Source organism: Artemia franciscana, chromosome 3 (assembly GCF_032884065.1).
Source record: "Artemia franciscana chromosome 3, ASM3288406v1, whole genome shotgun sequence".
NCBI lineage: Eukaryota > Metazoa > Arthropoda > Branchiopoda > Anostraca > Artemiidae > Artemia > Artemia franciscana.
Genome location: NC_088865.1, coordinates 47943693 through 48192111, shown reverse-complemented (window position 1 = coordinate 48192111; position 248419 = coordinate 47943693). Strand labels below are relative to the sequence as shown.

Here is a 248419-nt window from a genome sequence, read left to right as displayed (position 1 = left end):
AAATGTTCTGACAAGGCTGATTCAAATATTCCTATTTTATTATCATACTTAAAAGAGCAGCATGTTGCAATTTTATCGTGTTATAATCTAATTTCAATGTTTCTCTGTGTCCTTCCCACATAAATTTAGCACATGAAAAAGGATTTTGTATACCCTACTCAGGGCTGTACACAAGGTTTTCGCTGAAAGGGAGATACAACGAAATGCTTCCCCCGGACATAGTCTAATGGTTAGTCGTGGAGACTGCCAATCTGCCCATTGCGAACGAGGACGCGTCCGCTAGCCACACTTTTGTATATTTCAGGGTCTTTTTTTACTGTATTGCACTAGCAAACCAATTATTTAATTATTTATGTACATAATATATCTACAGAGCTGTCCAAGAGTTTTCGTCAAGTAAACTAACTACCTACAAAACAAAATATAAACGACAGTTTTTCTTCCCTGTCAAAATGGTTATGACTTTTCGTGACAGACATCAATGTCTCTATGAATGGCAAGCAGGACTAAGTCACTCAGCCTTTCTTGTCCTTTTGAATTTCTTAGCCAGATTTTTAACCTTCTAGGTGTAAAGAAGCTTCTCTCTGGAGTATTAGGACTGACAGTCAATGTTGCAAGGATAGTCAATAGAAGAGAAATATTTGGAAAAAAGAACGAGTTACATTCGTGAAGAGAAGATTCAGCATAAGAAGGTCTTTAAGAAGTTTTTCACATTTGCCTCGCCAAAGCTCTACCTCTTGCTTCAAGCAGTCTGGCTCGGGAAGAGTTTCTCCATGTGACTCAAGCAAATTCCCCAAATCATAGTTTTCGGATCAACTGATACAATCTTTGCGGGAACAAGGATGCTGGGATGAGAAAACAGATTCTGATGGATTTTAAAGTGTTGTTTCAGCTCTTATATGGAGTGGTCTAGAAATGGAATAAACAGTAAGGCTCTATAGTGATTGAGAAGATCAGGATCGTCAAGATGAGGTATCCCTCCACCTCTTGTTCTTAGGTGACTCATCTTAAGCCCTAAAATAGCTGCAAAAGACTGAGCTTTGTTGAAAAGAGGAGTGAAGATATTGACATAATCTTGTCACATTGTCATTGTTCTAGGAAGAAGAGCTTTTACGTATCTACAAGCGGCAGCCAAGTCACAGTTAACCGACTGAAGAGTCTTGCACAAAGGCAGCGTCAGGCAGAAAGGTTCCTGTACGACATTGAGACTCATAACGAACTGTGACTGATTCAAGACGTCCAGTATTTGGAGCGCTTTCGCAGACGTTTCTGCGTTGCTGTTTTCCTCAAGAGCTTTGAGAGAACACAGAATCGGCTGGTAGAGCTCAAGAAAACGCAAAACTGTGTTATGGTACTCGATCCATCTTGTTTCACCGAGCCCGGTCAGGTTCTCTTTTCGCGAATCTGGTAAGAGTTTATTAATATTTTCTTTCAAATTTTGGGTTCTCAGTGGTGAAGCACTGTAAAAATTGCAAATTTGCGATAGAGTTCCTAAGAAATGCTTAATAGCTGGAATAGAGCACACAGATGAAATGACAAGGTTGAGACTATGTGCACTAAAGTGGACATAAAGTGTCTTTGGATACTGTTGGCGTGTAACGGTCTGGACGCTCCTTAAATAGTTACTTATCGCTGCCACACCAAAATATCCTTGGCCAATAATCTTGTTTTGGTCAAGCCCAAGGATTTCCAAATAACTCAGAATTGCCAAAGCGAGACCTTGTCCCAATAGATCCGTAACTGGGACGTAACCAAGAAAATCTTCGTGAACATTTCAGGCAGATGTGTAAGTAGTATCCCCAATAGGTTTTCTGGAAGGCCCATAAGGGATGTACAAATGGAGCTACGAACACCTCAAGGCGTTATTACGCATATCTGGGTCCTACGCAATACTCTAGCGCGTCTGTAACGGTATATTACACCTACATCATAGGGAATGTTGTCTAAGAGATGCAAATGCTTGCTATTTAATAGAGAGTGTTATTTCTTTGGTTTTTACATTATAGGTTTTGTTTGCTTTTGGTTGTTACTTAATCGGACTTAATAAAGTCTGCTAGTCAAGCGGAGAATCCGCGCTCGTAACTGAGGGGGACTAAAACATGGGTGTTATATAATGACGGCACACACTTGAGATGCTATGTAATGACGGTACACATGTGGGATGTTGGGTAATGACGACTCACATGTGGGATGTTACGTAGTGGCGGTGCACATGTGACTGTTATGTAATGGTAGTTAACATGTGGGATGTTATGTAACGATGGTTCACACGTGGGATGTTACATAATACTTTAAGAGATTTTTCTTCTGGATTTTTCTTTCTGTCAAGGTGTTTTTTTCTTTCAGGGCCTTTTTCTTCAGGATTTCAGTTTCTTTCAATCTTTTTTTTTCTTTTAAGGTGTTTTTTCTGAGGCATTTTCATTAAGACCTCTCAAAAATGATTCTTAATATGGAATAAATTTATCGCTGATAACAAGCCCCCTTCCGTCTGAATTTGCTTACTAGGTGCTGGGTCATTCACATATTCTCACGGTGGCGTGAAATATACATAGTCTTGGCTCAAAGAAACGTGGCATTTTATTAAAGCCTCTCAGAAATAGCCGAATGTAGAAAACTGTCTCTGTGTTTCTTCCAGGTGAGTCTAATATAGAAAGAGAAACGATGTACGTTAATTAAGACCTCTTAGAAGTAACCGCATGCGAAAATCAGTCTCTTTTTCCTTCGTTTGCATGCTTTATTTTTCAAAATGTGATTTTACTAGCATCAAGATTTAAATTGATAAAATGTAACAGGCAGGCACACCCAATAAAGCAATAGAAACGAGGCATTTTTGTTGAGATTTCTCAAAAATACGTCTAAATATGACTTAAATTTACCTCTAATAGCAACCCAGCCCCTTCTGGAATTGCTAGGAGGGGGCTAGTCACATATTGTCACGATGATATTAATATACATAGTTTTGGCTCAAAGAAAAGTGATATTTTCATTAAAACCTCTCGGAAATCCGAATGCAAAAATCTATCTCTTTTTCTTCGTTTGAATGTTTCATTTTACAAATGGTGATTTTGCTAGTATCAAGATTTAAACTAAAGAAATTTAACATACAGGTGCATCTAATCGAGAAATACAAACAAGGTATTTTCATAAGGAAATCTGAGAAATACCTCTTAATATGGCTTAAATTTACCTCTAATAACAACCCACCCCTCCTGGAATTGCTTCCTAGGGTGGACTAGTCACATATTGTCACAGTGGCGTAAATATACATTGTCCTGGCTCTAAGAAACGTGAGATTTTTATTCAAACTTTTATAAATGACCGAATACCAAATTCTGTCTCTTTTTTTCTTCGTTTGCATGTTTCATTTTTTTTAAACTGTAATTTTGCTAGCATCAATGCGTAAATTAATGGATTGTGACAGGTAAGCCCATCTAATAGACCAACAGAAACGAAGTATCTTTATTAAGGTCACTCAGTAATACCTCTATTGCTTAAATTTACCCGTAATATCAAACTTCCTTCCCTTACCCTCTGAAATTACTTGCAAGGGGTTCCCACCTGTCTTCAATTCATAGTTCATTATTCATTAGTTTTTATCCTTTATAAGTTTTTTTCAGGTTCTGTTTTTTGTTTGTTGAGTTTTATTTATTTTTTCTGTGTTTTAATAATGCTTTTAAATTTACTTTTATTAATAAAATTTGAATGTACAAAGCCTTCATTCTTTAGATTTCTTGTTCAAGGACAGATCTTAAATTTAAGTAATTAAAGCGTATTGTGGCCTATGTACATAGGGATGCTTGTTCAAGATTGCCTCTAATATAAGTGCTAAATTCTGTGTAGTGAAGAGGAAAAGAAATACTTTTGATCGTATATGAAGATGTAGCATAATCTAACCATAATGATACTCTCGCTTTTATTTAGTCTCTGATAGCATATTCTGATAGTAAGATCAATTTGAGTAAAAGACTCTATTACTAGAAAATGCGGCAAGAACAACCCCCAATATTATCTGATAATACCCTCTAAAATATTACATATCAAGCAGGCTCCCTTTACATGTAAGCAATTTCTAGTAATCGATTTTCCCCTGCATGTCAATTACTGCAGCCATATCGGAACACGCAATCCATTTAATCATTCTATTAAGCGGGACAGGGAGTTCTCCTTGCATGCAATAAGTTATAAAATAGAAAGAGTACCCAAACAATTATATTTAAAGAGGCTTTCATAGTCTAACTGTCTAGTGCTCCATTCCATTGAGGGGAAATCCCTTTCGAATCCTAATGCAGACAAAAATCTTTGGAATGTAAAGGTTTCCCGAGAAAAATATTATGAAAGAAATAGACAAAGAAAAAACGCCTTGCAAGAAAAAAAACCCTTGGAAGAAAATAAATCCTAATGAAAAATGAAATCCTGACGAAAAAATCTATTAAAGTATTATGTAAAATCCTGCTTTTACAATATCATTATATAACATCCCACGTGTGCGCCAAAATTATGTAATATCCCACGTTTGCACCACCGTTACGTAACATCCAACGTGGGCGCCACCATTACTTAGCATTCCATGTGTTTGCCTTCTTTACGCAACCTCCCACGTGTGCACCGTCATTGCATAGCATCTCACGTGTACGGCACCATCATCTAACACCCATGGTTGTGTCCCCCCCACAAGCGGGGATTCCCTGCTTTGCTAGTGGGCTCTAACAAGTCCTATTACGTAATAATCAAAAGTGAACAAAACCTACTATATGTGGGGATACTACTGGTTTAGCAGACACAAACACATACCTTTTCCATATAGGAAATGTCCGCCATTTTGTCCGCAAGCACCGAAGAGCAAGGACTTGCGTTCACTTTTTCGTCATTGGACTTTTGAACAATTTCTGCACAAGTGGCAATCAGACCATTCTGAACCTTTGGTGAATTTTAGAGGGCATTCGCTGTTGAGGAAAGAAGATGTTTCACCAAAATTTCATCACCAATACTTGCCCTTTGCGCAAAAGAGCTCAAAAATTGCAATCATTTTAAGATGGTTCTGGATCTGTGAGGGAAATGGGACCAGAAGCCTATACTTGCCCTTTGTCGCAAAAGAGCTCGAAAACTGCAATCATTTTAAGATGGTTCTGGATCTCTGAGGGAAATGGGACCAGAAGCCTCCATACCCCGAAGGGTAAGCTGTTACCTTCTGTAAAATATTAGAATTTCAAAAATCAGTTTCAGTTTATGACAATTTTCCTGACCTTAAACTGCCCTTGCTGTGTCTATCTGGTTGATGATGATACCATGCCTTTTCTCCATAACAGAAATGAAGTTGTCTGCGTTTAAAGTATATTTTGTGAAGCTGTGTTTGGTGGTGACTTGTGCAGCATTCAATTGCATCCTTCCAGTTCTTGAAGGGTTTGCTGACAAGGTTACCTAAGCACTGGTTACTGCCCTTGCCAGCTGTTTTTGGACGAAAAAGAAGACAGAATCAACAAAAAGCACCGTCTTCAGATGGCGAATAGGAGAACTAGATGAAACGAATCAACCAACCCAACTGAAACTTCAACTTTCTTTTCCCAGATATTGTAAAAGTATATGTAATTCCTGGAGTCCAAGGACTCTTTAGCAGACGAAGTTCGGTCACTGTGTCGAGTGACGACGACTTGTGTCGTTTGGAACCAAATGACTTTATCGAGTGGACTCGGATGTGAATAAATTCAGCGTTCTCAAGTTTAACATGAGCATCAGCAACTACTTCTGTGGTATTTAAGTCTGCAGGGACATATGAACAATCCGTTGACGGCCTGTTAACGTCACTATAAGAAATAACTAACCTCTTCCGCTTGGGTGCAATAAAAATATGTTATATCGCCTTTCCTTTTCATGTTTCGAGTCGCTCTTCCCTTAACAGTCGGAAACCAAACTGACAAAACAAACTGTCGTTTGACCCCTTTGTGTTTCCTGTTTTGTGTTTCACAATTACATATTCGGCAACGTATGACCTACTGACTGCAATAGATTAGTGATTATCAAGATTACAGTTTGTAAAAATTTGTCTATACGCGTTTTTGCTACTTTTACAAGATTCGGACTAAAACTTTTGAGCTGGAGTTTGGGGGGTTCAAACCGGTAAACCCCCCTCCCTGGGTATGGCCTTGACCCTGCTTTATAAATTTTTCGGAAAATTATCTTTTCCGTTCATTTAAGAGACTTATGGTATTTGCGATTTAAAATCTGTTTTATATGACGTTTTTTTGTTCTTTTCTTAATTTTTGCAACAAAATTGGAATATACAGCAAAGCTATGTGATAATGTTTTCTAGTTGACTCATCTTCCTCTCTTATTTCCGGTTCCATTAACTTTTTTTCTATCACTGGAGATATCATATGTTCGGGATATCCATTACCAATTAAAATATCCTGAATAAAAAAGAGTTCCCTACTTTTGTATTTTGGTGATGTTAATTTTAAAACCCTATCAACTAAAGAAATAGTTACTCCCTGTTTTACTTAAATTGGATTATCAAATAGTTCGCGGTAACGAACTGTAGTAAGGAGCGACCCGGCTCAATAGTAACTGAAACTCTAAAAAAGGGAATTTCTATACCAATAGCTAAATCAAAAGAATAGTTTTTTTGTTGTCTTAAAAAGTAGAGTTGTAAGAAAGAATCAAACTTTAGCGTAAAGAGCAGGGTGTTGAGGAGGGGACAACCCATTTCATATACAGAATAATTTCTGTTCGTTTAATTTTTGATATCACTCCTTACTTGCAGTTAAAAAACTTTTTTTAAGTTTTTTTTTTAATTTAATTCGACATAAAAGGTAAATAACATATGTTATTTGTAGGTTTACGATAAATAGAAAAAGCTTCCTTATTATTTCTTTGAATTTATATATCCAAATACGCTAACTTATTATCTATTTCTTTTTTAATTGTAAAAACTAATTCCTCTCCTAAATTATTCAGTTTTTCTAGGAGACTTTCAATCAAACAGTTCTTGGCAACGAACTGTAAGTCAGGAGCTACCCGGCTCGATAGTAGCCGAAACTCTAAAAAACGTAAATATAATACCAATAGATACATCAAAGACATAGATTTTTAAATTGATTTCAGATATATAAGTTTCATCAAGTTTAGTCTTACCCATAAGAAACTATGAGCCTGAGAAAATTTGCCTTATTTTGAGAAAAGGGGGAAACAGCCCCAGAAAGTCATAAAATCTTAATGAAAATCACATCATCACATTCACCGTATCAGAGAACCCTGCTGTAGAGGTTTCAAGCTCCTATCTGGAAAATTGTCCAATTTTGAATTTTTTGCCAGAAGAAAGATCACGGATGCGCGTTTATTTTTTATTTTTTGCTTTTTGTTTTTCCAGGGGTATTTGTACCGACCCAATGGTCCTAGAATATCGTGCGAGATTCCATTCAAATGAAAATTAAAAGTTTAATTTTTTAAGAGACTAAAAAAATTGGATGGCACCCCCTCTCAACCTCATTTTTTATCAAAGTCACGGAATCAAAATTTTGATATAGTCATTTTGTTCAGCATTGTCGAAAACCTAATAACTGTGTCTTTGAGGACAACTTAATCCCCTGCAATCCCCGGGAGAAGGGCTGCAAGTTATGAACTTTGCCCATTGTTTACATATAGTATTGTATATTGGGAAGTATACAGACGTTTTCAGGAATAATTTTTCTGGCAGGGGTGGGGGGTCGAGAGGAGTAGGTTACGTGGGAGGATTTTTCATCCTGGGAGGTAAGGTGCCCTTACCTCTCCAGTTGCCTTTAATAACTGTATCCTGAACGCCCAATCCAGCTCAGTTCCTTCATGTATTTTAGAAGGGATTGTTGTGTCAATTATCGCTTATGCAGATGGTATTTTTAACCCCAGTCGAACAGTACAGTCGTTCGAAAGAAATTTTGCTACTTTAAGTAAAGAATATGCTAAGATTAACCTTACATTCAATAGAGAAAAATCGGACGTGGTTCTGTTCAACTGGGTTGAAACTCGAGCAGGATTTACTATTAATCTCGAAGGCACGACAGTTTCCCCAAAATCACAAATGAAATATTTAGGGCTTCCTATCGGTGACACTCTTAAAGCAACTAGAAGGCTCTTGATCCTTCATTTCCAACGTCGAACAGCAACTACATACGGAAGCTTGGTAGCAAACAAACTTCAACTCAACCGCAAACTGCTAGCGAAACTTTACAATGCTTCTGCACTCTCGAATTTCCTATACCTTGCACCTTTTTGGCGTACGTTTACGATAACCGAGACGAAGGAGCTTCGGCGAATCTATTTCCGGTATGCCAAATACCTGCTTGCCCTTCCACCATGGTCAAGCAACTCCTGGGTCATTAAAAGATACGGCATCATAGACCCGAATGCTTCTATCAGAAAAAGCATAGAAGCTTACAATAGTAGAATTGGTCGGCACCCATGGAGTGCTATTTTGATTCAATGAATGTTTTGCTTTTGTATGTTTTAATTGTTTTTAAGTAAGGTGAAGTATTGCAAAGTTTTTTATGTAGTTTTTTAGGTCATTATCTTTTTCATCTTTTCTTTTATTCACATTATACTCCGTTTTTCATGTGTATTATAACGGGTTATAAATAAATTCAATTCTATTCAATTCAATTAAACAAATTAATTTTAATACGAAAATTAACTTAAGAATAATGTTTTCACATTATAGTGAAAAGCAAATTAAAACTTAAAATGAACAGTTATCATTCCATATGTGAAAGGAGCTACTGCCCTTCCCAACCCTCTGGTCTTAAACCTGTAGGTTGGCTGGTGCCTTTTATTAGGAGAATTTTTGAGCTCATCCCTCGTATGGTAAATTCAAGTGTGCTATATAGGATAGTCAAAACAGTGCGTGGTAACAAAGTGTGAGTAAGGAACGATGCGGCTCAATATCAAAAGAATTGGCTTATTACATTGATTCCAAATATATAAGATTCATTAAGTTTAGTGTTACCCATCAAAATCTACGAAACTTCCCACTACGAAAATCACACATGAGATTCAGCGTATCCAAGAACCCTTTTGTAGACGTTTCACGATCCCATCTGCGAATATGTTGAATTTTGTATTTTTTGCCAGAAGAAAAATCATAGATGAGTGTGAATTTTTTTCTCTGTTTGTTTGTTTTCGCCAGGTGTCACTGCATGGAACCAATAGTCCTAGAATATTGAGAAAGAGCTTTTTAAAACGGAAACTGAAAGTTCTAGTGCCTTTTTAAGCGACCAAAAAGATTGGAGTGCAAATGGCCCCCCTCCCATCTGACCTTTTTCCTAAAAGTCATCCAATCAAATTCGGAGATGGCCATTTTGTTCAGCAAAGTTAAACATTCCAGTGACTATGTCTCTTAGGATAACATAACACCCACAGCCACTGGGGAAAGGTATTAAAGTCATGAAATCTGCCCATTGCATACAAGTAGTATTTATTATTGGGAAGTAAATAGACATGTTTCGGGGAAGGCGGAGAATTTTCTGCAAGGGGGAATTTTCTACCTGTATTAGTAGAAAAACGTCCAGAAATTAAATATAAAACGAGTTTTTTAACTGTTAGTATGGAGCAATATTAAACTTAAAGCGAACAGAAATTATTCCGTATAGGAAAGGGGCTATCCCCTCGTCGATTTCCCGCTCTTTACACTAAAATTTGACTCTTTGTCACAACTCCACTTTTTTAAGGTAACAAAACTTTAGCGGAGGGGATAGCCCTTTTCATAGACGGAATAATTTCTGTTCGGCTTATGTTTTAATGTAGCTCCTTACTTTCAGCTAAAAAACAGTTTTTTATTTTATCTCTCAAACATTTTATCTGAAAATGATACTGTTTCTTTAAAAAGCTAAAAAAGTCAAATCGGTATGGCATAATAGTCAATTTTATATCACATTGTTCATGCATTATATGGCCGGTTTTTAAAGCATTGAGAAAATAAGTCGAACTTTGGCTTAACGAGCAGGGGGTTGATGAGTTACATTCTTTTTATGTACAGGATTACTTCTGATCGTTTTCAGTTTTAATGTTCATCTTTGAATTAAAAGGACTTTGTTTTTGATATTTAATTTTTATTCATTGTAAGTAACTTATTCAAGATATTTCAGGTAGTCTGTCTGCAAAAGCTTTGTTCTGACCCATTTCAATTTACAAATATTTCAGGGTTTTTTTGGCGTAAGCTATATTCAGGGTGTCTCAGGAAATGTACCTCCAGAAAAATTATTCTTGTCTATTCCATTTTACGTGTGTTTCTGGGTATATTCAGGATATTTCAGGGAGTTCACCCTCAAAATATTATTCCTCGCTATTTCAATTTGCTTCTTTAGATTAGCTATCTTAACTTTAAATATGATATCATGTTTTATGTTTGTGGGTCCAGGGGCCTTTTCCAGCATTATATAGCAATTGGTTTGACCTGATTAGCCCGTCTAAAAGTAATTCTAGTTGATTCAATAAAGGGTTATCCAACTGATAGCCTCATTGATACCAGGGTGTCTGAAAATTGAACTTGTTTTCAATCAGTTTTGAAATCCACTCTTTATCTGTTTATGTTTGGATCCAGCCTGCATTAATAAAATTCGTCTTCAGCAATTAGGATATTTCGTTGTATTTTTCTGTCTCAGATCTTCTTATCAAAAGAATAGAAGATAATTCCTCAGATTTGAAAAATTGTTTGTAATAGGCTAATTCTAGCTCGATTAGTGAAAAGCTAATTTGTTGTTAATTCTAGGATAATATGAATTCTGCTGAATTTCTTAGAGCCGCCCTTCAAATGGTTGAATATATAATAGAATATATGGAAAATATAAAAAATAGGTAAGATAGAACTATTGATGTAGGAAAAGAAGAAAGAGGTACATAGAAAAAAAGGGATTTAGATGAAGTGCAATAGTACGAGTTAACTGTCGAATACTATAAAAAAATTAAAGAAAATAGAGCTATGGAAAAAATGAGAAACAAAAAGTAAAAAATAGCAGTTAACTAGAAAGAAAAACTCCTAAATAAAAAATTATCCAAATCGAAAACCCATAAATTGGTGAAAAACATGAACCTAAAACATTATTACTTGTTGCCAAATATTAGCATTAAAAATGGAAATTAATGTAGGTACCAAAAGGTAAATTTTTCAAATACTTTTTTTGAAAATTAACGTAAATACCAAAAGGTAAATTTTTTAAAAACCAATTCATAAATATCTTGTCAAAAAAATATTCAACAGCTGTTTTTCTCATCTTAATTTGTGTGTTTTGAACAGTATTAGTTTGTGTTTCCTATTTCTGTTTCCTGTTTCGTTTTGGTCTGTTTTCCTTTAGTTTTTTTTTTATTGATATGATTTGACGAATTGATTTACAAGGACAATCTCATATCCAGATTTTTTATGGTTTGGCTTCATTTTTTGTCTTTATAGCCATAGAGCCTACATAGTTACATCAATTTCTAAATAGCGGGCCGCTAATCTTCAAAGTGGAAAAGTTTTGAAAACTTTAAACGAATTCGAAAATAGTGGCTTCAGGTCAAAAAAGATAAAAAGGTTAAGTCCATAAAACCTTTTAACAAGCTCTACGGGAAAGGAAATACCATAAAGTCCTCAAGACAGAGAGGAAGTATCAGCGTTTGGTCAGTCTAAACTATGGGTAGGATTATAGTATAAAAAAAGTATAGTGAGTATATTTACTGCTTACTTGTACTTATGGTGGGAATCAGGCCTTCTACCTTGCCCTGTATCAAGGATCTTCGAGACCTTTGTGAACCACGTAATGCAGTCTACTGCTATCTGCTTTGCAAATGAGAGCCATTGAGTTGTCCATCTATGACCGAACTTTCTGAACCCTTCAATAGGCTAAGATATAATTTAACCAAGTTCCACCAGCTTTTCTGTTGTCCTCCTTGGCGCCTTTTCCAAGAGTTAGGGGCTCAGCTAGAAGGATTTAATGAGACAAGTACTCTGTTGGCCTCCGTAACACATGGCCCAATCATTTCAGTTGACGTTCCTTGGTCGTGATGGCAACGCATCTTTTGATGCCACAGATTCGTCACATATCCACGTTTGATATGAGGTCATTCAGAATTAACCTGAAGATGCTAGGCAGACAGTTATGCTTAAACACCTTCAGTTTGTTTTCATGTAGTCGCTTTACTAACAAAGTTTTGCATCCACAAAGAAAGATTGTTCGAACCAAAGCCAGGTAGACTCGAACTTTAGCTCCTATACTTATTTCATGCCCGTTCCAAAACGGTTTTCTAAGTGAACCAAAGACCGTCTGTGCTCTCTGCAGTCTCTGTTGAATATCAGCGTCAAAAGATCCATAAGTAAAAATCTGGGAGCCAAGGTATGTGAATCCGTTGAAATGATCCAACTGTACTTGATTTACAGTTAACGAAATAGGATCAGTGTGATTTGTCTTCCCTGTACTAACTTTCAAGCCAATGCGATATTCCCAAGTAACTACCTCATCGAGCATAGTTTGAGCTTTCTCTGGGTCCAAGAGGATTGCTGTATCATCAGCGTATTCAAGGTCTCGAGGTCTACAAGAGAAAGGTTCTGTCTAATCTGTGCTCCTGGATGAGAAGGAAACGCATTTTCAAGCACCCAATCAATACGGTAGTTAAACAGAGCCAGAGACAGGACGAAACCTTGTTTTATTCCAAGCTCAACCAGAAATTCTTTAAGTCTCTGGTCTGTAAACTCGAACTCGACTCAAAGAACCCTTGTAGTATGCTCTAAGTAGTTCGATAAATTTCAGAGCCATCAATTTCAAGAATTTTACAAAGTGTTTGGCGAGTGATTGTATCGAAGGCGGAAACGAAGTCCAGAAATATCAGAATCAGGGCAAATTATATCTTTCAAACTGCTGGACAATAAGCAGGAGCACAAAATATTGTCAGTGCAGCCTCTACCAGGATGGAAACCGGCTTGATTTTCACGAGTTCTTTTCTCCCTTGGTGCCTTGAAGTAGTTAAGGAGGATAATCCCGAAAATTTTTACTGCAATGTCAATTACACTTATTCCCCGATAATTTTTGCACTCGCTTTTATCAGCTTTACTGTAAAAAGAAAGTCCAATTCTTTTGGGAATTTTTTCCAAGTCTTCCAATCCTTTTGGGAATGTGTTTGTCCTCCTTACCTCCCCAGGGATACCATGGAGCTGCTCTAGTGTGATCTCGGGATACTGTTTATATATTTCCGGGGGGGACCATCTTGGCCCGGGGATTTATTGTTCTTCAGGACCTTAATCGTTTTGGATATTTCCGCTCGTATTGGGGTGGCCAGCTCGATGCTGTAAGGTTCTTTTTTAACACCAGGGGGAAACAACCAGGAATTGATGACGGGATGACGGGGATTGATTAAGTAGTATTTCGAATTGATCTTTCCGTCTGATCAAACGTTCCTTTTGACAGCTAATGACATTTTCTGCTCTTTCTCTGACAAATTCAGACACAGCAGATTTCTTACCAGTCGATCCCTTAAGAACCAGGTAGAGTTTGTGGGTGTCATGAGCGTGTGGTGCTTTTTCTAAAGACAAAGCAGTCCCTTCCCACATTTTGCGGTGGTCTAGACGAGCAGAGCAATTGACCTGTCTGCGCAACTCTTTCGGGATATGTTTAGGGCTACTCACCTTTTTTCTAAGTTCTTCGACTAGTAACTGAGCTCCAATGGTAATCCAATGCTGTAGTTTTTAATTTTGTTCGGCCTAGAATCTCTTCAGTGGTCTCTGTCTCTCTCTTACTGTTTTGAAGGTCTTTCATCTTTAATCAGGGTCACAGTTTTCCTCTTCATTCAAGTTTAGGGCATCAAAACAGTTTGTTAGCTCCATATTTAGAGTTTGTTGAACTTCTTTATCTTACAACCTACCAATATCGATTCGAGCTTTTGGTTTATTCTCTTTCCGAGATACATGACGAAGTAGTATTTTTGAAAGCACTAGCTCGTGATCAGACCCTGGTTTTGGGTGTGTGTCTGCACCGTTATAAGAGCGGGAGTCTATTACTGAACATCTCTAACGTTGGCGGATGAGAATGAAGTCAATTTGGGCCTTAGTAACACCGTCGTTGGAATGCCAGGTCACTAGATGGCTCAGCTTGTGCTGAATTGTGGTGCTGGTTACGACAAGATGATTCATCATAGCATGAGAGAGAGAGAGAGAGAGAGAGAGAGAGAGAGAGAGAGAGAGAGAGAGAGAGAGAGAGAGAGAGAGAGAGAGAGAGAGAGAGAGAGAGATACAAAGTTCCAAAAACTATGAAAAAAAGCAAGGGTGTATGCAAAACAACATTAAGAAAACCCTTCTTTGAATTAAATATTTTCATATTACTTTTTGGTATAAGATAGTTATTTACTTTTCTTTGAAAAAATCCTCAACCCCTCGCTCGTTACAATAAAGTTTTTTGGGGCTTCAAAAAAATTTGTATTCCAGTTCACCTGCCGTTGTGTTTCAGCAGTCGTTCTAGAATTGGGAAAAAAAAGTCAAACCTTAGCGTAAACAGTGAGGGGCTGAGAATGGTGAATTTCTATTAGTTTTAAGTTTCTATATTCCTCTTTTTTTTAATTTCTAATGATTTTTCAAATCATTCCCACGCCTAACCAATATATGTTTAGCTACCGGCCTCATAAGGCCCTGATTTCTTGGTGTTAAATTGTTTATATCAATAATTGTAATTTAATCAATATTGCCCCACATTTTCAGCTTTAATCTGCAAAATAATTACATGTTGAATTGTAGTTGAAGTTCTGGACGGAATTGGAATATTTGGTCAAAATTTCCAATCAACAGTAGTGTGTTGAATAACTTCGTATTAATATTTTTGCCACAAAATTTTGGGTGGACAGGGAGGCGTATTATTGTTTATATGCATGGAAATTCTGCATCTGATATCCCCACCTCTTCCTAGACCCCTTCACAATAGCTTGTTTGCATTTACACATCACTAAATATATTCTTAGGAGAAATCAAGAGCATCAAATAAGATAAATAAAGCAGTGAAGTAAATGCCTATATTAAATATTTAATTTTTATGAATTACTTGACTTTTAAGGAACGAATGTGTGACTGTGCTGCATTACTTTTTGTAGAATTTGGAATCTCAATATAGAGTTATTAGAGTTTATTTTTCATGGACTATCATTATCCCAGCAAGGGATTATCCCATGGCATCACTGCTTCTGAAACTGGGAAGCCCAATGTATAGTTTTCTGATATTATTGCCTCGGACAAAATTCTCAGAATTTTCAACCCATAACTTTTTTCCCCCTCATTTAGGTGAACCTATTGTTTTGTGCCACAAAATTATAGAAAACACCACTTTACTGTGGCAAAATTTTTGACACTTAAAAGGGGCACTAGAAATTTTAATTTTCATTTGAGTGTGCCTTCTTCCAATTTTCTGAGGCCATAGGTTTGATGTGATCATCCCTGGGGAAAACAAAACAAAAAGAAAATAAACATGGTTTTGTCATAATTCTTTTCGGACAAAAAAATTTCTTATTTTTATTGATCGAGGCTTGGAACTTCTGCATTAGAACTCGCTGATATTCTAAATTTGACGGTGTAACTTTTGTAAAGATCATTTGCTTTTTTGGGCCTTTTGCTTCTTATTTGAAGATATTTTCAAGAAATTATTATAGATAATGCAATAATTTCAAGGTAATTACATAGTAATTTCAACTGTGTGAGTCGCCTCGCCTCGGAAAGGTCAGTGGAGCATGACTGTTCCAAGTTTGTCATTAGAGGAGGATTTGGCTGTGGCCTTCCCATACACTTCGAGGACCAGCCCTTGGGGAAACATACCAATGAAACTTAAACACCAAGATTAAACCTCAGATCGAACTGTTTTTTTTATGACAACTACCACAAGCGCATGGACAAGATTTATGAATGCGAAACAGCACCTTAGATTTGATTTTCAGAACTTTTGCACTAAGTATTAGGCTTCCGAGTATTGGCGAAAGCTGTGACTTCTTCAAAATTACCACCTTAACCTTCTGGCTCTGACATAGGTTTGGTGGATTGGCTATGGATCAAATATACTTGACAGATATATGACTATTTTCTGCAGCGAGTCCTTGCAGAGCTGTAAATTCGAAGTTGCCCTTATGTCAACAAATCAAACATCTCTAGCTATACTGCAGTAGACGGTAATGTTAACTGAAATCTCGCTTCATAGGCGTCCATGTGAAACTGACAATAGTAGCCTACTACGCACCTACTAAGTACGCTCCCAACGTGTCAAAGACAAAACACTCAAATAGTAGCACTCAAATCGGTAGCCGAAGACATACCACGGCACGATATAGCATTTTTTATGGAGGCTTCAAAATCAGTACAAAATGGAAACGACCGATCTCACTCTCCGCCCGACCTCAGTGAGCATGGTTTTTCCAGCTAAATAACAGGAAGGACCATATTTGCCCACCAGAACGTGCACACACACTCATGGACATAACCCGATTGCCTTACCCGAAATTAGATTGACCACTGTTCCTGAAGCAAGAACTGGAAATTAGGCCTACTTTATATAAGGGACTAAGAGGAGCTTCCGCTGGCTCAAACCATAACCTTATGGCAGCAAAAATATCCCTCAAGTTGAAAAATAAATAAAAATGCCAAAACGACTCCCTCAAACCCAATCTTTGAAGCAGCCAACAAACCTGAGAAAGCATAAGACTCTGCTTTCATTATACAGGGAAAGCCAGCATTGGCCACTGCATAAGTCCAAAGGACCAATAGATGTCTGACGATACATGGAATAACATAGGGAAAAGGAAAATAATAAAAGCATCACTTATCCAAAGACAAGACCTCGACCACCAGATCTTCAGAAGTAAAGAATATAGAGCCACGGATAAAGAAATGAAAGACAGTGCCAGAAATGATCAGAGAAATTTGATTGAGTGGCAAGTTGTGCTGGTAGAAGAAGCAGTGGAGAGAGGTAACTCAAAAGCTGTACATAAAATCACCAATGAGATAATTGTCGAGAATTCCTCTATTCAGCATGGACTGGGAATCCTCCTCGGGCAACCTGATAACCAAGCTGTCTGTGGCGAGCAAATTCTGGGATAGCCACTTTGAAAAGCTGTGGAACAGACCTAAGGCAGAAAACCCCCAGAGATTCAAGCAACAGTTTTGTTCTTCTTAAATGTCAACAAAGATCCTCCGTCATCCAACGAAACTGCTGCATCGAAACAAAATCTGAAAATATCAAGTCATCTGGCGAAGACCACACTTCCGCAGAAATGATAATGGTATCGGTTATGACATTTCTAATTGTCTAAACAGCTTTGCTTGGAGCAATAAGGGTAACAGTCAAAGTGGAAATACAGTATACGTGTAACGTTGTTCAATAGAGGAGACGCCAACCTCAAAGACAACTGGCGTGGAATCTTTCTGCTTCTGATACTCAGTAAATTGTTGTCACTTATTTTACGGCAGGGAATCAGTTCACAGTTTGACAGGCACCTTGGTAAGGAGTAACATGGATTCAAACCAAACCCTTCTTATGTGGATCTTAAATTATGTTTACAACAACTGATGGAAGAAAACAGAGAGTGCTGATCAAATATCCATATGATATTCATCGGTTTTGAAAAATCTTTTGACTAAATGAGCCGTCATAGTCTGTGGATGATCCTACTGTACTACAGAATCCCTAAAAAGATAGTTTTTCTTACTATTGTTTTCTTTAAAGACAATGAGTGGTGTGTAAAGACGACAAGCGGCGAAACCCATTTCTTTCATAGCCTGTCATGAGTCAAACAAGGCTGCGTCTTGTTGCCACTACTCTTTGCAATCGTAATTGATTATACCGTGCAAAGCACAGCACAAAAAGCATCCAGCTTAATTCTGAAGTACGCCTGAGCATGAAAGGCTTCACTGGCGACATCGCCATACTAGAATCATGTAAGCAGTGACTTCAAGAGCTATTAGACCAAGTGAAGAGAAGTCTGCCAGGTCGGCCTAAAAGTAAATTGAAAAACAAAATGCATGGTCACAGGAGATTTACCCCTGAGCCTCGCTTTGGAGACTAGCAATTAAAACAAATCATCCATTTCAAATACATAGGAATAATAATCAAAAATACAAGATCAACTAGAAAACAAATTCTCACAAGAATTGCTTGGGCCACTGGAGTCTTCAATAGACAACGGAAAGTTTGGTCGTCTCAAAGCTTTTCTTTACGGCTAAAATTTGCTACCCTTTCATAGCAACGTCATCCTAGTTCTGCTGTGAGTGCTTTCGAGAACCTCAACATTTTGAGAATCTCAAAAGAATCCTCAACATCCACTGGTGGCAGAAGATAACCAAACAATCCATCCACAATTAAACAGGTTAGCCTCTTGTGACAAATACAATAAAATCTTGTCAATAGAGATAGCTTGGTCAAATACCTCGTATAGATAATATCCAGCCATCTAATGCAGCTCTCTACGGGTAATAATCTGGTTTACGTTGCAGAAGCAGACCCAGAAACACCATACACCGAATGTACCAGGCGGATCTGTGAAAACTGAACACTTCAATATACTGGGTCCAGGATATACTGGAATTATAAAAATTGCGGGAAAATTGGTAGTCCCTTTGTGGGTGCCCTGGGTACCTCTGGAGCCAGAAAAGGATTTAAGGTCTAAGGATTGGTAAGTATTTGAAGATAAGATAAATTTTCTTGGGTTCTTAACTTGTGGTTGGTAAAGTTAGATTTAGCTAGTCAAAATGTACAATTATCATAAAAATCCAATACTTTGATGGCTTTATCATTACCAACTTCCTTTTTTAACGAACTATCTGACAGACGTATATGTACTTTGTTTAAGATCAAAGTTTATTAGCTTAATCTTTATGTGTGTAAGGTTTTGTATCACTTCCAAATTAAAAATGCACTCCATTGTTTGTCGTGTTTACTAAATAAATGAAATATTGACACTGAACTTTCACCATTTTCTGGATTTTCTTTTCTTTTACAATGTTTCCTATGATTGTTCGTACAATATTTGCAGTAAAATCAGTATCAGTGATATGCCATCCTTGTCTTGTGATCTTTAAACCTCTGATATTTTGTTTCATAAGATTTTCTGCTTCTTAATATTCGTTGGTAACGCTCTATTAAAGGACCCATAGTAAATTCCTGTAGTAAAGGGCCATAAGGCTTTAATGCGTTATGTTTATTTCCAGGCACCTCGTATGCAAGGAATGATCGCATTAACTTAGGACGGTGCTAAATCGTCGTTAAATTGGAACTTCTAGTACCCTTTTAAAGATTCGAAAGTAATCGGAGGTAACCTAGCCAATAAATCATTGGCTATAAATAAGTAGCTTCTTTTCCAATTTTTTGGAGAAAGAGAGAAGTTACTCCTTTTTTTCTCAAAATTAACCTGATCAAAATTCTGAGATATCCATTTTGTTCAAAATAATCCAAAAGATAAACTACTATGCCTCAGAGTTTGACAACCCGTCAAAGCCCCTGGGACAAGGGCTGTAACTTATTCAAGTTTCCCCCTTATTAGTATATAAGTTATTCTTGGAAAAAAGAGTTTGTTTGAAGAGTTTTTTTCTAGAGCATTAAGGTTAAATTATTAAGGAAATATTGAGAGAGATTCCGAACAGACCCAAAACACACTATGTGCTTGCTGAAAATATATGAAACTTACAAGATATTTTGAGAAGATGTTTAAGAAATATTGGAGAGTAGCCGGCCTTGAATTTTTAGGCTCCCCCTTCTGCTGATCACTGATCGAAACTTTGAAATTGTCATTTTGCTCAAAGCAGCAAATAGGTCTAAAAGCTATACCTCCAGGGATGCCATGCCCCCACCCCCTGCTCCGGGGCAAGGACTTAAAGTTATGTATTTTTCCCATTTTTAAGATGTATGATTTATCAGTAGGAAAATGGGAAATGTTTGGTTTTGGGTGCATCCGAAAAGGATAGGGATATTAAGGTGAAACTTTGGAGAATGTTGAAGGGTATTTTATCTGAGCCAAGGCTAAAGCGTTGTCTATGGTAAAGAGCCATTAGACTTCAATGTGATTATTATTTTTTCCAGAGGTACTTCATATATAAGCTTAAGAAGGGGCCTATTCGATTGGAAATTGAAAGTTCTAATACGCTTTTTAAGAGTTGAAAGTTATTGGGGCAAATAGTCCCTCTCTTGCACCCCTATTTCCACAAATGCACCCGAATAAATTTTTGATATAGCCACTTTGTTCAAGATATTTGAAAGGTCAAATAACTATACCTCAGGGGTTGACAGAACCCACAAGGCCCGTGGGGAGAGGCCTTTTGTTAACACATAAGATTTTTTATTGGTAAAGGAGAGCAAGTGTGATCATGAGTCTCCAAAGAGGCTCAGGGTATTAAGGTGAAACTTCAAAGAAATGTTGAGAGGAATGTCAAACACAATAAAAATATAATGCGCTTGCTGGTTGGCAAAAAGCAAAATAAGCAATATATAAGGAACGGCTGAGGGGATGAAGTTGAAAATTTCAAGGTATGTTTCAGGGATGTCGAAGAGTGATTAGAGGACAACCATTTCCATCCCTCCTTTCCCTTTTAGGGTGACTTCTTTCGTCAAGAATGAGCAAAAATTTTCAAATTGTTATTTTTCCAAACCAGGCCAAAGGTCGAATAGCTACGTCCCCAGCAAAGCCATGCCTTCATAGCCCTGGGGCAAAGAGTGTAAATTAGAATATAAATATTATAAATTATATGTAAAATAAGGATTGTAAATGTAGATGATTTGCCCCCCCCCCTAACCCCGTATATTTTATGAAGTAATCCCACTGTTATAAAAGATAAAAAGAAAAGGAGCTTATTGGTGCTTATTTTCTTTAAACAACACAATTTTTTGTTAAACTGAGAAAAATAAATTTATTTTTAATAAATCAGTGACAAAAAAATAAAAAACGAACTACATATTAATAAAAAAAAAAAAATCCGAATATTTCTACTCCAGATCCGTGTGCCTTTATCAACGGAAAAAACAGGAAAAATATGCAAATCATCTGAAGAAAAAGACAAAACAACACAAGAAGAGAAGAATAAACAAAAGACAAAAAAAAAAAAATTTCAACTCACATCTGAATAAATTTTCACAGTACTGCAAAACCGTCACAATAATCTATAATTTTCCATTCGCCAATGGGACGGGACATCCCATTTGCCAATCCGAATCTATGGAGGAGATTAAATAAAAAAAACTAATTTTTTTAGCTGAAAGTAAGGAGCGACATTAAAACTTAAAACGAACAGAAATTACTCCGTATATGAAATGGGTTGTCCCCTCCGCAATCCCTCGCACTTTACGCTAAAGCTTTTAATTGTTTTAAAAAGTAGAATTGTGGCAAAGAGTCAAACTTTAGCGTAAAGAGCGAGGGATTGCGGAGGGGACAACCCATTTCATATACGGAGTAATTTCTGCTCGTTTTAAGTTTTAATGTCGCTCCTTACTTTCAGCTAAAAAATTAGTTTTTTTTTATTTAATTTCTGAACGTTTTTGAATTAATGCATGTTTGGTTTTGCCTCTCCGCACATAAATTATTAAAATGAAATTTGTATATTAATTCTTTTTTTGGCTAAATGGCTTTTTCTTAGTTTTGATCAGACGATTTTGAGAAATAAGGGATGGAGAAGGAGGCCTAGTTGCCCTCCAATTTTTTGGTTACTTAAAAAGGCAACTAGAACTTTTAATTTTTAGCGAACGTTTTTATTAGTAAAAAATATACGTAACTTAAGAATTAACTTACGCAACAAACTTTCATAATCTTATATTTTTATTATGTATACGAGGGGGTTTGTACCCACGTTAATACCTCGCTCTTTACACTAAGTCGTAAGTTTTGTCCCAATTCTTTAAGAATGACCCCTGAATCAGAAAGGCCGTAGAATAAATAGTTGAAATTACTAAAAATACTTTAGCATAAAGAGCGAGTTATTTATCTCCTCCTAAATACCTCGCTCTTTATGCTAAAGTATTTTTAGAACCCCTCATATGCGTAATAATCTCTGTTCGTTTTAAGTTTCAATGCTACTCCTTCCTTTAATTTGAAAAAACGTTTTCATGTTTATTTTTCATTGTTTTCTTATAGTAATGCTAGAAAATCCTGCGCCCTTTTCATTGAATTTTTCTTCCATGACATATTCCTCCAAGGAAAGATCTTCCAACATAGCCCCCTCCCCTCAGCCCCACCCCCAAACAAAATAAAATCTCCCTGAAAACGTCTGTACACCTCCCAATAACCATTACTATATGTAAACACTGGTCAAAGTTTGTAACTTGCAGCCCCTCCCCCAAGGATTGTGGGGGAGTAAGTCATCCCCAAAGACATAGTTATTATGGTTTTCGACTACGTTGAACAAAATGGCTATCAAAAAATTTTGATCCGTTGACTTTGGGAAAAAAATTAGCGTAGGAGGGGGCCTAGAAGCCCTCCAATTTTTTTGGTCACTTAAAAATGGTCCTAAAACTTTTCATTTCCGTTAGAATGAGCCCTCTTGCGACATTCTAGGACCACTTGGTCGATACGATGACCCCTGGGAAAAAGAAAAAAAAACAAATAAACACGCACCCTTGATTTGTCTTCTGGCAAAAAATACAAAATTCCACATTTTTGTAGATAGGAGCTTGAAACTTCTACAGTAGGGTTCTCTGATAAGCTGAATCTGATGGTGTCATTTTCGTTAAGATTCTATGACTATTAGGGGTTTTTCCCCCTATTTTCTTAAATAAGGCAAATTTTCTCAGGCTCGTAACTGTGGATGGGTAAGACTAAACTTGATAAAAATTATATATTTAAAATCAGCATTAAAATGCAATTCTTTTGATGTAGCTATTGATATCAAAATTCAATTTTTTAGAGTTTTGGTTACTGTTGAGCCGGGTCGCTCCTTACTACAGTTCGTTACCACGAACTGTTTGAAAAGTCTGCTATACAAAAGATTTTTGGTGTTATTTCTGTGCAACTGTTTTGTAGCATTGTGAAAGTTTTTTAAGATGTAAATATTATTTACTTGTTTTTTTTGGGGGGGTGGGGGGGTTCTCTTGTGCTTTTTTTGCCTTTTTCTTTAGATTATTTGCCTAGATTTTCTCCTTGTTTTCCTTTTTATCCTTTGTATCTTGACGTGGAGTAGAAAATTCGGATTGTTTTATTAATTAATGATTTGTTTGTTTTTAATTTTTTGTAACTGCTTTATTTAAATTAAATCCATTTCTCTCGCTTGATTTTTTGGTTAGTGTAGTGTTTTGCTTAAAGTGTTGATGAGTAAAACAAATGATGTTCATGGGTATGGGTAATTGCATTGCTTTATTTACCGAATTCATTTTAAAACACTTTAATAAAAAATTGAATTATTTAAAGAAAATGAGCACCAACAAGCTCTTTCCCTTTTTATCTTTTTTAAGTAGTGAAACAAATTACGATTGGGTTCAGTTACGAGCTGTTACACAACCTATATATCATCTGCCCAACTGTTCCCTAGATTTTTCTTTGCTGTTGAACTTTTTTTAAAGGAATCAACAGATGGATTTTCGAAGATAACAGCCTCGACGGAACTATTCTGACTGTCGCTTAAGTTTTGTAAATGGAAAAGCAGTTTGGTCTAAGATATTATTTATGCACTACGCTATAAAACTGCAAGATACTTTGTTACAACCGTTCATATTTCTTATGGTGTTAGGCAAAAGTAGAGCAATTAGGTTACATATTTCGTTGTCTTAAAATACTGAGTATGAAAGGTTTGTGCAATATCTTATGGATATTTAATTTATTACAGACAAGTACTCCCATCTATAGAGCCAGGGTATATTCGAACACTTTTGCCTGGAGAGGCTCCTGAAAATCCTGAAAAGTGGGAGAACATTCTTGGTGACATTGAAAGAGTTATTATGCCCGGGGTAAGTAACCTCGACCTATATAACTCTTTAATATGTTCAATTTCATTTTTGTTTATTTATCTGTTTTTTAATCTGAAGCTTTATGTTAAAAGATAAGAGAAACATATTTAAAATTGCAATCAGCAGGAAACAGTACAATACATACTGGATTTGACAATAAGGAGTTTTAGCGCATTTGACTCTTTTCCGTCCTCAAATCCTAAAAAATAACCCGATTACTAATACTTTTAACTATGTGCATTTATGTATACCCCTCAGAGGGGTACCCCTAAAGAGGCCTTCTCTGTGTAAAAAGTTCTTGTATATCTCTTGAAACAATTTGGGTAAATGTATCGAATAAAAGTCTGTAAGAATTTGAGCTTTTTCACTTTCATGTTTTATTCTGATGATTGTTCTCCTCCTTATGGTATTGAGACTAATTAGCTAGGAAATCTGCTGCGCTATTTGAACTAAAAGGAAGCTTGGCATCTCTGTTTCAAAAAGGCTTAGGCTTATACACGGATATTTTACTTACATGGCTATTTTAAAATAATACCAAAGCTTTTTAAACAGTTAGTGGTAACGAACTGTAGTAAGGAGCGACCTGGCTCAATAGTAACCGAAACTCTAAAAAACATTTTCATACCAGTAATTAAATCAAAAGAATCACATTTTAATGCTGATTTTAAATATATAAGTTTCATCAAGTTTAGTTCTACCCATCAAAAGTTACGAGCCTGAGAAAATTTGCCTTATTTTAGAAAATAGGAGAAAACACCCCCTACATATCGTAGAACATTAACGAAAATCACAAAATCAGATTCAGCATATCAGAGAACCCTACTTTAAATTTTCAAGCTCTTATCTCCAAAAATGTGGAATTTTGTATTCTTTGCCAGAAGCCAGATCACAGATTCGTGTTTATTTGCTTGTTTTTTTCCCAGGGGGTGATCGTATCGATCCAGTGGTCCTATAATATTGCAAAAGGGCTCATTCTAACGGAAATTAAAAGTTCTAGTGTCCTTTTTAAGTGACAAGAAATTGGAGGGCCTAGGCCCCCACCCACGCACTTTTTTTCCCCAAAGTCACTTGATCAAAATTTTGAGATAGCCATTCTGTTCAACTTAGTCGGAAACCTAATAACTAAGTCTTTGAGGCCGACTTAATCCCCTACAGTCCCCGAGGGAGTGGCTGCAAGTTACAAACTTTGACCATTGTTTACACATAGTAACGGTCATTATGAAGTGTAGAGACATTTTCAGGGGGACTTTTTCGCTTTGGGGTGGGAGGGGATTACGTGGGAGGATGTTTACATGGAGGAATTAATCATGAGGGAAGAGAATTTCCATGAAGGGGGCGCAGGATTTTCTACCCTTATTTAAAAAAATGATAAACTAAATAAATTTTTTTCTCCTGGAAGTAATGAGTAGCATTAACACTTAAAACGAACATAAGATATTACATTTATAGGGGGGTTCGTCTTCTCCACAATACCTTGCTCTTTAAGTTAAAGTGTCTTTAGTAGTCTCAACTATTTATTCTACGGCCTTTGTGATTCAGGAGTCATTCTTAAAGATTTGGGATAAAATTCAAGCTTTAGTGTAAAGAGCAAGGTATTGACAAGGGGACAAATCCCCTGATATACGTAATAAAAATACACAAATATAGAAGTTCGTTACCTAAGTTAATTCGCAAGGTACGTATGTTTATTGCTAACAAAAACGTTCGTAAAAAAAAATCTAGTTGCACTTTTAAGTAGCTAATAATTAGAAGGCAACTAGGCCTCCTCCAGCACTCGATTTTTTTATCAAAATCACTCGATTAAAACTATGAGAAAGCCATTTAGCAAAAAAAAATAATATGCAACTTTCGTTTTAATTATTCATGTGCGGTGAGGCAAAATCAAAACTTGTATTAATTCAAAAACGTTCAGAAATCAAAAAAAAAATTAACTGCTAGTAAGGAGCGACATTAAAACTTAAAACGAACAAAAATTACTCCGTATACGAAAGGGGTTGTCCCTCCACAACGCCGCGCTCTTTACGCTAAAGTTTTTTACTGTTTTAAAAAGTGCAGTTATGACTGAGTCAAACTTTAGCGTAAAGAGCGAGGTGTTGCGGAGGGAAAACCCCTTTCGTATACGGAGTAATTTCTGTTCGTTTGGAGTTTTAATGTCGCTCCTTACTTGCAGTTAAAAAAAAAACTTTTTTCTATTTAATAAAATGTAAAAATGATATAGAAAGCTGTGTCAAAATTACATTCACCAAAACACGAAACCCCCCTCATTAGAATGTGTACGTGCCCGACCAGCTTTTTAAGTTTGCATAGAAAACACAGTTATATACAGCACTTTTTTGTTTTTTTAAGGTAACACATTGGCATTCGCCCCATTTTCATGCTTACTACCCAACAGGAAATTCTTGGCCATCCTTGCTCGCCGACATGTTGAGTGATGCAATTGGATGCATTGGTTTTACTTGGGTGAGTAAATCTAAGAGGGTATTCCTGTACAGCGAGCTTAATTTATCTAACTAATCCTTAATTAGGTTAATTTAATTTTTCGATAACAAATTTTTACAATAACAATGTTCTCAAGCAGATAGAAGAATCGTACAACTACTGCTAGCGAGTCATTACGCTACCATGTCGCCTCCCAAACGCTTATGTTTCTCTAACAGTTCGTGGTAAGGAACAGTAAGCAAGGAACGAGCCGTACAAATTGTAAACGAAACTTTAATACCGAGTTTTATTCTAGTAGCGATGTATATATTATTGGGAGTTTGATCATTTAAGGCAGATTTCATACTTCTTTGTCATCAAAAATAATGACCAATGAAACAGGGCAATTTTATAATTTGTATTTGCCTATAATAATCTAGAGTAATTTGTCACATTGACTTGTCCTTGTAAATACTGCTATTATTACCCAGGGCATATTTTTAATTAACAAAAGTGTAACAACATGTATACAATATGACTCAAGCTGGCCAATCAGAAATCATTTGCAATCGGTTACTTGTCACTTGACCCAGGTTTGCCACTCCTAGTGATTTATCACTATTAATATTTATTTTTTATATTGCATCAAGAAAAAGAATCACTAAATCAGCACATGAATCTTGAAGATAATAACTTAATTAACCAAAAAATCACTAGAATCTAGTGATTTTTTCCACCAGTCGGTAACCCTGCTTGTACCATCTTGCACTTTATTGAATGATTTAACGAGCAGCTGAATGAGTTGGGCGTTATCAAAAAGAAATATTATACAAATTCTCACAAAACCGCACTTCTAGGAGCTAATAAAAAAGGCTAAATATCCAAAAGCAAACTGGTAAGAAAAAAAACCCGAGGTTTATGTTAAGTCAAAGTGAAAGCTCTTATCCATAGGTTCTCTTGTGTTCAGAAGATATGGTACTTCTCCAAAAATTTCACTAAATTTGGAACACTAGATTGCTAGTTCTGACGATCAGTGTGATCTATTTGGTAAACTTTTTTCTACATTTTCTGGTACCTTAATATGAATCACTACAGGATCAAAAGATCAGGCTAAATTGTGATACTACTCGCCCCGATGTTCGTTAGAATGGTTTTTTTTCAATCCTTAGTAAATATCGAATTCCTATTTCGCACATCAGACACTTCGAATAGTTCCTATGTAGAAAGATAAATAGCTGATTAGGATTTACGTACATCTAGAAAAGATCTTTCAACTTTTACGTGATTGACGTTGTTACAATAAGGTATTGTTGCTGAAACTGTATAAAAAAAAACAGATAAACCCAATTATAAAAAGATCATTTGGGAATTGATTGTAACCTGTCTAAATTTATGCGAAAAAACCATGCAGTCCCAAAAAAGATTCATTTGTTTGAGTCATACTAAGTAAAACATTAGCTCAAGAGGTCAAGTCCATATAACCGACAGGCTGTCACAAGCTGTATGGTATGTGAAGAAATGTAAAAGTAAGGAATTATGAGCAAAATTTTCTTAAATCTACCGCTTAGTTTTCAGCATTATTCATAATGCCCATGGAGTATAGTATTTTGTTTTAAATTAATCGCATTTTAATTGGGTCCTTTTTAAATTGCCTGGGCGTTATAAGCAAAGCTTACTTATTGGTATTGCCACATAGAAACACATACAGACAAAGAGGCTTTTTTATGGTGATCCTTAAGTTCATCGAGTCTAACCTGCGAAGTTAAGAGCCTCGGAAATTTTCATTGAAGAAATGGAGAGTATTATCCAGAAAGATTCAATCTGTGTGGACTGTTAAAGTCCAAGGTTGGGTTTCTTCGGTCTGGGGAAACATACTTGAGAGAGGCTCTATATCTCAAAAGGAAAAAATTTAGATTTCCCTTGAAAAAATATTCACTTTTTAGCTTCCAAAAAAAGCCCTAACGGCAGCTTTACAGACCTCAGAACGAGGACCAAACATAAAGTTATATTTGTGGTGCACGGCTCTATTTCCTCCTTCTTCTTCTTGTTCCTCTAGTGCCACATATGGCACATAGGGCATTGATGAAGCCTCTCCATTTATCACGCATGGCTGACGCTGTGATGATACCCTACCATTTAGGTGTCAGTAAGGTTGTAGCCATCTTCTGATCCCGATCCAGTGTACTGTGCAGCACATTCTTCGAACAGCCTCTTCTATGCCTACCGTCGGGTTTCCAGCTGTGTTTTATGCCAGGGAGACGACTTTCGTCGCAGCACGTGTCCAAGATAAGAATAGTTTTTTTTTCTGAAGAATGTTTGTGACAAACGGCCGGACGATCCTTTGACGAATTTCACTGTTAGTAACTTTATGCTGCCTAATAATTACAATTTATTATAAAACTGTGACTCACAGTGATAACCTTACAATTGATGACAATTCATAATCTGGAGTAGATCCATATTTTTTCGGAAAGATCCCAATTAATATAACGGCGAGGGGAGATAGTCTGATGATGGGTTGATGGACTATTTTAAAACCAATCCAATAATTATTGGAAAAAAACGATTTTAAGTCACAGTAATCGTGCATCCTAGGCTACTCTATACTGAAAAATACAAAGTGATATTAGCCGTTCGGCTATAAAATTGTTAGTTAAAATGACTTTGAGCCCTGAAAGATGGCTCTCTGTTCTATAAAATGCATGTTATTGTTGCATGTTATAGTGTTACACAAATACATATTATATGCATGTCATATACATGTTATAAATGCATGTTACAGTGTTACATAAAACGCATATTATAAAACTTGTACAATTTTACTTGCAAAGTTTGAAGCTGAATTTTACCCTAAGCCACTAGCTCTGGTCTGGTCCCATAGTATACATTAATTAAAAACTAAATAACATTTTCGTCTCCAAGTTAGAGCCAAGCCCTTGTAAGTTCTGTTGGAAAATAGTGGAGATGCCTCGGGCATGTGATCCGTGTGCCCAAAACTCGATTACTGAAGGTCGTCCTTCTACGGCAGTCACGTTGCAACAGAAGATAAATACGATGCCCCAAAAACACCCTCTGACCCAGCTACCGGGCTTACCTCACAAATCTCAATGCCTTAATTGAATTTCACTGGGAAGATGTCTTTGGGACGATGGCTGCAGTGTTGAGAGATGACTGTGGACTCTTCTTATATGCCCTAAGCATCTCTGGAGGCACAGGAGTATCTAAGGTCTGAGGTAAGGTTTATTGGAAAACAGCAAAAAAAAAGTATAATACGTCTTTCGTGTAAGCAGTCTCTTTGTTGCAGATAATGAATTTAATCCAGACAAAATCATACATTTTTATAAAATATCAAAACATAGAGGTTATCTGGGCTTTTTCCTGATCATATCAGTGGTGGCGATTGTTCAATATCAGTTGCAATATATATATATATATATATATATATATATATATATATATATATATATATATATATATATATATATATATATATATATATATATATATATATATATATATATATATATATATATATATTATATATATATATATATATATATATATATATATATATATATATATATATGTATATATATATATATATATATATATATATATATATATATATATATATATATATATATATATATATATATATATATATATATATATATATATATATATATATATATATATATATATATATATATATATATATATATATATATATATATATATATATATATATATATATATATATATATATATATATATATATATATATATATATATATATATATATATATATATATATATATATATATATATATATATATATATATATATTACCGAATAAATATTAGCGAATTCTAGTTTTAAGAAATCTCTACTGTGCCTTAATTATTTTTGGTCGCCTCAATTCATCTAAATTCAAACTAGACAATTATTAAGTAAAAATAATGAACTATTTTCAAATTTTAGCTTTAACAGTAAACTATGCATTTAAATATGTTATAGATGGCAAGTCCTGCTTGTACAGAATTGGAAACCTTGATGATGGATTGGCTTGGAAAACTATTAGATTTACCGAAATGTTTCTTGTCAGAAGAAAGTGAAGGAGTTGGAGGAGGTGTCATTCAGGTAATTAGTATGTAATAGAAAAATAAAAATAAAAGATATTCTTGACATTTAAAGAAACAAAGGCCCATGATGGAATCAATAAAATTTTATTTTCGTTTTTTATTCATAATCATCTAAAGATTAAATATTTCCTTTCATCTAGGTGTATCCACCTTGATTAAATTGATATTCCTTGAAAAAGGCTTTGTACCTAGAAGAGGACTACAGAGTCCAGCTGTTACAAGCAGCAAAAACAATAAGGTGACTGGAGAATTTGAATACGCGGGGTGTGTAACTTCAAACCCAACCCCTTCGTCTTTATTTCAAGATCTGGGATTTTTCTTGTAATGTTGTATAGATGCAGATGCCATTAATAGGGTAGGATTGTCTCGAAAATAAATTTCTGACCGTCTACCTGAAACAGTATTGATGTAAATTGATCTATTTTTCTTAATTTGTCAGTGTAAAATTCTGAATTGACAGCCAAACTTCTCAGGAACTGCCCTGCGAAAGACATCGGCGTAAAATATTGTTACTGCTTAGTCTAAAGGACATATGGGACATTCGCTTGCTTCCTAGCTAATGAAAAAAACTATTCTCTAAGTTGTTCTCAAAAAGAAGACAATGAGGTCAACATATTTTCTGTCACATTTTGATTTTTCTGCTTTTAATCGCCCCACTGATCCACCCTTTGAAAATAGCTTAGCAAACAAATTTCTCTTTTGCATTTATCTCAGAAGTTTGAAAATGACAGAAGCAGCCTTTAGGTGCGACAGCAACAAAATTTTATTGACTGGAAAAATTAGATGTGTTAGATAATTTTGATAAATTAATTGCAAATAGTAAATTCAATAATTAAAGGATTATTAAATTTGACAATTTATTTTAATTTGATGATTTATAATCTTTTAATTTAATAATTTGTTTCTGATAAATTAGACCTCCAATTTGGATTCTACTTGAAAAAGTTCTGAGGATTCTCCTTGCCTTACATCAATTTTAACCTTGTCCAAGGCTTGTTCTCTAGCTTTAAGTGAAATCCTTTTGAAATTTGGCTAATTTTAGTAGTTTTTCTAACTTCAATAATCTTCTCCAATATTTATCATTTCTACCAAGAACCTTTTTCGAGAAACATCTTATAGCAGAACATGATTAATTCTTCATATAGAATACCAAGAAATGTTGAATGTGTTGTATCCGAGTTTCCATTTGAAATGTTTCTTTCGTTAAGTAAAAATTTTTACCCGAAATTTTAATCACATTCCTTATGATATGGTAAATATTCAGACAACACTTAAACACAACAAGTATTTTTTTGTGAGACTTCTGGTCAAAGTTTGGTCGAATAAAAAGCGGCTAGTTTTTCAAATATCAATTTTTAGTTATCATAATTAAGCTATTCTTATGTTTCATACTTTTGGATCGGTATTTTAAGTTCGGAAGTTTATCTTAGGTATGTGAAATAAGTATTTATGCAGAAGACTAAATGCCGAACGCTGTTTTTTTTTTATTGACAAAATTTTCTTAGAGCACCAATCCTGAAATTTTAAATGATTATACTAATGATTTACTTTTTACTCCATGTTTAATTTTATTCTTCTTCTGTTATGTTGTTTTTAGAGGTTTTTACTCTTGGTTCTTATCCAGCAAAACCTCTTTGACCAATACTAACTGCTTGCTCTTTTTTTGTATTTTGTATGGCTAAAGCCATATTTAAGAACCCATAGACCTATGGTTCCTATAATTAGATCTAAGGGTCATATATGGTTCCATAGACCTAGGTTAACAATACTACTTTAACCCGTTAACTTACTAACTTATGTTCATCCATTGAATCATTATTAAAGAAGTAAACAAATGGCTCTGATGAGCTATATTCACCCGAAAGGTAGATAGATGGACAACACCGGTCCGAGCTTTATTTCAAGTGCTTTCTCTTAGAGATTTCTTCCTTTAGGCAATCAAAGTCAGTTGTACACTTCTATAAGTCCTCAAAAACAGTGTGTGTGGAGAAACATAGTGTGTGGGGAAAAAGTTCCTCCGAAATATAAGAGGCAACACAGATCACTGACGCCACATCAAAAATTGGCTTCAAAAGCTGTCACAGAACATATAGGATAAAGTGCTCAACGTTTTCAAACAAAACACAAAAAAAGTTCCTTAACATGACCTTTCACCATAATTAGAACTGTTATATATGTTTTATTTTTCTTCATCTGTAGCCTATACATGGAGAAAAAGAATAAATAAGATGAGAAATTAAATATTTATATGGCTTGTGTCCTTTTTTATACCCTGTCTTGCTGATGTAACATATACGAGCACCTCCACTGCATAGACTAGAAGAAAAAAACAAGGCCAGATTTACTTTCCTCAGTCAGCATGAATATACTTTATAAGATTTAAGTATTAATTCCTTTACTTGAACCAAAAACTAAACAAATAAGGAAAGTTCTTCACTTCCATAACTTTAAATAGTTTATTAAGTTTAAAATTTGCTGTTTGCAGGTACACAAATTTTAGTGTAATTAAAACTATTTAAAAATATTAAACATGATCGAGTCAAATTAATATTCTAGAAACTAAATTTTATCGTTAAGCCTGCTTTATCAAAAATTACCTGGGTTCTTTCCTGTATTATTCAATTTAATTTGGAATTAAATCTAAACTGGAGTGAAATCCAATGTAAAACTTAATGTTACAGTTATGTATTTCGGACTTTCTAGTATCATAAAAATATGTATTAGAATACTAGGACAAATTAACAACAGAAAACAATCAGAAGCAACCTGCAAAGCTGTCAGGGTGCATTGAACACTAGAATAAAATATCTTTGGCAACGTACCCCACGCGGGACTCGTATAGAGGGGTCATTAAATTGAGCGAAAGAGAGGGACTAGGGAATATAATAACTTTAGTTTTTAATCCATATCCCAAGAGACAAAGCTTATCTACTCTCTTAGCGAACTTATCCTTAGAGATGTAGATGGGAACACGTTGCAGGCCCTTCAATATAAAGATAGAACAAGCAACTCCTTTGTCCTTGATACGCTAAAACTGGCCATCTGAGTATCAAACAACTTCCAAATCTATAAGGGGCCAGCCTCCAAGAAGATTAAGTAGGAAAATCATGTTTATTTGTCAGACTACTGGATGGACAGTTGTGCCATCAAAAGATTGTTTAGAGGGCTTTTACGTTAGACCCCAGTTCAAAAACTGGAAAGATAATTTTTGGTAGCCTTTTACTTTTGTTCTTATGCTGAAAAAACTTCGTTATAGTATACTTTAGCATTACTCTATGACTAAGTCCAAAGAATTTAACCCATCCACCATTTAAATGAAAAAATATCTTTCCTATTGCTGGCTGTTGAATTTTCAATTTCATTTCTATAGCGAGAATTTGCTCCACCGTCATCGACCACGTCCAAACTAGAAGTTCTTTACAGGGAAGGATGGAAAAAGTGTGTTTTAAGGTTTTTTTTTAGCATGAAGAGGCTTGAAACTACAACAAATTGAGGGTAGCAGTAGTTTAAATGGTCTCCATGTTCCTTTAAATTTTGTATTTGCCTTTTTTGACAAGTTCTAATAAATACCACTGAACTTTTGTTGCAGACAACAGCCAGTGAAGCCACCTTGGTTTGCATGTTAGCGGCAAAAACTAAAACTATACAAAAATACAGAGCTCTAGAGCCTCAATGGAAAGAATCAGAAATCTTGGAGAGGTTAATCGTCTATGGCTCAGGTGAAAAACTGTTCGTTTTCTTCCTCTAGTTAAATCTTTTTTGTGGATATCCACATCAGTGTAACATTTTTTCGTGTTTTAGTCCGAAAAATAAATTTCGAAAGGGATGTTTCGAATATGTTTTATTGTCGAGGATTAATAATTATTGAATTTAAATTAACAACAATTAACGAAACTAATTAATTAGTTAGCTCTATTTATTAAATTGATTTTACTCTATAATGACACAATAAGTGAAAATGTTTTTTCCAAGTTTAAGTTTCAAAAATTGTATAAGAGCTCTATAAATCTTAGTTGGGTAGGAGCAAAAAAATTACGTCACTTAAGGCTTGCTTGCGTCGTTTGTTGGAATGACTCGAATAATTGTTTGTTAAATCAACTTTTTTGTTATATAAATATACCATGCATTTTAACACTTTCTTTATGAAAAGTATGCTTTATTTCACCCACTTTCCTCACTTCCTTTGGTACGAATGGACATGGTGACATCTGAAAATAGTTTTTTTTTATGATGAAGATACGTACTTATTTAACTAGCTGTTGTCATAAAACAAAAAAGCCTTAACATGCTTTCATCTGTGCAGTATTTTATATTTATTACTCTTATACATATTACACTAATGCTTGTTACAGCTTGCTAAACTTGCTATTAAAGGTGACACGGATAATAATTCATACTATGCAGCAATTTTTCACTGCCTGTGTTTTCTAGAAGGAGATTTTCAAAAGAAATTTAAAGAGCAAATGCAAAATCAAAACCGATTAAAAATGAAGTTGTTTATTATGCTAAAATTAAAACCAACAGAATGTTTTGTAAATAGAAAATTAAAACTAAAACAGACAGAAACTGAAAGTAATGATCAAGTCAGAGTGAAAACAACAGAATTTAAATGGAAATGAATAAATAAAACCTAAAACAAGCAGAAATTAAAATTAATAATCCACCCAAGCCTAAAGCGAACATAAAGCATCATCATCATGAGCTAGGCTATCAAGCCTTCAAATTTCTTAAAGGCCAGGAAGTCACTTGCGCTTTGCTGAGGTAAAAATGAATTTTGAATAATTTTCCACCAACACTGAAGTTGCCCATTAATACTGAACCAACGCTATACAAAATAATATTTTGAATAATTTTTTCTTCAAAAAATTTAAGAGGGATTCTAGGAATCGACCTAGTTTCATTCTTCTAATATATAGCGATTTTGCATCAACATTTTTTTTTTAGATACATACCTTTGAAAATTCAATTAAAAAAAAATACAAAAAAGTCAATTTGAATTTAACTTTCAAATGAATGAACTTTCAGAAGTTTTGCGAGTTCAGGGTGCTAGGATTGATTTAAGAATTCATTTTAAGAAGACTAAGTCTCTAAGGCTAGGAATAAGTGAGGATGAAAAGGTGACGTTGGGTCACGAAAAGATAGATAAAGTGGGCAGGTTCATTTACCTTTGCATTATTATTAGTAAAGACGGTGGGAGCAGGGAAGATGTTAAAAGTAGAATAGCCAAGCCTTAGGGTGTTTTTTCAGAGTTAAGAAAGGCTTGGAAGAATAGGAAGAAAAGTCTGCGAACTAAGATCAGAATATTGGAAGGCACAGTGATGACAGTGGTCAAGTCTGAATTTGAAATATGGGTGCTCCGAAAAGCGGATAAAGATTTACTAGATGTTTTCCAGAGAAATTACCTGAGGATTGTTCTGAGTACCTGGCTGCCTGACCGTATTTCAAACAGTAGGCTGTACACTAAATTGGTTCAATCCCGCTTTCTAGGGCTAAAATGAAAGAAATTTTCAGATGGCTAGGGCACGTTCTTCTGATGAAGCATGACATATTGCTGAATATTGTCCTTTTCGGCCAACCGTCTAGGGCTAAACGAAAAGCAGGTCGTTCTCGTCTGGGGTGGGAGGATGTCATAAAGAAAGATTTAAAGGAAATGGGAACTTCCTGGGAGAATATAAAGAGGGAGGCATTGAATAGATTGGGATGGAGGAGGGGCGAGCTTAGCTGTCTTTACCTCAGGCAGCTTGGTACTGCGGTGAGTTGTTAGTAATAGTAGTAGTAGCAGTAGTAGTAGCAGTTTGAAAAAGAACATCAATTGAAAATCATTTATTGGTTCGAAGATTCAAAACATTGCTTCCCCCAACTAAGGACACTGTTTCGAAAGCTGCAAATTTTAAAAGTCATGTTTAGGCATCAATTTACTATATTTATTTTTAGGCATCGATTATATTTATTTTTTATGTCAATTATAGGCATCAATTATATAATTTATGTTGTTATTTCTTATAAGTGTTTTACATTTAGGTATCAATTAACTATATGAATTTACTATCGATATATTGTATACGAAAGTAAATGAAGTTAAAACACTAACAAAAACTGTCTCCTTTTAAAATAGTAAAAACAGAAAAAAATATAAAAGTTTATATGTCCGTATATTCAAACATTGTTTTTCAAAAGACTTGATTAATTTTTTAATTCTTTTTTAATGCTCAGGTTGATAAAAAGAGAATTAGATGGTATCTTAGTCTATGTAAATCTGGTGTAGGAAAAGAAAACAGTAATGGCTACAGACTACTTCACTTTTGTAGGTAATACAATCTGGTTATAACCAATTCGGTATTTGGTATTAAAATGTCCCGTAAATCAACATGGTATTCAGGTGATGGTAAGACAGCAAACCTTATATAATTATGTTACTGTAAGCAGAAAACTGGCAGGATCTATACAAGATACTAGGGTATAGAGGAGTCCTGTTATTAATGGTAAATGTAAAGATCACCATCTAGTAGTGTCAAGGATTAATTACCTTAGACCCTCCTGAGCCATCAGTGGCACATAGGGCGTCGACAAAGCCTCTCCATTCATCACTAGGCTTTGAGGCTGCAGTGATATCTTCCCATTGTGGAGTGAGGGAGATGTTGGCCCATTTCAGGTCCCGATCATGCTGCCTCCGCGGTGTGTGTTTTGGTCAGCCTCATCTTCGTCTTCCTTCAGGCTGCCACTGATACACTCTTGAGGGCATTCTGTCTTCGAGCATGCGTACAACATGACCCAAATATGTCCATCTTCGTTTCTTCATAACTTCGGTCACTATGGGCTGGTTTGTTTTCAGCCGGATTTCCCTATTGGTAATTTTCTGATGCCAACAGATTTTGAGGATCCTTCGAAGGCAAATGTTTTTGAATTCAACATTCACTGGCGTACATAAATATAGACAGTATATTGCTGTTGAACAAGCGCAATTTTAAACAAAGTGATTACTTGTTACTTCTCCAAATTGGTGTTAGTCTGTTGAAGGCACCTGATGCTTGTCCAATCCTTCTCTTGATTTCAAATGTTACATCGCCACTATTTTCTATCCAGCTTCTTAATTAGTTAAATTCTTGAACCTGTTTAACAGTTTTATCGGAGCATTGAAGAGCCAAAGGGGAGCCAGATGTGGACATACTTTTTGATTTGTCGACGTTGACGTTGTCGACGTTGTCGACGTCGACGTTTGTTGAATTTGTGAAAATTCTGTATGTCTAATGGAGACGATGAAGGGCTTGTACAAGAATTATTTGGGAGATGGATACTATGACAATAAGAGGAACTTAAAGAAAGTGGAGAAAGCATTAAAATATTGGAGGTGTGAAGTGGAGGCCGGGGATAACATTGCCGAAGATCTGGAATATGCTGACAGACGGCATAATATTAAAATACTGCACTGGTATGTTAATGAATTGAAAAGGATTAGACAATCTGGACTTGATCTTGATCAAAACGCCCCTAAACAGGATAATGAGGAAATAAAGATTAACATTATAGGTGTAAATAAACTTATGCCGGTATCAAAAGCTGCACAAATATCTTACCTAAAGCTGCTTAGGAAACCATTGAATTGTTGAGATGTCGCATATAATTTGAGGTTATAATGTTTGTCATCCCTTGCATTTACGTCGATGTTATGAGAAAAATGGAGCAAAGCATATACTTAGCAAGGTAAACTTGTAAATTAAGTTTTAATTTTTTTAATATCCACTTATGGAATTGCCTCCTTAGAGTATTTAAATAGAATGCTTGAAGATTGGTTATTCTTACCATACGGAACACATCTTACGAGGAACACTTCGATTTTTCACTTTTCAGGAAGGAAATTTGATTAAAATAGCATGTAAAAATTCAAGTGCGTACGATCCGAAAGATTCAATTTTGGATTTTGAGGGGGGGCGGGTAAATCATAATATAATAAAGGCAGAATACACTAGACTATAAGAAATTGGCAAAACAACAGCTAAGAACTCATATGGCACTTGTGACGAGGTTGGAAGAGCCAAGAGCTCATATGGCATGAGCTCTAGCAAAATTCTAAGAATCAATAGATTGATTTAAAAAGAAAATCAGAGGCTTAATGCCGTTCGGGATTTAAAATAAGAGCTCTGAGACACGAGATCCTGCTAAATATCAAAACTCATTCAGATCCGATCACCCACTCGTAAGTTAAAAATACCTCATTTTTTCTAATTTTTCGTTTCTCTTCAGCCCCCCAGATGGTCGAATGGGGGATAACGACTTTATCAAGTTAATTTGTGCAGGTCCCTGACACGCCTACCAATTTTCAACGTCCTAGCATGTCCAGAAGCACCAAACTCGCCAAAGCACTGGACGCCCCTAACTCCCCCAAAGAGAACGGATCCAGTCTGGTTACGCAAATCACGTATCTACGACGTTTGCTTATTCTACCAACCAAGTTTCATCCCGATCTCTCCACTCTAAACGTTTTCCAAGATTTCCGGTTTCCCCTCCGACTCCCCCCAATGTAACCAGATCTGGTCGGGATTTTAAATAAGAGCTCTGAGACATGAGATCCTTCTAAATGTCAAATTTCATTAAGACCCGGGTACTCTTTCTTAAGTTAAAAATCCCTCAATTTTTCTAATTTTTCCATATTCACACCCTCCCCCCTACTCCCCCAGAGGGATTGGATCCGTCTCAATTATGTCAATCACTTAAGTAGAACTTGTGATTATTCTTCCCATCAAGTTTCATCTCGATCTCTCCACTCCAAGTGTTTCCCAAGATTTCCGGTTTCCAAGATTTCTGTTTCCCCCTCCAACCCCCTATGTCCCCGGATCTGATTCGAATTGAAAATGGAGTGTTTGAGACATAAGATCTTTCTATACATCAAGTTTCATTACGATCCGACCACCAAATCGTAAAATAAAGATACCTCAATTTTCACGTTTTCCGAGATTTCTGTTCCCCCCCCCAAATCCCCCCAATATCAAAGGATCTGGTCGGAATTTAAAAAAAGAGCTCTGAAGCACAAGATCCTTCTAAATACCAAATTTCATTAAGATCTGATCACCCGTTCGCAAGTTACAAACAACTCATTTTTTTCTAATTTTTCCAAATTACCCCCCCCCCTCCCAGCTCTCCCAAAGATAGCAATACGGTCCAGTTATGTAAGTCACGTATCTTGGACCTGTGCTTATTCTTCAAACCAAGTTTCATCCTGATTTCTCCACTCTAAGCCCTTTCCAAGATTTCAGGTCGCCCCCCAACTTCCCTAATGACATTGGATTCGGTTGGGATTTAAAATAAGAGATCTGAGTTATGAGATCCTTCTAAATTTGAAATTCGTTAAGATCTGATCACTCCTTCGTAAGTTAAAAATACCTCATTTTTTCTAATTTTTCAGAATTAACCCACCCTCCAACTCCCCCAAAGAGAGCGGATTCGTTCCGCTCATTTCAGTCACGTATCTAAGACTTGTGCTTATTTTTCCCACCCAGTTTCATCCCGATCCCTCCACTCTAAGCTTTTCCAAGATTTTAGGTTTCCCCTCCTATTCCCCCAATGTCACAGGATCCGGTCGGGATTTAAATTAAGATATATCAGACACGATATCCTTCTAAATATCAAATTTTATTATGATCCTATCACTCGGTCGTATGTTAAAATACCTCATTTTTTCAAATTTTTTCAAATTAACCGTCCCCCCACTACCCCCCCCCCCTTAGATGGTTGAATTGGGGAAACGACTATTTCTAATTTAACGTAGTCTGGTCTCTGATGCGCCAGCCAAATTTCATCGTCCTAGCTTATGTGGAAGTGCCTAAACTAGCAAAACCGGGACCGACAGACCATAAAAACTACTCCATGTTTCATTTCACAGAGATGTAGCAAGGAACACTGTTGTTTTATACCTTCTATATGTTTGAACATACTTCATATTATATTATATTATTTATATATAAATAATATGTTTAAATATATTATATTTATATAATGTTTGGTGATCTGTTCAGGATTAAAGGAAACGTAGGTGGTCCCCGTTTGAGATGGGGAAAGGTCAAAAGAGCAGATTTAAAGGAAATCAGAGCTTCATGGGAATGGGTGTCTAGTGAAATTTGAATATTTTGGGAAGAAGGAGGGACCTACACAGTTTAGGTTAGGTTAGATTAACTTCAGGAAGCTTGGTGCTGAAGTAAGTTGATAATAGTAGTAGTAGTTCTAGTAGAAAAGTGAGTTATGTAAATTTCATAGAAAATAAGTTGAATTGTCTTAATAGGTTTTACTATGTCTTAGTTAAAATTGAAAAATTATTGGGAATTAAAAAACAATCGTGTTTTTTTTTCAATTGGTATGCCTTATGTTCGATAAAAAAAAGAAGGTGGTTTGAGTTTACATCTTTTAAAATTAAAGGTTAAGGTCGTGATTAAGTGAATTGATGGAACTCGAAAATCCCATATTAAATTGAAAATTTATATTTAAAAAGTACTCAAGCATTCATTGGCGGAAGATGCCGCTTTTAATATCAGGCCATAGCTTCTTGAAGATGCTACAAAATGTTTGCAAGGATTTTGCTCTATTTCCTCTAATTGCTTAGAAATCTTAGAAAATGTCTAGCTCTTTTTCACAAGTGTACACCATAAAGGATATTGCTTTTAGAACAAAATTGGTACTATCATGAGCAGAAGACAATAACCTGTAAGATGATTGGAACCATTTTTCGATGTATTTTCCTGTTTTCTAGCAGTCCCATAGAATATTTTCAGCTACCTGAAAATTTTACAAGTGGGTTGCCAGAAAGAATCGTTTCAGATCGCCGATAATACCCCCTAGAGACCAAAATGACAAGCTGGTATAATCAGCTGCTTTTTAATAGAGTGTGAAATTTTCATAAATTATTTCAATGCAATGAAGAAACCTAGAAATGAGAAATAGTCAGGAGCTTTCAGTAAAGTTGTGCACACAAAGCCGAAATCATTGGGAAAATTAAATCAAAGCGAGGTATACATCTTAAAAGTGTTACCACACATAGACAGCGCCTTTGTAAAAAGTATTTGGAGCTTGGTAGATGCAAATATCCAAAATACCTAATAATGCGGTTCGCCGAAGAACTAGACAAGTCAAAAGATTTAGGTCAAGCGACAAACCTAGAGGCGGAGCAGAACCCTGTAGCTTCTTCCCTGTTGCCCCACCGGATCGTGACTGGTGGTAGAAACTTGGATTGCGACACATTGAAGGATTGTCAACGGATTTTGATCCTGCATTTTTCATGTGCAATCTAGAGACTAAAGTTTGGAAGCACAGGTGAGGAGGAAACAACCCCTAAAAGTCATAGAACCTTAGCGAAATTTACACCATCATATTCAGCGTATCAGAGAATCCTATTGTAGAAGTTTCAAGCTCCTATCTACAATTAAACAAAAAACAATTAAGTGAAAGTAAGGAGCGACATTGAAACTTAAAACAATCAGAAATTACTCCGTATATGAAAGGGGCTTTTCCTCCTCAACGCCCCACTCTTTACGCTAAAGTTTTTTACTGTTTTAAAATGCAGAGTTAAGAGTTAAGAGAATGTCACTCCTTACTTTCATTTAAAAAAAACTTGTTTTTTTTCTGGACGTTTTTGAATTAATGCTTGGTTTGATCTTGGCTCTCCGCATATAAATAATTAAAACGAAATTTGCATATTAATTTTTTGGGGCTAAATGGCTTTTTCATAGTTTTAATTGGAAGAGACCAAAAATAGTTTTTTGTAAACTATAAGTTTTTTTAAGTGACCAAAAAAATCGGAGGGCACCTAGGCCCCTGTCCCGCGCTAATTATTTTCCCAAAGTCACCGGATCAAAATTCTGAGATAGCCATTTTATTCAGCGTAGTCGAAAATCCTTATAACTATGCCTTTTGGGACGACTTACTCCCCCACAGTCCCCGTGGGAGGGGCTACAAGTTACAAACACTGACCAGTGCTTACATATAGTAATGGTTATTGGGAAGTGTACAGACGTTTTCAGGGGCGTTTTTATTTGGTTGGGGGCAGGGGTTGAGAAGAGGGGGATATGTTGGGGGAACTTTTCATGAAGGAATTTTTCATGGGGGAAGAAAATTTCCATGAAGGGAGCGCAAGATTTTCTAGCATTATTTAAAAAAAAACAATAAAAAAATAAATATGACAAAGTTTTTTCAACTGAAAGGAACAGAATATTCCTGTTATTATTTTCCTGTAAATATTAATTCCTGTAAATATTCCGTAATAATTTCTGTTAAAAGGAACAGAAATTATTACGCATATGAGGGGCTCACCTCCTCCTAATACCTCGCTCTTTACGCTAAAGTATTTTCAGAAATTTCAACTATTTATTCTACGGCTTTTGTGATTCAGGGGTCATTCTTAAGAAATTGGGACAGAATTTAAGCTTTAGCGTGATATATGAGGGGTTCACCCCTCATATATGTAATAAGAATATGAGAATACAGAAGTTCGTTACGTAAGCTAATTTGTAAGTTACGTATATCTTTAACTATTAAAAATTTATTTTTCCTAATAAATTTATTAATAAAAACATTCATAAGAAATTAAAAGTTCTAGTTGCCTGTTTAAGTAACCAAAAATCGGAGGGCAACTAGACCTCCATCCCCGCTCCTATTTTTTCTCAAAATCATTCGATCAAAACTATGAGAAAGCCATTTAGCCAAAAAAAAAATAATAGGCAAATTTTGTTTTAATTCTTCATCAGCGGAGAGCATAAATCAAAACATGCATTGATTCAAAAAATGTTAGAAATTAAATTAAATGAAATCATGTGTTTTTTAATTTAAAGTAAGGAGTGACATTAAAACATAAAACGAACAGAAATTACTTCACATATGAAAGGGGCTGCTTCCACATAAACACCCCGCTCTTCACGCTAAAGTCCGACTCTTTCTCTTAACTCTATTTTTAAAACAGTAAAAAACTTTAGCGTAAAGAGCGGGGCGTTCACAAGGAAGCAGTCCCTTTCATATACGAAGTAGTTTCTGTTCATTTTAAGTTTTAATGTCACTCCTTACTTTCAGTTATTTTTTTTTCAATTTAATTCGTAAGAAAACTTTAATTTTCTAAGAATCCTCGAAGAAAGCTTTCAATTAATTTTGGTGTTTAGTTTTGAATTAATCAACTGAGGTATTTTACAAAGCCTATCCCTAGAAAAAAGTAGAAATTTTTTTTTTTTTAAATGCACTCTATGCATGCCGTCACAGCTTCATATACATGGACATTTTGTACTTGAGAATGATAGTGCTCTTTTGCTCATTTTCTCTTTTCCGTTGGTCGTTAGCAAAGCTTTGCAAGACGCAGCCAAATATATTACTATTTCTCTGCTGAAGCCTCTCGCCAGAGGAAGTTGTCTATTAAAACCTTTCACAAGACTTGATAATTGGTGCTATTTGAAGTTTTGAAAATCGACGGTCTCTATAGAATTAAAAGACAGAAGGCTAACCTAACTTCAATTTTGAAGCTAGATGTTTTCAAGTTCACTTAATCACGGCCTTAATAAGTAACCTTATATAATGTGTTGTGCTTCACTTTTGTATAATTTAGATACTGAACTCTTCATTCGAGACGAAACAAAATTTCTCCTGAATGTCGTGTCACTTGAAATTCTGTGCACAATCACTTGAGAGACACACAAGTCTTATCAACCCCGTCTAAGGGGTTATGAATCATGGTTTCTGCATGATTTAAAAAAATAAATATGCATTTATATTCCATTCCTGAGATATTGCATCTCTGTTTTTTGACAATCCAGATCCACTTGAACGTTCTTGATATAGCTCAATTGTATTAATAGCAGTAGAAGTAGTAGCAGTAGTAGTACCAGTAACATTAGCAATAGTAGTATTAGTAGTAGTAGAAGTGGAAGTAGTTGAATAGTAGGCTTTGCGAATTTCATAGGACAAATAGTTAATTGACCTAATAAGCTTTACTATGTCTTAGTTATAATTGAAAAATTAATGGACATTCACAAATAATAGAACATTTTTCAATTAGTACTACCCTATTGCCGACGAAACAAGAAATTGAGATGCGTAAGTACCTTTTTAAATTTTTTAGCTGACCAGCAGCCGAATATAACGTAATTCATTTCACATTAGCATATTTTAGAAACAGAAATCTGTATTCCAAATGGAAAAAAATATCATTAGAACATTGTGTTTCCTAAGACTTTGAGGACAACTGCCTGAGGGTTGTACCCAAAGATAAGGTTTATGTATTGCTGTATTGCATATGACCATGGTTTATGTATTGCTATTAAAATGAATATTCAATTACAGATCAGGCACACTCATCTGTCGAGAGAGCTGCGCTTTTGGCTGGAGTTAAATATAGAAGTCTACAATCAAATAGAGAGTACTCATTGGAAGGAAATGCCGTGAAACAAGCAATTAAAAAAGATAGAGACGAAGGACTAATACCATTTTTTGTAAGTAGTAAATTCTTACAATTATGTTCATTAAGCAAAATTTTAAATGATATTCGCTAAAATGTAATCACTAGTTAAAAGATTACTTGGTAATATCAACAATAATAATAAAAAAAAGTCACTAGCATACCATATGTTAAACTCTTAAAATCAAATTAATCAAACAAATGTGTGAAATATGCTTCACCGAAGGTAGTCATTAATCAAAGAATTACTTGTGCAAAAGTATCACAAGAATAGAGAAAACTTATCATTTTATTTTTTATTGTATATTTTATTATTGTTACTGCTATTATTATTTTATATTATTATATAAAAAATTATTATTAGCAACAAAATTATTCTAAAATCATGTCCACATTGTAATTGTTTAGTCCAAACCATCAGTCTGATTTTCAGATTTTAGGAAGCTTATAATGGAAATAAAATCGAAAATATATGCAGCAATAATATAAAAAGCTTTGAGTTCCGTTTACCAGAGTCTCTAAGTAAAACCATTTATTATTCTGTTAAAGAGCTTTGTTCTATTGTCCAAAACATACCTCCCTATCCCAACCTCCACCTTTCTATTGTTCATGATACCCTTGCCTCTGTTGCTGTTTCAGCTTTGGTAGTTAAAAATAAAATCCAAAAAAAAAAAAAATCGTCCCCCCCCCCTCCGACTTATCTCCCACTCTCTAACCCCCTGATTCCTGTCATCACCTCTATATTCCTACTGCACAGACTAAGGTTTCTAGTGATTTGATATGAAACATCTTTTCAGACATTCTTAATTAAATCATACGAACTAGCCCAGTTGCATTACCACGGTTAAAAACGAAGGGGGACATACTGAATTCTGAGAATGTAAACCTAATTACGTTGACTTCTTGCTTTTCATAGGTTTACAACTTTTGTGCGAACATCTAAAAGCAAAAAATAGCTAAGAGCTTGACAGTGAATACCGACAGTTTAATACCAATGAAACCCTCAACAAGTCACTATGTTTTTCCTTTGATGGGTGAGAAACATTAAAAAACCGATTATTTGTCTTAATCTTATTTCTGTTGACTTGATTTTGCAAGACTAACTGGGTCCAAATATATGCTCGTACCTTCAGAGGGAAGAAAATAATATTTATGAATCCTGCAAGAAGAAAAATTCATTTCTGAAGAATCGATAGATTATCCATCGCCAATAAAACAATCACTAAACATATTAGCAACAGCTTGCAGTCCTCTAACTTCTTCACTATCAAACAGTTCGTGGTAACGAACTGTAAGTAAGGAGCGACCCAGCTCAATAGTAATCGAAACTCTAACAAACAGAACTTTGATACCAGTAGATATATTAAAGGAATTTAATTTTTATGCAGATTTCAAATTTATAAATTTCATTAAGTTTAACCCTACCCATCAAAGTTTACGAGCCTGAGAAAATTTTCCTGATTTTTTTAAAAAGGGGGAAATACTTCATAAAATTCAAGTGATCTTAATGGAAATCACACCATCAGATTCAGCGTATCTACGTTTCATATAGGTTACAAGCTCCTATCTGCAAAAATGTGAAATTGTGCATTGCTAGATTGTTTTGCTAGAAAAAAGATCAGGGATGCATGTTTATTTTTTTTCCAAGGCGTCATCGTATCAGCCCTGTGGTCCTAGAATATCAGAAGAGGGATCTTTATTACAGAAATTAAAAGTTCTAGTTCTATTTTTAAGTATTCGAAACATTGGAGGTCAACTAGGCCCTCTCCCCTCCAAAATGTTGAAATAGTCCTTTTAATCATCATAGTTGGAAGGTCCAATAACTATACCTTTGGGTATAACTTGCCCCCCCTCACACAACCACAGAGGAAAGGGTTGTGAAATTGCCAATTGTTTACGCATAGTATTTATTACTGGGATGCATGCATACATTTTTGGGTGGGGAGGGGAAAAATTTTCTGCTGGGGGGTTTTCCACGGGGGAATTTTCCATGGAGAAGGAAGTTACCAGGGAGTCAACAAGTCAGGGGAAATTATACACTGTGGGAATTTGCCAATTTTTGTATACAAAATTCTTTTTAAATGTCTCGCTTTCTCTTTTCCGTCTCAATTTTACGCGCGGAGTGGTTAAAAGTACTTCTCCGGGGTACATTTTCAACGGGATTGAATTGTCTAGAGGATATTTCCGTGGGGAGTGGGTTTCTCCATGAAAGTGGTGTTAGATTTCCTGGCATTATTTTACAAAACGATCAGAAATTAAATAAAAAAGCAAGTTTTTTCAACTCAAAGTAAGGAGCAACATTAAAATTTAAAACGAACAGAAGTTATTACGTATACGAAGGGGGTTGCTCCATCCTCAACATTTCGCTCTTTACATTAAAGTTTAATTTTGTCCCTATTCTTTAAGAATGATTCCTGAAACACAAGGGCCGTTTAATTAGAACAATAAGACGCTTTTTCAAAAGTACTAAAAAACTTTAGCGTAAAGAGCGAGGTGTTGAGGAAGGGCGACCCCCTTCATATACGTAATACTTTCTGTTCGTTTTAAGTTTTAATGTTGCTCCTTACTTTCAGTTCAAAAAACTTGTTTTTTTTAATTTAATATGTTATATAATACCTCGGAATTCGACAATTGTTTATTTCGTCCAATTTTATCCTTGATCAAAGTCCAAGTTTTCCAGGGAGAATCAGAATTCTGAAATGAATCTTCATAATAAGCTGTTTCACTTTCTTTAAGAGTCCTTACCAACAGTTTTTTTTTTATAATTTTTAAAACGCATTATATTTATTTCTGTTGGATACTTTATTTTTATTTTATATAAACGGTTTTTTTCATTAATCAATCTCAAAAGGAACTCATTACCCAAGGTTTTCTTAGAGCCCATCTTTTACCCAAGGCTTCTCTTTCCCATTGGAATTCTATAAAATTGATCAGGATTTTTAGTCAATATCTCATACAACTTATCTAATGATTGATTTGGATTCTTTTCGTTAATTACTGGACTCCACTCAACTTCACGAAGTCCTTCAGTTAAACTTAACAAATTTTTATGCGAAAAGTCTCAACGCTTTGTTTCACTTTTTTTATTATACGAGAAATAAAGAGGAAAATAAGCCACATGGAAAATGAGCATTATGCAGTGATCAGATGAGTCATCATGAATGACATATGTATAAATGGCCATGTAAGGTGAAAATATAATATCAATTTTTGAAAATGACCTATCAGTTTTCCTGGATGGCATAAAACATACAGGGTTTAATCCGTGAGCTAACGGACATTCTAAAAACTGCAGGGTGTTTCTATCCATACTATTCTGGTTAGCAGATACAAGGCTCATTAAATCAATATTAAAATCTCCCCTAACTAGAGAAAGAGTATAACTAGATAAGGAGTACTAAGACTATATAATTTATTCAACAAAGTTTCCAAACGATTTACAAATTCACCCTGACTAGCTGACAGAGTACGATAAATAACTACGATTAGCAATCTCTGATTATTTGAAAAAAGAACACAACTCAACAACACAAGATTCGAAGAGCATTTCAATATTCATTGGCAAAAATCTAGCCTTGCACGATCTAATATGCAATCTTTAACCAAATCACCAAGACCACCTTGCTTTTGTCTATTTTGACAGACATGAAAAAATTGATAATCTTCAACATGAATACTTTTAATTGAAAACTCGTCTAAAAAAGTTTCACATAGGCCTAAAATATCCGTATTAGATGCCTATAAAAAAGTTTCAATCACATCTTGTGCAGTCCTCCAGCCCGGACAGTTCCAAAACGATGTCCTCCTTGCATCAACATTATTCTTTGCCAAATCATTCAAAAAAAAAATTGATGTTTTGGAATATATCTAATATATTGCAATTATCTTCATTATTATTAGCTATAATATTTTAGAAAAATGAAAGAAACAAAAGAGAATCTCTCTCATTTCATTGGGGTTTGATTATGGAGTTGCACCATTTACTCTATCCATTATCAAATATTACCACCACATCAAGGGTAACCATACCACGCCCCACCAGCCCAGCAAAAAAAAAAAAAAGAAAAAAAAGGTAACACAAATAGAAACAACTTTGAAGAGAAAAGAAAAATGTCTTCATTCCAGGTTGATTTCGTTCACTACTGCTAATCAGAAAAACCTCTATGCGGGTTTAAATAATCAAATAAAAACTAAAAAATACGTAATAAAGAAAAACAATTTAGAATTTGTAAGAAAACATATAAACAGTTAATAAATACAAACAAACAGGCTAAGTAAATCAAGATTGAACATCAAACAGTTCGTGGTAACAAACTGTAGTAAGGAACGACCCGGCTCAATAGTAACCGAAACTCTAAAAAATGGAATTTTGATACCAATAGTTACATCCAACGAATCACATTTTAATGCTGATTTCAAATATATAGGTTCCATCAAGCTTAGTATTACCCATCCAAAGCTACGAGCCTGAGAAAATTTGCCTTATTTTAGAAAATTGGAATAAACACCCCCTAAAAGTCATAGAATCTTGACAAAAATCACACCATCAGATTCAGTGTATCAGAGAACCCTACTGTAGAAGTTTCAAGCTCCTATCTACAAAAATGTGGAATTTTGTATTTTTTGCCAGAAGGCAGATCACGGATGCGTGTTTATTTGTTTCTTTGTTTGTTGTTTTTTTTTCCCCAGGGGTGCGTATCGACCCAGTGGCCCTAGAATTTCGCAAGAGGGCTCATTCTAACTGAAATTAAAAGTTATAGTGCGCTTTTAAGTGACCAAAAAATTAGAGGGCACCTAGGCCCCCTCCCACGCTCATTTTTCCCCAAAGTCATCGGATCGAAATTTTGAAATAGCCATTCTGTTCAACTTAGTCGAAAACATATAAACTATGTCTTTTGTGGACGACTTCATCCCCCACAGTCCCCGGGGGAGGGGCTGCAAGGTACAAACTTTGACCATTGTTTATATACAGTAATGGTTACTATGAAGTGTACAGACGTTTTCAGGGGTGTTTTTCGCGTTGGTTCCTGGTGTATCGGGGGAGGGGGTTACGTGGGAGGGTATTTCCATGTAGGAATTTATCATGAGGGAAGATAATTTCCATGAAGGGAGCGTAGGATTTTCTAGCATTATTTAAAAAAAAAACAATGAGAAAATAAATATTTTTTTTCAACTGGAAGTAATGAGCAGCATTAAAACTTAAAACGAACAGAAAATATTACATATATAAGGGAGTCCGTCTCCTCCACAATACCTTGCTCTTTACGCTAAAGTATTTTTAGTAATTTCAAATATTTATTCTACGGCCTTTGTGACTCAGGGATCATTCTTAAAGAATTGGGACAAAATTCAAGCTCTATTATAAAGAGCGAGGTATTGACGAGGGGGCGAACCCCCTCATATACGTACTAAAAACACACAAATATAAAAGTTCATTACGTAAGCTACGTATAATTATTACTAACAAAAACGTTCGTAAAAAAAATTCTTGTTGCATTTTTAAGTAACCAGATATTGGAAAGCAGCTAGGCCTCCTTCCCCGCCCCTTTGTTTTATCAAAATCATCCGATCAAAATTATGAGAAAGCTATTTAGCAAAAAAGAAAAAAAATAATGTGCAAATTTCGATTTAATTATTCATGTGCGGTGATAACAACAGAGCTCTCCAACTATCATACGTAATAATCTTATGCCACAGAATCATCCACTTGTAAACTTTGATGTGCTTCTCCTCGGACTCTCGAAAAATCGTCAATCTCTGGTATATAATCAATATATGAATATTTTGTAGTCGAACCGTCAGGTCTTTTGATAAATAAATATGCCTAAATTCCCTTAGATATCCATGCATCATATCCGTGAACTTTTCTTAATTTATCACATTTCACCAGTAACAGCTTAGGTATTTTACGAATTTCGGCTGGAACATCGTCACTAATAAACGAGTTCGAATTATTATATGGAATATCTTACCCTTAAGCTTACTGGTATTTTTAACCATAGCTAACTTATCATCTTTTTTATTCAGTGTCACCTTCAAAAATTTGCTATTTCTATCGTAGTGCGTGATCGTGAAATTTACACCAGGCATTTCGAATCCACGGTGAACTATCTCTGTGAATAGAACTTGGCGTTATCATGGTCCTCGAACAAAGAATTCCACCTGGCACGTACGCAGGGAGCGGCCTTCGGCCCCCCCCCCCGAAACCTCATGTTTTTTATTTTCCAATATTTTTTTGATACTTCTCACAGAATAAAGAATTTAAAGGATTTGCCCCCCCCCCCCCTAAGACAATTTCCTGCGTACGTGCCTGATTCCATATGACAACATTATTTTCTAATTTTGCGGCTTCCATTGTCACAATCCGACCCATTCATTTTAGCATTTTTACTTCTTAACTTCATTATTTCATCAGTACATGTTTTTATTTCAATTTTAGGTAAGATGTATCATTTTCGATCTTTCCAATTTTTAGTTCAGTTCAGTTATTCATCTTATTTTCAAGTAGCGACTCTTGTCGTAAGACTTCCTAATGTCTATTGATTGACTGTTGATATTTTATTGATTTTACCATTATCGTATTAGGCTTATTTTATAAGCTTATTACCATTTTTTACGAAATCGAAAATTTTCTTAAAGTGTACAACTAGTATTGATAATTCTGCTTTCGAGCTATCCTCTGAGGTGTCTAATTTACTACTCATACCTTCTTGTCTAGGAGTTTTCCTTTTACGTCCCATTATGTACTAATAGACTTGCTATATATTGAAATATACTTAAGATAGTATTTTCACACTGACTTAGACACAAAAGTCCTAAATGCGTCATACTCTGACGAAAGCATTGATTAAAGTGACTAAATAGTATCTAAATAACAGCAACTGCAACTGCAACATAACAGCAACAGCAACTAAATAGTAGCAACAAAGGACAATTGAAAATTCCGATATATATTGTTATTAATTACCTGTGACAGACTCATAGACTGTTGCTCAAATTTGGAAAATTTGAGGCTATAAGTATATATTTTCCATTGAAGTTGGAAGTTTAAGGGGAATTTTTGCTGCAGAAGTGTTCCAGAGTACTGCAGTCATCATACAGTCCTGCCATCTACCAACAAGAGCTCCTCGGTCACTTTAAGCTGGATAGGGAGCACTGCGGACAGCCCTTTTCTTCAGCTTATTAACATTGCCACTATAATCATTGTGTATATAAATATGAAATGCAGTCTGCAAGGACGGTAGCCTATATTTAAGAACAATAGCCTATCAAATTGAGGATACCTAATAATCTAATCCAATTGGTTGAATATTGGCTAAGGTTTGTTGTTCATATATTTTGATTAGTTTTATTATCAGGAGTACTGATTCAGCATTCATTTGCGAAGGATCTTATCCGTCAACTCGTTTGACCAGTTTTGAGTGAAGTAAGCGTGAGCCATAGCATAGCCAAGCAAGTGGGGCTTATGTCCGTTTAATGTGATTTAACCTTGGCAGCTATTATTGTGTTATTACAGTAAAGGGTAATGTCAGTCACTCAGATTACTCTGGAGAAAGCCCTTGAGGACTTGTCTTCAAAACTTGAAGCTCGGCTTGTGGCCATTTCTGCATCGCAATCAGAAATTAAAGGTCAGTTATCTGCACCATTCTGTGAAATGAAGTCTGAAATTCAGTTGCTGAATTCAAAGCTCTCAGAAAAGGACAAACTAACCTCTGAACTGAACTCGAGGATTGAACAACAGGAGCAACGATTACTGGAACTAGAAGTTAAAGACTGTAAACCTAATCTTGTTGTGTATGGTTTAAGAAAAGAAAAAAATGGCGAAACCCTTGAGCAAAATCTTCAGGATTTACTCAGAAGTTCTCTGGAGATTAAAGACAATATTCAGATTACTAGATCATTCAGAGTCAAGCAAAAACAAAGCAATGTTTCTGTTTGTGGGAATACCAAGAAACCTAGTTTACTGCCTGTTGTCTTCTCTTGCAGCAAGGATTCAGACATTCTTACTATCATGAAATCAGTGGGTAAACTAAAAGGTTTAGCACTGCGTATTTGCACTGGTTTGCCACCCACCCTAAATGCAATTAGGGCACAGCTGCTTGCCAAAGCTAAGGCTTTAAAGGACTAAAAAAAAAATACACATATGTACGACTAAGGCAAATTGGCGCTGTTCTTAAGTTGGAGTATTGCAACGCATCAAATGAGCAGCGGTCGGACATTGATGACAGTGACTAATCTAATTATCATTGTGCGGGCTGCCAAAGGTTTTTTTTTTGTGTTGCTTTTAAGATTGCCCAACGTTTAACTATGTTTCTCATGAGGTTTATCTTCTTTTTTGTTTTACTTTCATATTTTGGTTTATTTTTAAAAACATCAGTTCAAAAATCATATTTGCTTTTTAGTTATTATCGGTACTCAGTAGAATGGAGACCCAATATTCCGGGTTTTGCGGTTCAGCTGCCCAGGGCGGGATGCAATAATGGTAGGTTTATATGATTGACAATCATTTGGACGTGCCGGGGAGTGACAGATTGATGTCTTTTGAGACAAGGCCACTTAATTTTGCTTCTTTTTGCGAATCTTTCAGTATTTTTGATAATGAAAATGATAATTCAGTTGTAAATAATTCTCCATCAGCTTGTTATTCATGTTTGCATGATATTGCTAATACACCAATCCCGAATGATGTGAGAATTGGATTTGTGAACACCGACGGTCTTCTGAGTAGTATGAATGAAATAATTACTTTACTCCCTTCAAAATCTGTTAGTATTCTTGGTGTTTGCGAATCTTTTTTGAATGAAATAACTGTACCGAATGTTGAAGTTCCTGGTTACGGTTTTACAGCAAAAAATCGGTCGACTAAGAGTAAGGGGGGTTTGGGATTTTTTTTAAAGAGGAAATTTCATTTCGTCGACTTTCTGATATAGAGCGACTTAGCAAAGAAATGCTTTGTGAAATTATTGCAATTGAATTTAAATTAGGCTACAAACTGTACAAGCATGTGTTGTATATAGGCCACCTTCGTCATCTGTTAATGATTTCCTAGTAAATTTTGAAAAGTTAGTAGAGTCATTGGCTGGTCGTGAGGTGATGCTAATGGGTGACTTTGATATTGACCTAATGGAATATCAAAATGACACACCTACATCTAATTTCCTTTCCATTTTATTTTCAAGGTTTCTTTCCCCTGTGTGTAATATTCCCAGTCGTGTGAATGCTTCTTCAGCAAAATTAATTGATAACATTTTTCTTACGAGATCAGTTATGTCATCGAAAGTGGCATTGACCGATTTTTCTGACCATTTTTTAATTTTAGCTGATGTAAATTACTCGGTATGGTCAGCTAAGTTTATTGAAACTACACGACGCATAGTTAATAAATCGAATATGCTATTCTATCTTCTAATGATTGGTCTAATCTTCTAAAGTGCGATAATGTGGATGTTGTTACAGAATCTTTTTTAGAAAAAATCTGCCTGGCTCTTGATGATAGTTGCGCTGAGGTTAAAGTTCGTAGAAATAAATATAATACCTCGAAGCAACCGTGGATAACACCAGGTCTACTCAAATCTATCTGGGTAAAAAATGAGTTTTTTAAGTTATTTTTGACGGAGCCATGTGAATCAAATAAAATCCAATTTAAGAAGTATAAGAATTGTCTAACTAAAATGATTCGCGGAGCTAAGAAAATATATTATTGTGAGGCATTTTGGGATGCTTAAAATTCACCTAAGAAGACTTGGCAACTAATTAATTCTTGTCTTGGTCAAAACCTGCCTTCAAAGAGTCCTATAGAGATACATAATTTAGCTGGACAAATTATAAAAGGCGATGTTCATGTGGCGAATTGCCTTAATGATGACTTAATAATGAATTTCTTAGACCACTCTGCTTTTCAATTTACAAGAGAGAGTTTAAAAGAGAAAAAACGGGTTTAACTTAAATAAAGTAGTGAAATGCGAACTAAAACGAACAAAAACAAAAGCAACAACAAAATGTTCATTACTCTCATTTACTCTCCAATTATACCCATACATAAGGATGCGGACATAATAATTTACTAGGATTCTCCATAGCCGAACTTGTTTCCTTCTTTCTTTCCAGTTTTACCTAACATTTATTAAGTTAAATCATTTCCCCACATTAAATTATGATTGTCTTTTGTTTAACCCTTTATCCTCATTTACTTAATGTATTAAGTAAGTTTTAAGTTCGCAACCTATGTTTCAGTTTGATAGTTTATCCGTCTTATATCACAGCCTTTTTCTTCCCTAGCCTTATATCACAGGGTTGATCACTATTGGCTTATTATTTACTTTACGATTTTAACTCCTTGCATCATTTTTGAGTAGCTTTTGCATGTATTGTGTTATTGTGTTCTTATATATTGATCTTGTCCCTCTCTCGTCTCTTATTCATTCATTTTGTTCTACTTTAGTGTTATGAATTGTCAGAATTTGTTATCTCCATATCTAATTACTAACTACGGCATTTATTGTCAATTTTTCTTTCAAACTAAGCCACAAATTCGGCGGTTCTGCTAATTAAAATTGCTCAGAATAAAATCTTAATCTAATTTCTTAGTCTCAATCGTTTGTCAGTTTTATTTACTTGGCCGACATCATAGTAAGAAAACTGATAACAGTGAGAGCTAAACTGGTCTCTGAGAAAAAATACAGCCAACGCCATCTAATGTACCAAATAAAATTATAAATAAGAGTTGAACAATGAGACTAACAAAGCTCATACTAGTTTGCAATCCAAAAACAAGTTTTGAAAGAAAATTCTACCAAATTTTAAAAAGACCGAGTCTTTAAAACATCAATGTTGGATCAGATTGAAACTTATGTTTTGATCTAAACTGAGAAATTTAGCCAGTAAAAATTAGGTAATTTAGGTATATAAGTTTAATTTTCTAGCTTCTTAGGGTCAGTTTCAGTAGTACAATTTATTTCCTATAATTCTCGCATTGAGATGCCCAATTCACTTCTGTTCAGTTTTCTATTTTTCTCGTTAGCTACTTCGCTATAAGCTCCTATTATTTCCATGTTGAAGGTTCAAAAATTCTCTTTGATTCAGTTTTATAATGAGTTATGACTATCTGGGAAGTTTTGCATCTGATGGCTAGTAAGACGTTGGACTGATGCAAAAACGCCCCATTTTTTAAACTACTTTTCTTAATAATAAAAGAGAGCGAGCTTAAATTTCTTGTAGCTAGATTTTATTTGTATTTTGCACTTATTAAAACCAATATCTTGTTTTGTTTACATTAAGTGACTATACATTTTTCTCTCTTAGGTAATTGTCACTCTTGGTACGACTCCATCTTGTGCCTTTGATAAGTTAGATGAAATTGGATCTGTCTGTGAAGAGGAAGAGATTTGGATCCACGTTGATGCAGCATATGCTGGTAAAATATAGCAAAATTCAAATATATTGATAAGAATATGTCCTGATAAGAATATGTTGAGTTTATTTTTTTTTTAAGTCATAAACGTTTATTATATATTATAGTTATAAAAATAAGCGAACTAGCTGCAGTTTTCATCAGAAGTTAGCTAGAAAGCTAACTAAAAGCTACCTAGCTGCAGTTTTATTCAGAAGTTAATTAGAAAGCCAACTAGCTGCAGTTTTAATTATAAGTTAACTAGAAAGCTAAGTAAAAGCTAAATAGCTGCAGATTTAATCAGGAGTTAACTAGAAATTTAACTGAAAGCTAACTAACTGCTGCTTTAATCAGAAGTTAACTTGAAAGCTAACTGAAAGCTAACAAGCTGCAGTTTTAATAAGAAGTTTACTAAAAAGCTAACTGAAAGCTATCAAGCTGCAGTTTTAATCAGAAGTTAACTAGAAAACTAACTGAAAGCTAACTAGCTACAGTTTTAATCATAATTTAATTAGAAAGCTAACTGAAAGCCAAGTAGCTGCAGTTTTAATCAGAAGTTTATTAGAAATTTAACTGAAAGCTAACTAGCTGCAGTTTCGATCAACAGTTAGCTAGAAAGCTAACTAGTGGCAATTTTGGTCGGAAGTTAACTAGAAAGCTAACTGAAAGCTAAGAAGCTGCAGTTTTCATCAGAAGTTAACTAGGAAGCGAATTAAAAAAAAAGCTGAAATTTTATCAAAAATAAATGTGTAGCACAGATTCTTTCGAAATTCACTTGGTTTGAGCTTACCAAAAATATTTTTTGGGCGCACCCCACAAAAATTAGATCAAATCTCATTTTACTATTCCACGAATTTTTCCTAACTTGTAGATAAATGAATTTTTCATCATCGTAAATATAAAGAACTGGTAAATTTATTAGGCAGTGGGGAGTTCAAGATTTGGGTAGGAAACATAAAATTACTGTTATACTATAGAGTAGAATAGAATAGGATTTAATTTCAAAATTCTACTACTACTATTGACAACTTACTACTGAAAAAAGCTGCCTGAGGTTAACACTGCAGTGTTTGCTTCTCCTTAAATTAAATTAATAAATTAAATTAATAAATAAATTAATTAAATAAATTAATATCCATTGCAATCATGTTTCAGTCAAATCCCTTAAATTACAAAAGAAAAAATGTTTTTCATTATATTAATTAGACTTCCGAGTGTTATCAGTGGGGTAAATTGGGTAGAAGGGGCTTGGGTTTTTAGTATTTTTTTATGCTATGTAATAGTGAGTGGAAAGTACATTTAATTCTCAAACTGAAAGCTACGCTACTAGGCTACTTTTGTAGCAGTAAAAATATAGATTAATATGGAGATTAATTTAGAATTTCAAGGGATTGTAATAGGGAAGAAAGATGGGAAAGTCATTGTTTTATCAAACTCAAAAGGCAATTCAAAAGCCGTTAAGTGAAGTTTTTTGTAAAAGATATATTTACAACAATAAGCGCAAAACGATGTACAACGATGTTCGGTTAAATTGTCTATTTCGTGTTCCTGAACATTATTTGATTCTAAAGGTAATTAGGAGGTCCATTTTTTCCAAGATGTGTTATATCTCCTTTTTTAGAATAAAGAATGACATAATGATTGTATTTGCCTTATATTAAAGGTTATTTAAAACCTTACAACAGTAACCATAACGTTATAAATCTAAGTCTATATATAATTTTTTCAAATATTTTCTATATTTTCCGGATGAATTTACATTTGAAACACTTGTGCATTGAAATATTCTTTGTTAAGAATAATATTTTTTATTCAGAATTATAATATTTTCTTTATTAAGCAATATGCTATTGCATGACAAATAATCTCACAATTCAATAATTCCAATTTAAAGATTATAGGCACTTCCAAAATAATTAGTCGTAAAATAAGTTAGTAATTAAAATATTTATTATAACTAATAAATGAATTAGTTATCAAACAGTTCGTGGTAACGAACTGTAAGGAGCGACCCGGCTGAATAGCAACCGAAACTCTAAGAAATGGAACTTTGATACCAATAGTTACATCAAAAGAATTGCATTTTTACACTGATTCTAAATATTTAAGTTTCATCAAGTTCAGTTCTTCCCATCAAAAGTTACGAGCCTGAGAATATTTGCCTTATTTTAGAAAATAAGAATAAACACCCCCTAAAATCAAAGTATCTTAACGAAAATCACACCACCAGATTCAGCATATCAGAGAACCCTACTGTAGAAGTTTTAAGCTCCTATCTACAAAATGTGGAATTTTGCGTTTTTTTTCAGGGGTGATAGTATCGACCCAGTGGTCCTAGAATGTCGCGAGGGGACTCATTCTAACGAATATTAAAAGTTCTAGTGCCCTTATAAATTGACGAAAAAATTGGAGGGCACCTAGGCTGCCTCCCACGCTCATGTTTTTCCCAAAGTCATTGGATCGAAATTCTGAGATAGCCATAGTCGAGCATAGTTTTTGTTCAGCATAGTCGGAAAACATGATAATTATGTCTTTCGCTAAGACTTAGTCCCCCACGGTGCCCGGGGGAGGGGCTGCAAGTTACAAACTTTGACAATGGTTTACATATATTAATGATTATTGGGACGTGTACAGACGTTTTCAGGGGGACTTTTTCACGTTAAAGGGGGGGGTTCGGGGAAAGGTGGTTACGTGGGAGGATCTTTCTATGGAGAAATTTATCATGAGGGAAGAAAATTTCTATGAAGGGGCCGCAGGATTTTCTAGCATTATTAAAAAAACAATGAGAAAATAAATAAATAAAAAATTTCAGGTGGAAGTAAGGAACAGCATTAGAACCTAAGACGAACAGATATTATTATGTATATAAGGGGGTTCGTCTCCTCAACAATACCTCACTCTTTACGCTAAAGTATTTTTTAGTAATTTAAACTATTTATTCTACGGCCTTTGTGATCCAGGGGTCATTCTTAAAGAATTGGGACCAAACTGAAGCTTTAAAGGGGAAGAACCCCCTCATATATGTAATTAAAATATACAAATATAGAATTTCGTTACGTAAGTTAATTCGTAAGTTAAGTATATTTATTACTAATAAAAACGTTCGTAAAAAATTCTGGTTGTCTTTTTAATTAACCAAAAACAGGAGTGGAACTAAGCCTCCTCCCCCACCCCTTATTTTACCAAAATCGTCCGAACAAAACTATGAGTAAGCCATTTAGCCAAAAATGATTAATATTCAAATTCCATTTTAATTATTCATGTGCGGTGAGCTAAAATCGAAATATGCATATATTCAAAAACGCTCAGAAATTAAATAAAAAAATAAGTTTTTTAACTGCAAGTAAGGAGCGACAATAAAACTTAAAACGAACATAAATTATTCCGAATATGAAAGGGGTTGTCCCCTCCTCAACGCCTCACTCTTTACGCTACATTTTTTATTGTTCTAAAAAGTAGAGTTGTGACAAAGAGACAAACTTTAGCGTAAAGAGCGAGGCGTTGAGGAGGGGACAACCCCTTTCATATATGGAATAATTTCTGTTCGTTTTAAGTTTTATTGTCGCTCCCTACTTGCAGTTAAAAAACTTGTTTTTTATTTAATTACAAAATAAGTTCTAAACTATTCTATAAATAAGATTCCAACTCTTACTCTTATTTAGGTTTTATAACTTGTAAAATACAACCCCAAAGGTGAGTGCTTGGTAGGCGTATGCCTGTAAAACACCGCTCATGTGCTAACATGATGATGGATTGAGTAGATTAGTAAAATGTATATAGCTAGACATAAACATATTTTATTTGTCTTGAATGCTATAAATATCTGAGACTGATTCCTTGTTTAGTTAAATAAAAAGACTAAGTTTTTTCAGCGGAAGGTTTTCAGCGGAAGGATCAATATTAAAACTTAAAACAGACAGAAAATAATTCTGTATCTGACGGGGGTGGAGGGTGCTTCTTAGTAAGCAAGTAAGCAATTCGTTTATTCAAATGGCTATCATAGCACTTGCAAACGAACGCTAAATTACGCTACTTTTACTATCACAAAAGAAATAGAAAGTGGGGGGAAAAGGTCACTTGTTAAATACGCTTACAAAATATGGCACGAGGGAGTTTATACGGCACTTAAACAGCAGTTAACAGCACTTGTTTGTACGGAGGTTATAGGTTATTGTGATGCCCAGTAATTAACGACGAAGACCACACTGCCTTTCCATTACAAACACCAAAAACAAGAAGAACAATAGGGAATTTTTTAAGACAGTGGAAAACAAATTAGAATGAATATTTTGGCCCCATGTCCTCAACAATACAAATAAGAAAAAACAACTTACGAGAGGATAAAGTCTATAAAACTAAAATAAACAATTTTTTCAAAACAGTCCCAGCATCCTTACCTCAGCGAAGTTCAACCAGGACAGAAAAATAAATTGTTATGAAACGAGGCAATTCAATGAAATGAAAGAAAATGATTTAAAAACAGGTTTTTAATGCCAGCCTAAATAGCTATATAATATAACTATAGAAATATAATATAACTATAGTTATATAATATAACTATAGTAACTATAGCCTTTTGAATTTTATATAAAAATGGGTTTCCCATCTTACTCCCCACAGCCCCTTGAAATTCCAAATTAACCTTCATGATATGTAACTATAATGTATCCCTATACATAGTATAACTATTTGTCAATTTGCTGATCTGTAGAGCTTAATTTGACTTAAACTTGCAAAATATGGTACGAGGGAGTATATAAATCTGTTTGTACGGACCTTAACAGGCTATAGGTTATTGTGATGCCCATTAATTCTACTGATCTGTAGAGCTGATGGAAAAATCGATCAGTGTTTCTTGATTGCTAATATTCCCGAATTTATTTATCAAAATAAATTTGATTTAAATTTAATTATCAAAATATATAAATTTATATAAAATTATTTACATAAAATTATATATAAAATTATCAAAAATATATAAATTTATTTATCAAAATAAACTACTGGTATGTAATATTCCCGTATTCCCGAATTTATTTATCAAATCATGTCTTTGAGCGAATAATGTGCACAAGTGCAATAGCTCAAGAGCACTCTCATTGTTGCTAAGGGGGGGGGGGTCCAAATATTTATTAAAGAATTGTGACAAATAGTAAAACTTTAGCCTAAAGAACCAAGGTTGTGGAAGGGTCAGTCCCCCTCATATGCGAAATGATTTCAATCTGTTTTAATATTACTCCTTAACTTCAGCGGAAAGTTTTTATTTAATTCCTGACCTTTTGTCAATCAGACCAAAAAATTCCCACCTCCCCTCCCCTCTGTAAAATTTGCTTTAGAAAATTACCCCTGGGAAATTTCTTCCCCACAAAAAATTCTTCATGGTGGAGTTCTTATTCATTTAATTGTGCTTAAATTCTGCTAATGTAAATTTTTTGTGTGGCAATGCATCTGTCTTTAAGATCTATTATATTTCAGCTAAAAGGGATGTTTCCACTGGAAGGCTTTATTTAGTAGCAATAGTTTATCGTGATTTTATTCTTCAAATAGACGAATATTTTTTCTTCAAAATGCATTCTGTTAGAAAAACTAAATACAATTTTTCGGATTAAAGTTGGTATGTTGTACATTCTGTTGATATGTTGTATTTTTTTTTTTTTAATTCCCTTAAAAGGGAATTTGCCAGAGTTCATATGCAACATTTGTTTTGCTTGTCTTACTTTCTTGTTGGTGACTCTATTTTACATGTGGAGATGTTCTGGAAGAAATTTTGAGCGGAGTTATTTTTCTCTGGGGTATTTTTGCGTGCGGAGGATTTTCCCTGGGAGATATTCTCCATAAAGGAAATTATCCATGGGAATGTTTTACTGGGGAAAAACTTTCCATTGATGGGTATACCCTGGAAAAATTTTCTGTATTGGGGGATTTCAACCATCACGTGAAAAATCATCAGAAATTAAGTTAAAAATGGCCGTCTTTTTTAAATGAAGCATGCTAAGGAATTTTTTTTTAGACGGAATTATTTGCAAGAAGTTTTCTGGGGAGAATCTGCAGTAAAGATGGAAGTGTCCAGCCATATCTCAGTATTATCACTATTTGTTTCCATTTTCCTACGGTTTAACACCTTCACCATGTTTATTTTCTTGTCACATTTTGTTACGGGTTGGTTGGAATCAACAAGCATTTTTAATAATTTTGGATATGTTTTGGAAAATTAAATTTTGTTACTAAGCGCAGTATACTGAACTTAAACTATTAAGAAAAATCAATTAACCTTGCAACTTATTTAGAGATCCCCTGATACAATTTTTTTTATAAAATCTATTAAAAAGCTTTAAAGCTAAATAGTGAAACAACTATTTTACTTTTTAGGGTCAGCGTTCATATGTCCTGAATATAGACACCATTTAAATGGAATAAACCTTGCCGACTCTTTCAATTTCAATCCCCATAAATGGCTGATGGTGCATTTTGACTGTTCCGCCCTTTGGCTAAAAAATTCAAAGGACTTAGTTGATGCTTTCAATATCGATCCCGTCTATCTGAGGCATGACAAACAAAGTAAAACACTTGACTACAGAGTAAGTATCAAGAATAAACAGCGGGAAATGAACTACTGGTTTGTTTTATACTTCTATATATTGTTCATCCTGCTGCCTAGTAAGAAAGATTCCCGGCCTAGTAAGTAACAAACAGAAGACAACCTGGTGAAAGACAAACGCGGCCCATAGTAATATATTTTAAGTTCGTACCATAGAGATAAGGAAACTTGCAAGGTTTGGCAACTCAAGAAAAACTTATAAGATTTGAATCATTGGTGATTTGACAAAGACATGTAGGGAATAAAGAATAATAGTGCCATTGACAACGAATGTCAGGTAGCTTCATTAAAAGAGCAGAAATTTTCAAAGAAATCTGAATAATTGATGTTACTAGCCTGATTGTCTTCGAGAAGGCCCTCTATGAAATCAAACGTAGGGGCAAAGATTTCTAAGAGCTGTATGTTGAATTTGGAGTTTATGCCAAGTTTACAGTGAGTGAGAGCACAGAAGAAATACTAATCAACAACAACAATATTTGAAATGTCACAGGGTTAAAGCTAAAATTTCTCTTTAAGAAATTATTAATCAGCTTTTTTTTTCAAGAATAGGGTCGAATATGCACGAAGTAGGCCAAGTTTACCTTGGGAAAATCTTGAAAGACTAAGTAAGCTACTACCTAACAATAACAGAACCTTCACATTTTAAACGACCTTAATAGAGAAGTAATTAGCCCTTTAATTAGGGTAAATTTAAGGAAGAAAATTGGTAGTCTAGATTGTGTTCGTGACTTCTTTTTTCCATAGCTAGGGGCATATGAAATCTAGTCACGCTAGCTGCACAATCATTATTATAATTTTTTTAATGTTTGTTAATTTCTTTTTTTGTTCATTGTCAATTTAAAAATTTTTTGTGTTTCTATTTTTTACTACCTTGTTAGTACGTTTTGTTTTAATATTTTTATGCTGTTTTGTTTATCCTTTTTGTTAGTTTATTTGCTAATCTGTCATTTTTTACTGTTTAATATAGTAATCAAAAATAAAGTTGCCTGTATATTATCCAGAACATATTCAAGAAGTAAAGTTAGGTTAATCATAACGAAATACGGTAAATCATGATTAAGATAAAACTTAAACAACAAAATTATGAAAACCACAACAAAGAGCTATGGAAAGCAGGCCGCCCAGAACGCATTAGATTAAATATCTAACCGCCTCTATATATTAAATATCTAATTAAACATACCTGCTTTATAGTTTTTCTCACTAAAAGTAAGCTAATTATAACCGATTACAGACAAACAAACCGGTTTTTCTTAAATCAAACTGAGAAAAATTTATGAATGTGTTCTGAATAATACACAAGTACCAAAATAAATTATTATTATAATAGTAATGCATTTCAATTTATGCTCTATCGTGTCAATTTAGGATGAGTTTTGTAAATAAGTAAACCATTTCTAAGTTATCTACTATTTTTTTAGGAAAAAGGCTGACTAGCACCCAGCTGCCCATTTAAGCCAAAAAACATTTTTTCAACCAATGCTAGCTTTAAAATGGGTATTTTCGTAAAGCACAACAACTTCAGATATATCATATTTCATTCGTAACATAAAAATTCCTATGAAGGTGTAGGCTTTCAATTCAAGAATTTGTTTGATTTATTTTGTGACATTTAGTAACGAACCATGCTGAAGAAGTTGGGAAAATATTTTGAACAGAAGAAAAACGAAGCGAAAAACGAGAACGTTCAGTATTAAGTCAATACTTCTTAAAGTGACAAGGACATAAAAAAAATATTTTGCCCTCTAGACCCATTTTAGCTCTATTCCTGCCTGAGGGCCTGCTATTTTTAAGATTTTCCTTTTTTGCATTGAGATTAATAAAGTTTTGAAAAACGTCTCGTAAGAAAAATGAGAAGAAAAAAAAGCCACTTAAAAGACAAAAAATGTATGCAAATATCTCAGTCAAGAACTCCACTCAGCCGTCCTCAGTGCAAGATAGAAAGAAAATAAAAGACCGTAAATAACAGTCCTTTTACTGTTGTATGGAAGGGGCTTATTTTCGTTTTAGTGGTTGTTTATTTTGCAGGTTTTTTTTTATATTAGTGGTTGTTTCTTAAGGTCTATTAATATTTTTATATCTTTGCGCTGAGGACGGCTAAGTTGAGATCTGGGTGTAAATATCTATGTTGTAATTTTGCTTTTTCACTGCCTTGTTTTTTCTTCTGCTTGAAGTTTTTTCTTAACTTGTCTTATTTAGCTTTTACTTAGCTATTTAAGTTTTTTCTTAACTTGTCTTATTTTTAGGATCTTAAAAATATTTTACTGTACTGAATATTGCATTTAGATGAAATGAATATTTTTTACTACTCATCAAGGCATAAAGGAAAACGATGGATTAGAGAAAGAGAGAAAAACAGTAAAAAAAATTACTATACACAGAGATGCATAACACCGACTATAGACAAATCATAAAATAATACCCATCCTAAGGTGGTCGATCTCTTACACAGGTTAGAGGCCAGGTAATCAACACTAGGAATAGGGTCAACAGTCAAATATTTTTTCTTAAGGAAACGATTTTGAGACCAACTGGAAACCTGAAAAAGAAACAGCAAATTTGAAAAACTATTTTATAATTATTATCTCTGGCTTTCAAAGATCCCAAAAAGAAATTACTGTCATTGAAAACTAATAATAGTTGATTTTTGAAAAATATTGAATCGACAATACTGAAAAAAACGAAAGCAAAGCTTGAAATTAAAACAAAGGAAGAATAGAGAGTTTCCTGCACAAATGAGGGACAGTGTCCACCACTCTTTGCGCAGTAGCTTTCTATTGCTATTTTTGAGTGGCGTAAATATGGCTACTTGGCACTTGCAATTGTTCTCGATTGCCTTCGAAGACATTTGAAACGAAAGTTAATTGTTTAAACCAAAACCAAAGCACTTGCATCGCATTTGCCTTCGAGGTATTGTGAAAAATATTGATCTCATTGGTCTTTAATAGGCGATTTGTTGTTGAATCATTTCGGGGACGGGGACGGGGACTAGCTGAAATATAAAGGGATGGGAGAGTAAAACAGTTCAAAATAGGGATGAAACCTTTTTATTGACACTGAACAGATATAAAATTTAACTGGATATTTCGAACACATATAAGTGTTCATCATCAGCAGTAATGAATGCTGCTGATTCATTACTGCTATACTGCTATACTATATACTGCTATACTGAGTAATACTGCTGATGATGAACACTTATATGTGTTCGAAATATCCAGTTAAATTTTATATCTGTTCACTGTCAATAAAAAGGTTTCATCTCTATTTTGAACTGTTTTACTTTCGTCATGGAAAGGCAGTGTGGTCTTCGAAGTTATCTAAGGGATGGGAGATGGCAGCGCCCTAATTCTGATGTAGATTTTACAATGAGGGGTAAGGCTGTTTGACTCCTTGACATTTATGTTGCACTGAGATATCAACTAAGTTTTGTTTGACCGAGGGTGCCTGTACTTAGAAGTGCGTTCTAAAAACGAAGTCCTTGGGAGAATGAATATTTTGATAATGGTCATTTTATTGATACCAGCTCCAGTTGCATTTTGAAGGTATTTCTTTTGGTTACTATTATGGTATGTTTATCATCAAAATATGGCTTTCAAATAAGGAATAAGGTTTTTGGTTACCGTCAAAGACTGTTCTTTTTTATGTACATTTTTGAACTGAATCCGTGGGAATATTAGTCTTTTGATACTGATCTTTTGATCATTTTAATGAAGCTCTCTTCTGTTGCTACTTGAGGTGTGTTTTATTTGGCTAGCTATTTTGGATTGTCCATAAGTGATATGTTGCTGTTATTACGAGGAAAAATTTTGTTATACAGAAAATACAAAAATTTTGTTATACTCCTCAATATTTATACAGTAAATACAAAATTAAAAGACGTTTCTTTAGTCAAAGGTAGTTTGTGAATCCATTTTGCCAACAAGTTCCTAAGGACTATGACTTTATTTCTAATGTGAGTAATCGTTTAATGTCGAGACGTGTTTTATTTTGATCGTTGTTTTGGTTCAATTCTAATTTACAATCAAACAGTTCGTGGTAACGAACTGTAGTAAGGAGCGACCCGGCTCAATAGTAAACGAAACTCTAAAAAACGGAATTTTAATGCTAAGAGATACAACAAAAGAATCGGATTTTCATGCTGATTTTAAATATATAAGTTTCATCAAATTTAGTCTTTGTCATCAAAAGTTAGAAGCCGGAGAAATTTGCCTCATTTTGGAAAATAGGGCGAAACACCCCCTAAAAGTCATAGAATCTTAACAAAAATCACACCATCGCATTCAGCGTATCAGAGAACCCCAACAAAAATTTCAAGCTCCTATCTACAAAAATGTGGAATTTCATATTTTTTGCCAGAAGACAGATCACGGGTGCGTGTTTATTTGTTTGTTTGTTTTTTTCCCCCAGGGGTCATCGTATCGACCAAGTGGTCCTAGAATGTCGCAAGAGGGCTCATTCTAACGGAAATGAAAAGTTCTAGTGCCCTTTTCAAGTGACCAAAAAAATTGGAGGGATCCTAGGCCCCCTCCCACGCTCATTTTTTTCCCAAAGTCAACGCATCAAAATTTTGAGATAGCCATTTTGTTCCACATAGTCAAAAACCATAATAACTATATCTTTGGAGATGACTTACTCCCCCACAGTCCCTGGGGGAGGAGCTGCAAGTTACAAGCTTTGACCAGTGTTTACATACAGTAATGGTTATTGGGAACCGTACAGACGTTTTCAGTGGGATTTTTTTGGTTTGGGGGTGGGGTTAAGGGGAGGGGGCTATGTGGGAGGATCTTTCATTGGAGGAATATGTCATGGGGGAAGAGAAATTCAATGAAAAGGGCGCGGGATTTTCTAGTATTACTATAAAAAAAAAACAATGAAAAAATAAACATGAAAGAGTATTTCAATTGAAAGTAAGGAGTAGCATTAAAACTTAAAACGAACAGAGATTATTACGCATATGAGGGGTTCTAAAAATACTTTAGCATAAAGAGAGAGGTATTTAGGAGAAGATAAATACCTCGCTCTTTATGCTAAAGTATTTTTAGTAATTTAAACTATTAATTCTACGGTCTTTCTAATTCAGGGGTTATTCTTAAAGAATTGGGACAAAACTTAAGATTTAGTGTAAAGAGCGAGGTATTAACGAGGGGACAAACCCCCTCATATACATACTAAATTAAGAATATAAAATTTTGTTACGTAAGTTAATTCTTAAGTTACGTACATTTTTACTAATAAAAACGTTCGTTAAAAATTAAAAGTTCTAGTTGCCTTTTTAAGTAACTGAAAAATTGGAGGGCAACAGGGCTCCTTCCCCACCCTTTATTTCTCAAAATCGTCTAAGAGAAAACTAAAATCCAAACTAAGAGAAAGCCATTTAGCCAAAAAAGGAAATAATATGCAAATTTCATTTTAATAATTTATGTGCGGAGAGCCAAAATCCAACATGCATTAATTCAAAAACGTTCAGAAATTAAATAAAAAAACTAGTTTTTTTAACTGAAAGTAAGGAGCGGCATTAAAACTTAAAACGAACAGAAATTACTCCGTATATGAAATGGATTGTCCCCTCCGCAATCCCTCGCTCTTTACGCTAAAGTTTGACTCTTTGCCACAGTTCTACTTTTTAAAACAATTAAAAACTTTAGCGTAAAGAGCGAGGGATTGCGGAGGGGACAGCCCATTTCATATACGGAGTAATTTCTGTTCGTTTTAAGTTTTAATGTCGCTCCTTACTTTCAGTTAAAAAACTAGTTTTTTTATTTAATAAATAGTAAGGTTGTGTTACGATTTGATATTACGTTGTTAAAAAGATAAACACAGAAAACCAGGGTTGTTTACATGAAAAGCGTGTTTTGGAACACCCATTGAAAAATTTGAATGTTTTTTTAGATACAAATTCTTTGTAGGTAATGTGAAGTTACCCCCTACTTCAACTTGACATGTGTTTTCTTCGATAATTTATTTTATGTAGCTCTTAAGTCACATTTATCATAAGCAAAAGTTTGTTTGATGCCTAGACGTTTAGATTGTAGGAATCCACCGAAACTTTAGAAAAAGGGAACTTTAAAAATTAATGAAATATGAAAGGTTCTCAAATTTGCAGAAATTACACCGGTCATGTAGTTTTATTCGTCGTAATGGAAATATGTAGCTTACAAATCTAAAACGATGTTCTTTGTTCTTTTTAAGCATTGGCAAATACCCTTAGGAAGAAGATTCCGATCTCTAAAACTTTGGTTTGTACTAAGAATTTATGGCGCAGAAGGACTAAGAAAGCATATTAGAAAGCAATGTAACTTGGCAAAAGCTTTTTCAGATTTAGTTCATTCTGATGACAGATTTGAAATACCGGTACAGTCACAACTTGGATTGGTGTGCTTTCGACTTAAGGTAATTTATTTTACTTTTTAAATGAGTTTATTCAAATAAAATTCAAATGAATAAACTTTTTCAGATACCAATGTTCAAGGTTTTGTTTATTAATACCATATTTGCACAACATATTAAATTTCTGAACGAGAGAAAAACTCCACAGAGTCGGGAAAAAAACAATAAGACATAGATTTAAATTAATTCTACCTCTGGTAATATTCAACATATACATATCATGAAAAGAGAAATCACCAATGCAACAGCACAAACACATAAGAAAAAAAAAAAAAAAAGAGAGACAGAAGGAGAAAAGGAAGACTGTTTTCCTAAATTAGTGATTAATATAGACCAGCACTTGAATGAGGCCTTAACCCTACTCAGCCATACAATCACATAGGTCAAACAGCATAGCCAAACACAATCAACCATAAAGAATAATCCATGGACAGGCAGTCATGTCGTCAATAAGTATAAGTCGTCATTTACCAAACAATAGAAAAAACAATAAAGACAAAATAATTCAAAGGCAGCAACCCAACACAAGGGCTCATCAGGAGAATACACTGGTCTATAGGGTTTCGCCACTCTAAATTCTCTACCCAGCCAAGTGTTGTGGCTACCACAGAATATCCATGGCATCCCCGTGTCAGGTATCACCCCCAAAATACATGCCTATGAAAAAAAGCAAATGTAAAACAACCAAGTAACACCAAAACAAGCTTATCCTGTTAATATATCCCTCTTTTTAGCAACAATAGGTAAACTAAATATGATAAAATTTACCAAATCACAAATATTAACACATTGCAAAAAAAAAAAAAAAAAAATTTAATGAACTAAACAATTATAGAATTCATCTTTACCATGTGGCTATTTTTTACAAAAATCCGCTCTATTAGAAACACAATTCAAAATAAATGGCGCTGCATCATCATTTGTCGAACCTCCGAAATTAGTTGAAAATTTCATTAAGTATTTCCAGATAATTCTTTTAATATTTATTTAAAAGTTCGTTATAATGAAAACTAAATTTTTTAAATTGCCAAGTTAATTTATTTGCAGAAAAACCTCTTGATATCAATTTTTGGCTTAAGATTTTACATCTATTTTTAAAATCAATATAATTACTACAAATCCTTGCATAACGAAGTAACTGTGAGAAAAACGCAGAATATGTGATATTTGAGTGTATATTACTTACAGGGAATGGGAAACTAATCACTTCAAAATCAAAATCATCCGTTTTATTATACATTTTAAAACTTAATTTATTATTATCATAAATATTAACATTTAAATCTAAGAAATGATCTTCATGACCAGCGCCATGACTAGGTTCAAGAGTAAGCTCTGATGGATATATACTTTTAGAAATATCAATGAAATCCTTACAATTTAAGACCAAAATATCATCTAAATATCTTTTATTATTTGACAAAACATGTTTTAAATTATTTGGATTATTCTTATCCATCATGTATTTATATTCTAGTTGACTTAAAAACAAGTCAGCTATAAATGGGCTGGCCTTCCCCCCCCCCCATGGGAATTCCCACGATTTGCTTGTACAAATCACCACCAAATCTTATATAAGTATTGTACAAAACAAATTCTAATAACTCAAAAATCATATCCAAGCTGTAACATCTCAAGTTAACTGTGGTATTAAAGCAATTTTTCCATATAGCTTTTTTATTATAAGTGTCTATTTTTAAGAACCTTTTACTAGATAAGAGAAAAGATTTCTTGATAACAGTTTTTAAATTATGTAACACTACATTAAGTGATAAATTAGTATACATTGTTGCAAAATCGAAAGACTCAATTCTTTTAGCTGAAACCATTGTTAAAGACTCTATCACCTGCAGTGAATTATCAACACTCCAATATGGATTAAAGTTTGAAAACTTTTTAATACCAGAACAATAGGTTTTAAGTTTATTTACAATTTCCTTTAAAATAAAAGAGAGGTCAGTAGCAGCAATGCGGGTAGGACATTTAGCTGCTCCAGCAATAAACCGTGGTTTAGGGGGATTCTTATGAAATTTTACAATCCAATATAGGAAAGGGAACTTTTTATCATTGTCATTTATTTTAATATTAAAATTTTTAAAAAGTATTTCTTCAGTCTTTTCAATTGTATTCTCATCCTCTAAATTTACCTTTTCGTAAACATTAGTTATTTTAAACCAAAATCTTGAATATTCTATATCAAACTACCCTCAAAATGAAATACAAAACAATAGGTAACTCACCTTTCCAGACTCCTTAACCCACCGAAAAAAACAACTCCAAATTGTATTAACTTTATTCAACTCATCAACAGAGTAACAGAGACTAAATCCCCCCAAAACACACCATACAAAAGATCCCTACAGATGTATGTACACATACACATACTGATTAACAAATTAAATCTTCATCAGGCACTCCTTAATATTATTTTTTAGTATTGACAGGGGAATAGATAGATTACAATTTTTACCAAACTTATTCCATGCTCTAATTAAACTGTTTTTTAGGGAAATACGCAATCTCTCAGATTTAATTAGCGGAAGACAGACCATCCACCGCCTCCTGGACTGTCGACATGAATCCACCACACCCTCTACCTATAACAGCTCTGATTAATAAAAATACACAAGCAATGCCTTCTTACGATACCGAAAAACAAAGAGAACTTGCTGAAACATTGTACTTACTTGTACTTGGGTTACGTTCGAGCCTTGTCCAGGCCCATCGTGGCATCCAGAATTTGTCGACATGCCTCTCTCCATTGCTCTCTTTCAAGTGCGATTGGCTTGATCAACTGGATCCATTGTCTATTCCATCGGTGCCCGTGCTTCTTGAAACCTCCCATTGGCTCGAGGTCGGCTCTAACTGTTGATAACCATGTCTTTTTTTGTCCTCAAGGCTTCCTCTTCCAGTGCGCAAGGGGTTGGTATTTCAAGCACTGATTGCTGAACGAGTCATCCGGTCGGCGCAGTGTATGCCCGAACCATCGTAGGCGTCTCGCTTTGACAACATCAGAGACACGTGGTATATCACCACATCTTCTTCTGATGACATCGTTACGGACGCGGTCAGAGAGACGCAGGCCAAGAATACAGCGAAGACACTTGTGGTGGAAGACATTCAGGATTCAGTGTCCGCCCCTCTGTATACTCTCGAGTCTTTAATCATTGACTTCCAGCGACGAGAAACGAGTAAATAGTCAATTTGGGCGCGGGTTCTACCATCTCGGGATCTCCAAGTGTAAGTGTGGCAAGGTTTGTGTTTAAACCATGTATTAGCCACACTGAGATTATTCAGCATAGCAAACATGAGAAGTCTAACTCCGTTAATGCACCGGTCGCCCAAACCGTGGTTGCCAATGGCCCATTCAGAATCGTTTAGTCTCGTGCCAATCCTGGTATTGAAGTCACCACCGATCACGAGGATGTCCTTACGAGGAATTTTATTCATAGTCAGTTGGAGGTCAGCATAGAATTTATCTTTCAAGTGGTCAGGGGCGTCACGAATAGGGGCATATACAGATAGTATTGTCAGGTTATTACTCTGACCTTTTAAACGGGCCATCACAATTCTGTCAGACACTGCTTCATAGTCAAGGAGTCCCGATGCGATCTTGGGTGTCATGATTATTCCCACTCCTGCGAGGCCGGATCCATCCATTGGGCCAGAATTGAATAGTATGGCCTTTTTACCCGAAGGGGCTACTAGGTCAAGTGTCATTTGTCCATTTAATCTTGTCTCTGAAACACAGAGTATGTCCAGGTTATATAAATAAAATTCTTCAGCTACGAAGGCTTGCGTTAGTGAACACTTGATGGAACAGAGGTTCCAGCAGCCGATATTCAGGCCATGTCTCCTTGATAGTATGGTAGCTAGCTCACTTTTCGACGAGGTCGCCAGCCTCGACGCATCGCTTAATGCCGGGAATGCCGTAGCCAAATTCGCTCTCATATTAGACATATTCAACATAATTCTGGATGTTTCTTGGGTATGATTAACCGCAGGGGCCCCAGTCCTGCGGGTCACCCGGAGCACGTTGGCCGTCACTTCGCTTGGCGTGAAGCTAGGTGATGTTTACAACCTCTCACCGCTATGAGGTGTGCTGGCGGGTTTGCTCTACTGCCTAGGGATGGAAGGGGGAGCATCCTTGCTTGCAACGCCACCACCGCCGTGGCAATTTGCAAGCTTAGCTTCCACCTTTGCTCCCACCTAGAATCAGTAAAGACTTGTAAAAAACTTGTTAACTGGAAGGATATGAAATCTAACATACATACTCTGGGTACTTGATTTGTTTGGTAGCGAAACAGGAGATGGAACATATTCTTTCAGCACTCGTAATCTTTTATTCCCTTATTTCTGGTGTGTCAGTAAGTGGCTCCTAAATGTATTCGAATAAAAAAGTGGGCAATAATTAAGGTAAGATTGTACTAAGCTAAAATAGACGGACCTCAATGTATTATAAGGTAAAATAAACTTCAGCTGACGCATCATTCCAACATTTCTGCTTAATTTCAACTGAAGATGACTAAGATAGTGCTTGAATGACAGGTCTTCATCAACGGTAAATCCTAAGTAACATACAAAGCTAACACGCTCAAAAACTTCTCAATCTCCTGCCTGTGAGTTGAATGACCTAATTAAACTCAACTTACCAAATATCCTAGGTGGGATTCTGGAGCAATGAGTGAAGAAGATAGTTGATATGATAGATACATCATCAACGGGTGGTTATCAGTATCATACTGTGTTCCTAAAAGAGCAAGAAAATATACGCCAAAAACCGAGCCTTGAGTAATGCAAAAAAGAAGGAAGAAAAAACCTTGAAGTCAAACACAAAAGAAACAAATATTGATAAAAGGAACAATCGCAAAGACAGCAAACACTCGCCAATCCCGGAATTTTAGAACATTCATCAACTACACCCCCTTTATGAGGGAAAGGACTTATGAAGAAAAAAAGAGATAAATACAAAGAAAAATTACGCAAGAAAGAACCAGTAGAGCTTCCGCAGGCGATGCATTCTGCATCTTCACTCAATTGCCATGGCATTTCGCAAGTGGAGATATAACTATACATATTCATATCATCTTACTGAGACTAACTAACCAAGCATCACGCTCGTTTTTCTTTACCTGGAGCCTTAATTCAGTCCATTTATGTCGCAGACAAACGAACTTATAAGTTTTCGAGTCCTTGATTGCTTTCATTTTATTTAAAAGTTCAGCTCTTATGGCGTTAAAAGCCAGAGGTAGATCAGTACATATTCTCATGTCCGAACCTTTCAGTTCACCGACGGATTTTAAAACTGTGTGTACATCATGCTCTGATGCAAACGACATGTGCCTAGAAACACTGTTTGGTTTGTGGTCAACCCTGTATGACCAAGAAAGTACAATATTCTCCAATACTGAACGTTTACATTCAATTAGATCTTTCACTTTCCTTTCGAGAGTCTCTTTTCGTCGTTCTTTTTCCAGACCGTGTAATACAAGGTTAACTCGACGATCTCTAACTTCCAGCTGTAGAATCCTTTGATCCCTTGGGCCCAGTTCTATGCTTTGCTCACCCAGTTTAATCCCAAGTTCGGCAATTTTCTCGTCTTTTCGAGAGAGTTGAGTGCATGGCGACTGGACTGGAATATTGCCTCTATTTTCGCCATCAGCTCCTTGACAGCTATGTCTAGCATTGTAGCATCAATCATCATGCTTAAAAGCAATAATTTTGCAATATACCGCATGCAAAGTAATTCTTAATGCATGAGACGAAAACTTACTAGCAAGGGTAATCATATCTCAATTTGTGTAGATATACGGTTCGAAATAAAAAATTTCACTTTTTAATAATACGCTCTAGTCGTAATTGATTTATTAAATGAACTTACTTATAAATATCATAGGTGGCGCGATAGTGCTGCCTAAGTAAAGAGTAATGTAGAAATAATATATTATTTTTTTTTTCTTAGACCAGGGCGCTTCGTATCGAAGGAATGTCGTAGAAACTTCAAAAAGGGGTCTTTCGATTGGAAATTGAAAGGGCTAGTTGGAAATTGGAAATAGCAAAATATCCCCAGAAAACTATGAGAAGGTAGCTGTAGTTCAAGAAGTTGTCTCCTGAGCATGTCTATGCTTATTTATACCTTTAGCGTTGATCATTCTGCTTGTCACGCCTTCATAGGATTATCTTTCATACTCACACTCAAGCTCATACACGTTCATACTTAATTGCTCAAGAGGTGCTACTTAATTAATCTGGGCTAATCTAAATTGTTAGCAGGTAGCTAAAAATTTAGTAGGGTGGCGGATCAAATTTTAGACAAACATAAATAGGGTAGATATTTGCTCTTAAGAAAAAAACATTTCTTGACTAGTTTCTAAGGAGTTTTTTTTTAAATCATTTCACCTGCAGTTAATCACCTGTATTTTCTTTTTCTAATTATTTGATTGTTTTTATCCTTATGAGCAAGGGTTTGCTCTCTTTTACTCTACGATCTTTTTATCTGGATAGGGCTCTAGTAAGATTGGATAATTGCTTAAGAGTTTATTTTTCTCATACGGTATTAATACAAAAATTCTAGGAGATAAAGTATTAGTTGCGCCTCTGGGTCCAACGAGCTAAAGCATGTTGAGGTAAACTATGACTAATCTTTCAGCAGTTAAGCTTTCCCTTACCCCTAAAAGCAGCTGGAGGCAGAGAAGATAAATTATGAATTTAAAGGCAGAGCTATGGAACTTATTGACAATATTTTGCAAATTTTATCCAGATATATTGAGTTTTGTTACAGCATAGTAGCCTTGAATAAACAATTACTTTTCGGATCTAGATATTTTAATATTTCGGAAGAAGAAATTGAAAAATATAAATGGAAATTTCAGGAATTAACCCGATCATTTCCCCTGAAAGTCTATAAGAATTTTATTTACCTAGGTTAAGATATTCGGCTTGTATACCAAAGGAGAACTCCATGTTTCTCATGTTTCCATTTTTCTCAAGTTTAAATCTATAGCCGAAACTATGGTCATGCTATAGTCTATAGTCATGCTTTCATTCTATGAAAAAAAATTACAAACAGATTAATAAACGTAAGGAATTTTTCGTTCATTTTTAGAAAAAGTCAAAATTCTACTAAACTCATGGTTAGAATTTGGGACCCATTTTCTGAAACTGAGTGCTATGATACACTCTGTTTTTGGGATTCATCAACCAAATAGTTAAACTGGCGTGGACTTTTTAAAAATTACCTTGCGAGCGGTGAAACGGAACAAAAAATAAAATCAGTAACAAGAAAATCGGACAGAGAGGCTTACAGTTTATCTGCAATTAACTTCCTATCAAGAACAATGTGCGCTCAGTGAATTCTAGGTTCGTCTTCATTTATCTCAAGACTAGCGTCAAACTAATCCAATTAATCAACAAAACCATCCACAAAACCATGGTGTTTAAAGGTGCATAGCTCAGTCATTTTAGAAATGTTTAGAGGCTTTCGGCACAGAAATTAGCCTAAGATATTAATGAATAATTTATGCCAAGATACATTTAAAATAAAATTGTTTAAAGTTTTTTTGTCACTAATCGAATTTCAGCTCATTTTCAACATTTTATTCGCACTTTTTAACGATTGTTATGGTATAATTGAGTATGTGAAATCTGCAACAATTTTAATATATTATTATACTTTACCAAGAAATACAGAAGTTTAAATCAGACTTGAAATAGTAAATTATATTAAGATTTTAATCAACTAAATAGCTACTCCTTTCATTTGGTTTTGATCCTTTTCAGGTCTTCAAATTTTTCAATTAAATCGCAGGATTTTACACATACAACTTTTATAGCAGAATACCATTGATATTATAAAAAGATTTATGAATCAATTTTAGCATTTAAATTATAAATAATGCTTTGTCCGCAAAATACAGGAGCTATAAAAATGTAAATGTACAAATTAAAGAAAATTAAATGTAAACTAAAAATTGTTTTAAATTGTTCTTCATCTCTTCCAAATTATAAAACTTTCAGATCAATCTTAGGGTGACAAAGATCTAATTTCTTTATTAGGGGGAGGGGCCTAAAACTAAATAGATGCTGAAACTGTGGCATGCAGATTACTGATTATATGTCATCTTAAACATCATGCGATGGTATTGGATTTAATTCAACCAATGAAGTTGAAACAAAATATTATAAGGAGTTTACTACAGTTTTTTTTATCCATGCATACAGAGGTTACAACGTGTCAATCTAATCTAACGCTTCTGCGCAAGCGTCTTTCCTGATTATCAGGGCAAAATACAAATCATGGATGTAATGTAACAAACTGGGCACGCAAATTTTAAGTATGTTTTCCTGTATTATCCAGAAGTAAAACTTAAATGTAAACAGTAAAAAAAAGTTAAAATAAAGAAAGATCTGTGATATTGATAGAATTTTTCTATCTGTCTGGCATTTTTTGAAAATAATATTGGGGCTTTAGTCCTATTGAATGTGAGTAAAGTAAGTATGACAGTTTAGCACACACTTCCGTCTAACCTACCCCAGATTTCTATAGGCACCCATTCAAAGATGGGTCGACTCTGGCTGAGCTTACAGATTCTCGCCACCGACTCCTGATCCGAACCAAATAACTTGCCACGTCAGGAATCAAACCCATGCTCCTCAGACAAAGGATTCCTGACCCAGCACGCCAACCTCTTAGCCATAACGTTCCTATTGAATGACGGAACTATTGTCGTGATAGGGCAATATTTTTCTAAATAAGAAAAATTTGGAAGCAGTTGAAACCTTACCTATATCTTGATATTACTTTTGTCCATAAAATTTGACAACATGTCTCTATCAATTTCTCTTAGCCGAATGGAAGCCCAGAATGGTCCACATGACTAGGATATTTTAGACCAGATTACATTCACATAGACAGTAAAATCTTCCACTAAGTAAGTCTAATTGATATGTACCACCAACTTATAGAACAAAAGAGAAAGTAATTTCTGAAAGCCTGGAAAACCAGACTTGAAAAACCTAGTTTCGATCAGTATCTGAACAGAAAAAAAATAGTAGTAGAGCAAAAACAACGACAACTAAAAGTTCACCTGAACGATCTTTGTCTTTTTGGAAATTTAAGGTCAAACTTGCCCAATTTTTTCAATAACATATAACATATGCTATGTTTAAGCAATGGACAAATTGCATAGCTTATAACCCTTGCCCAAAGGGCTCTGGGATGGGCTTAAATTCTAACGTGGGATAAACAAAAGGCCTTGGTCAGACTTGGTAATCACCAGACCTTTCAACTATGCTGAAAAAAATTAATTGCTCAAAATTTTGATCAGATGTGTTTGGGTATATGATAAACATGGGGGATCTGATAGCCCTCCAATTAGTTTCGACTCCTAAAAAGAACACTAGAACTTTCAATTCCAATCGAATGAGGTCATTTCAAAATTTTGACAACTCCTTCTGTACAAAAGGCCTTGGTCAGAAAAACAATAATACACTGTATTTACTTTGCTTAAAATAATCTTTGCTTACCTTAAAATTAATCTTAAAATCAAAATTAGTGCAAAAATAATCTTTCTAAAAATAATATTCCGTTGTCATAATTATAAAACTGATTTTCTTTCATTTACGCCAAGAAGTAACATTTTGGATAGACTAAAATATTTTACCTTGTAGAGAATGAGGTGATAATTTTCAGATCATTAAATATCAAAAACAGTATTTGTCAAATATTTAGTTTTTTACTGACCTGATCAACAAATATAGTTCTGTCCATAAGTCCTGGGATTCAAGATTAAATTAAAGTCTCTCATAGTTTTGAAGGATCGTGAAAAATGACTAAACTCCTTCAGGCCTTAATATATAAATGCTAAGGATATTAAACGGTAAGATCGCTGTTTGGAGAAAAAAAAAGGAAAAAAGGCAAAATTTTTGTTGCTTTTTGATGATGGACAAAATGTTCGAAATCAGTTTGTTATTTTGGTCAAATGCTATTATAGTGTTTGAACTTAATAGTTGACTGTTTAACAAATTTATCAATAGTCATATGGTTAAAAATGATAGTTAGTAGATTCCCGAGAAAAAGTTTAAATCTTGAATAAATGCAAAATTTGCTTACAGGGTGACAACGAGCTTTCAAAGGAGCTACTGAAAAGAATAAATGAGAGGAAGAAGATACATTTAGTGCCATCTGTTTTGAGAGGAATTTATGTCATTCGTTTCGCCGTATGTTCAAGACTTACAGAAATAGAACACGTGGAATTTGCTTGGAATGAAATAAGAGAGTGTGTTTAGGATTTCAGAGTAAAGAGGGACAGAGAGAGATTGATTGGAAGACACATTTCTTTAAGAGGATAAAAATGGCAAATAGGTGAATGTATTACCTCGTCACTGCAAGCGAGAGAATAGTAAAATGGTCTCTATTTTAATGACATACAATTATCAAAGCTCACGAGTCTGATTCATTGATACCCATTATGGATGACATAATCATTTATACCCGTATAAGTTATAGTTAGAATTAAAATGAAACAAATCCTAAGTCAGTTTTTAGTTATTTTTTTTTTACAGTTAAGACCTAAACAGTTTTTAGTTAATTCTGTAATATAAGATGTTTCCTAAGATTCTACCAGAAATTTTATTTGGCGAGAATCCGTCATGGTTTCAATACAAATTGCTATTACAATTAAGTTGTTATTTACATTAAAATTATTTAAATTATTTAAAAATCTAGAGGGGAGTTCAGTATCAAAATTTTTACCTTAGATAAGTGCATGGTAGAATTTAATAGATTACCTTTTCTGTGCCAACTGACAGACAAAATGCGTGCAAAAGGATTTTTTCAATAGCTAATCAAGTAAAATAGACGATATATGATTGATGAAAGATCAAGATGATTAATCGCCAAATCAAGGCAAATGAGCTTGATAGGCAGAGAGAGACTTTTTCAATTTTCACTCCCCTCTCTCTTCCTCTCTCTCTCTCTTTCCTTTTGTCTCTGTCTCGGTCTTTCTCTCTCCCCCCTCTCTCTTACTGGTTCTCTCTCTATCTGTTTCCCTCATCTCTCTTTCCCTCTCCCTTCATTTCTCTTTCGGTCTCTCTTTGACACATTATCTCTTTCCCTTCCACTTTCTTCCCCCACCCCCTCTCTCGCTCTTTGTCTCTTTTAGTGAGCAAAGATACATTCCTAGCAAGGTAGCTCATATAAATGATGTTTGATGTTTCGTTTGATTTTGTTTTTTGCCTTTAAAATAAATCTATTTTAAACGGTCTTTTCCACGTAATTCTGATAAGCATTTACAACAAAATGGTGCAATGTTTCGTCATTTATTTTATCAATATTGTCTTTTTGTTAAGAATGTTCATTTTTAATTGTTATATTCTCTGATATACTAAAAAATCGTTTCACTGGATTGTTGGTAAAATATACAATTAATGGTGTGTTTTCCATGCAACGTTTCTTCATTTTACTCCTAAAGGTTAACTTTTTTGACATATATTTGTAAAACAAAAATAAAATTTTTCGCCGTTAATGTCTTTCAGTAAAAATGATACTATTCTGACAATCAGACATACATTTCAAAAGTTGTTTTTAAACTAAAGAGTTTCGGATCTGTGAAAGAAAAATATTTCAGTCTGGAAAGAGACACATTTTTCTAATCAAAAAAGTAACTGAAACAACTGAGTTAAGTTTAAACTCTCAGTTTACTTCATATATCCGAATCTATATAGGGTAAAATAGACTATTTCCAAGTTATGGGGTTATTGTATTAGAGTAAAAAATACCATTAAAAAAAAGTATCAGAAGCTTGTAAAAACTACTATTATTACAGTTTTAAACATAAAGCAAAGTTCAATTCCAGTGAATATGATGCTTTTTCGGAGAATTTTTGAATTAAATTTTGATTTAAATTAAGTTTTGGAAAAAATTAAATTTTTTAGTTCAAAATTTTGAATTAAAAAAATTATAAGAAATAACTTACAGCCGCGTAAGATCTTGTTAAAATATAACACCATAAAAATGCAAAAGATAGAAAACAAAGCATTGACATGCAAAATAGATATAATACTTGGGAGTAGTAGCAATTGTATTTAATTATGATAATTTTCTACCTTCTTTAACAAGAAACTTTAGCTTTAGAGAGTCGCTTTTTTCCAAAATAATTGGAGAGAAATCCACGATGTCGTAAAAAACTCTGCTTTAAGTATGGAGTCCATGAAGATTGAAGTTTTTACAACGCTTTGAAAATTAAAGTTAACTGCTTTTTCTATGAATTCTCTAAATTTTTCAGATTTTACATTAGAGAAAAACGAATTATTTGGAAAGACAAAGTCGGCTCCTGATCTGATTTGGCTCGAAATCACTCCTCCGTACCACTTTCTCCCCTATATTCCTAGTTCGATAATAGTTTTTCTTCTAGTCTTTTATTTCTGGTTTTTTATTCGGTCTCTTGTTTGTTTTGTTTTTTTTTTCGTTTGGTTGCATTAATGGGCTCTGAAAGTTAAAAAAATGTAACAGTAACAACCGGTATTTTTTTCAAACTACCAAGAAATTACCAATATTTTCAACATTACATTTGAAATTCTTTTCAAAATGTTCAAATTATAGAATTTCCAATACAAATCGAAATCTAACTAAATTTTTGATAAAAAGGAGCATATCGTCCATATGAATAAACTACTGATTTTAAATATACAAGTTTCATTAAGTTTATTCTTACCCATCAAAGGTTACGAGCATGAGAAAATTTGCCTTAATTTCGAAAAAAGGAGCAACACAGCCTAAAATTCATAGAATCTCAATGAAAATTACACCATCAGATTCAGCGCATCAGAGAACCCTTATGTAGACGTTTCAAGCTCTTATCTGCAAAATATGGAATTCTATATTTTTGCTAGAAGAAAGATTACGGATGCATGTTTATTATTATTATTTTATCCCCAGGGGCAATTTTATCGACCCAGTAGTCCTAAAATATCGGTAGAGGGGTCGTTCAAACAGAAATTAAAAGTTCTATTGCCATTTTTAAGTGACCAAAAACTGAAAGGCAACTAGGTCCCCTCCCACACTCCTTTTACTCTCGAAATCCTCCGATTAAAATTTTGAGATAGTCATTTTGTTGAGCATAGCTGGAAGGCCGAATAACAATGCCTTTGGAGATATCATGACCCCCACAGTCCCTGGGGTCCTCAATGCCCCGCTCTTTACGCCAAAGTGGTTTACTGTTTTAAAAAGTAGAGTTGAGAGAAAGAGTCAAACTTTAGCGTAAAGAGCGGGGTGTTGAGGAGGGAACAGCCCCTTTCATATACGGAGTAATTTCTTTTCGTTTTAAGTTTTAATGTTGCTCCTTACTTTCAGTTAAAAAAGTTAGTTTTTTATTTATTTAATACACCAACAAGAATCATCTAATTTACTGCGAATAGAAATCACCCTCTCATGGTATCAAATCGCTGTGTTATTACCAAATATTATCAAAATTCTAGCTAGCTATCCCCTCATCTTTTCAAAAATCTTGGAATCGTCAACGTATCCGTAATATGTTCAGGGTGTTTTTTAAATAGCGACTAGATAACATAGAAGATCTAGTATCGCTTCTTCCTTTTCAAGTCCAAGTTTCTGGTGCATGACAAAGCTATAAGAGAATTTTATGCGGGGTTCTAAGATCTCCTAAACCCTGACTCAAAAGTTTAAAGAAAGTATGTGGACTATGTAGAACCTAAATAAACTTGTTTGTTTAACTTCTTTTTTAAATGAGTTAAACTGCCGTCACAATATAGTACTGTTTGTGGACGGGGAGCTATTATTCTTATACAATGCATATTTTTACTTCTACAATATTTTATGCCTTTATTTTATTTTTCTGGAACTCCATCCGAACAAGTTATTTGATTTAATAAATGAAGATCCCTTTTGCTTTAACAAGAATCACGTAACCTGATTACAAACAGAGTTTCATATCTTAAGTGAAATTTGAAAAACAATATGCCACTATGTAAAAGTTGGTCATAAAATCAAAGAATAATTACAGATCGCTCATTTTGACGACTTTCCATCACTGTTTAGCCCCTCATTTCGAATGAAATAATGTACCCCTTAGAAAATTAAATCCTGGCCATGCCCCTTTAGAACAACACATGTTACTAGAAAATGACAAAAAAATTATTAGACATAATGACTATTCAAAATTGATTCTGGGCTCCCTAACGTATTTAATAAAAAGAATACCCTAGGGCTGAAATACGTAAAGCATTTAGCAAAGGGCTAAAACAACTTAGAGCTTTGTTTATGCCCCATATCATAGATTTTATTACTTTTCTAAACTTAAAAATCCTTTTTTTATATTTGTTTCAAAACTTTCGAGAATTTGAGCTCCAGTACTTAAGCATGGCATCAGTTATAATAATTTACTATTATTTGCTATTCTTTTAGTTCCAGAGCAACATATAATAAAAACCTTTATTAGCAATGTCTGTTTTGAAAATGCAGACTACAAATATGAACTATTTTTTTGTGTATAATAATAATAATAATAATTTATTTCACTTTCTTTCTTTACATTATAAAAATGCACTAAAAGAGTATAAAAAGAGAAAGAAAGGAAGAAGAAAAAACAAAGGAAAGACAAAAAGCAAAAAAGAAAGTACAAGTAACAAGAAAAAAACATGAACAGCAGTGACCAACGTGTCTAACAAGAAAAGAGTATGTGATACCGAGCTGTGAGTAAGGAGCGACCCAGCTTAATAGTAACCGAAACTCTAAGAAATAGGATTTTGATACCATTAAATACATCAAAAGAATCGGCTTATTATGCTGATTTCATATATATATATATATATATATATATATATATATATATATATATATATATATATATATATATATATATATATATATATATATATATATATATATATATATATATATATATATATATATATATATAAGTTTAATTACATTTAGTCTTAACGATCAAAGGGTACGATCCTGAGAAAATTTCCGTGTTTTTCGAAAAAAGGGGACAGCACCCCCCAAAAGTCATGGACTCTTAATGATAATCAAATCATCAGATTCAGTCCTGCTGCAGATGTTTCATCTGTAGAGCTCTTGTCTGCAAAAATGTGGAATTTTGTATTTTTTGCCAGAAGAAAGATCACGGATGCGTGTTTATTTGTACTTTTTTCCCCAGAGATGATCATATCAACCCAGTGGTCCCATAATATCAAGAGAGGGCTCATTCGAAGGGAAATTATAAGTTCTAGTGCCCTTTTTAAGGAACCAAAAATATTGGAGGGCAACTAGGTCCCTTTCCGCACCCAATTTTTCTCAAAGTCGTGTAGTAAAAATTTTCAGATAACCATTTTGTTCAGCATAGTTGAAAGAACAAATAACTACGCCTTTGGAGATGTCATGAGCCTCCACAGCCCCTAGTAAAAGGTCTTTTAGTTATAAAATTTGCCGACTGTTTACGTATAGTATTTGTAGGGACTATATATACATTTTTTTTGGGGTGGGGCAATAATCTGCTGGGGGGATTTTACGCAGGGAGGATTTTCCATGGGGAGGGAATTATCCAGAGGATGAATTTTTCAGGGGTAAATTTTACACTGGAGGAATTTTCCAGAATGTCTATACAAAATTCTTTTGCTTCTTCTTCGCTGACTCAGTTTTACGCGTGGAGAGGGCAAGGTAAATGGTAGAGAGGAGGGATTATTCTGTGGAGGTGGAGCCAGATTTCCTGGGATAATTAAAAAAACGATCAGAAATTAAATAAATAAAACAAGTTTTTTCGACTGAAACTAAGGAGCAACATTAAAACTTCAGACGAACATAGATTATTACGCATATGAAGGGGTTACTCCTCCTCAAAACATCACTCCTTACGCTGAAGTTTAAATATGTCCCTATTCTTTCGGAACGACTCCTAAAAGACAAGCTTCGTTTAATTAGAACAATAAGAAGCTTTTATTTAAGTAAAAACTTTAGCGTAAAGAGTGAGGTGTTGAGGAGGAGTAAACCTTCTCATATACGGAAAAATTTCTGTTCATTTTCAATTTTAGCGTTGCTCCTTACTTTCAGTTGAAAAAAACTTGTTTTCTTTAATCAATATTAAGACATAAATAAGTCTACCCATTATTTTATAAAAGCAATCAGAGGAGCAATTTAGTTTGTATTCCTCCATTCTAAACTAAAGGCAATAACAAATAATTGGTCATAGTTAATGATGATGGAATTCTGGAACACAACCAAGTTTTACTTCCAAATTGACCCTTCAGGAAATAAGTATGTATTTTTCTCTGTGTTTAGAAACTGTATTTAAATAGTGTATCACAGACCGGAAACTTCTCGCCGTTCCATTAAATCAAATTCGTAACGGCCTTCGATTCACGTAAATTTTTCTGGAAATAGCCTGGCTCTGGACGTCAGGTGGTTCTTTCTTAGAATATACTGCCAATTGTGTATCTTGGATGGAATTAGTGTTTTTATAAGTCTCAAGTTTAAAGATATACACAGGACTTTTTCTTAAAAAAAAGTGTGGAGGATTTAGTCATAACTTTCAAGTTTTAGTGGATTAAAAATCTGAAGAAAGGTTTGTGCTTTTAAATATTTAACGTAAATTTATATACTCACTGCAGGTAAGGATTTTTACTAACCAGATATCTTATGAACCAAAACTTAGGAAACCCCAAAACAGGATCCTACCCAGAATTCTAGGTTGAGGTGGGTGAGAGTATTAAGCCATTTTACCAGAAGGCATGAAGTCCATAACTCTCTTGGGCATGACATCTAAAAAAATACTTTTACAATTATTAATAAATTTATTATAGATAAAATAATTATTAAAATTAATTAATAATATTTATTAATAAATAAAGATTTTATTTTATGATTCAACTTCAGAGAACTGAGACTAGTATCTGTTTCCGTTACCAATACAATAAATTAGACACTTGTATTTTTCTACAAAATGGCTTAGCTTTTACTGTGACCACCTAGTGACTATGTAATGCCGCCAGCATTATACAATTGTTCGGCTACAATTATTTTTTTTTGGAATGCATATTTTTATATTTTTACTATTTTATATTTTTCAGAGTTACTAAAAAAATATTATCATTTATACTGGGTTTGTTATACTGGGTTACTAGGTTTGTATTTTCAGGTATAACAAAACAAGAAATAATTCAAGTACACCAGATGTAAAAACTTTCAAAAGACCTTGTGCTTCTGTGCAAAACCGTCAGTTATGTCATGTATGCGATCAAATGTCTTTTTTCTTTGAAACTCTCTACCAAAATCTTAATTCACAATTCATTTTAAAAATAATTTACTTTTGAGTAGGCTAAATATAACTTTCTGCTAACCATTCAGTTATCGATTTTTACTTTACATTCAACAGCTGGCTGTTTCGGCTGTAAATTAAATAACCTTCTTTTTGAAAAAGATTATATATATATATATATATATATATATATATATAGTTATTTTAATAATTTATTTTGACGGCGTAATTTGAAGAATTTCTTATCTAGGGAAATGTTATAAGTTTTGTACCTCCTCTGTGGTCATGAACAGCACCTTCTTCGGCGCAAATCATAACAAGCGTAAATGTTAAAAGCTTTTACAAGCTGTTCGAAGTAAACAACTGTTGCTTTTTGGATTCTAAAGGCTATCTGATATCCCCCCCCTTCTGAGAAAACTCCGAAAAATAGCCTCCAAACTATTCTAAAGAGAGGATCAGCAGTGAATTGTAGATCTGGAGGTTCAAAGGGTAATTTAACACAAATCGTCATACTGATCCGCCTTTGGGAATAGCCTAGTGCATGGTTTTTTGAAATCATTATCTAAGCTGTTCTCAAGGGGAGCATCAGTAGTGCTACGTAGATCAAGAGGTTCAAAGTGTGATTAAGCACACGTTGCCGTGCTGGTCCCTTCTTTGGGAATAGCCTAGTATGCAATTTTCAGAAATCATCTCCTAGGCTATTGTCAAAGTGAGGATCAGTGGTGTAAGGTAGATCAGTAGGCTCAAAATGTGATTTAATACACATTGCCCTGCTGATCCCCCCTTTGGGAATTACCAAGTGTGTGGTTTTTTGAAATCATTATCTAAGCTGTTCTCAAAGGGAGGATCAGTAGTGCTACGTAGATCAAGAGGTTCAAAGTGTGATTAAGCACACGTTGCCGTGCTGATCCCTTCTTTGGGAACAGCCTAGTGTGCAATTTTCGGAAATCGTCTCTTAAGCTATTCTCAAAGGGAGGATCAGTGGTGTAACGTAGATCAGGAGCTTTAAAATGTGATTGAACATCTTGCCCTGCTGATCCCTTTTTAGGAACAGCCTAGTGTAGGGTTTTTGGAAATTATCTAAAAATGTGAAACTGTCTCATATGGCCTTTTGCTATGACACTGAGGAAATTATCAAATTCAAATGTGACTGTTGGATAAAAACCTAAGATTAGAAGCCCTTTCCTCTCCTAGCCCGGCACCTATTTTAAAAGCTAGCTCCCTTGTAGACTAAAAAACGGAATATGGTACTAAATAGATATTATATTGCAAATTGATGTTAGCTTTTGATGTTACTGTTCTCACCCTTTCCCTCATCAGCTAAAATGTTTTAAGCCCCATTAGTATAAGCCCAATCAAAACATTTATGCAAATTAGGTTAATCTTAAGGATTAAGAACAATACAATTTCTGTTAATTAAAATACCTTTAAGATCACCTGCTAATTAAAATGTTACAGCATTTTCCACTTTCTGGGGAAATAAAATATACATTTTGTAACAGTTGTATTTCAAAGAGGTTACTCACCTGGCCTGCGGCGACTCCAAGATTCTACTGAAATACCGCAAATTGACATTTAAGACATATTAGGTAATCAACTGACAGCTGTTGGCGTGATAAGCCGTAAAATGTGTATATATCCGTCAGCAGCAAAATAATGGCTGTCATAGTACTGAATAAACACAGTAATTCCTTTCCCGTAGTGAGGTGGCAGACACAGGGAAAATTTTTCAAAGAATTGTCATGAAATAACCAATATTTATTTGGCAATTTTTTTGTGAATAATGTTATTATCTCATGATTTGTTTGCCGAAAGTAAAAGCCTAAAATTTTCGTCTTGTTTGAAGCATACGCAATTCTTTGACATCAACCAAAGATAGAAGTCTAAATTCCAGCACTGCCTTTGCAAAACTTCCGTATGGCAATAGTTCACGGTTAGGCATAACCCTGAAATATATAAAAGACAATATCCCTAAAAATATTGTACAAAATATTGTTTCCAAAAGGGGTGAGCAGCAAAAAACACCCAGAACTTCGCTTTAATAAGATTACAAACATGATTTAATTTCCTGATAGATTTCCAAAGAGGTTAAACAACAAAATTATAGTTGATAATATATTCTCCAATAAGAAATTACAATATAATTTTCTTAAGAAATTGTGCCTTTAATTGCATTACTTCCAGCCCGTTATTCTAGGGACTCAGTGTTATAGGATTGCAGGAGAGTACCTTTCACATGGTCTTTGTCTTTGAAAGAAATTATTCGGAACTGTTAGATATTAAATCTGTCTTTTTCAAATAGTTCATGCGGCTCAGTTGCCGAGATTCTAAGAAACAGTCTTGGTAACAATATATACATCAAAAGAATCGAAATTTAATGCTAATTCAAAATATGCAAAATTCATCGAGTTTAATAGTACCCATCAAAAGTTAAGAGTCTGAGAAAAGTTTGAGTGGGGAAGACTTTTCTGGTGGTGGATTACGTGATAAGATCTTTGCATTCAGATACATTCGTAGGGGAAGGGAATTTTAAATGGAGGGGGAGCCGGATTTCATGGCATTATTTAAAAAAAAATTACACATTAAATAAAAAACAAGTAGTTTTTAACTGAAAGTAAGGTGCGACATTAAAACTTAAAACGAACAGAAATTACTCCGTATATGAGATGGGTTGTCCCCTCCGCAATCCCTCGATCTTTACGCTAAAGCTTTCAATTGTTTTAAAGTAGAATTGTGGCAAAGAGTCGAACTTTAGCGTAAAGAGCGAGGGATTGCGGAGGGGACAACCCATCTCATTTACGGAGTAATTTCTGTTCGTTTTAAGTTTTCATGTCGCACCTTACTTTCAGTTAAAAAAATTGAGTTTTTTTATTTAATTTCTGAACGTTTTTTAATTAATACATGTTTGATTTGGCTCTCCGCACATAAATTATTAAAATAAAATTTGTATATTAATTATTTTTTGGCTAAATGGCTTCCTCTTAGTTTTGATCAGCCGATTTTGAGAAATAACGGGTGGAGAAGGAGGTCTAGTTTCCCTCCAATTTTTCGGTTACTTAAAAAGGCAACTAGAACTTTTAATTTTTAACGAATATTTTTATTAGTAAAAAATATACGTAACTTAACAATTAACTTACGTAACAAACTTTTATATTCTTATATTTTTATTATGTATACGAGGGGGTTTGCACCCTCTTTAATACCTCGCTCTTTACACTAAATCGTAAGTTTTGTCTCAATTCTTTAAGAATGACCCCTGAATCAGAAAGGCCGTAGAATAAATAGTTGAAATTACTAAAAGCACTTTAGCATATAGAGCGAAGTGTTTATCACCTTCTAAATACCTCACTCTTTATGCTAAAGTATTTTTAGAACCCCTCATATGCGTAATAATCTCTGTTCGTTTTAACTTTCAATGCTACTCCTTACTTTCAATTGAAAAAACGTTTTCATGTTTATTTTTTCATTATTTTTTTTATAGTAGTGCTAGAAAATCCTGCGCCCTTTTCATTGAATTTTTTCCCCCATGGCATATTCCCCCAAGGAAAGATCCTCCCACAAGGCCCCCTCCCCTCAACCCCAATCCCCAAACCAAATAAATCCCCCTGAAAACGTCTGTACACTTCCCAATAACCATTACTGTATGCAAACCCTGGTCAAAGTTTGTAACTTGCAGCCCCTCCCCCAGGGATTGAGGGGGAGGAAGTCATTCCCAAAGACATAGTTATTATGGTTTTCGACTATTCGGAACAAAATGGCTATCTCAAAATTTTGATCCGTTGATTTTGGGAGAAAATGAGCGTGGGAGGGGGCCTAGGTGCCCTCCAATTTTTTTGGTTACTTAAAAAGGGTACTAGAACTTTTCATTTCCGTTAGAATGAGCGCTCTTGCAACATTCTAGGACCACTTATTCGAAACGATGACCCCTGAGAAAAAAAAAACAAGCAAATAAACACGCCCCCGTGATTTGTCTTCTGGCAAAAAATACGAAATTCCACATTTTTGTAGATAAGAGCTTGAAATTTTTACTATAGGGTTTTCTGATACTCCAAGTGCGATGGTGTGATTTTCGTTAAGATTCTATGACTTTTAGGAGGTGTTTCCCCCTATTTCCCAAAATAAGGCAAATATTCTCAGGCTCGTAACTTTTGATGACAAAGACTGATTTTGATGAAACTTATACATTTAGAATCAGCATAAAAATCCAATTCTTTTGATGTATCTTTTAGCATCAAAATTCCATTTTTTAGAGTTTTGTTTAATATTGAGCCGGGTCGCTCTTTACTACAGTTTGTTACCACGAACTGTTTGATTATAGTGCGCTTATAACGGTACAGTACACCTGTATGTGTCGTAATAGGGTTTATTTCTTTCATGATTTATTCGGTAGTTACGTAATAGGGTGTGTTTACTTCAAGACGTAGGTTCTTGTTATGTAATGGTACTTGTTAGAGTCGGCTAGTTCAGCGGGAAAGTCCCGTTTGTAAGGTTTATTTACTAATGCAAATTTTTCTTTGGGTGTTACGTAGTAAGAATAGTTAGAGTTCAGGGGCCCTACTAAATCATGGATTAAACATAGACATTACATCAGAGTTTCTTTGATTGTTCAATAAAAAAAAAAACCGGCAAGGGCTAGGAAAACCCTCAGGGCCTCCACCAAATCGTTATTTATTTGGTTGTTAAACAATAGTGGTTTGTTTACTAATGCAAAGGATTTCTTTGTTTGTTACGAAATAGGGGTTGTTTACTTCAAGATGCAGATGCTTGTTACATAATAGGAGTTGCATGACTTGTTAAGTTTACTAAGAGTGACGTAACCTTGCGTGGCTTATTGCATCTTACGATTTGCTTCAGTATTGTTTGTGATCGGAAGGATAAATATCTACATCTTAGTTTTTGAAGTGAAGGTGTCTACATCTTATCAGTGAAGATGAAATATTCCAAGAAGACTTGTGTACATGAGACCGTTGTAGTAGTATTGAATGCCGACATAGAAAAATTTTGTATTATAAAACAAGTGTTAATGGTAACACTATTGGATATGTATGCATCCAATGTCATGACAGTAAGGAGTTAAATTTCTTTGGACTACCGAGAAAATTCCAGTGTTATAGAGATGGTTATGCGAGAGTAACATCACCAGAGAAGTTAGTGTTGAAAGAGAACGCAAAGATAAAACTATTAGTTTAACACAAAAGGCACCTCCTTGCTACAGATGCTCCTAGCATGTTACCACTTGGTAAATGTCATTCCCTCCTCCTAATTTTACCATTCAATGATAAAGATGACATGCGTACCCTCACAACTTCATCATGCAAAATATCTTGTCTAGATGTCGTAACTGCAATCTATGTAAAAATAACGTGGTAACAGATAGCGAAACCACAAGTAAAATAAAAAGAGCACAAGTGGATTAAAGATGAATTGATGAAAAACAAACCCAATGCAAACTTTACGACCGCCAATGATAGTTTACCCACAGGTATATTCAATGAACCATGAATCACTATGTAAGAAAAAAAGTTACGAAAAATGTTTTTCGCATTAGATATTATAATTGGTTACCGCTCCTATCTCTCAGGTGCCAATTTTGACAAGCTTTATCGGGTATCCAGACTATAGGACGGTGACAAAAGGGTAGAAAGAATCTTTATTCTTTGTTAGTCTATAGTCAGTAGGGAGATTTTCAGGATTAAAATTGAGTAAAGTTGACAGACAGAGAATTATAGGAAATCTTGTTACTTTGGAAAAATAGTTAGTTTTAGATGATAGTTTTCAAAGATTGTCAGTGCAGAAGAGAATCTTCCCTAAGAAAATGATTGACTACAATGAAAAATGATCCTCAGGTGTTGGAATATTGTCTGAGACTTTAGTGTCATGTTCACAAGGCATTTAGTCAATTTATTGACATACTAATCAAAACGGAAACAAATTATATTGCGCATCCGTTTGAAAGTTACCCTGATCAGTTACTCCTCCCATCTCTCTTGTGATCAAGAAAACACATGAAGGGGATGTTGGTATTACCAACTCTTGATGTCTCGACAAAGGATACAATCGTCTGATGAGAATCCAGGTGTATAATCTAAAAAAAAGCAGTTTCCCGACCACTGATGGTTCCAGCGCTTCATTGATTATATTTCTTTTAAAACTAAGAAGATCATCGAGATGAGCCACTTGTTTGTCAAGGAGGAGCTAATGCAGATCTTGCCCTGTTCCACTAAATAGTTAAAGTGGAATGTACCATTGTTACGAGCAAAGATTCTTCTATTGATTGCACGATACAAATCAGTCATAATACCATATTCTTTGTATGGAAATGCGATGAATGAATATTCGCTCAAGTTGACTGATTCTGTCCATTCCTCGGTAACAAGCGGACAATCATGCGGTCAAACTTTTATATCACATGTACAATATTTTCTCAGGATATCATATGTATATTTAAGTATACATTCAACAAAAGCAACTTCATACTTTCCATCAAAGTTTATGCCGGGGGAGAGTTTTGTTCAAAAATCGCTTGTTTTATTCACATCCTCATAGGGTAGGTCAGAAACCCTGGACATGAATGTCACATAGAAATCATTAGGCATTGTGAACATATTCAGCGGCAGCCCAAGAATCAAAATCAGAGTTTTATCCTAACCAGCGAACAAGCATTTTTCTCTTAATCCTGCGAGTTTCACTCCTTAATATCTTTTCATTCTGATACGTTCCATTGTTTAGAACTTTTTTCGATTCATGCTCGTAAGAACCACCAAGAATCTCTTCATCTTTCGTATCACGTAGGCGATACATTACAGGTTTGGCCTCTAAGACTTTTGACACTTTGACATGTTCGGTGGACCATAAGTGATTCCCTTTTTCGAAAAGATTACTTGTTCAATTAATTCGAACTGTATCACCAACATTAAGTTTCTTCTTTTTCACATGCCTTCCTTCATTGGAATATTGTAAAAAAAATTTCAAGTGTATTTTTGCTGCGATGAACTTCAGGAGGACTATGATTGGTCAGGGATCAATGAGGACCTTGATTATAAATAAACATTATTTTATCTAAATATTGAATCAAAGCAGTATTTTCCAATGTACAATATCTCGAGATTAAAACTCGAATTGCTCTTATCAAACGTTCAGGCAATGTTGCCTTCATTGAACTATTATTATGGATAAGTGTTATATTATATTTCAATTAAGCCTTTTTAAATGTGGATTAACCAATTCACATCCCCGATCTGTTTGATATTTTCTATATAAATGCTGTTCAAGGCTAGATTCAAGTACTTTAGTAACTTCGTCACCTCTTTTTGAGAAAAATGGCACAGCACATGCTTAGTGACTAAAAACACTGATTAAAAGTCAAATATACTTGTACTGACCTATTATGACGTCTTTGAATCTTGCCTAGAATCAAAAGATCTGCAGGTAATATTTGCAATGAAAAAAGGTTTAAGTTATTTGGTAAAGACCACAGTTAACTCTATGATTTCGATGAAGAGTGTAACTAGGTTCACTCTGTAAATACTCCGTCACCAAATTCTTTTTAACTCCAGTGACCTGGGCAAATGTTGTGAGGGAGCTTAACCTCGCCACTTTGCCAATAATTTCCTAAAAACGATACATTATTTGAGCCATTTTGAACTTTAACAAGATGTTAGACGTCCGCTACCCTTTTAAATACTAATAGGTGATGCACTGATACCAAGATGCTATCATTTGATGCTTTGTAAAAGATTACCCCCAATTTGGGTGCTAGTGTTTCTCAAATACGATTTAAAATATATTTTGGAATTTGACCATATTCCTTTAATGAATTTAAAACATTTTTATTCCCAAGAAGACATTTTGGAACGTTTGATCACTTTAAAAACCTTATACAAATGAATATCAAATGGTTTAAGTCGTTTACAGTTTAAGTCGTTTACAATTTGCAATTAGCTCTCATACCAAATCAATTAAATTGTAACTCTTGCCATGGATTATAACTTTACTCTTTTTGTCATCAATTTCTTCACATTCATTTTCAGCGATATAGGTTAGGATTCTTTTATTTGTCTCACCATACGAATGAGGTATTAGGTCTATAATAACTGATTAAGCTTTAGATGGATGTTCTTCTGGTTTTCGCGTTTTAAGAGTTTCCTAACTTTGAGGTTAAGGTTGATCAATAACATTTACTTTGAGCGGTCTTTTATGGTAAGGTTTATGTTTGTCGATACGTCGAGTTTGCAATTATCTCATTGTTAGTAAATTCATCAAGATTATCTTCAAAGTGGTCTTCTGGTGAAAGAACGAATTCTATTGGCGTCAATTTGAAAGGTTTTGCCATATAGAGAATACTGTTTACAAATCCCGCAATTATTGTTAGCAGCAGTAAAAAGAAATTACCACCCACTTGAACAAGTCGTTTTCTTTTAAAATCTTTTTCTTTCTTTTGCAAGCTAGGGCATGTAAAAGTGAACGATGTTGCTTTGTCTGTTGGTTAATGACTTCTGGCAGTTGAACATTGTTTTTAGTTAAATTTAAACAAAGCTCGGCTAGGAGATTAATAAATTCATTGTCAGTGCCATTTTTTGAATAAACCCTTCCTAAGCCTCGGTTTGAATTACATAGGAGTGAAAATAAATGTCTGTGTTCATGTAGTTTCTTCAGCTTCATGATGGCAACTAATGACCCTTTTTTACTGTTCACTGGCAGATATGCGGTAATTTCCATGTCAAAAATATCTGTTATCACACAAAAATCCTCGGGTTTGTTTTGAATGAGATCCAATAGAATGTAAACATAGGGTTTATTATTAGCCTGATGAGCCTGGTGCAATAGCCCTTATTTTACCATAGGACTCTTGCCACAGACTATAGCCATATTAGATAGTTTTGATTTTCTAAATATATTTTATCGCGATTATAAATTATTTTGCCAGATATTGAAGCTCTCTAAAGAAATGACCTGAATGAAGTTTAAAATTGATACATATTATTGTTCTCACTGTCAAAACACAACTAACATAACTTTACCTAACCTCAGTTCGTTGGATAAATATAAAAAAAAGATATAAATAAAATACAAATTTTTTTAATATATAAATAACTGTACTACGTTATTGAAATATATTTACATAAAATTAAATTTTTATAAAATTTCAGCTATTTATATATTAAGAAATATGTATTTTATGCTTTGTCTTTTCTGGTATTTATTCAACGGATTGAGGTTAGGTAAGGTTAAGTTAGTTGTGTTTTGACAGAGAGACGAGTAATATGTATCAATTTAAAACTTCATTCAGATTATTTCTTTAGAGAGCTTAAATGTCTGGTAAAACATCACTTTTAACGACAACAATTCAAAATTGTGATAAAATGCTTTTAAAAAATTAAAACCATCTAATGTGGCTATAGTCTGTGGCAAGAGTACTAGGGTAAAATAAAGACTTTTGAGCTAAGCTTAAAATTCATACGTGGACTTGACATGTTTATTATTATTGAACCAAACTTGTGGCAAATAGCTGGTGATTTAGATGAATCAATTGAAGAATGGTCTCAGGATCGTAGAGTTATTCAGGGTCCATTCTTATTATGAAAAGTTTCCGCAAAAGTTGTTCTGCACAATGTCTTTCATCAGAGCAAATTTATGAGGCACCGGTCAATTTATGCACGGCAAAACAAAATCTTTTACCGAGGCATGAAGTTCCAATTGAACCTCATCTTCAATTTTGGAAAAACATCCTTGTGGTTCATTGTCCTTAACAGTAGCAATGTCGGGAAAACTTTCATCACAAGGATTGTCCAGTAATTTGTAATTCCTAGACAGGAAATAGTAGTGAGACATTGCCGATGTATTAAGAGAGTTCATATCCAAAAAAATCGCATTTGACTTTTCAATGGTACGTTTTCCAGTCGGGTAAGTTTCCACAATACGATCCCAGTGATAAACATCCTCCTTCCTCACGGGTCTCTGTACAAATAGGTGCTGATCCATGTCGGTGATCAGACCTGTTTTTTATTGCTGTTAAAGATGGACAAATAAATGGAAGAATAAAGATGGAAAAATAAAGATGGATTAAAAATTTAATCAATCACCAGATTAGGAGCAGAAAAATAATAAGCCAAATTGAGCCCAAATTTCTTATATTTTTTCCGTGTGTTTATGGAAAATAAACAACAACGTCAATACATCACTTAAAAGGCACATTTCACGTTAATCTTCCCATTTTTACACCATTTTTACATCCATCGGCCCAAACATTCTTAGCAAATTCATAGTCCGCAGTGGTGCATTAACGATCGTGAAGTGAATCATAAAACGCTTCGACGGGAGGAAATTTTCCCTCACGCAGCCTAGAGGTATGTTTGCAGTACGAGAATATGCGGGTATATTCACTCTACTCGCTGATAAATCATACATACATTATCTGGAAAGCGCGGTTTAAAGAGGGGGAAACTATTAAAATCATCAATATTTTGTACTTGAATCAATTGACTTAAGGATTTGGGGAAAAACTTATAGGAACCTAGAAAACGAATTTCGTTTAAGTATATATTACCATTTTGAATTGTTTTCGATTTGAATCTTAAGAGTAGCAACTTCTCAGATGATTGGAGTATGATGTTATATGCAAAAGACCCATCTACCCTTACGCTTTCTTCAACTTCACCCTTCTGCAAACGTACCAACTCTGGTAATATGAATTTCAAATCATAGTTGGAATTGTGCATGTAAACCAGCAGAAAATATTGCTGCTTAACATTTAAATTGTAAGATTTACGCTTTCCGCGACTTCACCTTTCTGCAAACGTGCAAGCTCTGGTAATATGAATTTTGAATCTTAGTTGGAATTATGCATGTAAACCAGAAGAAAATATTGCTGCTTAACATTTAAATTTCAAGATTTATATTCCAATCCATGGAAGTTACTCTCCCGATAAAATTGGACTGCCTAAGCGATCATGGTACCGGACTGGCGTTTCCCCACTACCATGAACAATTTTTCCCTTGCAAACTCAAAACACTTATTTATTTTCAATTGCCAGCTTGTCCTCTGGTGATAGAGTCATTGGAATGGTTACGTTGCACAGCCGTGTAATCAACTTACTTGCTGATTTAATAAGTGCAACCATAGCGGTGCCAGCACAATCCTCCCCAACCATTGTTTTAAATACCTCTACCAATTGCACGATATTAATCGAGTTTCTTTGCGTCAATGGCTTCATGTTTTTCAAAACAATTTAAGTTTGCTGAATCGCACACATCCATAAGTTTGCCCTTGATGTCTAAAGCCACCTTTTCACTCTACAGCAGCGAATTTTGAAATTTCTTGAAATGAAAGGTTCCATTGTCACACAAAACCGTCTCCTTGGTACTTGGTACATAGGATTGGTACCCATGACACTTACAGTGCCTTAAGTTGTGTTTTAATTCTAACTCTCTATAGAATCTTAAAGGGCATATTGGGCAATAATGACGTAAGATTTCCCTCTTCTTTTGACTAAAAATCCAACTAATGTGTAGAATTGAAAATAAATGCCCAATTGAATCAGGGTATTTGGGATGTTCGTAAAGAAGCCATACCCAGTATTTCACCAATTCAATGGACGGAGCCCTCACTGAATTTAAAACCCCCTTATTATCTGTAAGTTCACCCTATTCATGCTTTGTATCATACTGTAACAATGAAACCCTAATCTTTAAATGCTCATTAGCCCTCTCAAAAATGTCTATCCCCTTAAGTGTTACAGGATATTGCCCCTTGAAACAGTTAAAATCTACTTTAGGAAACTCTGCCCCCTCCCCAGCCCTTTTAACTGCCAAATTGTCAAAATTTCTATTAGTGGCATCAATTACCGAGAGTTTGTGCCCTGCAACAAGGACCGAATGTTTTATGTATTCTAAGCCCCGTATCAAAGTGAAAGCGTTGTACACTTCCACATGCCCTTCAATCTGGAATATATTTTGCACCCCTCCCTCTCCCGTCTCTTAAAACAAATTCTTTTTCAAACTTTGTGATATTTAAATCTAAATTTTCAATAAACACAACTACTGACCCGCTCCCGTTTTTAATATGATTCTCCACGCTATTAAAAACGTCACCCACCCACTTTGAAAAACGCCCTTACAATTATTTATGTCCAGGTGAAGCGTCTGAATTTCCATTTGTTGGTAATTTGAGTTAAACTCACCCAACTTTTAATTTCAAAAAATTTTTGAGCGTTGAATGCTTTACCACTGTCTCTACCTCCCCTTTCTGAATTTATTTTTAAAGAAGGGCTTAAATTTTGCTTAAATAAGAATGTAGCATGTTGTCTAAATCTGTATGAATACTAACAATTGTAAGAGTATTAAATGGGTTCCCAAACTCAGCCCTAAAAACATAAATATTGCGCCATGCAGAATAGGATAAAAAGAAGGCTTGTGAAACAGGGGGTGAGGCAGCACCACTTTGTACTGCTTCCTCCACGTCAATGTCACTAAAAGGGGTGGGTACTGTGTCTTCCAGTATCATCTCAACCTCCCTAGATGGTAATTGGTTTAAAATGAGTCTAAAATTCTGCATCGAGATCGAACTTCTTCGCAAAGGTGTCAAAATAAGAATTGGGGTAATGTATACTAATAGGGTTCTTCCCCACACTAAAATCCTCCTCACTTTCACTTTCACCTGGGGTCGCATGGATTGTAGCGATATTGTGATTGTAGTGGTATTCCGCCCTCGACGTAGGCCCCTTGGGATGATGCTAGTGTTGGTAGGCGAACCTAAGAAATAATAAGAGTTTATAAGCCTATTGAAACACGTTTGATAGCATCCTCAAAAAGAATCTATATATGGCTCAAAAAGAATACAATATTAGTCAATATCTTGAGGGGGGCAAAGTAGCCCTTTGGTAGCCCCTCTTTATAGTTCAAAAGTGTCTGGATTTACATACGAATAAGGAGGTTGTATCCAATTGTGGCGCGCCAAAGAAATCCACCAGTAACTGTTTGATCCATTCCGATTCGACATCAACCTCCTCTATCGCTGGCTTTTCAGGTGCACCCTGAAAAAAGTGTGATAATTGTTATTCCCTTTGAACACATATGATTTTAAGCTAAAAAAAATCTACACTAGGGCCCTCAAATCCCACCTTATTCGAGACATGGTCCCCTTTCAACAGTAAAAAGCTACTAGAAACTCTTCATATGCTTAGACTTTCTTGAAAAAAATACCAAATGTGAAAGTTCAGGTTACCCCCTCGAAAGCGATATGTAAAAAACTTCTTATATTCAAAAAATTGAGTTATTCACTAAAATAATGGATCCACCTTGCGGAAATACATTGTTTCTAGCGTGAAAGCAAAGTGAAAAGTCCATTTCTTCAGGGGGGCTAGGGGCCCCTTTACTAAGCTGAAAAAAGCTTTTTCTTAGGATTGGCAATACCATCAAGCCTCGCCCGATAGAGATAGCAAAAAGCCCCCCAAAACATCCTAGTTACTTCCCCACGCTGAAAAAATACATTTTTACTTTTAATAAATAAGCTTCTCGAGCAATATGAAATTCGAGCATTTCAGAAATTTGTCAAAGAATTTTACTCTTTCTAGGGTAAGCAGCTCCATATTGCATGGTAACCGCGTGCGTTTTCTCCATGCTAGGGGACTGAAGGAGCGCATTCTTGCCTTGTATGGGGGGGTGCAGTTCACGAAGGCCCGGCACCCTTGCTAACATAAGACTGGGGGAGCACAGTAGTGGCCAAGTTCTCACTGCTATCACATGCCCTTGCCCTTTTGGGCAATGAAATTTGGGCATAATCTCGCCTCTGTGTATGGTTGGGGCAAGGGGTATCCTTCATATGCATAGAGACTCTCCAGTATATAGGCAGAAATACAATTCATTTTCAATTTTCTAGAAGAATCTATTTTTTAAAAATCCAGTTATATGTTCGAAATCTAAAATTGTACTGATAAAATACTCGTTAAATACCCAGTTTTATGCCCCCGGTGAACAATAGAAAGTTGCCCGCTTTTGCTAGAAGAAAAACCAGCCATTGTTCCTAGAAACTCAATACAGGATCATATGACGCTTCTGTTCCTGGAAATAGCGAGAAAATACTTTGTTTGCCCTGCTAGAAGAGTAACAAGCCATTAATTATAGAAAATGCATAGGCGTCTAGAGTGTATATCAAATAAAAAAAAACTAATTTTTTTAGCTGAAAGTAAGGAGCGACATTAAAACTTAAAACGAACAGAAATTAATCCGTATATGAAATGAGTTGTCCCCTCCCCAATACCTCGCTCTTTACGCTAAAGCTTTTAATTGTTTTAATAAGTAGAATTGTGGCAAAGAGTCAAACTTTAGCGTGAAGAGCGAGGGATTGCGGAGGGGACAACACATTTCATATACGGAGTAATTTCTGTTCGTTTTAAGTTTTAATGTCGCTCCTTACTTTCAGCTAAAAAATCAGTTTTTTTTATTTAATTTCTGAACGTTTTTGAATTAATGCATGTTTGGTTTTGGCTCTCCGCACATAAATTATTAAAATAAAATTTGTATATTAATTCTTTTTTTGGCTAAATGGCTTTCTCTTAGTTTTGATCAGACGATTTTGAGAAATAAGGGGTGGAGAAGGAGGCCTAGTTGCCCTCCAATTTTTCGGTTACTTAAAAAGGCAACTAGAACTTTTAATTTCTAACGAACGTTTTTATTAGTAAAAAATATACGTAACTTAAGAATTAACTTACGTAACAAACTTTCATAACCTTATATTTTTATTATGTATACGAGGGGGTTTATACCCTCGTTAATACCTCGCTCTTTACACTAAATCCTAAGTTTTGTCCCAATTCTTTAAGAATGACCCCTGAATCAGAAATGCCGTAGAATAAATAGTTGAAATTACTAAAAATACTTTAGCATAAAGAGCAAGGTATTTATCTCCTCCTAAATACTTCGCGCTTTATGCTAAAGTATTTTTAGAACACCTCATATGCGTAATAATCTCTGTTCGTTTTAAGTTTCAATGCTACTTCTTCCTTTCATTTGAAAAACACGTTTTCATGTTTATTTTTCATTGTTTTCTTATAGTAATTCTAGAGAATCCTGCGCCCTTGTCATTGAATTTTTCTTCCCCCATGACAGATTCCTCCAAGGAAAGATCCTCCAACATAGCCCCCTCTCCTCAGCCCCACCCCCAAACAAAATAAAATCCCCCTGAAAACGTCTGTACGCTTCCCAATACACTGGTCAAAGTTTGTAACTTGCAGCCCCTCCCCCAGGGATTGTGGGGGAGTAAGTAATCCCCAAAGACATAGTTATTATGGTTTTCGACTATGCTGAACAAAATGGCTATCCCAAAATTTGGATCCGTTGACTTTGGGAAAAAATGAGCGTGGGAGGGGGCCTAGATGGCCTCCAAGTTTTTTGGTCACTTAAAAAGGGCACTAGAACTTTTCATTTCCTTTATAATGAGCCCTCTTGCGACATTCTAGGACCACTTGGTCGATGCGAGGACCCCTGGGGAACAAACAAACAAATAAACACGCACCCGTGATTTGTCTTCTGGCAAAAAATACAAATATCCACATTTTTGTAGATAGGAGCTTGAAAATTCTACAGTAGGGTTCTCTGATACTTTGAATTTGATGGTGTCATTTTCGTTAAGATCCTACGACTTTTAGGGGGTGTTTCCCCCTATTTTCCTAAATAAGGCAAATTTTCTCAGGCTTGTAACTTTTGATGGGTAAGACTAAACTTGATGAAACTTATATATTTAACATTAGCATTAAAATTCGATTCTTTTGATGTAGCTATTGATATCAAAATTCAATTTTTTAGAGTTTTGGTTACTATTGAGCCGGGTCGCTCCTTACTACAGTTCGTTACCACGAACTGTTTGAAAAGATCCCTCCTGTTCCTGGAAATAGCAAGGAATTTCATTGTCTATGTTACCAGCATTGAAAAACAAAGACACTATGTGTAAAGTAGAACATACCTATATGAATAGCCATGATTAATTTGGACCATGTTCCCATTTGGAAATGCCCTGAAGGATATTTCCTTATACCCTTAGGTTTTTAAATATAAAAAATATATTGTAATGTCTGTGTTTTGTTCATGATTTGGTGGGGGCCCTGAAGGTTTTTCCTGGCCCTTTTGGTTATTTCTTAAGCAATCAAAGAAACTATGATGTAATGTCTATGTTTGCTCAATGATTTGGCTGGGCCCCTGAACTCTAACGAGTCCTAGAGTAGAACATGGTAGTAGAACATACTTGTATAAATAGCCATGACTAATTTGGAACATGTCCCCACTTGGGAAGGCCCTGGAGGATATTTCCTTACACCCTTAGGTTTATAAATATAAATAAACATATTGTAATGTCTATGTTTTTGTTCATGATTTGGTGGGGGCCCTGAAGGGTTTTCTTGGCCCTTTTCGTTATTTCTTAAACAATCAAAGAAACTATGATGTAATGTCTCTGTTTGTTCAATGATTTGGAGAAGTCCTATTACATGACATCCAAAGAAATCATTTGCATAACTAAACAAACCTTACAACCAGGACTTCCTCGCTTAACTAGCAGACTCAAAAAAGTCCTATTACGTAATAAGCACCTATATCTTGAAGTAAACAGACCCTATAACGTAACAACCAAAAGAAATCCTGAAGTAAACAAACTCTATCACGTAGTATACAATGTAATACACCGTTAAAAGCGCACTATAATATTGCGTAAGACCCAAGTGTGTGTAATAACGTCTCGAGGGGCTAGTAGATCCAATAGTATACCCACTATGGTTCTTGTGGAATCCAAGGGCCAGTCACTACTAACACTAATTATTTTAGTAGTTATTCTGAAACTGTTAAGAATTTGGAAATTTGGGACAGAAGTCAAACTTTAGCATAAAGAACGATGTATTGAGGAGAGGGGACGCCCTCATATACGTAATAGTTTCTGTTCGCTTAAGCTTTAATGTTGCTCCTTTCTTTCAATTGATTTTTTCTTTACTTAATTTTTATATAAGCTAAATTAGAGTTACTGCGTCCTCACAACCAGTTTTCATTCGTTTTTTGATTATCAATAATTCCACACAAAACAAGGTATTCCTGAACTTTTGTTGGTCTTTTTAACCAAGATTTTACAACGACATTCAAAAAGAGAGAATTTTATTGTTCCTTTGCACTCAAACGGTAAGCAATCCTCTTTTAGCAAGGGAAAAAACGTACAGCTCAGTTTGCCCTGAATATATATATATATATATATATATATATATATATATATATATATATATATATATATATATATATATATATATATATATATATATATATATATATATATATATATATATATATATATATATACTTAGACTTAGACTTTGGTCCTCCCACGCCTGAGGGCGCATAGAGCAGCAACAGTGGTTCGCCACAACGACCTGTCCTGAGCCTTCGACCAAAGCTCTTCCATCGAAGACCTCGCCAGCTTCGCCTCCTTCTCTAAAACCCTGCCAACGGTCATTTTGGGTCTCCCTGGCTTGCGAAGGCCAGGGGGTATCCAACACCATATGTCATGAGGTAGCCTTCCATCACCCATTCGCATCATGTGCCCCCAATACATCCATCGTCGCTTTCTAATGGCATCAAGGATGGGGGTATGATTTGTCATGATATAAATCTCATCATTTCTTATTCTCTCAGTCCAATGTATATTCAAAATATATCTTAGGCAGTTATTATCGAAATCCCATAGTCGTTTTCCTAGTTGCGCAGTGATACTTCAAGCTTCACAACGAAATACTTTTCATCTCAATTCATACAAATGTTTCATTCATACAAATGAATAAGGACCCAGATGTGAAAATCAAACAGTTCATGGTAACGAACTGTAGTAAGGAGTGACCCGGCTCAATAGTAACCGAAACTCTAAAAACGGAATTTTAATACCAATAGCTACATGAAAACGATAGCATTTTTATACTGATTTTAAATATATAAGTTTCATCAAGTTTAGTCGAAAAGTTACGGCAAAGTTATGGTAAATTTTTTTATTGTTTTAAAAAGTAGAGTTGTTAGACAGAGTCAAGCTTTAGCGTAAAGAGCGAGGCGTTGCGGAGGGGACAACCCCTTTCAGAAATGGAATAATTTCTGTTCGTTTTAAGTTTTAGTGTCGCTCCTTACTTGCAGTTAAAAAAACTTGTTTTTTATTTAATATAAAATATAGAGTCAACTGTGCTTTCTAAACTTACTTTTAAAATTTCCAAATTTGATTTTTACACTAAGAGGAAAGGTTGTACAGGCAGCCAAAAAAGTAAGAAAAAATAAAATGCTTTCAGAAAGTTTTCGTAATTGAAGGAGTCATTATAAAGTCAATCAGCTGGCTCCATCCATTGACCTTGAGTTCTGGAGTAAAGTAACCCAAAATCAGAGTCAACCACGCTTAATATTTGGTTTTGCATCTTTTTGCAGATTAATGCACTCAAATAAGCGGTTTTTCTCTGATGTTGCGCTAGTGTCAATTATATAGATAGATACTAAGGAAGAAGGTATCCTAAGTTACTCAGTAAGTTAAGGGAATTGAAAAAGTTTGAATTACTACATAATTTTTTATTAGTTGAATGAGTTGTTTTGGAATTCCTGTAAACTACATTAAAGTAAAGAAAGCTGGAAGACATCACATAGTTATAAAATTAACGGAACTTGCTGGGCAAAGCTCCTAGATTATTAATCATTAGCTGAACAACCCCTATGAGCCACCGATAGTAAAAGTTAAAGCTTTGAATTCTTCAGGGTGTATGTGTACTTAGCTACAGTGCCAAAAAGGATCCTTTACATGTCTCAAACACTTCAGAGCAAAAATTAAGTTTTTTGGGTTACGGAAAGGAATGAACCAAACAGCCGTATTATCTGGGAGGGTTCTGGGACTCCCACACTCTAAACCTGTGAGCAATAGGTTTTTTTTCTTACAACATCTTTCTGGAATATGTTTAAGAGATTACACAAAAAATAATCTTAAAAAAATGATGAATTAATTTTCCAATGTTTAACTAGTTCTTTTATTTTTAGGGAATATTTCACGAATTAAAATTTGATAAGAGAATAATTTCAAAATAATTCTATCACTTATGTATGAAATAGCTAGTTCTTTGTCAAATGTGAATCATTTCTAAGTCTTTAGCTGTAAAACCAAAACAAAATGTTTTTCGAAAAAGCACAATTGTTCGAAAAGTTCAAAATTAAATTACCTTTCATATATCAAATACAGACAGGGCTAATTTTTGTTCCGGACGTCTAAAAGGGAAATTGATAAATGAAACACTTTCAAGTAGCATTTGGGTACCAGACAGTTTGTGGTAATGAACTGTAAGTAAGGAGCAACTCTGCTCAATAGTAACCGGAATTCTAAAAACCAGAAATTTTGGTATCAATAGATATATCAAAATAATTAGCTTGTTATTCTGATTCTAAATATACAAGATTCATCAAGTTTAGGGTTACTCATAAAAAATTTTCGACCCTGTGGAGATTTGCTAGATTTTTGAAATGTGGGGGAAACATCCCCTAAAATTCAAGGAACCTTAATGAAAATCACAGCATTAGGTTAGGTGCATCAGAGAAGCCCTTCTGTACAAGTTTTGAGCTCCTATATATAAAAATGTGCAATTTTGCTATTTTTGCCAGAAGAAAGATCATGGATTTGTGTTTATTTTGTTTTTTTTTTCTCAGGGGTGGTCGTATCGAAATAATTGTCCTAAGAAATTGTGAGAGGGTGTATTCGAACGAAAGTTTAAAGTTCCAGGGCCCCTTTTAATGGACAAATAGGTTAAAGGCAAATTGGTTCCCGTTTTACGCCCTTTTTCCTCCTAAGTTATCTGATAAAATTTTTGAGATAGCCATTTTGTTCAGTGTAGTTGAAAGTTTAAATAACTATGGTCCTTAGGAGTAAAATGACCCCCACAGTCCTTGAAGATAGGCCTGTAAGTTTTGAAGTTTGCAAATTGCTTATGTGTAGTATTTGTCATTGAAAAATACAGACATTTTTAGGGGGAGGTGGAGATTTTGTGCTTGGGGTGGATTTTCATAAGGAAAATCTTCCTTGGGGAGGGAAATTTTTTAGGGCGTAAATTTTCCAGGGTAAATTTTATACTGGGGGGATTTGACATATTTCCTATGCGAAATTCTTTTTAATTGCCTTGCATTCTCTTTGGCAACTCAATTTTACATGTGGAGATGTTCCGGGGAGCTATCGGGGGGCGGTTTCCAGCGTGTTTTGATTTTCGAGAATACATTTTCACGGAACAGGGTATTTCTGGAGTGGTCGAAAAGCCGAATGGAAATTACAGTCTTTTTCAAATGATCAGAATCTGATGCATCATCAGATCAAAGCATCAGAAGCTAAATTAAAAAACAGGTTTTTAAATAAAAGTAGGGAGCAATATTAACACTAAAAACAAACAGAGATTTATCCGTACATGAAGGGTTACCCCATCATCAATACCTTGCTCTTTATGCTAAAAATTGACTGTTTATCTCAATTTCGCCACTGAAACACAAGTACCGTACAATTAGAATAGAAAGCTTTTTCAAAAGTGGTAACAGCATTAGTGTAAAGAGCAAGGTATTGAGGAGGAGACAACCCTTCATATGCGAAATATTTTCTGTTCATTTTAAGTTTTAAAAGTTGTTTTTACTTTCAGTTAGAAAACTTGTTCAATTTTTATTTTTAATATATATTGAAAAGAAAAACGCTCTGATTAAAGTACTAGTGAAATTACAGTGTAAATCCTCGGGGCCTCTAATTGAATGCATATATTTGGTTATTTGGGTGTGTGTATTAATCTCTAACATTATCTATATTAAAAACTGGTCGACCTCCATTGTAAAGAGTAGGGAGTTGAGGGGTAGCAGTTTTTTCTAATATATAAGATAATTTACGTTTGTTTTAAGTTTCAATTTTTCTTAGCTCTTTACTTTCATTTGAATGTGATGGTTTTTAAATTCATCAGTTACAGATCCAAGCAAAATTCAGACATCTTCAGCCTTAATTATTAAAATAGTTTGTCTTGCTACCTTAATAAGATTTATAAATTTTTATCTTAAGTTTTATGGGATTTTGATAAAACCTTTAAGGTGTCAGTATTTATCATTAACAGGCTAACTTTTTCTCAAGAATCTCATTAGTGTCTGTACGTCAACAGGAGAGATGCTTTTTCTAGGTTCTGCAATACTCAACGTTGGCTAATTTTGTTTCCTGTCCAAAGCTACTGGCAAAAGATAGAAAACGATTCAGTCTTTCTTTCCCCGTTTTGTGCTTGCCATGTAGACAAAGCCAACTTATCTTACATTGGACTAAGTTGTTACCATGAACTGAATGATTTTGTTTTCATTTGTATTTGTGGATATTTTTGTTCTTGTGTCTCTTAAACAGTTCTCTATATGTGATTAGTGTTATCTCAACTTATTGATAATTTATGCTTGGATTTAGGAATTCCAAAGCTTCTTAGAAATTATCAAGTTCTTGAAAATATTTTTCAAAAAATCCATTTATGGAGAATGTTTGATAATTTTGAATTTATTTGATAGTCTTAAATAACTATAAAAATGTTTGGATTTTTCAAAAAGACTAAGGATGACAAAGTAAGAATCAAAAGAGATGATACAACTGATGATGAAAAACAGTCTAACTCAAAAAGAGATTCATTGACGAAAAATAAAAAGCTTACTGTTAATATATCAAAATCACCGGAAGATGTTGAAAAGAAAAAGACATTGGAAAGTCCTAAAATGAAACATAAATCAGAAGGGTTCAAAAGTAAACCACCAAAGTCTCCTGAAAGCCCAGGACAACGATTCAAAAACAAAGTTTTAGGTTCTCCATTATTACGTGGCAGAAGAGACGCCAAAAACAGAGAATTTTCATTTGATGACTTGTCTGAAAGCTCTGCCACTGACAACTCTAAATCGGAAGAATCGAAGCAAATTAAAGGCTTAGTTTCTGACCAAAAGGATAGTAATAATAGAAAAAACAGTGATGAGATAGACATTGAGTCTAAAAACACAGGTTGCGACTTAACTCATCAGCCATCAGGTAGTAATTCTGAAGATTCACAGTTGAGCCCGTTCGGAATAGTATTAATAGAGCCTGATTTAGAAATTTCGGCAAGTCAGAGATTCACCAATGACTCCGAAGCATCGAATAAATTTCAATATGAGAAACCAGGAGACGACACCAAAGAGGGAGAAGATGCAAGAAAATCAGAAGATGATTCATTGACTTTAAAACAGGGATCCGCCAGATCCCTCATTGATAGAGACGGAACTACAAAAAGCCAGACTACATCTTCAACTGAATTTCTTTCTATCAACACAGTCAAAATGCCCCTTAAGAAATGTACAACCCCTGAAATTTCAGCTTCTGTTGAGAATCTGAAAAAGGAATATCTAATGGAGATGATAAATAAGGAATCGACAATAATAGATTTACAGATGAAGCTTAATCAAACCGAAGTTCTTTTGAAAGATGCAAACCAGAAAGTTTCAGGTAAAATTATTCATAAGATATTGAAAAAAATATCGTGCCGGTAAACAAGGGTAAAAACAATCCACAATTTTACAAGAGGGGTAGTCAGAATATTTTAATAAGTAGAGAGATTATGACGCTCTTAAAACTGATATTTATGTGCTAAATAACATTATTTTGGTGTTTTTATAGTTTCCCACCTAAATAATTAGTTAAATATTAAAAAAAACAAGAGGAGGGTTAGGGCACTTTTGAAAAGGGACTTTTGGAATATTCATGTCCTAAATTCTACTATTTTTATAATATCCCGAAAACTTGAGTAAACTATTTTAAAAATAAGCACAGTTTTACAGGAAGCGGTTTAAGACTAATTTTCGGAGAAGAGTGTTTTTGAGGCTATTGGAAAAGTATTCATGTCTTATATTTCTAAATTTTGATATTTTTATAGTGTTTACCAAAAAAGGATACCACAGGTAAGGCACTGGATTTGGAATCCCTTGTCTGAAGGGCGAGGGTTCGAATCTTGGTGTAGCAAATTATTTGGCTTTGGACAGGGTTCAGTGGTGAGACTCTATTAATTCAGCCAGAGTCGACAAAGCTCTACATGGGTAACTGTAGAAATCTGAGGAAGGTAAGCAGGAAGGGTCTTTGAAAGCAGAAGATGGCTGGCTCCCATCACTTTCTCCTGAAGGGCCTTGAGACAGAGATCAGCACCGCCGATTCGGACTTTAAGGGTCTAGTGCCGTATCCTTTACATTACCCTACCTACCTCTGAAGCTAAGGAATAGGGTATTTAAACACTAAGTTTCTTAATTTTCCTTTTTTAAATATTTTGTCAAAAAACTTTGAGAGGGGTTGTCTTTAGGCCGCCCTTTCTCTTGTATATACAACTATTGTGACCTTCAAAGTAGAAGTTGATTTTAATATTCTCTAACAGAACATTAATTTCTAACTTACTTGGCTAAAAAAATTTAGTGTTTAGTAATTTACAGCCCGATAGCTTCAGTCATTGGTATGATAGCATTTTCTGGCAACATTCTGTAAGCAAGGAGCGATAAAAAGAATTGTCTTTTTATCCAAATCCTGAAAGTCCAAAAATCATTGAGTTTGAAGTTAAGTAAGCAGTGACCCGGCTCAATAGTAACCGAAACTATACAAAATGGAATTTTCACAACAATAAATACATCAAAATAATTGTATTTTTATGCTGATTTCAAATATATAAGCTTGATTAAGTTTAGTCTTGCCCATCAAAAGTTACGAGCCTGAGAATATTTGCCTTATTTTGGAAAAAGCGGAAAACATCCCCTAAAAGTCAAAGAATCCTAAGGAAAATCAAACTATCAAATTCATCATATCAGAGAATCCTACTGTGTAGGTTTTAAGCTCCTATCTGCAAAAATGTGGAATTCTGTATTTTTTGCCAGAAGAAAAATCACGGATACGTGTTTATTTGTTTTCATTTTGTTGTTTTTATTTTCTTCCCAGGTGTGATCGCATCGATCGGTTGGTCCTATTATATCGTGAGAGGGCTCATTCAAATGAAAATTACATTTTCTAGTGCCCTTTTTAAGTGACAAAAAATAGGAGGACAACTAGGCCTCCTCCCACGCTCTTTTTTTCCTCAAAGTCACCCGATTAAAATTTGAAATAGCCATTTTGTCCAGCATAATCTAAAAGTCTAATAACTATGTCTTTGAGGATGACTTAATCCCCCACAGTCCCCAGGGAAGGGCTGCAATTTGTGAACTTTGCCCATTGTTTACATATAGTATTAACCTCGTCTAGTATGTCAACCCCTATTACGGATTATTAGTCGGCTATTACCGAGTTTCGGCTAGAATAGACGGAGTTTCAAATATAGCTTTAAATATTATAACTGCCCAAATATTTAACAATTGCCCAAATTCAAGGGCCACCAAATTGGAATAATACATATTCTTAAAGCGCTATAAAACTTAGTGTAAAGAATAAGGGGCTGAGGAGGGGGGCCACCCTCATATAAAGAAGAATTAATGTCTGATTTAAGCTTTAATGTTGCTCTTTACTTTCACGTGAAAAAATCTACTGTTTTTGCTGGTGCGTTTTTTCGTGATCACATTTACATATTTTGAGACAAGACAAGCACCCGAGTAGTAGATGATGCAGTTTATAAGTAATCTTTTTCGGTTGTCTTTTATTGATAGTATTAGTTCCTATATTACAATTCATTAATAAAGCTTAATTTGTTTAAAGTTGAATCTTATAATTTTGATTCAATTTACATATATTGTTCATATCACATATATTTGTGGTATTGTTCATATTAATGGAAATTTTGCTAACTTATGATCTTCTACGCGTCTAAAGCCCTCACGGCCTCTATAAAAGGGTCCTATAATGGTTTAAGTACACTGTATACAAATAATATGATGGATACGTTTAAACATATGTTTAATCTTTCTTTTATAGGTTTAAATACCTGGATACATTATATATAAATAGGAAAAGAAAATTTTATTACCATTTAAAAACACTAAAAATAAGGCTCTTGGTAGCACTTACCGACACCCCCCTGCCAACAAATTTCATGTTGAGGTTCATAATTCCCGCCCCATCTTTTCCATCTTTGTGCCTTTAGGTGTATGAATGTAATAGCCTTCGGGCCATAGCAACACAGAATACTGACTACAAACAAAGCTCAGGGATAAAAAAAACAACTTTAGATAATATAAAAAAGAAGAAAAAAAGAAAGAAACAAGTTGAAGTTCAACATATTAACCAAAAAACACTAATCATAATAAAACTCAAAACCTAATAACCGTAACAAGCTACGGTACTTGTGTATTATTAAATAAAAAAAACAAGTTTTTTTAACTGAAAGTAAGGAGCGACATTAAAACTTAAAACGAACAGAAATTACTTCCTATATGAAAGGGGCTTCCTCATCAATGCCCCGCTCATTACACTAAAGTTTGACTCTTTCTCTCAACTCTTCTTTTTAAAACAGTAAAAAACTTTAGCGTAAAGAGCGGGGTGTTGATGAGGAAGCAGCCCCTTTCATATACGAAATAATTTCTGCTATTTTAAGGTTTTAATGTCGCTCCTTACTTTCAGTTAAAAAAACTTGTTTTTTTTATTTAATTTCTGAACGTTTTTGAATCAATGCATGTTTTGATTTTGGCTCTCCGTAGAGAAATAATGAAAACAAAATTTGCATTTTTTTTTTTTTTTTTGGCTAAATGTCTTTCTCATAGTTCTGATCGAATGATTTTGAGAAAAAAGGAGCGAGGGAGGAGGCCTAGTTGCCATCCGATTTTTTGGGTACTTAAAAAGGCAAATAGAACTTTTAATTTTTTACGAATGTTTTTATTAGTAAAAGATATACGTAACTTGTAAATTAGCTTACGTTACGATCTTTTGTCTTCTCATGTTTTTATTACATATATGAGAAGGGGGTTCACCCCCTCGTCAGTACCTCCCTCTTTACACTCAAGCTTAAATTTTGTCCCAATTCATTAAGAATGATCCCTGAATCACAAAAGCCGTAGAATAAATAGTTGAAATTACTAAAAATACTTTAGCGTAAAGATCGAGGTATTAGGAGAGGATGAGCCTCGTATGCGTAATAATTTCTGTTCGTTTTAATTTTTAATTCTGCTCCTTGCTTCCAGTTGAAAAAACTTTTTCATATTTATTTTTTCATTGTTTTTTTTCTAAATAATGCTAGAAAATCCTGCACTCCCTTCATGGAAATTTTCTTCCCCATGACATATTCCTCGATGGAAAGTTCCCCCAACATATCCCCCTCTTCTCGACCCCTTCCCCAAACCAAAAAATCCCCCTAAAAACGTCTGTACACTTCCCAATAACCATTACTTTATGTAAGCACTGGTCAAAGTTTGTAACTTGTAGCCCCTCTCACGGGGACTGTGGGGGAGTAAGTCGTCCCCAAAGATATAGTTATAATATTTTTTGACTGCATTGAATAAAATGGCTATATTAAAATTTTGATCCGTTGACTTTGGGAAAATAATTAGCGTGGGAGGGGGCCTAGGTGCCCTCCAATTTTTTTGGTCACTTAAAAAGGGCAATAGAACTTTTCACTTCCGTTAGAATGAGCTCTCTCGCAACATTCTAGGACCACTGGGTCAATACGACTATCCCTGGGAAAAAAAAGCAAAAAAACAAATAAACACGCATGGGTGATCTGCCTTCTGACAAAAAATTCAAAATTCCAGATTTTTGTAAATATGAGCTTGAAACTTCTACAATAGGATTCTCTGATACGCTGAATCTGATGGCGTAATTTTATTTAAGATTCTATGACTTTTAGGGGGTGTTTCTCCCTATTTTCTAAAATAAGGAAAATTTTCTCAGGCTCCTAACTTTTGATGGGTAAGACTAAACTTGATGAAACTTATATATTAAAAATCAGCATTAAAATGCAATTCTTTTGATGTAGCTATTGATACCAAAACTCCATTTTTTAGAGCTTTAGTTACTATTGAGCCGGGTCGCTCCTTACTACAGTTCGTTACCACGAACTGTTTGATTCGCAACGCACTCAATAAGTGAAGTTAGGTTGTTTCGTGAAACAAACTACGATGCAGGTACATTTTAATCAGATATTTTATATAGAGCGGTTAGGTTAGGTAGGTTAAGTTAGGTTAGGTTATATATATTAGGATAAATATAACTGCCTCTTTTTAAGTCTTTGGTAAATCCCGAATCTTTAGTTCAAAATCCATGTTCAGACACTATCTTCTATCATTATTAAATAAAAAAAACAAGATTTTTAACTGAAAGTAAGGAGCGACATTAAAACTTAAAACGAAAAGAAATTACTTCGTATATGAAAGGGACTGCTCCCTCTTTAACGCCCTGATCTTTACGCTAAAGTTTGACTATTTCACTCAACTCTACTTTTTAAAACAGTAAAAAACTTCAGCGTAAAGAGCGGGACGTTGATGAGGAAGCAGCCCCTTTCATATACGGAGTAATTTCTGTTCGTTTTAAGTTTTAATGTCGCTCCTTACCTTAGGTTAAAAAAACTAGTTTTTTTATTTAATTTCTGAACATTTTTAAATTAATGCATGTTTTGATTTTGGCTCTCCGCACATGAATAATTAAAACGAAATTTGCACATTAATTTATTTTTTGGCTAAATGGCTTTCTCATAGTTTTGATCGAATGATTTTGAGAAAAAAAGGAGTGGGGGAGGAAGCCTAGTTGCCCTACATATATGACAAAAAATTTCATATTTGTTTTTTCATTGTTTTTTTTTAATAATGCTAGAAAATTCTGCACTCCCATCATGGAAATTTCTTTCCCTCATGAAAGATTACTGGATGGAAAGTTCCTCCAACATATCCCCCTCTTCTCAACCCCTCCTCCCAACCAAAAAATCCCCCTGAAAACGTCTGTACACTTCCCAATAACCATTACTATGTGTAAGCACTGGTCAAAGTTTGTAACTTTTAGCCCCTCCCACGGGGACTGTGGGGGAGTAAGTGGTCCCCAAAGAAATAGTTATAAGGTTTTTCGACTACGCTGAATAAAATGGTTATCTCAGAATTTTGATCCGTTGACTTTGGGAAAATAATTAGCGTGGGTGGGGGCCTAGGTGCCCTCCAATTTTTCGGTCACTTAAAAGGGCACTAGAACTTTTCATTTCAGTTAGGATGAGCCCTCTTGCAACATTCTAGGACCACTGGTTCGATACGATCACCCCTCGGAAAAAATACAACAAACAAACAAATAAACACGCATCCGTGATCTGCCTTCTGTCAAAAAATACAAAATTCCACATTTTTGTAGATAGGAGCTTGAAACTTTTACGTTAGGGTTCTCTGATACGCTGAATCTGATGGTGTGATTTTCGTTAAGATTCTATGACTTTTAGGGGGTTTTCCCCCTATTTTCTAAAATAAGGCAAATTTTCCCAGGCTCGTAACTTTTGATGGGTAGACTAAACTTGATGAAACTTATATATTTAAAATCAGCATTAAAATGAATTCTTTTGATGTAGCTATTGGTATAAAAATTCCATTTGTTAGAGTTTTGGTTACTATTGAGCCGGGTCGCTCCTTACTACAGTTCGTTACCATGAACTGTTTGATACGTAACAAACTAAATTGAGTTCTGTCTTTGTGGCTATGAAACCGGATTTTTGCATCGTAGTTTGTTTCACAAAAGAACCTAACTTCATTTACTGATTTTTTTTCTGAATAATACACAAGTACCCAAGCTATCCCCTCCAACATGATTCCCTATATGTTTAATCCCTAAACAAAGAAACTTACACAACTATTTAATAGTACATGCCTTCCTCTCAGCCATCCGCATAATTAACCAGCATTCACCCCCAAACACTCGTCCAAAAAATTAATTCCGCAACTCAGACAGCTCTGCACACTTGGATACAAAATAAAATAAGTTTTCATTCACACATCTACACATAGGGCAAAAATAGGTGCCAACCACCAGCCTAAACTTTCCCAAAATTTCCTTTTCTCACCTAAATCCAAACTATCCCCTCTAACCAACAACCAGCTCTTCAAATCCTCTTTATTCAATCCAAATGTAAAATAAACCTCCAACAGTCTTCAGCTTGGGAATAAAACCTCAAAGACATAGACTGGTCCATATGAGCTTGCCACTCCTGGATTTCTTGGTCATTTAGGGTTCGCTGGACCTCCTTCCATGCTGACATGCTTTGATCCATTGGGCCTTTTCCTTCATTCCACACCTCCGAAAGGCCACAAAGGTACAGTGTTTTCTTCACCTGATTTGGCCACGAATCACGTCTACCGTCCTTCAAGCTCTCCAAATAAGCTGACTTAAGAAGCCGAACTCTAGGTATCCCAATTATTTTCTCCCAGAATTTTACCATTCTAACCAATCTAACACTCCTCAAGGTGAAAAGCCCCAAATCTCCTATCAGTACCACTGAACTAAATGAATCCTTCAAGTCTAAAATTCTCTTAAAATATATTAGCTGAACAACTTCTAGCTCAGCTGTTTTAGTGAAACCCCAAACCTCAGAACCCCAATGTAGACTAGAAGCTACTTTTGTCCGGAGAACACTTTTCGGGATCCTCATGTTAGCTAGCTGACCTAAATTACTTCTCAAAAGCATATTTATTAGCCTATTACTTCTTAAATTACAATCTTCTACATACCTAGACATCCCCCTTAATGCACTAAACTCAACACCCAAACAAACAAATTCTTCATTAACTTCCTCCAAAATTACAAAGAACCTCAGAATCAGCAGCCTCTTTGCTCATAAATACTAATGCTACTTACTTTTTAGTGTTCAACTCTAAATCTTTCTTTTCAAATTAATTTCTTATTATATCTAATTGCTTCTGAAGATTGTCTCTACTTTCCGCCACTTGAGCTCTGTCATCTGCGAATAACATACATGATAGCCTAAACTACTCCAAAGAAACATAAAGGGCTCTGCTACTTTTCATAAAACTATTTAAACCAATAACAAACAAGGAGAAAAGCTTAGGATATAAAGTGCATCCTTGTTTCACACCCACATGAGACGTAACCAGCCTAGAAAAATTTCCCATAACCTTCACAACAAATTTCACCCTCCGGTACATATCTGCTATTACTGCTACAAAACACGACGGCAAGCCTATTGCTAACAGAGTTGCAATTTTCAGGTCTAAAAAGGCTACGAATAGCCGACCTTTTTCCCTCTAGCATATTTCCTTCTCAGTATATCCAGAGTAAAAATATGGTCAACAGTGCTGAATGTCGATCTGAATCCAGCTTGCATCTGGCTAAGTATTTCCTCCTTACCTAAACAATCTCTTAGTCTAAATTCCGACACTTTACAAAAAAATTTGTTTACCACATTGCCCATAAAGATAGACCTAAATTTTTCATGTAACTTCCTATTACCTTTCTTAAAAAGAGGCACTGCTACCGAAGTGTCCCAGGAGCAAGTCCAACAAGCATTCTCCACTACAAAGGGGAAAATTGCGGCCAACATGGACATTAAATTTGTCCTTCCTAACCTCAGAGCCTTCAAAGATATACCATCTGTTCCTGGACACGAACTACCATTCATCTTTTTCAACTGATCCCAATTTTTGTTGTTGTTGAGATACAGGCCTAATTAAATCGTAGTCATTTCGTCTTAAAGGATATGTTACCGTCCCTAGACCTAACTCTCGATCCTCTGAACCATTCGACTCATTCACCCTGATATATTCTGACTCCTATTTTCAAAATAATCTGGCCACTTCTCAACTGGTGGGACACTCCCTTTTATTCCTGGGCCCTGGATTGTACATTTAACTACGACCAAAACTCTCTAGGGTTATTCACACCATAAGCTCTCTTAATTTCCTCATTACTCTTCATTTGCCGTTCTCTCTTTTTAACTCTTTTAGCCCTATTATAATCTGACCTTAATTTCCCATATTCAGCTATCCTGCGCAAATTTGTTTCCTGATCGAATGGGTCTGTTGCTTTAAGAAGCCTGAAACCCCTATTTACCTCTTCCCTTTTCTGCCACCATTCTTCATCGCAAAAACCCTCATCTTCTCCCGTCAGATGTTTCCTATCCTGAGATAATAGCTTGATTCTCTCATAAACTCTATCTGTGAGTGTCGTACATCTTGATCCAATTCAGCTGGTTCTGAAAAATTCAAAATCGAATGGCCATCATTCTGAAATTTCTCACTTTCTAGTTCCATTTTAACCAATTCCTCTTTCTCCTTCGCAATCCAAACTGGTTTACGGATCCTTTCCTCACACAAAGGTCTTACCTTTACCCTTTCAGAAAGTCGAATACAGGCTCTCAGCTTAATACTCACTACCAAATGGTCGGATCCGACCAACTCTAGGACCCTGAGGTCCACCGCCTGGGGCCAGAGAGATAAAATATATAAAATATAATCAATTAAACTCTGATAAACCCACTATAATATGTGATATCACCCATACCAAAATGTCCTCCCAACCCTCCGTTCATAATTAGTAACCCTTCCTTTTTACAAAAAATTATTAAATTCCTTCCCCATCTATTTATTTTCCAAGACCTATCCCTACTTTCCCTGAAAGGAAAAACATGCTCAGGTTCATTTTCCAAACCAACATTCTGACCTGTTTCACTTAAAAGGAGTTCAGTAACCTACAACTCGTCCTCTTCACTGGTATTAATCAAGACAAAGGTGCATTCTTGTATACATCTGTGTTTCATTATCAATCAATTCTCATGTATCTTCACGGCTGTAAGAACTATTATTCGGAGGTAAATAAACAACACACACAACAATGTGAACGTTTTAACTGATAATATTAACCATAATAAGTTTTCAGACTGACTTTTTAGCCTACGAAATAAATTACATACACCCTTCTTTACAAGCGCCGAGACTCCTCCATAGTATCTACTATTTCCCGAAACTTTTCTCATACACTCAATGAGTATGACGAAACATGATATAGGGAATTCCACTTCTCAACAAGGCAAATAACACCCCAACTTTACAACCGGCTGAAGTACTTGACTCTAATAGATTTTCTAACATTTCCCTACTATAACCTTGCAAATTCCAAACGATTCACTATGGCCCTTTATTCCCTATTAAATAAAAAAAACTAGTTTTTTAACTGAAAGTAAGGAGCGACATTAAAACTTAAAACGAACAGAAATTACTCCGTATATGAAATGGGTTGTCCCCTCCGCAGTCCCTCGCTCTTTACGCTAAAGTTTGACTCTTTGCCACAATTCTACTTTTTAAAACAACTAAAACTTTAGCGTAAAGAGCGTGGGACTGCGGAGGGGACAACCCATTTCATATACGGAGTAATTTCTGTTCGTTTTAAGTTTTAATGTCGCTCCTTACTTTCAGTTAAAAAACTAGTTTTTTTTATTTAATTTCTGAACGTTTTTGAATTAATGCATGTTTGATTTTGGCTCTCTGCACATAAATTATTGAAATGAAATTAGTATATTAATTTTTTTTTGGCTAAATGGCTTTCTCTTAGTTTTGATCAGACGATTTTGAGAAATAAGGGGTGGGGAAGGAGGCCTAGCTGCCCTCCAATTTTTCGGTTACTTAAAAAGGCTACTATAACTTTTAATATTCAATGAACGTTTTTATTAGTAAAAAATATACGTAACTTAAGAATTAACTTACGTAACAAACTTTTATATTCTTATATTTTTATTATGTGTACGAGGGGGTTTGTACCCTCGTTAATACCTCGCTCTTTACACTAAATCGTAAGTTTTGTTCCAATTCTTTAAGAATGACCCCTGAATCAAATAGGCCGTTGAATAAATAGTTGAAATCACTAAAAATATTTTAGCATAAAGAGCGAGGTATTTATCTCCTCCTAAATACCTCGCTCTTTATGCAAAAGTATTTTTAGAGCCCTTCATATGCGTAATAATCTCTGTTTGTTTTAAATTTCAATGCTATTCCTTACTTTCATTTGAAAAAACGTTTTCATGTTCATTTTTTCATTGTTTTTTTTTATAGTAATGCTAGAAAATCCTGCACCCTTTTCATTGAATTTTTTTCAACCATGGCATATTTCTCCAAGGAAAGATCCTCCCACATAGCCCCCTCCCTCAACCCTACCCCCAAAACCAAAAAAATCCCCCTGAAAACGTCTGTACACTTCCCAATAACCATTATTATATGTAAACACTGGTTGAAGTTTGTAACTTGCAACCCTTCCCCCAGGGACTGTGGGGGAGTAAGACATCCCCAAAAACATAGTTATTAAGATTTTCGACTATGCCAAACAAAATGGCTATCTCAAAATTTTGATCCGTTGACTTTGGGAAAAAAATGAGCGTGGGAGGGGGCCTCGATGCCCTCCAATTTTTTTGGTCACTTAAAAAGGGCACTAGAACTTTTCATTTCCGCTAGAATGAGCCCTCTTGCGACATTCTACAACCACTTGGTTGATACGATGACCTCTGGGAAAAAAAAAAAAAAAAAAAAAAAAAACAAAAAAACAAACAAATAAACACGCACCCGTGATTTGTCTTCTGGCAAAAAATGCAAAATTCCACATTTTTGTAGATAGGAGCTTGAAACTTCTAGAGTAGGGTTCTCTGATACGCTGAATCTGATGGTGTCATTTTTGTTAAGATCCTATGACTTTTAGGGGGTGTTTCCCCCTATTTTCCTAAATAAAGCAAATTTTCTCAGGCTCGTAACTTTTGATGGCTAAGACTAAACTTGATGAAACTTATATATTTAAAATCAGTATTAAAATGCGATTCTTTTGATGTAGCTATTTATATCAAAATTCAATTTTTTAGAGTTTTGGTTACTATTGAGCCGGATCGCTCTTTACTACAGTTCGTTACCACGAACTGTTTGATTCAGGCAATTTTGAATGGTTCCCAGGCACTACTATATCCCCCCAAGTAGGATGCTCCTGATAAAGAAACGGGGCTTTCACTATCTGGCGAGGCACAAATGATTCGTAATCCTGAATCGCCTCCCTTTCTCGAGTATTTTTTTTTTGCGCCTTTATCCTGCTCTAAAGGGCTAATTTTCTTACTATTTCTTTTGCCCTGTCTCACACTCTGTTGAGCTAAATCCACCGCAGGTTCTTGGCTAATGGGGGTATGATGCTGTCCACCAACAAAAGCAGCCCGATCCCCCTCTTCTACACTAAATACAGAAGCAGCGCCTCCAAAACTCTGACCACTAGTAGCAGAATTTATCGATCCGCTTCTCTCATGCGAAATAATCTGATTACTCTGACTTGCACGAGTGTAAGATGTCCCAGGTCATTAAAATGCGTACGTTTTGCGTAAAAAAGCGTACGTTTTCCTGTCTGAACTTCAATAACTGTCCCATGCGTGACTGATCTTGATCCTTCTTTACTGAGTAAACTTGCATTGTCCATTACTTCATTACCCCTGTGCATATTACAATTTAATTCTAAATTCTAATGATCACGGGTTCTCATTTCCTATACTGCTACAACCTTTCGTTGTTCTCGATCAATTTCTTTCACTTTACTCAATTCACTATCGTATGCAAAAATCCTATCTCCCATGAAAAGTCTCACACCCCTCAGCTTTGTATGTAAATGACCTTCCGTACGCGCGGTTTCCAAAATTGGTATAAACCTACTGCGTGCCAATAAATCTGAAGAAGTGTAATCCGGGGCTACTGACAAAATGAAACCTGTTGAAAAGTGCAGCCGAAGTAAACAGGGTTTTTTTTTAATTCCATAGACGCTAATTTGATTACGACTGGTCTGACTTTCTGGTTTGAAGGTAAACGAAGAACATCTTTGATATCTGTCTGCATAAGCCCGGTACCTCTTACAATTTCATTTAAGAATCTAAGAATGTCCTCTTTTAGACTACAACCCCTTGTTCTTGGGTCAAAATTGTAGAGTATCACATTGCACCTTTTTTGATCCGCCTCAATTTTATCCATTATCTTTTTATTCTTAGCAACTTCCATTTTCAGCTCACGAATTTCCGCTTCTGTATTTTCCAATCTCTTTTCCACTTTACAAATTTTATTATCAAGAGATTCCAAAATTGATGAAAATTCCGCGGATAATTTCCTTTTCATACAAGAGATCAAGTTTTTTAAGCTCTATATTCCTATTAAATTTAGTTTGAACAGCTTCAGATTCTTCAATTTGAAGGAGTAACGATTGTCAAAATTCCAAATGTTTCAAAAACTAAAACTTGGACTTTTTTCAGTTTTAACTGTCATTTTGAAATGATTGGTACTGCTATTTTAATATATATTTCACGCTTAAGAACCAATAGCAAAAAAGGGCCGGAAACGACACATTGAGTGATGCGTCACGAGCAGAAGCTTAGACTCTGCAAACACCATTAAAACATGTAAAGTTTTTCTTAGAGGTGATTAATAGTTGTCAGGCAAACATCGGCCATCTATCAGTCTTGCTAAAAATATTCCATTCCCTCTTTGTCTTTTGCCAACATAAATTTGAAGGAATCCCTCAGCCTAGGAATTGCGTGTTGTTTGGCAGATAGTTCGAGCTGGAGCAAATCTTCAATTTAGCTGAAATGTAGATAGAATCTTAAAAGATTAACAGTGTTAATTAAAGAAATACGACAGTTAATCTTAAAATAGTTCTTAGTCACTTGGGGTTTAATGTTCATAGTCCTACTGACGGTTCTTTAATGAGTGTAAGCCCTAGTCCCAGAATGATTCAGAAATAATCTTTAAGAAAGATCATAGCGCTGGTTGGTCTATTGCAAAAATCTTAAAGATCTAAACGATAATTAAAATCTGAATCATCTTATAAACAATTTAAGGTACAATTACCATTAAGACTACGATCTCAGTATTTTTTTTTCTATTGCGACTATTATTTTTGTTTCTAAAAATTCCTTTCGTTTATTCTGGATAAAATGGTGCCAGTTGTACTCCCTTTTGGAAAATCCCCTCTTCTCGGAAACTACATCCGGCGAATTCCCCCGTGGAAAATACGCTTCCATATAATTCTTTTACATTATACATTTGAATTTTTATATACTATGAATTTGAGCAGACAAAGAGATTGTATGACTAATATAGTATAAAATATAAAATATAATATAGTATATATATGAAATATAATATATACTTATATTCCAAAATTTATATAATTATATATATTTATATTCCAAAATATAAGGAGAATATATGGTGTAGAATATACTAGAGTATTTATTTTTACATTTTATTTCTTTTAATTCTCTTTTCGTGTTTTGAGGAGTTGAGTTATCAACAGGGATAAAAATTTATGAAAATATATTAATAATAAGAGATTACTGGCAACTGTAGAAGGGTTGCCTTACAAATTTTGCTGGAAGTGCACAGAGATAACAGGCTGAAACTAAAAAGTACCAGTAATTAGTCCCCATGGACTAAGTCTGGTGCCGATGATCGTAGTATATGATACCAGTTCACCCCTTGTGATTGGAAACGCATCCACTTGGCGTAGGCTACATTAGAATATTTTTCCGTCTGAGGTACTTTAAGCGTTTATTCTTTTTTTCGTAAATGTAGCTCCCAGTAGCAATTGCCTATACCCCCCTTCTTCCGATAAATATTGTGGCGAGACTCACAACGTCTCACATCACCCTTTCCATCTCTGTGCTGGTAGGCATGTGAATATAGTATTTCATGCTATATGCAAAAATATCGTCGTAGCGGGAGGGACACTATTCCTCACCAGCACCAATGATAATCCGTAGACCGAAAATATTTACGGGAATCAAGAAGAATTAGATATCAATTTCAACGAATTTCCGTTCGAATCAGCCCTCTCTAGATATTCTAGGATCTTCAGTTTGGTACGATCACCCCTGGGAAAAAACAAAAATTAAAAAATTAATAAATAAACAAACATGAATCCATGATCTTTCATCTGGAAGGAAATTTAAAACTTCATGTTTTGTAGATATAAGCTTAAAAACTTCACAGTAGGATTGTATAGTATGCTGAATTTAATGGTATGATTTTAATTAAGAGTACTTGCTTTTTCGGGGATGTTACCCTGTTATTCAAACATCAGAAAAGATTTTTCAGGCTTGTAGCGTTTGATGCATAACATTAAATTTAACGAACTTGTTTTAAAGTTTTGGTAATTGTTGGCCCGATTCTCTTTTTATTTACACATATTGCAACGAACTATCTGAGTTAACAACATATATTCTACGTATATTTTGGAATATAGGTAGAATATTCTAGAATACCTTCTTTTCTACACTCTATTTATTTGTCTTAGTTTCACTTTTGTCTTAGTTTAAATATTACATTTAGGGTTACTTTTCCCTGGGAGAATTATCCAGTGGAAATTTTCCGACGGGAATTGTCCATGGTGACTTTTCTGTAGGGGTAATTTTCTTTGGGGGAATGTCCAAAGGTGGAGGGGGTTTTTCAGGCGGAACTGTCTGGGACCCTAAATAAAATAGTAGCAAGAAATAGTTGGTGTATCTTTGTTCATATAACTCCACTTCCTCTAATCTATGATCTTAATTTCCTTTTTATACCATAAACAGATAGATATTTATTTCAAAACAAAAGCTTTTTCGGGCCATTGCAAAAAAAAAACAACAAAAAACAAATACATTAGCCACAAAATTGTAACACATGATAATAACACGAACAAGAATAACAAAACGTAATACATAAAAACAAAAATAAAATAACATAACAATTGCAAAAACAAAAACACGCATAATAAAGCACACAGTTGCATAGAACCAACTTACATAATTACGCATAATGTTGTACACATAATAGATAGGTAGCTATTTAAGATATTTAATGCTTTAAAGCCACATGGAACAAAGGTACAAATAGCAAAGATAACAAACAAAGAAAACAACTCACACACGTTCAGCAATACTTCTGCAACCCCTCTCCTATCTGGTTACAAATTTTCTCTGTATGGGTCATTCACAATTGAATATATTTTGCAATTTCTTTTTGATTTTCCCACTATCTTTTCGTCTTAATACTGGGACCAACCACTTATCTGACCCCTAACTGCTAGACAATCGTTATTTTCTTAAACCCTTGATCAAGGAGGCACACTCGTGCCTCTATAAAGAGGCGACCCACGACAATGTTAAGCGATCTTCGGTTTCAGTGGTCGCAGAGGGATGGGGAGGGATGCATTTCATAGCCCGAGCTCCAACTAAGAAACCTGCAAAATTTCATCCCCCTCCAACTTTTCCTTCATGGGGAAAATCTGGCCGAAAGTTTCGACCCGTCAACCCCAGCCCCCCTTTACCGTTGTCCGATCGGGATGACATTCATAAGTTAAGGTCCCCTAGGGCCCAGGAGCTTATCCGCGAAATCAGCTCGATCCGATAACTCCTTCCCTGTTTTCCAGAGACCACGCATAGCCACCTAAAATTCATGTTCTTTGTTTTTCTAGACGCCTACAGGTCACATCCGACATCGGATCTGGGTGTACGAAGATTCATTCGATGCGGAATTCTCCGAGTAATTTTCCTGGAAAGTTTCGTAGGAAAATCTTAACCCCCCGAAAGTTTCGACCCTCCAAACCCCCCCCCCTTTTAACGTTGTCCGAGCGGGCTGAAATTCACAAGTTAAGGTCAACTACGGCCCAGGAGCTTATCCGTGAAATTTCAGCTCGATCCGATAACTCCTTCCCTGTTTTCCAGAAACCATGCATTAGATACTTAATTAACGCATTTCTGTCCATAAGAGCCCATGTTAATTTGAAATTTTTAGAAGTTATTGAGAAGTTATATTTACACACATGCAAGTGATTAGCTCAGTCAGTAGACCATGGGACTTTTAATCCTCGGGTCAAGGATTCAAGTCCCTTACGGACGGTTTTTTTTCACAATATCAAAAAAAAAATTTGATAACACCTGGACAGCTTATTATTTGAGAGATAACAGAATATTAGCTTCTTATGAGCAAAAGAAACATTTCGGTCATTCTATCTATTTTTTTTCTATTTTATACAATGATTTAAAAGCGGGGGGGGGGGGGGTTCCTCTCCTAATTCCTGTACGAGGAGTACAGGAATTATTAAATTACATCCACCATGGATTGTAGAAAAACGTACAGAAATAATATGAAAAAAACTTCGTTTTCTTAAAGAGTTAAAGAGGCTGCGTCCCAAAGTCGAACCTTAAAACGTACAGGAATTAGAAGAGGCAGTTGGGGGGCTGCCGCCCCCCAAACCCCCAGCTTTTAAAGACTCTTTTGTACAGGTTTTTTGTTTTTTTGCTAACCCCCCGCTCTTGGCTTCGGAAAGGCCCTCTTTTAATTAACAAAAAATTGAAATGAATAAATAATGGAATAACTTCGAAAAATGTTAAACACAAGAGGACAGGAGAACCATTGCGCCGAAACTAGTAATTAGTAACAATGAAGTCCCCCCACAAAAAAAAAACTGTACAAAAGAGTCTTTAAAAGCTGGGGGTTTGGGGGCGGCAGCTCCCCAACTGCCTCTTCTAATTCCTGTACGTTTTAAGGTTCGACTTTGGGACGCAGCCTCTTTAACTCTTTAAGAAAACGAAGTTTTTTTCATATTATTCTAGACAAAGAGGCACGAAGAATGGCAGATTCTCACCATTATCTCCACATATAGGGCATGAACAAGGCCATTTATTACCCTTACCCTCCCTAAGTTTCGTCGTTTTGCTAATGTAAATCTATTAATTAATCACTAGTTCCAGGACAGCAACTTTTTTGAGGATTTGTTTCTACTTGAATGTCTGCAATTAAGTGTTATTTTGTTCTACATATTTGTTCTCTATTATCTCTCTATCTTGGTGATTACATAAAAAAAAAACTAGTTTTTTTTAACTGAAAGTAAGGAGCGACATTAAAATCTAAAACGAACAGAAATTACTCCGTATATGAAATGGGTTGTCCCCTCCGCGATTCCTCGCTCTTTACGCTAAAGCTTTTAATTGTTTTAAAAAGCAGAATTGTCGCAAAGAGTCAAACTTTAGCGTAAAGAGCAAGGAATTGCGGAGGGGACAACCCATTTCATATACGGAGTAATTTCTGTTAGTTTTAGATTTTAATGTCGCTCCTTATTTTCAGTTAGAAAAACTAGTTTTTTTCATGTAATTTTTGAACGTTTTTGAATTAATGCATGTTTGATTTTGGCTCTCCAAACATAAATTATTAAAATAAAATTTGCATATTAATTCCTTTTTTGGCTAAATGGCTTTCTCTTAGTTTTGATCACGATTTTGAGAAATAAGGGATGGGGAAGGAGGCCTAGTTGCCATGCAATTTTTCGGTTACATAAAAAGGCAACCATAAATTTTAATTTTTAACGATTTTTTTTATTAGTAAAAAATATACGTAACTTAAGAAGTAACTTACGTAACAAACTTTTATATTCTTTAATTTTTATTATGTATATGAGGGGGTTTGTACCCTCGTTAATACCTCGTTCTTTACACTAAATCGTAAGTTTTCTCCCAATTCCTTAAGAATGACCCCTGAATCAGAAAGGCCGTAGAATAAATAGTTGAAATTACTAAAAATTACTATAGCATAAAGAGCGAGGTATTTATCTCCTCCTAAATACCTCACTCTTTATGCTAAAGTATTTTTAGAATCCCGCATATGCGTAATAATCTCTGTTCGTTTTAAGTTTCAATGCTACTCTTTACTTTCAGTTGAAAAAATCTTTTCCATGTTTATTTTTCATTGTTTTTTTTATAGTAATTTTAGAAAATCCTGCGCCCTTTTCATTGAATTTCTGTTCCCCCATGACATATTTCTCCAAAGAAAGATCCTCCCATATGGCCCCCTCCCCTCAACCCCACCCCCATAACCCCCCAAAAAATCCCCTGAAAACGACTGTACACTTCCCAATAACCATTATTATATGTAAACACTGGTCGAAGTTTGTACCTTGCAGCCCCTCCCCCAGGGACTGTGGGGGAGTAAGTCATTCCCATAGACATAGTTATTATGGTTTTTGACTATGCGGGGCAAAATGACTATCTTAAAACTTTGATCTGTTGACTTTGGAGAAAAAATGAGCGTGGGAGGGGGCCTAGGTGCCCTCTAATTTTTTGTTGACTTAAAAATGGCACTAGAACTTTTCATTTCCGTTAGAATGAGCCCTCTTGCGACATTCTAGGACCACTTGGTCGATACGATGACCCCTGGGAAAAAAAAAACAAACAAATAAACACGCACCCGTGATTCGTCTTCTGGCAAAAAATACGAAATTCCACATTTTTATAGATAGGAGCTTGAAAATTTTGCAATAGGGTTCTCTGATACGCCGAATGCGATGGTGTGATTTTCGTTAAGATTCTGTGACTCTTAGGGGTTGTTTTTTCCTATTTTCTAAAATAAGGCAAATTTTTTCAGGTTCGTAAATTTTGATGACAAAGACTAAATTTGATGAAACAAAGACTAAATAACGATATATTTAAAATCAGCATGAAAATCTGATTCTTTTTATATATATTTTAGTATCAAAATTCCGTTTTTTAGAGTTTTGTTTACTATTGAGCCGGGTCGCTCCTTACTACAGTTCGTTACCACGAACTGTTTGATAGTTATGATGGAGATAGTATATAGAAGGTCAGCTGGTATGTAAACTTCCTAAATAAAAGTTGAGTATGTTCCTAAGTTGTTTAGTTCTTTAAGATGAAGTTAGGGTAACAGAATTTAAATCCTTAGAAAAATTAAGTTTCTTGAAGCTATGAAAACAGTATAATAGCTATCTTAAACAACAAGACTGATGTATAACCCATCTAAAAATATTTTCAAGGGGGATGAAAAAGGCTTATGGAGTGAAGAAATACTCTGGTCTTTCTTATGTATTAAATAATAAAAACAAAACAAGTTTTTCTAACTGAAAGTAAGGAGCGACATTAAAAAGTAAAACGAACAGAAATTATTCCGTATATGAAAGGGGATTTTCCTCCTCAACGCTCCGCTCTTTACGCTAAAGTTTGACTCTTTTTTTAACTCTACTTTTTAAAACAGTAAAAAACTTTAGTGTAAAGAGCGGGACATTGAGGAGGAAAAGCCCCTTTAATATATGGAGTGATTTCTGTTCGTTTTAAGTTTTAATGTTGCTCTTTACTTTCAGTTAAAAAAATTGTTTTTTTACTTAATTTCTGAACTTTTTTGAATTAACGCATGTTTTGATTTTGGCTCTCCGCACATAAATAATCAAACCGAAATTTGCATGTTAATTTTTTTGGCTAAATGGCTTTCTCATAGTTTTAATCGGCAGATTTTGAGAAAAAAGGAGCGGGGAAGGAAAAAGGAACGGGGGACTTTTTGATTAATTAAAAAGGCAACAAGAACTTTCAATTTATTACAAACTTTTCATTAGTAAAAATTATACGTAACTTACTTATTATAATTTTTTTCATGGTTATGAAAAAATACCTCGCTTGTCACAAAAAAGCTTAAATTTTGTCCCAACTCCTTAAGAATGATCCCTGAATCACAAAGGCCGTAGAATAAATAGTTGAAAATACTAAAAATATTTTAGCGTAAAGAGTGAGGTACTACGAGGAGGTGAAACCCTCATATGCGTAATATATCTGTTCGTTTCAAGTTCTAATGCTGCTTCTTACTTTCAGTTGAAAAAAAACTTTTAATATTTATTTTTTCATTGTTTTTAATAATGCTAGAAAATTCTACGCCTCCTTCATTGAAATTCTCTTCCCCCATGACAAATTCCTCCATAGAAAGATCCTCCCACGCAGCCACCCTTCAACTTCTCCCCCCCCTCCCAAACGAAAGAAAAATCCCCCTGAAAATGTCTGTACACTTCCGAATAACCACTACTATATGTAAACACTGGTCAAAGTTTGTAACTTGCAGCCCCTCCCAAAGGGACTGTGGGGGAGTAAGTCATCCCCAAAGACATAGTTATTAGGTTTCTCGACTATGGTGAATAAAATGACTATCTCAGAATTATGATCTCGTGACTTCGGGGTAAAATGAGCTTGGGAGGGGGCTTAGAAGCCCTCCAGTGTTTTGGTCACTTAAAAAGCACACTAGAACTTTTAATCTCTGCTAGAATGAGCCCTTTCGTGACATTCTAGGACCGCTGAGTCAATACAATCACCCCTGGGGAAAAAAACAAAAAAAAAACAAATAAACACGCATCTGTGATGTGTGTCTTGTTGCAAAAAATGCAAAATTCCACATTTTTGTATATAGGAGCTCGGAACTTCGAAATTAGGGTTTCCTGATACGATGAATCTGATGGTGTGATTTTCGTTAAGATTGTACGACTTTTAAGAGGTATTTCCCCCTATTTTCCAAAACTAGGCAAATTTTCTCAGGCTCGTAACTTTTGATGGGTAAGACTAAGGTTAATGAAACTTGTATATTTAAAATCAGCATTAAAATGCAATTCTTTTGATGCAACTATTGGTATCAAAATTCCATGTTTTTGAGTTTCGGTTACTATTGAGCCGGGTTGCTCCTTACTACAGATCGTTACCATAAACTGTTTGATGAGTGATAGATCTGATGGAATTAGAAAATCGAAGAAACCCGGCTGAGAAAATAATCACCAAAAAACTGAGCAGCTTGGTTAAAAATATTTCAGTTCTCATCATAAAGGTACAATGGCAAAACACAGCATTCAATCGGAAAATAAACAGTTCCGGTGGAACTATTTTTGCAGGTAAACTTGACCATTCAGATACTATACTACTGTTTGGTTTTCATGAGAACCACTTGAAGAGCAGTATCAATAGAGTTTTCTTGCTTTGAGACGAGTATATACCGTTTTAACGCAAAAAAATAGCCTGAGGCGCTCATCAATAAGTCACAATGTCACTGATACAACAAGACCAGACATCTTACTTCATAAGCTGAGAATACAAGACTTATAAATTTTATATACGACAAAGTTCGCTCAATTTATGCGTGTTCGATTTCTTTGATTCGAGCATCAACAATATTTAAAAATGAAGCCCAAACTATTTATTATAAAATCTAATTTGATATTTTTTTCTTAAATAGTTCCCTATGTTTTTCAGCGCCAACTTTAATGTGTATATAAGTGGTGACTAATCAATTCTATTTTAAAACGGTTAAGAGTCAATCATTAATGACTCGCCGGAAATTGACCAGACAATTGACAGAGAAGAGTCACTTCCACAAAATATCCACATGCAATATCTCGAACCAATTTTTACTGGATAACATAAGTTAAATACAATGAAAAACATTAGGTTGGCAGTATCTCTTTGGCAAGTCCTGGTTAATAATATATTTTCTGGGTTTTCTAATCCATATGTTTCGTATGGGTGCTGTAATTTTTTTAACTTCGAAGTTTGAACTTGCAAATTATTAACTCGTGCATCCTCAGTGGTCCTCAGGATATTGTGTTGCTGATTGATGTTGGCCGTGGACGATCGTGCAAGTAAAAGCTTCTTTTCAGTGCAGGTTCATGCTAATTTCAATAAGAAAAGCAGTCATTTTCCTTTTTCCGTTTTTATGCTATTAAAGTATTTTTGGTTCTATTTGAGCATAAGGGTTTTCTTTTTTTTTCTTTGAAATCTTTCTATTGTAAAATCTTGACAATTAGTTTATGATAAATTTAGTTTTTTGGACGCCGAGTCATTAGTTGAGGTAGTCTAAAATAAAAGCTTAAACAAAATTTTACTTAACGACGCTGGAAAGTCTCTTTATACATCTTAGTAGCAATAATTAAAACGGCAGCATGTTACAAACTACAAGTTTCATAGGGTAGTCAAAAACCTAAAAAAAAGGTTTATTAGTTTCAATTATTATCCACGAGATGCTGTTTGTGCAAGAAAAGCATATAGCTAGCGTTCGTGATAAGGCAAACGTAATTTTTACGTCAAAACTAGGTTGTCACATACATTCTCAGGCCGGGGCTCTTTGGGATCTAAAATCAGGGTATAAGTTTTCTAAAAAGAACAATGTGGAAATCAGTAAGAGAACAAGATTATAGTTTTAGGAATGGTAAAAATGCGGTTTCTAGGAATCAAGAATAGTCTGAATCATCGGATTTCTTTTGTCCTCTGTTTTATAATTACGAATAAGAAGGTCCTATTCTTGTCTGGTGTACCATATAAGTAAATTAAAGTGTTGGTATTATTTACAAGAATAAAATGGCTGCGGCTAAGGTAGAAATTAATGTTTGTAGTTGGTATTACGTATAGTCATGATATGAGCAGTGTTGTGTCCTATTTCTGTTACATCGATTAGTTCGATAAACTTTGTTATAAGAAACGCGGTCAAGTCAAATGAAAGAACATGGAATCAAATGGGAAGAAAAAAATCTCCTAGACTTAGATTAGAGTGGCCTAGATAAAACTGTTTAGAGGGAGAAAAAGGAAGAGAGAGAAAATTTATTTAAAAAACAATAAAAAAAACAATAGAAAAAAGAAATATTTACCAAAAAGCCTTATGGCTTGTGTGGCCATTCTCGAAACTACACAACATATCACTCATCAATGGATTCCTTTAAAAAAAGCAAAAAACACTCAAAAAATCCCCACTTGAGACCCTTTGCTATACTAATCTAATATATGTAGGGTTGCCAACGCCATGGATTTATCCATGTTTATATGGATTTTATGGCCTGTGCCATGGTTTTTTGAAATGCCATTTTTATTTAAAAGCAGAGATTTTACCTAAAACTACTACTACTACTACTTATAACCCACCGCAGGACCAAGCCACCTGAGGCCAACGCAGATTTTCCTATATATCTTTTCCTGCAACTGTATCTCGGTTTAGCGCATTCTCATAATGTTCCCCCCATCTCTCTTTAACTCTTTCCTTATCAATAGTTGTGGCCCCGTTCCCTATCCTTAACTGGGACAAGTCCAGATTGATTACTCCCAATCAAATTATTAACATGCCAGTACAACATTTTACTATTATGCCCTCTAGCTGCATTCCAGATTTTCGGCAATTTTGTCCATAGCCTCCACTTCCTACTTTCTTAGTTCACAGTTTAATGATTTCTCCACTTTCTTTAAATTACTTTTGTTTTCATATGATCTATCAGTCAGATAACTCTTGTATAATTCAATCATTTTTATTAATCTTCCTAGCTGCGCTCCTAAATTTCTTTCTATTTTGCCTGAAAACATGGATTTTACAAGGAATCACGAGTTTTGATTTTTATGCCAGAATTTTTTCATACCACATAAATTTAACTTCAAAAACAGCACAAATAGCAAAAAAATCCAAAATTGCTGTTTGGGCTATCACCAAAAAGGGTTAACATAAAATAACAGATGGCCTCACCGGTGCTTTGAAGAATTCAAAAAGTATCAAAGTGAAATGTAATTGAAATGTCTCTGTAGGTGCCAATATACTTAGTAATATAATACTTTTTAGACTGAGAGATGCTGTAGACAAAGTTTTAAGGGAAGAACAATGCGGTTTTAGAAAAGGTAGAGGATGTGTCGACCAAATTTTTATTCTTAGGTTTATAATTGAGAAGTGCCTAAGTTATGAAACAACTTTGGTCCTCAATTTTATAGATTATGAGCAAGTGTTCGATTGTGTTAATAGAATAGCTTTAGCTAAGGTCTCATCCCCCTATGGTATACCAGACAAATACATTAAAGTAATTAGTGTTATGTGCAAGAATAACATGGATGTGGTTAAAGTAGGAAATGAGGTTTGCAGCTGGTTTTGTATTAAATCAAGAGTTAAGCACAGTTGTGTTCTATAGGAAAGGTGATGGGAAAACAGGGAATCTATTGGGGACAAAAAACATTCCTTGACTTAGAATATTCTGATGATTAAAGCATCCTAGATGAAAGTATGAGTAAAATGAATAAACTTTTAGAGCTTCTGCGTTTTCAGGTACTAGAATAAGTTTGAAAATTATTGTGAAGAAGACTAAGTTGCTAGAGCTAGGTATAAGTGAAGACGAAAAGGTTACGTCGGGTAACAAAAAGGTTGGTCAGGTGGACAGCTTCACATACCTTAGTAGTAGTATTATTAAAGACTCTGAAGATGTTAAAGTAGAATGGCCAGACTCAGGATATTTTTTCATTGTTAAATAAAGTTTGGAAGAATAGGTAGGAAAGTCTGCAAACCAAGATTAGAATATTAGAAGCTACAGTCATGATTGTGGTCAAATATGGCTCTGAAGCACAGGCGCTCTGAAGAGTTGATGAAGATTTGCTAGATGTTTTTCAGAGAAATTGCCTACAGACTGTTTTGGGTACCCTGCTGACTGACTGTATTTCAAATGTTAGGCAATACAAAAATATTTGGTTCTATCCTATTTTCTAGGGCTATAATGAGAGAAACGTGGAGATGATTTGGGTATATTTTGTGGATGAATGAAGACAGATTGCTGAAGGTTGTCTTTTTTGGCGATATTTCGAGGGCTAAACGGATAGCAAGTTGTCAATGGTTGAAGAGGGAGATTTCATAAAAAAGATTAAAGGGAAATGTGAACTTCCCGAGAGTGTGTAAAGAGGGTGGCTTTGTATAGATTTGGATGGAGGAGGAGCGTGCTTAGCTGCGTTGGCCCCAGATAGCTTGGTGCTGCGGTGAGTTGTTAGTAGTAGTAGTTTTAGGTAAAATCCCTGTTTTTAAATAAAAATCAAATCTATAAAATGTATAAAAATTTTTAATAAAAATCATTTCAAATATCCATGGCACAGACCATAAAATCCATGTAAACATGGATAAATCCATGGCGTTGGCAACCCAATATAAATTAAATTAGTATAGCATAGGGTCTCAAGTGGTGATTTTTTGAGAGTTTTTTGCTTTTTTTAGAGGAATCTATTGATGAGTGATCTGTTTTGTAGTTTCAAGAATGGCCTCACAAGCCATAAGGCTTTTGGTGAATTTTTTTTTTTATTGTTTTTTGTTTTTTAAATAAATTCTCTCTCTAAACAGTTTTATCTAGGACACTCAAATCGTTTGCATAATCTAAGTCTAGGAGATTTTTTTTCTTCCCATTTGATTCCATGTTCTTCATTTGACTAGACTGTTTCTTATAACAAAGTTTATCAAACTAATTGATGTAACAGAAATAGGAGACAACACTGCTCATATCATGACTCCAAGTAAGACCAACTACAAACATAACTTTCTACTTAGCTGCAGCAATCTTATTCTTGTAAATAGTACTAATACTTTAATTCACTTATATGGTATACCAGACAAGGATAGGATGTTCTTATTTGTAATTATAAAACAGAGGACAAAAGAAATCCAATGATTCAGACTATTCTTGATTCTTAGAACACACATTTTTATCATACCTAGAACGATTATCCTGTTCTCTTACTGATTTCCACATTGTTCTTATTAGAAAACTTATACCCTGATTTTAGATCCCAAAGAGCCCCAGCCTGGGTATGTATGTGACAACCTAGTTTTGATGTAAAAATTACGTTTGCCTTATCACGAACGCTAGCTATATGCTTTTCTTGCATAAACAACAGCTCGTGGATATAGCCTACCATCAAAATTTTGAAATTTTAGCTGTTTCTGAATTTCAGAAAAGGAGATAGAAAGCCTTTGCAAAAAAAAAACAAAAAACAACTGAACCTTCCAACGACCTTGAAACCCAAACAACATATAGAAACAAAGAGTATACTAATCAACAACGTTTTTATTTTAGTAGGATGGGCTGTAAATTGCCCATCCCCCTTTTTTAAGTTACTATTATGGCACCTATCTCAGTTTTGAACCCTGCACAAATGTGTATGTCTAATGATTTGCAGCTATTACATACTTTCTATTTTAAGGTGTTTCACTTTACTACATATTTAAAACAATAATTATTTGTTGCTAATCCTTCCTTATTTTTCAGCTTTTGAAGAGGAGAAGCTAGCTTCAATGTCTCAGCATCATGCACTTGGTGAAGCATTAGAAGCTGCTCGACAAGAAGCATCATCGCTAGCCGAAGAGCTAGTGAAAAAATCTAGTAAGTTCTTGGATTTTTCGGCTTCTTGTTTGGAGCTAAGAAAGATGTTTTTTGGGGGCTGAGAACAATTATTTTGATCAAAACTACCAGAAAATGAAGCTTCACTACTGTATAGTAAGATATAAGTATTTGGCAGCTTCTGAAATTTATCACTTCTGAAATTTATTATGAAATGAATACCCAATGCTCTTAAAATTAATTTTTAATAAGTAAATGCGTTTCTTTGAAAATTTTGAATTCTGGTGATATCCAAGGCTTTACAAAGTAGAATCTAGGGCATGCTATCCATGCAACTTTTTTGATAATGCTAGACATTATGATTGTATTTTGCCATTTTGAATTTAAAAAAAAACACAGTTTTTATTAATTCCACGAAAGTATTTGTCTGTTCTTTACATACGAACACTTCACGCTGTCACAGCTCGATTTTTAAGATGGGGTGCAATGTTGTTTGTATATTTCTGTTGTATATAACCCTTATTCTTGAGTAGGATAGAAGGAGAGAGAAGGCTCTGAGACGTAAAATCCTTTAAGGATGAAAACTTTAAGTAGGTATACGTCTACTTTGTGAATATAAAATGACTCAATAAATTAATCTCTATTGCTTGGAGCCCCTCCTTCTGAAAATGCAGTAAGAAAACAAACAGAAGAAAATGAATCAGAAACCCAAGATCTAAATTTCGTAAGAGTCCTATTAGCAAATTAAGCAAATTAATCTAGGAAATTAAGTTTCGTAAGAGTCCTGCTTTGCTTCTTATTGGGAAAGTCTTTTTGTCTGGGATTCATAAATTTGTCCTGTGTACTAACAGAAATAGATCATCTAATTTCTATGTTATATTTTTGGTGTTTTTCTGGATGTGTTCTAAACGTAAGTTGCTTGTTATTAGGTGAATTATTTTGATTTTTCTTATGCTACTAAACTTATTTACTAGGTTAGAGTTTCTGTATAAATACTCTGATCCAATCAGCATCAAAGCTCTGTGTAATGCCAAAAAAAATCTTTTTGCTAGGCTAGAGCTTCTGTATAAGACACTCAAATCCAGTCTGCATCAAAGCTCCATGTAAGCCCCCCCCCTTCTTAAAAAACCAAACTTATTTGCTAGGCTAGAGCTTCTGTATAAGATACTCTGATCCAATCAGCATCAAAGCTCCGTGTAATGCCAAAAAAATCTTTTTGCTAGGCTAGAGCTTCTGTATAAGACACTCTAATCCAGTCTGCATCAAAGCTCCATGTAAGCCCCCCCCCCTTCTTAAAAAACCAAACTTATTTGCTAGGCTAGAGCTCCTGTATAAAAACTCTGATCTAATCAGCATCAAAGCTCTGTGTAATGCCAAAAAAATCTTTTTGCTAGGCTAGAGCTTCTGTATAAGACACTCTAATCCAGTCTGCATCAAAGTTCCATGTAAGCCCCCCCCCCTTCTTAAAAAACCAAACTTATTTGCTAGGCTAGAGCTTCTGTATAAATACTCTGATCCAATCAGCATCAAAGCTCTGTAATGCCAAAAAAATCTTTTTGCTAGGCTAGAGCTTCTGTATAAGACACTCTAATCCAGTCTGCATCAAAGCTCCATGTAAGCCCCCCCTTCTTAAAAAACCAAACTTATTTGCTAGGCTAGAGCTTCTGCATAAATACTCTGATCCATCAGCATCAAAGCTCTGTGTAATGCCAAAAAAATGTTTTTGCTAGGCTAGAGCTTCTGTATAAGACACTCTAATCTAGTCTGCATCAAAGCTCCATGTAAGCCCCCCCCCCTTCTTAAAAAACCAAACTTATTTGCTAGGCTAGAGCTTCTGCATAAATAGTCTGATCCATCAGCATCAAAGCTCTGTGTAATGCCAAAAAAAAAAAAAAATCTTTTTGCTAGGCTAGAGCGTCTGTATGAGACACTCTAATCCAGTCTGCATCAAAGCTCCATGTAAGCCCCCCCCCTTCTTAAAAAAACAAACTTATTTGCTAGGCTAGAGCTCCTATATAAAAACTCTGATCCAATCAGCATCAAAGCTCTGTGTAATGCCAAAAAAATCTTTTTGCTAGGCTAGAGCTTCTGTATAAGACACTCTAATCCAGTCTGCATCAAAGCTCCATGTAAGCCCCCCCCCCTTCTTAAAAAACCAAACTTATTTGCTAGGCTAGAGCTCCTGTATAAAAACTCTGATCCAATCAGCATCAAAGCTCTGTGTAATGCCAAAAAATCTTTTTGCTAGGCTAGAGCTTCTGTATAAGACACTCTAATCCAGTCTGCATCAAAGTTCCATGTAAGCCCCCCCCCCTTCTTAAAAAACCAAACTTATTTGCTAGGCTAGAGCTTCTGTATAAATACTCTGATCCAATCAGCATCAAAGCTCTGTGTAATGCCAAAAAAATCTTTTTGCTAGGCTAGAGCTTCTGTATAAGACACTCTAATCCAGTCTGCATCAAAGCTCCATGTAAGCCCCCCCTTCTTAAAAAACCAAACTTATTTGCTAGGCTAGAGCTTCTGCATAAATACTCTGATCCATCAGCATCAAAGCTCTGTGTAATGCCAAAAAAATGTTTTTGCTAGGCTAGAGCTTCTGTATAAGACACTCTAATCTAGTCTGCATCAAAGCTCCATGTAAGCCCCCCCCTTCTTAAAAAACCAAACTTATTTGCTAGGCTAGAGCTTCTGCATAAATACTCAGATCCATCAGCATCAAAGCTCTGTGTAATGCCAAAAAAAAAAATCTTTTTGCTAGGCTAGAGCGTCTGTATGAGACACTCTAATCCAGTCTGCATCAAAGCTCCATGTAAGCCTTCTGTATAAGACACTCTAATCCAGTCTGCATCAAAGCTCCATGTAAGCCCCCCCCCCCTTCTTAAAAAACCAAACTTATTTGCTAGGCTAGAGCTCCTGTATAAAAACTCTGATCCAATCAGCATCAAAGCTCTGTGTAATGCCAAAAAAATCGTTTTGCTAGGCTAGAGCTTCTGTATAAGACACTCTAATCCAGTCTGCATCAAAGCTCCATGTAAGCCCCCCCTTCTTAAAAAACCAAACTTATTTGCTAGGCTAGAGCTTCTGCATAAATACTCTGATCCATCAGCATTAAAGCTCTGTGTAATGCCAAAAAAATGTTTTTGCTAGGCTAGAGCTTCTGTATAAGACACTCTAATCCAGTCTGCATCAAAGCTCCATGTAAGCCCCCCCCCTTCTTAAAAAACCAAACTTATTTGCTAGGCTAGAGCTTCTGCATAAATACTCTGATCCATCAGCATCAAAACTCTGTTTAGTGCCAAAAAAAAATATTTTTGCTAGGCTAGAGCGTCTGTATGAGACACTCTAATCCAGTCTGCATCAAAGCTCCATGTAAGCCCCCCCCCTTCTTAAAAAACCTAACTTATTTGCTAGGCTAGAGCTTCTGTATAAATACTCTGATCCATCAGCATCAAAGCTCTGTGTAATGCCAAAAAAATCTTTTTGCTAGGCTAGAGCTTCTGTATCAGACACTCTAATCCAGTCTGCATCAAAGCTGCATGTAAGCCCCCCCCCCCCCTTCTTAAGAAACCAAACTTATTTGCTAGGCTAGAGCTTCTGTATAAATACTCTGATCCAATCAGCATCAAAGCTCTGTGTAATGCCAAAAAAATCTTTTTGCTAGGCTAGAGCTTCTGTATAAGACACTCTAAACCAGTCTGCATCAAAGCTCCATGTAAGCCCCCCCCCCCTTCTTAAAAAAGTAAACTTATTTGCTAGGCTAGAGCTTCTGTATAAATACTCTGATCCATCAGCATCAAAGCTCTGTGTAATGCCGAAAAAATCTTTTTGCTAGGCTAGAGCTTCTGTATAAGACACTCTAATCCAGTCTGCATCAAAGCTCCATGTAAGCCCCCCCCTTCTTAAAAAACCAAACTTTTTTGCTAGGTTAGAGCTTCTGTATATGACACTCTAATCCATTTGCATCAAAGCTCCATGTAATCCCCCCCTAAACAACCAAACTTATTTGCTAGGTTGGAGCTTCTGCATAAGATACTCTAATTAAATAGGCATCAAAGCCCATGGTTGGGCAAAAAAACTGTTTTTATTGGTCTGATTTTACATAACCAGATGACTTTATTTGAATGAATTTCTCATCTTTATGCTACCACTGGCTTGGATCTACCATTCCATTGGGCTGGGTGAATAGACAAACCCATTGTCTTAATGGATTAAGAAACATTTGAAACTATTTTTACTCAAGGAAGTATGATTACAAGTTCAAAATAGGGCTTTCTAATGTAGTGTGCCCACCGTCTTAATTTAAACTGAGATCAAATCTTTATTTTAGGGGACTTTTCTACCCTTTTGCGACAAAATGATTATTTTATGCATTAATTTGTCTTGTTCTATGTGACAGTTTTATTTATTAGGTGCTTCTAAACTTTGCCACAGTAGCGTAATCGTTTTGTCACGGTTCGATATTCCCCGGTTGACTTCTAATGTATGATGACTGTTGTGATTTAGAGTGTCTATAGCTATAGATAACGTTCTATCGATTCCTTGCAGTGAAATTATTGAATGAAATATATTATCGAATAACCACCATGGACAGTAGTTTGGCCAGAAAACCTTCTAAAAATATTTGTTGGATTTGTGCAAAGGTTCGAGTTAAGTTAAAGCAACTTCAAGTAGGGTTCAGCTAATACACCAATGGTAAAGAGTTCAGCAACCATTCTTAAATTACAAAATGTATAACTGTATTCCAGGGCAGCATTATAGCTTTATGGCTTCTTTTTATGATTTTTTACTGTAAAAGATGTTTAAAAATTCTGTCATGGAAAAGTAAAGAGTAATATTAAACTTAAACTGAGCAGAAGTAAAGGTCTGTGTTTGGGCTACCAAACCTGCTAAAAAACATACAGAAATGCCCAGAGATTTTTCAGTTGTTTTACTGTCAAAGAAAAGGATTTTTCCCTCTTTAAGTGTTATTTGTACGTCATGTAAAGGCCATGTGGTCTTCGAAAATACCTAAACCCACTAAAAAGATCAGCAGTATTAGTTGTAACCGGTTTAAACAGAGTCTGGAGAATTAACAAGAGTTAGAATAGCGTGGAGACATCTAACTCTGCCGGTTAATAAATTTATTAAGGAAGATAAATAAATATAAGAATAACTGCTAGAAATAACCCGTAGTTAATACTTGAGATAAAGTAAACACAACACAAGAGTTAAAAAAAGCACAGGTTTTATTTTTAAATGAAGTTTGGTTTTTGGTTTTAATAGTATCGCTTTAAAAAGAAAATAAAAAAATTATAACTTGTAATGTAAGTAAAATCATTACATAATCTTCTTACTAATAAGAATTTTAAGATATTAAAATAAACTAACTACTAACTAATATGTGAGCAAACAAAATGTTCCTGAGTATTTAAATTATTACAGCAAGACTCATGTCACGCTGTAGAAACCAGTAAGTTTACATTATGAGATTGAGAAGGAACAATTTACTGTACTCACATCTAAGCTAAGCTCCCAACACCAACTAACTCTTTCCAAAACCCCTTCGTGCCTCATTTACAATTTCGTTTACAACTGGTATTTATTATTTAACATGAATTAATTCATACAAACAAAAACATCTCCTAGGCTATACCAAGAAGAGATTCAATCCATGGTAAATAAACCATACATTTAATAACAAGAAATTCTTACACAGTCACTGCCTATTTTAGTTACTCTTCTAGCTATAGTTTTCCTAGCTAACCCTCTTCAAAAGACGACGTGTATAACTTTTCTTAACGACAATTAGAGATGTTTATTCAAATAATAATTTCAGCTAAGATTACAATCCAAACTAAAATAAAACTATAATCTAAATAATTTGTAAAAAGTTTTCAGAGGCAACACTCTAGAGTCGCCTATAGTGAAATGGGGTATTAGGGCGAGAATTTCAGGGAATGAGGGCAAAGTCGAATAATATTAAAACATACTAAGTGCATACAGGTTGCCAAAAAGGCGTATCAGAAATATCTCAGGAACGGTTGAAGGTATTAGATTGAAACTTTCAGAGCATGTTAAGGAGGATGTTAAAAACCAATCACAGAGAAATCAGCCCCTCTCCCATCGCCCTTTGAAAATGTCACTCTGCAAATGAAACTGATTAACGTTAAACAAAATTTTGAAATGGTGTTTTATTGATAATAGTAAGAAGGTCAAATAACTATGCCTCCAGGGATGTGATGACCACTCCTCACAGCACCCAGAGCAAGGGCTGTAAATTAGGAACTTTGCCCGTTTATTACACATAGGATTTATTGTGGGGGAATGTTTAATCCTTGGTGTAGGGTGAAACTTCACCCTTCACCCATTAAGGTGAAACTTCAGGGAATGTTGAGGAGAGTGTTGAACTATGCGCACAGTGTTGACACCATGCGCAGCCACGTTATCAAAATAACACATCTGGAAGAACTTAGGAACGGCTTTGGATATTAACTTGTCTCAGAATTACTGCTACTAGTGCTACTACGACTGCAACAGTGGTCATTTGTGACTGCAACTGCAACTACTTGCAGCTGAGACTGTAGTTACTTGCAACTGCAACTTGTTGTGACTACTTGTAACTACGATTGTGACTACTTTGCAATTGCAACTGGTTGGGACTGTGACTGCTTGCTAACGCGACTACGACTACTTGCAGCTGCTATGATTTGCAACTGTTACTACTCATAACCGCAACTAATTAGGACTGTGACCATTTGCTACTGCGATTACTTATAACTACAACTCTGTCTACTTGGTTTGCGACTGTAAATACTTGCTATTGTGACTTCTTGTGACGGCGACTACTTGTGACTGCAACTACTTGCGACTTCGACTACGATTATTTGTGACTATAACTGTGACTACTTGTGACTGCGGTTACTTTCTATAGAAATTACTTGCAACTATGGCTCACTGCGACTGTGACTTCTTGCAACTGTGAATGATTGTGACTACGACTACTTATGACTGCAACTACTTACAACTAGAACTACCGTGACTGTGACTACTTGTGACTGACTACTTGTGGCTGTGACTACTTGTGGCTGTAACAATGTACCACTGCAATTACCACTACTTGGGACCACGACTGCAATTACTTTCGACAGTATCTACTTGTGACTGCGACTACATGCAGCTGCAACCACTTGTGAATGTAGCAGCAACTTCGACTTTTAATCCAATTGCATCTGCAACGGTGACTGCTACTACTACTTCTAATGCTACTACTACAAATACTTTTACTTCTAACACTACTACTGCTGCTGTTAATACAACTGTTTGTATTGAACTAAATCAATAGAGTTTTAATGCATTCAGGTTGTCAAAATTGCTTATCTGCAATATACCATCGGGTTATCTAATTAAAATTTTAAGGAACGCGAGGATGCTGAACCAAACTAATAGACTTTATGTGCATCCGGGTGCTCAAAAGGATGCATATGCTATATCTTAGAAACTGCTAGGAGTATTTAGTTCAAACTTTCAGATAATGAAGAGCAGTGTTACAGGACCTGATTATTTATCTTAAAGGATAGTAAATCCTATTTTGCCCTTTAACGTAGAAAGTTTATTGATCTGGTTAACGGTTGCCTTAAAGAAGGGCTATTCCCAAGTGTAATCAAAGGAGTGAAAATTAGATAAAAAAGTGAGACAAATTTTTTTTAACAATTATTGACTGATTTCTTACCACCAATTTTTAAAGAGCGGTGAGAAATGATTATATGTGAGAATGAGAAGTTTTTAAATAAGACTAGATTTTTTTATTAATCAGTTTTGTTTTCGAAGAGGTTGTTTTATACCGTACCATACGGTATCTATAACGGATGCTGTACCGTTTCTGGCTATAAAAGTGAGTGATAACCTCGATAATGAATTTTGAAGTTGCATCAGTGTTTCCTTACATATTGAAAGTGTATAATGTGTGACCATATGATTTTTTAGAAAAAAACTGTAGTATTCAAGGGAATTTGCTCTGACTTTGTGCTTCTTATCTTAACAATCGAGTCTTTTTTTGTAAATGGACGTCCCATCCATGGATTGCAAAGTGGGATGTTGTGTCCCACAGGGTTGCCCTTTGGGATCGCTATTGTTTGCATTATATATATAAATTACTTTTTTTTAGCATTTGGTGAGCTTTATAATGAAGTTGTTGGTGCAAAAACAACAGGACTCTAAGCAATCTTTAATTTTGTTGCTGATGAAACATGTCTTACGGTTGCAGCAAGAACAGAAATTTAATTACTAACTATGACAAAATATAGCCTGTCAAAGATTAGGCTGACCCATCATGCACTGCCTTTGTAGAGAACTAATTTTATGTGGGTCGAAAGCGTATCTCTGCATTCAGCATGGTACACAATACAAAAACTTTTGTTTGTACTTTTTGACTTTCGATTTTTCTTGCTTCTAGTCATAGCTTTCATTTTGACTAGCTGAACATGGAGGTACCAAATAGGGAGGGAGATTAGAGAAGGAAGATGATTACCGTCCCCATAGATTCCTTCCCTCCCTCAAAATTTGTTAAATGCCATTTCCTCGTTTTTTCATGGACAAATAACTTTTTGGTATTTTCATCGATAAAAATCGAAAAATGGCAAAATAGCTCCCCTCCCAAGATTTTGACAAGCACCCTTTTCCCCACATTTGGGCACCCCTAGCTCAACACTGGAATTTCCTGTGTTTTACTCTAAGCAATCTCTAGGCTACCTTTTTAATTTAATCATAGCTGAAGAGAATCTCCAGTTTTGAACAAAAGATAAAACTTCTGTGAAGTTTTCAAAGCTGAAAATGGCTTTCAAGAAACATAAAATAAAAAAAAGGAAACTGCTTTCCAAATTTATACCGTTTGTTTATATCATAGTTTTACCATTTTTAAAAGCTTGTGACAGAAATGTGAAATCCAACTTAAGAATACTAAAAAAAAAATAATGATTTAAAATCTCAAATTGTGAGCAGGATTTCCCCTAACGCTGTTGAATGTGTGACGCCAACTCTTCATTTATCATGGTTCTACTGGTTTGTTTAGTTGCCATTTGTACGTCGTCAAATTCAATTACGTTTCTTAAATTTTTTATTGGTTTTCCACGTTTTAAACTGCATCCTTTGGCTTGCTGGTTGGAAATAAGTGTCAAAGGGACTTTTAATCTCTGCAAATCGAGAAACTTGGCATGAATAATCAATTCGATAAGGAATTGCGTGTTTTATGTTTGGGAGCAGTTGTATAAAGATTGTCGTTATTATGAAACAACGACATTATGAAACAAATACAATGTAGGTTTCTTTGCAAAAAAACGTAAATCTGGAGAGAGAGAATCGATTAAATGGGCATAAAAAAAGGAATAGATAGTAAAATTCTATGATTAATCATGCTAGTAAGGAATGCCGAAAAAGTCCTACAATATTGTTGAGATGCAATTATCATTGTTCCATTATGGTAAAACTGTTATCGAGGGCGAACTTTTGAAAACACCTTGGTTAGCATGTGCTCCTTTAGCTTAAGATGGTTTTCGAATAAAGATAGGGTCAATTGGCGAAATGCCATAAACGACAAAATACAGAAATTAGCAAACAAGAAAATGAACAGCAAAATGTGGGGTCAACTGCTCCCCTTTTACTTGGCTATGTCACGACAAAAGTACTGATATATCTAAATGTGCTTGTTTGGAAGTTTTGCTTGATAATTGCGTTAATATCATTACTAACAAGAAGTAAGGGTATTAATATTTGCAAGGCAGTTAAAATATTTCTTGCTGAAAAACAAATTGATGAAAACCGAAAGAAGTGGTTACTGATAAACCATTTTTTTGTCTATCATACTTGGTGTCGTTAAACAAACAAAAATTTGATTCTCCAGTTCAAGTCCATCATTCATTAAAAAATCCTATCTTCTGAGGAGTTTTGCCCCTTTTTAAAATATAATGGAGATAATTTCAAATATAGTGGGAGGTCAACTGAAATTTCATGTTTCGTTAAGTGAAATCAACTCATTACGTGACGGGTCGATGGTGTATAGTAATATTCACTGACTGATTCATCGCAACACACTTAAAGATTTCCTAATTGTTTGGAAGATATGAGGTCGTTTTTACATTTTTAGGTAATAATTTAATAATAATCCACATTCATTTTTTTCAATATATTGCGAATTATTTTCTGGTCTTCAGAAGGCATGGGAGGTGTCAGCCCAACTCATGTTAGTTTCTGCTGGTTTTGAGTTTGATTCGGTTATTCATTGTAATGTCTGTTCGTTTTGGATGTCATTTATCTATTGACGGTGATTTGTGGTAGTTTTACGCCTGGAAGACTATTTGACTATATTTCTGCTCATTTTTGGTCTAGTGGAGCTATTTAATTTTCTTAGACTGTCTTACCTTGTAGATTTTTTTTAATTAATTTTGTTCGTTTTTATTAGCATCGTCTTTTTCATGGAAAAAGAAAATAATATTTTAAATATTTTTGTTTTTTCTATAAAAATCTATAATTTTGCCTACTATTTGTATAGTGGAGACAATTTTTCAACAATTTTTAATAATATGCACCCTTTTTAAAATATGGACAAAAATAGTACTATCTAATCTAGTTATATATCTCCTTAAGTTGAACTGAAAAGTAAATCTTAATACTGTTCCCAAAAAATTGTATTTTTGTTCTTAGACAACCTAGATACACTTACACTCTTTTGATTCACTTAATACCCTCTAAGTTTCAACTTAATACCCTCAGTCTCACTTAGGACATATATGAGATTCCTTGTTGGGAACCAGCATACACACTGTGCCTTTTGAATTAGATTTAAAGCAAAATTTAGTTCCATCCGTTGATTGAAAAGTGGGATGTTGTGTCGCACAGCGTTGCCCTTTGGGATCGCTATTATTTGCATTATATATAAATTATTTTTTTTTAAAGTTTGATGAGCTCTATACTGAAGTTGTTGGTGCAAAGACAACAGAACCCTAAGCAAGCTTTAATTTTTTTGCTGATGATACATGTCTTACGGTGGCAGCAGGAACAAAAAAATATTTACTAACTATGACCAAATATAGCCTGTCAAGAATTAAGGTGACCCATCATGCACTGCCTCTCTAGAGAACTAATTTCATGTGAGTTGAAAGCGTATCTGTTTAAAACATTTAGTTTTAAAGCATAATTGGTAAATTTATGGAAATATTATTGGTAAATTGGACTCTAAAAAAGGGGTACTAGAACTGTTAATTTCCAATCGAATGAGCTCCTTTAAAAGTTTCTACGATATTGCTATCTATGACACCGTTGCACTACCTATAATAATATTTATACGCCATTTTGAAAGCCTGCGTGCACATAGCTTTTTCGTTTAATTTCTCCCCCTTGACGTTCTCTAAAAGTTTTGAACTGTTTGATTTATTTCTAATTTTTTCACCATAGCCACTTAATATAAAAGGAGTCGTTGTAGAAAATTTGAATGTGGCTCATTCGAATGGAAATTGAAATTTCTAGTACCCTTTTTAAGATCAAAGCGTGGTTGAAGGACAACCCTCCCCCTCTCTTGCCTATTTCGCTAATCACCCCCCTAACGTTCAAAAATGTCTGATCAAGATCATGAGATAGCCATTTTTCTTAAATATGTTAAAAACTCCAAAGAAAGTCCTTACAGCTATTATTACCCCCGAATAGTCCGTGGCAAGGGCTGTAAATACTACAATTGACAACAGTTTAATCACATGTTTAAAATAGCAAAGAGGGCCTCGTGCAACATCTAAAGAGTGGCTGAGAGTATCAAGTTGAAATTTTCAAGGAATATTGACAGGGATGTTAAACTGAATCAAAATTGATTATGCACTTCCAGTTTGTCGAAGTTACAATGGTGTAGTTACAATATCTCAGGAACGATCACGAGCACTAAGTTGAAACTTTAAGGGAATAATGATGAAGATGTCTTTAAGTGAATAATGATGAAGGTGTCTTAAACATGCATTTCATTGTACGTTATCTTTATATTTGATAATGTTTTTCACTTTAATTTCTGTTCGTCTGGGTTTCGTTTGCTCATTGATAGTAATTTATGGTTGTCTAAAGTTTGAATTATTGCGGGACTATTGCGTTATTGCAATTAATTTGAATTATTGTGTTGACTGCGGGGGCTCGTCCACTTTTCTTTGAAAAACTTCTTTTTCAAACAAATTTTTCTCTAATTAATTGTCTTTACAGCTGGATCTTGCAATCTTAACAGTGTTTTATTTATTTTTGATTCTGAGTAAGTATTTACAGCAATTGATAATAGTAAGAATTTGCATTAAAACATTCACCACAGGGCTAAAGTTCAGATTCCATTTTATTAAAAGTAACAAAGTACTAGCTCAGTATAAAATATTTAGCATATATTTTGCAACTCGAGAAATCACACTAACTTCTACTTTTACTTAAGTAACCACAACTAACGACCACTGCGTTTATTATGCTTAGAATTCGGTACTTAAGGCCAAAGTGTCATTTGAGCTTTGAGGAAAACAATTTTTGTGTCGAGCCCTCTGTTTATTGTTTTTGTTTCTGATTATTGTTTCTGTTTTTGTTTATGTTTAATGTTTATTCTAAACATGAAGAAAAAGGGAAGATAATCACCATAATAGCCAAGTCTATTGGAAAGATCGAGTGAAATGCAACTTACTATTGAGAATATAATTATATTCATTCCTGAAAAACACAGAAAATTTTCTTTATTAACGTTACAAAATGATAACGATAAAACACAAAGTCTTCTGTAAGGCGAAAGCGATGCTTTAGCCCATAGAAGGCTCATGAATATTAATCCGATTCCTTTTTCTGGTAGCTTTTTTTTTAAGTTTTAACTGATTTTTCATTGCAAACTTCAGCCAGGAAGTACACTAAGGGTTAGGAAGGGCTAGAGAGAATATCATTAAAATAAATAAATTGAAAATATGTATCTGTACTTCTATAGGGATGAATCCATCCTAATTCCCATCCCGTTTCAACTTTGAATATAGACCATTGTCGACCAACAATTTATTATAAAAATATAACTGTGCTATATTTTCTTTTAACCGCTTGTTTGTTTAAACAAATATATGTAAGCTGATTTCTGATTTGTTATTTAAAAAACAAAAACAGGAGTAAAAAATCAATGCAACAATATTTTTTTTTCGATTGATATCCCCATCGTTTTAAAATTGAATTGAGGGGGCATCATTGCCTTAAATTTCATGCAATTGAATATATATATATATATATATATATATATATATATATATATATATATATATATATATATATATATATATATATATATATATATATATATATATATATATATATATATATATATATATATATATATATATATATATATATATATATATATATATATATATATATATATATATATATATATATATATATATATATATATATATATATATATATATATATATATATATATATATATATATATATATATCAATTGCATGAAATTTAAGGCAATGATGCCCCCTCAATTCAATTTTAAAACGATGGGGATATCAATCGAAAAAAAATATTGTTGCATTGATTTTTTACTCCTGTTTTTGTCTTTTAAATAACAAATCAGAAATCAGCTTACATATATTTGTTTAAACAAACAAGCGGTTAAAGGAAAATATAGCACAGTTATATTTTTCTGATTTGTTATTTAAAAAACAAAAACAGGAGTAAAAAATCAATGCAACAATATTTTTTTTCGATTGATATCCCCATCGTTTTAAAATTGAATTGAGGGGGCATCATTGCCTTAAATTTCATGCAATTGAATATATATATATATATATATATATATATATATATATATATATATATATATATATATATATTTATATATATATATATATATATTTATATATATATATATATATATATATATATATATATATATATATATATATATATATATATATATATATATATATATATATATATATATATATATATATATATATATATATATATATATATATATATATATATATATATATATATATATATATATATTTCATGTCATTTACTTCAAATAGTCTTTGTCTTTGCTAAGCTCTCTTTGTTCTCCTAAAGTCCCCTGGATATAAATATAAATAATCCCCTTGTCGAATACTCCAATAGTCTTAGCTAGGTCTCGTAAAATCTTGATTTATATCCTTAGCCGTGCCAGAGATATTAAAGATAAGCCATTTTGACAAAATGGACGTAGGCCTACACAGTGAATTTTGATTTTGTTCAACGTGCCCTAAAAGTTCCGAACAAATGCCCTAAGATTTTCGAATCCTTTTTTATTCCTGACGTATTGTAAGTACTTCCTGTTGACAACCTGAGAGCACATAGTGACATTTGGTTTGGTTGAGTTTTCTCAACAGTTCCTAAACATTTCAATTTCTAACAACTAGTCATTCTTTAGCCTAGTCGATATGCCCTTTTGACAACCAGGATTCGAAAAGTGGCTTTCTATATCACCAACTTGATAACCTTAACAATTTCTCAACATTACAGATATACCCTTTCGACGACGTAGATGCACAGATTATATTTTCATTTAATTTACCGCCCACCTCAGCATACCTTGAAAGTTTGAACTTAACATACATATCTGTTCCTTAGATATTGCTGACACATTCTTTTGGCCTCCTAGATGTATATTGTGCCTTTTTAATTTTAATTCCACATCCCTATTAACACGTCCTTGCTGATTCAAATTAGTTGCTGAGGCACTCCCAAGGTATTGGACATACGCCTTTTGAAAACGTTGGTCACATAGTGTATATTGATTTAGTTCAACGCCGTTCCCAAGATATTGCAAGTACATCTTTTTGACAACACGATTGCATAAAGTGTCTTTTGATTTTGTTCAAGATGCCCTGAAAATTTCAACTGAATACACTTCGATGGTCCTAAAATATTGCAAATAAGCTCATTTGACGGCATGGATGCAGGTATTGTCTTTTGGTTTAGTTGAACATGCCCTGAAACTAGACTTGTCGTTCCTGAAATATTGCGGATACATTCTTTTGTCAATATGGATGTGCGTAGTTTTTTTCAATTTAGTTCACGATCTCTCTCAATGTGCCCTGAAAATTTCAAATTAATTCCATTAACCCTTCGTTAACTATTGCAAATACATCTTTTTGACCATCCAATGCATATAGTGTCTTTTGATTTATTTCGACGCCCCCTGAATGTTTTAACTTAATAGCCTTAGTAGGTCCGGAGATACTATAGATCCATTCTTTTGCCAGTCTTGATTCGCATAAATGTCTTTTGATTTAGTTTAATATTTCATTAAGTTTAATTTGATACACTTTGGGGTTCTTAAGATATTGCAGATGTGTCTTTTGACAACCTGAACGCACAATCCCTTTTCATTTATTTTCACTTTCCTCTCAATATTCCCTGAATATTTCGACTAAATGCTCTTAGCCGTTCCTGAGATATTACAGATGAACTTTTGACAATATTGATGCATATATTGTTTTTTGATTTAGTTCAAAACCCCTCAAAATGCCTTTAGAAAGTTTCAACTTAACACCCATATCTGTTCCTGAGATATTTCTGATACATACTTTTGACAACCTGGATGCCCATAATGTTTTTAGACTTAGTTCAACACCGCACTGAATATACCATAAAAGATTCAACGTAATACCCTGAAAATCCGTTCCAGAGATATTAGAGATACGTCTTTTTGGCAACTTTGATGAATTTAGTGTCTTTTGATTAGATTTCACATTCACCTCAATATTTCCTGAAAATTTCAATGAAATACCCCTAACCGTTCCTAAATTATTACACATACGAAGATTTGGCAACCTGGGTGCTAATAGTTTTTTTTTTAGGTTAGTTCAATATGCTCTGAAAATTTTAACTTAATACTCTTTGCAGTTCCCAAAATATTGGAGATACACACTTTTGACAATTTGGATGCATATTGTACATGTTTATTTCTTTCAACATCAACCATTAAATACCCTGGAAGTTTCAACCTGATATCCATAGCTGTTTCTTGTTGCAAATAAGCCCTTTCAACAACCATTGCACATAACGTCTTTTTATTAAGTTTTATGCCCCCCTCAACATTTCCTGGAAGCTTCGACTTAATACTTTTGACGGTTCTTGAGATATTGTAGATACGCCTTTGTGATAATCTGCATGAACATAGTGTCTTTTAATTTAGTTTAACCTGCCCCCTCAATATTTCCTGGAAGTTTTACCTTAATGCACTTTGCTTGTACGGACCCCAGGATCAACTCTTCACCCTTTTCTCAATTACATAAAAAAAACTAGTTTTTTTTAACTGAAAGTAAGGAGCGACATTAAAACTTAAAACGAACAGAAATTACTCCGTATATGAAACGGGTTGTCCCCTCCGCAATCCCTCGCTCTTTACCCTACAGCTTAAATTGTTTTAAAAAGCAGAATTATGGCAGAGAGTCAAACTTTAGCGTAAAGAGCGAGGGATTGCGGAGGGGACAACCCATTTCATATACGGAGTAATTTCTGTTCGTTATGTCACTCCTTACTTTCAGTTAAAAAAACTATTTTTTTTATGTAATTTCTGAACGTTTTTGAATTAATGCATGTTTGATTTTGGCTCTCCGCACATAAATCATTAAAATGAAATTTGCATATTAATTCCTTTTTTGGCTAAATGGCTTTCTCTTAGTTTTAATCAGACGATTTTGAGAAATAAGGGATGGGTAAGGAGGCCTAGTTGCCATGCAATTTTTTTCGGTTACATAAAAAGGCAACTATAAATTTTAATTTTTAACGTATTTTTTTATTAGTAAAAAATATACGTAACTTAAGAATTAACTTACGTAACAAACTTTTATATTCTTTAATTTTTATTATGTATATGAGGGGGTTTGTACCCTCGTTAATACCTCGTTCTTTACACTAAATCGTAAGTTTTGTCCCAATTCTTTAAGAATGACCCCTGAATCAGAAAGGCCGTAGAATAAATAGTTGAAATTACTAAAACTACTATAGCATAAGGACCGAGGTATTTATCTCCTCCTAAATACCTCACTCTTTATGCTAAAGTATTTTTAGAACCCCTCATATGCGTAATAATCTCTGTTCGTTTTAAGTTTCAATGCTACTCTTTACTTTCAATTGAAAAAACTTTTCCATGTTTATTTTTTTATTGTTTTTTTTATAGTAATTTTAGAAAATTCTGCGCCCTTTTCATTGAATTTCTGTTCCCTCATGACATATTTCTCCAAGGAAAGATCCTCCCACGTAGCCCTCTCCTCTCAACACCACCCCCAAAACCAAAAAAAATCCCCTGAAAACGACTGTACACTTGCCAATAACCATTATTATATGTAAACACTGGTCGAAGTTTGTAACTTGCAGCCCCTCCCCCAGGGACTCTGGGGAAGTAAGTCATTCCCAGAGACATTGTTATTATGGTTTTTGACTATGCGGAACAAAATGGCTATCTCAAAATTTTGATCTGTTGACTTTGGAGAAAAATGAGCGTGGGAGCAATTTTTTGGTCACTTAAAAAGGGCACTAGAACTTTTCACTTCTGTTAGAATGAGTCCTCTCGCGACATTCAAGGACCACTTGGTCGATACGATGACCCCTGGGAAAAAAAACAAACAAAGAAATAAACACGCACCCGTGATTTGTCTTCTGGCAAAAAATATGAAATTCCACATTTTTGTAGATAGGAGCTGGAAATTTTCTATAGGGTTCTCTGATACGCCGAATGCGATGGTGTGATTTTCGTTAAGATTCTGTGACTTTTAGGGGGTGTTTTCCCCTATTTTCTAAAATAAGGCTAATTGCTTCAGGCTCGTAACTTTTGATGACAAAGACTAAATTTGATGAAACTTATATATTTGAAATCAACATGAAAATCTGATTCTTTTGATGTATATTTTAGCATCAAAATTCCGTTTTTTAGAGTTTCGTTTACTATTGAGCCGGGTCGCTCCTTACTACAGTTCGTTACCACGAACTGTTTGATCATAAAATTTACTTGTATACAATTTACAATTTGCATAATTTAAAGCGCTTACCCAATAGCCTGGGGGTCACATATCAACACCGGAGGCATGCATCTTTCAACTATTTTGTTTTAAATGGCTATTTTCAGAATTTTGTTTGGATGTTTTGGGGTAGAGCAGCTAAGAAAGGGCGTGGGAGGAGACTGGTTGCCTACTCATCACTTTTTCAAACAGTTCGTGGTAACGAACTGTAGTAAGGAGCGACCCAGCTCCATAGTAAACAAAACTCTAAAAAACGGATGCTAAAAGATGCATCAAAAGAATCGAATTTTCATGCTGATTCTAAATATGTACGTTTCATCAAATTTAGTCTTTGTCATCAAAAGTTACGAGCCTGAGAAAATTTGCCTTATTTCGGAAAATAGGGGGGAACACCCCCTAAAAGTCTTAGAATCTTAACGAAAATCACACGATCGCATTTGGCGTATCAGAGAACCCTATAGCAAAATTTCAAGCTCCTATCTACAAAAAAGTGGAATTTCGTATTTTTTGCCAGAAGACAAATCACGGGTGCGTGTTTATTTGTTTTTTTCTTTTTTTTCCAGGAGTCATTGTATCGACCAAATGGTCCTAGAATGTCGCAAGAGGACTCATTCTAACGGAAATGAAAAGTTCTAGTGCCCTTTTTAAGTGACCAAAAAAATTGGAGGGCACCTAGGCCCCCTCCCACGCTCATTTTTTCCCAAAGACAGCGGATCAAAATTTTGAGATAGCCATTTTGTTCCGTGTAGTCGAAAATCATATGAACTATGTCTTTGGGAATGACTTACTCCCCCACAATCCCTGGGGGAGGGGCTGCATGTTACAAACTTTGACCAGTGTTTACATATAGTAATGGTTATTGGGAAGTATACAGACGTCTTCAGGGGGATTTTTTTGGTTTGGGAGTGGGGTTGAGGAGAGAGGGCTATGTGGGAGGATCTTTCATTGGAGGAATATATCATGGGAAAGAAAAATTCAATGAAAAGGGCGCAGGATTTTCTAGCATTACTATAAAAAAAACAATGAAAAAATAAACATGAAAACGTTTTTTTAATTGAAAATAAGGAATAGCATTGAAATTTAAAATGAACAGAGATTATTACGCATATGAGGGGTTCTAAAAATACTTAAGCATAAAGAGCGAGGTATTTAGGAGGAGATAAATTCTTTGCTCTTTATGCTAAAGTATTTTTAGTAATTTCAACTATTTATTCTACGGCCTTTCTGATTCAGGGATCATTCTTAAAGATTTGGGACAAAACTTACGATTTAGTGTAAAAAGCGAGGTATTAAGGAGGGTACAAACCCCATCGTATACATAATAAAAATATAAGAATATAAAAGTTTGTTAAGCATATTCTTTACTAATAAAATCGTTCGTTAAAAATTAAAAGTTGTAGCTGCCTTTTTATGTAACCGAAAAATTGGAGGGCAACTAGGCCTCCTTCCCCACCCCTTATTTCTCAAAATCGTCTGATTAAAACTAAGTGAAAGCCATTTAGCCAAAAAAAAAGAATTAATATACAAATTTCATTTGAATAATTTATGTGCGGAGAGCCAAAATCAAGCATGCATTAATTCAAAAACGTTCAGAAATTAAATAAAAAAACTAGTTTTTTTTAACTGAAAGTAAGGAGCGACATTAAAACTTAAAACGAACAGAAATTACTCCGTATATAAAATTGGTTGTCCCCTCCGCAATTCCTTGCTCTTTACGCTAAAGCTTTTAATTGTTTTAAAAAGTAGAATTGTGGCAAAGAGTCAAACTTTAGCGTAAAGAGCGAGGGATTGCGGAGGGGACAACCCATTTTATATACGGAGTAATTTCTGTTCGTTTTAAGTTTTAATGTTACTCCTTACTTTCAGCTAAAAAATTTAGTTTTTTTTTTATTTAATTTCTGAACGTTTTTGAATTAATGCATGTTTCGTTTTGGCTCTCCTCACATAAATTATAAAAATGAAATTTGTATATTAATTCTTTTTTTGGCTAAATGGCTTTCTCTTTGTTTTGATCAGATGATTTTGAGAAATAAGGGGTGGAGAAGGAGGCCTAGTTGCCCTCCAATTTTTTGGTTGCTTAAAAAGGCAACTAGAACTTTTAATTTTTAACGAACGTTTTTATTAGTAAAAAATATACGTAACTTATAAATAAGCAACTTACGTAACAAACTTTCATAATCTTATATTTTTATTATGTATACAAAGGGGTTTGTATCCTCGTTAATAACTCGCTCTTTACACTAATCTTAAGTTTTGTCCTAATTCTTTAAGAATGACCCCTGAATCAGAAAGGCCGTAGAATAAATAGTTGAAATTACTAGAAATACTTTATCATAAAGAGCGAGGTATTTATCTCCTCCTAAATACCTCGCTCTTTATGCTAAAGTATTCTTAGAACCCCTCATATGCGTAATAATCTCTGTTCGTTTTAAGTTTCAATGCTACTCCTTCCTTTCATTTGAAAAAACGTTTCCATGTTTATTTTTCATTGTTTTCTTATAGTAATGCTAGAAAATCATGCGCCCTTTTCCTTGAGTTTTTCCTCCCCCATGACCGATTCCTCCAAGGAAAGATCCTCCAACATAGCCCCCTCCTCTCAGCCCCACCCCCCAAACAAAATAAAATCCCCCTGAAAACGTCTGTACACTTCCAAAATAACCATTACTATATGTAAACACTGGTCAAAGTTTGTAACTCGCAGCCCATCCCCCAGGGATTGTGGGGGAGTAAATCATCCCCAAATACATAGTTATTATGGTTTTCGACTATGCTGAACAAAATGGCTTTGATCCGTTGACTTTGGGAAAAAAATGAGCGTGGGAGGGGGCCTAGATGCCCTCCAATTTTTTTGGTCACTTAAAAAGGGCACTAGAACTTTTCATTTCCGTTTGAATGAGCCCTCTTGCGACATTCTAGGACCACTTGGTCGATACTATGACTCCTGGGAAAAAGAAAAAAAAAACAAAAAAAAAACGAATAAACACGCACCCGTGATTTGTCTTCTGGCAAAAAATACAAAATTCCACATTTTTATAGATAGGAGCTTGAAACTTCTACAGTAGGGTTCTCTGATACGCTGAATCTGATAGTGTGATTAGTATGCGTTAAGATTCTATGACTTTTAGGGGGTGTTTTCCCCTATTTTATTAAATAAGGCAAATTTTCTCAGGCTCGTAACTTTTGATGGGTAAGACTAAACTTGATGAAACTTATATATTTAAAATCAGCATTAAAATGCGATTCTTTTGATGTAGCTATTCATATCAAAATTCCATTTTTTAGAGTTTTGGTTAATATTGAGCCGGGTCGCTCCTTACTACAGTTCGTTACCACGAACTGTTTGATTCTACTTTTTAAAACAATTAAAAGCTTTAGCGTAAAGAGCGAGGGATTGCGGAGGGGACAACCCCTTTCATATACGGAGTAATTTCTGTTCGTTTTAAGTTTTAATGTCGCTCCTTACTTTCAGTTAAAAAAACTAGTTTTTTTTTTCTCTTAATAAGGGCAGTAAAATTTTCAATTTCCCACTCATTGTAACCTACCGAAGTCCCTACGACAACTTCTAGCAAAACAAAAATAATACATTGAAGCCATATTATTCTTTGCTTAGGCGGGGCTATTGCGCTGCCTATGATCTTGCCTGTCATAACACCAGGTGAAATTGAAAAAAAGTAGTTTTGTTTCTTGAAATCTACAATCAGGTATGTAAATTAAACACTTAAATTTGTTCATTTTACATGGCTTGCCGTTGTTGTTTTTTTGGGGGGTTTGGTTTCGATTATCGAGCTATGTGCTCATCTCTATGTTTTGTCTTGGAAACTAATATGTATCCATTTGTGTTTTTCATAATACTTATTTCTCTGCCCTTAATCCGTGTTGAAAGATGCTTCTTTGACTCTTGGCCGATTAGGGTTGCTAATCTCGTCCTAAAAATTTATTTTATCCACCAATCCATCAATGTTTCCATCCATATTTGTATTTATATTAGTTAGATTACGTAGTCCATCTTTACGTCAATCCCATTTGTATTAACTTCCAATCCATCTTTTTATTTCTCTGTTGTACTCTTTGTTAATTTCTGACCTTGTTATATTACACAGTGACTGCTTATATCAAATTATTATTTAGTATACTCATTAGGGTAAGCTTTGGCTCTTTATTATAACTATGATCCCGTCCATCATGATGCTACGAAATATTTTGAAGAGCCACGATCCATGATAGCTCTCGGCTACTTGGGACCAGAATTGTGTTTACTGTTTTATTTATAAACTCTCTCATTAACTTGTAATCTTTTTCCAGGTAAGCTAAACCTTTTTGAGGCATCAAGTCATGATAATGCACGTCTACTTGCGGAACTAACAGCCCGGAACCGTAGCTTGGAGCAACAATTGCAAGAAAAAACACAAAAAGTATTGGAACTAGATAAAGTAGTTGAAGAAGGAAGCCAGATGAAAAAAAGGTTAGAAGACCTTGAGAAGCTTGAAGCTGATCTTAAGGAACGAGATGCTTACGATGCTGAACGAGATGAGGAAATTAGAATGCTACAAGAGGCAAGTTTCATTATTTTAAAAGCTTACTTTTACTATTATCACTTGTAGTAATAGGAGTAGCAGCAGTAGTAGTAGTAGTAGTAGTAGTAGTAGTAGTAGTAGTAGTAGTAGTAGTAGTAGTAGTAGTAGTAGTAGTAGTAGTAGTAGTAGTAGTAGTAGTGGTAGTAGTAGTAGGAGTTGTAGGAGTAGGAGTCGTAGTAGCAGTAGGAGTAGAAGTAGGAGCAGTAGTAGTAGTAGTAGTAAGAGTAGTAGTAGGAGTAGTAGCAATAGGAGGAGTAGTAATAGTAGTAGTGGTAGTAGTATTAGTAGTAGTAGTAGTAGTAGTAGTAGTAGTAGTAGTAGTAGTAGTAGTAGTAGTAGTAGTAGTAGTAGTAGTAGTAGTAGTAGTAGTAGTAGTAGTAGTAGTAGTAGTAGTAGTAGTAGTAGTAGTAGTAGTAGTAGTAGTAGTAGTAGTAGTAGTAGTAGTAGTAGTAGTAGTAGTAGTAGTAGTAGTAGTAGTAGTAGTAGTAGTAGTAGTAGTAGTAGTAGTAGTAGTAGTAGTAGTAGTAGTAGTAGTAGTAGTAGTAGTAGCAGTAGTAGTAGTAGCAGTAGTAGTAGTAGTAGTAGTAGTAGTAGTATTAGGAGCAGGAGTAGTAGTAGTAATAGTAGTAGGAGCAGGAGTAGGAGTAGTAGTAGTAGTATCAGGAGTAGTAGTAGGAGTAGTAGTAGTAGCAGCAGGAGCAGTAGGAATAGTAGTAGTAGTAGTAGTAGTAGTAGTAGTAGTAGTAGTAGTAGTAGTAGTAGTAGTAGTTGTAGCAGTAGTAGTAGTAGTTTTCTTACACTCCGGATCAACTACTCCCCGTTTTCTCAATAATAAAACCTGCTTGTAAACAATTTACAATTTGCATAATTTAAAGCCCTTACCCAAAAGGCTGGGGGATGTCATATATTCACCGGAGGCGTGCATCTTTCAACTATTTTGTTTATAATGGCTATTTTCAGAGTTTTGATTTGATGTCTTGGGGGAGGGCAGCTAAGAAAGGGCGTGACAGGAGACTAATCACTTTTCGCTAATTTTCTAAATTTCTGCTTCGTTTCCCACTTTGGTCCTGGACTTCTTTTCTTATTAGGAAACATAGTATAACAGACCCAACTTCACCCATCCTTAATCAGATCTCAAAGTTGGATAATCAAACAGTTCCTGGTAACGAACTGTAGTAAGGAGCAACCCGGCTCAATAGTAACCGAAACTCTAAAAGACGGAATTTTGATACCAATAGTTACATCTAAGGAATAGCATTGTAATGTTGATTTTAAATATATAAGTTTCATCAAGTTTAGTCTTGCCCATCAAAAGCTACGAGCCTGAGAAAATTTGCCTTATTTTAGAAAATAGGGGAAAACACCCTCTAAAAGTCATAAAATCTTAACGAAAATCACACCATCATATTCAGCTTATCAGAGAACACTACTGTAGAAGTTTCAAGCTCCCATCTACAAAAATGTGGGATTTTGTATTTTTTTTTTCCAGAAGACAGATCACAGATGCGTGTTTATTTGTTTGTATTTTTTTTTGTTGTTTTTTTTTTTTCACAGGGGTCATCGTATCGACCTAGTGGTCCTAGAATGTTGCAAGAGGGCTCATTTTAACGGAAATTAGAAGTTCTAGTGCCCTTTTTAAGTGACCAAAAAAATTGTAGGGCACCTAGGCCCCCTCCCACGCAGATTTTTTTTTACCAAAGTCACTGGATCAAATTTTGAGATAGCCATTCTGTTCAGCTCAGTAGAATAGCTATGTCTTTGGAGACAACTTCATCCCCCACAGTCCCCGGGGAAGGGGCTACAAGTTACAAACTTTGACCATTGTTTACATACAGTAATGGTTATTATGAAGTGTACAGACGTTTTTAGGGGGATTTTTCTGCGTTGGGGGAGGGGGAGAGGGTTACATAGGAGGATGTTTCCACGGAGGAACTTATCATAAGGGAAGAGTATTTGCGTGAAGGGGGCGCAGGATTTCTAACATTATTAAAAAAACAATGAGAAAATAAATAAAAAAATTCAACTGGAAGTAACAAGCAGCATTAAAACTTGAAACGAACGAACCAAAAACATTAGGTATATAAGGGGGTTCGTCTCCTCCACAATACCTTGCTCTTTACGCAAAGGCCTTTGCTCTCTACGGCCTTTGCGATTCAGGGGTCATTCTTAAAGAATTGGGACAAAGTTCAAGCTCTTGTGTAAAGAGCGAAGTATTGACGAGAGGGCGAACCCCCTCATATACGTAATGAAAATATACAAATATAGAAGTTCATTCCGTATGTTAATTTGTAAGTTACGTATATTTATTTCTAACGAAAACGTTCGTATAAAAAAATAAAAATTAGTTGCATTTTTAAGTAATCAACAATTGGAGGGCACCTAAACCTCCTCCCCCAACCCTTTGTCTTATTAAAATCGTCTGATCAAAACTATAAGAAAGCTATTTAGCAAAAAAAATTATTGTGAAAATTTCGTTTTAATTATTCATGTGCGGTGAGCCAAAATCAAAACATGCATTAATTCAAAAATTTCCAGAAATTAAATTTAAAAAAAAGTTTTTTTTTTAACTGCAAGTAAGGAACGACATTAAAACTTAAAACGAACCGAAATTGTTCCGTGTATAAAAGGGGTTGTCCCCTCCTCAACGCCTCGCTCTTTATGCTAAAGTTTTTTTTTTTTTTGAAGTAGAGTTATGTCAAAGAGTCAAGTTTTAGCGTAAAGAGTAAGGCGTTGAGGAGGAGACAACTCCTTTCATATATGGAACAATTTCTGTTCGTTTTAAGTTTTAATGTCGCTCCTTACTTGCAATTAAAGAAAAACTTGTTTTTATTTTTATTTAATAATGTTCAAAGCCATCCGTAGTTTGAAATCTTCCTCGAGTACAACTCAATGTGTATTAACTGTTATTTGATCAGTCTTTTTGTGCTAGTGAGTATTATATTGTTTCTAAAACTTGTTTTTTATTATATTTCTCTTGCATATTTTTCCCGTATTTCTTTTCTTGTATTTTAATGTACTTCGTCTCTTTTGTTTGATTTTTACGGGTAATAAAATAATAATAATAACATGTTTAAGGTGCTAATTAGCTCTGGTGCTTAGTGTTTCCGGCTTAATTGCTGAGGTGATAAGAGTTTCTAATTCATTTTTTCAGGCACTAGAAGAAGCATTCGAAGAAAAGTTAGAGCTCGAAGCAAAAATCAACATGAATGCAAGTCGAGAGACTCAGCTTCTGGAGGACTTTGAGTGGAAACTACATGAAATTGAGAGAGATTATAAAAGCAAAGTATCTGATGCTGAAGCTAAGGGGGAAGAGAGGGTGAGACAGGAGCTGCTCGAAGAGAGGAAGACAATATTAGATGAAAGAAAAAGGGTGGAAGACCAATTAAAAGAGGTAAATTGTTACATGAATTTGGAGATGGAATTTAGAACCTAGAGAATATTTTACACTTATCTAGATTCTAGGATAGTATCTAGAGGGTAGTATCTAGGGGGTTGGTTGGCCCCCAACCCCCCATTGCACTTCCTGGCTGAAGGGCCAAGAAACGGAGATCAGCACCGCCGGTAAGGACTGTAAAGTCTAATGCCGTATCCTTTAACTAAGAATATTTGGTAAGACAACCCTTATTGCCAAAATAACTGTACCATTTTTATATTTAAGAGACGAATTAATAGAGAAAAGCAGGTGGATCAAGCTCTGCGATGGAACTTGGAAATATCGAACCGGACAATTTAATCACAGCAATTTTGTTGTGTTTTTTTCAAAAAATAAAGAACGTCTTTGATGTCTTTAGATCACTAAATAACATCTTACAGTTTGTTTTATTGTGAAAAAAATATCAAATAGTTAGTGTTACGGCCATATTCTAGGCAAATAAAAGTTCATTTGAGAAAGCACTCGGGCATGTGGTGCTGCACACGATTGCTTCAATTAAAGGAAATGTTCACACATTTCACAAATCATAGCATTTTTGTGCTATTTCACAGCACACATCCCATCAAAATCACAGCATTTTGTTGTGCTGTTTTCGAAAAATAAAGAAAGTCTTTGATGTCTTTAGATCACTAAATAACATCTTACAGTTTGTTTTATTGTGAAAAAGATATCAAATAGTTAGTGTTACGGCCATATTCTAGGCAAATAAAAGTTCATTTGAGAAAGCACTCGGGCATGTGGTGCTGCACACGATTGCTTCAATTAAAGGAAATGTTCACACATTTCACAAATCATAGCATTTTTGTGCTATTTCACAGCACACATCCCATCAAAATCACAGCATTTTGTTGTGCTGTTTTCAAAAAATAAGGAACGTCTTCGATGTCTTTAGATCCCTGAATAATATCTTACAGTTTGTTTTATTGTGGAACAAATATCAAATAGTTAGTGTTACGGCCATATTCTAGGCAAATAAAAGTTCATTTGAGAAAGCACTCGGGCATGTGGTGCTGCACACGATTGCTTCAAATAAAGGAAATGTTCACACATTTCACAAATCATAGCATTTTTGTGCTATTTCACAGCACACATCCCATCAAAATCACAGCATTTTGTTGTGCTGTTTTCGAAAAATAAAGAACGTCTTCGATGTCTTTAGATCCTTAAATAATATCTTACAGTTTGTTTTATTGTGAAAAAGATATCAAATAGTTAGTGTTACGGCCATATTCTAGGCAAATAAAAGTTCATTTGAGAAAGCACTCGGGCATGTGGTGCTGCACACGATTGCTTCAATTAAAGGAAATGTTCACACATTTCACAAATCATAGCATTTTTGTGCTATTTCACAGCACACATCCCATCAAAATCACAGCATTTTGTTGTGCTGTTTTCGAAAAATAAAGAACGTCTTCGATGTCTTTAGATCCCTAAATAATATCTTACAGTTTGTTTTATTGTGGAAAAAATATCAAATAGTTAGTGTTACGGCCATATTCTAGGCAAATAAAAGTTCATTTGAGAAAGCACTCGGGCATGTGGTGCTGCACACGATTGCTTCAATTAAAGGAAATGTTCACACATTTCACAAATCATAGCATTTTTGTGCTATTTCACAACACACATCCCATCAAAATCACAGCATTTTGTTGTGCTGTTTTCGAAAAATAAAGAACGTCTTCGAAGTCTTTAGATCCCTAAATAATATCTTACAGTTTGTTTTATTGTGAAAAAAATATCAAATAGTTAGTGTTACGGCCATATTCTAGGCAAATAAAAGTTCATTTGAGAAAGCACTCGGGCATGTGGTGCTGCAAACGATTGCTTCAATTAAAGGAAATGTTCACACATTTCACAAATCATAGCATTTTTGTGCTATTTCACAGCACACATCCCATCAAAATCACAGCATTTTGTTGTGCTGTTTTCGAAAAATAAAGAACGTCTTCGATGTCTTTAGATCCCTAAATAATATCTTACAGTTTGTTTTATTGTGGAAAAAATATCAAATAGTTAGTGTTACGGCCATATTCTAGGCAAATAAAAGTTCATTTGAGAAAGCACTCGGGCATGTGGTGCTGCACACGATTGTTTCAATTAAAGGAAATGTTTCAAGGTCTTGCTCTTTCTATTGTTTCTACCAACTTATATTTGCAACAAAACTACAAAACCATAATCTTTGCTAATGGTGATTTTTGAAAGGTTTAACCTCTGGATGCGACCCACTAAATAGAGAATTGGCCTTCGTTAATATTTCAGGTAGACTTCATAGGGCCAGTATAGATTTTTCTTTTCAATTTTCTTAAGGGAAGTGTATGACTTGACAATACAAGAGACTTAAAAAAAAAAAGTTCGTGGTAAGAAACTGCAGTAAGGAGCGACTCGGCTTACTACTAACCAAACTCTAAAAAAGGAATTTGGTATCAATAGATACGTCAAAAGAGTTTGTTTTATTAAGCTGATTCCAAACATGTAAGATTAGTTTAGTTTAGTGTTACCCATCAAAAGCTACGAACCTGAGAAGGTTTTGCTTGATTTTCAAAAAAAGGTAAATACCCTCAAAAAGTCGAAAAATTTTAATGAAAGTCACGCCATCAGATTTAGCATATTGGAGAACACTGACATAGAGGTTCCGAGAAGAATTTTCAGAGGGGAGGGAAGTTTCCAAGGGGTGAATATCCTAGGAGAAATTTTGCACTGGGAGTTTTTGCCAGGACTCCAATACAAAATCCTTTTTATTTGTCTTAGTTTCTCTTTGGGGACTTAATTTTTCATTTGAAGATGTTAATCGTGATTGATTTTGGGAATTTTTACTGGGTTGGGATTGTTTAGAGGGTCTTTCCATGCGGAGGGGGGTCTACGGGAGAAAATCTCAGTTGGTGTGTTTTCTGTGTAAGCAACTTTCCACTGGGGTTGGGGTGATTTCTGGAGAAAATTTTCCACGGCGTGGAGATTTCTGGCATGATATATAATCATGGATTCTATAGCTCAATATTCCCTATATAGCTACGAACCTGAGAAGGTTTTGCTTGATTTTCAAAAAAAGGTAAACACCCTCAAAAAGTGGATAAATTTTAATGAAAGTCACGCCATCAGATTTAGCATATTGGAGAACACTGACGTAGAGGTTTCGAGAAGAATTTTCCGAGGGGAGGGAAGTTTCCAAGGGGTGAATTTCCTAGGAGAAATTTTGCACTGGGAGTTTTTGCCAGGACTCCAATACAAAATCCTTTTTATTTGTCTTAGTTTCTCTTTGGGGACTTAATTTTTCATTTGAAGATGTTAATGGTGACTGATTTTGGGAATTTTTACTGGGTTGGGATTGTTTAGAGGGTCTTTCCATGCGGAGGGGGGTCTACGGGAGAAAATCTCAGTTGGGGTATTTTCTGTGTAAGCAACTTTCCACTGGGGTTGGGGTGATTTCTGGAGAAAAATTTTCCACGGCGTGGAGATTTCTGGCATGATATGTAATCATAGATTCTATGACTCTAGGAATATTTTGCGAGGGGGGGGGGCAATAATTAATTTAGAAACTAAAGTCTTTTTCAGATGAAAGTGTGATAGGAAGAATTTTTTCTGTTGGAATTTTCAGGAACAAATTTTCCTTGGGTAATTTTCAACGAGACTGGAATTGTCTGGGGGAATTTTCCTGGCTTGAGGGGGTATTTTAAGTTGAAGGAAATTTACATGGAGGATTATCCGTGAGGAAGGGAATTTTCCATGGAGGGGGAGCTGAATATCTCGACATTATTAAAAAACAGTCAGAAATGAAAAAAATTAAACTGAAAGTTGGGAGCAACATTAAAAATTCAGCAAAAAGAATTTATTACGAGTAGGGTGGTAGGTCACCCCCTCCTCAATATCTTGATCTTCACACTAAAGTTTGGCTTTTTATCCCAATTTTTTAATCAGACTCCTGAAACACAAGGGCCGTCTAAGTAGCACAATAAGAATCTATTTCAAAAGCACTAACAAACCTTAGCATGAACTGCGAGGTATGGAGAAGGGGGCAATCATCGCCCCTCATATAAGAAATAACATCTGTCCTTTCTACAAGTTATGATGCTGCTCCTTACTTTCAGTTGAAAAAGCTTGTTTTTTCGCTTAAGGAGCCATGTTTTCTAACAATACTTAATTTTGTGCTTCATGATAGGGATTCTATAGGGGGGGGGGCGTTTACCCCCCCCCCCCTATTACCTGTAAATTACCCCTTGGAAATACTCTCCTTTGTAAAATACGTCACGAAAATACCCCTCCAATTATTTTTGACTGTTAAAAAAAGAACGGAAGCCCCTGGGGATTATAAACGATTTCTAACTCCACTCTACCCTCGTCACTTCCTTAGAACTAATTCTTAAAAAGAACTAATAGCTCGGATATTTTGCTTTAAAATGCATTCTTTGAGGTATCTTCCTCCCTCCCTAAATACAAAACCATCAGAGTAATCCGATTGTAGAATTTCAAGTGCCGTGTAAGTTTTGTAATTTTTCCATTGATTACAAATAGTATTTGCTTTTAAGAAACACACGGACTATTTCGCGGCGAGTTCTTGTCCATGGGGGGATTTTCAGTGGGGAGAAAATTTTTGAGAAGATTTACCCTGAACTCTTCTACAGCATTCTTTTTATTTGTCATTTTTCCTCTTTGGATGTACAATTTTTATATATAGAAGAATGTTATGGGGAATTTTCCAGACGAAAGTTTTTATTGGTGATCAAATTTTCTGGCAAGATTTTTCCGTAGAGAATTTTTTTTCAATATCCACAAAGATGCTGTAAGGTGACACCGGCTTTCTTATTGCACAAAAATGTTTCTTGTGTTTATTTTAAGGCTTTATTTAAAATCACAAACTGAGAGTTCTAGTGTTTTTTTTTTTAAGTCGAAAGTCATTGGAGACCAACCAACCGAAGGGGGTATTTTCTGCGGAGTTTATTTTACTAGGAGGGGGAAGGGGTAAACACTGGCCACTGGATTCTATATCACAAAGGCTAGAGAGACTTGGAAAACTTACCGTCTAGAACTCAAACTGTAAAGTCCAAAACTTGCAGACACCAACCCCACAAAATTCCACCCACGCTGAATAAAGATTAAATCCAGTAAAGTTTGGTTCCAGCGAAACAAAGTTCACATATAATTTAAAACAGAGACAGGTCTAAACAGCAAAGTACAAGTAAGTAAACCGAATCGAAATTCGATCCTGGTAATTTTAACTGAGACGAAAACCATTCTATGCACAATTTAATCACTTGACAGCTCGTCTAGGAACAGTGAAGCATGGAGACAACATAGCATTGGTAATTCACCATGAAGACCACTTGTCATGACGAATGAATTGAGGAAGTACGAGGGAAGGGGAATCGTGTGGGAGTTTATTGGCTTGTGGAGTATTGAGGACACTAAATAATGTCAACGGTGACAATGGTGTCGTCAATAACGTTTTCGGTAACATGGCAAAGACGTTGATATACTGACGACATCTTTGGAGTTAGAAGTGAAGACATCATTGGGGATGCCTATGATGATGAAAAGGAAGATTCTAATGGAAATAAAGGATCTGACGACAATGAAAACGAAAATTCCACTTGGTTTCTGACAAGACTGGTACCCACTTGGATTAGCAGTTCATCAATACCTCCTTCCTAACATTTAACTCTATACAATTAATTGTAAGTTTAAACCTACACAATTAATTTCTTGTTGAAGTGAAAAAGTGAAAATGGAATTTGAATCTAGCTAGCATTGAATCATACCTGTATATGTAGGGGTGTTGTAAAATTTGCCCTAACAGTTTGTCCAATATTAAAGGACTGTTTTTTTACCTTGCTTCCTTTGCCTCCTTACAAAGTAAAATCTTCGGGGAACTAGATATAAGATTCACGTAGCCTTGAGCCTAAGAGGATCTCCATAGAGAGAAGGTCACAAATACGAAAAAAAAAATGTATTTTTAGACCGAAAGTTTATAAGTTTTCCCGGGTATTTGGGTCTGAGTGACTAGGTAACCGGACAGTGATTGTGTAGGTTTGATTCAGAATAAGCTAAGCCCAATTATAAGCCTATATATTTTCTTTTTATCCGTTATCGTACATCTGGCATTGCCAAATAAATCTTTACAAGGAGTACGGTTCATAAGAAAGTTGAAAAACCATCATCAGATTTTCAGACTAATAAGAGCAAAGTATCCTTTTTGTCCTCTTCATCATCATCAGTGTAAAGTTGTCGATTTAACAGGGTGTAGAGGAGGAGGATAGTTGCCCTCTGGTTACTTTTAACTCTGAAAAGGTTAACTAAAAATTTTAACTTCAAATCAAATGAGCCCTCTCTTAAGTTTATACGAGCATGCCTTCTTTAAGAACCATATTTGCCCCCAGGACATAGCTTACAACGCCTGCCCTCTGGCCCTGGGGACTGTGTCGACCCTGGAGTTTTTGTTATATGATCTTTCAACTATTTTTAACAAAATGGCTACCTCAAAATTTTCATCAGGTGTGTTTGGGAAAAAATGGGTGTGCCTTCAATACTTATTGCTGATTATCTATTAAATATACCCAGTGAGTCCTTTCTCCGAAGGTTTTGGTTCATTTAAAGGGTTTGTGATCATCTAATCTCTTCTTCTGTACCATCCAATCTCTTCTGACTCTGAAAAAAAAATGAGCTAGAATTTTTAATATCTAATCAAATGAGCCCTCTCGGCAGTTTATACGGGCATCCCTTCCATAAGAACCATATTTGCCCTCAGGGCATAACTTAAAACGCCTGCCCCGGGTCCTGTGGGGTTTTTTCAACACTGGAGATTTTTTGTATGATCTTCAAAATATTTTTAACGAAATGGCTATCTCAGAATTTTTTTAAATGTATTTGGGGAAAACAGGGCGTAGAGGAGGGGGTAGTTGCCCTCTGGTTACTTTTAACTCTGAAAAGGTAAACTAAAACTTCAAAATTAAAATCAAATGAGCCCTCTCTGAGGTTTATACGAGCATTTCTTCTTTAAGAACCATATTTGCCCCCAGGGCATAGCTTACAACGCCTGCCCTCGGGTCCTGGGGTTGTGTCGACCTTGGAGATTTTGTTATATGATCTTTGAACTATTTTTAACAAAATGACTACCACAAAATTTTCATCAGTTATGCTTGTGGAAAAATGGGTGTGAGGGGGCTTTTCCCCTTCAATCACTTTTGACCCTTAAATAGGGCGCAAGGACTCTCCATTTCCAGTCGAATGAGCCTCCTTGAAGTTTATGCGATGACTTCTTTCATATGAAGTGTCTCTGGGGGAAAAAAATTAATAAAACATAAATCGTGACCAAGACCGTACTGCCTTTCCATCTCAAACATCAAAAATAAGAAGAACAATAAGAATTCTTTTCGTAAACATTGGAAATCTTACATTGTTCTTATATACAACAAATATTGACGTAGCAGTATCTGAGCAATTATTAGAAAATAAAACAAACGAAAATTGTCATTTAATAGAAGTTTTAGCAGCTGGAGCAGTTTGCGAGGTCTTAATGATCTTTGTTAGTTTTCAATGTATTTCCAATTCCGTAATTCTTTTTACAAGCAAATTAATAGTTTACCGGTGAGCGCGCTCCAGTTTACTGGCATGTCTTTTGGGGACGTTACATGGATGTCGTAATTTCACTTTGGAATTATGGGGAAAATGAACTTGTTTTTTTTTTAGATCACCTTAATACATGTGATAGAAATTTACAGTTTACCTAAGAAATTCAAATTTCAAATCAAATATCATTCGTAGGTGTGGTAATTATTCTTAGCATAAATAAATTCAATTTTACTATTTACAGAAAACCATAACAAAAAATAGATTTTGTATTTTAAATCAAACCACCCTCCCATAAGTTAAAAGAGCTGTTGTAATCTCTCTCATTGATCGTGCCCTAAACGTTTGTTCTTATTCCTACATCACAGCAGAACTAAACTTTATCAGAGGCATTCTTTTTCGAAAAGGAGTATTCTATTCCATTTTATTTATTAATAATACAATTATCTGTAGGCTGAAAAGCCACTCCCGTAAAATCAATCGCAGTTTACCATGTGAGAATCACCATAAGACCTGAAACATTATTTACCTCTCTTACATCCCAAAAATCACTACGAATCTTAAAAAAGTCTTTGCACAAAATAATCTGTATATTGTCTTTACCAATAATCTTAAAATCACAAGTTTCCTAAATTCTGGTAAAGATAAAACTTCTCACCAAAGAGGAGTCTATCAAATACAATGTGACTGTGGCAAATACTATGTAGGTAGAACTCATCAGAATTAAGAGAAACGCCTACGACAGAGTAAAGATGATATCACCAAAGCTCTGAATTCTAATTTTGCTTCTGTTTCTTTTGATTATAATATGAAAAAAACTTCGTTTTCTTAAAGAGTTAAAGAGGCTGCGTCCCAAAGTCGAACCTTAAAACGTACAGGAATTAGAAGAGGCAGGAATTAGAAGAGGCTCATAAGAAGCTAATATTCTGTTATCTCTCAAATGATAAGCTGTCTAGGTGTTAGCAAAATTTTTTTGATGTTGTGAAAAAAAAACCGCCCGTAAGGGACTTGAACCCTTGACCAGAGGATTAAAAGTCCCACGCTCTACCGACTGAGCTAATCACTTGCATGTGTGTAAATATAACTTCTCAATAACTTTTAAAAATTTCAAATTAACATGGGCTCTTATGGAGAGAAATGCGTTAATTAAGTAGCTAATGCGTGGTTTCTGGAAAACAGGGAAGGAGTTATCGGATCGAGCTGAAATTTCGCGGATAAGCTCCTGGGCCCTAGGGGACCTTAACTTGTGAATTTCAGCCCGATCGGACAACGTTAAAGGGGGGCTGGGGTTGACGGGTCGAAACTTTCGGCCAGATTTTCCACATGAAGGAAACGTTGGAGGGGGATGAAATTTTGCAGGTTTCTTAGTTGGAGCTCGGGCTACGAAATGCATCCCTCCCCATCCCTCTGAGACCACTGGAACCGAAGATCGCTTAACATTGTCGTGTGTCGCCTCTTTATAGAGGCACGAGTGTGCCTCCTTGATGCTTTAAGCAGCCAGGTATTTGAAAATACTAGCCCCAAAACTTTTTTTGAAGAGTCTGCTCTTATTAGCAATTAAATAAAAAAAAAGTTTTTTTTTAACTGAAAGTAAGGAGCGACATTAAAACTTAAAACGCACAGAAATTACTTCGTATATGAAAGAGGCTGCTTCCTCATCAACGCCCCGCTCTTTACACTAAAGTTTGACTCTTTCTCTCAATTCTTCTTTTTAAAAAAGTAAAAAACTTTAGCGTAAAGAGCGGGGCGTTGATGAGGAAGCAGCCTCTTTCATATACGAAGTAATTTCTGTGCGTTTTAAGTTTTAATGTCGCTCCTTACTTTCAGTTAAAAAAACTTGTTTTTTTTATTTAATTTCTGAACGTTTTTGAATCAATGCATGTTTTGATTTTGGCTCTCCGCAGAGGAATAATCAAAACAAAATTTGTATATTTTTTGGCTTAATAACTTTCTCATAATTTTGATCGAATGATTTTGAGAAAAAAAGAGCGGGGGACGAAACCTAGTTGCCCCCCGATTTTTTGGTTAATTAAAAAGGCAACTAGAACTTTTAATTTTTTACGAATCTTTTTATTGGTAAAAGATTTACGTAACTTATAAATTAGCTTACGTAAAGAACTTTTGTATTCTCATGTTTTTATTACATACTAGCTGTTGGGGTGGCGCTTCGCGCCACCCCAACACCTAGTTGGTGGGGCGCTTCGCGCCCCCAAGCCCCCCTGCGTGCGTAAGTCGTTACGCGCCATATTAGTTACGCGCCATTGTAGTTGTGTCCCTGTGTCCCACCTGTGAATATAGATAGATTTATATATGTTTTTCAAACTACGTAAAAATTGCGAATATACAACATTCTTGGCTTTCCCACTACTGAGAGCTTTCCGCTTCCAATTGCCAGCAATTGATCTGAAAATGATTGACCAGAGTCATCGTTTTGTAATCGAACACGCATATTTGTAGTTAATTTTAATATTTTTACGTGTGGCCATAAATTAGAATTTTTTCAGGCAAGCATTCATTTTGTCTGCAGGAGTTAAACTACGTAAAAATTGCGAATATACAACATTCTTGACTTTCCCATTGTCTGTGCATATACAAAGCCGTATGTACTAATAATGACGTCATATGCAAACGCTCTTTTTACAAACAAACAAACATGCATACACACAACTCGTTTTTATATAGATAGATAGATACAATACAAATTAACTGCGTAAAACTTGCGAATATACAACATTCTTCGCTGTCCAATTGTCGCTGTATATAAATAGATTTTAAGGTTTACCGACCCTCGAACATGCAGCGTACAATTGTCCATGGGAAAAACAATCAGTATTAAGATCTATACCACATTTTTCTAATGATTGACCTTGAGCTTTGTTAATGGTGATTGCAAATGCTAATCGAATTGGGAATTGCAATCTTTTAAATTGAAAAGGCAGATCCGTTGGAATCATGGGAATGCGAGGAATAAGAACAGCCTCACCCTCAAAAGGCCCTGTCAAGATTGTGGCCTCCATTAGGTTTTCCATTGTTTTTTTTACGGCAAGTCGCGTGCCATTGCAAATCTTTGGTGGGTTGATATTTCTTAGAAGTATTATTGGTACGCCTATTTTTAGTTGTAGCACGTGTGGTGGAAACCCTGAAAGATCTATGGAATTTAAAAATTCAGATGGATAATTAACTGCTTCATTTGGTTCCAAAACTGTGTCGACTGACTTGTAAAGGACTGCCTGGTCTCGAATCTTGGTCAAAACAATATTGTTGATTTCGTGGACGTCTATATTTTTGGGTGCGAGAATTGCTCTTTCACTTAGCCATTTATTATTTTTATAATTTTTTAGAATATTTGGAAATACTTTTTCAATCAATTCATTTTTGGACATCACTAAATTACAGAAATCAGCAGGTAGTTGTATACGTCCTGAAATTGAGTCTATCGTATCATAAATGTCTTTTTGTTCCGACGTTAACTTGTAATGTTATTTTGTACATACGACAATAGATCACTCGTACTGTAACTTTGTTCACGATCCAATTCTACACATGTCGAAACAGCAGCGATACGGTTAGGTGAAGGCATTCCCAAATCCTGAAGAGGTTTGTTTGCCATACGTTCGCACAAATCTTCTATAATAACTAAAGTGTAGTTATAAATTTCTGATGTAGAATCAAAAGTCATATCTGACGTCTCTAACTGTTTTCGATGGAGTATATCTTCGGACATTTTTGACTTATATTTTTCCCATAACTCTGTAGGAGCTGATGGAGAGCAAGTTGTTAAAATGATGCCAAACAATGCACGAATTTGACTTGGGGTTGACGTTTCGCACGCGTCATTGATGCAGTTATCCCAGTGTTGTTCATTCTCCAATAAATTCAGAGCTTGGCATGCACTACGGTAAGTGTCATGTATAGTACCGTTTACAGTTCTCAAATACTCAAAGGATGTCGGACCGGGTACATTCACCAAAAGCAGGCGTAGAATGAAGCATTCATGTTGATTGGGGTGAACGGTGTAGAGTCTTCCTATCGTGGTATCTTTGAAGATGGTAGGTTGGCCGTCGACTGACAGGCTTCACTATGAAATACATATCGCCGAACCTTTGTTTTTTTAACTAAAATCTGGTAGGCATTGATGACCTTATCCAAGTCAAAATCCCAAACCCAATCATCATCGCTATCATTTTCAGTTTTGATATGTTTTGACTTTCCTTGCTGTTCTTTTGATTCCTCGGCATGCTTTCTTTTCTGACTTTCTCTATCAGCAGCAAGTTTTTTGGCATAGACTCTTTGAGCATCTTCTTCGGCTTTTGCCATTGTAAGTTCATCAGTCATTTTAAACTTAAACATTAATAGATTTCTACGTGAACATATATGTCTTAAATATCTTTAATGACGTCACCGTCAAAGCAAAAATGACGACAACTAATTTCATGACGTCAGTCAACACAGAAACATGACGTCACCTGATCCACAGACAGACACAAAGACAGACAACTTATTTTTATATATATAGATAGATATGAGGGGATTCGCCCCATCGTCAGTACCTCGCTCTTTACACTAAAGCTTAAATTTTATCCCAATTCATTAAGAATGACCCCCTGAATCACAAAAGCCGTAGAATAAGTAGTTGAAATTACTTAAAATACTTTAGCGTAAAGAGCGAGGTATTAGAAGGAGGTGAGCCCCTCATATGGGTAATAATTTCTGTTTGTTTTAAGTTTTATTGCTGTTCCTTACTTCCAGCTGAAAAAGCTTTTTCACTTTTATTTTTTAATTGTTTTTTTTTTTAAATAATGCTAGTAGCCTATATCCTGCTCTCCCTTCATGGAAATTTTCTTCTCCCATTACAAATTCTCTAAGGAAAGTTCCCCCAGCATATCCCCCTCTTCTCAACCCCTCCCCCAAACCAAAAAAATCCTCCTGAAAACGCCTGTATACTTCCCAATAACCATTACTATATGTAAGCACAGGTCAAAGTTTGTAACTTGTTGCCCCTCCCACGGGGACTGTGGGGGATTAATTCGTCCCCACAGACATAGTTATAAGGTTGCTCGACTACGCTGAATAAAATGGCTATCTCAGAATTTTGATCCGTTGACTTTGGGAAAATAATTAGCGTGGGAGGGGGCCTAGGTGCCCTCCAATTTTTTTGGTCACTTAAAAAGGGCACTAGAACTTTTCATTTCCGTTAGAATGAGCCCTCTTGCAACATTCTAGGACAACTGGGTCGATACGATCACCCCTGGGAAAAAGAAAAAAAAACAACAAAAAAACAAATAAACACGCATCCATGATCTGCCTTCTTGCAAAAAATGCAAAATTCCACATTTTTGTAGATAGGAGCTTGAAACTTCTACAGTAGGGTTCTCTGATACGCTGAATCTGATGGTGTGATTTTCGTTAAGATTATATGACTTTTAGGGGGTGTTTCCCCCTATTTTCTAAAATAACGCAAATTTTCTCAGGCTCGTAACTTTTGATAGGTAAAACTAAACTTGATGAAACTTATATATTTAAAACCAGCATTAAAATGCGATTCTTTTGATGTAGCTATTGGTATCAAGATTCCATTCTTTAGAGTTTTGGTTACTATTGAGCCGGGTCACTCCTTACTACAGTTCGTTACCACGAACTGTTTGATGACCTAGGCATAAAGCAGATAGTTTGACAAGCAATTGAAATCAGACTGAAGATTAATAATGATATATCCTTAATAAAGGGACTTGGGGGATTATTCACTAAATGCTCTGTACCCAAAATTAATTAAAAATGATCATACAAAATGTTTTAAAAAACCTGTAGATATTAACACAGAACCAGTAACAAATAGACTTTTGAGGTTAGCTGCCAAAAAAGCAAGATTAGCACTAAAAACGTGTTTTCAATTATCTTTCTTACATTTCAATGAACTGCCTTGTTTCATCGTACTTTATTTATCATTCCTCGTTGAGCTTCGCTGAAGTAAGGATGCTGGGACTGCTTTAAAAAATTTTGATTTTAGTTTTATTGGTCGTATAAAAAAAGCCGTCCTGGCCGAGTGGGTTGGTGCGCTGGATTCGGGATCCCTTGTCTGAGAGGACGCGGGCTCGAGTCCCGGTGTACCCAATTCTTCAGTTTGGGACGGGGGTCAGTGGCGTGACTCTTCAAGCTTAGCCAGAGTCAACCCAGCTCTAAATGGGTACCTGGAGAAATCTGGGGAAGTTAAACAGGAAGGGTGTGCGAAAGCACAGGATGGCTGGCCCCCAGCCCCTCATTGCACTTCCTGACTGAAGGGCCAAGAAACGGAGATCAGCACCGCCGGTACGGACTGTAAAGTCTAATGCTGTATCCTTTACCTTTATCCTTTACCTTTATTGGTCGTATGTTGTTGTGAGTTTTTCTTCCTCTTTATATTTATGTTTTGCTCAGGACGGCCCTTGGACATAGGGGCCGAAATATCCATTCAAATTAGATTTCCACTGTCTTACAAAAATAATTCCCTATTGTTCTTTAATGATAAAACATTGGAGCCGTATATCCTTTACTATAGACAACGCTATAGCGTTACCTCTGACTAAATATACTAACGTCCTAACTAAAGCCTTCAGTATCTATTGCTGCTTGTCTGTGAAATATACCCAGTGAGTCCTTTCTCCTAAGGTTTGGGTTCATTTGAACCGATTTCAATATAATATAAACAGTGTTGTTATATCAATAATGTAAAAATCAGTGATTGTGATGGATAATACTAAGCAATTAGAATATCTTTAGAGCATATAGAAAGTATTATTATTTGTAAATAGTTATTTTTTGCCAGAAGACTTTGCACAGAAATACCTGATGCTGTAAAGGTAAATCAAGACTGAATGTATTTCATGCTTTTAACTTTTTTTTTACCCTTGTTTTTTTTCACCCATGAACTAAACAAATAGGTAAGAAACATGTCTTTCATATTTTTTACATAGTATCAGAAAATCAAGGGAAAAGAATTTTTTATGTCGCAATTTTTGAATGAGGTATAGGATGGTGAATCGTAATATTTTCAACGGGGGAGGTGTGATATTACCATTTAAAAGTTCAACTAATTCCTTTTCAATTCCAGTTTCGATGTCCCTATGTATTTTCATCTAGAGAATAGACTTTTTTTTATTTAATCAGAGAAAACTAGGGTATTAGAGCATCTATCATGCTTTTAACCTGGTTTGCATATTCATATGACACATTCTTTCCAGGATCGTTTCTCCGAGACACTGAAGCAGTAAAATACAAAATAAAACTATTTGTTTAGCTTACCAGTTTTGGCGTAAATTCAACGAGATAGCTGAAGATTTTAAGTTAAAATAATGGTATCATTCCTTTGTTTTCTTCGCGTATTTTGTTCTTTTCAATCGAAATTTTTATATTCAAGGCTCTAAATGTGCTGAAACACCCTTTCAACGCATTAAAAAAGAAGAACATTTACGGTTTTACTTTTGATATTTAGCTTTACTTTAACTTTTTGTTTCAGTTAAAGTTTTACTTTAAGTACAACTAAAGTTGATTTCTTCAAATCCTGAGTTCAGCGTCTTTAGATCTAAAGTCGGGACAGAAGATGGCTAATTTTTGCACTTGAAAAATGTGATGTCATATAAAAATGAAGACACCGATTGCTAGTTTTGGCACTTAAAAGTATCAAAAAGTAAAGCAGATAACGGTGCTTCTGGACACTATAGGAATAGTATGCTGGAAAAGTAGAAAATAGATGCAAAATATCTGTTGACAGAAATTAATGACAACACCCCTCCATGCTTCTCTTCACGTCAAATGTGAAGTAAAGAAAATAAAAATTATATATTTTACTGGAATGGACTGCTGGTCCACCTTGTTTATTCGAGGATACTATCATATCATCTATTTTATTATTGATTCGTTTTCAAGAGGTTTGATAATTAGAAAGCTATTACCCTGGCTATAGCTTCCTTGACGTTCTAGAATTAGGAAGCTAATACCCCAACTTTTGACACTAAGGAGCACCGACACGGGTTCTGATGGCCAAAATTTTAATTAGAACCAATGTTTCTTTTTACTCTTCTGATATTCCTTGTTTAATTGCTATAAAAAGGAAAAACTTCACTTAAAAAAGTTCCTTGCATATCCCACAAGACAAAATGTAAAAAAAATGGCTTAACAATATCTAGTATTTAGCTTCTATGTTTGACATTTTCGAAATTTTATTAACTTATTCATGAAATGAATTTCTATTGAAATGCAATAGGAACAAATCGGCTGGAAAATGGTTAGAATAATTCTGATTGCAGTTTTTGAAGGAAAATAAGACATAAGAAAAAAAGCATGAACTGAATAAAGTTAGTTGCAAAGTAGAAGATGCTAAAGAAAAAAAATATATAGAATCGAAAGAAAGACAAAGCTTAAATGTAGTTTTTGTAATTTATGTGATGTTTAGGAGACTTGTAAGACTGTCGTTTGTCGAGCTTAAGAGTAAAAATGAAAAAAAAAAATAAAATGTATATATAAAAGGAAGAATAAAAACACCATCTCACCTTAAAAGCTAAAAAGTGACTGGAATGATTCGCAGTTTAATATTTAGCTTTTATTATATTCTTATTTATTTGCTTTTAGGTGCTCCACTTGAAGTCTTTTGAAGCCGAAGTAGTACAACTCCGTGGTCTAGTGATAGAGCAGCAGCGAGCTATTCGTGTTGCAGCACGTCAGATAGAACAACTTAAAAATGACGAAAGGATACTTCAAGACCATGTGAAAAAATTAAAGAAAAATGATGAAGTAAGTTTTAAATGATAAAAATTAGTAAGTAAGTTTAAATGATGAAGTAATTTTGTAACAAACTGTAGTAAGGAGCGACCCGGTTCAATAGTAACCAAAACTCTAAAAGACGGAATTTTTATAACAATAGTGACATAAAAAGAATTGCATTTTAATGCTGATTCTACATATATAAGTTTTATTAAGTTTAGACTTACCCATCAAAAGTTACGAGGCTGAACAACTTTGCCTTATTTTAGAAAATAGGGGGAAACACCCCTTAAAAGTCATATACTCTTAACGAATATCATACCATCAGATTCAGCGTCTCAGAGAACCCTACTTAGAAGTTTCAAGCTCCTATCTACAAAATGCGGAATTTTGCATTTTTTGCCATGAGACAGATCACGGATGCGTGTTTATTTGTTTGTTTGTTTTTTTGTGATCCTTTCGACCCAGTTGTCCTAGAATGTCATGAGAGGGCTCATTCTAACGGAAATTGAAAGTTCTAGTTCCCTTTTTAAGTGACCAAAAAAATTGGAGGGCACTTAGGCCCCCTCCCATGCTCATTTTTTCCCAAAGTCACCGGATCAAAATTCCTTTTTTTCTCGAAATCGTCCGATCAAAGCTATGAGAAAGCCCTTTAGCCATAAAAATAAATTAATATGCAAATTTCGTTTTAATTATTCATGTGCGGAGAGACAAAATCAAAACATGCATTTATTCAAAAACGTTCAGAAATTAAACAAAAAAAAACAAGTTTTTTTAACTGAAAGTATAAAGGGATATTAAAACTTAAAACGAACATAAATTACTTCGTATTTTAAAGGGACTGTTCCCTCCTCAATGCCCCGCTCTTTACGCTAAAGTTTTTTACTGCTTGAAAAAGTAGAGTTGAGAGAAAGAGTCAAACTTTAGCGTAAAGAGCGAAGCGTTGAGGAGGGAACATCCCCTTTCATATACGGAGTAATTTCTGTTCGTTTTAAATTTTAATATCGCTCTTTGTTTTCAGTTGAAAAAGACTTGTTGTTTTTATTTAATAAAATAATAAAATGAATATATCAAACGAATGAGCTATTAAATATAATAAATACATTTAACAAAAATTCAGAGCCTTGATTTTCTTATAAAATCTCTTAAAATGTTATTTTGAAGCGGGTTGTATCGAATTGTGATGCTATCGCATTATGGGCTTTACCTATAAAATAAAAGATTAAAAAAGCTAGGCGGTTTAGGAAAAAAAGATACTGATCTGATTTTAAAACAGCATTATATTGACCAGGTCTATGGCTGTCTATACGTAGCCCGACTACCACGTTTGGAGTTGCAAAATTCTTAAATTTCGGTTATTATGGGATACTGTTCTTTCCTTACTAGTGTGTGTCTGACGCCAAACCCATGGTAAAGGTGAAGAATCACGATAATGCGCGCAAGGGGATAAACAAGCGTGCAAGGGGAATAAACAAGGGGGTACACAAAAGTCGGTCTGAGCAGTATGATGGTGCAGGGGTGTCGCCACTATGAAATTACTGGCTGTGACACAGATTTAAAGTTTATTTAAATGAACCGAGGATACCTTGTTAGGTGATTCTATTGCAGAAGATTATGACTGGGAAAATATTGAAGCCAAACTCAGTCACTACTCGATTAGGAAATTCTTGATTATAACTGGAGTTAATGGTCGGTCATTCGTTTTGATCCTGACATTGTACATTTGCAAAAGGTCAATTGCCTTCATATGTTTCAAGAATATTCGTCAGCATTATACGCAGGTGTAGAATACATTAGTTCAAGTTATTCACCCCAAACGTTTTAGATAATTTTATAGTATTCTGTATGCTTCTGACATTTTGAGAACTACCCATCCTATCAAATTTTAGCCCGTAAATGAACTTGCAGGTGATCGCAATAAACTATAAATTAAAATGGTCACTTTATATTTTTTAATGTAGTAAGGGGAATATTAATCGATAACTGTTTATATTGTTTGTTCTAGCTATGTAAGAATTTCTTTTTTATTGACGCTGTAATCTGCCAAGTAAGTCTTTCATATGCAGCTTCTTGATTATATTATGTTAGGACTGGGCTAAAAGATAAGTCAGTTACTAATTTTTAGAGATGTAAACTAAAATTAAGTTAAATTCTTTCTACTTTCAGCATCACTCCAAGCGTGTGATGCTTGATGAGGAATCTTTGAAAAAGCGAGTTGAAGAAGCTAAGCAAGAAATATGTGGAGAGGTAAGCCAGCATTTATATTTAGTTGCATCTAATGAGATCTATATCGATTTTTACTTAAATTTTTAGTAGAAACTTGTATTTATCCTCCTTGAAGCAATGCAAAACAAGAGGTTGTATAAGTGAAAAGATATATTCTACAGTTAAGTCTAAGCTAGGACTTAGGCCCACCGAAAACTAAAACTTTTTGACTGACGCCTACTAACCATTTTATACTGAGTCCGAGATTCCAAAAGTACTTCGCAATTTTAAACAAAAGTTTTTGAACAGGTGAAGGTGATGCACATTTTGTCTCTTTGAGACGTTCATTGGAGCTTTATAGAGGAGTTTATTATCTTTGAAAAGTATCTTGAACTGCAAAATTTTGAATTTTGAATTATAAAATTTACTTCCTACGTTATTTCCTAAGTTCACTATGCACTACAATCAAGGAAATAATCATAAAATAAAGTTATGTCTATCCGCCTCACATCCTTGGAAATATCCTTAGACATTTTTCAGTTTTACCATATCTTCATACCCTGCACTCACTAGTACATAAAAAAAAAAAAAAAAAATGTAAACTAAAAGTGCTATGCTTACGAGCAATTTTCTCTGTTTTTCATTTGATTTCAAATTTGTGAAAAATATCTCAAGTTTTCACTAATTTTTTTGGCGATTCCCTTGTGGACATAAAATGTCTGTTGCAGCATCCTGAATTTTTTGTAATTATTATTTCCACCCTTTTAAATTTCTGGGTATACATTTGTAGTTCTCGTGGTAGTTTATGACCATTTTCTTCCTTGCATTAAAATTGGTGGTCACTAAAAATCGAGCCAATCCAGGTATCCAGGCTGGTGCTGCTTTTCATTTAAGCCTGGGCTAGCAGCTTGCTTGCCAACTGCCTCCTGATCCCGGTGCCTTTTGAAAATCAATAAATGAAATGAAAGTGCTCAACATATGGTAGGGCTGCCTTAGATATTTTCTTCTCAAGTAAATATTTAATTTTTATGACTTAGAAATTTATGCTAACAGGGGGGGGGGGGGAGGGGAGGTAATACAAAAACAGAACTTTGCCACCGTTTTTCTTCTGCATTTTCTAATGACTTCTAGTAAGTGAAACCGGCAATTGGTAGATACGTTTAAGATACCTTTAAGTATCTGGATTATCAAAATTAGCAAACTTTTGGCTCATATCTAGATCCAAAGAAGGTTGACCGGGTACCGTAGGGCCGATTCAAGTTCTATAGATTGAAAAGCTATTATCATTTTTGTATTGTCGATCAAAGAGAGCTTCGAATACAAATTAGAAATGGAGATTAATAAGAGTTTGAAAAATTGTTTTTATAACTTTTTTCTTCTCACAAGACATTACTAAAATCTCTTCTATAAAGTAATTACTGGTGCACCCATTATTAAATAAAGGTCAAAACAACGGATACCTTCACATTTACTATTTTCTGAAGAAAAAACAAGGTTTATTCCGTTAAGTTCCAATACATTTTCTTATAAATTTCCTAAGAAAAATAAAACAGAGCACAATTTTCTCAGCCAAATTCTCTAGAAGTGATAATGGAAAATGTTTCAAACTGTTATTTTTTCTAAGATCTGTTTTTCCGAAATGGAATATAAGTTTGGGGAAGTAGCTACAAATATACGAGTCTTTTAAAATATCGGAATACAAAGAATTGCCCAGACGGTGTCTTAGATGCCAAAGTATCCATCATTCGTTAGCTCACTGCCCATGTGCCCCGAATGAGATGAAGTGCTCTAAATGTTCTGGATGCCATTCCAATACTAAAGACAATCCTTGCTTAGAGGCTCCGAAATGTGCCAACTGCGGCGAAGCTCATGTTTCCTATAGTATGAATTGCCCAGTGATAAAACGCGCTCTGAACTCTGCTCCAAAATGAACCAAGCCACTATTTTAAGTTTTGCTTCTCTTAATATTAACGGCACAAAAGACAAAGACTTGTTAATTAATGAATTATTAGTCCATGACATAGTGTTCTTGCAAGAACATCTTTTGACCAAATCAAACGTTTCTAGCCTGAAGCGATCTTTTTTCCACCATTTCTTTTCGCAAGAGGCCAAGCAAACTAGAGGCCGCCCTTCCGGTGGCCTAGCAATTTTTTTCCGTTCCCCATCAAAGCCCTCTGTGATTCATTGTGATGATAACATCTTAGCGATTCAATGTGACAGTACCGCCTTTATAAACGTTTACTTACCTTGCGATCGACGTTCTATAGCATCGTTCACATCTTTCGCTAAATGTTGCTCCAGTTTAAAGTCTCTAATCGAAAGTCTACGTTTGAAAGACCTAAATTGGGTTTTAGCTGGTGACCTTAACTGTGACATTCTTGGTACCTCCGATAGGTCAATCCTCTTGCTAGAATCACTTCCTAGCATATATCACGTCGCAGTTAAGAGCCTCCCATTCACGTATATTCATAACAGAGGCTGTTCAAAATCGAACCTGGATCACGTGATCTCTTCCAGTTCCAGCTTAATATCATCGATTGTCAGGGTGGACGAAGAGAAGATTGATGACGATTACCTTATTCTTAGCTGTAATTTGTCCTGTGATCTATCTGGCAAAATACTTTCGGCTCAGCCGAAGTGGCATATGAAGTTGAATTGGGATCGTGCTAATGTCCCACTATACCTTGCTAGGCTAACTGCTTTACTCTCGACCATAAAAGTGCCATATCACCTGCTGCAAACGTCAGTTTCCTCGCCTTCAAGTACAGTTGACCTAAATTTCTATTATTGTCAAATCGTCCATTGCCTTAAATCAGCTTCCAAAGCTGTAGTGCCTGTGGATAAATTTAGGATTGGTACAAGAAAGCCTAATTGGAACGTTGATCCTGAAGTAAAACGTGCTAAGCAAAAAGCCAAATTTTGGCTACGTATGTGGATATCATGTGACCGACCATCTTCCGGAGCTGTTTTCTCTGTGAAACAAAAGTGTAAACTTGAATATAAGGCCAGTTTGAAGAGGGCACGCTTGAATGCATGGCCAGGCCCCACCGATAAGGCCTCCTGGAATAAGGTTATTAATAGTGAGAAATGTTCCCCATCTACCCTATCTTGTCTCCAGCTAGCTAATTTTGTTGATCATTATAAGCGTGTGTTCAGTGTATTTAATAGTTTTCTTCAGTCTTTTTATTATAAGTTGCTTAAACCGCTTTTACCATACCGTCTCCTGCAGGCTCATGTCCAGCCTGTAGCAATATCTGAAATTCGCCGGGCTTTAAGAAAAATTAAGCGTTCAAATAGCCTTGATGGTGACGGCCTTTCTTACCGATTTTTTGCTTATGATTGTCCTGCTCTACTTAACCATTTACAAATATTTTTCCAGTCTTGCTTAGCACAGTCGCTTGTTCCTGATAGTTTCCTTTGTGGCCGTGTAACGTCTATTCAAAAGCGAGGCAAGGACCCCACGTCATGTATGAATTATCGTCCCATTACAGTATCGTGTTTCTTAAGTAAGTTGCTTGAACATTTGTTACTACCAGAAATTGAGTCGAATTGTGATTTTACGCCTTTTCAATTTGGTTTTCGGAAAAGTTTCGGTTGCTCCCATGCACATCATGTTTTAAGCCGACTCATGAAAGATGCCGTAAAAGCTAAAATGTCTTTATACTGTCTTACTGTTGATATTTCTGGAGCTTTCGACAATATTGTGCACTCTCAGGCTCTATTTTCCCTTGCGTCTTCAGGTGTTAATCCTTCCGTACTAAGTCTATTGTCTTCTTGGTATTCAAAGTCTAAAATTCAAGTTACCTGGAATGGCCAAATATCTGACCCGGTAAAAATTAATAAGGGAGTTCGGCAAGGTGCCGTATTGTCTCCTAGTATATTTAAATGCGTGCTTGCATCGTGCCTGCGACCCCTTAGAAGTTCTGTTTTTTACGGTAATACTGGTTTGTCTTCTATTGCATATGCAGATGACGTTCTTCTTGTTGCCCGGACTCGCCGTGGACTGCTTTCTAATTTTACTATATTAACCAATGAACTATCTAAGATTGGACTGTCAGTTAATGCGTCTAAATGCGAGTTTATTTGTTTTAATAGCCCTTATGCGGTCGCTCCATTCGTTACTGGGACTGCAGTTCTACCATGTTCTTCTTTAGTTAGTTGGCTTGGTCTGTGTTTCGGCCCAACACTTTCCGCTACCTGTTCATCCCTAGTGAATCAAGCCGTGAAAAACCTACGCGTCGCTTACGGAAAAATATCCCCAAAAAAAAGCCGTTATAACCGCAACGGTTTGTGCATGATCTATAACGCTTATTGCGCCCCTGTGCTTTTGTTTTTATCAGGCATGGCTCATCTGTTTCGTAAGAAAGATCGACATACTCTACGTACGGCTTATTTCAGATATTGCAAATTCCTCCTCCGGCTTCCTAGATGGCACCGAAACAAAAAAATAATTGCTCGATTTGGTTTAGTAGATGTTCCTTCTCGGATTCGGTCTTCCAGTGATGATTTATGTAAAAAGACTGTCAACTTTATACACGTTTATGACCCTCTGCAGCCTTTTTTCCATATTGATACTGGTTGATTAATCCATATTGTCTTTTGTTAGTTTCAATTTTGTATTTCTTCGCTGTTTATCGTATTTGTTTTTGTTTATTTATTCATAATACTCCGTACTTTGTGTTTTTTATACTTTACGGGTAATAAAGTTCATTCATTCATTCATATATTACAAGGGTTATGACAATGTAAAACGAATTTAAACCAATACCTCAGAAAAAACAAACTTCACAAAGTTGGAACGGGCTTTTGTTAAGCATATCGAGAAAGGCAAACTTTAAGATTCACCAGATTTAATCTCCTAACATTTATTTACAATCCAATGGAAAAAATCAACCAAAATATTACTAAAATCATGCTTACTAACAAAAGATAATTTCTTCGAAGAATAAAATAAACTATTCCAAGTGAACTGTTTTTCTGTTCTAGTGGGAAGACAAATTCAAGCGTGAATGTTCACGTCTCCGACTGGAGCTGGAGGCAATTCACCAGGAAGAAAATAGTCTAGCCCTGGAATCCTTACGACTTGAAAAGGACCAAGAATTACAAGATATCAAAACGTCGCTAGAATCAAGGCAAAGGGAGCTACTTTCCAGAGTATGTAAAAATACAGAGCTTACCCACTTGCTACAATCTGTTTTATATCTCAGAGCACTATTTGTATCACCACGTGCCTCCTAATAATTTCAAACTTTTCACGCTCCTTGCCATTAGTTGGCTATTTTTGCCATTTGTGACTCGTGCCACATATGTAAGCAATTTTCAAAGTGGGCAACCCTTTAAATAATGTTTTTTATAGTGTAAACGATGCAGCATACTTAAATCGTATCATTTTTTCTAAGTAAATTTGAAGACTGTTGCCATAGAACTATTGCTTTAAACAATAGAAAATAATAGGACCCCAACAACAATCTCTCAGTTTATCACATGACACTCGGGAGAAAAAAAGAGGAAAGAGACAAAATAAAAGAGCCGTTGTTTTTACGCTCCCAATTTACATTTTTATAAGCACGAGAATCACCATAACCATAAAAAGAAACCGATGGGTTCTGACTATTTCTCTTAGAGAGGAATCACCAAGTTCAATGAATATCCCAAGAGAAAACAAAGCTTTACTATTTGTCACTAAATATGTTTTAAGAGAAGCAAGACTTAAATGTAACATAAATAACAAAATAAATTTTATGTATAATATAAAAAAGGTAATACATATGTATAATACATATACAATATACATATACAAATACATATGTATAACATAAATAAATAAAAATAAAAGCAAGCAAAAGCAAGCAAACTTTCGCATGCAAACCGATTAGGGTTCGCGTAGCGCAGGTGCCGATCTCCTGATTCTCTGCCCTCGGCCGGGGTGCAATGCGTGGTTGGGGGCAAGCCATCCGACGCTTTCCCGTGCTTTTCCCTAGATTTCTCTAGGTACCCATTTGAAGCTGGGTGGACTTTTGGCTTGTCTTACGGGGAAACGCCACTAACCCTCGTCCTAAACCAAACGGTCGGCACCACCGAGATTCGAACCAGCGACCCTTCGCTCGTGAGTTCGGCGCGTTAACCACTCGGCCACGGACGGACAAAAAGCAAACTTTCGCATGCAAACCGATTAGGGTTCGCGTAGCGCAGGTGCCGATCTCCTGATTCTCTGCCCTCGGCCGGGGTGCAATGCGTGGTTGGGGGCAAGCCATCCGACGCTTTCCCGTGCTTTTCCCTAGATTTCTCTAGGTACCCATTTGAAGCTGGGTGGACTTTTGGCTTGTCTTACGGGGAAACGCCACTAACCCTCGTCCTAAACCAAACGGTCGGCACCACCGAGATTCGAACCAGCGACCCTTCGCTCGTGAGTTCGGCGCGTTAACCACTCGGCCACGGACGGACAAAACATAAAAGCTTACAATGCAAAATTTACGAAAATAAAATATTACATTTCTCAAAATAGCAAATAAAGATGTCTTATTGGGAATAAACGCAACAAAGATAAATTCGAAACAAACTGAAATAATAATACTCGCTTTTTGCATGTTTATATGCACATCCCCATTTTTTCCTGTATCGAAGCAAAGCTTAATTCCAAGTATTCTGTCTCTGTTGGCATATTTAGAGCCTTATGTAGTATAAATAATGTTCCTGAATAAGAAAAAGATTGCTTAGCAATTATATTTTTCAATTTTGTTTTCAGTAGGTATTTAGTTTTTGTCTCGAGTCAACAAATAAATTCCTTTAAAACATGTTTTAGATGTACTCTTGCCCCATTAATCCTAAAATGCATCTTAATACCAGAATCTGATTATACCACACTGAATTACTAACTCCCTAAAAAATGGGCTTGTAAAATAAACCTCTGCTCTATATATTTTGTGCACCTTCGATCTTCAAATGTATCTTCATAACAACTCCCTAAAAAAGGGCTATTAAAATAAACCTCTGTTCTATATATTTTGTGCTCCTTCGATCTTAAAATAATATTAATACCAACTCCCTAAAAACAGGGCTACTAAAATAAACCTCTGCTCTATATATTTTGTGCCCCTTCGATTCTAAAATGCACCTTTATACCAACTCCCTGAAAAAAGGGCTAGTAAAATAAACCTCTGCTCTATATATTTTGTGCCCCTTCGATCCTAAAACGCATCCTCATACCAACTCCCTAAAAAAGGGCTAGTAAAATAAACATTTGCTCTATATATTTTGTGCCCCTTCGATCCTAAAATACATCCTCATACCAACACCCTAAAAAAGGGCTAGTCAAATAAACCTCTGCTCTGTATATTTTCAGTTCTAAACAAAGCTATATAAGTTTTCTTTAAAAAAGAACTGTCAATAGGCCTTTTATAGTCACAATTAGTGACTATTAATTAGTGACTGATAATTAGTGATGTGTGATTTTTGGCACGAGTATTTTGGATGCTTGGATATTTTGGATATTTTTTAAAAGTACGGTGAAGAAATCAATTAGCAGGTCTGTAAACTACTTTGATAAATTTGAGCTACAGATAATGGCTAAATTTAGTATTCATGATCTGGCTCTAGCAAAGTTTCGAGGATTCCCCGATTGGCCAGTTCGTATTATTGAGGTTTTGGATCCAAAGACTGCGAACTCAAAGTCAAAAGTCTTTAAGTATCTGGTTTTTTGCTACGGGTCACGTGACACCCAGTTTGTTCTCGAGTCACAGCTTATGCAGTTTGAAGCAAATAAGGTTGAAGCTATGAAATCTACTAGCAAGGGTGTAAAGGGAGCATTTGATGATTTTATTCATCAACCGAACATTTATATAGAACTTTGCAAAGAGAAGCTAAAAACTCAAATTCTAATTCCTGGGCAACAAACTATAGCGGGATCGTCGGCTATTATTACTCGCATTTCCGTGACAGAACAGGAAATCCAAAGTGTGATGGAAAATCTTGCTAAAAAAATAGACGAAAAGCTGGATGAAAAACTAGTGGCCACTGCTGCTGGTAGGCAGTCTCTATCCAGTGACACTTTGCATGCCATAAGAGCTCAGAGTTCAACTATCGTTAGTGAAGTTTATTCAGCGTTGATTGTTGAGTTTGAACCGAAATTCTTAGCCCTCAGTAACGAGCTGAAATTTCTAAAAAATCAAATAATATTTCTTGAGGAGAGAGTTAAGAATGCAGAGCAGAAATCAGATATGTATGATCAGGACTTAAGGCTAGATAGTCTTCTTTTCAACGGTATCAAACAGCCTCCAAGTAGTGACTTAAAGTGTGTAATCGGGGGTGTGATTCGCAATAAAATGGAAATATCTGAAGTGTCTGATGGTAATACTGTGGAAGTGAGAAGATTTAAAATAAACAGTTCTACAACTCGTCAAGATGCCATAGCTCCGGTCCTAGTCAAATTCAGGTCGAAAGAAATTGCCCAAAAAGTTTTTAAGCTTAAGTCGAAACTCGTGCGCATTGGTATATTTGTAACAGAAAATTTAACAAAGCAGAGACGGGACGTTCTGAACCTAGCACGTGAAAAATACGGTAATAAACAAGTGTGGTCTGATCAAGGTCGAATTTATATACGTCTTGCGAGTGATGCTTTCCCCCGTCGCCTATGGTCGTTGCAGGATGTCGCTTAGATTGTTTTTTTTTTTTCCTTTTTTTTTCAATAGGAATCAGTACAGTTTATATTGTTCTTATTTCTTGATAATTAGTTTTGCCATTACACCAGAAGGATCGATTGGATGAATTAGAAAATAATGCTTTAGATGTTAATGAAATTTTAGAGTGTAAAATTGCTCAAGATAGTGTTGTAAAATGCCCTGAGCCAGTAAGAAAAAGTCAGTATGTATCATTTGAATTTCCAATACGGAAAGAAAATAAGAGTTTTCGTGTGTCTGAATAGAATTGCCATGTTAAGTCATCGTCTGAGGATATTGAAAATTTTTTGTCTGCTATGAATAGTAGTATTGATGTATTAGGTATTTGTGAAAGGTTTTTATCTATGGACAGCTGTCTCTCGTCTTACATTTTTCCAGGTTACCAAATTATTTCGAAGGTTAGAAATCGGATGAGACAAGGAGGTTTGTCTTTTCTGTTGAAAAATGGAATAAAATTTAAAGAAAGGGATGATTTATGCCTTTGGATTGAAGGAAAGTGGAAATTTTTTCTGTGGAAATTGTATTTGTTGATAATAAAAAGATAGTAATTTGTTTGGTTTATAAACCACCTAGCACTCCCTCGGTTGAGTTCCTTGATTTATTTGATGATTATTTATGTAAAATTCTGTCTGTAAAAAATGAACGCAAATCATGGGTGATTTTAATTTTGATTTGTTATGTCTGAATAGCTATAATTCTGAGTTTTTTAACTTGATGTTATCGCATGGTTATTTTCCAATGAATCGCCTTCCTTCTAGAATAACTGAACATTCTGCTACTCTTATTGATAATGTGTTTCTCCCTTCAAATTTAGTTCCTGATTCTTATTGGGATATCATGATCCATCCGGGATCTGATCATCTTCCTGTTTCATGTACGATAAAGCAACGGAGCCCGACTTACGAAAAGTCTAGGCGTAACTTATAAGAGATCTTCGGCCGGCATATTTACATGAGTTCCGTGAACAAATAAGTGTAATATCGTGGGAGAAACTGCATGAAGAACCGGATCCCTCGCGTGCCCTCGACAACTTTCTTGGGATAATTACTCCGATATTTGAGTCTGCTTGTCCCTTGAAACTTACTAGGAAAAAAGAACGAGATATCCCCCGAAAACCCTGGATTGATGATGAAGTTGTTGAAGCTATAAATGCTCGTAACGCTTGCTTCTTTAAAAGTTTAAATGACTCATCTGAAGAAAGTAAAAATGAATATATTCGTCAACGAAATTTAGTGAATAAGTTAAGACGTTAAAAAAAAAATATTACATCGAAAAATTTAATCAACAAAAAGGTGATATGTGGGGCACTTGGCAGACCATTAACGGCGTGATTAAAGGCACAGGTAAACATTGTGGCCTCATAAATGCTATCACTGTCGAGGGTGTTACAGTCACTGATAAGCAGCAGATTGCTGACGAGTTTGGTAAATTCTTCTCTGGTATTGGAAGTAGAATCAGGGAAGACACTTCTCACGGAGGCTCAGCGAAAAGTGACTCGCTCTTTGAAGATAATCGAGGTGAACATCATAAATTACAATTTGAAAAAGCGTCAATTGAAGAATTAACAAAAATTGTGAAGAATTTAAAGTCAAATGCTGCTGGTATTGACGGTTTGAATCTGAAAGCATTCAAAGTAGTTTCAGTGTATCTACTACCATGTCTTCTCTACCTCGTTAACCTGTCACTTGAAGTCGGCCAATTCCCTGAAGCGCTTAAGCAAGCAAAGGTCCTACCACTGTTCAAATCAGGCAATAAGCAAGATGTGACGAACTATCAACCTATAAGCTTGTTACCACTATTCTCAAAGATATATGAGAAAATAGTACATCGACAGCTGTATGAATATTTAGACAAGCTCGGAACATTAAGTGAGTCAAAGTTCGGTTTCAGAACTAAACATTCAACTGTTCATGCGGCATACCATCTAATGGAGTGCGTTAATAGTGCCCTAGAAAGGAATCTTATCCCTCTTACTGTGTTCATAGATTTTAAAAAAGCATTTGATACCGTTGATTTTAATCTTTTATTAAGTAGGCTAGCTTGTATGGGAGTCCGTGAGAAGGGTTTGGATTTGTTTAGGTCTTACTTGCATGGTAGGTCCATCAAAGTTATGATAGATGATGTGGTAGGGAAACCCTTCAATGTGAATTGTGGAGTGCCCCAAGGTTCGGTATTAGGACCTTTAGTTTTCCTTATATACGTGGATACAATGCGTTTTTTACATTCCTGGTGCCGTAGTTACATCATTCGCAGATGACACAGCGCTTACAGTGATTGGGGAATCTGTCGAAGATCTTATAGAGATAACTAATGTAGCTTTGGAGAATTTATCTCAGTTCACAAAGCATAGTTTTCTTGCAGTGAATACTGAGAAGACTAATTATATGATATTTAGTCGTATTGGTAAAGTTGTAAATAATTGTCATAGTATTCTTTTACAAGGTGTTTTCATTAGTCAGGTTTTTCAATGTAGATATCTAGGATTTTATTTTGAAGTAAATTTTAGTTGGATTCATCATTGCAAAGTTTTATCTTCAAAATTGGCTCGCGGAGTCGGTATTTTAAGAAGATTTCATAATTTTTTCCCTCTACATGTCCTGAAAGCAATTTATTATTCAATTGTCCATCCTTATTTAGTGTATGGTTGTTCATTGTATGCAAGCAATTTTTCTAGTCATGTAAAAAGGGTCCAGATTATGCAGAATAAGGCAATTAGAAGTTTGTGTGAGTATCTTGCGTGTGGTAGTACTAGAGACTGTTTTAGAGATCTAGGTATTTTGAACATTGATTTTATTAAATCTCAACAGATTTTAATTTTTGTATACCAGGTTTTAAATGGATTGTCTCCTCAATATTTTAGAAGTTTTTATCGATATAATTCAAATTATCACGATTATTCTACTAGGAGCTCTGATCAGATGACTAGTGAAATCAGGCATACAACGCGATCTGGGTTTATGATTAAACATGTAGGTATTGTTATTTGGAACTCAATTCCAGAGAGAGTTAGGTGTTCTGAAAACCTTATGTTATTTAATGTAAGAATAAAAAATTATTTTTTGAATGAATTATAAATTATATTGGTTAAATTTATATCCCTTTTTTTTCTTTTCTTTTTTTTACGATGAGAGATGGCTGTTTAGTAATTGTATAGTGTTTCGTCTGTTTTTTTTTTTTTTTTTTTTTTTTTGCGTATTTCTTTGATTTTGAATGAATAGTTATCATTTAACTGTTGTAGTTTTGCTGCTGAACAGGGACATTTTAGGTCCCTAAATTGAGCAGCATATTATTGATTGTAAGTGCAGTTTTAGTAATTTTTATTTGATGAAATAAACACATACCTACAAAACTATTAAATCGAAGAGAAAAAAAAGAAATCATTTTCCTATAGTTCCGTAGCAAAACATGTACTTTCATTGGTTTACTTCTATGGCATATTTTCGTAAGCCATAAGATGCATTCCTTAAACTGTATGTCAGAAAAGACAGCCAAATAGCATTTCCTTTTAAAAATTCATTCATTTTTCCTGTGTGCTTGAGTAAAATTTAAGTCACTAAAAAGAATGATAACCTAAAGATATCTGAAAATCACTGGCAAAATTGAAATTTTTTCACACTCAGTGAAATTTTAAACCAGGAAAAGAATAAAAACCGTTTTAGTCTTTTGATTTTTATGCTTTTTTTATATAAAATACTTTCTTTTTTTCGCATAAAAAATACTAATCATTGTTAAAAGCGTGAAACGTAGAAAAAAATAATAACAAATGATTCTAATTTTGTCTGGTAAACTGTTAACCGACAGTTACATTTTAACTGACAGTTAAAATGAAATCTCATTTCTTCAATTGGTTCATTGAAAAGTTACACAACCATATACCTCTTTAAACACTGGCCGTTCGGTTTTGAGAGAAAAAGCTCTTCATACAAAGTTTCCGTATTAGTGGGTGGCAAATTAAAAAGAAAAATCTGAACAAAAAATCAACAAAAAAACCCAAAAACATATGGCACCAAACAGATTGAGAGGATGTAGCTTGCCGTTGAAGGTATAGTTGTCTATATCAAACATAAATACCATCTAGTTGCATACATACCAAGCATATACATACACAACGTAAATATACCAAACAGTTGTCTACACCAAACATAAACACCAAACATACGGCACCAAACAGATTGAGAAGATGTAGCTTTTCTTTGATGCTATAGTTATCTATACCATACATATACATGTCATACAATTATATACATACTAAACATCTATAAAACATACATACCAAACAGTTGTCTATACCAAACATAAACACCCAACATATGGCACAAAACAGATTGAGAAGGTGTAAATTTCCTTTGTAGGTATAGTTATCCATACCAAACAAATACATATCCATACTATACAGTTACATACATACCAAACATATACATACCAAATAGTTGTCTATGCCAAACATAAACACCAAACGTATGGCACCCAGCATATTGAGAAGTTGAAGCTTTCCCTTGAAGGTATTTTTTCCTATACCAAACATATAAATATACATACCATACAGTTACATACATACCAAACATATGCATACATATAAACATACACCACACCAAACAGCTTTCTATACCAAATATAAACACCAAACATATAGCACCAAGCAGATTGAGAAGGTCTAGCTTTCCTTTGAAGGTATAATTGTCTTTGGTAATCAATAGATCTTTTTATTACACCCCCCCGTTTAAGGGGGGGATATTATATAAAAATACTTTTCCTGTTTCTCTGTGACTTAAGCATTGCATTTCTGATGGAGTGTCAAACTCCTGATCTTTCTGTTTTTTACTGGGATTGTTTTTACAATTCTTTTATTTATCTCTTGGGATTTAGCTATGAATCCAAAATGCAAAATATATACTAGAAATCAACTTTAATGCAGTTCATAATCGTTCGCATCTTAAATTAGGCTCCGGTATAGCCTTTAAAGAACAAAAAACGTGTTTGGTGAGGACTACAATTTTCTCGTCAAAATCATTACTTCTAATATCAAACCTGATGAGAGAAAAATTTAATTATAAATTTTGGACTGATCTTGCTCTGATGAATATCAAATCTTTAATTCTTCGATAATAGTTATCTGAAACAAATTAACCATGTATTTTGCTCTCAGATAAGTAAGGGTGTTCATGGTTCTAAGCGATGATCTTCTAATCGGCAACCCGGTTAGAGATCACGGATGTGTCAGTAAAGCTCACCAACATCAAAGAAATATTTGCTATCAGAGAATAGGATCCTTGTAGTTTGATGGTATTCTCATCAAGCACCCCAGAGCCCATACCGAATGTGAGGAGAAACAATTTTGGTGATATAATTTCTCATTGAGCTGTAGTTTGTGTTTTGCGATCACAAAAGTAGTCTTTCTAGTTTCGTAGCCAAACCGTGGACATGATGCATTTCCCACTCATCTATCATTGATCCAGCACGTATTGGAGGACTGTCATGTGGGTCTTACTCTGAACTATGGCTATTCTACTGAGACATACATAGTAGCTAGGTTTTTATCAAAACACGTACATTCTTTTGTTTGTTTCATCCAGTTAAATGATTCAGTTTGAAAAATCTGAATAACACAATCTTGAGTAGTATCAATAACTATTTTGTTCCTATTAATAATGATTACTGATGATTAATAAAATAATTAAGTAGACATATGCATAACTAAAATTAGTATTGATTAAATCATCATTATTCATTATTTGTCATTCTTAATAAGCTCCTATTCAATTACAACTAACAAAGGATACAGTTATAATTGTGGTAATATTGATTGACGAGAAATTTCAATATGTGTATCTTTGAAACTGCTGAATTATCTCTTAAATTATTATTCAAAAAATTGCAAGGTTAGCAATATTGTCTGAGGTTAGTTCACATGAAGTTCAAGGTGAGAATCTTTATGTACCGCAATCAACAACAATTAACTTCCATCCTCTCTAAAAAAAATTGTTGCAAGGTGACCAATATTGAGTCTCCTTTTGAGTAATAGTTGACAGTAATTTGACAGAAAATGTCGGTTCTCACTAAAAGGATTTCTCTACCGTCCAATTGTTTGCTAACAATGTTTTAGGTAACAGGTATTTGTTTGGACAGCGGAAACAGAATTGTTAGCTAACAGAAATATTTCGCTTTAAAGTCTCCAAATTTTTTTCAACGAATATTTGATTTGTTAAAAATATACTCAAGCAATGTTAGCTGACAGTTTTTAGTTTGACAGCAGAAACACTGTTATTGGAAAAATTGTTAGGTAACAGTTTTTTGTTGGGAAACCCCTTAAAACTGGGCGTTTGGTAACCGGGTCTAAGCTCTTTATTATCTAAAATTGGAGAAGGGGTTTACTACTTTAGTTACCCCAAACTAAAGCCAGTACAAGCGTTTGGTATTCCCAGTACCCTAGGAAATCCATTAGACCAGATTTCTCCCATTCTAACATTTAAAAAAAAATTGGTACTTATCTTTGACACAAATACATGGATATTGAAAAAGCGAGGTTTTTTTAGTTTAAAAAAAAGAAGATAAGGAAAAGCCGTGTTCCAAAAGAAGGGGATGTAGTAAGTGGGAGTCTACTCTACTCCCAATCAATGTGACTATTCCAGTCGTGAGGAGTCAGTTGACCTCATTTTTTGTCAGTTGACCCCAAGATTTACTTATTTCTTTGTAATTAAATCTTGTTCGTTCCTAGAAAGGCAAATCACCTACTTTGAAGTGGGCATAATTACAATCCACAATCTTATTAAATTATTTCTGAAACTGTAATTTCTGTAGACATACCTTTTACGTTTTGGGAGGTTTCAGAATAGAAAGCTTTGAATTTCATTAAATTTATTTCATTTCCTTCTTAATTTAGTTTTCTCAATAATTTTAATTTGGTAAAAAGTGTCAACCCACAATTCTTAATTCTTTAATAAGTTTGTCATATTAATAGCAGTTTTCTTTCTAAATGAAAAAATAGTGTTTTAACTAACTTATGCTTGTAGTAAAAATAGGATTTGGAGTTTCTTAGCCCAAAAGTACAATAGAATATTTTTTTCTTACTCTGGACTATTGCTTTTCCATTACAATCATCATTCATTTCAACTTACAATCAAAGTCTGCTAAATACAATTACACACTGTTGACACCATTACCTTTACGTTTTATAGATTGTTGAGCTCCAAGATGCTCTGGCTTTGAAGGACCATAACTTTTCAAGACAAACTGAGCTACTAAAGTCTCAAGCAGAGCGTGATATAAGTGACGGGAAGAAACAAATAGAAAAGCTTATCCAGTCCCATTCAGAAGAGATACAGCGACTGAAAAATTCAAACGAAACAGAAATGAGTAAGTTTATCATTTTTATAGTCTACTTCCTCAGGTAGAAAAAAATTGATAATTGTTGTTAAAAAAAGATACCGTGATTATAAGTCATAAACAATAACTTAGATTCTCAAAAGTCCAAGCAATACTGGGAACACGATTATCAATAAAGTATTTATTTTAACAAATTTAAGTCTTTCATATGGATCTTACTTACTTACTTAAGTCCCATCCATTCTCATGTGACTTTTTGGGGCAGCTCCTTTCGAAATTTCATGGACCAGTGCTTGATATGCCGTTCGGTCAGGTGCAGTTCTGGATAGTTGGGTGATATGTTGCCGATCAAAGTTGTCAATCCACCTCTTGTGAGGTCTTCCCCGTGGTCGAAGCCCTTAAGCAGTCCTTTCGAGCGAGACCTTGGGTAGTCGAATAGCGGTCATTCTCTTGACATGCCCAAGACAGCATAGCTGCTGTCTTCTATAAATACACCGTAGTATTTTAGAAAATGCAAAAGACATTTCCTTCATATGAGGACAAAGTACGGTCAAAAATCAATGAATAGTTGATACAGTTCTCTTTTGAACTCAATGTAGTGTTCCATCAGTTGACACACAATAAAGATCTGGTTAGTAGTAGATCGTTCAGGTCGCAAGTGAGCATCATACTCGTCGATAACATGAGTGGTAATGGCTTGTATTCTATGGAGGAGGGTCTTAGTCAGGATTCTGGTTTGGTGGCTTGCCAGGATGATAGGCCGGTAGTTTTCACACTCTTTTTTCGAGACTTTTTTTGTGGATTGGGACTATTACGGCCTTACACCACTGTTGTGGCGCAAATTCAGCGGACGAAGTCGCTGTAATATTATCGTATAGGCCAGCAACACTTTCTTAGTCAATACCTAGAAGTTCTGCAGCGAAACCATCTGGTCCTGTAGCTTTGCTTCTCCTTAGGGATTCTACGGCCACTTTGGTATTGGATCTTATTAGAGGTGGTGGGCTGTCAAGCTTTGTGATTTGGAAGTAGCCTGGAACGATAGGTTCCGTCACTACTTGTGGTTTTAATTTCTCCTCAAAAAATTGCTACCATCGAGCAATTTTTATTTTTTACATCATTGACATCGTTCCCCTTTTTGTCCAAGATCATGGACGTTGTTTGATCTCTCCTGGTTGATAATTCTCTCACTATTTTGAAGAAATCGGGACTATTGCCTTTCCTAAACTGGGTTTTCTTGTTTTTACACTCTTCGGTGATGCTATTTTGGAGTGCCTTTCGCACTTCTTCTATGACTGTTCTTTTGAGATGTCTATAGGTTTCACAGCTACCTTGGTCATATTTTTTGCTGTAGAGGCGTTTCTGGTCACATGGTTGTAGTATGTCCTCAGTGATCCAAAGTTTTTTTTTATCTTTATTCTTTCTACTGAGTATGTCAATCGCAGTCTCTATAATTGTGGAAGCAGGATGTTTGGCTAAGTGGTCAATCTCTTCCGGAGTTGTGACGCGGGTAGATATACTCAGGATGTCTCGTAGTTTTGTTGGGAGGATAGTGGTATAAGCTTCTTTTTTGGTAGGATCGTGGAGAAGTTCTGTTCTGAATCTGGGAATCCTTGTCGTCTTGGCAAGTTGTTTTATTTTTAGCCTGAATTTAGACATCCACAGCGTGTGGTCTAAGTCAAAGTCTCCTTCAGGTAGTGAAACAGTGTATGTTACTGAAGACTTTCAACGGCTGGATATTGGAATATAGTCGATCATGTTTTTGGTCATTCCATCGGGTGATCTCCATGTAACCTTTTGTCAGTGTCTGTATTTGAAAGCGGTGTTGGTGTTGTATAGTTCACTCTCTCTAAATAAGTCAATTAGCCGTTCTCCTCTTGCATTAAAACACCCATCTCCTTGTGGGCCCATGACATTTTTCCGACTAGCATGGCTACTGACCACCATTGCGTTGATGTCACCCATGGCAATTAGTATATTGTTTTTGGGTATCTGATCAGTTACACCGTTCAATTGGTAGTAGAATAGATCGCAGTCCTCTTCACTTTGGGCAAAGTCTGGAGCGTATATTTGGACGACTGAGAGATTTGTGATGGGTCCTTTCAGACGGGTGGTCGCAATTCTTTTCGATATAGGAGTAAAGGTGGTCAGTGATTCTGGCAGCTGTAGACAGAATAAAGCGGACACCCTGTCAGTGAACATTGTCGATACATCCTGAAAATAGGAGAGTGTTTCCAAGAATATTTCCTTCTCCAGCTTGAGGGAGGCCAACCACATCTCATTTGTATCTATAAATTTCTCTCAATAGAAGATTGACTTCCCCAGGCTTTTCTAAGGTTTGGGCGTTAAGTGGGCCATTATTAAAAACATTTTTGCTCAATTTAGATTGTCGTCTCGTCTGGGTGTCTTTTCAGCCTCTGAAGGTCGTCGGTTTCCCCGTACGCGGTAACAAGGGCCGTTGGTTACCCAAGACACGGTAGTACTTTGATATTTCGAGTTACTAGTCATATTCAAATTTAGAAAGGAGTAGGTTTCTCGGCTGATTCGTTGACGGTGGTGAGCCATTCCTCTCCGTCCACTTAAATAGACCGTTGTCCATGTCTGGATCTTCCGCTCTTTCACAGTTGTCCTCCAATAGAGAATCCTCCCACGATAGTATTCTTCGTCACTATTCAATTTAGCCCATTGCTGGGAGAAGTAACCATCTGCTGAGTGTACACTCGAGGAGCCTTCCTCCTCCTCTGCTTGTAATTATTCCCCCGTATAAAGGTGCCACAGTTTCTGTTATGGACCCCCAGGGACAAGGTTATCCCTTGGTTTGCACCTCCGATGGAGGTAACCTAAATATCTGTAGAGCATTCCCCTATCCGCCACCTGAGAACATGCTGAATGGCCTGGGGGAGGCGCCTGCTATTGTTTCATATAATTTCAACTTAGTACATGGTATTACTCTCCAAGTCTTAGCTTTTGAAATTATTTTATTTTTAAAATTTATTTCTTTTTATTTATTATCTTATTTCTATTAGGAATTTTCATCGTTGTCTAGTGGCATCCCTTTGCAAGCTTATCTTTTGGTGTTCTGCTCATTGATTTTGTATTTTGTTTTTATCACAATATTGCACTGTTGCTGCTGCTACTATTTGCCCTAAGAGTTGTAAACCTTTCTATAACCTTTATTTAAATCAATCAAACAGTTCGTGGTAACGGACTGTAAGTAAGGAGCGACCCGACTCAATAGTAACTGAAACTCTAAAAAACAGAATTTGGACACCGATAGATACATCAAAAGAATTGGATTTTTATGCTGATTTCAAATATATAAGTCTCATCGAGTTTAGTCCAGCTCATCAAAAGCTCAGAGCCTGAGAATATTTGCCGTATTTTTGAAAATAGGGGAAATATCCCTAAAAGTCGTAAAATCTTAATGAAAATCCCACCACCAGATTCATTGCATCGGAGAACCCTACTGTATAGGTTTCAAGCTCCAATCTGCACAAATATGGATTTTGTGTATTTTACCAGAAGAAAGATCACGGATGCGTATTTATTTATTGGTTTTATTTTTTTTTATTTGTCAGGGGTGATCGTATCGACCCAGAGGTCCTAGATTTTTGCGAGAAGGCTCATTCGAATAGAAATTAAAAGTTATAATTTCCTATTTAATTGGCCAAAAAAATTGGAGGGCCACTAGGCCCCCTCCCACGCTCATTTTTTCGCAAAGTCACTGGATCAGAATTTTGAGATATTCATTTTGTTCAGCATAGTCGAATTATCTCATAACTATGTCTTTGAGGATGACTTAATTCCCCACAGTCCCCGGGGGAAGGGCTGCAAGTTATGAACTTTGCCCATTGTTTGCATATAGTATTTATTATTGATAAGTGTACAGACGTTTTCAGGGGATATTTTTATCTTGTGGGGCAATTTGGCTACGTGGGAGCCACGGAGGAATTTCTCACGGGAGAAGATAATTTCTATGAAAGGGGCACTGGACATCCCAGCATTATTTAAAAAAACGATCCGAAATTAAATTCAAAAAACGAGTTTTTTCAACCCATAATAAAGAGTAGCATTAAAACTTAAAACGAACACAAACTATTACGTATATGAGGGGGTTCGTACCCTCGTCAATACCTTGCTTTTTATGCTAAAGTATATTTAGTAATTTCAAAAGAACTATTTATTCTAATTAAATGGCCTTTGTGATTCAGGGGTCATTCTTAAAGAATTGGAACAAAATTCGAACTTTAGTGAAACGAGTGACGTAATGGCGAGAGGACGAGCCTCCTCATATTACGTATATGAGTAAATTCTCCCCCTTGTCAATACCTCGCTCTTTACGCTAAAGTTCGAATTTTGTAAAATAATGGCCAATTTAAGCAATAATTTGTTTGTCTTATTTTCCGGCCTATCGACCCTTGTTACCGCGACCATTGGTTACCCCGTGACGGGGCAACCACCGACCCTTGTTACCACGTACGGGGAAATCGACGACCTTCATAGGCTAAGAAGACCCCCAGACGGGACGAAACTTTAATTTTGAGGAAAAATTAAATATTGACCCACTTAACGCCCAAACCTTAGCACAACCTGGAAAATTAATACTATATGTTACTAGATTTCTCTAATAGTTTGCTGTTTATTATGAAAGAGAAACAAAATATTGGGCATTGTCCAAGAAAAAAAACTTTGGACAACGGTCCAAATTTTGTCAATCAGTGAACCTTTTTACCTCAATCATAGTGGAGTTTATATATTCGAACTAAAATGTTTCAAACAAAGGTCGAAATAAAAAATCCAAGCTGATAAGCAGAAGCAACAAGGAATCAAATATAATTTTAATATTAATTAAGAATTTCATATAATATTGTACGAATACAAATTTCATATAATAAAACGTACTAAATAGAAATTCGGTAGAGTTTAACCATTCAGACAATTTATTTGAACTTCGATAATATAATTGTCCCTTAATAATTGAATTTATCAATCAAGCAAAATTTATGGAATGTTAAATTCATATAAATTCTTGATGTGGGGAAAAAAGCACCGTTTTGGGGAGACAAAGGGACCATTTAAGGCTCAAAGCTTTTATAAGATGTCTTTAGTGGTAAGGCGAAATATTTTTCCATGGTTTTGCCTCCTTCCCCCTCCCTTCTTGAAGAATAATTGGACATGCCCTCTGAAGGAAAACTAAGATTGTGCCTTTGAACGATTAGATAAAAAAAATAAAACAATTTTTTTGCTGAAAGTAAGGAGCGACATTAATTATTATACACACATTATTCCGAATATGAAAGGGGCTGTCCCTTCCTCAAATCCCCACTCTTTACGCTAAAGTTTGACTCTTTGCCACAGCTCTACTTTTTAAAACAATAAAAAACTTTAGCGTAAAGAGTGGGGCATTGAGGAGGGGACAGCCCCTTTCATATAAAGGATAATTTCTGTTTGTTTTAAATTTTAATGTCGCTACTTATTGTCAATTAAAAAAAAAAAATATTTTTTTCATTTTATTTTCTGAACGTTTTTGAACTAATGCAGTCTTTGAATTTGACACACCGTACTTGAATAATTAAAACGAAATTTGAATATTAACTTTACTTTTTTTTAAACTAATAATAACATTATAATAACCTAAGTTCGTTTTTTGTTTCAGTTGTTTAAGACTAACTCCTGAATCATAAAAGCTATTTAATTCGGAAAAAGCCCCTTTTAAAAGTTAAATAAGAAACTTTAGCATAAGAGCGAGCTACTGAGGAGAGCTAACCCATCTCATTACGCAATATTTTCAAGAATATTTGATTGAATTTATCAATCAAGCAAAATTTATGGAATGTTAAATACATATAAATTCTTGATGTGGGGAAAAAAGCACCGTTTTGGGGAGACAAAGGGACCATTTAAGGCTCAAAGCTTTTATAAGATATGTCTTTAGTGGGAAGGAGAAATATTTTTCCATGGTTTTGCCTCCTTCCTCCTCCCTTCTTGAGGAATAATTGGACATGCCCTCTGAAGGAAAACTAAGATTGTGCCTTTGAACGATTAGATAAAAAAATAAAACAATTTTTTTGCTGAAAGTAAGGAGCGACATTAATTATTATACACACATTATTCCGAATATGAAAGGGGCTGTCCCTTCCTCAAATCCCCACTCTTTACGCTAAAGTTTGACTCTTTGCCACAACTCTACTTTTTAAAACAATAAAAAACTTTAGCGTAAAGAGTTGGGCATTGAGGAGGGGACAGCCCCTTTTATATAAAGGATAATTTCTGTTTGTTTTAAATTTTAATTTCGCTACTTATTGTCAATTAAAAAAAAACTTATTTTTTTCATTTTATTTTCTGAACGTTTTTGAACTAATGCAGGCTTTGAATTTGACACACCGTACTTGAATAATTAAAACGAAATTTGAATATTAACTTTACTTTTTTTAAACTAATAATAACATTATAATAACCTAAGTTCGTTTTTTGTTTCAGTTGTTTAAGACTAACTCCTGAATCATAAAAGCTATTTAATTATGAAAAAGCCCCTTTTAAAAGTTAAATAAGAAACTTTAGCATAAGAGCGAGCTACTGAGGAGAGCTAACCCATCTCATATACGCAATATTTTCTGTTCGTTTTAAGTTTTAATGTTGCTTCTTACTTACAGTTGAAGTAATATGTTTTTTGTTTAATTGCTGATCGTTTTTATAAGTTCGTTATAAGTTTTAATGTCATTCCTTACTTTCAGTTGGAAAAAACTTGTTTTATATTGTTTAATAACAACCACAAGCCGAGCAAATACAATATCTTTGGCTTATTATCAAATAAAAATCATAGTTATGAACCTGCTTAAGGTAAAACTAAATGCTAAGATTATCCCTAAAATAACACAAACAAATTGTTGCTTATATTGGCCATTATTTTATAAAATTCGAACTTTAGCGTAAAGAGCGAGCTATTGACGAGGGGGAGGACTTCTTCATATACGTAATATGAGGGGGTTTGTCCCCTCGCCATTACCTCGCTCTTTACACTAAAGTTTGAATTTTGTTCCAATTCTCTAACAATGATTCTGGAATCACAAAGGCCGTTTAATTAGAATAGATAGTTCTTTCGAAAATACTAAAAATATTTTCGCGTAAACGGCAAGGTACTGACGAGGGGACGAACCCCCTGATATACGTAATAAGTTCTGTGCGCTATAAGTTGTAATGTTACTCCTTACTTTGGGTTGAAGAAAACTCGTTTTTTTAAATTAAATTTCTGATCGTTTTTATGGCACTCGGTATTAACCAAGTGACATATAGCAATCGCAAATTCTGTCGGTCTGTCGGTCAGTCCCGGTTTTGCTACTTTAGGCACTTCCAGGTAAGCTAAGACGATGAAATTTGGCAGGCGTATCAGCGACCAGACCAGATTAAATTAGAAATAGTCGTTTTCCCGATTTGACCATCTGGGGGGAGTGGGGGCCCGTTAATTCGGTCTGTCAGTCCCGGTTTTGCTACTTTAGGCACTTCCAGGTAAGCTAGGACGATGAAATTTGGCAGGCATATCAGCGACCGGAACAGATTAAATTAGAAATAGTCGTTATCCCGATTTGACCATCTGGGGGGAGTGGGGGGTGTTAATTCGGAAAAATAGAAAAAATAAAGTATTTTTAACTTACGAACGAACGGTTGATCAGACGTTAATGAAATTTGATGTTTGGAAGGATATCGTGTCTCAGAGCTATTATTTTAAATCCTGACCGGATCTGGTTACATTGGGGGGAGTTTGGGGTGGGGGAACCTAAAATCGTGGAAAACGCTTAGATTGGAGCGATCGGGATGAAACCTGGTGGGAAAAATAAACAAAAGTCTTAGATGCGTGATTTACATAATTGGAACGGATCCGCTCTATTGGGGGGGGGGGGGTTAATTCTGAAAAATTAGAAAAAATGACGTATTTTTAACTTACGAAGGAGTGATCGGATCTTCATGAAATTTCATACTTAGAAGGACCTCGTAATTCAGATCTCTTATTTTATATCTCAACCAGATCCAGCGACATTGGGGTGGGGCAGTTGGGGGGACCGGAAATCTTAAAAAATACTTAAAGCGGAGAGATCAGGATGAAATTGGATGGGATGAATAAAAACCTATCTAAGATACGTGACTGATTCAACCGGACCGGATCTGCTCTCTCTGGTGGAGTTGGGGGGGGGTAATTTGGAAAAATGAGCTATTTGTAACTTACGAAAGGGTGACTAGATCTTAATGAAATTTGATATTTAGAAGGATCTTGTGCTTTAAAGCTCTAATTTTAAATTTCGACCAGATCCTTTGACATTGGGGGGAGCTGGAGGGGGAAACCGGAATTCTTGGAAAACGTGAAAATTGGGGTATTTTTATCTTACGAATAGGTGATCGGGTCTTAATGAAATTTGATATTTAGAAGGAATTCATGTCTCAGAGCTCTTATTTCAAATCCCGACCAGATCTTTTGACATTGGGGGGAGTTGGAGGGGGAAATCTTGAAAAAAAACTTGGAGTGGAGGAATCGGGATGAAGCTTGGTGGATAGAATAAGCAAATGTCCATGATACGTGATTGACGTAACCGTACCAGATTTGCTCTCTTTGGGGGAGTTGGGGGGAGGGGTTCAGTGATTTGGCGAGTTTGGTGCTTCTGGACATGCTAGGACGATGAAAATTGGTAGGCGTGTCAGGGAGCTGCACAAATTGACTTGATAAAGTCGTTTTCCCAGATTTGACAATCTGGGGGGCTAAAGTGAGAGTAAAAATTAGAAAAAATTAGGTATTTATAACTTACGAGTGGGTGATCGGATCTTAATGAATGTTGATATTTAGAAGGACATCGTGACCCAGAGCTCTTATTTTAAATCCTGACCGGCATTAAGCCTTTGATTTTCCTTTTAAATCAATCTATTGATTCTTAGAATTTTGTTAGAGCTCATACCATATGAGCTCTTGGCTCTTAGCTCTTCTTGCCTCGACACGAGTGCCATATGAGCTCTTAGCTCTTGTTTAAATAATGCTGGAATATCTAGTGTCCCTTTCATAGAAACTATCTTACCCCATGAGAAATTCCTTCATGGAAAATCTTCCCACGTAAATAAATCCCCCCACCCGACCAGACAAAAATACCCCCTGAAAACGCCTGTATACATACCAATAACAAACACTATATGTAAACAATGGGGAAAGTTCATAACTTGCAGCCCTTCCCCCGAGGACTGTGTTGGATTAAGTCGTCCTCAAAGATGTATTTATTAGATAATTCGACTGTGCTGAAGAAAATGGCTATCTCAAAATTCTGATTCAGTGACTTTGCGAAAAAATGAGCATGGGAGGGGGCCTAGTTGCTTTCAAGTTTTATGGTCAATTAAATAGGGCACTATAACTTTTAATTTCCTTGCAAATGAGCCCTCTGGAGAAAATCTATCACCGCTGGGTCGATACGATCACCCCTGGCAAATAAAAAACAACAACAGAAAAACAAATAGACACACACCCGTGATCTTTCTTCTGGCAAAACATACAAAATTTCAGATTTGTGCAGATAGGAGCTTGATGCCTTTACAATAGGGTTCTCTGATGCGCTGAATCTGATGGATTTCCATTAAGATTCTATACTTTTTGGAGGATGTTTCCCCTTTTTTTCGAAAATATGGCAAATTTTCTCAGACTCGTGGCTTTTGATGGGCTGGACTAAACTTGATGAAACTTATATATTTAAAATCAGCATAGAAATTTCGACTCTTTGGATGTATCTATTGCTACCAAAATTCCGTTTTTTGGAGTTTCAGTTACTATTGAGTTGGGTCGCTCATTACTTACAGTTCGTTACCACGAACTGTTTGATTAGTTTAAGTAAAGGTTATAGAAAGGTTTACAACTCTTAGAGCAAATAGTGCCCCAATAGGGTAAATAGGGCAAATAACGAGCAGCAATAGTGCACTATTATGCTAAAAACAAAATACAAAATCAATGAGCAGAACACCCAAAGATAAGCTTGCAAGGGCATGCCACTAGACAACGACGAAAATTCCTAATAGATATAAGCCAATAAATAAAAAGAAATAAAATTTTAAAAACAAAATAATTTCAAAAGCTAAGAATTGGAAAGTAAAACCATGTACTAAGTTAAATTATATGAAACGATAGTAGGGGTCTACCCCAGGCCACTCATCACGTTCTCAGGTGGCGGATGGGACAAAGCTCTACAGACATGTCGAGTACCTCCATCGAAGGCGCAGGCCAAGGGGTGACCTTGTCCTTTGGGGTCTATAAGTAGAAACCGTAGTACCCTTACCTGGGAGTCTTAAATACAAGGAGAGGAGGAAAAATGCTCCTCGAATGTACAGTCAGCTGGGCCCAACGGCGTTTGGACAAGTTCCATGAGTTATGAGCCTTCTCCCAGTAATGGGTTTAATTGCATAGTGACACAGAATACCGTCGTGGGAGGATCCTCTATTGAAGGACAACTGCGAAAGAGGGGAAGATACAGACATGGACAACAGTCTTTGCTAGTGGATTGGGAGGAGTGACTCACTACCGTCAACGAACAACCGAGAAACCTACTCCTTTCTAAATATGAGTATGACCAGAAACTCGAAAGATCAAAGTACTACCATGTCCAGGGTAACCAACGGCCCTTGTTATCGCGTACGGGGAAAACGACAACCTTCAAAGTCTGAGAAGACTGCCAGACGAAATGACACTCTAATGTTTAGGAAAAATGTTTTGGTAATGGGCACTTAACGCCCCAACCTTAGCAAAACCTGGGAAAGTCAATTTTCTATTGAGAAAAATTTATAGAAACATATGAGGTTGGCCTCCCACAAGCCGGAGAAGACAATATTCTTGGAACCACTTTCCTATTGTCAGGATGTATCGACAATGTTCACCGACAGGGTGTCAGCTTTATTCTGTCCACAGCCGCCAAAATCACTGATCAACTTTACTCCTTTGCTCCTCCTAGGCAACGAATCAGAAAAATCATACATGGAAAAAAAGCAAAATGGTCTGAGATATCACTCGTCAATATAAAATTTTACACCAAGGTCAATAATGAAAAATATTATCAAGTGAAGAGGTGGTAGTGTTAGTTATGCGAGTTGGAATGCATGCAGAAGGTAATGTTCCACAAGAGAGGATTGCTGAAAGAAAAATCCAAAGATGAGGATGACCTCCGGTCATACAAATTAAGGTTACGCGCAAGGAGACCGGTATATATTACTAATAGTCAAAGTTTTAGCTTGGGTTAAAATCTCAATAGACATGGATTCGAAAATTCCTTCTTCGTTTCTTGACAGGTTTTGTCTATCAGAATACGGAATATATTCCGAAACATAAGCAGGAAGGCCACCTTTATCCAACCTACTTCGATTCAAATATTCACTCTTTTACCGAGGGAGATGCAATAGAGACTCATTTTTGAATCAAGTCTCGTAAAGACCAATAAAATCAGGGTAGCCACTACGCAATATTTTTTTCAACTCATCGAACGAATAACAAAGACCCTGAACATTAGGCTGGAGCTATTTTTAATCCTAAAATTAACTTAACTATTTCAAATCCCACCACATATGAAGCAAGAGCCTAAAATATTTTCCTCACGCTATGATGGTAACGTCGGTAATTGTCTTGGAATTTTGTTACACCCGGGAAATTCAAAAAACTTCACTTGTTTGAAGTGATATATATTAAATTTGTAAATATTGACCGTGGTCAAAGCCCTGTTCCACTTACCATGTTCACCATGGTGCCATGAAGCCTTACCACCATCCCTGGATAAAGACGACGTATTATGTTCATTTCTATCTATTCTGAAAAGATTCAGTTTTGAAAGTTAATCTGTTAAGAAAACAAAAATTCTGGCAAAATTATATACAACATCAAATAATGTCTTACGGATGAAGGATGAAGAATTGCAAAAATCTTGCTGTATATCAATCTAGCAGGGCCATTCAATAGGTAAAAGGTCCTCAAACGTAGTGGGAAGAGCTCATAAGTCACTACTGATAGTTCTTAAGAACTTTGCATGAGGGAGTGAAGAGTGAATCTAAAATACAGAATGTAGTGGAAGAGAATGGTGGACCTCTATGTTGGAATTAGGCGGATTAGTGCTGCTGTCTGTCATTAGTAGTAGGAGTTGTGCTTTCTTTTATGTAATAGGGTCAACTAACACAAGCCTACGCTAAAAACTGACGAATGTCAAAGTTGACTTTTATGCTAAGTAAAAGAAGAATACTTATTCCTAGGTTAAATAAATAAAAAGAAAAGTTTTTTCAACTAAAAGTAAGGAGTAACATTTAAACTTAAAACGAACAGAAATTATTACGTATATGAGGGGGGCTTACTCTTCCACAACACCTCACTCTTTACGTTAGTGTTTGAGAAATCGTTGTTAGGATTGGGACATAATTCAAACTTTCGCTTGAAGAGTAAGGTGTTGTGGAGGAGTAACCCCTTCATCTACGTAGTAGTTTCTGTTCATTTTAAGTTTTGATGCTACTCATTACTTTCAGTTGAAAAAATTTGTTTTTTATGTAATTTCTGATCGTTTTTAGAGAATGCCAGGAAATCTGACTACTCCTAGATGGAAAAATCCCTCCTCCCAAGTATTTAATCTCTAGACAATTCAATCCTGGAGAAAATTTACCTCAGACAATTACCCTTAGCATCTCCACGCGTAAAATTGAGACGAAAAATAGAAAACAATACATAAGGAATATTTCGTATAAGAGTTAAGACATATTCCTCCAGTGTGTAAAATTTCCCCTGAAAAATTCAATCCTTGAAAACTTTCCTCCCAATGGAGAATTATCCCCGAGGAAAATCCTACCAGCAGAACCCCCCCTCGAAATGAACGCATACTTTCTAATAACAATTACTCTACGTAAACAATAGGCAAATTTTTGTAATTTAAAGACCTGTCCCCAGTGGCAATGGGAGGGTCATGATATTCCCAAAGGCATATTTATTTGGCCCTTCAACTATGCTGACAAATTGGCTATCTCAAAATTTTGATCAAAAAAGGTTTTGGTTTTGAGAAAAAGGGGGCGTGGGAGAGGGCCTATTTGTCCTCCAATTTTTTTGGTCACTTAATAAGGGCACAAGAACTTTTATTTTCTGTTCAAATGAGTCCTCTCACGATGGTCTACGACCACTGGGTCGATTCCATTACCCTTTGGTAAAAAACAAACAAATAACCACGCATCCGTGATATTTCTTCAGGCAGAAAATACAAAATTTCCCATTTTTCCAGATAAGAGCTTAAAATATCTACAATAGGGTTATCTAATACGCTGAATCTGATGGTTCGATTTTCATTAAGATTCCTTGACTTTTAGGGGATGTTTCCCCTTTTTTTAAAAATCAAACAAATTTCCTCTGGCTCGTAACACTTGATGGGTAAGATTATACTTATTGAAACTTATATATTTGAAACCACCATAAACCATAATTCTTTTGATATATATATATATATATATATATATATATATATATATATATATATATATATATATATATATATATATATATATATATATATATATGTTGTTATCAAAATTTCGCTTTTAGAGTTTCGGTTACTATTGAGCCGGGGCACTCCTTACTTACAGTTTGTCACCACAACTGTTTGGTTATATTTTTTTTAATAAGAGATTTAATTGAGATTTTAATTTTGTGTTTCTACTTTCAGATAATTTATTCCAAGATTGTGAAAATAGAATAAGTGCCAACATTGAATCTGCAGTAAGAGAGAAACTGGAACAGAAGAAACAAGAGCTAGAAATTTTTTACGATGAAAAAATTGAGTCCCTTACCAAACACCATCAATCACAAATAAGTAAGAATCTCTAACCTAATATTTATTTTGGTCTAATTATAATTCTAATAAATAATAATTAATTATAACTATTTAATTATAATTAATTATATTATTATCGTAATTATATAATAATTATTTTTTTATTATTATTATATTGTAGTATTATATTAATATTTTATTAATTTATTATTAATATAATAATACATACCTAATTTTTAGTTTGTTCCAACTATAATTATAATTAATTACAACTATAATTAATTTCAATTATATAATTATAATTAATTATTTTATAATAATAATTATATAATGATTATTTTATTATTATAATTTTATTATATTATTATATTATTATTTCATTATTATGTTATTAATATAATAATAAATAAGTAATATTTATTTTGGTCAGGGCAACATTTTTCATCCTTCAATAGAGATAAGCAGATTTCAATAGCACAACAATAGGCCACAATCGTCTAGATTGTTCAAATTCATATATGAATTAGATTTTATACTAAGCATTGAGGGTCAAGGAATTCCAGACTTTCGATAGAAGACGTATTTTATCCTTTTCGAAAAATAATTTTTAAATGCATTTCTATTCTTCATGATACTATTTTCAGCTTAATTAAGCAAACTGCTCCATCATAGACGGACAGAAGAAAACTAACTGTTTGTTTTACTTCCTCTATCTATTCCAACAAACGAGAAAAAGATGGTAAAAAGCAGTAAAGAAGCTGTGAAAAAAGTGGTAAAAGACGGTTAAAGAAAAAGAGGTGGTGAAAAGTGTGCCTTTATTTCATTCCGTGAAGTATTTTCGCAAGTCAATTGCACACTTATTAAGCGTATATTAGAAATGAAAGCATATTATTAATCAGGTTATAGCATATATTAATTAATTTACATACTAAGCATTAAGGGTTTTGAAATACCAGTATTCGAGGAAACGGATTTTCTTTTCTTTTTTTTTGTAAAATCAGTGTTTCTAGATCAATCAGTATTTCTATAATGGAAATCATAATTTTAATTTAAATACACATTTCCAGGAAACTATGAATTTTTAATTTTACAAATGTTTGTCTAAACAACATCAGGGAATAATTACTTAGTAAATAGATGTCATTCAAGTGACGAAAATCATTATCCATCATTTGCCAATGAATTGAAATGTTTATCAGGTGACTTGATGCTAATATTCCTCAGTAGTTGTACCACAAAGATCATTACCAGCCTAAGTTTCTAAAACATAGCCTTCAACTAGTTCTCTTCTTCTATAATCTAAATCATAGAATAATAACTTCAGTTACATACACTTATACTACTGTATAAGGTTAAATTGATACTAATGAATTAGTTAATAAGATAAAAATAGAACTGATTAATTAATCATATAATATTAAATCACATTAATCTTGAAAAGCTTTAACTGAAAGAAATAAAGAATGAAAATGCATACCTTTCTTCCCAATGTAAACTTGGCAACAAAATTTACTAATGGTGCTGGTAACTTGGTCCCAGAAAAGTGTTTAGGATCTATCTTGTACCCTGCCAATATCTGGTCTGGATATCTTCCTCTCCACCAAGTATCCACCCTATAGTAAACAAACAAAGATAAGAACCAAATTTCTAGTTTCCATCCTACAGCATACTACATTTGTTCTACCTCATCTGTCTAGTCCAGCCCACGAGAAAAAGATAGTAGAAAAGTATTAAAGAAGCGGTAAAAGAGCGGTAACACATGGTAAAAAAGAAGAAGTGGTTAAACACAGTACTTAATTTAATTGTTTTACGTCTGTGGGATATTTTCTGATTCTTTATTTTTTAAGCCAAAACAGGAACAATATTTGATCACTTATAAATTATATATATATAATTATAAATTATATAATTATAAATATATCCTATATTTTACGTTTTATAAAATAATTTTGTAAGTAGTTGCTCTGTTTCTCTTTGGTTGTGGTATTTGACAATCTGGTATTATTCTATGCCATGCTTAAAAAAAGTGAGTGAAAGTTCTGGCTACACGCTGTGCTTGGTGATATCTAAATTTCCATTGTACCGACATTTCCACTATCGATGTTAAATGTATCGGCATTGATATTCAAGAGTAATTTTCTTCTCTAGCTACTAATTGTGACCAAAGTTCTTTCATTGTCTGTAATATCTTCGGAAAGGACTGCTCAATTTGAAATGTCGCGCGACTTCCTGCTTTCACAACTAATTTGTGAATGTGGAACTTGAAGAAGGGATTTTATTCTTATTTGATTGTCATTCGGTGATTGTGTTCTTGCTGTCTTTCCCTCTTTGCCATTACTTGACTTTACTTTTTTTGTATTTATGTTTTTTTGTATTTTTGTATTTGTATTATTTTTGTTTTGTATTTGTTTTTGTATGTATGTTTATGTTTTTTTGTATTTTGTATTTACTTTACTTTACTATTTTTTGTACAAAAAAACAGAATACTTCGATTTCACTGAAAAAGCAAAATCGACGTAACAAAACACGATCAGGAGCACAAAAGCTCTTACGAACCCTGCAGAAAACAGAAGACTAATTTATTATGCTCTCAGTAGTCTTTCATCGTCCATAAAATCAGTAAAATTTAGAATATAAGTTAATTCTTTAAAAAGTTTAAGTAAGATCTGGTTTCAGTTAAGCACTAGTTTTTCAGAATTCAACAAATTTAGAAAAATATTACGAGTCTGTTTATGTGAAGCATTATTTTGTTAGTTTTAACTTTCACATCCGCTGTTTACTTCCATTAGAAAAACTTGTTTTTTTCTTAATTAATTTTGGTCCATTTTTAGGTTTGAAAGATATAGAGAACAAACCATTCACAAAGAATTTTGTTTCAAGGCAACGAAATTATTGAATCGATATGAGTTTTTGTTAAAATACGGCATTATACATAAATATGTTTTGCTTCAAATTCCTCTTAAGCTTTCCCTAGAAAATTGTCCTGTAGTTTTAACAGTAGTAGCAGTACTAATAGCAGTAGTAGTAGTCGTAGTTGTAGTAGCAGTAATACTAGTATTAGAAGTAGTAGTAGTAGTAGTAGTAATAGTAGTAGTAATACTAGTATTAGAAGTAGTAGTATTAGTAGTAGTAGTATTAGTAGTAGCAGTAGTAGTAATAGTGGTATTAACAGCAGTAGTAGTACTACTACTGAATATAGACAAATATTCAATATTTGCCAGAATTAGCAGTCACTGTCACAGTCGTAATTGCAATCGTATTAGCCGCAGTACTAATCAAAGGTAGTCGCAGTCGCAATTAGTCACAGTCACAGTCGCAAGTAGCCGCAGTCGTAGTCACAAGTAGTCACATTCGTAGTTTCAAGCACTCGTAATCGAAAGTGGTTGCTGTGACAACTAGTCGCAGTCACAGACGCAAGTAGTTGTAGGTGCAAGTAGTCACAGTTGCAGTCGCAAGTAGTCGTAGTCAGAAGTAGTCACATTTACAGAAACAAGTAGTTTTAATTGCAAGTATTAGTCACAATCGTAATTATTCCTAATCACAGTCGCAAGTTGTCTCAGTTGCAGCGGCAAGTAGTTCCAGTCGCAGTCGTAAGTGATCGTAGCTGCAAGTATTCGTAGTCGCAGTAACAAGTAGTGACAGCTGCAAGTGGCTGCAGTGGTATTCATTGTCAAAGGTAGTTTTAGTAGCTGTCAAAACTAGTCGCAGTCACAGTCGCAAGTGGCAGCAGTGGCAAAAATTTGCAGTCACAGTCGCTAGTTATCGTAACCGTAGTCAAAAGTGGCCACAATTGCAGTCGTAGCCACAGTTAGTCTGTTTTGTAGTCGTAATAAGCTTGCAGTCATAGTCGTAAGTTGTCTCAATTGCGACAGCAGTAATAGTAGTTGTAGCAGTGGTTGAAGTTGTAGTAATAGTAGTAGTGGCAGTAGCAGCTCTAAAAGTTTTATTATGTGCAACCTGGATGCATATAATATCTTATGATTAAGTTCAACACCCCCACTATCGTGCTGCCTCTGAGTGTGGTTTTATTAAAAACCAAAATCATTAGTCATGTCAGAAGGAGTGGAACGTGGAATCAGCATTTGATTTATGGTTCAATTTAGTAATTGCCCAGTCGCTTTTGTATTGTAAAATGTAGCCTAAAAGGTAGGCTAAGCTCCAATTGGTAATAGAAATAGGAAGAAGTTTAGTATTGTCCTGTCAATAGTATTAAATAAGAAAAAATAAGTTTTTTTTTAAACTGAAAGTAAGGAGCAACATTAAAACTTAAACGAATAGAAATTATTACGTAAAAGAGGGGAGTCCCCCCTCGCTAATATCTTGCTCTGTACGCTTAATTTCAGAATTTTGTCCCAATTCCTTAAGGATTAATTTGAATAAATAGCTCGCCTTTTAATTTGAATAAATACCTCTGTTAAAATACTAAAAATCTTTAGCGTAAAGAGCGAGGTGTTAACGTGGGGGTGACCCCCCTCATATATGTAATAATTTCTGTTCGTTATAGGTTTTAAGGTTCCTCCTTACTTTCAGTAAAAAAACTTGTTTTTTAAACTTAATTTCTGATCGTTTTTAAATAATGCAGGGAAATCAGTCTCCCCCTCCATGGAAAATTCCCTTCAACCATGAAAAGTTCTTTCATGGAAAGATCCTCCCGCGTAACCTCACCTCCTAACCCCCCACCAGAAAAATATTCCCTGGAAACGTCTGTGTACTTCCCAATAACCAACACTATATGCAAACAAAGGGCAAAGTTCGTAACTTAAAGCCCTTCCCCTGGGAACTGTTGGGGGTTAAGTCATCCTGAAAGAAATAGTTTTTAGATTTTTCAACTGTGCTTAACAAAATGGCTATTTCAAAATTTTGATCTGGTGACTTCGGTGAAAAATACGTGTGGGAGGGGGGTTAGTTGCCCTCCAAGATTTTTGATCACTTAAAAAGGGCACTTGAACTTTTGATTTCAGATCAAATGAGTCCATCACCCTTGGAAAAAAATAAAAACAAATAAACACGCATCCGTGATCTTTCTTGTGGCAAGAAATGCGAATTTACACATTTTTGTACATAGCAGCTTGAAACCTCTACGAAAGGGTTCTCTGGTATGTCGAATCTGATGGAGTGATTTTCATAAAGACCACTTTATGTTTTGGGGGTGTTTCCTCTATTTTTCAAAAACTGGTCAAATTTTCTCAGGCTCATAACTTTTGACTCGATTAAATTTGTATGAATTCTACATATTTTGAATAAGCATCAAAATCTGATTCTTTTGATGAATCTATTGTTATCAAGACTCTGATTCTTAGAGTATCGGTTATTATTGAGCCGCATCGCTCCTTACTTATAGTTAGTTACCATAAACTGTTTGATAAACCTAAACAATATGAATATGCTGTTAGATACCGATGATGTGTTAATTTATTAAGCCTTTGTTTTGAATTCTATTGGTATTTTGTATTTGTATTTTTCCAGATGCCTTACAAAATTTAATTGAAGAAGAGAAACAAGACGCACTGACAATGCTGGAAGAACATTATAGAGGGCAGCTCCTCATGCTTCAAGATCATGCACATACTCTGCAGAAGAAAATAACCGAATCCGATGCCCAGGTAATCACTTTGGTTTCTAAGAAAAACTTAGTTTATAGATCTGGGATATAGTATATATAGTAGGTATCAAATATTTCAGTGAAGGTCAATTAGCTTTATTAGCTTTTATTAAGATTAATTTGGAGCTAAATATTCTTAGGCTATACAAGGAAGAAAACGTGCTGAAATAAAATTAAATATAATTTTTTTTTATTTTATCAATCTGTTTTGCTGGAGATAGTACGTCACTATATCCCTTTACACGGTTTTAATTCGTTTAATTTTTAATTTAAAAATTTGATTTTAGTTTAGTTTTTTTTATTATGTAGCGAAAACAAGCGTTTCTCTTATGAATTTTTAAATTTTTTTGGAGAGTGTTCAAACCCGATGCAACTCTTTTAGGCGTTCCTTTGCATCACCAATGCAAAGAATAAGCAAAGTAAAAGAAAGAACTTCAATGCAAAATGTTAAAAATGGCAGCTATCAAAAGTTATTTTGATTTATCTGGTCGAAATCCGTTATGCAAATTTTCTGATATCAAAGAGAAAATTATTGTATGCTGATTTCACGGCCTCATATCAACTTCATAACAGTTACCTTGGATATATTAAGATGTTCGTCCTCTTCCACTTTATATATATATATATATATATATATATATATATATATATATATATATATATATATATATATATATATATATATATAGATGAACTATGACTAGCTGACACAAAAAGTGATACTTATTGAACAACCAAATGTTACTCTTAATTCAAATATTTTCCCCATTATATTCAATTACGGCTTTATCCTGTCCGTGACTGAAATACCCAGATTTATAATTTGAGTTCATTTTTGAACGTTAGTTACGGTTTAATATGTTTTTTAAACATTGAAACTACAGAACACAGGATCTACATCCAGAAAATTTAGGGTAAACATATTTTCAAGCTATTTTTAGGCAGCAAGTTCCCAAAATATTTGTAATTGTGCGTGTTTTTTACAATTTGAGGAGGTTCAAACCTATACTCCGCTTTACCTATCCTGGGAGTGGAGTTTTGACGGAACAAGTCTTAATAAAATTTTTCATATCGAACGTCAATATTCTTAAATTATACTATTTCTTGTGATAGACTGTGTTGTGTACGTGATGTATTTATTCTTACTCTGTCTAATTCATGAGCGGGATGTTCAAGGAAATTCTGGGCTGATTAGTCAAGGCTTGAAAACTACTACTTCTTTTTAGAATTCACCGCAGCACCAAGCCGCCTGAGGCCCACACATCTACGTACATTCCTACACCATCAAAATCTATTCAAAGCCTCCCTCTTTACAACCTCCCAGGAAGTTCTCATTTCCTTTAAATCCTTTTTTTATGACATCCTCCCACCCCAACCACGGACGACATGATTTCTGTTTAGCCCTAGACGGTTACTCAAAAAGGAAAATCTTCGGCGGTCTGTCATCCTTCACCCGCAGAACGTGCCCTAGTCATGTGAGCCTTTCTCTCATTATAATGATTTCGGAGTACATAATATATTTCGAAGTACACAGACTGCTTTGTCGTAGAAGGATTTTTGAAAAAAAAAGCCTTCCATAATCCACCGGGTCAAACCCAAACGCTGGTTCCCGAGCCTTAAATGTATAATAAGTTTTTAATAGATCTTTCCTAAGAATTCCAGTCGGCTGTCAAATTTTTGTTCTTGTTCTGTTTTAGCATTAAAATAGAAAAGAAATAAAAAAAAAGTTTCTGGGAAGTTTCTAATTTTGATACCTGAATTGGTTTATCTTGGCACCAGTGATCGGGGCTGTTAAATTAGACCAGTCAAATATTGGCGTTAATTCCAGGAAAGATACTGAAAAAAGTACTAAACAAAAACATAAAATTCTATAAAAAGACCTCGATAAATAAAGTCATTAACAACATCGAATATATTCAAAATAACTTTTCTTTTGAGTTTTGCAAAGTATACATACATAATTTTATAAGGAAAAACAGCTTCTTTTCCGTATAGACTTTGGTGTCATCAATTCACGAAACTTTAGCAGGTATTATGTATATTTCAGTTCCTGGTGGATGGGGGCTTAGGCAAATTTTCATTTTTTTTTCAACGAAAATAAAGGTAAGTGCTTTTTTTAAATGAAAATTCTCCATAAAAGGTGTATTTCAAAATCCAGGGAGAGGAGCACATGTCCTTTCTGCCTCTTCCCAATTGGCACCAATGATATACTCCAATATAAATTAGTATAGGGGCTTTTTTATCCTACAGTGGTCACTAAATGGGTCATTGCCTTGAACTTATTTGAGTAATATTTGTACAAATTACGATGCAAGAAGACTGCCAGTAATTAATAGACTAAAAAAAAAATGAAATACAAGAAATTTTCATCTTGAAATCAATGCCACCGTCAACTATAAAATATTATTCAGTTCTATACCTTTTACCGAAGTTATATTTTACCAAAGTTAGAAAAATTTGTCGTTCCCATTTGCTTTTTAAATATGCTATATGATGATGCAAAATGTCATTGCTCTCCCTCGAAATGATATTTTAACCAAAAACCTTCTGAAAAATATAAAACTGCTCGTCATAAAATTTGTTTTCCTGGCACCTAATTTAAATGTATCCCGTCACCCTTTTTCTTATAGGGGTGGCTCTGCAGATTTTGCATGAGGCTACATAGTTCAAGGGTCAAGAAAGGGTGTAAAATCATGACTCTTCAAAAGATTTTCAATTATAGTAATGTGGTCACACCCGAACTTAAAAAAAAAAAAAAATCCAAGCCTCAAATCTTTCTACGTTCAATTATGTGTAATAATTAAGGCCGTGATTAAGTGAACTTGAAAACATCGAGCTTCAAATTTGAAGTTAGGTTAGCCTTCTGTCTTTTGATTCTCTAGAGACCGTTGGTTGTCAAAACTTCAAATAGCACCAATTATAAAGTCTTGTCAAAGGTTTTGATTGACAGCTTCTTTTGGTGAGATGCTTCAGCCGAGAAATAGTAATATATTTGGCTGGGTAAAAATAAAATTTTATTAGTTAAATTAAAATAAAAATTTTAAATTTTAAGATTTAAAATTTTTTTAAAAATTTTTAATTTTTTTTAATTTTTTACTTAAAATTTAAGTAAAATAAATTTTATTAGTTAAAGATATACGCAACTTACAAATTAGCTTACATAAGGAAACTTCTGTATTCTCATATTTTTATTGCATATATGAGGGGGTTCACCCCCTCGTCAGTACCTAACTCTTCACGCTAAAGCTTAAATTTTGTCCCAATTTCTTAAGAATGACCCCTGAATAACAAAAGCCGTAGAATAAATAGTTGAAATTTCTAAAAATACTTTAACGTAAAGAACGAGGTATTAGGAGGTGAGCCCCTCATATGCGTAATAATTTCTGTTTCTTTTAACAGAAATTATTATGGAATATTTACAGGAATTAATATTTACAAAAAAATATTAACAGGAATATTCTGTTCCTTTCAGTTGAAAAACTTTGCCATATTTAATTTTTCATTGTTTTTTTAAATAATGCTAGAAAATCTTGCGCTCCCTCCATGGAAATTTTCTTCCCCCATTATAAATTCCTACGTGAAAAGTTCCCCCAACATATCCCCCTCTTCTCAACCCCTGCCCCCAACCAAATGAAAACGCCCCAGAAAACGTCTGTACACTTCCCAATAACCATTAATATATGTAAGCACTGGTCAGTGTTAGTAACTTGTAGCCCCTCCCACGGGGACTGTGGGGGAGTAGGTCATCCCAAACGGCATAGTTGTAAAGATTTTCGACTACGCTAAATAAAATGGCTATCTCAGAATTTTGATCCGGTGACTTTGTGAAAATAATTAGCGTGCGACGGGGTCCTAGGCGCCCTCCGATTTTTTGGTCACTTAAAAAGGGCACTAGAACTTTTCATTTCCGTTAGAATGAACCCTATCGCAACATTCTAGGACCAATGGGTCGATACGATCACCCCTGGAAAAAAAAAACAAAAAAACAAAAAAAACTAAGAAATAAACACGCATCCGTGATCTGCCTTCTGACAAAAAATACAAAATTCCACATTTTTAAACAGTTCGTGGTAAAGAACTGTTGTAAGGAGCGACTAGGCTCAATAGTAACCAAAACTCTAAAAAAATGGAATTTTGATACCAATAGTTATATCAAAAGAATGGCATTTTAATGCTGATTTTAAATATATAAGTTTCATCAAGAATAGTCTTACCCATTAAAAATTACGAGCCTGAAAATATTTGCCTCATTTTAGAAAATAGGGGGAAACACCCCCTAAAAGTCATACGATCTTAACGAAAATCACACCATCAGATTCAGCGTATCAGAGAACCTTGTTGTAGAGGTTTCAAGCCCCAATCTATAAAAATGTGGAATTTCGCATTTTGTGCCAGAAGACAAATCACGGATGCGTGTTTCTTTGTTTGTTTTTTTCCAGGGGTGATGGGAAATTGGAGGGTACCTAGTCATACACGGTCATTTTTCCCCAAAGTTACCGGATCAAAATTCTGATAACAACTATAATTCTGATAATAGCTATGTCTTTCGGGACGACTTACTCCCCCGCAGTCCCCGTGGGAGGGGCTGCAAGTTACAATCTTTGACCTGTGTGTACATATAGTAATGGTTACTAAGAAGTGTACAGAAGTTTTTTTAGTTTGGGGGGGATATTTGAGGGGAGAGGGTTACCGGGGAAGATTTTTCCATGAGGAACTTCTCATGGGGGAAGAGACTTTCAATGGGGGGGGGGGGGGCGCAGGATTTTCTAGCATTATTTAAAAAAAAACAATGAAAAAATAAACATGAAAAGTTTTTTTTTTACTGAAAGTGAGAAGCAGCATTAAAACTTAAAACGAACAAAAATTATTACGCATATGAGGGGTCTACCTCCTCGTAATACCTCGCTCTTTACGCTAAAGCATTTTTAGTAATTTCAACTATTTATTCTATGGCCTTTGTGATTCAGGGGTCATTCTTAAGGAATTGGGACAAAATTTAAGCTTTAGTATCAAGAGCGAGTTATCAACGAGGGGTGAGCCCCCTCATATACGCAAAAAAAATATACGGATACTGATTTTCGCTACGTAATTTAATTCGTAAGTTACGTATATTTTTTACTTACGAAGACGTTCGTAAAAATAATAAGTAAATGTTGCATTTTTAAGTAATCAAAAATAGGAGGGCAACTAGGCCTCCTCCCTCGCTCCTTTTTTTCTCAAAATCTTCCGATGAAAACTGTGAAAAAGCCATTTAGCCTCAAAAAATTAATATGCAAATTTCGTTTTAATTATTTATATGTTGAGAGCCAAGATCAAACCATGCATTAATTCAAAGACGTCCAGAAATCAAACAAAAAAAAACTAAGTTTTTTTTAATGAAAGTAAGGAGCGACATTAAAACTTAAAACGAACAGAAATTACTCCGTATATGAAAGGGGCTTTTCTTCCTCAACGCCCCGCTCTTTACGCTAAAGCTTGACTCTTTCTCTTAACTCTACATTTTAAAACAGTAACATCTACCAAGCTCCAAATACTTTTTACAAAGGCGCTGTCTATGTGTGGTAACACTTTTAAGATGTATACCTCGCTTTGATTTAGTTTTCCCCATGATTTCGGCTTTGTGTGCACAACTTTACTGAAGGCTCCTGACTATTTCTCATTTCTAGGTTTCTTCATTGCATTGAAATAATTTATGAAAATTTCACACTCTATTAACAAGCAGCTGATTATACCAGCTTGTCATGTTGGTCTCTAGGGGGTATTATCGGCGATCTGAAAAGATTCTTTCTGGCAACCGACTTGTAATAATTTCAGGTAGCTGAAAATATTCTAGGGGACTGTTAGAAAACAGGAAAATAAATCGAAAAATGGTTCCAATCATCTTATAGGTTATTGTCTTCTGCTCATGATATTACCAATTTTGTTCTAAAAGCAATATCCTTTATCGAGTACACTTGCGAAAAAGACCTAGACATTTTCTAAGATTTCTAAGCAATTAGAGAAAATAGAGCAAAATCCTTTCAAACATTTGTAGTATCTTCAAGAAGCTATGCCTGATATTAAAAGCGGCATCTTCCGCCAATGAATACTTGAGTACTTTTTAAAAATAAATTTTCAATTTAACATGGGATTTTCGAGTTCCATCAGTTCACTTAATCATGGCCTTAAAAATAGCTCTTATCTGAAGTGAATTACTTCTTTGCTCAAGGTAATTCCTTATCAGATTTTCTGTTAGGCTATTATGTGCACCTGGAAAAACCTGAGAAAGATAGATTGTATATAAGTTATAGGTCATCTTATGCGTTAACATTAATTAATTAATATACTTATAACCCAGACAGAACAACAGTTAATAATGATAAAAATAGGCAAGAAACGAATTAACCGTCAAATTGGATAGGGCTTTGTTAAGGGGATGGATGCCTCAAGTGATACCTGTGTGTTTTGAAATTATGGAACCATTTTTCTGTCTAAGGTTTTTTCTGTCCCAAAATTTCTTCAAAGATAAAATATGATAAATCAGTTTTACAATCTAGCGACTATTCCACTGATTATGAAACTGATCAAGTAGTTAGTGTTACCATTATCCTTGAATTATTCTCGCTTTCCACAAATTTACTACTACCGCTTAGGCGCCAAGCTATCTAAGGGCAGCACAATTGCACATGCTCATCCCCCAAAGATTTGCATTTCATCCTCTCTCATGAAGTTCTAATTGCCTTTGTATCCTTACTTATAACCTCTTTCTATCCCATAGAGCCAATCTGCTTGTATTTGGCACCAGGCAAAAAAGACACAATCTTTGGCAATCTATCATCCTTCATCCATAAAACTCGGTCTTCTTAACCCACTTGGGGGTGCCCTTCTTTTCGATTGGTGCTAGTGAATGGCCTAAAAGCATAATCTTTGACAATCTTTCATTCTTCATCGGTATAACTTATACTAGCCATGTCAACCTTCCTTTCATTACAACACTAGAAATGTGGATCGAAACCAATTTTTTGCAAAGGTTGTTGTTTGGTATACGGTCAGTCAAATAGGTACCTTAAACTATCCTTAGACAACTGGAATATTGTCAATTACAACTCTGGAAAACATTTTACAAATTTAATATCCTCCTGTGTTTTAAGAAGCCCACGCTTCAGAATCATGTTTGACAACTTTTACTATAATACTCTAGTTTTCCAAAACTCTAATCTTGATTGTCAATTTTGTCTTCTTATTCTTACAAACTTTCCTAACTGTGAAGAGAAGACCCTAAGCTGTTCTACTGTTTAAAATTTAACTGCATCTATTGATTGATCTTCACGTTACCCTGCACCATCTCTAAATCTTCATTTATTCCTAGCCTAACCGACTTAATCTTCTTAAAATTAAATTTCACAGACATTCTTGCATACCGAACTCTCAAGGTATTAGAAAATTTATTCATTTTGCTAACATTTTTATTTAGGACACTCAAATCATCTGCAAGTCTAAGGGTAAGAAAGCTTAATCTTCCCATTGGATTCAATGCACCCCCACAGCCTTTGTCCTTTTTTTTAGGACAAAGTCCATCAAAATAACATGTATAAACGGGGATAGGCTACAGCCCTGCTTAGCTCCTGATTCAATACTGAACCAGCAACTAACCTCATTTCCCATGATTAGATATTGATTTATACACTTTTCAAGCATTGATCTAAGATTAAAAGTTCGGTAACACATCCTCTTCCCTTTTTAAAATCGTACTGTTCTTTCCTTGAAACTTTGCCTACAGAATCTTTTAATTAAATGAGAATCATCACGAGAAGTAATTTGCTTCCTACGTAGGTAAAGCTAATGTCTCTTTATTTACCACACTCACTCTTATCACATTATCACAAAATGAACAGAGATTTCTGCAGACAGGAGTTTGGTTACCACCCCTCGCCCCCCTCCCCCTAAATGTAAACTTTCTAAAGTCTATATATATATATATATATATATATATATATATATATATATATATATATATATATATATATATATATATATATATATATATATATATATATATATATATATATAATTATAATTTTTCAATGTTCTTATTACAAAAAGATGTTGAAAATATAGCTTGTTTTCATTAAAACACAAATGATACAATATATTTTAGAAAGTTTAAAGTTAGGGGGGTGGGACTGCATTTGTGACTTTGACTTGAGCGCTTACTGGGTGTGGAGGTGTGGAGAAGATATTATTCTGACACCCTGGTTGCACGTAATGTCTTCTGAGTGAGTTCAACGTCCCTCTCACCATTTCCTGAAAGTTCAAACTTAATACCCTAACCCAATGGTTCTCAAAGACCCTGTACCCCTTTTTACCCGAAAAACATTGTAGGCACCCCTTCTCAGTTACGGGTAATAAGTAAACTACAGCTAAGATATTAAACAAATCTTAAAGCCTTAACCTTTTAAACTCAATTACGCAACATGTTGATGTAACAACAAAGAAATAGGCTTTACAAATATTTTTATTCAAAAATAAAAATGCACAAAATTTAAAGAACTTAAAGTGCTTACTTTCAAAAAGATTATTGAGAAGGATGAGCTTGTTTCTGTTTACACGGCTTACACTTAGTTAAAAACAATCTTAAATCGTCTTCAACATCTAATGTGTTTCTAGATTTACTTTTAAGAGAGGTTAAACTTGAGAAACCCTTTTCACGTAAATACGTGGTGGAAAACCCTATAAAAATTTAATAGCTGTGCTTGACAGTTCTTTGTGTTCCTTTACAACACGATCGAGAAATCTAATAATGTAGTACCAGCAGTCGAATATTTATTTTACAGCGTGGGATCACATGAGATTTCAATGAGTTGCTGCTTTTGAAATGTAGTCTGGTTAGTGTCCATAGCATCAGCATTAAAGTGGGTCACGTATCCAGTCTAACTGTTTCTCCAAATGTAGAAAGTACTTTCTGATGCGGATCTTCAATGCATTCGAATGCCGGTTCATTTGAGTCTTAGAGTCTTGATGTTTCTTGAGATCAATTTGGTTATGCCATTTTACAATCTGGATGCACCTAATGTCGTTTCATTTAGCACCCCCACCCTAACATTATCTGAAAGCTTTAACTTAATACCCTTAGCAGTTCCTGAGATGTTATAGATTAGCCCTTTTTAGCTTTTGGATGCAAATAAAATTTTATGATTTAGTTCAATATCTCCTGAATATTCCTTGTCAATTTACACTTAATAATCTTAGCCATTCCTGAGATATTACGGATAAGCCCTTTTAACAATCTGGATGCCTTAAACTCTTTTGGTTTAGTTCAGTAGTAGTAGTAGTAGTAGTAGTAGTAGTAGTAGTAGTAGTAGTAGTAGTAGTAGTAGTAGTAGTAGTAGTAGTAGTAGTAGTAGTAGTAGTAGTAGTAGTAGTAGTAGTAGTAGTAGTAGTAGTAGTAGTAGTAGGAGTAGTAGTAGTAGTAGTAGTAGTAGTAGTAGTAGTAGTAGTAGTAGTAGTAGTAGTAGTAGTAGTAGTAGTAGTAGTAGTAGTAGTAATAATAGTAACAATCACAGTTAGAGTTACAATTGAAGTAGTAATAGTGTTCGTTTGAGTTGTATTTGCAGTCACAAATAGTTGCATTAGAAAGCAGTCCTTATCACAGCTGCAAGTAGTTGCAGTCACAAATAGACATTGTTGCAAGTAGTGATGGTTTTAATTACTTGCAGCCACAAATAGTTGCAGACACAAATAGTTGCAGTTAGAAGCAGTCGTAGTCGCAAGTCGTCGTGGCCAGAAATAGTTGTTGTCACAAGCATTCGTAGTTGCTAGATGTGCCAACCTAAAAGCAGTTCCTTTAGATTAGTTTAACATTCTCTTAACAGTCCCTGAAAGTTTCGATCTAAGACCATAACCGTTCCTGAAATCAATAATACATATGGCCTGATACGTCCTTTTGGCAGCCATGATGCACCTACTGTCTTTTGATTTATTGCAACATTCCCCTAAACATTCTCTGACCATTTCAGCTAAATATCCTTAGCACTTCGTGAGATATTGCAGCTGGACCCTTTTGAACATCTAGATACACACAAGTTTTCAATTTAGTTTGACGTTTTTCTCAACACTTCCTGAAACTTTCAACTTGATATTATAAGACATTCCTTAAATACTACAAATGAACTATTTGACAACCTGAATCTACTGAAACTCTTTTGTCTTAGTTCAATTGCAGAATTAGTAGGAGCAGTAGCAGTAGTTGTAGCAGTTACAGCCACAGTCACAATTGGAGTATTAGCATTAGTAGCCACAGTCGTAAGTAGTTGCAGTCACAAGTAGTCACAGTCGCAACTAATCATAGTTTGAGTCAAAAGTTGTTACAGTTGTTGTTACAGTTAGTCGCTGTTGCAAACATTTATAGTCGCAAGTAGTCACAGTTGCAGGTGCAAGTAGTCGTAGTCACAGTAGTTGCAGTTGCAGTCACAAGAAGCCGTAGTCACTAGTCGTCATAGTCGCAAGTAGTCGCAGTCGCAGTCACAAGTAGTCACAGTCTTAGATGAAAGTAGTCACGATTCGAGTTAAAAGTGGTCACTGTGGTAAATAGTCAAATAGCAACTGCAAGTAGTTGCAGTTTTGATAACAGTCACAGTTACAAGTAGTCGCAGTAATAAGTAGTTGCAGTCACAAGTAGTCGTAGTTGCAGTCACAGTCTCATTAGTAGCCAGAAAATTTTTAAGCTAATACCTTACGGTGTTCTTAAGATATTTTAGATGCGCCCTTTTGATAACCTGGACGCACTTAGTGTCTTCTGATTCAGTTCACAACCCCCCTGAACATACCCTGAAATTGAATCTTAATACCATCAGGCTTTTCGGACCCACCCAGAGTTAAACAATTAATCCTTTCCCAATAACAAATCCTATATGTAAACAATGTACAAACGTCGTTAATTCCGATGCCCCGGGGGTTGTGACGTTATTTTGTCTTTGGAGATGTAGTTATTAGAGTTTTTAACTGAAAATACTGGCTATCTCAAAAATTCGATCAAACTCTGCATATGATCAACGTTCACCGAATGATCAAAAAATCCTTTACCAGCAACCGGGTTATGATTATTTTTTAATTCCTTTGGTACTCTTTCTAACTCCTTTCTAAAAAATAAATATTTCTTCACTTCCAAATTGTTAAATCATTTTCACTCTTATCTATATTATTTCCTGCAGTCTCATCACGATTTAGCCTATTCTCAAAATGTTTGGCCCATGCCCTTTTTACACTTTCTCAGTCTCTAACTGAGGCCCAGTTTCTATCTTTAACTGGGACAAGTCTAGACTGACTGTTTCCTCTCGACTCTCAGCATGCCAATCCAGTGCATTAATGTTATACTGTCTGGCTGCATCTCCCAGATCCTAGGTAATTTTATCCATGACCTCCAATTTAGGCCTCACTAGTTCAAACCTTAATACTCTCTTTACTTTTCTTCGTTTTCTCTTATTCTTATGTGATCTCTCCCTCGAAGACCTCTTTTACAACAGCTCCTCTTTCTGCCAAGATTTAAGCGTATTTGCTAATACTTCTATCTGCTATTAGCTCCTTCTACTATTTTGTAAAATATTTTCCTGTCTGCAATGTGAGCTATTCAGTTTTATATTCAACTGTCCAGAAAAATTTTCATCCTGGAGTCTACCAATGTCACAACTTCTTGGGAGATAGTCACCCTTCCTAAATTTCAGCTTAGGTTAACTCTAGGCACTACAAGCTGGTGATAGTTACTTTAAAATCAATAACAGCAATTCCATACACCCTAGCGTCTTGCCTCGACCCTGCTAGCCTTAATTTACAACAACATAATAAGACTTGGCACTCATCATGTGAGCGCCGCATTAAACTATGGACCATTTCTGACCTAATAGTGTTGTGGCTATAACTAGATTATTATGTTTACAAATTAGGTTTGTCTATAACCTATTACTTTCTTTCCATGCACCAAATTCACCTTGGCTAGAATACCACCAATACCTGTTTTTACCCTACTGGGTGTTAAAATCTTCTAATACAATACCATATTTCTATTGGAGATCCTGTCTATTTGTTCCTGTAACTATAGGTAAAATTCGTCTTTATCACTGTAGGGTTTGTCGCTCAGTCCTACAGGGACATATAACACTATGACCGATACCTTGATCCTCTAGAACTTGAGTTGCATGTACCCCCTCTCTAATTCTTATACTTAATAAAGGATGTTTTTTAACAACTTCATTGTTTCTTGCAGTGGCAAGCTGAGATTCGGAAACTTCGCCATGTCATACTTTCGAAAGAAGACGAACTCAAACGACTACAAAGTGAACTACAGCAAAGTGCTGAAATTATCGATTCACAATCCACCGAAAGTCATATTCTTAAGACTTCATTAGAAACTGTACGCTATGAGTTGCAACAGCTTAAGCAACTTGATGAAATATTGAAACAAGAAAATTATAAACTAAAAAATGATAATGTTGTTTTAAAACAAGAAATGGTGACACTCTTGGACGCTCTTAATCGCGAGCGACAAGAAAGATATGAAGAACAGCAACGGTTAGAAACTTTGAAAGAAAAGAAAGACGCTGAAGTTGATTGGCGGTCAGAAGATGGTCTTTCTAGTGAATCTCCTCCTACTGGGTAAGTTAATGAAAACAGTAACAATCAAATCAATTCTGCTAACGAATTCTTGCTATTCGAAGCTAAACTGAATTTTGTAATATCTAATATAACTCGTTTATGTAGCAGAGGTGTATACTCTGCCCTTACCCATTCCACAAAAAAATAATATAGGATTGCTTTTAATTTGTGAGTCCTAAGATGTAGTACAAAGATCATGAAGCCCTGATCTGTAGGTCACAAAGGGAACCAATGCTCACATTCTAGTAACATTCTTCTGTTTAGTTATTTTGCCGACTCATTTTTCTATATTTTATTCTTGGTATTGTTTTTATTTGTGGATAGGATACGACTCAGCCAATCAAGAATATTTACTGTCAGGTATTACCGGCTGTGTTATATCACTAAGTAGTTATGGAATTTTTACGTTTGCCAAATGTGAATCGCAATATATTGGCTGAAAAACTTTTATTCACCTTGTACCGGCTTTAACAAACATAAATCAGCTGCGAGTAGTGTCATACTTGGGTAAAAAGAGGATCGCTGTTCAAATTTTAATAGTTCCCTTCTCTTTAGTATTTTTATCAGCTAATGAACTGTTTCATTTTTTCTAGGGGAGGGGGGGATAAAGCATCTTGGTCTATTGCAAAGGTTTGCCGTAATGAGCCTAGCGCTATTTTTCATCTGTTTTAATTCACTAAGAAATTTTGGAGACTGAGAATAGTTTCAATTGTAAATCACAACATATACTCTGAAAACTTGTTTGCACCCAATGGCGTCATTTCACGGAAATTTGGGAGGAGAGCAAAATGTGTTTTCCAAAATCAAGATAGAGATTTCAATTGAAAAAAAAATCAATAAGAATATAGAAAAAAGGTCAATTCCAATGGAAATGCCCCTCAAAAAGTCATTTCCAAAATATGGGGTCTGGGATTCTAATTTTCTATTGGCATTACTATTTATACAAATAAACAGACTTTTCAGAACAGGAATCCATGATTAAGTGTGTAAACATGCAGTTGTACAAGATCCATAATGTGCTTACATAGTCTTGAGGGTTTGCAATGGTAAGGAAATGGACAACCAATGACACTACATATGTGAACTTGTGATTTTCCTGATGTAGAAGAAGTTATATTATTGTTAATCTTCCTAAAAATAAATAAACAGGCATTGTTCAATTGTAAATCTGTGGAGGAATTTCAGGTAGTTTCGTCCATAGAAGTTTTTTAAGATGGGGCTCTTACAGGGATTTTGTTAGTTAAATTAAATAAAAAAAACAAGTCTTTTTCAACTGAAAGCAAGGAGCAACACTCAGGGGGACTGCGACATCCCCATCCCTCGTTCTTTACGCTAAAGCTGTAGCCCTAGAAATACTTGCCAATCAAAACCCTTGTGGGCCCTTTTGTTTGAAATGTCTTTCCTAAAGAACCAGGACAAATTTAGCGTAAAGACTAAGGGCTGAGGACGTAACAGTCCTCCTAATATGCAGAATACTGTCTGTTCATTTGAAGTTTTAACGTAGCTTCTTGCTTTCAGTTAAAAAATGTTGTTTTTTTCTATTTAATTTTCAACTGTTTTCGAAACCGTCCCAGGAAAACCAGCCCCCCTCCCTCGTGTAATATTTCTCCTGGAAAATTCCCCAGGAAACTTTCCTCCCCAGGAAAAATTATCCAGTAGGCAATACCCTTTTCCCCCAGAGAATTACCTGGAAAATCCGTATATTTCCCAGAAACAAATACTATGTGTGAATAATATAGGCAAATTGCGCATTTTACATCCCTATCTCTAGGGACTATAGAGGGTCTGTTCATCACCAAAAGCATAGTTATAGAAGCTTTCGACTATGCTAAATTAAATGGCTATCATAAAATTTTTATTATATGTCTTTAAGGATGAATGGGGGTGGGAGGAGGCTAGGTGCCCTCCAATCTTTTTGGTCACTTAAAAAGATCACTAGAACTATTGATTTTCGTTCTAATGAGCTATCTCCCGATCTCTTAGCACCATTGGTTCGATACAATCAAAAATCGACATCTCTACAAATAGCAGCTTGAAACCTCTTCAGTATGGTCCTCTGATATGTTAAATCTGATGGTGCGATTTTCGTTAAGATCGCTCGACGTTTTGTGGATGTATCTCCCTTTTCCAAAAATCTGGCAAATTTTCACAGGCTCTTAGCTTTCGATTGGTAACATTAAACTTAATGAATTATACATATCTGAATGAATTTCTTATATTTTGTTTTAGCATCAAAATTTGATTCTTTTGATATATCTAGTGCTATCAAGACTCTGTTTCTAAGGGGCTCGGTTACTAATGAGCTGAATCGCCCCTACTTAGTTTGTTACCACGATCTACTTGATTAGGCCTATTTAGCTTTTAGATGCACTCTTTCAGAGACTAAAGGAATTTGTAAAGGTGTGATCATAATTTTGGAACTTGCAATCGAAGAATCAACGATGAAACAATTTTAGTCACAAAAACTGTTTTTTCACGGAAGCAGGGATAAGGTGAAATATTAGGCATACTAAATGTCAATATTTTTAGTTCTACTTGCATTTTCCCTTTCACTGAAATGAGCATCGTTTTCGAAAAGTTTTTATTTTGTTTTTTCCTTTCTATTCCCACACGATTTTAATTATTATCCAGCTTTCTGCTTTTTTAAATTCTTAATTCACTTTTCTTATTTTCTGTTTTCTTCTTTAGTTCTGTTATTCAAACTCCTGCTCTTGTCTGCTTCTTTCTTGCTGCCTTCTTTTTGTATTCGCAGTGGAAATGATTATTCGACTAATTTGAATTTCTTTCTTTTTTCGGGAAAAAACTTGGAAGTCATGATCCTTTGTAAGTTATAATATTTATTGAGAATGAACGCATGGGTAATACAAATGTATGTCTGTCACTCTATGCTTCTTAACTGCTAAATTCTTCATACAACCCATTCGACAACTAAATTCATTTATTCCACTTTTCAAAATATTTAAGATTCTAATGTCGCGTTTGACTGATTCTTAAATTTTTTTTGTAAAGAATGATTAATTTGCTGTATAGTAATAAAGATGAATACCCGTCTAAAAATTAAATAAGTAAGGCTAATTTAGGGCATAGTCCAATTTGATTGGGTCTATTATTTAACGTCTAGGGACGTACATTTTTTTTTCACAAAAAAACAAAATCTACAAAAAAAACCTGCCCCGAGTGCAGAAGTTTTAGGGACGCAAAATTTCAAATAAATAATCTAGCGGTTACAATCATTTTATATTTTTTTTTAAATTTCGATCATATTAAAATAAAGTAGAGGGTACAGCTAGCAGCAAGTTTAGGCAAGTTGAATACGAAATTATCATTTTACCACCATTCCACCATCTTCATCACCATTCCTTGAAAATATTAAATAAAAAATAAGTTTTTTTTAAAACCGAAAGTAAGGAGTGACATTAGAACTTAAAACGAACAAAAATTATTTCGTACAGGAGAGGGGCTGTCCCTTCCTCAACGCCTCGCTCATTACGCTAAAGTTTTTATTGTTTAAAAAAGAGAGATGAGAAAGAGTCAAACTTTAGCATAAACAGCGACGCGTTGAAGAGGGGACAGACCCTTTCATATACACAATAATTTCTGTTCGTTTTAAGTTTTAATGTCGCTCCTTACTTTCAGTTAAAAAAAAACTTATTTTCTTATTTAATTTCTGAACGTTTTTGAATTAATGCAGGTTTTAATTTAGGCTCACCGTACATGAATAATTAAAACGAAATTTGCATATTAGTTTTACTTTTTCTGACTAAATGGCTCTCTCAAAATTTTGGTCGGACGATTTTGAGAAAAAAGGGCCAGAGGAGGGGGCCTAGTTGCCCTCCAATTTTTTTAGTTACATAAAAATGGCACTAGAACTCTTCATTTTATTTACGAACATTTTCATTTGTAATAAATATACATAACTTACGAATTAACTTACGTAACGAACTTCTATATTCGTATATTTTTATTATGTATATGAGGGGTTCGCCCCCACGTCAATACCTCACTCTTTACGATAAAGTTCGAATTTTGTTTAAATTCTTTAAGAATAACCCTGAATCATAAAGGGTTTAATTCGAATAAATAGCTCTTATGAAAGTACTAAAAAAAACTTTAGCGTAAAAAGTGAAGTACTGACGAAGGGGCACACCCCCTCGCATACTTAATAATTTCTTTTCATTTTAAGTTTTAATTTTGCTCCTTACTTTCTGTTGAAAAAACTTGCTTTTTTTAGTTAATTTAAGATCGTTTTTTATGTAATGCTGGAAAATCCAACGCCCTCTTCTTGAAAAATTCCCTTCCCCGATGAAAAATTCCTCCATGGAAAGGTCCTCCCATGTAACCTTCTCCCTCCAACCCCCTGCCACCTGAAAATGTCTGAATACTTCCCAATAACCAATAATATATGTAAACAATGGCCAGAGTTCACAACTTGCAGCCCTTCCCTTGGGGACGAAGGGGGATTAAGTCATCCTCAAAGACATAGTTATTAGATTTTTCGACTATTTGGACAAAATGGCTATCTCAAAATTTTGATTTACTTTGGCAACAAATGAGCGGTGCAGGGGGCCTAGTTGCAATCCAATTTTTTTGTCACTTAAAAAGGCACTAGAACTTTTAATTTCAATCTGAATGAGCCCTATCACGATATTCTAGGGCCACTGAGCCGATATGATCACCCTTGGGGAAAAAAACAAATAAACACTCATCCGTGATCTTTCTTCTGGCAAAAAATACGAAATTCCACATTTTTGCACATATGAGCTTGAAACCTTTATAGCAGAGTTATCTGATATGCTGAATCTGATGGTGTGATTTTCGTTAAGATTCTATGACTGTTAGGGGATGTTTTCCCCTATTTTCTAAAATAAGGCAATTTTTCTCAGACTCGTAACTTTTTTTTGGGTTAGACTAAACTTGATGAAACTTATATATTTAAAATCAGCATAAAAATACAATTCTTTTGATGTAACTAATGGTATTAAAATTTTGTTTTTTAGAATTTCAGTTACTATTGAGCCGTGTCGCTCCTTACAACAGTTCGTTACCACAAACTGTTTGATTATTGCAAAGGCCTACAAGAAAAAGAAACTGATATTTTTTTCAGTTAGGTGATTGAAAAATACATGCTATAACGACCGATGTATTTTCCTTATCGCTTTTTCTAAATATGTTTGATCGAATTAATTCGTATGAAAAATCAACTGCTTATGCAGTGCGAAATTATTTCCAGATAACTTGGGCTAATTGTTGGCTTACTGCTTGTGGAACTTATGCTAGGAGATTTAGAGGATTAGCTAAAATATCTACAGGAAATATTATGTAGAATGTTTGCTGTCGGCATTTCTTAGTTGTAGAATTTATCTTTTTTTTCTAAAGAAAAAATCCTTTTAAATTAAAAGTGAGAAAACTTTGTCAGCAATTAATTTAAAATTTTAAATATTTAAATTATATTTAAAATATTTAAAACAATTAAAAATATCTTCAATGTTTACAGAAGAATTTTCAACTGAAATCACAGAGGAATATTACAGCATAAAACAACCAAAAGTTACCCTACATACGAGGGAGTCTTCCATCCTTTCCGATCCGCCCCTCTTAACACCAAAATCTAACGAGGGCTTAACTGAAAGCATTTTGAAGTACAACAAAACAGTCAGTTTTTGTTTTATTTCCTGATCTCCTTTCAAAACATTTAAGCCTATTAAAAATAATACTGTTCAAAGCAAATCCAGATAAAAATAAACTCCTCTATTTTTGGGGTATTGTAAAGCAAAACTGTTTGTTACATTACTCTTGTGGAATAACATTGATTTTGGGGGTAGTACTGGGGGGTAGAAAATCAGACTTTAGCGTAGAAATCACTGGCAACCCCTCCTCACCTATGGAATAGTTTTTGTTAGTTTTAAAACTCCAATGCTGCTCTTTCCTTTCGTTTGAGTAAAGTTGCTTTTTTACGAATAAATGGGTGAATAAATTCAACGCTTTCCTGAAAAAAACCTTTTTGTTGCAAGGACAAAGACTGAGGGAGATATGTTTTTTTTTACACAGGCCCTTCAATAGTTCTTAAAAGTCTTGTTATGATAACCATTCGCCCCCACGTGGGCCAAAATTATTAATTTAAGGGATAAATTCTAGAATTCGTCACTTTCCTGAGATGTAACATCTTTTGTTTCTTAAAACGTGCACTGCATGCGTAAATTCTCACTAGACTGAAGCCTTTTTCAAAATCCACTACTAATTGTTCGATGCGACTGCCCTTGGTAAAAATTAAATAAAACTGAAATTCAACTGAAAGTAAGGAGCAACATTGAAATTTAAAACGAACAGAAATTATTACGTATAATAAGGGGTTGCCCCACACTCAACACCTTGCTCTTGACGCTACAGTTTTTTAGTACTTCTAAAAATCTTATAATAATAATAATAATAATATTTTTTTAACCCAGTAGTTAGTAAATAAAGACAAGTGGAGTAAATAAAGATAATGAAAGAAAAATAGCACAACTATACGAGAGATAAAACATATACAACACAACGGTGACTCAACTAACGAAAAAAAACTCTAAAAGATAACACAACTATAAAACAAAAACAGATTAAAACTAACGGATAAATAAACGAACTAAGGGGTGGAATAGAGGCCCAGAGAAAAAACATAATCCTTTTCAATTTTGAGCCTAACTTCCGCAAAGAGGTAATAAGGTCAGAAGCCCCAAAATACCGAATTATTTTCTTGTTCCTATAAAACCGGGGTAAATAAAGCATAAACTTATAATGGCGGAAATATAATATACGCAATTCAGCTAGATCGCTTTTTTCAGGATAGGTGAAATACCAGACAGGAAAAGTATTGAATGGCCACAAAAGCTACTATATCGCAATGCAAGTGCTTTTCGAGAATAATGACCACGATTAGCCACTATTTTACCATAGCCCACTTTAAGTTTTTCTTTGACATCCCATACAATATTGGTCCTAAAAGTTAATTGATTCGGACGAATATGAATGCCTAACCACCACAAATCAGAGACACAACGGACGGAGAAGTTAAAACAAGGAAGACAAATGGGCATAGACTTTGCAAGACTAGGTACTCACACTTATCAATATTCAATGACAAACCAAAACTTTGGAAATGGTTTGAAATAGATGATACAGAATTCGAGAGGCTAGATCTAGAACGGCTTAAAAGAAGCATATCATCCGCATATGCAATATAAGAGACATTTACCAAATCATAAAAAAGAGAGGGCATAATTTTGGATAGCACACCGTGGATACAAATACTCAAAAGATACGATGAAAGAACACCACCTTGACGCACTCCCGAAAGGATTGGAATATTCCCATAAAAATTAGAGTGAAATTTTAACCGAACATGGGAATTACTATACAAAAACTAAAGAACCCAAACGACAGAAACATTGACTCCAAAATTGACAAGGGAAAACCTAAATTGAGCATGAGAAACACTATCAAAAGCTTTAGACAGGTCCAGTGCACAAAAATGGACCTCAGATCCACTGGTCTGAGCCTTTAAAAGGACAGAAGTTAAAACACGGGGGGCATGCTGGCAACCAATACGCCGCCTGAATCCAAGCTGATTTTGACTGTCATCCATAATTTCTGTTTCAAAAGGTAACATAACATACTCAAAAGCTTTGCTAAAATTACAGGCCACATTTATGGGTCTATAGGAATCACAACTTAAAGAATCCTTTCCACGCTTTAGCATCGAGGTTACTGCACCGCTTAGAAAGGAGTCAAGCACCAGAGAGGATGCCAAGCACATTTGGAAAAGTAGCTGCAGGTGGAATTCTAAATCTCGCAACTCTGATCGAAGGTGGGAGACAGCAATACCATCATGATCAACAGATTTCTATTTAAATTTTTTAGTATTTTTAAGCACTAGTTCACAGGAGACTGAGATTATATACTTCTGCTTCAGCTTCAAGGGAACCAAATCACTACGAGATACGAGAAACGAGAGTGCACAGCATAGTTAATGACAGTGAAAATACTAGAATAGTACTGAATCCAAGAAGCCACAGGAATAACATCACCTGAAGCAGATGTGTCTCACTTGTCTTATTGAGAAGCAGTTTTGGGAAATTCAGGGCAATTATACCGTACACTACACAGATACCGCTTGAATTCTTCTTTGCTCATCTTTTTAATGTGAAAAACATAGCCTACATTCGGGTGACTACAGGCGATCCAGATACGAAGCCAGAACTTCGCTCGATTTTTAGTGCCTTTTAATTCAGGGACATCTTTCCAAATGGAACTACGAGTTTTTAAACGAACTCGGAAACGAGAGATGGCAGCAGCTTCTGCTTGTTTCAAACAGGCAACGATTTGAAGGTAATATGTGTTTAACAGGGAGCGTAAAATAAACACTAGTGCACAGTAAGCTTAACAAGATTTGAATATTTGAGAGGAGAGCAGCAAAGGTAGAGATGAATAATGGAAGGTCAATTTTCCTCCATTCACTTTTATAACACCATTTTTTATAAACCTTACTGTCAGTTATGGGCCACCGGGATTGTGAAAAAGAAATGGAGACGCATAAGGATATCGGGAGATGGTCCTGATCACGCTCATCCTCGTCCACATGTACATCCGAGGAAGACATCGTAGCAGAGCATACATAATTGTCAATGCTGTGCACATCTCCACTGTTATGAATGTACTTGTGTCTAGAATCTTTTGGGACATTACGGAAACCAGCAGGTAAAAACTCTAAATTAAGTTCGACGTGGCTTGACTTGTTGCATAAATCACAGTTGAACTCGCCCATAAGAACCCAATCGTAGTCATGGCTTTCAATAATTTTGATCAGACTGCTGATGGAGGAGCATAGAGTTGCAAATTTCGTCAGAGAAGACAGTGGATTCTGGTTATGAGGAAGGTAGACATTCACCGGTACAAGATTATTAATTCTAATAGCCAAAAAATTATCAGCCAAGTGGTACAATACAGAAGTGAGGGACAAGGATCGTTTAACTAGCCAAGCAAGTCCACCCGAGTGTCTCCCTCTGGTTTTACGAGCGTTTGTTGCATACACAATGTGATCATCACATCTACAGAGCGGGCTGATACTGACTTGTGGTAGAATATGGACTTGGAGAAACAAGACATCAAAATCAAAGAATTTTTGTTTAATTAAATGATCTTTATCCTTTGTGCCATTGATGTTGAATGACCATATGGTTAAGTCGATATTGACAGTTATTTCTTTGCCTTTTGGCTCTTTTTGAGAACATCCTGTTTTGTTTTTAGAACATCCTATTGTTGTGCTAGCCTGGTGTTTCAAGAGCCGTTCTTAAAGAATTGGGACAAAATTCAAACTTTAGCGTAAAGAGGGTGCAACCATCTTATATGTTCTAATTCCTGTTCCTTCAAAGTTTTGAATTTTGTTCCTTACCTTCAGTTGAAAAAACTTATTCTTTATTTAATTTCTGATCGTTTTTTTTAAATAACGCCAGGAAATTTGTCTCCACCTCCACGGAAAAATCCCCTCCCCACGGTAATATCCTCCCAAAAATTCAATTCTGTTGAAAATTCACCCCGGATAATTACCCTTAACACCTCCACGCGTAAAATTGAGTCAGTAAAGAGGAAGCAAGACCTATACAAGAATTTCGTACAGGAATTCTGGCAAATTCCCCCAGTATACAATTTCCCCTGAAAAATTTCCACTTCCTGGAAAATTCTCTTTTCATAGAAAATTCTCCCAGCGCAAAGTCATCACCTTCCCCCAATGAATCACCTTTCCCAGCAAAAAATCACCTTCCCCTTTCCACCCAAAAAATGTATGCATGCTTCCCAATAACAAATACTGTATGTAAACAATGTGCAAATTTTATAACTTGAAGACCTTTCTCCCGGGGCCGTGGGAGATCATTCTATCTCCAAAGACATAGTTATTAGGCCTTTCAACTATGCTGAACAAAACACCAATCTCATGATTTTGATTGGACGATTATGGGGAAAAAAGAGGCGTGGGAGGGGGCCTAGTTGCTCTCCAATTTCTATGGTCACTTAAAAGGGGCACTAGAACTTTAAATTTCTGTTGGAACAAGCCCTCTCCAAACGTTTTAGGCCCACTGGGCAGGTACCATCACCTTAAAAAAAGAAAAAAAAACAAATAAACACGCATCCGTGATCTTTCTTCTGGCGAAAAGTACTAAATTCCACATTTTTAAAGATAGGAGGCTGAAACCTTTAAAGTAGGTTTTTCTGATACGCTGAATCTGATGGTGGTATTTTTATTCATATTCTATGAATTTTAAAGGATGGTACCCCCTTTTTTCGAAAACAAGGCAAATTTTGTCATGCTCGCAACCTTTGATAAGTATGACTAAACTTATTAAAACTAATATATTTAAAACCAATATAAAAATCCAATTCTTTTGATATATCTGTTGGTATGAAAAATCCGTTTTTTAGAGCTTCGCTCCTTACTTACAGTTCATTACAATGAACTGTTTCAAAAGAAGAAAAAGAAAAAAAATTAATCCAAATGTGTGATTATCCTTCTCTTGGAAAAATATAGATAAAACAATTCAGCCACAGAATTTCTCAAATAGTTTTCAAGAATTTATCGTCTAAAAAAATAACGATAAACATGGACAAATGCCTAATTTTTACTCATGAATGGCTACGAGCCTGAGAAAATTTGCCTGATTTTTAAAAATGGGGTAAAGACCCCTAAAGAACATAGTATCTTGACGAAAATCATACCATGAGATTTAGAATATCAGATAACCCTACAGTAGAGGCTTCAAGCTTCTATTTGCAATATATGGGATTCTGCATTTTTTTTTACCAGAAGAAAGATCATGGATGTGTGTTTCTTTGTTTTGTTTGTTTGTTTGTTGTTTTTTTTTCAGGGGGGATTGTATCGACCCAGTCGTCTTAAAATATCGGGAGAGCGCTCATTCGACCGGAAATGTTGTCCTTTTTGAGTGGCCTAAAAGATTGTAGGGCAACTAGGCCTCCTGATACACCTCCTGCTCCCAAAATCATCCGATCAAAATTTTTATTTAGCCATTTTGTTCAGCATATTTGAAAGGCCCAATAACTATGCCTCTGGAGATAAGATGACCGTCACGACCCGAGGAAAAAGGTCTTTGAGTTATAAAACTTGCCCATTTTTTACGTATAGTATCTGTTATTGGGAGTCTGCATACATTTTTCGGGTGGGGGGGGAGTTTCTGCTTGGGGATTTTTCCACGGGGGAAATTTCCTTGGGAATGGAAGTTTCGAGGGGGATAACTTTTCAGTGAAATTTTTGCACTGGGAAAATTTGCCAGAATTTCGATACGAAATTCTTTTTATGTCTTGCTTTCTCTTTGCTGACTCCATTTTGCACGTAAAGATGTTAAGTGTAATTGCTCGGGTAATTTTTCATTGGGATTGAATTCTTTAGAGTATATTTATGTGGAGAGAGGAGATTTCTATGCAGGTGGAACCAGATTTCCTGGCATTATTCAAAAACGATCAGAAATTAACTACGAAACAAGTTTTTCTTTCAACTGAAAGCAAGGAGTAACATTAAAATTAAAACGAAAAGAAATTATTACGTGTATGAGGGGCTGCCTCCTCCTCAACATCTCTCTCTTTACGGTAAAGTTTTGAGTTTTTCTCAATTCTTTAAGAACGACTTCTGAAACACAAGGGTCATTTATTTAGGACAAAAAAAATTAGAAGTAGTAAAAGAACATTACCGTGAAGAACGAGGTGTTTAGGAGGGCCCACTCCATCATAAACGTAATATTTTCTGTTCGTTTACGCTAAAGTTTTTAGTTCTTTTAAAAAACTTCCTTTTCTAATTAAACGGCCCTTGGGTTTTAGGAGCTGCTCTTAAAACTGAGACAAACAGTCAAACTTTAGCGTAAAGAGCAAGGTATTGAGGAGGAAGGTAACACCATCACACACGGAATTCTGTTCATTTTAATTTTAATGTTATTCCTTAATTCCAGTTGAAAAACTGTTTTTTTAATATCTGATCGTTTTTCAAATAATGCCAGTAAATCTGGCTCACTCTCCACTGAAAATTCCCTCCGCCCACACGAAACTTTTCCATGGAAATTTATTCACACGTAAAATATACCCCCCCCCCCCTGACCGTAAAATTTCTTGTGAACGATTCAGTCTGAAAATTTCTCTTTGGAATACTTTCTTTTGAAAAGACTTTAATTTTTAATCGTTTCCCCCATCACTCCAGAAATCCCCTCTTCCATGGAAATTTTTCACGGAATTCCAAACCTGTCAAAAACAGCCCCCAGACTATTCCGCTAGAATATCTCCTCATGCAAAATTTAGTTGGCAAAGAGAAAGTAAGAGTAGTAGAAATAATTTTGTAAAATTTAGGTTTTTTTCCCTTTTTGCGAAAATCAGGCGAATTTTCTCAGGCTCTTGTCTTTCAACGGGTAACACTGAACTTAATGAGTTTCGTATATTTAGAATCAGCTTACTAAGCTGATTCTATTGATACATCTGATGATGTCAACATTCCATTTTTTAGTAAATTTATCATAACTTGAATTCAATCCAGATTCACCTGTATCTTTGTTTATGGAATTATTCTTGAACAAATTTTTTTTAATTTCGATTGTTTCCCAGAAAAGTTGATTTAAACCTGAGGTTACTGAGGTCAAATAAAGTAAATTTCTCCTCACGTAAGCTATCACGAGCTATCACCTCTGTCCACCTAATTTGTAAGATAAATCTAATGAACTGGAACTGAAAAGGTCAAAGAGATTTACTTCCGCTGTTGCATTGAAAAAAAAATAAGAGCAATAAACTATATGTAGTTAGTTTATTGGGTATAAATTTTGTTTGTTTTTATTGATGTCTTTCAGTTTTACTGCTGATAATGAACATGTATATGTGCTCCAAATATCCATTTAAAAATTTTATATATGTTCACTGTCAATTAAAAGCTTTCATCCCTATTTTGAACTGTTATACTTTCGTCATGGAAAGGCAGTGTGGTCTTCGAAGTCATCTACTATCAGAAATAGTGTAAACCAGAATACTTGAAATTCCAACTTTCCATCCTCTGTAAATTGAGGTAAACCTTGAATTTGGGGTTTCTCAGAATGCTGTGGAGAATTATATGCTCACTTTCACATCCGGACGGCCTGTTTCAGATCAACTTATTTCGCTTCAATTTATTTCGCTTCAATGCGCTACCATATGCACATTCAACGCTTGAAATAATCTCAAAAATGTAAATAGTAATAGATTGAATATAACAAGGTGTATATTTTGTTTTTTTACAATCTTTCTCCTTTTTTTCTCCTTTGATTCTCCGTTTTTTTACAATACAAACTAACCTGTTATAAACAATATCTTCAAGATTGTGCTATTTTAGTTTAATCATCAACATAGGCTTGTTTATGAAAGACAACTCTTTTCACAAGAATTGCTTAGGAGTGACAACCTTTTAATTTATTGAACTGAGAAGTGATTGAGGATCCTAGTACCCAACACTATTTTCTATACCAAATATTCGCCAGAGAAAAACTTTCTCTCGGCCAGCAAAATATTCTACCCCTAGACATGATTAGAACTTAAAGATACCAAAGGATTTCGAGCTGCAAAATGTTTCTTAATTGGTAAAAATAAGAGCCCTCACCCCTTATTACAATGTGTTTATATAAGGATTTTTATCAGTTTTGACTTTATCTTATAGTATTGTACTTTGTACAATTTTGGACATTTACCTTTGTTTACACTTTAATAATTAATCCATTTCTCGAAAAAAAATGTTTATAGATGATCCTGTTATATATTTTTTTTACTTAAACTTGAACTGAGTGCATATTGCCTGTGAAATAGTTTTACGAAACTATAATTTTATTTTATTCAAGTTTTAATTATTTATTCTTTCGTTTACAGAAGAGGGCCCGGCGATGGTCAATCTCCATCGCCAACTCACACATCATCAAAATCTTGTGATAACCATGTAGACATTCAGGTAATACTAGAAATGCAGCAAGTTATGGCAGACAAAGAAGCTGAACTCCAACGACTCACCGAAGAAAAGAGGTTTTATCAACTAGAGTTAATATATTGGGAAAGGAACTTAGCAAACATTAGGCCAGGCATTCCCCTGAGTCTACAACCTTATGATGAAGAATGTTTGAGGACCTATTCAGCCCCACCTGTGACTAAACCACGCTTTAATGAAAGAGTATATAGTGGCCTTGTGTCCCATATTGCTTCTTCAGGAGATTTATTGGAGGGAAATTTTGATGTAAAAGAAACTGTATTTTCTGGGAGTGAAGGCAGTGATGGAGGGTTTACGACTCCTATAGAGGAATCCTACAGAGGGTTTAGCTTATGAAAGTCTTAATAGCCCTGATGCTATTCTTCAAAGACATTAAAAGAATGAGTTCGAGGATAATTTTCGTATGAACTGTTTAGAAAATTTTGAGCCGGATTTTATTCATTTGTGGTCCAAGTGCTTAATACAATCATAAGTTTTACGATGTTTTCGGATGAAAGCACCTTCAAAAGGTATGAGACCCGAAAAAGAATAACAATTCAGACCACTGAATAAAATACGTTTTTTAAAAGTTAATTTGGTAAGTGAACAATAACTGTCGCTAACTTGTAAAGTTGTTGTGATATTTGAACTGAATTTTCAGAAATCCATCTCATATATTTGTCTGATTAATTTAGCATAAGCTGACTTTCATTGCTAATTCCTTCAAAACTTATACTGAATATACTACTAACAAAAGCTCTTACCCCTAAAAAGTCATTAATCAAAACAAATAAAACCTGGAAGAATTAGCCATTAATCAGAATTCAGCCCAATGGTATGTCATTTACTTGGCCTCCAGGGAGGCCACTCTTCATGATCGTCCTGCAGTGCTATTTGGAAGGTCCCCAACGTAAAATATAAATATAATATGAAGTGTAAATTCACAGGGTGCGGGGGGGGGGATGAAAAATGTCCAGTGTAAATATAAATGTACAAATACGCATAAAGAATTAAATTACTGTGTAATATAGCGCAATTTTTTTTTAAACAATAAATACAGAATATTATAAATATCAACAAGAACACTCAATACTTCACAGTAGGCACTGAATGTATCCACCGGAAGAAACTAGTAAGTTTGAAACTGCAAACTAAACGCCTTTTTTGCATTACAAAATAGACATATTTTGTGATACAAAATGTCTATTTTGCAAATGTCAAAATAGACATTTAAAAACAATAAATACAGAATATTATAAATACCAACAAGAACACTCAATACTTCACAGTATTGAGTGTGAAGGTCCACCAGGAAGAAATTAGTAAGTTTGAAACGGCCCACTAAACGCCTATTTTTGCATTACAATATAGACATATTTTGTAATGCAAAATGTCTATTTTGCAAATGTCAAAATAGATATTTAAAAACAATAAATACAGAATATTATAAATATCAAAAAGAACGCTCTATAGTTCACAGTAGGCACTGAAAGTATCCACCAGGAAGAAATTAGTACCTTTGAAACTGCGCACTAAATGCCTATTTTTGCATTACACATTGGAACCTCTAAATACCCCCGAGTATCGTGTTTTGAGCAATTTTTTGAGATTCCTTTCGCAATACACTTGCAGAAATAACTTTAAATGAATTGGCAAAGGTTTTCAAAACCCATTCAGACATGTTAATGTTTGTTTCGAAGTTCATGGTGACCACTTTCAACACCATGTGTGAAATATTTTAATTACAGAAAACATTTGTTCTTCAGCCCTTTTACGTATCCAAGAAATATTCTTGGCTTTTGCTCCATCTCTAAATGAAAACTGATAAAATGTATGTTTTTATACATGTCGGTAAGACGTACTAATCCCTTCCCATTCATTCCCTACCAATCCCTAAATGAGTAACATAATATAATATTACGTCGACTAACAGACAATTCAAATTTATACTGGGGGCTATTTTTGGTAAATGAGTATTTCCAATATTACCAATTTTGCAAGTCCATCCTATTTTGTTTTTATTGTGGCTGGGACATCATTTTGGAGCTTTCAGGGTCAGATTTATCGGGGGGGGGGCAAGCCAACTCCAAATTTGTGCTAAGGAGGGGATAATTCTCATCAGATTCGCATATGTTAACATATCAGAAATCTGACATTTTAAAAAGTTAAAAATCTGAGACAGGAATCATAATGTCGATTAAAAGAGCAGTAGAATGAAAGCCAGCGACATATCTTTTGTGAATTTTAACGAGTTGTTTTCTTAACGGCTCGTATTTTGTTTAAGGTACTTTATTTGTAAATATTACAAATTGAAAAATTATCTTAAATTGATTTTACTTGACTACTGACAATTAAAGAAGAGCTAAAGAAGAAAACAGAAAATAAAAAAAATAATTGAGAATGCAAAAAAGCAGAAAGTGGGATAATGATTAAAATCATATGGGAATACAAAGGAAAAGAAAGGTTACGAAAGTGAATAATTACTGCAACAAATTACGCAATTCAAGTGTAATCGAAAAAGGCAAAATACATTTCAAAAACATATAGTGCTTTCTCTGCTATAGGGAATCTGCTTAAAAATATCACAACTAGATTGTATTCACAGAAACAACTTGACTGGTTTCATATAAGATCCTTGTACAGTAACTTGATCATTGAATTATTAAATATCATTCAAAATCTCTAAGTACGACTTTTTCACCCATAGACCCATCTTGGGTCTGGTTCATACCTTAGGTATGTTCATACATGATAGCTAACATCTTCTATAGGTTTTTTTTTATTACTTCAAAATTATGAAGTTATTAGAAAACTATCACATTTTTATCAGTGTTGCCACGTTGAATGGTGAAAACGAATAAGAACAAGCAAATAGTTTAATTTAACAACACTTTCCGTCCGTAAAGATTTAAACATTAACTATCTGTTGACTCCATAAGGAAATTAAACCTTCAAAGAAAACCTCCGTGTTTTTAAGCTGCTGTGAGCCAAACTTTCTTGTCACGCATATATCTTATTTCTTCTCCTTCTTTATTTACACCCGCTGCTACCAAAAACTGCATGACTGCATGTAGAGATATTTTCATTCAAAAAGTTGAATTATCAATTTATCAAAATTTTTAAAGAAATATACGTTTTTTTAAGTTTCCACTTATCAAAGTTCAAACAACAGACTTCATTTTTACTCTCCTTGATACTTTTAACATAGTTTTCTGGCTTTTTGTTGTTTTTCTGAAGGCTTTTGTTGTTTTTTAGATGTCACATGGACAAGCTGTTTATTTATTTGTTGTGATATTTGTTATACAGTTTTTAATGTAAATACGATCATCGATTAAAATATTTTTTTCATCTACTTTTGTTATCCAGATTTTTCTTGAAGGATATGACTATAAAGCGAGGTACAAGCTACACTGTAGAGGCCCCTATCGCGTTTGAGGGTTCATTATATTTTGAAATACAATATTCTATTTTAGAAAAAAGTAATTCCGTCACTACTGCATACTTGACCTAAAATTCAATATTCTTATTTATAAAACGCACAAAATGAAGATTATATAAAAAAAAGGTGATGTCACTATCAGTGCTTTTTAAGATCCGTCTAGGCTGAACTTAAATGTTTTGGATAAATGGCTTCAATTTTTGATCGCTTATTCCCTTGAATCAACATGTCATTGCTATTTTTAAGGGAGAAGTGGAAAATTGATTCGGCCATGGACCTTGTAAGGCCTTGAACCAGACCAGATTACCGTAGTCTTATATACAGATAAATTGAAAAAAAAACTTTTCCAAAAATTTAGGTTTTCAAAAAATGAAACCAAAACGAACAGAAATTACAATAAATAACCGAGTCGAACTCAAAACGAGCAGAAATTAACATGAGTATGACTCAAAACCCTTATGCTTTCTAAAAGCCAGAACATAATTTGCACGTTACTGAAAAAATACAAATGAGCGCATTGTCAGTTTAATATACGTATGCTGACATTATTCCTTAAAATGTTAATAAATTTTTGATTTATTAAAGTTATAAAATCGAAAATATTAAAATGATTTTTATTTTGTAAACTTCATCTAGTTGTAGGACCAGTAAATGTAGCAGTGGTAATAATATTAGTAGCAATGTGTATATATTGCCTTTTCGTCATCTGATCTTCACCTTTAAGCCTTCTCTGAGATTTCCAACTTAATACACAAATAAACTCTTCAGATACGCTATTTTGACAATCTAGATGCACATATTGTCTTCTGTTAGTTCAAATTTGTCATCAATTTTATATTAAATTTTACCTTCACACACTTTGTACTCATAGTAGTTGTGGTGGTAGTAGGAGTAGTGGTTACAGTGCTAGTGTTGTATTAGTGATAGTAGTAACTGTAGTAGCAGCAGCAGTAACAGTGGTCGTAGCATGTATGTCGTGCCTTTTGGTCAGTTGAACATCCCTTTCATGATGCCCCAGAGGTTTCACCTTGAAATGACAAGCCGTTACAAAAATGTTGCGGAAATGTCCTTTTGAGGCCCTTTTTACCTTTATACTCTAAGCCTTACCAGGTGCTGTAACTGAAGTAGGAGTTGGAGTAGCTTAGTAGCAGCAGTAAGTATTACTTTTTTGTCAATTGATCTTCTCCTTTAAGTTTTGTCTGAAAGATCCAACTTAATGCCCAAATCAATTCTTGAGATACGCTCTTTTGACAATCTGCATGCATATAGTGTGTTTTAATTTAGTTCAAAATCCCCCTCAATATTCTGTCAAATTTTCACTTTCATACGCGTAGCCCTAATTGTACTCGTAGCATAGTAGTTGTGGCAGTAGTAGCGGTAGTAGTGTATTATTATTGGTAGCATTAAAAATAGTAGCCGCAGTATTTATAGCAGTAGTAGCAGGTACGTATTGGCTTTGGCTCAGCTGAACATCCTAGCATTTTGCCCCTGAAATTTTCTCTTAATACGATAAGCCGTTCCCCCAATAATATTCTGTCAAATTTTCACCTTCTTATGTGTAGCCTTTTTTTACTAGCATCATAGTAGTAGTGCCAGTAGTAGCAGTGGTAGTGTATTATTATTGGTAGTATTGACAGTGGTAGCAGCAGTATTAATTGCAGTAGTAACAGGTACATATTGCCTCTTGCTCATTTGAACATCCCATGATCATGCCCCTGAAGTTTCCTCTTGATAAGATAAGCCGTTCCAAAAATTTCAATGATAGGCCCATATCAGCAATCTGTATGTACATAGTATGTTTTGATTTAGTTCAACGTTTCCTCTGATGTTTATTCTAGTATCCTGAGCCTTAGGAGTATTCGCTACAGAAGTAGTAGTTTTAGTTATAGTAGTAGTAGGAGTTGTGATAGCAGTAGAAGCAGTGGCAGTTGAAATAGTAGTAGTGTGCAAATCTTGCCTTTTTGGTCATTTGATCATCTCCCTTACGATTTCTTGAAAGTCCCAAATTAATATGATCAGTCGTTTCTGAGTTAGAACCCTTTTGATAACCCATATACATATAACGTGTTTTGATTTAGTTCAACACTCCCCTTGAAATTCCCTGAAAGACTCACCTAAATTTTGGGAAAATAGAAGTTAAACATGCATATTTTTTCTCAATAACACATACTATATGGGAATAATGAACCAATTGCCTAATTTACCCTGAGGCCTAGAGCGGGGGGTTGACGTCCCAAAATGCATAATTACTGACACTTTGAATGATCCTTAAAAAATAGATGTCTCAGAACTTCGTTTGGATGTTTCTTTTGGTAAAAGATGGCCGTGCAAGGGAGGAGGGGCTAGTTACTCTCAAGTCACTTTAAATCTTAAAAAGGGTACTATAACTTCGAATTTCTAATCAAATGAGCCCCATCTGAAGCTTATACAACCACCCATTCCATAAAACCGTATATGTCCCAGGGTATAACTTACAACCCTTACTCCGGGGCTCTCGGGGTTCTGTTAAACCTGGAGGCATTGTAATACGTTCTTTAAACTGTTTTGAAAAAACTGACTATTTCACAATTTCAATCAGATTTGTTTGGTTAAAATAGGGGTAGACGGGGTGTAGGGGGGGATAGTTGCACTCCATCACTTTTGACTCTTTAAAGGAGCTAAAACTCATAATAAGAGCACTATTACTTCCCATTTCAAATCAAATGAGCCCCTTCTGAAGGGCTTTAGTTGCGCTTTGATGAGCCAGGATGCATTGTTATGTGTTTTCTGGACTATTTTGAACAAAATAGCTATCTTTCAATTTCAATCAGATGTGTTTTGTGAAAAGAGGCGTATTTGGGAGTGGGGCTAATTGACCTTCATCACTTTTGACTCATAAAAGGGAGCTAGCACTTCTAATTTTCAACCAAATGAGCCATCTCTAAAGTTAAATGCAACCACCCCTTCCATAAGCACCATAAATGCTCCTTGGCATAACTTACAACCCTTGCCCCCGGGCTCTGGTGGTCTATGTCAACCCCAAAAGCCTTGTTACATTATCTTTGGACATTTCGAATAAAATGGCTGTCT

General features: G+C 34.9%; 2 protein-coding genes across 7 annotated transcripts; both read left to right on the top strand.

The window, feature by feature from the left end:
* Positions 1–10674: 10674 nt before the first annotated feature.
* On the top strand, positions 10675–81495 carry LOC136025347 (aromatic-L-amino-acid decarboxylase-like). Its single transcript, XM_065701277.1, has 10 exons — positions 10675–10818; positions 23756–23876; positions 26223–26336; positions 30312–30434; positions 34026–34155; positions 44741–44889; positions 56157–56268; positions 62614–62822; positions 69035–69235; positions 79346–81495. Exons 1-10 carry the CDS (start codon positions 10739–10741, stop codon positions 79517–79519), a joined length of 1413 nt encoding a protein of 470 aa, XP_065557349.1. The 5' UTR covers positions 10675–10738; the 3' UTR covers positions 79520–81495.
* A 4114-nt stretch (positions 81496–85609) lies between these two features.
* Positions 85610–245263, top strand: LOC136025346 (kinectin-like). Of its 6 annotated transcripts, XR_010617076.1 has the most exons (13): positions 107753–109009; positions 135275–135388; positions 157681–157931; positions 161104–161343; positions 177547–177708; positions 179845–179925; positions 184870–185037; positions 195734–195911; positions 209573–209719; positions 215147–215283; positions 227521–227909; positions 230598–230732; positions 241821–245263. XR_010617076.1 is itself a non-coding variant. In XM_065701273.1 (12 exons), exons 2-12 carry the CDS (start codon positions 135301–135303, stop codon positions 242266–242268), a joined length of 2289 nt encoding a protein of 762 aa, XP_065557345.1. In that variant the 5' UTR covers positions 85610–85812; positions 135275–135300; the 3' UTR covers positions 242269–245263. The 6 variants fall into 6 exon arrangements, 5 of the variants coding, with proteins under 5 accessions (XP_065557345.1, XP_065557344.1, XP_065557346.1 ...); XM_065701273.1 differs by lacking the exons at positions 107753–109009; positions 230598–230732 and adding an exon at positions 85610–85812; XM_065701272.1 differs by lacking the exon at positions 230598–230732 and having other exon boundaries at positions 107754–109009.
* Positions 245264–248419: the final 3156 nt, after the last annotated feature.

What these genes read in the sequence shown, in the direction of transcription:
- LOC136025347 (XM_065701277.1), top strand. Translation starts at nt 10,739, where the DNA reads ATGAATTCTGCTGAATTTCTTAGAGCCGCCCTTCAAATGGTTGAATAT. An exon ending in TTGGAGGAGGTGTCATTCAG is followed by an intron (nt 30,435 to 34,025) that starts GTAATTAGTATG and finishes CTTTTGTTGCAG; the next exon opens with ACAACAGCCAGTGAAGCCAC. An exon ending in CGTTGATGCAGCATATGCTG is followed by an intron (nt 56,269 to 62,613) that starts GTAAAATATAGC and finishes TTTACTTTTTAG; the next exon opens with GGTCAGCGTTCATATGTCCT.
- LOC136025346 (XM_065701272.1), top strand. Translation starts at nt 108,070, where the DNA reads ATGTTTGGATTTTTCAAAAAGACTAAGGATGACAAAGTAAGAATCAAA. An exon ending in TGCAAACCAGAAAGTTTCAG is followed by an intron (nt 109,010 to 135,274) that starts GTAAAATTATTC and finishes CTTATTTTTCAG; the next exon opens with CTTTTGAAGAGGAGAAGCTA. An exon ending in TTCAAACGAAACAGAAATGA is followed by an intron (nt 195,912 to 209,572) that starts GTAAGTTTATCA and finishes TTCTACTTTCAG; the next exon opens with ATAATTTATTCCAAGATTGT.